This window comes from Heterodontus francisci, chromosome 49 (assembly GCF_036365525.1).
Source record: "Heterodontus francisci isolate sHetFra1 chromosome 49, sHetFra1.hap1, whole genome shotgun sequence".
Lineage (NCBI taxonomy): Eukaryota > Metazoa > Chordata > Chondrichthyes > Heterodontiformes > Heterodontidae > Heterodontus > Heterodontus francisci.
Genome location: NC_090419.1, coordinates 10,382,920 through 10,670,384, shown reverse-complemented (window position 1 = coordinate 10,670,384; position 287,465 = coordinate 10,382,920). Strand labels below are relative to the sequence as shown.

At 52.3% G+C, this 287,465-nt stretch overlaps 3 protein-coding genes and 1 pseudogene across 3 annotated transcripts in view; 2 read left to right on the top strand and 2 right to left on the bottom strand.

The window, feature by feature from the left end:
- LOC137358361 (protein bicaudal D homolog 2-like) overlaps positions 1 to 36,825 on the bottom strand; it is a 59,305-nt pseudogene extending 22,480 nt beyond the window's left edge.
- A 5,835-nt stretch (positions 36,826 to 42,660) lies between these two features.
- Positions 42,661 to 79,486, bottom strand: tktb (transketolase b). The gene is made up of 14 exons (XM_068024254.1): positions 79,280 to 79,486; positions 66,880 to 66,997; positions 66,392 to 66,505; positions 65,700 to 65,797; positions 62,081 to 62,272; positions 60,726 to 60,853; positions 59,922 to 60,115; positions 59,285 to 59,449; positions 57,858 to 58,014; positions 57,243 to 57,373; positions 53,285 to 53,368; positions 49,186 to 49,282; positions 45,578 to 45,697; positions 42,661 to 43,314 (listed from the first exon to the last, which is right to left on the bottom strand). The coding sequence occupies exons 1-14, from the start codon at positions 79,384 to 79,386 to the stop codon at positions 43,142 to 43,144; spliced, it is 1,878 nt and encodes a 625-aa protein (XP_067880355.1). The 5' UTR covers positions 79,387 to 79,486; the 3' UTR covers positions 42,661 to 43,141.
- Positions 79,487 to 100,980: 21,494 nt separating this feature from the next.
- On the top strand, positions 100,981 to 271,423 carry LOC137358244 (voltage-dependent L-type calcium channel subunit alpha-1D-like). Its single transcript, XM_068024140.1, has 48 exons — positions 100,981 to 101,165; positions 107,275 to 107,545; positions 108,382 to 108,487; positions 116,313 to 116,452; positions 118,756 to 118,898; positions 121,548 to 121,700; positions 122,884 to 123,080; positions 125,201 to 125,304; positions 127,030 to 127,199; positions 131,041 to 131,115; positions 131,208 to 131,292; positions 137,569 to 137,595; positions 138,368 to 138,528; positions 140,736 to 140,961; positions 144,194 to 144,401; positions 146,790 to 146,910; positions 148,035 to 148,131; positions 148,682 to 148,730; positions 150,117 to 150,159; positions 151,607 to 151,754; positions 152,253 to 152,382; positions 152,975 to 153,034; positions 165,004 to 165,110; positions 165,862 to 165,949; positions 166,472 to 166,579; positions 180,177 to 180,229; positions 181,544 to 181,690; positions 209,774 to 209,975; positions 210,126 to 210,284; positions 213,133 to 213,243; positions 216,331 to 216,414; positions 220,189 to 220,209; positions 220,760 to 220,888; positions 222,030 to 222,095; positions 222,906 to 222,997; positions 223,445 to 223,604; positions 226,896 to 227,023; positions 231,578 to 231,674; positions 232,255 to 232,357; positions 239,143 to 239,244; positions 249,885 to 250,012; positions 252,232 to 252,345; positions 257,509 to 257,714; positions 264,307 to 264,447; positions 266,997 to 267,148; positions 268,750 to 268,865; positions 270,003 to 270,320; positions 271,172 to 271,423. The coding sequence occupies exons 2-48, from the start codon at positions 107,364 to 107,366 to the stop codon at positions 271,421 to 271,423; spliced, it is 6,009 nt and encodes a 2,002-aa protein (XP_067880241.1). The 5' UTR covers positions 100,981 to 101,165; positions 107,275 to 107,363.
- A 13,983-nt stretch (positions 271,424 to 285,406) lies between these two features.
- The window catches only part of sypa (synaptophysin a), a 101,750-nt gene continuing 99,691 nt past the window's right edge, over positions 285,407 to 287,465 (top strand). The window contains exons 1-2 of the mRNA XM_068024391.1: positions 285,407 to 285,453; positions 285,548 to 285,613. Of these exons, the coding sequence (XP_067880492.1) occupies positions 285,436 to 285,453; positions 285,548 to 285,613 (84 nt within the window). The 5' untranslated portion in view covers positions 285,407 to 285,435. The remainder of the gene's footprint in view (positions 285,454 to 285,547; positions 285,614 to 287,465) is intronic.

The following is a 287,465-nucleotide window of genomic DNA, read 5'->3' as shown; positions in this document are numbered from 1 at the left end:
AGTGAAAACATTTCCCCTCGTCTCCACACCCCGGATCTTTTCCCGATGGTTTTAAATCCGTGACCTCTGGTTGTTGAACCCAGTCGCCAGACGGAATAGTTGTAAAACCACCTCAACATCCTGCAAACCTCTACCCAGTCACCTCCCAACCTGCTCTGTTCCCTGGAGAACAGTCCGAACTTTTCCCAACCTCTCCTCATAACCAAAGCCCCTCAATTCCCTGGGAACATCCTGGTAAAACCCCTCTGTATCCTTTCAAAGGCCGTGTGGTGCCCAGAATTATCCACAGTACTGCAGCCGAGGCCTGAGCAGTGGTTTAGAAACACCTAGCCTGACCGCTTTGCTTTTATACTCTGTGCCTCTATTTCGACATCCAAGTAACCCATATGTTTTTTGCAATCACCTTAAAGGCAGCAGGGCAAGTTGATAAAAATTTGCATATTAGGACATAAGAAGCAAGAGCAGGAGCTATACTTTTCAAAACCATGTCATTTATAGTCGACTGTCATTGCACAAAGTGCATCATACTATATAAAACACAGCACCTGTCACTGGGAGCTTTTCTGTAGAAGACTCTCTCTCTCTGACTGAGATACAACACAGTTCACAATGGCACGCGACTGTGGTATAAACTCAGCAAACATCCTGCCCCTTACTTCCTCCCCGAGAACCTGTTCGATCAGTTTTGCTGCCAACTCCCCATCAAACATGTGTGTGAATCAACGAGGAGGGAGCAAACCCTAACAGCACGGAACAGGAGGAGGCCATTCAGCCCCTCCTCGAGCCTGTTACACCAGGAACAGGAGGAGGCCATTCAGCCGACAGCTTTCTGGGGGCGGGGGGGGGGGGGGGGCGGAAAAAAGAGAGGGTTCCAGATTTCCACTCCCCTTTGTGTGAAGAAGTGCTTCCTGACATCACCCCTGAACGGCCTGGCTCGAATTTTAAGGTTCTGCCCCCTTGTTCCGGACTCCCCCCACCAGTGGAAATCGTTTCTCTCTATCGACCTGATCAAATCCTTTAATCATCTTAAACCCCTCGATTAGATCACCCCCTTAATCTTCTACACTTGAGGGGATACAAACCCAGTCTGTGTAATCCGTCAATCAGAGGATTCTGGAGAAGTCTGCCAGTCTTCAAGATAATTAGCTCACCACACAGCCTTTGCTGAAACAAACACAGACTCCCCACCCCATCACTCACACTGGCCACGCTGGTATCAGGCAAACACCACTAACCGTTTACCATTATTCACTGAAGGCGAACACGAAGGTGCTGCCGACAACAGATTAAGCAGGCCGGCAACTGCAGTTCTCGCCTCTTGACCATCCCCCGACCATTGGCGGCCCTGCCTTCAGCTGCCTGGGGCCCTGAGCTCTGGAATTCCTGTCCCTAATATCTCCTGATGGGGCTCGGGGTTAAATTCTATTCAGTTTGTGTTGTAAAGCGCCGTGGGAGGTTTTACCAAGTCAGGCGCTTTTTAAATGCAGGTTGTTGTTGAAGCTCTTGGCCACTTTGTTACTATACTGTATTTAAACCGCACTGTGGATCACACCCTGTCTGCTTTGCTTTTTGGCCTCTCGACAGGTGCTTGGTGGCTGAGGGAGGGGGTGATGATGACGGACCGGGTTCTGGAGGGACGTGGTCAGACACAGGGCTCACTCTGGAGAGACTCTCGCCTCCTGTGACACGAAGAAACTGAAATGAGCTGGGCGACAACAACAGCACCCTGCATTTATATAGCGCCTTTGAAGTGGTAAAACATCCCCGCGGTGCTTCACAGGTGCGTCAGTCAGACAGAATCTGACCTCGAGCCTCATCAGGAGATATTAGGGAAGGGTGACCAAACACTCGGTCAAAGGGGTCGGTTTTAAGCAGCGTCTTAAAGGAGGATAGAGAGAGGCGGAGAGGTTTAGGGAGGGAATTCCAGAGCTTAGGGCCCCAGGCAGCTGAAGGCACGGCCGCCAATGGTGGAGCGATGGGAATCGGGGGATGGTCAAGAGGCCGGAATTGGAGGAGCGCAGAGATCTCAGAGGGTTGTAGGGGCTGGAGGAGGTTACAGAGATAGGGAGGGGGAGAAGGAGGAGGTGTCGAGGGATTTGAGCAGGAGGATAAGAATTCTAAACTCGAGGAATTGTCGGACCGGGAACCAACGTAAGTCAGCGATCAAGCGCTGGGGGGGTGACGGGGGGGGGGGGGGGGGTGGGTGGGGGGCGGTGCTGATGGGTGGTCAACAGGAATTGGTGCGAGTTAGGACAAGGGACAGCAGAGCTTTGGGATGAGCTGAAGTTTAAGGGAGGGTTGGGGAAGAGATGACGACAGGTGACTGTCCAGGAGAGCATCGGAGTACTCAAGTCTGGAGGTGACAAAAGGCAGGGACAAGGGTTTCAGCAGCAGATGATCTGAGGCAGAGATGGGACAATGTTAGAGATGGAAGTTCTGTGGGAGGGGGGGGTGGGGGTGCAGTGGGTGATGGAGAAGATATGGAATCACTTATCACTCCATAAAGAGCAGCAATAGGTGACCAGGTTTGAAAAGGACATGCCCCGGGGAGGTCAGAGCTTCTTGGATCAAAGCCAACCCACCACTTAAATTTAGAGAGAGAAAGAATGTGTTTAGGTCACGGAGATTCAGGCAGTTGAACGCCAGGGAAACAAATATAGCTCCTGAGTGGTTTCGAATTCCCAGCTCGCAGTGGCCTCAGTTTAAACAGCAACAGCAGGCTTGAAAAACCCGTACGGGCTTAAACCAAACAGGCCAGGAATATCCCAGGCCTGATCTCAGCTCTGTGCTATTCTTGCTCAGCCATCCCACGGGTAAGGGAGTGGGGGAAAGGTGTCAGGAATTACAACAGAAGAGAATTGAATGATGGTACAGTACAGAAGGAGGCCATTCGGCCTGTCGTGTCTGTGCCAACTCTCTGCAAGAGCAATTCGCCGAGTCCCATTCCCCCGCCTTCTCCCTGTAACCCTGCAAATTCTCTCTTTTCAGATAATAATCCTTTTGAAAGCCCCAATTGAACCTACCTCCGTGAAAAGGTTTTTCCTCATGTCACCTCTGGTTCTTTTGCCAATCACATTAAGTCAGTGTCCTCTGGTTCTGGATCCTTCAGTCAGTGGGAACAGTCTCTCCCTATCTACTCTCTCCAGAACCCTCGTGATTTTGAACTGTTAAATACTTGAAGAGGAGAAAAAGGTACAGGGCCCTGGGGAAAGAGAAGGGGGTGTGGGACTAACTGAACAGATCTTAGGACTGCTAGCATATTTCCAATGTCCCTTTACCCTCTAATACCAGAATGATCCTGGGGCTAAAAGGGTTAAATTACAAAGACGGGTTACACACACTGGGCTTGTATTCCCTCGAGTGTAGAAGATTAAGGGGGTGATCTAATCGAGGGGTTTATGACGATTAAAGGATTCGATCGGATCGATAGAGAGAAACTATTTTCTCTGGTGGAGGGGTGGGGGGGGCAGAACCTTAGGAATAGGAACATGTGCCGACAGGGTGAGATGAGGGGGGGGGGGGGGGGGCCCCATGGGCTGAATGCCCTGCTCGTGTGCTGTGGCCTTACCTTTTTCACCTCCTGCAGCTCTCCATTCAGACGCTCGTTCTCAGAGACGGTGTTGGTCAGCACCAGCTTGGTCTGTTTGCTCTCCGCCTGGAGCTCGGCAATCTTAGTGGCCAGGGCGCCTTCTTTCCGGGCGGCCTCGCGCAGCAGGGTCTCCTCTCGGCTCTCGCCGTCGGCTGCCGCCTTCTTCTGGTTGCTGTATGCATCGGCGAAGGCCTGCGGGGGGAAACGAAGCAATGGTGAGAAAATCGGGTGGCCGGTTAAACCGATCTGCCGGGAGAAAGGGGGGGGGGGGGGGGGGGGTCGGGGGGCTTCCCCTCGGGGTCTTGGGGCCAAAAATATCACTCAACCAACATCACTCTTTAAAAAAAAAAAAAAATGGTCGGGTCATTTCACACTGTGGGATCTTGCTGTGCGCAAACAGCAAATTGGCTGCCATGTTTTCCTACATTACAACAGCGACTACACAACACACTTTGGGAAATACTGGAAGTGGTGAAAGGTTCTGGAGAGACGGGACTCCTGTCCTTTCAATGATGTTCTGTAAATGACCTCTGTCTAAGATTACACTCTCTGGTTCACACGTGCAGTTATGGACACAGCTTCGTGAAGCACCTTGCTGATGGATACCGGTTGTCTGCTGGGTTTAGGTTGGGTGGTTAGTGGAGCCTGTGAGATATTGGGGATCCTATTTACAGGAGCTGGCGAGGGCTTTGTTCAATGGGAAAGGAATCGTGGACCAGACAGAGGGTTCGCAATGCAACTGGAAAATTCACAGTCTGCAAGAGAACACAAGAAACAGGAGCTGGAGTGGGCCATTCGGCCCCTCGATCCTGTTTCCCCCATTCAATACCATCATGACTGATCTTCGACATCAACCTCCACCTTCCCGTCCCATTCCTCCATTCCCCCAGTGCCCGAAAATCCATCGATCTCAGTCTGGAATATACTCAACGAGGGAGCATCCACAGCTCTCTGGGGGGTGGGGGGGGGGGGGGGGGGGGAGAGAATTCCAAAGATTCACAACCCTCCGAGTGAAGAAATTTCTCCCCATCTCAGTCCGAAATGACCGACCCTTTATCCTGAGACTGTGACCCCAGTGTTCCAGACTCTCCAGCCGGGGAGTGGGGCGGGGGGAAAACAGCCTCTCAGTATCTACCCTGTCAAACCCCTCTCAGAATGTTATACTTTTCAATGTGATCACCTCTCATTCTAAACTCCAGGGAATAATCGACCCTTTCTGCTCAATCTCCCCTCAGGATAGCCCTCTCAACCCGGGAATCAATCCCGTGAACCTTCATTGCACTACCTCTAGGGCAAGTATATCCTTTCTTAGTTAAGGAGACTAACAGTAACGTATCATTCTTTTGTCTTCCTGATTGCTTGTTGTAACTGCATGTTAACTTGACAAACAACAAGATACAGATGCCAAGGAGCAAGATCTGGACGGAATTACTATAATTGCTGGAATGCAGCTTGTGTAAGACTTGGATGACCCTTTTTAAACTTTCACAAAGCAAAAACATCATTTTGCTTTCCGCTGAGCAGCACGTGTATCCAACAGCTGCCTGCCAGTGTCAGGGTGTCTCGAACACACAAGTGTTCCCCTCCACACGGCAGGGTGACACATCCTTGGATCAATCTCAGGCCACCCCTCCTCGCCGCGGGTCACTGGGCCGCACAGACAGCTGACCGTGGGGTTTTACTCAGACAGAACATTTTGGGTAATCTAGGTAAAGCTGCGATCACTGCACGAGCTGCACCCGGCAGATTAGGAAGATAAACACCAGGATGAGAGGATTGGCACGAGGTGCAGACCAGAAAGAAAGACAAACTCTCTTCTCTCCAGCTCCTTTCACCACCTCAGGGTGTCCCAAACCACCTCACAGACAATGAAGGAGGATTTTGTTTTGAAGTGTGGTCACTGTTGTAATGTGTGAAACACAGCAGCTAATTCATACACAGCAAGATCGCAAAAAGAACAAGAGAGATACATGAACTGATCGTCTTTTTTTTTAAAGTAATGTTGATTGAGGTATAAATATTGACCCCAGCATATCGGGGAGAACTCCCCACCAACGCCCTCCAAAGCTCTTCTCCCGATAGAGGCCGTGGGATCTTTTACATCCACCAGAGAGGGCAGACGGGGCCCTTGGGTTTAACGTCTCATCCTGAAAGACAGCCCTCCGACAGTGCGGCGCTCCCTCAGTACTGACCCTCCGACAGTGCGGCGCTCCCTCAGTACTGACCCTCCGACAGTGCGGCGCTCCCTCAGTACTGACCCTCCGACAGTGCGGCGCTCCCTCAGTACTGACCCTCCGACAGTGCGGCGCTCCCTCAGTACTGACCCTCCGACAGTGCGGCGCTCCCTCAGTACTGACCCTCCGACAGTGCGGCGCTCCCTCAGTACTGACCCTCCGACAGTGCGGCGCTCCCTCAGTACTGACCCTCCGACAGTGCGGCGCTCCCTCAGTACTGACCCTCCGACAGTGCGGCGCTCCCTCAGTACTGACCCTCCGACAGTGCGGCGCTCCCTCAGTACTGACCCTCCGACAGTGCGGCGCTCCCTCAGTACTGACCCTCCGACAGTGCGGCGCTCCCTCAGTACTGACCCTCCCTCAGTACTGACCCTCCGACAGTGCGGCGCTCCCTCAGTACTGACCCTCCGACAGTGCGGATCTCCCTCAGTACTGACCCTCCGACAGTGCGGCGCTCCCTCAGTACTGACCCTCCGACAGCGTGGGAATCTAGAAAGTTATGGGCTGTACTGATCGCAGTTTTCAAGATATCGATGGGTAGAGAGAGAGAAACTGTTTCTGCTGGTTGGGGAGTCTAGGACTGGGGGAGCAGAGACTAAAAATGAGAGGCAGACCTTTCAGGAGTGAAATTAGGAAACATTTCTACACACAAAGGGTGGGAGAAGTTTGGAACTCTCTCCCGCAAACGTCAATCGATGCTGGATCAATGGTTCGTTTTAAATCTGAGATTGATCGATTTTTGTTATCCAAAAGGTATTAAAAGATATTGCTCCCTTATTAGCCATCCCCGCATTGAACGGCAGAAGGGGCTTGAGGGGGCTGATTGGCCTCCTCCCATTCCTATGATCACATAGAATGTTATTTGCAGATGTGAAAAAAATTGGAAGGCAAGAGGTGGTGATAGGAGGAGACCCACAGGGGAAAACACAACACTAAGTTCCCTTTACCCAGCCCCGAGCATAGTAGCCGAAAGGCAAAAAGGGCTCAAAAATTCACCGATGGAAATTATTAAAAAAAGGTGAAACTCTTCTGTTAAAGGTGTCAACTCTGAACGCTGGAGTAACCCATAACAGACGGTGGCTTTCATCGTGTAGGTGCAGTCTCACAAAGAATGTTTTGATTGTGTATTGTATATGTGTGTGTACAGAACACAAAATATACCTTTCATTCGAAATGGAGAAGAGAGAGAGAGACACACAGAGAGACGGGCTTAGAACCCGCAATGTTTTTCAAAGAACCAAACTCTCTCCACTTGCAGCTTGCTGTAGCTTCAGATCAAACCACTTCCTGCCATTGCCCATTGAAGAACGACAGGGAAGGGAGGCCGCCCACAGGCTCCTAACATACTCAGAAGGGCAAAAATGCTCAGGGCTCTGGGGAAAGAGCAGGGAGGACTGCGACTCATCAAATAGCTCTTTCAATTGGCTGGCACAGGCACGATGGGCCGAATAGCCTCCTTCCGACAGTAACAAAGCCAGTCTTTACTCGATCCTTTTCGTTAGGAACAGTGTGCTTTCCCTACTGCGATCACCTTGGACTGTACAACCCCAGGCTGAGCATTCATTGCCCAGCTCTCCTTCAAGGAAAAGGCTCTCACTGGGGTACAGTTTCACACGTGACACCCTCACAGGTCCGGCTGAAGGCAGAATGCATCCTGCCGAACATCTATCACAGGCAGAGCCACAAGGAACGTCCAGCACAGAAACAGGCCCTTCGGCCCATCCGCTGGTAGTTACATTTTGTTTGATAATGGCCCTGCGAATTGTCTCGGGAAGCTTTATCCCATTAACAGTGCTATATAAATACAAGCTGTTGTTGCGAACAGTCGATACTGATAATTACTTTACACAACTCTTTCAGTGAGCCTGTCCCTTTTTTTTTTTTTTTAAGAACATTACAGCGCAGTACAGGCCCTTCGGCCCTCGATGTTGCGCCGACCTGTGAAAACATCTGACCTAAACTATTCCATTTTCATCCATATGTCTCTCCCTTTCATGGAGAGCTGAGTGAACTCGCTCGTGCCCCATCCAGTATAAAAAGTGTTCATCACTTGATATCTTTAGAAGCAAACTGCATTACGTACTAATACAGAATCAGAACTGGCCAGCACTTGCACCAGTTGCTGCGAGAGAGAGAGACACAGACAGACAGACAGACAGACAGACACACGGAGTGAGAGAGGGAGCGAGAGCATAGGAGTTACTTCGATCTTTTACTGAATTGCCTGCAACTGTGTCCTTCACACTCACTTTGACTGCTTGTGCTACTAACCACAGCACAAAGACATCTCAAGGTCCTACTGTCCCCTCCTCCCCACCCCCACCACCAACCTCGACCCCCTCACTGCCCCAGAATGTAACCATGGACAGTACTGTTTACTATGGAGGTGCTTCTGGAATGTAATCCCGTGTCTCAATCTTAAATATGTCCCCTTTATACTACAGGGAGGCCTCGACCACTCCCTGTGGGAGCGAGTTCCACATTCTCACCACTCTCTGGGGAAAGGAGTTTCTCCTGAATTCCCCATTGGATTTATTACTGACTGTCTTATATTGACAGCCCCCCTAGTTCTGGTCTCCCCCCGACAAGTGGAAACATCTTCTCGACGTCTACCCGATCAAAACCCCCTTCATTATTTTAAAGACCTCTATCAGGTCACCCCTCAGCCGCCTCTTTTCTAGCCCGTTCAGTCTTTGCCAATAGTTAGAATCTCTCAGTTCACACGACTCAAAAGGTTGTGAACAAAGCAATCAGCCGTGCCCTGTCCCGGGCAGTAGCTTCATACCTATCGTCCCCAGCAGAGGGAGAAACCCTGCACAGGACCGGCTGCCGTTAAAACCACCAGCACACCGCTGGCCTCGGACATTGCCAAGATCTACCAAAGCAACACTTCACAAGCTCAGCTGCCCAGGGTGTGCCCACAGGCTGAATGAAATGCCAGGCAGGTGCTCTAGAGCGAGGCATGACCAGCAGGCATGGACACTGCGAGAAACAGAGAGGGAGAGGGAGCAAGGGAGAGAGTCAGCGAGGGGGAGAGAGAGAGAGAGAGTCAGAGAGATTTTGAGGGGGAAATCACTGAGCTCCACAGTGACGTGGCCAGGTTCCTCTCTGACTCATCCTTTGAAGTGAACGGATATGAAGGAGAGTTTGGTGCCAGACAGCTTTAAACTGCTTGCCGCTGCAGCTGTGATAATAATATTCTGGACTGACTATTTTTTTGTTGTTCAGTTAACAACAGAACCACTGTAGGACACCATGTACAAAAAAACACATCAGCTCGGAGCTGCAAACATCAGTGGAAATGACAAACAAGTAGTTGTGTAAATCAGATTCCGTGAAGTTAGCCGCTTTACCATGACCAGCTATTACAACCGCATGTTTTGAAAACGTGTGCCCAGAATATTCATTTGATACTTTGTGAAACTCTTCGGAGCATCAATGTGAGAGTTTCTAATATAACTATTTTATAGCAATCACACAGCACGGGAGGCCATTCGGCCCATTGGGGCTGAAGAAGTTTTAATAAATTTTTAGCGAAACCGCCTTGCTTTTGTACTCTCTGTCTCTATTTATAAAGCTCAGGAACCCACATGCTTTATTAAGAGGCTTGTCCTGCCAAAGAGATACGGACAGGAGCCCCCAGGTCTCTCTGTTCCTTCACCATCTTCAAAATGAATCTTGCTCTGTAAACAGACCGCATACTGTTGCATCACAAGAGCGCATTTCACATCCCAGTATGTCTCACACAGAGCTCTGCAGGCAAACACAGTCACCTTTGAAGTGTGACGACGGTTGTTTAAGATACGCAGCAGCCAAACAGCACACAGCAAGATCCCAAACAGCAATCAGCTAATTCGTCAGTTTTGGCAGGGCTAGTAGAAAGATGAAAATGACCCGAGTTTAATTTCTCATCTGAAAGACGGACCCTCTGACAGTGCGGCGCTCCCTCAGCACTGACCCTTCGACAGTGCGGCGCTCCCTCAGCACTGACCCTTCGACAGTGCGGCGCTCCCTCAGCACTGACCCTTCGACAGTGCGGCGCTCCCTCAGCACTGACCCTTCGACAGTGCGGCGCTCCCTCAGCACTGACCCTTCGACAGTGCGGCGCTCCCTCAGCACTGACCCTTCGACAGTGCGGCGCTCCCTCAGCACTGACCCTTCGACAGTGCGGCGCTCCCTCAGCACTGACCCTTCGACAGTGCGGCGCTCCCTCAGCACTGACCCTTCGACAGTGCGGCGCTCCCTCAGCACTGACCCTTCGACAGTGCGGCGCTCCCTCAGCACTGACCCTTCGACAGTGCGGCGCTCCCTCAGCACTGACCCTTCGACAGTGCGGCGCTCCCTCAGCACTGACCCTTCGACAGTGCGGCGCTCCCTCAGCACTGACCCTTCGACAGTGCGGCGCTCCCTCAGCACTGACCCTTCGACAGTGCGGCGCTCCCTCAGCACTGACCCTTCGACAGTGCGGCGCTCCCTCAGCACTGGCACGGGGGAGTGTCAGCCTGGATTGCAGGGTGCAACTTGGATTAATAAGGCCTAACGTGTAGCACAAGGGGCAGAGATGAGACCCACTGAAACATCTTGATGTTATATAAATCTTGTATCTTATGACTGTTCACTGCAGAATTGTAAAACGGGCAAAAAATAAAGGGGAAATTTCAGCAGAACTACCTGCTGAACACCTGCGTAAGGCTGTTGACGAGAGGGTGTATGATATATCCCCTCTGTTGTGTCAAGAATTTGCGCTCCATGTGGCAGCTGGAAGCTGGTACCAGCTCATTGAAACTAAATCTCGGCAGCTGTTGTGTCAAGTTTGGAATCCAAATTTCTGCAGTGCAAAGTTTCCAGTATACAGTGTCTCAGAGGGTCACACCCTCACCCGAGTCAGAAAGTCATGGCTCCAAGGCATTCTAGAGACTCGGGGGGTCAGTACTGAGGGAGCGCCGTACTGTCGAAGGGTCAGTACTGAGGGAGTGCCGCGCTGTCCGAGGGTCGGCACTGAGGGAGCGCCGCGCTGTCCGAGGGTCGGCACTGAGGGAGCGCCGCGCTGTCCGAGGGTCGGCACTGAGGGAGCGCCGCGCTGTCCGAGGGTCGGCACTGAGGGAGCGCCGCGCTGTCCGAGGGTCGGCACTGAGGGAGCGCCGCGCTGTCCGAGGGTCGGCACTGAGGGAGCGCCGCGCTGTCCGAGGGTCGGCACTGAGGGAGCGCCGCGCTGTCCGAGGGTCGGCACTGAGGGAGCGCCGCGCTGTCCGAGGGTCGGCACTGAGGGAGCGCCGCGCTGTCCGAGGGTCGGCACTGAGGGAGCGCCGCGCTGTCCGAGGGTCGGCACTGAGGGAGCGCCGCGCTGTCCGAGGGTCGGCACTGAGGGAGCGCCGCGCTGTCCGAGGGTCGGCACTGAGGGAGCGCCGCGCTGTCCGAGGGTCGGCACTGAGGGAGCGCCGCGCTGTCCGAGGGTCGGCACTGAGGGAGCGCCGCGCTGTCCGAGGGTCGGCACTGAGGGAGCGCCGCGCTGTCCGAGGGTCGGCACTGAGGGAGCGCCGCGCTGTCCGAGGGTCGGCACTGAGGGAGCGCCGCGCTGTCCGAGGGTCGGCACTGAGGGAGCGCCGCGCTGTCCGAGGGTCGGCACTGAGGGAGCGCCGCGCTGTCCGAGGGTCGGCACTGAGGGAGCGCCGCGCTGTCCGAGGGTCGGCACTGAGGGAGCGCCGCGCTGTCCGAGGGTCGGCACTGAGGGAGCGCCGCGCTGTCCGAGGGTCGGCACTGAGGGAGCGCCGCGCTGTCCGAGGGTCGGCACTGAGGGAGCGCCGCGCTGTCCGAGGGTCGGCACTGAGGGAGCGCCGCGCTGTCCGAGGGTCGGCACTGAGGGAGCGCCGCGCTGTCCGAGGGTCGGCACTGAGGGAGCGCCGCGCTGTCCGAGGGTCGGCACTGAGGGAGCGCCGCGCTGTCCGAGGGTCGGCACTGAGGGAGCACCGCGCTGTCCGAGGGTCGGCACTGAGGGAGCGCCGCGCTGTCCGAGGGTCGGCACTGAGGGAGCGCCGCGCTGTCCGAGGGTCGGCACTGAGGGAGCGCCGCGCTGTCCGAGGGTCGGCACTGAGGGAGCGCCGCGCTGTCCGAGGGTCGGCACTGAGGGAGCGCCGCGCTGTCCGAGGGTCGGCACTGAGGGAGCGCCGCGCTGTCCGAGGGTCGGCGCTGAGGGAGCGCCGCACTGTCGAAGGAGTCACCTTTCAGGATGAGATGTTAAACCCAGGGGCCCCACTGGTAGAGCATTGGGGCCAGGGTTGACAGAGGAGCTCTCCCCATTGCCCTGGGACCCTTTATCCCTAAAGCAACATCACTGAAAACAGATGATAGGGTCATTATCACATTGCTGTTTGTGGATCTTGCTGATATCAAATTGACTGCTGCGTTCCCTACATTACAGCAGTGAAGGGAATAATATACTGCATTGGTTGGAAGCGCTCTGGGACTTGGTGAAAGGTGCTATACAAATGAAAGTCAATATTTCAGTGGGAGGAAGTTCAGAGCACTCACTACATCCACATCCTTGGTTAAGCAGCACATGAGAAAGAGGTTTGATAAGTACACTCAAAAGCAAAAGCATTATACAACGCTTAACCACGACGGTGTCTGAGGTTGTGAAAATTTGCATCAAGCTAATTATAAACAGCAAATAGGTAATAAAACCCCCATGAGCACAGGGACAGTTGACAGAATATTTCCTCCTGTGGAGAGTACATTGGGCCTCCATTTAAACTAGGAATGAGGGCTGCAAAATCAACTGCTTCAGGTTATTTCACTCGATTGTTTCACTCAGCTTTGTAGCAATAGGACCACTGCCCAGTCAGAATGTCAGGGGTTCAAGTCCCACACCAGAGACTCAGTCCCAGAATACAGGCTCGACACTCCCTCGGTGTCAGTACCGAGGGAGCGCCGCGCTGTCGGAGGGTCAGTACCGAGGGAGCGCCGCGCTGTCGGAGGTAGCGGGGTGTGGGAGGTGAGGGGGGGGTGGGGGAAAGAGTTCTCCCCAGTGTTCTGTGGTCAATATTTCTTTCTCAAACTAATATCAGTAGAACAGGTGATCGCATCATTGTCTCACTGCTGTTCCTGGGATCTTGCTGTGCGCAAGTTGGCTGCCACGTGTCCTACATTACAGCAGTGACTAATTTCCAGAAGTTCTTCATTGGCTGAGAAGTGCTTTGGGACGTCCCAAGGAGATTAGAAGGAGTTGGAGAGACATTATGTCTCTCTTTTAGTTGATGTAGTCTACGCACTGGCTGCTTTCATTCATTACAGTTCCAACTGCAGCAGGATGATTGGGGCGGGGAGGACGGGACCCTAACCCTCCCTGATTGTGGAGTAACTAACACTACATTTTTACAGGGCAACCATTTCCACCAGCCAAGTCAGGTGGTTACCCTGGACCAAACCAGTCTCAACCCACTCCAGCAAACTCATTTACTATTAATGTGCCAGATTCAAACAGGGGCAAAAAGGGTTAAAATTACGAGGACATGTTACACAGACTGGGTTTGTATTCCCTCGAGTGTAGAAGATTAAGGGGGTGATCTAAATCGAGGGGTTTAAGATGATTAAAGGATTCGATCGGGTTGATAGAAAGAAACTATTTTCTCTGGTGGGGGGAGTCCAGAACAAGGGGGCAGAACCTTAAAATCCGAGCCAGGCCGTTCAGGGGGTGATGTCAGGAAGTACTTCTTCACACAAAGGGGGGAGTGGAAATCTGGAACTCTCCCCCCAGAAAGCTGTCGAGGCCGGGGGTCAACTGGAAATTTCAAACCTGAGATTGATAGATTTTAGTCAGGTGAGTGGATTAAGGGTTAGGGAACCAAGGCGGGGAAATGGAGTTAAAATACAGATCAGCCATGATCTGATTGCATGGTGGAATAGGCTTGAAGGGATGAAAGACCTCCTCCTGTTCCTGTGTAACAGGCTCGAGAGGGGCTGAATAGGCCTCCTCCTGTTCCTGTGTAACAGGCTCGAGAGGGGCTGAATAGGCCTCCTCCTGTTCCTGTGTAACAGGCTCAAGGGGCTCAATGGGCCTCCTCCTGTTCCTGTGCAACAGGCTCAAGGGGCTCAATGGGCCTCCTCCTGTTCCTGTGCAACAGGCTCGAGAGGGTCTCAATGGGCCTCCTCCTGTTCCTGTGCAACAGGCTCGAGAGGGGCTCAATGGGCCTCCTCCTGTTCCTGTGCAAAAGGCTCGAGAGGGGCTCAATGGGCCTCCTCCTGTTCCTGTGCAAAAGGCTCGAGAGGGGCTGAATGGGCCTCCTCCTGTTCCTGTGCAACAGGCTCGAGGGGCTGAATGGGCCTCCTCCTGTTCCTGTGCAACAGGCTCGAGGGGCTGAATGGGCCTCCTCCTGTTCCTGTGCAACAGGCTCGAGGGGCTGAATGGGCCTCCTCCTGTTCCTGTGCAACAGGCTCGAGGGGCTGAATGGGCCTCCTCCTGTTCCTGTGCAACAGGCTCGAGGGGCTGAATGGGCCTCCTCCTGTTCCTGTGCAACAGGCTCGAGGGGCTGAATGGGCCTCCTCCTGTTCCTGTGCAACAGGCTCGAGGGGCTGAATGGGCCTCCTCCTGTTCCTGTGCAACAGGCTCGAGGGGCTGAATGGGCCTCCTCCTGTTCCTGTGCAACAGGCTCGAGGGGCTGAATGGGCCTCCTCCTGTTCCTGTGCAACAGGCTCGAGGGGCTGAATGGGCCTCCTCCTGTTCCTGTGCAACAGGCTCGAGGGGCTGAATGGGCCTCCTCCTGTTCCTGTGCAACAGGCTCGAGGGGCTGAATGGGCCTCCTCCTGTTCCTGTGCAACAGGCTCGAGGGGCTGAATGGGCCTCCTCCTGTTCCTGTGCAACAGGCTCGAGGGGCTGAATGGGCCTCCTCCTGTTCCTGTGCAACAGGCTCGAGGGGCTGAATGGGCCTCCTCCTGTTCCTGTGCAACAGGCTCGAGGGGCTGAATGGGCCTCCTCCTGTTCCTGTGCAACAGGCTCGAGGGGCTGAATGGGCCTCCTCCTGTTCCTGTGCAACAGGCTCGAGGGGCTGAATGGGCCTCCTCCTGTTCCTGTGCAACAGGCTCGAGGGGCTGAATGGGCCTCCTCCTGTTCCTGTGCAACAGGCTCGAGGGGCTGAATGGGCCTCCTCCTGTTCCTGTGCAACAGGCTCGAGGGGCTGAATGGGCCTCCTCCTGTTCCTGTGCAACAGGCTCGAGGGGCTGAATGGGCCTCCTCCTGTTCCTGTGCAACAGGCTCGAGGGGCTGAATGGGCCTCCTCCTGTTCCTGTGCAACAGGCTCGAGGGGCTGAATGGGCCTCCTCCTGTTCCTGTGCAACAGGCTCGAGGGGCTGAATGGGCCTCCTCCTGTTCCTGTGCAACAGGCTCGAGGGGCTGAATGGGCCTCCTCCTGTTCCTGTGCAACAGGCTCGAGGGGCTGAATGGGCCTCCTCCTGTTCCTGTGCAACAGGCTCGAGGGGCTGAATGGGCCTCCTCCTGTTCCTGTGCAACAGGCTCGAGGGGCTGAATGGGCCTCCTCCTGTTCCTGTGCAACAGGCTCGAGGGGCTGAATGGGCCTCCTCCTGTTCCTGTGCAACAGGCTCGAGGGGCTGAATGGGCCTCCTCCTGTTCCTGTGCAACAGGCTCGAGGGGCTGAATGGGCCTCCTCCTGTTCCTGTGCAACAGGCTCGAGGGGCTGAATGGGCCTCCTCCTGTTCCTGTGCAACAGGCTCGAGGGGCTGAATGGGCCTCCTCCTGTTCCTGTGCAACAGGCTCGAGGGGCTGAATGGGCCTCCTCCTGTTCCTGTGCAACAGGCTCGAGGGGCTGAATGGGCCTCCTCCTGTTCCTGTGCAACAGGCTCGAGGGGCTGAATGGGCCTCCTCCTGTTCCTGTGCAACAGGCTCGAGGGGCTGAATGGGCCTCCTCCTGTTCCTGTGCAACAGGCTCGAGGGGCTGAATGGGCCTCCTCCTGTTCCTGTGCAACAGGCTCGAGGGGCTGAATGGGCCTCCTCCTGTTCCTGTGCAACAGGCTCGAGGGGCTGAATGGGCCTCCTCCTGTTCCTGTGCAACAGGCTCGAGGGGCTGAATGGGCCTCCTCCTGTTCCTGTGCAACAGGCTCGAGGGGCTGAATGGGCCTCCTCCTGTTCCTGTGCAACAGGCTCGAGGGGCTGAATGGGCCTCCTCCTGTTCCTGTGCAACAGGCTCGAGGGGCTGAATGGGCCTCCTCCTGTTCCTGTGCAACAGGCTCGAGGGGCTGAATGGGCCTCCTCCTGTTCCTGTGCAACAGGCTCGAGGGGCTGAATGGGCCTCCTCCTGTTCCTGTGCAACAGGCTCGAGGGGCTGAATGGGCCTCCTCCTGTTCCTGTGCAACAGGCTCGAGGGGCTGAATGGGCCTCCTCCTGTTCCTGTGCAACAGGCTCGAGGGGCTGAATGGGCCTCCTCCTGTTCCTGTGCAACAGGCTCGAGGGGCTGAATGGGCCTCCTCCTGTTCCTGTGCAACAGGCTCGAGGGGCTGAATGGGCCTCCTCCTGTTCCTGTGCAACAGGCTCGAGGGGCTGAATGGGCCTCCTCCTGTTCCTGTGCAACAGGCTCGAGGGGCTGAATGGGCCTCCTCCTGTTCCTGTGCAACAGGCTCGAGGGGCTGAATGGGCCTCCTCCTGTTCCTGTGCAACAGGCTCGAGGGGCTGAATGGGCCTCCTCCTGTTCCTGTGCAACAGGCTCGAGGGGCTGAATGGGCCTCCTCCTGTTCCTGTGCAACAGGCTCGAGGGGCTGAATGGGCCTCCTCCTGTTCCTGTGCAACAGGCTCGAGGGGCTGAATGGGCCTCCTCCTGTTCCTGTGCAACAGGCTCGAGGGGCTGAATGGGCCTCCTCCTGTTCCTGTGCAACAGGCTCGAGGGGCTGAATGGGCCTCCTCCTGTTCCTGTGCAACAGGCTCGAGGGGCTGAATGGGCCTCCTCCTGTTCCTGTGCAACAGGCTCGAGGGGCTGAATGGGCCTCCTCCTGTTCCTGTGCAACAGGCTCGAGGGGCTGAATGGGCCTCCTCCTGTTCCTGTGCAACAGGCTCGAGGGGCTGAATGGGCCTCCTCCTGTTCCTGTGCAACAGGCTCGAGGGGCTGAATGGGCCTCCTCCTGTTCCTGTGCAACAGGCTCGAGGGGCTGAATGGGCCTCCTCCTGTTCCTGTGCAACAGGCTCGAGGGGCTGAATGGGCCTCCTCCTGTTCCTGTGCAACAGGCTCGAGGGGCTGAATGGGCCTCCTCCTGTTCCTGTGCAACAGGCTCGAGGGGCTGAATGGGCCTCCTCCTGTTCCTGTGCAACAGGCTCGAGGGGCTGAATGGGCCTCCTCCTGTTCCTGTGCAACAGGCTCGAGGGGCTGAATGGGCCTCCTCCTGTTCCTGTGCAACAGGCTCGAGGGGCTGAATGGGCCTCCTCCTGTTCCTGTGCAACAGGCTCGAGGGGCTGAATGGGCCTCCTCCTGTTCCTGTGCAACAGGCTCGAGGGGCTGAATGGGCCTCCTCCTGTTCCTGTGCAACAGGCTCGAGGGGCTGAATGGGCCTCCTCCTGTTCCTGTGCAACAGGCTCGAGGGGCTGAATGGGCCTCCTCCTGTTCCTGTGCAACAGGCTCGAGGGGCTGAATGGGCCTCCTCCTGTTCCTGTGCAACAGGCTCGAGGGGCTGAATGGGCCTCCTCCTGTTCCTGTGCAACAGGCTCGAGGGGCTGAATGGGCCTCCTCCTGTTCCTGTGCAACAGGCTCGAGGGGCTGAATGGGCCTCCTCCTGTTCCTGTGCAACAGGCTCGAGGGGCTGAATGGGCCTCCTCCTGTTCCTGTGCAACAGGCTCGAGGGGCTGAATGGGCCTCCTCCTGTTCCTGTGCAACAGGCTCGAGGGGCTGAATGGGCCTCCTCCTGTTCCTGTGCAACAGGCTCGAGGGGCTGAATGGGCCTCCTCCTGTTCCTGTGCAACAGGCTCGAGGGGCTGAATGGGCCTCCTCCTGCTCCTGTGCAACAGGCTCGAGGAGCTGAATGGGCCTCCTCCTGCTCCTGTGCAACAGGCTCGAGGAGCTGAATGGGCCTCCTCCTGTTCCTGTGCAACAGGCTCGAGAGGAGCTGAATGGGCCTCCTCCTGTTCCTGTGCAACAGGCTCGAGGGGCTGAATGGCCTCCTCCTGTTCCTGTGTCCCAAGGTATGTAGCTAAACCAAGTCTGGTAATGAAAGTGATCTCGAACAACACGAGGATTTAAATTTGAAGCACTCTCTCTCCAGTTTGCAGAGAACTTGCGGATCTCGGTCACAGCGTTGGAACAGTTAAAACTACCTCATACACTCAGAAGTTAATTAAGGCAAAAAAGCCCCACACACACAAAAAAAAAATCAGCCAGGTTTCCTGCTGCCTGTCAACTACCGAAACCCTGCTGCCTGTCAACTACCGAAACCCTGCTGCCTGTCAACTACCGAAACCCTGCTGCCTGCCTGTCAACTACCGAAACCCTGCTGCCTGTCAACTACCGAAACCCTGCTGCCTGCCTGCCAACTACCGAAACCCTGCTGCCTGCCTGCCAACTACCGAAACTCTGCTGCCTGCCTGCCAACTACCGAAACCCTGCTGCCTGCCTGCCAACTACCGAAACCCTGCTGCCTGCCTGCCAACTACCAAAACCCTGCTGCCTGCCTGCCAACTACCAAAACCCTGCTGCCTGCCTGCCAACTACCGAAACCCTGCTGCCTGCCTGCCAACTACCGAAACCCTGCTGCCTGCCTGTCAACTACCGAAACCCTGCTGCCTGTCAACTACCGAAACCCTGCTGCCTGCCAACTACCGAAACCCTGCTGCCTGCCTGTCAACTACCGAAACCCTGCTGCCTGTCAACTACCGAAACCCTGCTGCCTGTCAACTACCGAAACCCTGCTGCCTGCCAACTACCGAAACCCTGCTGCCTGCCAACTACCGAAACCCTGCTGCCTGCCTGCCAACTACCGAAACCCTGCTGCCTGCCTGCCAACTACCAAAACTCTGCTGCCTGCCTGCCAACTACCGAAACCCTGCTGCCTGCCTGCCAACTACCAAAACCCTGCTGCCTGCCTGCCAACTACCGAAACCCTGCTGCCTGCCAACTACCGAAACTCTGCTGCCTGCCAACTACCGAAACTCTGCTGCCTGCCTGCCAACTACCGAAACCCTGCTGCCTGCCTGCCAACTACCGAAACCCTGCTGCCTGCCAACTACCGAAACCCTGCTGCCTGCCTGTCAACTACCGAAACCCTGCTGCCTGCCTGTCAACTACCGAAACCCTGCTGCCTGCCTGCCAACTACCGAAACCCTGCTGCCTGCCTGCCAACTACCGAAACCCTGCTGCCTGCCAACTACCGAAACCCTGCTGCCTGCCTGTCAACTACCGAAACCCTGCTGCCTGCCTGTCAACTACCGAAACCCTGCTGCCTGCCTGTCAACTACCGACACCCTGCTGCCTGCCTGCCAACTACCGAAACCCTGCTGCCTGCCTGCCAACTACCGAAACCCTGCTGCCTGCCTGCCAACTACCGAAACCCTGCTGCCTGCCTGCCAACTACCGAAACTCTGCTGCCTGCCTGCCAACTACCGAAACCCTGCTGCCTGCCTGCCAACTACCGAAACCCTGCTGCCTGCCTGTCAACTACCGAAACCCTGCTGCCTGCCTGCCAACTACCGAAACCCTGCTGCCTGCCTGCCAACTACCGAAACCCTGCTGCCTGTCTGTCAACTACCGAAACCCTGCTGCCTGCCTGTCAACTACCGAAACCCTGCTGCCTGCCTGCCAACTACCGAAACCCTGCTGCCTGCCTGCCAACTACCGAAACCCTGCTGCCTGCCTGTCAACTACCGAAACCCTGCTGCCTGTCTGTCAACTACCGAAACCCTGCTGTCTGTCAACTACCAAAACCCTGCTGCCTGTCTGTCAACTACCAAAACCCTGCTGCCTGTCTGTCAACTACCAAAACCCTGCTGCCTGCCAACTACCGAAACCCTGCTGCCTGCCTGTCAACTACCGAAACCCTGCTGCCTGCCTGTCAACTACCGAAACCCTGCTGCCTGCCTGTCAACTACCGAAACCCTGCTGCCTGCCTGCCAACTACCAAAACCCTGCTGCCTGTCAACTACCGAAACCCTGCTGCCTGCCTGTCAACTACCGAAACCCTGCTGCCTGCCTGTCAACTACCGAAACCCTGCTGCCTGCCTGTCAACTACCGAAACCCTGCTGCCTGCCTGCCAACTACCAAAACCCTGCTGCCTGTCAACTACCGAAACCCTGCTGCCTGCCTGTCAACTACCGAAACCCTGCTGCCTGCCTGTCAACTACCGAAACCCTGCTGCCTGCCTGTCAACTACCGAAACCCTGCTGCCTGCCTGTCAACTACCGAAACCCTGCTGCCTGCCTGCCAACTACCAAAACCCTGCTGCCTGCCTGCCAACTACCAAAACCCTGCTGCCTGCCTGCCAACTACCAAAACCCTGCTGCCTGCCTGCCAACTACCGAAACCCTGCTGCCTGCCAACTACCGAAACCCTGCTGCCTGCCAACTACCGAAACCCTGCCGCCTGCCAACTACCGAAACCCTGCCGCCTGCCTGTCAACTACCGAAACCCTGCTGCCTGCCTGTCAACTACCAAAACCCTGCTGCCTGCCTGCCAACTACCGAAACCCTGCTGCCTGCCAACTACCGAAACCCTGCTGCCTGCCAACTACCGAAACCCTGCTGCCTGCCAACTACCGAAACCCTGCTGCCTGCCAACTACCGAAACCGTGCTGCCTGCCAACTACCGAAACCCTGCTGCCTGCCTGCCAACTACCGAAACCCTGCTGCCTGCCAACTACCGAAACCCTGCTGCCTGCCTGCCAACTACCGAAACCCTGCTGCCTGCCTGCCAACTACCGAAACCCTGCTGCCTGCCTGCCAACTACCGAAACCCCGCTGCCTGTCAACTACCAAAACCCTGCTGCCTGCCTGTCAACTACCAAAACCCTGCTGCCTGCCTGCCAACTACCAAAACCCTGCTGCCTGCCTGCCAACTACCGAAACCCCGCTGCCTGTCAACTACCAAAACCCTGCTGCCTGCCTGCCAACTACCGAAACCCTGCCGCCTGCCTGCCAACTACCGAAACCCTGCCGCCTGCCTGCCAACTACCGAAACCCCGCTGCCTGTCAACTACCAAAACCCTGCTGCCTGCCTGTCAACTACCAAAACCCTGCTGCCTGCCTGCCAACTACCGAAACCCCGCTGCCTGTCAACTACCAAAACCCTGCCGCCTGCCTGCCAACTACCAAAACCCTGCTGCCTGTCTGCCAACTACCGAAACCCTGCCGCCTGCCTGCCAACTACCGAAACCCTGCCGCCTGCCTGCCAACTACCGAAACCCTGCCGCCTGCCTGCCAACTCCCGAAACCCTGCTGCTCACATACTCGTCTGGACTGGTCGGGACATGGCTGTGACCTTTCTCCTCAACTACATATAATTCACAACACACACAGGCCATTCGGCCCAACAGACCCATGCTGCTAAACTGGCCTGGCACTCGAACGGGGGCAGACCCTCCCCAACGAAGGCAATCAACGTTTCCTGAGGAAAAGAAAATGGGAGGCGGGAGCAGGGGGGAGAAAGGCTGGCAGTAAACTGTCGGAATAAAGCCAATGTAAAACTAATCGTCGTATAAACTGCTACAGATCCTGACCAGTTCAGCAGGTTTGGCTCATTTACAGGCATTTTGGCAAAATGGTCCATCTCTGGATAAATAATACAAACAGTAATCTCATAACTCTCAAACAGAGCTGGAACAGATCGCTGTTCAGAAAGATTAAGCAATGAAGATTACCATGTGAAATTACATCGGGGTTTCGATCGGGTAGACGTAGAGAAGATGTTTCCACTTGTCGGGGGGAGACCAGAACTAGGGAGGCCATCAATATAAGACAGTCAGTAATAAATCCAATGGGGAATTCAGGAGAAACTCCTTTCCCCAGAGAGTGGTGAGAATGTGGAACTTGCTCCCACAGGGAGTGGTTGAGGTGAATAGTATCGATGTATTTAAGGGGGAAGCTGGATAAACACACGAGGGAGAGAGGAATAGAAGGATATGGTGATAGGGGGAGATGAAGTAGGGGGTGGGAGGAGGCTCCTGTGGAGCAGAAACACCAGCACGGAGAGGATGGGCCGAATGGCCTGTTTGCGTGCTGGATATTATATTCAGACTGGCCTTTTGCAGTTCATAAGAACACAAGAACTAGGAGCAGGAGTCGCCATTCGGTCCCTTGATTCTGCTCCGCCATTCAGTAAAATCATGGCTGATCGGATTGTGGCCTTAACCCCACTTTCCTGCCTGCCCTCCCATAACCCTCAACTCCCTTATAGATCAAAAAACTGTCCAACTCAGCCATGAATATATTCAATGAGCCAGCCTCCACTGCTCTCTGGGATAGAGAATTCCAAGGATTAAACAACCCGCTGAGAGAAGACATTCCTCCTCATCTCCGTAATAAAAGGGAGACCCCTTAGTTTGGAATTGTGCCCCCTGGTTCCAGATTCCCTCCAAGGGGAAACATCCTCTCAGCATCTCCCCTGTCAAGCCCCCTCAGAATTTTCTATGTTCAACACACTCTGCAGTTAAACAGAATATCACATGAGCTTGGCTGGACCTACAGACGGAAAGGCTCTGTCTGGAGACTGCACAGTCCAAAATAAATCAACAGAGTGCATTTCAAAACCTGCCAGATACCGACCCATCCCAAAAACACAGCTCTTTCCAACAGATACCAGCAGAAAGCAATGCTTGGTGACTCACTAAGGAACGGGCACAGGCTGATTTCATCCAACAGCACTGTGTTCAGTGCATCCCTTAGAAAAATCTATTTTGATGCTGCCTTAAGATACAGGACGACTAGAGCGGAGATGCAGAGGGATCTGGGTGTCCTAGCGAGTGTATCGCAAAAGATTAGCATGCAGGCTCAGCAAGTAAATAGAATATCATTTATTGTGAGGGGAATTGAATATAAAAGTAGGGAGGTTATGCTTCATCTATACAGGGCATTGGTGAGACCACATCTGGGGTATTGTGTACAGTACTGGTCTCCTTATTTAAGGAAGGATGTAAATGTATTGGAGGTAGTACAGAGAAGGTTTACTAGACTAATACCTGGAATGGGCGGGTTGTCTTGTGAGGAAAGGTTGGACAGGCTAGGCTCGTATCCACTGGAGTTCAGAAGAGTAAAAGGCGACTTGATTGAAACATATCAGATCCTGAGGGGTCTTGACAGGGTGGATGTGGAAAGGATGTTTCCCCTTGTGGGAGAAGCTCGAACTAGGGGTCACTGTTTAAAAATAAGGGGTCACCCATTTAACACAGAGATGAGGAGAAATTTTTTCTCTCAGAGGGTCGTGAGTCTTTGGAATTCTCTTCCTCAAAAGGCGGTGGAAGCAGAGTCTTTGAATATTTTTAAGGCACAGGGAGATAGATTCTTGATGAACAAGGGGGTGAAAGGTTATCGGGGGTCGGCGGGAATGTGAGGTTGAGACTACACTCAGATCAGCCATGATCTTGTTGAATGACGGAGCAGATTAGAGGGGCCGAGTGGCCTACTCCTGCTCCTAATTCGTATGTACGTATGTAAGTCATCGTCCAGTTCTAGGGAGAGTGTTTGCAGGAGTACTACACTACAATCCATCAAAGTCCTTGAAATAGATACAGTAAACGCAAGAAAAAAAACCAAGGTCTTAGTCATAGTTATACAACACAGAAACAGGTCCTTCAGCCCATCGTGTCTGTGCTGGCCATCAAGCCTATCTATTCTAATCCCATTTTCCGGAATTTGGCCCATTTCCTTGTATGCTGTGGCCTTTCAAGTGCTCATCTAAATACTTCTTAAATGTTGTGAGGGTTCCTACCTCTACCACCCCTTCAGGCAGTGTGCTCCAGATTCCAATCACCCTCTGGGTAAAGTTTTTTTCCCTCAAATTCCCTCTAAACCTCCTGCCCCTTACCTTAAATCTATGCCCCCTGGTTATTGACCCCTCCGCTAACGAAAAACGTTTCTTCCTATCTATGCTATCAATGCCCCTCATAATTTTGTATACTTCAATCATGTCCCCCCTCAGCCTTCTCTGCTCTAAGGAAAACAACACTAGCCTATCCTGTGTCTCTTCATAGCGGAAATGCTCCAGCCCAGGCAACATCCTGGTGAATCTCCTCTGCACCCTCTCCAGTGCAATCACATCCTTCCTATAGTGTGGTGCCCAGAACTGTACACACTACTCCAGCTGTGGCCTAACTAGCGTTTTATACAGCTCCATCATAACCTCCCTGCTCTCATATTCTATGCCTCGGCTAATAAAGGCAAGTATCCCATATGCCTTCCTAACCACCTTATCTACCTGTGCTGCTGCCTTCAGTGATCTATGGACAAGTACACCAAGGTCCCTCTGTACGTCCTAGGGTCCTACCATCCATTGTATATTCCCTTGTCTTGTTAGTCCTCCCAAAATGCGTCACCTCACACTTCTCAGGATTAAATTCCATTTGCCGCTGCTCCGCCCATCTTACCAGCCCATCTATATCGTCCTGTAATCTAAGGCTTTCCTCCTCACTATTTACAACACTACCAATTCTCGTGTCATCTGCGAACTTACTGATCATACCTCCTAACAAAACTTGACAGTTAAAGGTTAGTCACCATAAAGTGGTGCATTCTCCATGGCAACGCCTCTACCAAAGTCCACTTGCCAACCAATCAGCACTCTCTTCTCAGACAGTATAAATTTGTTGCTTTCCTTTCCATTGGTATTCTTGCGATTTGTCCTGATGGGTGCAAGATGAAAAGTTTTGACAAAATGCCTTGGTTTTTAGTATTACTCAAGTTCTGCACTGCCAAACGCCTATTTTAAAATACATCGTCTTCCTTAAGATATTTAATAAGCCTGTGCCTGGTTTTAGCCAGACAAGTGATAAGGAGACAATGCAATGAGTAATTCGTAGGCTGGGTGTTGAAATAATTACATGACTGCCTTGTTAACAAAAAGATGCAATTAGCTTTTTGTAATTTTGAGAAACAATACTCGATCTTGCTGCGTGAATCTTTGGTCATTCCGAGTGAGTGCTCGAGGGTACTTTGAAAAATGAATATTGGGTAGACTGCTATAAAACATCCAGCGAGTTTCTCCCCTTCTCCTTTGTCAGGGCCTCTCCAACCCACACACTGTCCCTAGCCAAGATGTACAGCAGATAGCTTACTCCTGGGGCACTGCCACTGGATTTGCAGTGCAGAGTCCACAGCCCTCCCTGAATCTCTCTGCCTTACTCTCTCCCCCTTTAAAGACGCTTCTTAAAACTGATCTCTTTGACCTGGCGCCTGTCCCTAATATCGCCTTATGTGGATCAGGGTCAAATTTCTATCCTGATTAACACATCTAAAGTGCCTTGGGGATGTTTTACTACGAGAAAGGTGCTACTTAAATGCAGGTTGTTGTATAACTAGACACAGGGAGACGTACAGGGATGTTCGGAGGCCCTGCCCCAGCTTTTCTTGGTACAATGCCCACAAGAGTGTAAGCTGAAATTACCAGCACCCAGCAACTGCATTGCCAATTCACAAGCTCCCACACTACACAAATAACCGGCATTACAACAACATGGGAGAGAGATTTACTCAGGGGGACTACCTGCGAAAATTGACACTCATTTACATCCTCTTTTTGCATTATTTGCTCCTGTACGAGTCCTTAAGGAGCACATAACCGAACCAGCGGGTGATTAGCTTGGTTGACCTGCTGAAAGGTGGGCCAGTGACTATCCCAGGCTGTCTGACTAGTCCACACGAGATCTTAAAATCTATTCAAAAGGAGGAAGCTCCTAGTTTGACATAAAGGACACGACGTGAACATTTCCACACACCATGCACAATTCACCGCCCAGCAGACCCCAGACACTGCAAACTGCGAGTGACATTTTCAATCACAGATAAAGTTTCAGTCATTCTACATGCAGTAGAAAAACACTGCCAAGAGTAGGTGTCTCACTTTAGATGTCGTCACTGGACTTGTATAGTGTCAGTATTTACAAACGGAACAAAGGGAGAGAGAGAGAAACGTCTTTCCCCAGAGAGTGGTGAGAATGTGGAACTCGCTCCCACAGGGAGTGGTTGAGGTGAATAGTATCGATGTATTTAAGGGGGAGGCTGGATAAACACACGAGGGAGAAAGGAATAGAAGGATATGGTGATGGGGGGGGTGGGGGGGAAGGGATGAAGTAGGGGGTGGGAGGAGGCTCGTGCGGAGCAGAAACACCAGCACGGAGCGGATGGGCCGAATGGTCTGCCTGCTGTGTCATACATTCATAACATAATAGGAGCAGGAGGAGGCCATTTGGCCCCTCGAGCCTGCTCCACCATTCAGTAAGCTGGGTGATCCCCCACTTCAACTCCACTTTCCCGGCCGATCCCCAAATCCTTTTTTAATTCATTCATGGGACGTGGGCGTCGCTGGCCAGGCCAGCATTTGGTGCCCTCGAGAAGGTGGTGGTGAGCTGCCTTCTTGAACGGCTGCAGTCTGCGTGGGGTAGGTACACCCACAGTGCTGTTAGGGAGGGAGTTCCAGGATTTTGACCCAGCGACAGTGAAGGAATGGCAATATAGTTCCAAGTCAGGATGGTGTGTGGCTTGGAGGGGAACTTGCAGGTGGTGAAGTTCCCATGTGTCTGCTGCCCTTGTCCTTCTAGGTGTTAGAGGTCGCGGTTTGGAAGGTGTTGTCTAAGGAGCCTTTAATTCCCTTATACTCAAAGATAGAGCATGCACAGCTCTCTGGGGGAGAGAATTCCAAAGATTCACAACCCTCTGAGTGAAGAAATTTCTCCCCATCTCAGTCCCAAATGGCCAACCTCTGTGTAATTAGCTGAATGCTGTACTTATATCAAAACTAGAGAACAGTGGTGCAGTGGTTAGCACCGCAGCCTCACAGCTCCAGCGACCCGGGTTCAATTCTGGGTACTGCCTGTGTGGAGTTTGCAAGTTCTCCCTGTGTCTGCGTGGGTTTCCTCCGGGTGCTCCGGTTTCCTCCCACAGCCAAAAAGACTTGCAAGTTGTTAGGTAAATTGGCCATTATAAATTGCCCCTAGTGTAGGTAGGTGGTAGGGGAATATAGGGACAGGTAAGGATGTGGTAAGTATATGGGATTAGTGTAGGATTAGTATAAATGGGTGGTTAATGGTTGGCACAGACTCGGTGGGCCGAAGGGCCTGTTTCAGTGCTGTATCTCTAAACTAAACTAAAATTATTCCCAAAAAAAAAGGGCGTTAACGTTAAATTTAAGCTATTGATTTATATACACACACACAAAAAAAAAAAATCACAGCCTGGGTTAAGCGGAACTATATAATTTCAACTGCCTCTGTTCATAGAGATGAGGGACATCTGTTAATGTGGAGAGACTGGGAGAGGCTGCGATTGTTCTCCTTAGAGCAGAGAAGGTGAAGAGGAGATTTAATCGGGGCGTTTAAAAGCAGGAAGGGTTTTGATGGAGTAAATCAGGAGAAACGTTTCCAGTGGCGGGAGGGTCAGTAACCAGAGGGACACAGATTGAAGATGACTGAGCAAAAGATGCAGAGGTGACATGAGGGAATCTCTCTGCACGAATGGCTAGAATCTGGAATGCACTGCCTTCGAAAGGGCATTGGAGAAATGCACAAAGGGGTAAAATTGCAGGAATACGGGGAAAGAGCAGGACTGACTTGGAAAAGCTGGCATAGACTCAAAGGGCTGAATGGCCTCTGCCTGTGCTGTACTGTACTACTCTACGAAATGTGCAGCGAACGGGCTCATACACACAGTGCTGAATTCCCTATTTTACGTCCAGCCAGTATTTCCCAGAACAGGGAAGAGTCACAACACTGACTTCAGGGAAGAAGGGACTGCGGCCATATTACTGGGCAAGCGTAGAGCAGAGTCCTGTGAAATTCCTGGCCAGCTTTCTGATCAATGAAAGTAGAGGGAGAATCGCTGTACGGACAGGCCAAGAACTAGCCCACTGACATCCCCAGCACCCTGGGCACTGATTCAGCAAAAGCACAGGGACAAGAGGAGGCCAGGCCATTCAGCCCCTCGAACCACTCGCGCCATTCAAAGTTATCGTAACTCCATCCACCCGCCGTGGCTCCACACACTTTTGAACCTCCGATTTAAAATGACTAACCGAGCGAGGATCTGCTGCTCTTTGCAGGGGGAAAAAGAGCTTCCACACTTCTCCCACCCTCTGTGTGAGGAATTGTTTCCTAACTTCTCTCCTGAATGTCCTGCCTCGGATTTTAAGGTTACGCTTCCCCCCTCTTGTCCGAGCCTCTCTCGCCAGTGGGAAACGGTTTCTCGCTCTCTGCCTGATAAAAAAAAAATCCATAAAACCTCCGTCAAATCACGCTTTAACCATCTATACCCGAGGGAATAGAGGCAGAGAGTCATTTAGGGCATAGAATGAGGCCTTTCGGCCCTTTGAGTCCATGCTGGCTCTCTGCAGAGCTATCCAGCCAGTCCCACTCCCCTGCTCAGTCCCCCAGAGCCCTGCAAGTTTACTTCCTTCAAGCGGCTATCCAATTTCCTTTGGCAATTATTGATGGTCTCCACTCCCACCGTCCTTGTGGGCAGCGAGTTCCAGGTGAAGAATACAAGCCGAGTTTATGCAATCTCTCGTCACCACCATGTAAACCCTCAGCAATGCCTCAATTTACTGAGAAAGATTCTTGCATGCGAAGCTGAGAGAGGGAACAAAAATGATTCCAAAAGGACTTGCATTTACAAACCGCCTTTTACGATCACAAGACATCTCAAAGCTTTTCACGGTCTATTAAGTACGACGCTCAGAAGAGCAGTCCCTGTTGAATTGTTTAAAAAAAAAAACAGATTTCATAATTTGGGCGTCTGAGGAGTGAGATAAATTCCATGACTGTAATTATACCAGACTGAGAGTGTAACAGCTGACTAGGAGGTTACATTTCCAGCCCTGTGACTCAGTGTTAGCATCAGATTTACCAATGGAAATGTGCAACAAGAAACATGAATTGACAACAGACGGAAGAATGATGGGAAAACGCAGCCTGGAGGGCTGGGGGCAGGATGCAGTGTCCCAGTTAGGAGCAACTGTGCACACAGGATGGTTTCATAGATCACACACGCACAGGAGGAGGCCATTCTCTGTAACCTCCTCCAGAACCTACAACCCTCCCTATCTCTGTAACCTCCTCCAGCCCCTACAACCCTCCCTATCTCTGTAACCTCCTCCAGCCCCTACAACCCTCCCTATCTCTGTAACCTCCTCCAGCCCCTACAACCCTCCCTATCTCTGTAACCTCCTCCAGCCCCTCAGTACTGACCCTCTGACAGCGCAACTCTCATTCCTAGAGTTGTATTTGTGGGGGCTGATGTTTATTCCCTGAGAACATGCCCTTTCTCCAGAGATTAGGTGGTTGTGTTTACCATGAACAGATTAAGCTGGGAGGAGGAAGTAGTTTTAAAGTTGGCACCTTGCCCATCCATTTTCTTCCGCGCGTTGTTTTCCTCTCTTGTTTTTCCTTGTATCTTCAAAGCGATGAGTCATACCTTGGTACAGTTCCATGCTTAGCAACAAGGCTCCTCCCTGCTCAGCCCTGATTCCAAGTGGCCATCCTTCACGTGTCAAGTCTGACGTTGATTATAAGCCAGCAGGAATTTGGACTGTAGAATGTTTCTCAACCGGGACTGATGATTCTGCCTTTCCCCGACTTTCTCCAACAACCTGTGTTTACCGAGCGCCTCTAGTATAATAAAACTTACCATTATCAAATAGAATGTGACCCCGAGCCACATCAGGAGATGTTAGGGACCGGCGACCAAAAGCTCGGTCAAAGAGGTCGGTTTTTAAGCAGCGTCTTAAAGGAGGAGAGAGAGAGAGGCGGAGAGGTTTAGGGAGGGAATTCCAGAGCTCGGGGCCCCAGGCAGCTGAAGGCACGGCCGCCAATGGTGGAGCGATGGGAATCGGGGGATGGTCAAGAGGCCGGAATTGGAGGAGGGCAGAGGTCTCGGAGGGTTGTAGGGGCTGGAGGAGGTTACAGAGATAGGGAGGATTGTAGGGGCTGGAGGAGGTTACAGAGATAGGGAGGGTTGTAGGGGGCTGGAGGAGGTTACAGAGATAGGGAGGGTTGTAGGGGCTGGAGGAGGTTACAGAGATAGGGGGGGTTGTAGGGGCTGGAGGAGGTTACAGAGATAGGGAGGGCTGGAGGAGGTTACAGAGATAGGGAGGGCTGGAGGGGCTGGAGGAGGTTACAGAGATAGGGAGGGTTGTAGGGGCTGGAGGAGGTTACAGAGATAGGGAGGGTTGTAGGGACTGGAGGAGGTTACAGAGATAGGGAGGGTTGTAGGGACTGGAGGAGGTTACAGAGATAGGGAGGGCTGTAGGGACTGGAGGAGGTTACAGAGATAGGGAGGGCTGTAGGGGCTGGAAGAGGTTACAGAGATAGGGAGGGTTGTAGGGGCTGGAGGAGGTTACAGAGATAGGGAGGGCTGTAGGGGCTGGAAGAGGTTACAGAGATAGGGAGGGCTGTAGGGGCTGGAAGAGGTTACAGAGATAGGGTGGGCTGTAGGAGGTTACAGAGTTAGCGAGGGGCACCTGAAAACAAGGGGAGAATTTCAATGCCGAGGTGCTCAAGCAGAATCTGTTTTTTAAGCCTCTGAAAACAGTACGGTACAGATGACTACAGCACAGAAGAATGGCTGGGAATGACTCATTAATCCCAGGACGGGGGGGATTTACCAACACAAATAAACCATCCATTGCTCAACTTCTAATTTGTGTACTTCAGAAATGCAACACCAATCGACCACAGTCTGTAAAGATGTATGGAACTTTTAAAATTAAAAAACAAGTTAGGGAGGGTGGGGGGGGAGGGGGGGGGGTGAAGGATAGATAGAGGTTTGAAGACAAAGTGGGAATAAACTACTCAATTGTAAATCTAGGTCACACAAGCACATAGCCTCAGCAGCCACTCTCGTGCAGCACAGAGAGTGCACCGAGCACAGTGACACTGGGGCTGACCTACATGTAACTCACAGCAGAGGGAAACAACATAACTATAGGAGCCAGTGGAATCCTGTCCATTATTTCCTTAAACACATGTGCTAATTAACTCCACACAGAAAGTTTTATACAGTGAGTACATTTTTTAAAAGATTTTTTTTTCCAAGAAAACATATTTTTCCCCCCCCCCCTTGACTTGCATTTATAAAACATCCCCAAGGTGCTTCACAGGAGTGCAAATCAGAGAGAATTTGACCCCGAGCCACATCAGGAGATATTAGGGACAGGCGACCGAAAGCTCGGTCAAAGAGGTCGGTTTTTCAGCAGCGTCTTAAAAGGAGGAGAGAGAGAGAGAGAGAGAGAGAGAGGCGGAGAGGTTTAGGGAGGGAATTCCAGAGCTTAGGGCCCCAGGCAGCTGAAGGCACGGCCGCCAATGGTGGAGCGATGGGAATCGGGGGATGGTCAAGAGGCCGGAATTGGAGAATAGGGGCCCCCAAGATGATGCTGGTGGGTGATCACTTGTACAACTGACTGGCTTGCTCAGCCACTTTGCAGGCACTGAGCGCCGGCCATACAAACAGTGTGGGACTGAAAGTGTAGGCCCAGACAGGAACGGCACGGTCTCCTTCCTCCAGAGGAACAATAGGCTCTTCAAACCCCAACACAGCAACTTTTAGCTTTGTCCTGGAGCCGATGAATTCCCTCCCGAAACCTCTCTGCTCCCCCGCCTCCTGAAAGCCCACCTCTTTGACTCAGCCTCTGTGTGATTCAGTGGCAAATCCGTATCTCAAAACACTCCTGTGAAGCCCCTTGGGGCATTCACCAGGGCAGAGGCGCTATGTAAATGCAAGCTGCTGTTGCTGCAATTGCTACGGTCACGTTCAAACACCAACCCGTGCCTCACTGGACCATCTCAATTGCAGTCGCACACGGCTCTCAGACAACTGTGAAAAGCTTTCCGATAACCAGAATACACCACTGGCCCAAAGTCACTTTCCCAGCACAGGAGTTTAAAGCTAAGTTAACGGTGATAAAAATACCGCCCAGGCTGGAAATCTGATATTTTTTTTTATTTAAAAAAAAAAGGAACAGGAAACGCTCAACAGGTCTGACAGCGTCTGTGGAGAGAAAATGGTGACCCGACGTCAGAACTGGAAAACGTTAGGGGTTTGACGGTTCTTAAGCAGCCGGGAGAAGAGAAGAGGGAGGAAGGTCTGTGATCGTGTGGAGGGAAGGAGGGATTCAACAGCACTAGGAGTGATTGTGCAAGGCAAACGGGGTGGGAATGGGACAGAAAGATCTCATGGCACTGTCCTGAAGAGGGATTTCTCCCCAGCGTCCTCGACTGAATATTTATCCCTCAGTCCACGTCATTACAAAAAGCCAGATGACGTGGTCATCACATTGCGATTCCTCTTGTGTTAATGACCACATCTAGGCCGTGCGTACATCCGATATCAGGTATTAAATTGCGATTCCACTTATGAAAGGGGCTTCTGTAATCCGACACTGTCCCCTTCACAAACAGGATAATAAGCAATCATTCCTGGACGACCCTGACCCCACTGTCCTTGAAAGCAACAATCTTTGAGCCGGGGTGCGGTCGCACAGAAACTGGCAGCACCTCACCCACTTAGCTATTGTCACCTGCCCCCAGCCCGGCGCGCCGAGAAGCGGTTAGCTATTCGACTGATGGGGCGTCGCCCCGACCTCGCCAGGGATTTACGCCCACGTAGGTGGAGCCTGAATGAAGGAATTGGGAAAAGCCCTGGGTCAGTTTTAACTCACCCCGAGCCTAGGAATGCTACCGGCCCTTTACAGCAAGCCACTGCACAACACATTCCACAATGCCACTGCTCCCATCAGACACAGGGCAGACAAAGCCAACGTGCTGGATGTAGGCCCAGGATCCGCTACTCCTCAGTGTCAGCCGTGGCTCAGTGGCTCCCACTCTCGCCTCCGCGTTAGAAAGTCGTGGATTCGAGCCTCTCCACCCCCCCCCCCCCCCACTGCAGACACTTGTACCCCATAATCCAGTCTCCCAGTGCCAGTACCGAGGGGCCGTCTTCCAGGATGAGACGTTAAACCCGAGGCCCCCAGTCTGTCCTCTCAGGTGGGTGTAAAAGATTCCACGGTCATTATTGGCTGCTGCATTTCCTACATTACAACAGTGACCACACTTCAAAACAAAAAAGCACCCTGTTGATTGTGAAGTGCCCCGAGGTGGGGAAAGGTGCTTAGATACCACTGGTACAGGGACGAAGAGGAGCATGCACAAGTCTCCAGAATTTAAATGACCACACCATACCCCAAGATCCCGTCAGCGAGTAAAATCGGAGATGATTCAGCACAGGCGAAGGCCATTGGGCCCGTTGTCCCTGTGCTAGCTCCTTGAAAAAAACAGCAGTGATTGCTGGGGAACCAAAACAGCACCAAGGGGAGGGGAGCCCAACAACGTAGTTACCCTGGCAGGAGAGACTGTTTCCCTGATGAAGGGGGTGGCCATGGGAGTGAGGGGAGTTTATGCTGGAAGTGGTCAAGTGTGGCAAGACAGCAGGGTCAATTATTTGACACAACTTCTAACGCGACAACTATTCTTTGTGCTCAAAATGAAGATTCTCTAGAATCTGAACGAGAAAAGTTTCAGTCAAGCTGTCAGATGAATTAATAGATTAGATTAGTGATGATTCTATAGATGAAGACGAAGATAACAATTTGTATCCTCCAGAGCTTATATACCCTCTAACTCCACTGGACAACGCCAACGCACAAACTCAGCCTCAAGGAAAGGAGCAGTTATAATGTTGCTACAGACCTTGAACCCTAAATAAGAACTTTGTCCTAGAACAAGATCGGTAGTTAGGAACCTCTTTTCTTCGACAATCAACGCCAAAATTATAACAGGCCGATTTGAAGGAAATAGTGTATTTATTCCTCGAATAATATTGAGCCTGTCACATGTAAACCTGCCGTTTCAACTCAGTAGACAAAAGTTCACAGAATTGCTACAGCGCAGGAGGAGGACATTCAGCCCATCGTGTCCGCACTGGCTCTCTGAATGAGCAACTCCCTCAGTCCCATTCCCCTGCCTTCTCCCCATAACCCTGCACACTCTTCCTTTCCATATAACTGTCTAATTCCCTTCTGAATGCTTCAATTGAACCTGCCTCCACCACGTTCTTAGGCAGCGCATTCCAGACCTTAACCACTCGCTGTGTGAAAACGTTTCTCTTTGTCGCTTTTACTTCTCTTACCAAATACTTTAAAATCTGTGCCCTCTCGTTCTCCATCCTTTCACGAGTGGGAACAGTTTCTCTCCATCTACTCTGTCCAGACCCCTCATGATTTTAAATATCTCTAACAAGCCTCTCAGCCTTCTCCTCTCCAAGAAAAACAGTCCCAACTTCTCCAATCTACGCACAGAAATGAAATTTCTCATCCCTGGAACCATTCTCATGAATCTTTTCTGCACTCTCTCATTCTTCCTAAAGTGTGGCACCCAGAACTGGTTGCAATACACCAGCTGAGGCTGAACTAGTGTCTTATACAAGATCAACATGACCTTGAAGAAGTTCTGCTCTTCTGTCCGACGGGATTTTTATTTGTCCCTTTTACCTTGTTCACCTTCATTGCTTTCTATTTCCCTCCTGGTATTTGATAAAGTGTCCACCAAAACTCGTTTTCACAGCCACATCCCCTTCCTCAGTGACCGTCTCCGGCTCCGACTTATTCCACGTGGATTCCAACTGAAGTTTCACCCTTCATGTTTTGAATCCACCCAGGATTACAGGTATCTCCGAGAAATACAACGTTCCTCGGATTTCTTTCAATGTAGTATACTGTATTCGCTGCTCACAATGTGGTCTCGTCTACATTGGGGAGACCAAACGCAGACTGGGTGACCGCTTTGCGGAACACCTCCGCATAGTCCAAAAGCATGACCCCGAGCTTCTGGTTGCTTGCTATTTCAATACCCCCCCCCCCACCCCCACCCACCTCATGCTCACATCTCTGTCCTGGGATTGCTACAGCGTTCCAGTGAACATCAACGCAAGCTCAAGGAACAGCATCTCATTTACCGATTAGGCACACTACAGCCTTGCGGACTGAACATTGAGTTCAATAATTTCAGAGTATTACGAGCCCCCGTTTTTATACTTAGTTATTTTTTTCATTTTTCTTGTTTATTTTATTTTAGTTTGTTTCTACTGTGCCTACCCACTGTTTTTTTCAGGTTTGTGCTTGGGGCCAGGGCTGTTCAGTTTTCTGTCAATTAACACCCTCTCTGCACTAACACTTTGTCTTTCAACACACCATTAACATACTGTTTGCCTTTGCTCTATGACCTTCTGGTCAGTTATTCTCTGTGGCCTTGTCCTATCAACACCTTCTCTTTTGTTATCTCTTGCCCCACCCTCTTTATACTTGCTTCAAAAATATTACATTTCAAACCTTTGCCAGTTCTGATGTAGGGTCACTGACCTGACACGTAAACTCTGCTTCTCTCTCCACAGATCCTGCCAGACCTGCTGAGTATTTCTAGCACTTCTTGTTTTTATTTCAGAGTTCCAGCATCTGCAGCCTTTTGCTTTTATTGCAACATAACCTCCTTGCTCTTGTACTCTATGCCCCTATTAATTCCCAATTAGACTTTCATGTGTGACTATAAACAAGTCATAAAAGGCCAGACTCTTAATAAAATTTGTATTTACGTTCCTTGATCTGTTTGAACACATGGACAGATTTATGTAGCTTTTTCCAGAGAGTGAAGTTTTGATTCTGTTCAAGTCTTTGGTTGAATGAGCAGAACCTGAATTTAAGGAAGTACAAACAAGAAATGCTGGAACCACTCAGCAGGTCTGGCAGCAGCTGTGGAAAGAGAAGCAGAGTTAACGTTTCGGGTCAGTGACCCTTCTTTGGAACCTTTAAGGAAGTACAGTTGCTATAGAGATACCAATTTGACCGCAATATTTTTTTGCGGCTCTCTGCCAGTTTAGTTTAATTTTGGTTGTTTTTCTTGCATTGGGCTCCTCCTGCGCTGCAAAGTTTCAACTTGCCACCTACAAACCATTTCCACCACTTCCTACTGCATGAACCAGCACTCAGCACCATATGCACAAAGACAAGGCGTTCAAATTCCCCGCCAGTTCCAATGGCCCGCCCCCACCCTCCCTCCGGTGCTGATTGACAGTAGGCGGCGGCCAATGGTCAGCCGAGCCGGCAGTGATTGGATGAACGGGTGAAGAGGGCGGGAAGCCGTCGGAGGGCAGCCAATCGGCTTCATCAGCCGCCCCCCTCCCCCACACGTGGAGGGTGGCCGCGCCCTCCGCAAGTGATTGACAGCGCGCGGCGGCCAATCGGCGCCAGGCATCCTCCACGTGTTCGATTGTCATCGCGCGGAACTCCCGCCCCCCCTCCCCTTGCGGGTGATTGACGTGGGTGGGGGGGGGGGCGGACCAATGAGGGGCCGGGGTAGCGGCGAGGGAGGAAGTCGATTGGCTGGTTCGGCCCCCTTCCTCCCGCCCCCTCCCACCGACAGCCAATCAGGCTCACCTCCTTCAGCCGCTCTAGCTCCTGGACGGTGGCTTCGTGCTCCTGCTCCAGCTCCGTGTAGCGCTGCTTGAGGCCCTGCTGCTCCTCCAGCACGGCCAGGCCGTACTGCGCCGCCTGCACCTTCTGCTCGCTGGTCTCCTGCAGCTCGGCGCTCAGCCGCTCCACCTCGGCCCGCATGGCTTCCATCTCCTCCCGACTGACTTTCACCGGCGTATCGGCCATTTTCCCCACCTCCTCCTTTTAATATATTAAAATAACAACAACTTCACAAACTTTCCTTCACATTTTCTTCTTCTTCCTCCTCCTCAGGCGGCGTCCGGCGAATTTAATCGTGCCGACTTTTAATTCCCTTTAAGATCCCGCCCCGCCGCAGCCCAGCGACCGTTTATATTCAAATTAGTGTCGGCGCCTTTTACTCGCGCGAGCCGCCGCCTTTTCCCCGCCCAGCACGTCACCTCATTTGCATCGGCCTTTTCGCCAGCCCCGCCCCCCTTTCCAATCCCCCACCACACCCCTCCCCCCCCCCCCGCCGCCCCTCCTCTCCGGGCGTCTTTGAATTTGATTGGGTCTCCGGGCTTGTCAGTCAATGGCTTTCGAATGTGGGCGGGGTTCGGCGAGGTGGAGCGGAGGGAGGGCGGGCGTCGGTGCAGGGCGAGTGCGCATGCGCTGTGTTGGCTGAGCCGGGCGGGACGGACCGCTCAAACGCAGCCCCGCCCACTCCCTCTCTGAGCCAATCCGTAGCCGCGTACCGGAACAATCGCCGCCCCGTGACTGGCCCGGGCGGCTGTCAATCAGGCCGCCGCTGAAGGGGAGGAGACGGGACGGACAAACCGCGGCTGTTGGCGCCGCCTGTTGTTGGGCCGCGAGTATGAGTTGAATTGAAAATAAGAACCTGCACGGCCAAGAGCAAGTTCAATATTTTAGTTTCGTTATATTTAGTACCCCCCTCCCCCGCATCACATAATGTCTCCCTTCCTCTGCTCCGTTGTCAGGCTGAGATTTTTTTCCCCCCCAGCCCATGGACCGAATAGAGGGCTTTCATTGACGCAATGCAGACTGGGATAGCAGCGCCGCCTCCCTGGAGGTCTCAGCATAAAGGCACAAACGAGATTGGGGAGACACTCCCATAGGGAGCGCAGGAGAAACTTCTTTCCCCACAGAGTGGAATTCGCTACCCCGGGCAGCGTTCGAGGTGAACAGTACAGATGCATTCAAGGAGAATGCTGGATAAGCACAGCCGGGAGTTCAGCCTCAGCTGGAGTATTGCGTCCAGTCCTGGGCACCACGCTTTAGGAATGACGTGAAAGCATTGGAGAGAGAGAGTACAGAAAAGATTCACGAGAATGGTTCCAGCAATGAGGAACTTCAGGTATGAAGATAGATTGGAGAAGTTGAGGCTATTTTCCTTGGGGAAAAAGAAGGCTGAGAGGAGATTCGATAGAGGTATTCGAAATCACCAGGGGTCTGGACAGAGTAGCTAAGAGAAAAAAAACTGTTCCCCCTTGTGAAAGGATAGAGAACGAGATGACACAGATTTAGAGCGATTGACAAGAGAAGCTTAAGCAACACAGGGAAAATGTTTCTCCTGCAGCGGGCGGTTCGGATCTGGAATGCACTGCCCGAGAGCCTGGTGGAGGCAGGTTCAATCGAGGCCTTCAAAAGGGAATCGGACTGTTATCCGAAAAGGAAGAATGTGTAGGGTTACAGGGAGAAGGTGGGGGAATGGTATTACGTGAATTGCTCATTCGGAGAGCCAGTGCAGACAAGATGGGCCAAATGGCCTCCTGTGCTGTAACAATTGAGATTCTGAATAGAAGGATATGGTGATAGGGAGAGGAATAGTTGGGGGGGGGGGGGGAGCGGCAGAGGAGGTTCCTGTGGAGCAGATGGGCTGAATGGTGTTGCGGTGCTGTAAATATTTTGTTGGAACCCTCCGCCAGTGCGGCGTTCCCTCAGCACGAGCACCACAGAGCGTTGGTTACCGACTCGTTTCCAGCATTTGCTGTATTAAAATTTGAGAGCCCCGATAACTGCTTCCACGCCGACAATGCCAACCTGCCCTTTTTCTTAACAGCTGCTGCTGCTTAATCCCAGCATGCTCAATGTGAATGAGCAATTGATGCAGGTCACACAATATCTTTGCCTAGGCAGGTGTACAAACAGGTACAACCTGATGGAAGAGTTAGCTTCTTAAGCTGGAACACGAGTCGTATATCTCATCCTTGTTTTCATACCTGCCACGGCTGCCGTCCATCCCCTAACCTAGCCCAATAACTACATTACCCTCCACCGCAATCACATCCTTTCTGTAGGGAGGAGATTTACGAGGACGTTGCCCGGACTGGAGAATTTTAGTTATGAGGAAAGATTGGATAGGCTGAGGTTATTTTCTTTGGAATAGGGGGAGGCTTCCGATGGCTGGGTTGCAGTTCCAGCGATGGCTACCGCTCCCAGTGGCTTAGAAACAAAGAAAATAGGAGCAGGAGTAGGCCATTCAGAGATGATCATAGCTGATCGTCTAATTCAGTCCCCTGTTCCCGCTTTCTCCCCGTCTCCCTTAATCCCTTTGGTATTAAGAAATATATCTATCTCCTTCTTGAATATATTTAATGACTTGGCCTCCAGTGCCCTCTGCAGTAGAGAATTCCACAGGTTCACCACCCTCTAAGTGAAGAAATTTCTCATCTCGGTTCTAAATGGCATTCTCCGTATCCTAAGACTGTGACCCCTGGTTCTGGACTCCCCAGCCATCGGGAACATCCTCCCTGCATCTAGCCTGTCTAGTCCTGTTAGAATTTTATAGGTTTCTATGAGATCCCCTCTCATTCTTCTAAACTCTAGTGAATATAGGCCTAGTCAACCCAATCTCTCCTCATACGTCAATCCTGCCATCCCAGGAATCAGCCTAGTAAATCTTCTTTGCACTCCCTCCATGGCAAGAACATCCTTCCTCAGATAAGGAGACCAAAACTGCACACAATACTCCAGATGTCCTGTATACCAAGGCCCTGTATAACTGCAGTAAGACATCCTTGCTCCTGTACTCGAATCCTCTCGCGATGAAGGCCTTCCTAACTGCTTGCCGCACCTGAATGCTTGCTTTCAGTGACTGGTGTACAAGGACACCCAGGTCTCATTGCACCTCCCCGTTTCCCAATCTATCACCAGATAATTTGCCTTTCTGTCTTTACAACCAAAGTGGATAGCCTCACATTTATCCACATTATACTGCATCTGCCATGCATTTGCCCACTCACCCAACTTGTCCAAATCACATTGGAGCCTCTTTGCATCCTCCTCACAGTTCACATTCCCCCCCCTCCCCCAGCTTTGTCATCTGCAAACTTGGAAATGTTACATTTAGTTCCCTCACCCATGTCATTAATAACTTTTGTGAATAGCTAGGGCCCAAGCACTGATCCCTGCGGTACCCCACTGGTCACTGCCTGCCACCCGGAAAATGACCTGTTTATTCCTACTCTTGGTTTCCTGTCTGTCAACCAATTCTCAATCCATGTCAGTATATTACCCCCAATCCCATGTGCTTTAATTTTGCACACTAACTGCTTATGTGGGACCTTATCAAAAGCCTTCTGAAAATCCAAATACACCATATCCACTGGTTCTCCCTTATCTATTCTACTGGTTACATCCTCAAAAAACTCCAATAGATTTGTTAAGCATGATTTCCCTTTTGTGAACCTCTGCTGACTTTGTCCAATCCCGTTTATGCTTTCCAGGTGTTCTGCTATCACATCCTTTATAACAGACTCTAGCATTTTCCCCACTACTGATGTAAGGCTAACTGGTCTGTAATTCCCTGTTTTTCCTCTCCCTCCTTTTTTACATAGCGGGGTTACATTTGCCACCCTCCAATCTGTCGGAACTGCTCTGGAGTCTATAGAATTTTGGAAGATGACCATCAATGCATCCACTATTTCCAGGGCCACTTCCTTTAGTACTCTGGGATGTAGATTATCAGGCCCTGGGGATTTGTCAGCCTTTAACCCCATTAATTTCCCTAGCACTTTTTTTTTTTTACTAATACCTGATTTCCTTCAGTTCCTCCCTCTCTTTCGACCCTTGGTTCTCTAAATTTTCTGGGAGGTTATTTGTGTCCTCCTTTGTGAGGACAGAACCAAAATTGTTCTGCCATTTCTTTGTTCCCCATTATAATTTCCCCGTTTCTGACTGTAAGGGACTTACATTTGTCTTCACTAATCTTTTTCTCTTCACATATTTATAGAAGCTTTGTCAGTCTTTGTTCCCCACAAGTTTACTCTCATACTCTAATTTTCCCCCACTTAATCAACCTTTGTCCTCCTTTGCTGAATTCTAAACTGCTCCCAATCCTCAGACTTGCTTTTTCTGGCAATTTTATATGCCTCCTCTTTGGATCTAAGACTATCCCGAATTTATTTTGTAAGCCATGGTTAAGCCACCTTTCCAGTTTTATTTTTGCGCCCGACAGGAATTAATAATTGTAATTCATGCACACGTTCTTTAAATATTATTCATTGCCTATCCACAGTCAACCCTTTTAGTAAAGTTCCCCAATCTACCATAGCCAACACGCGCCTCATACCTTTGTAGTTTCCTTTACTTAGATTCAGGACCCTAGTTTCTAGGGTCTCCATCTTAATGAAGAATTCTATCATGTTATGGTCGCTCCTCCCCAAGGGACCCTGCACAAGATTATTAATTAATCCTTTCTCATTGCTCAATACCCAGTCTAGGATAGCCTGTTCTCTAGTTGGTTCCTCAACGTATTGGCCTAAAAAAAGTCACATACACACTCTAGGAAATCGTCCTCCACAGTATTATTGCTAATTTGGTTTGACCGATCTATATGTAGATGAAAGTCACCCATGATTACAGCTGTACCTTTATCGCTTGTGTCTATAATTCCTGTTTAATGCCATCCCTTACATCTCCACTATTGTTTGGGGGCCTATAGACAACCCCCACCAGCACTTTTTGCCCCCCTTGGTGTTTCTTAGCTCCACCCATACAGATTCCACATCATGATTTTCTGAATCAATATCCTTCCTCAATATTGCATTGATTTCCTCTTTTAACAATGCTACTCCACCTCCTTTTACTTTTTGCCTGTCCTTCCGAAATATTGAATACCCGTGGATGTTCAGCTCCCATCTTTGCTCACCCTGCAGCCATGTCTCCATAATCGCAACTATATCCATAACCTTTATATCGATTCATGCTGTTAATTCATCTACCTTATTGTGAATGCTTCGCGCATTAAGACACGATGCCTTTAGACTTGTCTTTCTAACATTGTTAGTCATCTCAGCTTCATTTTGTACAATGGCCCCATTTGTTTTTCGCCCTTGTTTTCTCTGCCTTCCACTTTTGCTTCTTACCTTTCTGTCCTTGCTGCCCCCTCAGATTCCCATCCCCCTGCCATTCTAGTTTAAACCCTCCCCGACAGCATTAGCAAACACTGCCCCCTCCGAGGAAATTGGTGCCGGTCCTGCCTAGATGCAATCTGTCCAGCTTGTACTGGTCCCACCTTCCCCAGAACAGTCCCAATGTCCCACAGATTTCTCCAGCCACGTATTCATCTGATGTATCCTGCTATTTCTGCTCTCACTAGCATGTGGCACTGGTGGTAATCCTGAGATTACTACCTTTGAGATCCTACTTTTTAAATTTACGTCCTAACTCCCTAAATTCAGCTTGTAGGACCTCATCCTCATTTGTATCAATATGTACCATGAGAACTGGCTGCTTCCCCTCCCCCCTCAGAATGCCCTGTAGCCACCCTTGTCCCTGGGACCAAGAGCGGCTGGCCTTCAGATTGGCCGGCAGTTCCATTAGGTGGGACTTCCTGCCTCAATGAGGTGAAAGTCCCACCCAAGACCAATTAAAGGCCTGTGGGACCATAAAATCTGGTCTGGCTCCCCAGGCCCAGCAGAGGCAGACTCGCCACCGACTTTTTCGGCCAGTGGACGGGGGCCCCCCTGCCCAACAAAAAATTTACAGCCTTGGCTATGCACTGGAGGTGCTGTAAACCCACTGGCGTATGGACAAAGCTGGTAAGTGGGATTAGACTGGACAGTTCTTTCAACATGGTAGCGACATGAAGGGCTTCTTTCTGTACCACAAGTTTCCTACGTGCACAACCCTGAGATCTCACACACAGCCAAAGGAATTTCCTAACTCAATCATTCTCTCTCACACACACAAACAAGAGGGAGGGAATATAAAAAGAGGTCAGGCTGCCAAGAAAAGGTCAAGTTTTATTGATACTTCAAGTCAAGTGAGCCATCCTCAAGCCTCAGCTCGAAGTTCACAACTCTGGTCCCCAGTCGCCAGCCCGGCCTCCCATGGCTTGAGCCAGTCGCCATGTGTAGAAAACAATCCCCAAATCAGACCCCAACATGGCCAAGGGGCAAACTCCGCCTCCCAGCCCAATGACCCAGTCTGGTTCAGCTTATAATTGGACCACTAGGGGAGGTACAGGAATGCTCGAGTAAAGTTTGCAGAGAAGGAAGGGTCCATTAACCGTCTGCCAGAGCTCAGCCCAACTGATCTACTTCGTCAAGGATGGAAACAATGATCAGTCAACCCAACCTGGGGGTGGGGAGGGAGAGCAGGGGGTGGCAAGGCAATCAATGGGGCCCTCTGGTCAGTCGAGTAGTTTTCAGGCCTCCGCACCCCGCCCTGTATTTCCACGTGCCGGGGCGGGATGAGATCGACCTCAGTTCGCCAAGACCGAGCGCACGGCGGCCACTATGGCACCAGCACTGATGCCAAATGCGTCCAAGAGCTCAGCAGGCTTGGCACTCCAGGCGATTCCACTCACTGCCAGGCGATGGACGAGGATCCCCGGCTCCAAGCAGACTGCAGCCGACACTGCCTCCCCCAGCCCACCTGCAGGGAGAGGGAGAGAGAAAAATGTTGATTAAAGGGCACTGAGCTCGGTGGGGGAGGGGAACCAAATGCCAGCAGGGCCGCAATTAATTCCCACATTTCCAAACCACCTTTCATCACATCAGGATGTTCCAAAGCACCTCACAGACAAATGACCAACTTAAATTTATGAAGTGTGGTCATTGTTGTCACGTAGCAAATGCAGCAGCCAATTTCCACACAGCAAGATCCCACAAACAGCAGTGTGATAAATGATCACATCCTTTTTAGTGATGTTGGTTGAGGGATAAATATTGGCCCCAGGACACCAGGGAGAACTCCCCCACTTCCACCTCTCCCCCATTCCTCTTCCATTAGTGGCCGTGGGATCTTTTACATCCACCTGAGGGGGCAGACACGGGCCTAGAGTTCAACGTCTCATCCCGAAAGATGGCTCCTCCGACAGCCCAGCGCTCCCTCAGTCCTGGCACCAGAGGAGTGTCGGGCCTGGATTCCAGGGCTGAATTCTCTGGGGTTGGATACAGAGAACAGACAAAGCAGAGTTCTGCAGATTCCTGGGGGTGGGGAGGCCTCAGTCATCAGACACCCCCACCTCCAACCACCCCACCTCACTTCCTCACCAGTGAGAACAACGATTTGCATTTCTATACTGCCTTTCGGGGGTCACAAAGTGCTTCCTACCCTGGTCGAGCGGCTCCCTGGCCTGAATTCCAGGCAGGATAGTCAAACCTTGGCTAGAGCTTGGTCAACATTCACTAGAACTAGGTTATACAGTTAAATCTCTATGACAAGGGGATTGGAGTACAGGAACAAGGAAGTCTTGCAACAGTGGTAGGGGGCTTTGGTCAGACCACACCTGGAGGGAGGACTGTGTGCAGTTTTGGTCTCTATATTTAAGGAAGGATAGACTTGCATTGGAGGCGGTACAGTGAAGGTTCACTAGATTGGTCCCTGGGATGAGGGGGTTATCCTGTAATGAGAGGCTGAGTAAATTGGGCCAATATTCCCTGGAGTTTGAAGAATGAGAGGTGATCACATTGAAAGGTATAAAATTCTGAAAGGGGTTTGACAGGGTAGATACTGAGAGGCTGTTCCCCCCCACCCCCCCCGGCTGCAGAGTCTCGAACACTGGGGGTCACAGTCTCAGGATAAGGGGTCGGCCATTGCGGACTGAGATGGGGAGAAATTTCTTCACTCGAAGGGTTGTGAATGTTTGGAATTCTCCCCCACCCTCCAGAGAGCTGCGGATGCTCCGTCATCAAATATACTTAAGGCTGAGACACAGATTTTTGATGTCAGGGAATCAAGGGATACGGGAGCAGGTGGGAAAAGTGGAGTTGAGGAAGATGATCAGCCACGATTGTACTGAATGGTGGAACAGGCCAGAGGGGCTGAATGGCCTCATCCTGCTCCAGTTTATGTGCTCAAGTCCCGAATTCAATCCTTTGGGGAGGGGTGGGGGGCTGTGGAGCAAAATCTAAAGAAAAGTTGAGAAAGGGGGAAGGGGATGTGGGAAATAAAAGAGGGGGCAGGAGCTAGAGGAGAGTGTTTTCTCCCCCTGGGCTGTCCACTGTGCCTCAGACATCATGTGTTCAAGTTCTGTTCCAAAGACTGGAGTGCAGACTCTGGGCTGACATTCTCTCTCCTGTCCCCACCCTACACCCAGTACCAGCACCCAGGAGGTGCCGCACTGGTTGCGGGGAGGGCCCGCACCGAGGGAGTGCTGCGCCGTCAGAGGTGCCATCTTTCAGAACAGCTGTTAAACACTGTCTGCTCGCAGGCGGGTGCAGAACATCCATGCCCACTACCGAAGAGCAGGTGACGGCAACTCCTCCTGGTGTTTTAATCCCTCAACGAGCCCCTTAATAAGAGCCAGGCCATTCAGGGGAGAAGTTAGTAAACACTGGCTCACACAAAGGGTGGCAGGAGTGTGGAAACTCTCCTGCTAGATACCGGTACAGGAGGATATGCAGCCAAGACAGGTGGACGGAGTTAAAATACAGATCAGCCATGAACTCACTGCGTGGCTTCTTCCCTGTTCCTACGACCTTAAAAGCAGATGGTGATCTTGTCATTATCACAGTGCTGTCTGTGGGATCTTGCTTTGCACACATTGGCAGCCACACTTCATTAGAAAACAGTGACTACACTTCAAAAAGTGCCTCGCTCGCTGGGCAGCACTTTGGGACATCCCATTCCAAGTTCTGTCCTTGAAACGCACCCCACCAGAAGGAAGGGACTAGGAGCAACCGGGGAGTGTTACCTTCGCGATAATGATCTTCCACTGTGATGATACGTCCACCCACAGCCTTGGCATTGGCAATGATGGTGGCAGCGTCCAGGGGCTTGACTGTGAAAGGGTCGAGGACTCGAATGTTGATACCTGTTGGAGGGGGCGGGGTGCAGAGAGAGAGAAAGATTCAGCGTTAACAACAGAAAGGTGATCTGAAGAACTGGGAGGGTTTCAGCTACTTGGATCATTGGGATCTCTTCTGGTGCAGAGGTGACCTGGACAAGAAGGACGGGTTGCATCTAAACTGGAGGGGGACCAATATCCTCACGGGGAGGTTTGTAGTACTACTCGGGAGGGTTTAAACTAGTCTTGCAGGGGGGATGGGACCCAAAGTAGTCGTCTCTCCGATGAGATAGTTGTGGCACATGTAGAGGTTAAAGCAAGCAAGTCCAGTAGGCAGGCCGGGCAGGGACAGGACAGGGAGCGTGGAAGGTCTGGTAGGCTAAACTGCGTTCACTTTAATGCAAGAAGCCTTACAGGTAAGGCAGATGAACTCCGAGCATGGATCGGTACATGGGATTGCGATGTTATAGCTATTACGGAAACATGGTTGAGGAATGGGCAGCTCAATGTTCTGGGGTACCGATCCTTCCGGTGTGACAGAGGTGGAGGTAAGAGAGGAGGGGGAGTTGCACTATTGATTAGGGAGGACATCACAGCAATACTTAGAGAGGATATCCCGGGGGGGAATGTCCAGCGAGGTCATATGGGTCATTAGAAATAAGAAAGGGGTGATCACTTTGATGGGATTATACCATCGGCCCAATTGACAGAGGAAAGTGGAGGAGAATATATGTAGGGAAATCACAGATAGGTGTAGGAATTATAGGGTTGTAATAGTATGTGATTTTACCTTCCCTAATATTGACTGGGCCTGCCTTAGTGCTAAGGGATCAGATGGGGAAGAATTTGTTAAGTGTGTCCAGGATAGTTTTCTGAAGCAGTATGTGGATGGCCCTACTAGAGAAGGGGCTACACCCGACCTCCTCTTAGGAAATGAGGATGGGCAGGTGGTTGATGTGTCAGTGGGGGAGCACTTTGGGACCAGTGACCATAACTCTATTAGCTTCAAGATAGTTATGGAAAAGGATAGGACTGGTCCTCAGGTTGAAGTCCTAAATTGGGGGAAGGCTAATTTCGATGGCATCAGACAGGGACTCTCAAAAGTTGAATGGGAGAGGCTGTTTACAGGTAAAGGGACATCTGGCAAGTTGGAGGCTTTGAAAAGTGAGATAGGGAGAGTTCAGGGCCGGAATGTTCCGGTTAGATGGAAGGGCAAGGCTGGCAAGTTTAGGGAACCTTGGTTGACGAGGGATATTGAGGGTCTGGTCAGGACAAAGAAGGAGGCACATGTCAGGTATAGGCAGCTGGGATCAAGTGAGTCCCTCGAGGAGTTTAGGGGATGTAGGACTACAGTTAAAAAGGCGAAAAGGGGCCATGAGATTTCCCTGGCAGAGAAGATAAAGGAGAATCCTAAAAGATTCTATAAGTATATTAAGAGTAAAATGGTAGCTAGGGAGAGAGTAGGTCCCCTTAAGGATCAGTGTGGCAATCTATGTGTGGAGCCACGGGAAATGGGCGAGGTCTTAAGTGAATATTTCTCATCTGTATTTACCGTGGAGGTCATGGAAGCTAGTGAGTTCAAGGGAGGGAACAGTGATATCCTGGAGCATATCAACATTACAAAGGAGGTGGTGTTGGAGGTTTTGAAGTGCATTAAGGTAAATCCCCAGGGCCTGAACAGGTGTATCCTAGGATGCTATGGGAAGCGAGGGAGGAGATTGCTGGGGCCCTGGCAGAGATTTTTGTATCATCGTTAGCCACGGGTGAGCTACCGGAAGACTGGAGGATAGCTAATGTTGTGCCTTTATTTAAGAAGGGCAGCAGGGATAAGCCAGGGAACTACAGGCCGGTGAGCCTTACATCAGTGGTGGGAAAGTTACTGGAAGGGATTCTGAGAGACAGGATTTATATGCATCTGGAAAGGCATGGTCTGATTAGGGATAGTCAGCATGGCTTTGTGCGTGGGAAATCACGTCTCACGAATTTGATTGAGTTTTTCGAGGAGGTGACCAAGAGGATTGACGAGGGCAGGGCGATGGTCGTTGTCTACATGGACTTTAGCAAGGCCTTTGACAAGGTACCGCATGGTAGGCTGGTCCAGAAGTTCGAACACATGGGATCCAGGGCGAGCTAGCAAATTGGATACAAAATTGGCTTGGTGATAGGAGGCAGAGGGTGGTAGTGGAGGGTTGTTTTTCAGATTGGAGGCCGGTGACCAGTGGTGTGCCGTAGGAATCGGTGCTGGGCCCTCTGTTGTTTGTCATATATATTAATGACTTGGATGTGAATGTAAGGGGCATGATTAGTAAGTTTACAGATGATACCAAAATTGGTGGTATGGTGGACAGTGTAGAAGGTTCTCTAAGGTTACAACAGGATATAGATTAACTGGGAAAGTGGGCAAGGGATTGGCAAATGGAATTTAATGCAGACAAGTGTGAAGTGATGCATTTTGGGAAGTTAAACCAGGGCAGGACATATACAGTGAATGGCAGGGCCCTGGGGAATGTTGTTGAGCGGAGAGACCTTGGGGTGCAAGTACATAGTTCCCTGAAAGTGACAACACAGGTAGACAGGGTGGTGAAGAAGGTGTACGGCATGCTTGCCTTCATCGGCTGAGGCATTGAGTACAAGAGTTGGGACGTCATGTTACAGTTGTACATAACGTTGGTTAGGCCGCATTTGGAGTACTGTGTGCAGTTCTGGTCACCGCACTACAGGAAAGATGTGATTAAGCTAGAGAGGGTGCAGAAAAGATTCACAAGGATGTTGCCTGGTTTGGAGGGCTTGAGTTATTAAGAGAGATTGGATAGGCTGGGTCTGTTTTCCCTGGAGCGAAGGAGGCTGAGAGGGGACACGATCTGTTTCCCATGGTATGAGTGACTCAAACTAGAGGGCATAGATTTAAGGTGAGAGGGAGGAGGATCAAAGGGGTAAATTTTTCACAAAGAATATCTGGAATGAGCTGCCTGAGGTGGTGGTGGAGGCAGGAACAGTAGCAACATTTAAGAGGCATCTGGACAGGTACTTGAATGAGCAAGGCATAAAGGGATGTGGAATTAATGCAGGCAGGTGGGATTAGTATAGATAGGCATTATGGTCGGCATGGATGCAGTGGGCCGAAGGGCCTGTTTCTATGCTGTACGACTATGACTATAAGATAAAGTGAATAGTCTGCATCTGACTTGAAAAGACGAGGGAGGGCCACAATTCTGAAGTTGTGCAAGGCCAGATGGAGGGTCGATGTCAGGACGTGGTCCCTCAGCCAGAAACTATTCGGCCTCTGGTACAGGCTGCCCTCGTGTGGCAGAAACAGATTCACTGAATTCTGGGGGGGGGGGGGTGCTAAATTGGTTATTTTTTCCCGCCTCTCCTGAGAGAGGATTTTTTTTTGGGGGGGTGGAGAAGGGCGGGATGGCGGAACGAATTGAAACAGGCTCCAAAAAGAGCCAGCGAGGGGAGGGGCACGACGGGGCCGAATGAGCTCCTGCCGTGCTGCTAGATTCTGAGCTCACCTTCTGCCGCCAGCTGTTTGGCCGCTGCCAGGGCCTCGTGCAGTGTGATGCCAGCTCCAATCACCAGGGCACTGTCGGACTCTTTCTGCAGGACTACCTGTGAACACCAGATACAATCCACAACATAAAAATCAGTTACTACAGTCGCCAGCCTGAATGCTGCTGGGAAACACAGGAACAGGAGGAGGCCCATTCAGCCCCTCCTCGAGCCTGTTATACCAGTCAGTCAGATCCTGGCTGATCTGTATCTCAACTCCATCTCCCCGCCTTGGTTCTGTAACCAAGGTCTACAGTTTTTTTTAAATATATTGTAAGTAGTGTTTTTTTTTTAGGGAATCTAGGTCCCTAGTGTAAATCTCTAATTTTTGAGTAAATTAAGGGTAAGTCATGGCAGGGCAGCTCGGCAACGTGGAGTGCTCCTCCTGTGCAATGTGGGAAGTCAGGGACACTTCCAGTCTGGAAGGCAGAGCAAATATAGACCTGTTAAAAGTACAAGTGAATAATGCAAGGCTGGATTGCATCTGTTTTAACGCAAGGAGTCTTACTAGTAAGGCAGATGAATTGAGGGTATTGATTAACACATGGGATTATGATATTATTGCTATCACAGAGACATGCTTGAGGGAGGGGCAGTACCAACAGCTTAATATTCCAGGCTATAGAATCATCAAGCGTGACAGGGGAGGGGGTAAAAGAGGAGGTGGCATTGCACTGTTGATCAAGGAGTCAATTACTGCATTAAGGAGGGATGATATCCTGGAAGGTTCCTCAAATGAGGCCATATGGGTCGAACTTAAAAACAAAAAGGGGGCAATCACTTGGCTGGCAGTGTACTACAGGCCTCCAAACAGCCAGAAAGAGATAGAGGAGCAGATATGTAGGCAAATCTCAGAGGTGTAAAAATAATAGGGTAATAATAGTAGGGGATTTCAACTTCCCCAATATCAACTGGGATAGTCTTAGTTCAAGAGGCTTAAAGGGGGCGAAATTCTTAAAGTGCATCCAGGAGAGGTTTTTAAGCCAGCATGTAGAAAGTCCTACAAGAGAAGTGGCAGTATTGGACCTAATCCTAGGGAATGATGCTGGACAAGTGGTAGAAGTGTCAGTGGGGGAGCATTTCGGGGATAGTGACCATAACTAAGATTTAAGGTAGTTTATGGAAAAGGACAAAGACGGACTGGAAATAAAAGGTACTGAATTGGGGGAAGGCAGATTTCAATATGATAAAACAGGATCTGGCCACAGTGGACAGGGAGCAGCTGCTTGTAGGAAAGTCTACATCAGACCAGTGGGAAATGCCACCTCCTCTTTTACACCCCCTCTGTCACGCCTGAAGATTCTATACCCTGGAATATTGAGCTACCAGTCTTGCCCTTCTCTCAGCCATGTCTCTGATAGCAATAATATCATATTCCCATGTGTTAATCAATGCCCTTAATAGTAGGAAAAAGGAAATAGTGAAAGTTCAGAGCCAACATGTTCCCGTAAAGGTGAAGGGGTAGGACCAATAAGTCCAGGGAACCCTGGATTTTGAGGGATATAGAGAATTGGATCAGGAAAAAAAAAAAGGGAGGCTTAAGACAGATTCAAAGCACTAAAAACAGCAGAGGCCCTACAGGGGTATAGAAAGTGTAGGGGGGTACTTAGTGATTAGAAGAGCGAAGCAGGGACATGAAAAAACACTGGTGGGCAAGATAAAGGAAAATCCCAAGGCGTTTTATAAGTATATTAAAGGCAAGAGGATAACCAGAGAAAGAGTAGGGCCCGTTAGAGACCAAAGTGACAACGTGTGCGAGGAGCCGGAGGACATAGGTGAGGTTTTAAATGATTACTTTTCATCGGTTGTCACTATGGAGAAGGACAATGTAGGTGTATAGATCAGGGAGAGGGATTGTGATATACATAAATATATTAGCATTAAAAGGGAGGAAGTATTAGCGGTTTTAGTGGGCTTAAAAGTGGATAAATCCCCAAGCCCAGATGAGATATATCCCAGGCTGCTAAGCAAGGCAAGGGAGGAGATTGCAGGGGCAATTTTCAAATCCTCTCTGGCCACAGAAGTGCCAGAGGACTGGAGGACAGTGAATGTGGTGCCATTATTCAAGAAGGGCAACAGGGATAAGCCAGGTAGTTACAGGCCAGTGAGTCTAACATCGGTGGTTGGGAAACTATTGGAAAAAGTTCTGAGGGACAGGATTAATCTCCACTTCGAGAGGCAGGGATTAATCAGGGATAGTCAGCATGGCTTTGTCAGGGGGAGATCATGTCTACCAATTGTGAGGTGACTAGATGTGTAGATGAGGGTAAAGCAGTTGATGCAGTCTACATGGACTTCAGTAAGGCTTTTGATAACCAATCTCCCATGCGGGACCTTAAAGTAAGAGCCCATGGGATCCAGGGTAATTTGGCAAATTGGATCCAAAATTGGCTTAGTGGGAGGTGGCAGAGAGTGACCGAGGGTTGTTTTTGCGATTGGAAGCCTGTGACCAGTGGTGTACCGCAGGGATCGGTGCTGGGACCCTTGCTGTTTGTAGTGCATATTAATGATTTAGACGTGAATATAGGAGGTATGATCAGGAAGTTCACAGATGACACGAAAATTGGTGGCATCATAAATAGTGAGGAGGAAAGCCTTAGATTACAGGACGATATAGATGGGCTGAGCAGTGGTAAATGGAATTTAATCTCGAGAAGTGTGAGGTGATGCATTTTGGGAGGACTAACAAGGCAAGGGAATATACAATGGATGGTAGGACCCTAGGAAGTACAGAGGGACCTTGGTGTATGTGTCCATAGATCACTGAAGGCAGCAGCACAGGTAGATAAAGTGGTTAGGAAGGCATATGGGATACTTGCCTTTATTAGCCGAGGTGTAGAATATAAGAGCAGGGAGGTTATGATGGAGCTGTATAAAACGCTAGTTAGACCACAGCTGGAGTACTGTGTACAGTTCTGGGCATCACACTATAGGAAGGATGTGATTGCACTGGAGAGGGTGCAGAGGAGATTCACCAGGATGTTGCCTGGGCTGGAGCATTTCAGCTACGAAGAGAGACTGGATAGGCTAGGGTTGTTTTCCTTAGAGCAGAGAAGGCTGAGGGGGGACATGATTGAGGTATACAAAATTATGAGGGGCATTGATAGGATAGATAGGAAGAAACCTTTTCCCTTAACGGACGGGTCAATAACAAGGGGGTATAGATTTAAGGTAAGGGGCAGGAGGTTTAGAGGGGATTTGAGGGAAAAAATGTTTCACCCAGAGGGTAGTTGGAATCTGGAACGCACTGCCTGAAAAGGTGGTAGAGGCAGGAACCCTCACAACATTTAAGAAGTATTTAGATGAGCACTTGAAACAATATAGCATTCAAGACTACGGCCCAAGTGCTGGAAAATGGATTGAGAATAGATAGGCTTGATGGCTGGCACTGACACGATGGACCTGTTTCTGTGCTGTATAACTCTTTAATCATCTTAAACCCCTTGATTAGATCACCCCTTAAACTTCTACACTCGAGGGACTGCAAGCCCAGTCTGTGTAACCTGTCCTCGGAATTTAACCCTTTTAGCCCCAAGATCATAATTTAAAATTGCTGATTAAGAGGCCTGGAAGGTCCCAGGTTTGATTCTCCACTCCAGACACTTGAGCCCCCCCATAGTCCAGGCCCAACACTCCCCCCGGGGGCAGTGCTGAGGGGGCGCCGCACTGTCGGAGTGTTGAGATGTTAAGTCAGAGGCTCCAGTCTCCCCTCTCACTTGGAGGTAGAAGGTCCCATGGCCACAACTAGAAGTGGCTGGGGGAGAAAACGGTGTACAGTTCTCCCTGGTATTTTGGGCTGAATATTTATCCCTGAACTGACATCTCTTTTTTTAAAAAAAAGTCATTATCACATTGCTGTTTGTGGGATCTTGCTGTGTTCAAATTGGCTCCATATTTCTTAACAGTGACCACACGTGAAAATGTGATTGATTGGCCAAGAGGTGCCTTAGAGAAAGGGTGCTGGAGAACTGTTTTACTCTAGATAACTGGACTGGACCAATGGTCATGGCCTTCAATACATGGGCTGAGATAAGATCAATGCACAAAAAAAAGGTCACTCACCTTGGCCTGGCCGATCTTAAACTCCTCATCACTGGAGTAAATGATAGCAGTCTCCGGTCGGCTGGTTCTGATGAAGCAGATTCCCTGTGAGGAAGGGAGAAGAAAAAAAATCTAATAAAAAGGAAAATCTGTCTGCATAATAAAAGCAAAATACTGCAGCTGCTGGAAATACTCAGGAGGTCTGGGGCAGCATCTGTGGAGACAGAAGTCAAGTTAACGTTTCAAGTCTGTGACCCTTCATCAGAACTGGCAAAGGTTGGAAAATAATTAGGTTTTTCGCAGATGAAGGGGGGGGGGGGGGGGGTGGAAAAGAGAACAAAGGGGAAGGTGTTTGACAGGGCATTGGGAGATTACATAACTAAGCTATCCTAGATCAAAGGCAAAGCGGGTGTTAATGCTTTTGAAAAGACAAAGCATTAGTCCAGAGAGAGTGTGTTAATAGCAGAATAATGAGCAGCTCTGACTACATGAAAAGCAGGCACATGGTTAAAAAAGAAAAAGTTTTTAAAGAAAGGCCAGTCATGCTCTGAAGTTATCGAACTCAATGTTCAGTCCGCAAGGCTGCAGAGTGCCTAATCGAAAGATCAGGTGCTGCTCCTCGAGCTCGCTTTGATGTTCACTGGAACACTGGAGCAGACTAGAGTCAGACATGTGGGCATTGACAGCAGGGGGCGGTGTTGAAATGGCAAGCAGCCGGAAACTCGGGGTCATGCTTTCAGACCTTTTCTGCCAGTTCTGAAGAAGGGTCACAGAGCTGAAACGCTGACTCTGCTTCTCCCTCCACAGATGCTGCCAGACCTGCTGAGTATTTCCAGCACCGTTTTTAAATCTGTCACCACAGTTCTACTTGAAGAGGCCTACAGACCTCAGACTGACCATCCCCAGCACCCACAACACAACCAGTCCTTTGTTCTTCCCCTCAAAGATCCCATTGCTTTAAGATGCAAGGCCACAAGGAGCTCTCCAATGCCCAAAATGGCCACCCTGCAGACCATCGGCTGGTTTTGAGCAGGAGAGCGGACTGGAAAAATGCAACTATGAGGAAAGATTGGATCGGCTGGGGTTGTTCTCCTTGGAACAGAGAAGGCTGAGGGGAGATCTGATTGAAATGTACAAAGTTGTGAGGGGCCTGGATATAGAGTGGAGGTGAAGGGTCTATTCACCTTAGCAGAGAGGTCAGTGACGAGGGGGCATAGATTTAGTGACTGGTGGAAAGATTAGAGGGGAGATGAGGAAAAACTGTTTCACCCAGAGGGTGGTGATGGTCTGGAACTCACTGCCTGAAAAGGGTAGTTGGGGCAGAGACCCTCAACTCATTTAAAAGGAGTCTGGATATGCACCTCAAGTGGGATTAGAATGGGTGGATTGTTTTTCAGCCGGCACAGACACGATGGGCCAAGTGGCCTCTTTCTGTGCTGTAAACTTTCTATGATTCTGTGATGCCCCTATAGATCTAGAAATAAAAAGCCAGGATCGATAAACATGCCTCATGAAATCTACCAGCATGGTCTGAAAATAAAATCCCTAACTGGTTCCCTCGCATCCTTTTAGGTGTGGAAATCTGCATTCCTTGTCCGATCTGAGATTTCAGTCCCACATTAACGGGGCTGACTCTGCCTCAATGGGTCACTCTCCCTCTCTCTCTTCTCCTCCCTCCCCCTCCTCGGTCAGAAGGTCCAAATTCAAGCCTCCACTCCAGAGACTCGAGCCCAGCCCTGTCGGAGGAGCAGTACTGAGGGAGTGATGCTCAACTTGGGAGGGGAGGTTCCTCAGTCTATTCTCTCAGGTGGGTGCAAAAATATCCCAAGTTCTCCCCGGTGTCAATATTTGGTCATCACGTTAACGTTTGTGGGATCTTGCAGACAGAAGACGAAAATAAGCCTGGCAATGAGAGAATATGAGAATAGAATGGTAGAAAGGTTTGCCATATCTTCCCTAGATATGGGGTGGTGGTGGATTGGAGAGTGGCAAATGTAATACCCTTAGTCGGGGGTATAAGGACAGTCCTAGCAACTACAGTGTAACATCAGCAGTGGGCAAGGTTTCAGAAACAATAAATCGGGGGGCAGGCAACAAAAAAATAAATCACATGGTTGGAGAGGTTGGAGTTAATTAAAGGAGAGCCAACATGGATTTGTAAAAGACAGATCGTGTTTGACTAACCTAATTGAATGTTTTGATGTAGTAAGCGAACGTTGATGAAGGGAATGCAGCGGATGTGGTTTATATGGATTTTTAAGAAAGCGTTTGATAAATTACCACATAAAAAGGCTGCTTAACAAAATTGAGGCTCGTGGAATAAGAACTTGGATATAAAATTGGCTTAAGGACAGAAAACAGTGAGTTGTGCTAAAATGGTTGTTTTTCCAGACTGGAGGATGGTGTTCCCCAAGGGTCATGGAATACAAAGTAAAATGTCAAAATTTGTCAATGACACCAAACCTGGAGGGGTGGCAAACAGTGAGGATGATATAAACTACCTGCAACTAGACATAGATAGGCTAAGGGAATGGGCAGATGGAATTTAATACAAGTGTGAGGTGAAGCATTTTGGCAGAAGGGATAGGGAGAGGCAATATGGACCTAATGGTGCAGTTCTAAAGAGAGTATGCAGGGACAGAGAGACCTGGGGGTGCATGTATCGATCTTTGAAGATGGTAGGACATAGGGAGTCATTAAAAAAAGCATATGGGATCTTGGGTTTCATAAATAGAGGTATTGAGTACAAAAGCAGGGAAGTTATGGTCTAATTAGGAGCACAGCATCCAGTTCTGGTCACCACACTTTCGGAAGGATGTGCGGGTCCTTGAGAGGGTGCAGAGGAGATTTACCAGAATGGTTCCAGGGATGAGGGGTTTTAGCTACAAGGTAAGGTCAGAGAAGCTGGGGTTGTTCTTGGAGCAAAAGGAAATTGAAGGGAGATTTGATCGAGATGTACAAGATTATGACAGGCTTAGATACATTAGACAAGGGAAAAAAAAACTGTTCCCATTAGCTGATGGTATAAGGACCAGGGGACATAGATTGAAGATTTTGGGCGAGAGATAAGAGACCATAGCAAGTGGTCATGACCTGGAACTCACTGCCCACGAGGGTGATGGAAGCGAGGACGATGATTTCAAGAAGACATTGGATGGGCACTTGAAGGAGATAAACTTGCAGGGCTACGGGGATAGAGCGGGACTGACTGGATTGCTCGGTGAGTAGCTGGCATGGACTCGATGGGCCGAATAGCATCCTTCTATAATGTAAATTATTGACCGTAAAAGATACAGGGTCATACATACAGCGGTACAGATGCATTTAAGGAGAAGTTGGATAAACACATTAGGGAGAAAGGAATAGTAGGAAATGATGGTTGGTGGGGTGGGAAAAAAAAAAGAGGGGAGGGAGGTGCAGATGGGCCGAATGGCCTGTTTCTGTGCTGTACATTCTGTATAACCTCACAGAAAAACGAGAGTATGTGTGGGTTCCATTGTCAAAGATCTAACACACACTGGTAGCAGAATCACTGCAGAATCAGCTGCTTAAGGTTTACGGAGTCAAAATGACTCCAAAACTCAGGATTTTAAAAACGCCAGGGCTACACCAACAACGTGCATTTATATAGTGCCTTTAATGTAGTAAATATCCCACGGCGCTTCACAGGAGTGTTACCAGACAAAAATTTGACCCCGAGCCACATCAGGAGATATTAGGGACAGGCAACCAAAAGTTCGATCAAAGAGGTCAGTTTTAAGCAGCGTCTTAAAAGGAGGAGAGAGAGAGAGAGAGAGAGAGAGAGAGAGAGGCGGAGAGGTATAGGGAGGGGATTCCAGAGCTTAGGGCCCCAGGCAGCTGAAGGCACGGCCGCCAATGGTGGAGCGATGGGAATCGGGGGATGGTCAAGAGGGCGGAATTGGAGGAGCGCAGAGATCTCGGGAGGGTTGTCGAGGTGAGGTGCCAACCAGGATGGTACCTGAGTGTTTGCTGCCAACTCCACAGCATGTTCCGTGGAAACCCCATCGCTGGGATAGAAGACAGTGCAAGTTGGGATTGCACGGAACATGGCAATGTCCTCCAGCGCCATCTGAGAAGGACCATCTTCACCTGGATTAGACAAAGAAAAAGAAAGATCTTCTGTTAAATCTCCCGTCCCACTCCATCGCTGCAGCAAAACAGGCAAGACACAAGTTCCAGGAAGATCAATGGCTGCAGGAACTTTCCCAGCGGCAAAAAAAAAAAAAAAAATCGGCAGCATTGCTTTGTTCAGGTCAGTGAAAATAAATCTCATCGGACCCGTTGGCAAAAATCACGAGTTTTACAGAGCGAGCAGCCATCTTTTACCATGATGCGTTGTTAGCAGTTAAAGATCCCACTAGTGGAAGAGCAGGGAGTTCTCCCCAGTGTCCTGGAGCCGATATTTATCCCCCAACTAACATCACTAATAAAAAGTTGATCTGGGTCATCAGTACACTGCGGTTCACGGGAGCTTGCTTTGCACAAATCGGCTGCTCTCTGCACTTTCAGGGAGCCAAGTTTCCAACCCCACCCCCCCCACCCCCGCCAGCGCCCGGTAACCATGGCAACTCACCGATGGAGATGCCGCAGTGGGACCCTGAGAAGTTGACGTTGCTCTGAGAGATGGCCCCCATACGTATCTGGTCATATCCGCGAGACAGGAAGGCAGCAAAGGTGCTGGCAAAGACCACCGTGCGGTCACGAGTGGCACAGCCAATGGCAACACTGATCTAAACATGTTGAAAAGAGAGAGAGACATTAGCTCCACCATTCAAATCAGACCATCGCCAATCATCCAACTCAACCCCATTTACCCCCCCGTCCAATTACCTGGCATGGAGTCAATGGGCCGAATGGCCTACTTCTGTATTTGTAATAAAGCAGAAAATAATATAAACCTGATTTGTCAAAGTGCTCAGTCACTCAATGATACAGGACAGGAGGCAGGCATTCAGCCCCATCCCCGTTCTTTTCACTTTTGGAATTATTAATTCATGGGATGTGGGCATCACTGGCAAGGCCAGCATTTATTGTCCATCCTTTAGGTGCTTCTCAAGAAAGTGGTGGCGAGCTGCCTTCTTGAACCGCTGCAGTCCGTGTGGGGTAGGTGCACCCACAGTGCTGTTTTAGGAAGGGAGTTCCAGGATTTTGACCCAGCGACAGTGAAGGAACGGCGATATAGTTCCAAGTCAGGATGGCGGGGAACTTGGGTGGTGTTCCCATGCGTCTGCTGCCCTCGTCCTTCTAGGTGGTAGAGGTCGCGGGTTTGGAAGACGCTGTCAAAGGAGCCTTGGGGAGTTGCTGCAGTGCATCTTGTAGATGGTACACACTGCTACCACTGTGCGTCGGTGGTGGAGGGAGTGAATGTTGAAGGTGGTGGATGGGGTGCCAATCAAGCGGGCTGCTTTGTCCTGGATGGGGTGACGAGAGCGATTCTTCCCACCAAAATGCACCACTTCACAGCATTAAACGGAGTCAGCCACAGGTCTGTCCATTTTAACCTGTCCGATCTACATCCTCCTGCTGTCTTGTTACTATCCTCCTCGTCACTTGCTGCATTTCAGAGCTTTGTGCCACCTGCAAACTTTGAATTTATACCATGTACACCTCAACAATCCTCCACCTCAGACAGACTGGCAATCCCGAACAGCTGACAGGCCTGTAGTTACCTGGATCCTCTCTCTCCCACCCTTCTTAAATCATCGGGTCACTCCAGTTTCCCTGAGCTTCGCAAGACGATAACCAAAGCCTCTGCAATTTCCTCATGTACTTCTTTTAACACTGGTTGAGGGTAGGGAGCAGGATGGAAACTATCTACTCTCAGCAAATAAAACATCACAGCGCCGCACGCGAGGCTCATGCAGAGCTTAGAAAGCAGCATGGGCCGAACAGCCCAATTCTGTACCGTTATTACTTCATAACCTCCGCCATGTGAGGGCTTCCCCCCCCCCCCAATCCCATCACCCCCCCAATCCCATCACCCCCCTTCCTTCCACTCACCATGTTCTGTTCGGCAATGTAACACTCAATGAACCGGTCAGGATGCTCCTTCCGGAAGAGATCGGAAAACGTGGAATTCTTGGTGTCACCATCCAGTGCAACCACCCGCTGGTTGGCATGACCTAGTTTTGCCAAGGCAAGACCATACGCCTTACGGGTGGCAATCTAAAGACACAAAGAGACACACACACAAAGACACACGGTTACCACACGTTTAACATGTTACAAGCTGTAGACCTACAGACGGCAGATAAAAAACGGATTTGACATCCTTCCCCCGAGTTCACCACCCAAGAATTGGACAAGGCTCCCAGCTGTGTCCTAACCAGCGATAATGTTTCTGCCCGGGGATAGTGGCCATGGGATCTCTCACGCCTACCCGAGTGGGCCTCTGTTTAACTGTCTGACAGCAGAGCGCTCCCTCAGCACTGCCTGGCCAATGGCATGGCACTCCTGCATTATGGGGCTCGGACCCACAACCCTCTGACTCGGAGTTGTTGTTGAAACGGTGCAATTCTCAGAATCGGACACGTGGCAGGAATCCTGCAAGCTTCATAGCGAGGCGGCGCCGTTCATCCTGGGCACAACCGCAAAAAAATAAAAGTTAAATCCCGCACCAAAAAAAAGAGATCTGTACCTTATCGCCAAGCTTGTAGCTTGGCGGAGATGGCATCTTGATGGCGGAGATGTCCACCACTGGGGCATTCTCCTGCGGGGGTGTGGGTTTCAAGGGCTCGTTGGTCTGGATCTGGTCCTCGATTTCCCGAAGTATTTCCCCCACGTGATCCTTTGGCATCGGTTTGCCGTGCCAGTTCGCTTCATTCTCGACACCTGCTCAGAAAGTATTGGGGTGAGAGAAAGAGAGAGAAAAAACAAATCGTTTTTAATGTTCTCTCTCCCCCCTACCTTTAAATACAGCAACACACAAAGAACCCAAACCTCAGCTGGACAGAGACACAGGGACGACAGAACCCTGGTAATGTTGCTGGACTAATAATCCAGAGGCCTGGATGAAAACGGCTGACTGAACTGCCCAAGCGAGACGCTCAGTCGTATTCAAGGCGGCAGCTCACCGCCACCTTCTCAAGGGACATTTAGGAGACGGGCAACAAATGCTGGCCTGGCCAGCGTCGCCCACATCCCAAGAACGAACGAGACAAAAGAAAAATACCGAGAGAGAGATTTGGGAGACAAAAACAAGAAATGCTGGAATCACTCAGCAGGTGATTCCAGCATTTCTTGTTTTTGTTTCAGATTTCCAGCATCCGCAGTATTTTGCTTTTATTTGAGAGATTTGGGAGGATGTCCGCTGTATCGCGCTACATTCCCAGTGAGCAGGGAGGGAATATTGCCCGGCATCGGCACAAACTGGACAAAGCAGCTACGGCAAAGACGAGGGGGTACTCAACGCTCGACCGACCGACCGACCCAGCGCGCTCACCTTTAATTCCTTTCCCTTTGAAGGTTTTGGCGACAATTGCAGTCGGTCGGTCCTTGATTAGCCCGGCCTTCCCTAGGGCTTTGCACAGATCCTCCACATTGTGTCCGTCCACGATGTAGGTGTTCCAGCTGTCAACACAGGAAGAAAACCCCTTTACACAGCCGCGCCTGCGGGTTTTACCGGAGGCCATTCAGACAGATCGCGGGTGCTCCGTGACATAACCCTCACATCCCTCAAAAAAAAAAAAACAGGTATTACAACCCTCGTGCGTAATCTCTCCTGATTTTAACTCCATCGTTCCAGTAAATCTACGCTAAACTCCCTCCAGCGGCACACGCTCACTAATTAAAAACAGCAAAAGTAAGAATAGGATGCAAAGAAAGCACTGGGACTCACTTCAGAAGCACCGAGCTTCATTCTTATAATCAAATCTTTTTTAGATAATGCTTGGAATACTGTGCACAGTTCCAGTCGCCGAGTTATATTAAAATGATAAAAGGCACTAGTGAAGGTGCAACAACAAAAATTTACGACGATGATCCCATAAGAGTTTATAACAGGACCAGAGTGATTGATTTCACAAATGGGGGGGGGGCGGGGGAAACCATTCATTCGATTTATTTACTGTAGTATGCTGATAAATTAACATCGGAATAGTAAATCTGAATTTTAGGGAGAGAGATAACTGGAGCAAAGAGAGCACTGCAGTGCCACCACTGCTGGGATGATGGAATTGCGGTGTGACGTTTACATGGAAGATTTGAATTTCTCCCAGCACATCCCCAAAGTGCCTCACAGCCAGTCTTTCTTGCAATGGTGACCGCCGTTGTAAATGAGGAAGTGAGGCAGTCAATTTTGCACACAGCAAGATCCCACGAACAGCGATATGATAAATGGCTTCATTTGGTTGGTTAAGGCATTGGTTACCATTATAAACGTTAACATTGGAATGGAAGGAGTGGACAGACGACCCAAGAGCAGGAAAGTTTTACGGACAAGAGTAATAGATGCTAGATTTTTAACGTTATGGACGGATAGGTAAATGGGACGATAACTTATCAAAACCTAGGGGGCCCTCGATATAAGAGAGTCACTAATAAATCCAATGGGGAAGTCAGGAGAAACCCCTTTCCCCAGAGAGTGGTGAGAATGTGGAACTCGCGACCACAGGGAGTGGTTGAAGTGAATAGTATTGATGTATTTAAGGGGGAAGCTGGATAAACACACGAGGGAGAAAGGAATAGAAGGATATGGTGATAGGGGGGAGATGAAGTAGGGGGTAGGATGGGCCAAATGGCCCGTATCTGGGGTGTAGCCTTCAGGTTAAAAGCCACACTATTTCATGACCCACTCACCCAAAGGCTTCACAACGCTTGTAGTAGGTATCCACGTCATGCTGGAGGGGTGCAGGCTCGCTCTGGCCCAAGCGGTTGACGTCAAAGATGGCCACCAAATTGTCCAGCTTGTAGAAGGAGGCAAAAGCCATGGCCTCCCAGATGGAGCCTTCTGAGGACTCGCCGTCTCCAATCAGGCAGTACACACGGTAACTTCAAGAGAAAGGCAGCCCATTTAATTCATTGCACGCTACCGTCCCAGTGCAACTTTCCAATACCGCCTCACATTTAAATACAGAAGGCATCAGTCGTGGTTCAGTCACTTTCCCCGTAGAAGTCAGAAGATAGTGGATTCAAGTCCAACTCCAGAGACTTGAGTCCCATAATCCAGACCCAACACTCCTCCCCGCCCTGGTGCCAGTGCCGAGGGAGCGCCGCACTGTCAGAGGGTCAGTGCCGTCTTTCGGGATGAGACATTAAACCAGAGAACCCCCCGCCTGCCCTCTCAGGTGGGCTTAAAAGATCCCACAGCCACGATTGGAAGAGTTTGGGTGGGGGTGGAAGGTGCGAGTTCCCCCCAGTGTCCTGGGTCCCAATATTTATCCCCCAGCCAACATCACAGAAGAAAACAGATGATCTGGGTCATTTGTCACATGGCTCGTTTGTGGGATCTTGCTGTGCGTCAACTGGCTGCTGCATTTCATACATTACATCACGAACCACGGTTCAAAATAACTCCTCCACTGTCTGTGAGGCGCTTTGCGATTTCGAGGTGGCGAAAGGAGCTGGAGAGACACAAACCAACGCCTCCCTTCAATTCTGTGTCCGACCAGAACAGAACGACTGGCGTTTCTTCAGCACCTTACACCACATCCCAAAGTGCCTCACAGACAATGAAGTACATCTGGACTTTAGTCACTCTTGTAATGTAGGAAACCCAGCAGCCAATTTGCACACAGCAAGATCCCACAGTCACGTGATGAATAACCAGTTTTTTTTTTATAAACAAAGTGATGTTGGTTGAGAGATAAATATTGGCCCCAGGACAGTGGAGATCTCTCGATCTCTCCTCCACTCTGCACGTCTGCATCCCCACACCCCCTCCCCCACAACCCCTGCCCTTCTTCCAATAGTGGCCGTGGGATCTTTTACGTCGACCTGTGAGGGTCTTCAGGTTGAACGTCTCATCCCGAATGACAGCCCCTCTGACAGGGCAGCGCTCCCGCACTGCTGAGCCACCGACAGGGCGGCGCTCCCTCAGCACCCAGAGCGGGTGTGTTGGGACTGGATTACAGTGCATGGAATCTGACTGGGAGGTGAGAGGAGCGAGACCAACTGCCAAACGTTTACCCTCTTAATGCTCCACCAATGACAAACTTCACACACCCCAGCTCCCCGTAGAAATCCAAAACCCAGTCGATTCAAATCAGCCTCTTAACAGATTAGATTGCTAAATGCAGCTCCCTCACTCACAATTGTGCAAACTCAGCTGCGGGGGAAAGGGAAGGGCCAATTTAATAATTAAACCGAGACATTTCAAATGTTCCTGTCTCAGCTCAAGTAAGTTGGCAGAGCAGAGGCAAATTAGTCGAGCAATGCAGTGGGAAACTGGTCAGGGAAGGATTGAATAGAAAAGATTAATACGATCGGGTTAATGAGAAGGAGCTCTGTTTGGATTGTAAAAGCTAGTGTTAGACCACATGATGACCCATCCAGCCCTCCCCCAAACTCTTCGTCCATTTAAAAAGAATCTTCAAAATAAAAACGTACCATTGGCAGAACACAAGCCAATTCAAGAGCTGCCTATTCTCAGCCTCCTGTTCAAATTCACACCCACCCATGGCCTCCCCAACTCCAACCCTCCCCGTCTCTGCGACCTCCTCCAGCCCCGACAACCCTCCCCGTCTCTGCGACCTCCTCCAGCCCCGACAACCCTCCCCGTCTCTGCGACCTCCTCCAGCCCCGACAACCCTCCCCGTCTCTGCGACCTCCTCCAGCCCCGACAACCCTCCCCGTCTCTGCGACCTCCTCCAGCCCCGACAACCCTCCCCGTCTCTGCGACCTCCTCCAGCCCCGACAACCCTCCGAGATCTCTGCCCTCCTCTAATTCCGGCCTATTGACCATCCCCCGATTCCCATCGCTCCACCACTGGCGGCCGTGCTTTCAGCTGCCTGGGCCCCAAGCTCTGGAATTCCCTCCCTAAACCTCTCCGCCTCTCTCCTCCTTTAAGAGATCAACATACTGAGTGGGGGGGGGGGGGGGGGGGGTCACCATTGACCAGACACTGAACTGGACCAGCAGGTCAGAGGCTGGGAATCCTGCAGCGAATAACTCACCTCCTGACTCCCCAAAGCCTGTCCTCCATCTACAAGTCAGGAGTGTGATGGAATACTCTCCACTTGCCTGGATGGGTGCAGCTCCAACAACACTCAAGAAGCTCGACACCATCCAGGACAAAGCAGCCTGTTTGATCGGAACTCCATCCACCCCCTTCAACATTCACTCCCTCCATCACCGACGCACAATGGCAGCAGCGTGTACCATCTACTATCTACAAGATGCACTGCAGCAACTTGCTGAGCCTCCTTAAACAGCACCTTCCAAACCTGCGACTTCTACCACCTAGAAGGACAAGGGCAGCAGACACAAGGGAACACCGCCTGCGAGTTCCCCTCCAAGTCTCCCACGCCATCCTGATCTGGAAACATACCAGGTGCAAGAACGGAGGGACCTGGGATTGCATATACACAAAACCTTGCAGGTGGCAAGACAAGTTAAGGCAGTTAAGAAAGTCTATGGGATGCTGGGTTTTGTAAATAGAGGCATTGAATACATAAACAAAGGACGTCATGTTGAACCTTTACAAATCCCTGGCTGGGCCTTAGCTGAGTATTGTGTCTAATTCTGGACCCTGCACTTTAGGAAGGATGTCGAGGGCTCGGAGAGGGTGCGGAGGAGATTTACTAGAATGATCCCAGGGATGAGGGACTTCAGTTAATGCGGAGAGACTGGGAGAAGCTGGGATTGTTCTCCTTAGAGCAGAGAAGGTTAAGGGGAGATTTAAATCGAGACGTTCAAAATCAGGAGGGGTTTTTGATAGTGTCTCCCTTTCTACTGTTTCCACTGCAAAGCAGGTCAGTAACTAGAGGCCACAGAGTTTATAATAATTGGCAAGCGTACTAAAGGGGAAAATGAGGAGAAATGTGAGGGCTGTGAAGATCTGGAACAGACTCCCTGAAAGGGTGGTGGAAGCAGATTCCATGGGAACATTCAATTGGACTAAAAAAAAAAAAGAGAAGGAATTTGGAGAGTTCATGGGGAAAGAGCTCGGGTACGGGACCAAATTGACCAGCTCTTCCAAAAAGCCAGCACAGATGTGATGGGCCGAACGGCCTCCTTGTGTGCTGTAGCATTCCGCGACTCAGTCGCCCTCGCTGGGTGAAAAGATCCTGGAACTCCCTCCCCCCCACAGCACCGCGGGTATACCCACCCAACACTGACTGCGGCAGCTCACCACCACCTCCTCAAGGGGCAATGAGAGACGGGTGATAAATGCTGGCCTGGTCAGGTGGACGGGGTGGGGGTGCCCACGGGGGAAAAAGGAACAAGACAATCAAAGCCCTCCAGCTCTGCTGTTACCTGGCATGGTCGAAGTATTTGCCTGTGTACGCCATCCCACAAGCTGCACCAAGGCCCTGACCCAGGGAGCCTGTGGCTACATCAACAAAGGCCAGTTTCTGTGGAAAAAGTAAAACAAAAAAATACAAGAGAACACAAGTTAACGAGGACAAACTTACATTTCCCCAGCATCTTTCCCCACCTCAGGGCGTTCCAAAAGCGCCTCACAGCCAATGCAGGAAGTTTATTTTTTAAAGTGCAGTCACTGTTATAATGTCGGAAACGCAGTCAATTTGCACACAGCAAGATCCCACAAAGATAAATTACCAGAGTTTTTTTTAAAAATAAAAGTGAAGTTGGTTGAGGGATAAATACTGGCCCCAGAGAAATGAGGGGTCTTTATTTCAGATGCCACTTTGAAACTAAAAGGAGGAAAGAAAAGGGGAGGAAACAGATTGTGGAGGTGGCTTCTCCCATTAGATGTAAACACTGCGACCAAAACTGGCTATGTAAACGGACTTTATTCTGCATGGATGGTTAGGGTCTTTTACATTAATGATTTATTGGGTAGGCAGTTCCAGGTTAATGTTTTGTCAGTAATAAGAACAATCAAACCTATTAGTGCGTCAAGTGTCTGGAGTAGTGAACTGGCATGTTGCAATCAAAGATTCCAATCTATAACGCACTCAGGTACACACACACACACAACTTACTGGAGTGGGGTGTCCCTCGAGTAGACAGCCAAGCTTCCGGAGGTTCATCAGTTCAGCTTCCTTCACATATCCAGCCTCCACCCATGCTGCGTACAATATCGGAGCTGCATGGCCCTGTAAGCAGAGGGCAAGGGGGTAAAGAGGCCGCTTTCGAGCCACACTACTTGAAAGAATAGCAACAGCAAATGCACCCCGACACCTTGGGTGTACCCCGAGCGCGGACAGCTCAAACAATTCACGGCACTGATTCCCGGACAAGGAGGGCTGCCCTAAGAGGAGAAATTGAGTAGAGCGGGCCTACATTCCCTGGAGTTTGAAGAAGGAGTTGTGATCTCATTGAAAAGGTATAAAATTCTGAGAGGTTTGACAGGGTAGATACTGGTACAGTCGACGGGAGATGAAAGATCAGCCATGATCTTATTGAATGATGGAGCAGACTCCTCCTGTTTGTGTTATGGATAAGACGGTATACACAAGGCCCCGCTTACCTTAGACAGCACAAAACGATCGCTGTTGGGGTCTCTCGGCTCGTTCACTTTGTACCTCATGACATGGAAGAAGAGCACGGACATTATCTCCGCAGCACTGCAGCACGAGGTGGGGTGCCTGGATAGAAAGCGACAAAAAAAAAACAGACTCAGACATTTGCCTCAGCATCAAAACACGTCAAAGATCTATAGATGAATCTCAAATCCATTCAATAACCCACAAGTCAACTGCACGGTGCGACTCAGACATCTCAGCAATGGTTGGGGATCTCCACGTTGGGATGGCGGTGGTTTGCAGGGTAGGACAGCATGGGCAGCTGTACATATCTCCCACCTCCAAACCCCCACCCTCTGCTACCTCAAATCTCAATCGTGGCTCATGTTGGTAGCACTCCGAGTCGGGGGGGGGGGGGTGGGTCACGGTTTCAAGGCCCACCCTAAAGGTTCGAGCCCCATAATCCAGAACGACTCCACTGCAATATTAAGGGGCGAGGAAGCTGCCAAGTTAGGAGCACAAGAAACAGGAGCAGAGGCGGCCATTCGGCCCCTCGATCCTGCTTCCCCTATTCAATACGATCATGGCTGATCAACCTCAACCGCCACCTTCCCACCCCATCCTTCGATTCCCTCAGTGCCCAAAACTTCATCCATCTCAGTCTGGAATATACTCAACGACGGAGCATCCACAGCTCTCTGGGGGAGGGAAAAAAAAAAAGAGAGAATTCCAAAGATTCACAACCCTCCAAGTGAAGAAATGTCTCCCCATCTCAGTCCGAAATGACCGATCCCTTATCCTGAGACTGTGACCCCCGTGTTCCAGACTCTCCAGTCAGGAGTGGGGGGGGGGAAAAACAGCCTCTCAGTGTCTACCCTGTCAAACCCCTCTCTGAATTTTATACACAAGAGTCATTGGTCCACCCAGTTGGTCCCACCTACAGTCACCAGCCCTCACCGATCTTGTCCCAATAGGATGGGTACAGATTGCTTCAGGATTTATTGACTGCAGTCAGGAAGCCCTAGGAGCAAGCTCACATCATGTTCACCATTCCCGACAGGCTCACTCTGGGAAGAAACAGGTCATCAGGATTAATGAATATGTTGACTTTTCAGCACAAACAGGCCATTCAGCCCATCTGCTCGGTCAGTGTTTCTGCTCCACACACACCTCCTCCCACCCCATATCACCATATCCTTCTATTCCTTTCTCCCTCGTGTGTTTATCCAGCTTCCCCCTTAAATACATCGATACTATTCACCTCAACCACTCCCTGTGGGAGTGAGTTCCACATTCTCACCACTCTCTGGGGAAAGGAGTTTCTCCTGAATTCCCCATCGGATTTATTAGAGACTGTCTTATATTGATGGCCCCCCTAGTTCTGGTCTCCCCCCACTAGTGGAAACATCTTCTCTACGTCTACCCGATCGAAACCCCCTTCATCATTTTAAAGACCTCTATCAGGTCACCCCTCAGCCGCCTCTTTTCTAGAGACGAGCCCCCAGCCTGTTCAATGTCACCAAGAATTAGACAAAAACTCCTCAGTAACCCATCACTCACCCACTACCCATTTCACACTCAGTAAACAAGGTGATTGGTTGGCGAGTCACTGCTGTTAGGGAATAGCTCTAAATATCTGGGTAAGTATCTAAGGTAAGAAAGGTTTACAGTTTATTTTCATATATAGTAAGTATAGTGGGGAAAGTCTTTGCTCGAGTCGCTCTGAACAGGCTCCAGAAGCTGGCCGAGCGCGTCTACCCTGAGGCACAGTGTGGCTTTCGTGCAGAGAGATCGACTATTGACATGCTGTTCTCCCTTCGTCAGATACAGGAGAAATGCCGTGAACAACAGATGCCCCTCTACATTGCTTTCATTGATCTCACCAAAGCCTTTGACCTCGTCAGCAGACGTGGTCTCTTCAGACTACTAGAAAAGATCGGATGTCCACCAAATCTACTAAGTATCATCACCTCATTCCATGACAATATGAAAGGCACAATTCAACATGGTGGCTCCTCATCAGAGCCCTTTCCTATCCTGAGTGGTGTGAAACAGGGCTGTGTTCTCGCACCCACACTTTTTGGGATTTTCTTCTCCCTGCTGCTTTCACATGCGTTCAAATCCTCTGAAGAAGGAATTTTCCTCCACACAAGATCAGGGGGCAGGTTGTTCAACCTTGCCCGTCTAAGAGCGAAGTCCAAAGTACGGAAAGTCCTCATCAGAGAACTCCTCTTTGCTGACGATGCTGCTTTAACATCTCACACTGTAGAATGCCTGCAGAGTCTCATCGACAGGTTTGCGTCTGCCTGCAATGAATTTGGCCTAACCATCAGCCTCAAGAAAATGAACATCATGGGGCAGGATGTCAGAAATGCTCCATCCATCAATATTGGCGACCACGCTCTGGAAGTGGTTCAAGAGTTCACCTACCTAGGCTCAACTATCACCAGTAACCTGTCTCTAGATGCAGAAATCAACAAGCGCATGGGTAAGGCTTCCACTGCTATGTCCAGACTGGCCAAGAGAGTGTGGGAAAATGGCGCACTGACACGGAACACAAAAGTCCGAGTGTATCAGGCCTGTGTCCTCAGTACCTTGCTCTACGGCAGCGAGGCCTGGACAACGTATGCCAGCCAAGAGCGACGTCTCAATTCATTCCATCTTCGCTGCCTTCGGAGAATACTTGGCATCAGGTGGCAGGACTATATCTCCAACACAGAAGTCCTTGAAGCGGCCAACACCCCCAGCTTATACACACTACTGAGTCAGCGGCGCTTGAGATGGCTTGGCCATGTGAGCCGCATGGAAGATGGCAGGATCCCCAAAGACACATTGTACAGCGAGCTCGCCACTGGTATCAGACCCACCGGCCGTCCATGTCTCCGTTATAAAGACGTCTGCAAACGCGACATGAAATCGTGTGACATTGATCACAAGTCGTGGGAGTCAGTTGCCAGCATTCGCCAGAGCTGGCGGGCAGCCATAAAGACAGGGCTAAATTGTGGCGAGTCGAAGAGACTTAGTAGTTGGCAGGAAAAAAGACAGAGGCGCAAGGGGAGAGCCAACTGTGCAACAGCCCCAACAAACAAATTTCTCTGCAGCACCTGTGGAAGAGCCTGTCACTCCAGAATTGGCCTTTATAGCCACTCCAGGCGCTGCTTCACAAACCACTGACCACCTCCAGGCGCGTATCCATTGTCTCTCGAGATAAGGAGGCCCAAAAGAAAAAGAAAAGAAAAAGAAAGAAAAGTAGTTTTTTTTTAAAGGGAGTTCTGTAGTAACAAGGACCAGGTAAGAAGGGCCCTAAAGTAATTGATAGTATGATCTTCCATTCGGTTTAATTTAAAGGGTTAAGTCATGGCAGGAGAGCTCAAAGCTGTGGTGTGCTCTACGTGGGAAGCCAGGAAAAATTCCAGTGCCCGGGACCAGCACGTGTGCAGGAAGTGTCTCCAGCTGCAGCTCCTGGAAGTCCGGGTTTCGGAGCTGGAGAAGCAGCTGGGGACACTGGAACATCCATGAGGTGGACAGTATTGTGGATAGCACATATAGAGAGGTGGTCACACCACAGGCTCAGAGCCCACAGGCAGGAAGGGAATGGGTGACCACCAGGCAGAGCAAGAGGACATGGCAGGCAGTGCAGGAATCTCCTGTGACTGTTCCCCTGCAAAACAGATATACCGCTTTGGATACTGTTGGGGGGAATGGCCTCAGGGGAAAGCAACAACAGCCCAATTCATTGCACCACGGTTGGCTCTGCTGCACAGGGGAGGAGTAAATAGTGTGGGAATGCAATAGTTAAAGGGGATTCAATTGTAAGGGTGTAGATAGGTGTTTCTGCGGCCGCAAAAAAAAGACTCCAGGATGGTATATTGCCTCCCTGGTGCTAGGATCAAGGAGGTCTCAGAGCGGTTACAGGATATTCTGAAGGGGGAGGGTGAACAGCCAGTGGTCGCGGTACCTGTGAGATGTGGGAAGTCCGTGATGCTTCCAGCGTTCCGGAGGACTACATCTGCAGGAAGTGTACCCAGTTGCAGCTCCTCACAGACCGCATGGATCGGTTGGAGCGGCAACTGGATGCGCTTAGGAGCATGCAGGTGGCAGAAAGCGTCATAGACAGGAGTTTTAGAGAAGTGGTTACACCCAAGGTGCAGGCAGAAAGATGGGTGACCGCTAGAAGGGGCAGGCAGGCAGTGCAGGAATCCCCTGTGGCTATCCCCCTCTCTAACAAGTATACCGTTTTGGATACTGTTGGGGGGGATGGCCTATCAGGGGAAAACAGCAGCAGCCAGAGCAGTGGCACCACGGCTGGCAATGTTGTTCAGCAGGGAGGGACAAAGCGCAGAAGAGCAATAGTTATAGGGGACTCGATAGTCAGGGGCACAGATAGGCGCTTCTGTGGACGTGAAAGAGACTCCAGGATGGTATGTTGCCTCCCTGGTGCCAGGGTCAAGGATGTCTCTGAACGGACAGGGGGCATTCTGAAGGGGGAGGGTGAACAGCCAGACGTTGTGGTACACATCGGTACCAATGACATGGGCAGGAAGAGTGATGAGGTCCTGCAGGGGGAGTTTAGGGAGTTAGGTAGTAAGCTAAAAAACAGGACCTCCAGGGTTGTAATCTCTGGATTACTCCTTGTGCCACGTGCCAGTGAGGCTAGAAATAGGAAGATAGTGCAACTAAACACGTGGCTGAGCAGCTGGTGTAGAAGGGAGGGTTTCAGATATCTGGACCATTGGGCTCTCTTCAGGAACAGATGGGACCTGTACAAGGAGGACGGGTTGCATCTAAACTGGAGGGGCACTAATATCCTGGCTGCCAGGTTTGCTAGCATCACTCGGGAGGGTTTAAACTAGTGTGGTAGGGGGGTGGGAGCCAGAGCAGTAGGACAGCAAGTGAAATAAATGAGGACATAGTAAATAAGGCCAGTAAGACTAAGAGGAAGAGCAGGCAGGGACATGTTGCTGAGCACAGCGGGACTGGTGGTCTGAAGTGCATTTGTTTCAATGCGAGAAGTATAACAGGTAAGGCAGAAGAACTTAGAGCTTGGATTAGCACTTGGAACTATGATGTTGTTGCTATTACAGAGACTTGGTTGAAGGAAGGGCAGGATTGGCAGCTAAATGTTCCAGGATTTAGAAGCTTCAGGCGGGATAGAGGGGGATGTAAAAGGGGTGGGGGAGTTGCATTACATGTCAAGGAGAATATCACAGCTGTACTGCGGGAGGACACCTCAGAGGGGTCATGCAGCGAGGCAATATGGGTGGTGCTCAGGAATAGGAAGGGTGCAGTCACGATGTTGGGGGTTTACTACAGGCCTCCCAACAGCCAGCGGAAGGTAGAGGAGCAGATATGTAGACAGATTTTGGAAAGATGTAAAAGTTAACAGGTTGTGGAGGTGGGTGATTTTAACTTCCCCTATATTGACTGGGACTCACTTAGTGCTAGGGGCTTGGATGGGGCAGAATTTGTGAGAAGCATCCAGGAGGGCTTCTTGAAACAGTATGTAGATAGTCCAACTAGGGATGGGGCCATTCTGGACCTGGTATTGGGGAATGAGCCCGGCCAGGTGGTTGAAGTTCAAGTGGGGGAGCATTTCGGAAGCAGTGACCATAATTCCATAAGTTTTAAGGTACTTGTGGATAAGGATAAGAGTAGTCCTCGGGTGAAGGTGCTAATTTGGGGGAAGACTAATTATAACAATATTAGGCAGGAACTGAAGAATTTAGATTGGGGGCGGCTGTTTGAGGGTAAATCAACATCTGACATGTGGGAGTCTTTCAAACATCAGCTGATTAGAATCCAGGACCAGCATGTTCTTGTGAGGAAGAAAGGCAAGTTTCGGGAAGCTTGGATAACATGGGATATTGTGAGCCTAGTCAAAAAGAAAAAGGAAGCATTTGTAAGGGCTGGAAGGCTAGGAACAGATGAAGCACTTGAGGAATATAAAGACAGTAGGAAGGAACTTAAGCAAGGAGTTAGGAGGGCTAAAAGGGGTCATGAAAAGTCATTGGCAAACAGGATTAAGGAAAATCCCAAGGCTTTTTATACATATATAAAGAGCAAGAGGGTAACCAGGGAAAGGGTTGGCCCACTCAAGGACAGAGATGGGAATCTATGTGTGGAGCCAGAGGAAATGGGCGAGGTGCTGAATGAGTACTTTGCATCAGTATTCACCAAGGAGAAGGACTTGGTGGATGATGAGCCTCAGGAAGGGAGTGTAGATAGTCTCAGTCATCTCATTATCAAAAAGGAGGTGATGTTGGGTGTCTTGCAAAGCATTAAGGTAGATAAGTCCCCAGGGCCTGATGGGATCTACCCTAGAATACTGAGGGAGGCAAGGGAAGAAATTGCTGGGGCCTTGACAGAAATCTTTGCATCCTCATGGGCTACAGGTGAGGTCCCAGAGGACTGGAGAATAGCCAATGTGCCTTTGTTTAAGAAGGGTGGCAAGGATAATCCAGGAAATTATAGGCCGGTGAGCTTTACGTCAGTGGTAGGGAAACTATTAGAGAGGATTATTCGGGACAGGATTTACTCCCATTTGGAAACAAATGAAGTTATTAGCGAGAGACAGCATGGTTTTGTGAAGGGGAGGTCGTGTGTTACTAATTTGATTGAGTTTTTTGAGGAAGTGACGAAGATGATTGATGAAGGAAGGGCAGTGGATGTTGTCTATATGGACTTTAGTAAAGCCTTTGACAATGTCCCGCATGGCAGACTGGTACAAAAGGTGAAGTCACACGGGATCAGAGGTGAGCTGGCAAGATGGATACAGAACTGGCTCGGTCATAGAAGACAGAGGGTATCAGTGGATGGGTGTTTTTCTGAATGGAGGGATGTGACTAGTGGTGTTCCGCAGGGATCTGTGCTGGGACCTTTGCTGTTTGTAGTATATATAAATGATTTGGAGGAAAATGTAGCTGGTCTGATTAGTAAATTTGCGGACGACACAAAGGTTGGTGGAGTTGCGGATAGTGATGAGGATTGTCAGAAGATACAGCAGGATATAGATCGGTTGGAGACTTGGGCGGAGAAATGGCAGATGGAGTTTAATCCGGACAAATGTGAGATAATGCATTTTGGAAGGTCTAATGCAGGCGGGAGGTATACAGTAAATGGCAGAACCCTTAGGAGTATTGACAGGCACAGATCTGGGCGTACAGGTCCACAGGTCACTGAAAGTGGCAACGCAGGTGGATAAGGTCGTCAAGAAGGCATACGGCATGCTTGCCTTCATCGGTCGGGGCATAGAGTATAAAAATTGGCAAGTCATGTTGCAGCTGTACAGAACTTCAGTTAGGCCACACTTAGAATATTGCGTGTAATTCTGGTCACCACACTACCAGAAGGACGTGGAGGCTTTGGAGAGGGTACAGAGGAGGTTTACCAGGATGTTGCCTGGTCTGGAGGGCATTAGCTATGAGGAGAGGTTGGATAAACTCGGATTGTTTTCACTGGAACGACAGAGGTGGAGGGGCGACATGATAGAGGTTTACAAAGTTATGAGCGGCATGGACAGAGTGGATAGTCAGAAGCTTTTTCCCAGGGTGGAAGAGTCAGTTACTAGGGGACATAGGTTTAAGGTGCGAGGGGCAAAGTTTAGAGGGGATGTGCGAGGCAAGTTTGTTTTTTTTTTACACAGAGGGTGGTGAGTGCCTGGAACTTGCTGCCAGGGGAGGTGGTGGAAGCAGATACGATAGTGACGTTTAAGAGACATCTTGACAAATACATGAATAGGAAGGGAATAGAGGGATATGGGCCCCGGAAGTGCAGAAGGTGTTAGTTTAGGCGGGCATCAAGATCGGCGCAGGCTTGGAGGGCCGAATGGCCTGTTCCTGTGCTGTACTGTTCTTTGTTCTACACATTGGTACAAACGACATAGGTTTAAAAAAAAAAGGATGAGGACCTAAAATCAGAATATAGGGAGTTAGGAAGTAAGTTGAAAAGTAGGACCTCAAAGGTAGTGATCTCAGGATTACTACCAGTGCCACGTGCTAGTCAGAGTAGAAATAGCAGGATATATCAGATGAATACATGGCTGAGGAGATGGCGAGGGGAAGGGTTTTAGATTCCTGGGACATTGGGACTGGTTCTGGGGAAGGTGGGACCAGTACAAACTGGACGGGTTATACAGGGCAGGACCGTTGTCCGAGGGGGAGTATTTGCTAGAGTGGTTGGGGAGGGTTTAAACTAAAATGGCAGGGGTATGGGAATCTTTGCAAGGAGTCAGAGGAGGAGGGGATCGAAGACAAGAACAAAAGACAGTAAGGGGAATAAGAAAAGTGATAGGCAGAGAAATCAAGGGCCAGAATCAAACAGGGACACAGTGAAAAATAGTGGGAAGGGGCCAAGTAATGTTAAAAAGACAAGCCTTAAGGCTTTGTGCCTTAACGCGCAGAGCATTTACAATAAAGTGGATAAATTAATCACGCAAATAGATGTAAACAGGTATGATATAGTCAGGATTACAGAGATATGGCTGCAAGGTGACCAGGGATGGGAAATGAACATCCAGGGGTATTCAATATTTAGGAAGGACAAAAATCAAAAGGCGGTGGAGTTGCATTGCTGGTTAAAGAGGAAATTAACACAATAGTGAGGAAAGATATTAGCTCTGACGATGTAGAATCTGTATGGGTAGAGCTGAGAAACACTAAGTGGCAAAAAACGTTAGTGGGGGTTGTATATAGACCCTCAAACTGTAGTGGTGATGTTGGGAATGGCATTAAACAGGAATTGAACTGGCCTAGCCATATAAATACCATGGCTACAAGAGCAGGTCAGAGGCTGGGAATCCTGCGGCGAGTAACTCACCTCCTGACTCCCCAAAGCCTGTCCACCATCTACAAGGCACAAGTCAGGAGTGTGATGGAATACTCTCCACTTGCCTGGATGGGTGCAGCTCCAACAACACTCAAGAAGCTCGACACCATCCAGGACAAAGCAGCCCACTTGATTGACACCCCATCCACCACCTCCAACATTCACTCCCTCCACCACCGACGCACAGTGGCAGCAGTGTGTACCATCTACAAGATGCACTGCAGCAACTCACCAAGGCTCCTTCGACAGCACCTTCCAAACCCGTGACCTCTACCAACTAGAAGGACAAGGGCAGCAAATACATGGGAACACCACCACCTGCAAGTTCCCCTCCAAGTCACACACCATCCTGACTTGGGACTGTATCACCGTTCCTTCACTGTCGCTGGGTCAAAATCCTGGAACTCCCTTCCTAACAGCACTGTGGGTGTACCTACCCCACACGGACTGCAGCGGTTCAAGGCGGCAGCTCACCACCACCTTCTCAAGGGCAATTAGGGATGGGCAATAAATGCTGGCCTGGCCAGTGACGCCCACATCCCATGAATCAATTAAAAAAAAACAGATCAGTTTAAAAAAAAAGTGGTGGTGTTTGAAGGATAAATATCAGCCCCCCCCTCGCCCCCTCCCCATTCTTCCAATCGTGGCTGTGGGATCCTTCACATCCACCAGAGGGGGCAGACGGGGGCCTCGGGTTTAGCGTCTGAGGGACGACCCCCTCTGACAGCTCAGTGCTCCCTTGGCACCAGCACTGGGGGAGTATCAGGCCTGGGTTACTGGGCTCATGTCCACACTCTTCTGATTCAGCGGGGAAAGCGAGACCCCCTCCCCAGGGAAAAGCAACACGACAGAATACGGTGCAAACGAACTGAGGAGAATAACCCAAATTCCAGGAACTCGGCTCCTCGCCCTAGTAAACTGATGTCAGATTCCCAGGCCCTCCCACCAGGAACCTGACATTCTGCTGGGGAAAATGAAAACATTTAGACTACTCATTGGAAGCCAGGGAGACGTCCCTCATGGTGTAGATACAGGAGAGAACAGCAGCCTTTGCATTTCCCCCCCCCCCTGCATCTTCCCTAAATCCCCTCTAAGGTTTATCTTACAATAGGAGGATTTATGTTACTTAGCAACACATGAAAAGGCCTCAGGGATTAACAGCCCTGTACAGCTGATTGGAGTTTATCCTCACTAGTCAGATCCACTATCACAGGTCCCATTCACACCATCACCCCCCCCATGCTCACTGACCTACGATAGCACCCAACCCAACAGTACCTCCAATTTTTAAAATTCTCATCCTCCTGCTCAAATCCCTCCATGGCCTCACTCCCTCCCTCCCTCCCTCCCCCAATCTCTGACCTCGTGCAGCCCCTAGCACCCTCCAAGATCTCTGCACTCCCATTCCGGCCTCTGGAGTTCCCTCCCTAATCCTCTCTGTCTCCTCCTTTAAGACACTCCTTAAGAGCAACATCTTTGATCAGGCTTTTATTCTCTTGTGGCTCAGTGTCAAAATATTTGACTGATAAACTGCAAATTGTTTTGTGGGGTTGGGTTTCAGCAAGAATGTTGTCACTCGTGGGAGTGAACAGAACTCGGGAGTGGCGGGGGGGGGGGGGGGCCCTCAACACAAGACAGTCAGTAATAAATCCGATGGGGAATTAAGGAGAAACTCCTTTCCCCAGAGAGTGGTGAGAATGTGGAACTCGCTCCCACAGGGAGTGGTCGAGGGGAATAGTATCGATGTATTTAAGTGGGGGGGGGGGGGGGGGGGGGGGAAGTCCTTGACAACCCCAATTCAGCCCAAAACACTTCACAGCCAATGGATTTACTTTTAAATCGAGGTGGAGGAAATACAGCAGCCAATTTGCACACAGCAAGATCCCACAAACAGCACTCTAATAAATGAGCAGATCCGTGAGTGATGTTGGGTGACGGATAAATATCGACCCCAGGGAGAACTCCACTCCCCTTCCAATAGCGGCCGTGGGATCTTTTACATGCACCTGAGGGGGCAGACGGGGGCCTCGGGTTTAACATCTCATCCCGCAACGCGGCCCCTCCGGCAGTGCAACACTCCCTTAGTGCTGACAGTCAGCCTGTTGGGCACGATTACAGAGGATTCCCCTCCTCAGAGCACCCAGCTCTGCCACTCCACATAGCAGTACTGTGGCCTATTGTGGAGGGACTGACTCACAGACCCAGTATAAAAAGGGGGGGGGGAAAAAAAAAGAGTGTAAATCGAGCAAGGGGAGACATTTGGCTCTGCAGCAAAGCAGATACCCAGAGACACTGGAGTCTCAGGGAGGAGAGGGGAAACGTCAAACACCTATTTAAAAAAAAAAGAGAGACCTCTGCAATCAAGCAAGGAACCCCATTCAGGAAAAAAGGCAGATGGATCGAGAATGAAACTTCACTTTTTGCCAATCCAGCCCGCCAAAGCTTACAGAAACATTCCATAATTTAAATAAAATCAGAGCCTTATAGTACAGGAGAGGCATTCAGCCCCTCGTGCCTGTGCCAGCTCGGAGAGGCAGTTATGCAATAGTACCACACACCCTGCTCTTTCACCATAGCCCGGCTGTTTTTCTTTCTCTGCTCAAGTATCTATCATTTTCCCCCTGAAAGTAACTGTTCAAGCTACTTCCCTTTCAGGAAAAGACCACACCAGCCCATCCTTTTGCACAACTGAGACAGGGACTTACTCAACACAACAAACTCAGTCATTGCTCCAACTCCCACATGTAACAAAACACATCTCTTCCTCTTCCCCTCCCCCACCTCCCAGTAACATGGGGGAGAATGGGAGAAGTTGGAGGTTATTTCCTTAATGGTGAAATGCTTGTGCGCACAAACACACACACATGACGAAGCAGGGAGGTTTAAAAGAGTCTCTAATTTCACCTAACCTTTAGCATTTCTTTCTCTCCCACTCCCACCACTTTTTGTCCAAGTTACCAAGTTCATTTGAAAAAATGCAATGCTTGCTGGCAAGATATTCTAGCAGAGCTTAGCAATTTTCCAAATAAACACACACACAGTGATGAAATGTAGAGACACACACACAGAGATGGGAGAAAGAGAGAGACACACACATACAATGGTGAAATGCAGAGACACGCACACAGATAGCTAGATAGGACAGAGAAAGACACACACACACACACACAGTGATGAAATGTAGAGACACACACAGAGATAGGAGAGAGAAAGAGACACACACAATGGTGAAATGCAAACACACACAGATAGGTAGGAGAGAAAGAGAGAGAGACACACACACAATGGTGAAATGCAAACACACACAGATAGGTAGGAGAGAGAAAGAGAGAGAGAGACACACACACAATGGTGAAATGCAAACACACAGATAGGTAGGAGAGAGACACACATACAAAATGGTGAAATGCAAACACACAGATAGGTAGAGAGAAAGATGGGGAAGGGAGGGAGAGAGAGAGATGGAAGAGAGGGAGTCAAGAGGTGGAGAAAGAGGGAGTAAAGTTGGGGGGGAGGGGAGGTGAAGGAGAAGGTGAGAGAGGGAGAGGAGGTAAAGGAAGGGAGAATGCACAGGCGACTCACCCTGAATTGGAAGCACATGTCGCTTTGATGGAGAGAATGCGGAGCCGGTTCGCGATGTCCCGGAGTGCCTGCAAAGTGCGATCATCAGGGAGCTGATAATGTGTCATTGCTGCAGAGTATGAATTACTGCAAATGTAATATTGTACTGTTACTGCTGCACACACTGCCTCCCTCTTTCTAATGGGAAATTGGGGCGGATGTGTCGTTCCTCCAGGTGGGTGGGTTTGCTGATGGTCACGCCACCAGCATCTATTGGCTGAAAGGAGCAGGAAGAAAGTATTTACTCCCCAAATTTGTACACTTTTGCAAAATCATGCAGGAAGAGGCAGTGACAATATTTACAGTCAGACAGTGTGCAGGGAAATGTGGCTGTGCAAAGATTTCCCCAGTTTTATTTCCTCCTCCCTGACTCCACCTGAGGCTTTTGGACACTCCAAGCGCCCTGGAGTGACTCAGCAGGAGGAAGCCATCCGGCCCACCGTGCCGCTGCTAGCCCTTTCCAAAGAGCTCTCCTCCACAGCTCCCTGCTCTTTCACCAGGTCCCTGCCCAAACTGTCCCCTTCCCTCCCAAGCCCCCCACCCCCTCTGAAAGGGCATCCCATCCCTCCAGCAAGCTACCCCCACCCCCCAATTTCAGGGCGTTCCCAAGGTGACTCCAGACCCACAATGTGTTGACTCCTAAGTGCCCTCTGAAATGGCCTAGCTAGCCACTCAGTCCAAGGCAACTTAGGGATGAAAATAAATGCAGGCCTAGACAGTGACACCCACATCCCAGGAATTAACAGTTTTTAAAAAAAAACATTAGTCCCAGCTCTGTTCGGGTAGAACATGTCCAGTCTATAAAAGTCCCATCTTCCCCAGGACTGCTCTCAATGTTCCAGGAATCGAAAGCCCTCCCTCCTGCACTATCTTTCCAGCCACATATTCATCTGCACTATCCTCCGTTGTATGTCTTCACTAGCACGTGGTACCGGGTGTAATCCGGAGATTACTACCTGTGAGGTCCCGCTTGCTAGTTTCTTTCCCAGCTCGCTATACTTCACCTACAGGACCTCATCCCTCTTCCTGCCTATGTTGTCAGTACCAATGTGCACCACGACTGCTGGCCATTCACCCTCGCGCCCCTCGGAGTGCTCTGCAGTGGTCCAGTGATTCTGGCACCAGGGGGGGCAACACCATCCTAGATACACGCCTGTGGCCGCAGAAACACCGACCTGTTCTCCTAACAAATCCACGATCACTATTGCTCTCCCAATCTTCCTCCTGCCCGCACACACCCCCCGCTACCCGAACAGCTGAACAAGCCGGGGTGCCCAGGTCTAGACTCTGGCTGCACTCCCCCGACAAACAATCACTCTCACCAGTATTCAGAAACCCTGGGTTGGGATACTGAGAGGCTGCAGTCCGCTGGTAGGTGGGAGTTTGTGCAACTAAACGGGGTTTTTATGCAGGGTTAGGGTATTGAGGAGTGTTGAGATGGGGGTTTATTGAGGGGTTCAGTGTTGAGATGGGGGTTTATTGAGGGGGTTCAGTGTTGAGGTGGAGGTTTATTGAGGGGGTTCAGTGTTGAGATGGGGGTTTATTGAGGGGTTCAGTGTTGAGATGTGGGTTTATTGAGGGGGTTCAGTGTTGAGGTGGAGGTTTATTGAGGGGGTTCAGTGTTGAGATGGGGGTTTATTGAAGGGGTTCAGTATTGAGGTAGGGTTTGTTGAGGAGGGCCAGTGTTGAGGTGGGGGTTTATTGAAGGGTTTCATTGCTAAGATGGGGAATTATTGAGGGGTTTTAGTGTTGAAGTGGGGTTTATTGAGGGGGTTCACTGTTGAGGTGGGGGTTTATTGAGGTGGTTTAGTGTTGAGGTGGGGGTTTATTGAGGAGGTTCAGTGTTGAGGTGGGGGTTTATTGACGGGGTTCAGGAGGGGGTTCAGTGTTGAAGTGCGGGATTATTGAGGGGGTTCAGTGTTGTGGGGGTTTATTGAGGGGTTTCAGTGTTGAGGTGGGGAACTATTGACGGAGTTCAGTGTTGAGGTGGGGGATTATTGAGGGGGTTCAGTGTTGAAGTGGGGGATTATTGAGGGGGTTCAGTATTGAGGTGGGGAAGTATTGAAGGGGTTCAGTGTTGAGGTGGGGAACTATTGACGGAGTTCAGTGTTGAGGTGGGGGATTATTGAGGGGGTTCAGTGTTGAAGTGGGGGATTATTGAGGGGGTTCAGTGTTGAGGTGGGGAAGTATTGAAGGGGTTCAGTGTTGAGGTGGGGAACTATTGACGGAGTTCAGTGTTGAGGTGGGGGATTATTGAGGGGGTTCAGTGTTGAGGTGGGGGTTTATTGAGGGGGTTCAGTGTTGAAGTGGGGGATTATTGAGGGGGTTCTGTGTTGATGTGGGGGTTTACTGAGGGGGTGCAGTGTTGAGGTGGGGGTTTATTGAGGGGGTTCAGTCTTGAGGTGGGGGTTTATTGAGGGGGTTCAGTCTTGAGGTGGGGGTTTATTGAGGGGGTTCAGTGTTGAGGTGGGGATTTATTGAGGGGGTTCAGTGTTGAGGGGGTATATTGAGGGGGTTCAGTGTTGAGGAGGGGGTATATTGAGGCGGTTCAATGTTGAGATGGGTGTTTATTGAGGGGGTTCAGTGTTGAGGTGGGGGTCTATTGAGGGGGTTCAGTGTTGTAGTGGTGGATTATTGAGGTGGTTCAGTGTTGAGGTGGGGGTTTATTGAGGGGGTTCAGTGTTGAGGTGGAGGTTTATTGAGGGGTTTCAGTGTTGAGATGGGGGTTTATTGAGGGGTTCAGTGTTGAGATGTGGGTTTATTGAGGGGGTTCAGTGTTGAGGTGGAGGTTTATTGAGGGGGTTCAGTGTTGAGATGGGGGTTTATTGAAGGGATTCAGTATTGAGGTAGGGTTTGTTGAGGAGGGCCAGTGTTGAGGTGGGGGTTTATTGAAGGGTTTCATTGTTAAGATGGGGAATTATTGAGGGGTTTTAGTGTTGAAGTGGGGTTTATTGAAGGGGTTCAGTGTTGAGGTGGGTGTTTATTGAGGGGGTTCACTGTTGATGTGGGGGTTTATTGAGGTGGTTTAGTGTTGAGGTGGGGGTTTATTGAGGAGGTTCAGTGTTGAGGTGGGGGTTTATTGAGGAGGTTCAGTGTTGAGGTGGGGGTTTATTGAAGGGTTTCAGTGTTGAGATGGGGGTTTATTGAAGGGGTTCAGTATTGAGGTAGGGTTTGTTGAGGAGGGCCAGTGTTGAGGTGGGGGTTTATTGAAGGGTTTCATTGTTAAGATGGGGAATTATTGAGGGGTTTTAGTGTTGAAGTGGGGTTTATTGAAGGGGTTCAGTGTTGAGGTGGGGTTTATTGAGTGAGTTCAGTGTTGAGGTGGGGGTTTATTCAGGGGTTTCAGTGTTGAGATGGGGGTTTATTGAGGGGGTTCAGTGTTGAGGTGGAGAACTATTGACGGAGTTCAGTGTTGAGGTGGGGGATTATTGAGGGGGTTCAGTGTTGAGGTGGGGGTTTATTGAGGGGGTTCAGTGTTGAAGTGGGGGATTATTGAGGGGGTTCAGTGTTGAGGTGGGGGTTTATTGAGGGGGTTCAGTGTTGAAGTGGGGGATTATTGAGGGGGTTCAGTGTTGATGTGGGCGTTTATTGAGGGGGTTCAGTGTTGAGGTGGGGAACTATTGACGGAGTTCAGTGTTGAGGTGGGGGATTATTGAGGGGGTTCAGTGTTGAAGTGGGGGATTATTGAGGGGGTTCAGTGTTGAGGTGGGGAATTATTGAGGGGGTTCAGTGTTGAGGTGGGGGTTTATTGAGGGGGTTCAGTCTTGAGGTGGGGGTTTATTGAGGGGGTTCAGTGTTGAGGTGGGGATTTATTGAGGGGGTTCAGTGTTGAGGGGGTATATTGAGGGGGTTCAGTGTTGAGGAGGGGGTATATTGAGGCGGTTCAATGTTGAGATGGGTGTTTATTGAGGGGGTTCAGTGTTGAGGTGGGGGTCTATTGAGGGGGTTCAGTGTTGTAGTGGTGGATTATTGAGGTGGTTCAGTGTTGAGGTGGGGGTTTATTGCAGGTGTTCAGTGTTGAGGTGGGGGTTTATTGAGGGGGTTCAGTGTTGAGGTGGAGGTTTATTGAGGGGTTTCAGTGTTGAGATGGGGGTTTATTGAGGGGTTCAGTGTTGAGATGTGGGTTTATTGAGGGGGTTCAGTGTTGAGGTGGAGGTTTATTGAGGGGGTTCAGTGTTGAGATGGGGGTTTATTGAAGGGATTCAGTATTGAGGTAGGGTTTGTTGAGGAGGGCCAGTGTTGAGGTGGGGGTTTATTGAAGGGTTTCATTGTTAAGATGGGGAATTATTGAGGGGTTTTAGTGTTGAAGTGGGGTTTATTGAAGGGGTTCAGTGTTGAGGTGGGTGTTTATTGAGGGGGTTCACTGTTGATGTGGGGGTTTATTGAGGTGGTTTAGTGTTGAGGTGGGGGTTTATTGAGGAGGTTCAGTGTTGAGGTGGGGGTTTATTGAGGAGGTTCAGTGTTGAGGTGGGGGTTTATTGAAGGGTTTCAGTGTTGAGATGGGGGTTTATTGAAGGGGTTCAGTATTGAGGTAGGGTTTGTTGAGGAGGGCCAGTGTTGAGGTGGGGGTTTATTGAAGGGTTTCATTGTTAAGATGGGGAATTATTGAGGGGTTTTAGTGTTGAAGTGGGGTTTATTGAAGGGGTTCAGTGTTGAGGTGGGGTTTATTGAGTGAGTTCAGTGTTGAGGTGGGGGTTTATTCAGGGGTTTCAGTGTTGAGATGGGGGTTTATTGAGGGGGTTCAGTGTTGAGGTGGAGAACTATTGACGGAGTTCAGTGTTGAGGTGGGGGATTATTGAGGGGGTTCAGTGTTGAGGTGGGGGTTTATTGAGGGGGTTCAGTGTTGAAGTGGGGGATTATTGAGGGGGTTCAGTGTTGAGGTGGGGGTTTATTGAGGGGGTTCAGTGTTGAAGTGGGGGATTATTGAGGGGGTTCAGTGTTGATGTGGGCGTTTATTGAGGGGGTTCAGTGTTGAGGTGGGGAACTATTGACGGAGTTCAGTGTTGAGGTGGGGGATTATTGAGGGGGTTCAGTGTTGAAGTGGGGGATTATTGAGGGGGTTCAGTGTTGAGGTGGGGAATTATTGAGGGGGTTCAGTGTTGAGGTGGGGAACTATTGATGGAGTTCAGTGTTGAGGTGGGGGATTATTGAGGGGGTTCAGTGTTGAAGTGGGGGATTATTGAGGGGGTTCAGTGTTGATGTGGGGGTTTACTGAGGGGGTGCAGTGTTGAGGTGGGGGTTTATTGAGGGGGTTCAGTCTTGAGGTGGGGGTTTATTGAGGGGGTTCAGTCTTGAGGTGGGGGTTTATTGAGGGGGTTCAGTGTTGAGGTGGGGGTTTATTGAGGGGGTTCAGTGTTGAGGTGGAGGTTTATTGAGGGGGTTCAGTGTTGAGATGGGGGTTTATTGAGGGGTTCAGTGTTGCGATGTGGGTTTATTGAGGAGGTTCAGTGTTGAGGTGGAGGTTTATTGAGGGGGTTCAGTGTTGAGATGGGGGTTTATTGAAGGGGTTCAGTATTGAGGTAGGGTTTGTTGAGGAGGGCCAGTGTTGAGGTGGGGGTTTATTGAAGGGTTTCATTGTTAAGATGGGGAATTATTGAGGGGTTTTGGTGTTGAAGTGGGGTTTATTGAAGGGGTTCAGTGTTGAGGTGGGTGTTTATTGAGGGGGTTCACTGTTGAGGTGGGGGTTTATTGAGGTGGTTTAGTGTTGAGGTGGGGGTTTATTGAGGAGGTTCAGTGTTGAGGTGGGGGTTTATTGAAGGGGTTCAGTGTTGAGATGGGTGTTTATTGAGGGGGTTCAGTGTTGAGGTGGGGGTTTATTGAGGGGGTTCAGTGTTGAGGTGGGGATTTATTGAGGGGGTTCAGTGTTGAAGTGGGGGATTATTGAGGGGTTCAGTGTTGAGGTGGGGTTTATTGAGTGGGTTCAGTGTTGAGGTGGGGGTTTATTGAGTGGGTTCAGTGTTGAGGTGGGGGTTTATTCAGGGGTTTCAGTGTTGAGATGGGGGTTTATTGAGGGGGTTCAGTGTTGAGGTGGGGAACTATTGACGGAGTTCAGTGTTGAGGTGGGGGATTATTGAGGGGGTTCAGTGTTGAGGTGGGGGTTTATTGAGGGGGTTCAGTGTTGAAGTGGGGGATTATTGAGGGGGTTCAGTGTTGATGTGGGGGTTTATTGAAGTGGTTCAGTGTTGAGGTGGGGAACTATTGACGGAGTTCAGTGTTGAGGTGGGGGATTATTGAGCAGGTTCAGTGTTGAGGTGGGGGTTTATTGAGGGGGTTCAGTGTTGAAGTGGGGGATTATTGAGGGGGTTCAGTGTTGATGTGGGGGTTTACTGAGGGGGTGCAGTGTTGAGGTGGGGGTTTATTGAGGGGGTTCAGTCTTGAGGTGGGGGTTTATTGAGGGGGTTCAGTCTTGAGGTGGGGGTTTATTGAGGGGGTTCAGTGTTGAGGTGGGGGTTTATTGAGGGGGTTCAGTGTTGAAGTGGGGGATTATTGAGGGGGTTCAGTGTTGAGGTGGGGAATTATTGAGGGGGTTCAGTGTTGAGGTGGGGAACTATTGACGGAGTTCAGTGTTGAGGTGGGGGATTATTGAGGGGGTTCAGTGTTGAGGTGGGGGTTTATTGAGGGGGTTCAGTGTTGAAGTGGGGGATTATTGAGGGGGTTCAGTGTTGATGTGGGGGTTTACTGAGGGGGTGCAGTGTTGAGGTGGGGGTTTATTGAGGGGGTTCAGTCTTGAGGTGGGGGTTTATTGAGGGGGTTCAGTCTTGAGGTGGGGGTTTATTGAGGGGGTTCAGTCTTGAGGTGGGGTTTTATTGAGGGGGTTCAGTGTTGAGGAGGGGGTATATTGAGGGGGTTCAGTGTTGAGGAGGGGGTATATTGAGGCGGTTCAATGTTGAGGTGGGGGTTTATTGAGGGGGTTCAGTCTTGAGGTGGGGGTTTATTGAGGGGGTTCAGTGTTGAGGTGGGGGTTTATTGAGGGGGTTCAATGTTGAGGAGGGGGTATATTGAGGGGGTTCAGTGTTGAGGAGGGGGTATATTGAGGCGGTTCAATGTTGAGATGGGTGTTTATTGAGGGGGTTCAGTGTTGAGGTGGGGGTTTATTGAGGGGGTTCACTGTTGATGTGGGGGTTTATTGAGGTGGTTTAGTGTTGAGGTGGGGGTTTATTGAGGAGGTTCAGTGTTGAGGTGGGGGTTTATTGAGGAGGTTCAGTGTTGAGGTGGGGGTTTATTGAAGGGTTTCAGTGTTGAGATGGGGGTTTATTGAAGGGGTTCAGTATTGAGGTAGGGTTTGTTGAGGAGGGCCAGTGTTGAGGTGGGGGTTTATTGAAGGGTTTCATTGTTAAGATGGGGAATTATTGAGGGGTTTTAGTGTTGAAGTGGGGTTTATTGAAGGGGTTCAGTGTTGACGTGGGGTTTATTGAGTGAGTTCAGTGTTGAGGTGGGGGTTTATTCAGGGGTTTCAGTGTTGAGATGGGGGTTTATTGAGGGGGTTCAGTGTTGAGGTGGAGAACTATTGACGGAGTTCAGTGTTGATGTGGGGGTTTACTGAGGGGGTGCAGTGTTGAGGTGGGGGTTTATTGAGGGGGTTCAGTCTTGAGGTGGGGGTTTATTGAGGGGGTTCAGTCTTGAGGTGGGGGTTTATTGAGGGGGTTCAGTGTTGAGGTGGGGGTTTATTGAGGGGGTTCAGTGTTGAAGTGGGGGATTATTGAGGGGGTTCAGTGTTGAGGTGGGGAATTATTGAGGGGGTTCAGTGTTGAGGTGGGGAACTATTGACGGAGTTCAGTGTTGAGGTGGGGGATTATTGAGGGGGTTCAGTGTTGAGGTGGGGGTTTATTGAGGGGGTTCAGTGTTGAAGTGGGGGATTATTGAGGGGGTTCAGTGTTGATGTGGGGGTTTACTGAGGGGGTGCAGTGTTGAGGTGGGGGTTTATTGAGGGGGTTCAGTCTTGAGGTGGGGGTTTATTGAGGGGGTTCAGTCTTGAGGTGGGGGTTTATTGAGGGGGTTCAGTCTTGAGGTGGGGTTTTATTGAGGGGGTTCAGTGTTGAGGAGGGGGTATATTGAGGGGGTTCAGTGTTGAGGAGGGGGTATATTGAGGCGGTTCAATGTTGAGGTGGGGGTTTATTGAGGGGGTTCAGTCTTGAGGTGGGGGTTTATTGAGGGGGTTCAGTGTTGAGGTGGGGGTTTATTGAGGGGGTTCAATGTTGAGGAGGGGGTATATTGAGGGGGTTCAGTGTTGAGGAGGGGGTATATTGAGGCGGTTCAATGTTGAGATGGGTGTTTATTGAGGGGGTTCAGTGTTGAGGTGGGTGTTTATTGAGGGGGTTCACTGTTGATGTGGGGGTTTATTGAGGTGGTTTAGTGTTGAGGTGGGGGTTTATTGAGGAGGTTCAGTGTTGAGGTGGGGGTTTATTGAGGAGGTTCAGTGTTGAGGTGGGGGTTTATTGAAGGGTTTCAGTGTTGAGATGGGGGTTTATTGAAGGGGTTCAGTATTGAGGTAGGGTTTGTTGAGGAGGGCCAGTGTTGAGGTGGGGGTTTATTGAAGGGTTTCATTGTTAAGATGGGGAATTATTGAGGGGTTTTAGTGTTGAAGTGGGGTTTATTGAAGGGGTTCAGTGTTGAGGTGGGGTTTATTGAGTGAGTTCAGTGTTGAGGTGGGGGTTTATTCAGGGGTTTCAGTGTTGAGATGGGGGTTTATTGAGGGGGTTCAGTGTTGAGGTGGAGAACTATTGACGGAGTTCAGTGTTGAGGTGGGGGATTATTGAGGGGGTTCAGTGTTGAGGTGGGGGTTTATTGAGGGGGTTCAGTGTTGAAGTGGGGGATTATTGAGGGGGTTCAGTGTTGAGGTGGGGGTTTATTGAGGGGGTTCAGTGTTGAAGTGGGGGATTATTGAGGGGGTTCAGTGTTGATGTGGGCGTTTATTGAGGGGGTTCAGTGTTGAGGTGGGGAACTATTGACGGAGTTCAGTGTTGAGGTGGGGGATTATTGAGGGGGTTCAGTGTTGAAGTGGGGGATTATTGAGGGGGTTCAGTGTTGAGGTGGGGAATTATTGAGGGGGTTCAGTGTTGAGGTGGGGAACTATTGATGGAGTTCAGTGTTGAGGTGGGGGATTATTGAGGGGGTTCAGTGTTGAGGTGGGGGTTTATTGAGGGGGTTCAGTGTTGAAGTGGGGGATTATTGAGGGGGTTCAGTGTTGATGTGGGGGTTTACTGAGGGGGTGCAGTGTTGAGGTGGGGGTTTATTGAGGGGGTTCAGTCTTGAGGTGGGGGTTTATTGAGGGGGTTCAGTCTTGAGGTGGGGGTTTATTGAGGGGGTTCAGTGTTGAGGTGGGGGTTTATTGAGGGGGTTCAGTGTTGAGGTGGAGGTTTATTGAGGGGGTTCAGTGTTGAGATGGGGGTTTATTGAGGGGTTCAGTGTTGCGATGTGGGTTTATTGAGGAGGTTCAGTGTTGAGGTGGAGGTTTATTGAGGGGGTTCAGTGTTGAGATGGGGGTTTATTGAAGGGGTTCAGTATTGAGGTAGGGTTTGTTGAGGAGGGCCAGTGTTGAGGTGGGGGTTTATTGAAGGGTTTCATTGTTAAGATGGGGAATTATTGAGGGGTTTTGGTGTTGAAGTGGGGTTTATTGAAGGGGTTCAGTGTTGAGGTGGGTGTTTATTGAGGGGGTTCACTGTTGAGGTGGGGGTTTATTGAGGTGGTTTAGTGTTGAGGTGGGGGTTTATTGAGGAGGTTCAGTGTTGAGGTGGGGGTTTATTGAAGGGGTTCAGTGTTGAGATGGGTGTTTATTGAGGGGGTTCAGTGTTGAGGTGGGGGTTTATTGAAGGGGTTCAGTGTTGAGGTGGGGATTTATTGAGGGGGTTCAGTGTTGAAGTGGGGGATTATTGAGGGGTTCAGTGTTGAGGTGGGGTTTATTGAGTGGGTTCAGTGTTGAGGTGGGGGTTTATTGAGTGGGTTCAGTGTTGAGGTGGGGGTTTATTCAGGGGTTTCAGTGTTGAGATGGGGGTTTATTGAGGGGGTTCAGTGTTGAGGTGGGGAACTATTGACGGAGTTCAGTGTTGAGGTGGGGGATTATTGAGGGGGTTCAGTGTTGAGGTGGGGGTTTATTGAGGGGGTTCAGTGTTGAAGTGGGGGATTATTGAGGGGGTTCAGTGTTGATGTGGGGGTTTATTGAAGTGGTTCAGTGTTGAGGTGGGGAACTATTGACGGAGTTCAGTGTTGAGGTGGGGGATTATTGAGGGGGTTCAGTGTTGAGGTGGGGGTTTATTGAGGGGGTTCAGTGTTGAAGTGGGGGATTATTGAGGGGGTTCAGTGTTGATGTGGGGGTTTACTGAGGGGGTGCAGTGTTGAGGTGGGGGTTTATTGAGGGGGTTCAGTCTTGAGGTGGGGGTTTATTGAGGGGGTTCAGTCTTGAGGTGGGGGTTTATTGAGGGGGTTCAGTGTTGAGGTGGGGGTTTATTGAGGGGGTTCAGTGTTGAAGTGGGGGATTATTGAGGGGGTTCAGTGTTGAGGTGGGGAATTATTGAGGGGGTTCAGTGTTGAGGTGGGGAACTATTGACGGAGTTCAGTGTTGAGGTGGGGGATTATTGAGGGGGTTCAGTGTTGAGGTGGGGGTTTATTGAGGGGGTTCAGTGTTGAAGTGGGGGATTATTGAGGGGGTTCAGTGTTGATGTGGGGGTTTACTGAGGGGGTGCAGTGTTGAGGTGGGGGTTTATTGAGGGGGTTCAGTCTTGAGGTGGGGGTTTATTGAGGGGGTTCAGTCTTGAGGTGGGGGTTTATTGAGGGGGTTCAGTCTTGAGGTGGGGTTTTATTGAGGGGGTTCAGTGTTGAGGAGGGGGTATATTGAGGGGGTTCAGTGTTGAGGAGGGGGTATATTGAGGCGGTTCAATGTTGAGGTGGGGGTTTATTGAGGGGGTTCAGTCTTGAGGTGGGGGTTTATTGAGGGGGTTCAGTGTTGAGGTGGGGGTTTATTGAGGGGGTTCAATGTTGAGGAGGGGGTATATTGAGGGGGTTCAGTGTTGAGGAGGGGGTATATTGAGGCGGTTCAATGTTGAGATGGGTGTTTATTGAGGGGGTTCAGTGTTGAGGTGGGGGTTTATTGAGGGGGTTCAGTGTTGAAGTGGTGGATTATTGAGGTGGTTCAGTGTTGGGATGGGGGTTTATTGCAGGTGTTCAGTGTTGAGGTGGGGGTTTATTGCAGGTGTTCAGTGTTGAGGTGGGGGTTTATTGAGTGGGTTTAGTGTTGGGATGGGGGTTTATTGCAGGTGTTCAGTTTTGAGGTGGGGGTTTAGTGTTGGGATGGGGGTTTGTTGAGGGGGTTCAGTTTTGAGGTGGGGGTTAATGATGGGGTTCAGGTTTGAGGTGGGGGTTAATGATGGGGTTCAGTGTTGATGTTGGGGGTTTATTGCAGGTGTTCAGTGTTGAGGTGGGGGTTTATTGAGGGGGTTTAGTGTTGGGATGGGGGTTTGTTGAGGGGGTTCAGTTTTGAGGTGGGGGTTAATGATGGGGTTCAGTGTTGAGATGGGTGTTTATTGAGGGGGTTCAGTGTTGAGGTGGGGGTTTATTGAGGGGGTTCAGTGTTGAGGTGGGGGTTTATTGAGTGGGTTTAGTGTTGGGATGGGGGTTTGTTGAGGGGGCTCAGTTTTGAGGTGGGGGTTAATGATGGGGTTCAGTGTTGAGATGGGCGTTTATTGAGGGGGTTCAGTGTTGGGATGGGGGTTTGTTGAGGGGGTTCAGTTTTGAGGTGGGGGTTAATGATGGGGTTCAGTGTTGAGGTGGGGATTAATGATGGGGTTCAGTGTTGGGATGGGGGTTTGTTGAGGGGGTTCAGTTTTGAGGTGGGGGTTAATGATGGGGTTCAGTGTTGAGGTGGGGATTAATGATGGGGTTCAGTGTTGGGATGGGGGTTTGTTGAGGGGGTTCAGTTTTGAGGTGGGGATTAATGATGGGGTTCAGTGTTGAGGTGGGGATTAATGATGGGGTTCAGTGTTCAGGTGAGGACAGGAGCACAGGCATTGCGAGCGAAGAGTGAACAGCTGGGAAGTCAATTTCATCGGGAGTTTCGGTGGAGCAGGGACTGCTGGGTAAGTAGAAACCTATATATTTGGGCTGCTTCTGAACCCGAGACACTACTCTTGTAGTGTTTCCCACCCGCCCTCCTCCTCTTACCAAAAAAAAAGGACTCGGTTGTGTGTAGGTAAGGTAAGGCTTTTTCTATTTCTCCTCTTGTTTTATCGTGTGATTGGTTAAAAACTTGGGAATTTAGAATAGTGGGAATGGAGGTTAAGGCAGTTGAATGTTCCTCCTGCAGAATGTGGGAGGTAAGGGTCGCCAAGAGTGTCCCTGCTGACTGCATCTGCGGGAAGTGCACCCAACTCCAGCTCCTCGAGGACCGCGTTAGGGAACTGGAGCTGGAGGAACTTCGGATCATTCGGGAGGCGGAGGGGGTTATTGAGAGGAGTTATCGGGAGGCAGTCACACTTCAGGTAAAAGAAGAAGGTAGATGGGTTACCGTCAGGGGAAGGAGAGGGAACCAGCAGGCAGTGCAGGGATCCCCTGTGGCCGTTTCCCTCAACAACAGGTATACCGTTTTGGATACTGTTGGGAGAGACGACTTACCAGGGGTAGGCAATGGGATACAGGTCTCTGGCGCAGAGTCTGTCCCTGTTGCTCAGGAGGGAAGGGGTAAGAGGAGCAGAGCATTAGTCATTGGGGACTCCATAGTTAGGGGAACAGATAGGAGGTTTTGTGGGAACGAGAGAGACTCACGGTTGGTGTGTTGCCTCCCAGGTGCCAGGGTACGTGATGTCTCGGATCGTGTTTTTGGGATCCTCAAGGGGGAGGGGGAGCAGCCCCAAGTTGTGGTACACATAGGCACCAACGACATAGGTAGGAAGACAGATGGGGATTTAAGGCAGAAATTCAGGGAGCTAGGGTGGAAGCTTAGAGCGAGAACAAACAGAGTTGTTATCTCTGGGTTGTTGCCCGTGCCACGTGCTAGCGAAGTGAGGAATAGGAAGAGAGAGGAGTTGAACACGTGGCTGCAGGGATGGTGTAGGAGGGAGGGTTTTGGTTTCCTGGATAATTGGGGCTCTTTCTGGGGTAGGTGGGACCTCTACAAACAGGATGGTCTTCACCTGAACCAGAGGGGTACCAATATCCTGGGGGGGAGATTTGCTAGTGCTCTTCGGGGGGGTTTAAACTAATTCAGCAGGGGGATAGGAACCTAAATTGTAGTTCCAGTGTGCAGGATGTTGAGAGTAGTGAGGTCAGGGATAAGGTTATAAGGACACAAGAGGGCACTGGCAAGCAAGAGCTTGGTTTAAAATGTGTCTACTTCAACGCCAGGAGCATCCGGAATAAGGTGGGTGAGCTTGCAGCATGGGTTGGTACCTGGGATCTCGATGTTGTGGCCATTTCAGAGACATGGGTAGAGCAGGGACAGGAATGGATGTTGCGGGTTCCGGGATTTAGATGTTTCACTTAAGAACAGAGAAGATGGTAAAAGAGGGGGGGGTGTGGCATTGTTAATCAAGGAAAGTATTACAGCGGCAGAAAGGACGTTTGAGGACTCGTCTACTGAGGTAGTCTGGGCCGAGGTTAGAAACAGGAGAGGAGAGGTCACCCTGTTGGGAGTTTTCTATAGACCTCCAAATAGTTCCAGAGATGTAGAGGAAAGGATAGCAAAGATGATTCTTGACAGGAGCGAGAGTAACAGGGTAGTGGTTATGGGGGACTTTAACTTTCCAAATATTGACTGGAAATACTATAGTTCGAGTACTTTAGATGGGTCTGTTTTTGTCCAGTGTGTGCAGGAGGGTTTTCTGACACAGTATGTAGACAGGCCAACCAGGGGCGATGCCACATTGGATTTGGTACTGGGTAATGAACCCGGCCAGGTGTTAGATTTAGAAGTTGGTGAGCACTTTGGTGATAGTGATCACAATTCGGTTAGGTTTACCTTAGCGATGGGCAGGGACAGGTATATACCGCAGGGCAAGAATTATAGCTGGGGGAAAGGAAATTATGATGCGATTAGGCAAGATTTAGGATGCGTAGGATGGGGAAGGAAACTGCAGGGGATGGGCACAATCGAAATGTGGAGCTTATTCAAGGAGCAGCTACTGCGTGTCCTTGATAAGTATGTACCTGTGAGGCAGGGAGGAAGTTGTCGAGCGAGGGAGCCGTGGTTTACTAAAGAAGTTGAAGAGCTTGTCAAGAGGAAGAAGAAGGCTTATGTTAGGATGAGACGTGAAGGCTCAGTTAGGGCGCTTGAGAGTTACAAGCTAGCCAGGAAGGATCTAAAGGGAGAGATAAGAAGAGCAAGGAGAGGACACGAGAAGTCATTGGCGGATAGGATCAAAGAAAACCCTAAGGCTTTCTATAGGTATATCAGGAATAAAAGAATGACTAGAGATAGGTTAGGGCCAATCAAGGATAGTAGTGGGAAGTTGTGTGTGGAATCGGAGGAGATAGGGGAAGTGTTAAATGAATATTTTTCGTCAGTATTTACAGTGGAGAAAGAAAATGTTGTCGAGGAGAATACTGAGTTACAGACTACTAGGCTAGATGGGATTGAGGTTCACAAGGAGGAGGTGTTAGCAATTTTGGAAAGTGTGAAAATAGATAAGTCCCCTGGGCCAGATGGGATTTATCCTAGGATTCTCTGGGAAGCCAGGGAGGAGATTGCAGAGCCTTTGTCCTTGATTTTTATGTCGTCATTGTCGACAGGAATAGTGCCGGAAGACTGGAGGATAGCAAATGTTGTCCCCTTGTTCAAGAAGGGGAGTAGAGACAGCCCTGGTAATTATAGACCTGTGAGCCTTACTTCGGTTGTGGGTAAAATGTTGGAAAAGGTTATAAGAGATAGGATTTATAATCATCTTGAAAAGAATAAGTTCATTAGAGATAGTCAGCACGGTTTAGTGAAGGGTAGGTCGTGCCTCACAAACCTTATTGAGTTTTTTGACAAGGTGACCAAACAGGTGGATGAGGGTAAAGCAGTGTATGTGGTCTATATGGATTTCAGTAAGGCGTTTGATAAAGTTCCCCACGGTAGGCTATTGCAGAAAATACAGAAGTATGGGATTGAAGGTGAATTAGTGCTTTGGATCAGAAATTGGCTAGCTGAAAGAAGACAGAGGGTGGTGGTTGATGGTAAATGTTCATCCTGGAGTATAGTTTCTAGTGGTGTACCGCAAGGATCTGTTTTGGGGCCACTGCTGTTTGTCATTTTTATAAATGACCTGGATGAGGGTGTAGAAGGGTGGGTTAGTAAATTTGCGGATGACACGAAGGTCGGTGGAGTTGTGGATAGTGCCGAAGGATGTTGTAGGTTACAGAGGGACATAGATAGGCTGCAGAGCTGGGCTGAGAGATGGCAAATGGAGTTTAATGCGGAAAAGTGTGAGGTGATTCACTTCGGAAGGAGTAACAGGATTGCAGAGTACTGGGCTAATGGGAAGATTCTTGGTAGTGTAGATGAGCAGAGAGATCTTGGTGTCCAGGTACATAAATCCCTGAAAGTTGCCACCCAGGTTAATAGAGCTGTTAAGAAGGCATATGGTGTGTTAGCTTTTATTAGTAGGGGGATCGAGTTTAGGAGCCACGAGGTCATGCTGCAGCTGTACAGAACTCTGGTGCGGCCGCACCTGGAGTATTGCGTGCAGTTCTGGTCACCGCATTATAGGAAGGATGTGGAAGCTTTGGAAAAGGTGCAGAGGAGATTTACTAGGATGTTGCCTGGTAAGGAGGGAAGGTCTTATGAGGAAAGGCTGAGGGACTTGAGGTTGTTTTCGTTAGAGAGAAGGAGGAGAAGAGGTGACTTAATAGAGACATATAAGATAATCAGAGGGTTGGACAGGGTGGATAGTGAGAGTCTTTTTCCTCGGATGGTGATGGCAAACACGAGGGGACATAGCTTTAAGTTGAGGGGTGATAGATATAGGACAGATGTCAAAGGTAGTTTCTTTACACAGAGAGTAGTAGGGGCGTGGAACGCCCTGCCTGCAACAGTAGTAGACTCGCCAACTTTAAGGGCATTTAAGTGGTCATTGGATAGACATATGGATGAAAATGGAATAGTGTAGGTCAGATGGTTTCACAGGTCGGCGCAACATTGAGGGCAGAAGGGCCTGTACTGCGCTGTAATGTTCTATGTTCTATATGTTCTAATTGTTGAGGGGGTTCAGTGTTGAGGAGGGGGTTTATTGAGGGGGTTCAGTGTTGAGGTGGGGATTAATGATGGGGTTCAGTGTTGAGGTGGGGATTAATGATGGGGTTCAGTGTTCAGGTGGGGAATTGTTGAGGGGGTTCAGTGTTGAGGAGGGGGTTTATTGAGGGGATTCAGTGTTGAGGTGGGGATTAATGATGGTGTTTAGTGTTCAGGTGGGGAATTGTTGAGGGGATTCAGTGTTGAGGTGGGGATTAATGATGGGGTTCAGTGTTCAGGTGGGGAATTGTTGAGGGGGTTCAGTGTTGAGGAGGGGGTTTATTGAGGGGATTCAGTGTTGAGGTGGGAATTAATGATGGGGTTCAGTGTTCAGGTGGGGAATTGTTGAGGGGGTTCAGTGTTGAGGAGGGGGTTTATTGAGGGGATTCAGTGTTGAGGTGGGGTTTATTGAGGGGATTCAGTGTTGAGGTGGGGATTAATGATGGGGTTCAGTGTTGAGGTGGGGATTAATGATGGGGTTCAGTGTTCAGGTGGGGAATTGTTGAGGGGGTTCAGTGTTGAGGAGGGGGTTTATTGAGGGGATTCAGTGTTGAGGTGGGGATTAATGATGGGGTTCAGTGTTGAGGTGGGGATTAATGATGGGGTTCAGTGTTCAGGTGGGGAATTGTTGAAGGGGTTCGGTGTTGAGGGGATTCAGTGTTGAGGTGGGGATTAATGATGGGGTTCAGTGTTCAGGTGGGGGATTATTGCTGACATCGTGTCAGTTAAATGACAAGGGAGGGAGGGCCAGATCGAGTGCAGCAGGACTGCCTCAGCTGTACAGTGGGGTTGTGGGGAACAGGAGGACCCTTGGCAAAGCAATAGTGACGGGGTGTTGTAGGCTAATACCCAGAGGAGTGACGAGTGACGGAAGGTCTGAACACCCTGGGCATATCTGGTGGCAGGAGTTGCTGCAAATGCTCCACGTTGACTGCAGCTTCTACTGCTGTTCCTAACCTTTGCTCCCGAGTGTCTCTTCCCCTTTGGCAGGGCCGCAGGATGCTGGGCAGCAGACCGGGCTTTGGCACAACCCCCCAGTCACCCAGGACCATGGCTGTGTCATTCTAGACCTTGTCTCAATTACTCCATTTCCCTGTTGGATTCTGAACCCACCATTAAATGAACTGCCCTGTGTCTTCACACAGCAGCAGCCTGCTGTACTTACTGAGGAAAACCACATAGTGCCAGCAGAGCTTCACTCAAATAATACCGTGTGACAGACAATTACTCTTAACTCAACTGCAGAAGAGAGTATTTGAGGATCAGGATCTCAGACCTGATGCTAAGGCCATGGTTTACCGGGAAGCAGTGATCCCTGCCTTCCTCGGTGCTTCGGAATCCCGGACCACCGACAGCAGGGACCTCAAAGCACTGGAGAAGTACCGCCAGAGGTCCCTCCGCAAGATTCTCCAAATCCGGTGTTCAGGAAGGCGGTCCAGCAGCAGGGTACTCTCCCAAAACCGGCTCCGCTGGGCGGGACATGTCGTTCCCATGCCCGACACAAGACTCCTGAAGCACCCCTGTTTGACTGGGAACTTGGCCGCGAAAGGAGACTGCCAGGAAGACAGCGGAAACGCTGAAGAGACGTCCTCAAAGCATCCCTGAAGAGTTCGACTCATGGGAGTCCCCTGCTCGTGACTGTCCTGGATGGAGAAAGCTCATTCGGGAAGGCATCGTACAGCTGGAGGGACTCCGCCGGGAATGCTCGGAGGCCAAGTTGAGGCATCGGAGGGAGTGCACAAACCTCCAAACTACTCATCTACCTGACCCTTCAAACACCAGCTGCCCCTCATGTGGCTGGGCCTGCAGATCGAGCATCTCAGAGCCCATCAAACCAGAGTGGAAGCAAGTCACTCTCGATCCTGAGGGACAGCCTAAGAAGAAGCAGAAATCTGTACATTTCTCTATCAGCATGTCATTCTCACTCTATCACACTCTGTATCAGTCTATCTCTCTTTATCTATCACTGTTGCCAACTATCACTGTCTCTGTCACTATCTATCTCTCTCCCTATCTGTCTATCACTGTCTCTGTCTGTCTATCTATATCTGTCTCTATCTGTCTATCTCTGTCCCTATCTGTCTATCCATCTCTGTCTCTATCTATCTATCTCTCTTTGTCTGTCTATGACTGTTTCTTTCTCTCTATCACACCTCTGAAATGGCCGAGAAAGACACTCAGTGATATCAAACCACACTGTGGGTGTACCTACCCCACACAGACTGCAGTGGTTCAAGAAGGCAGCTCACCACCACCTTCTCAAGGGACAATTAGGGATGGGCAATAAATGCTGGCCTGGCCAGCGACGCCCACAACCCAAGAATTAATAAAAGAATCGAGCCATCACTTCACCGGAAGCCAATAGAGAGATAGAGGGAGCAACAGAATGAATGAGAGAGGGTAAATTCAGGATATTTTTGGGTGTAAAATCTGATTTTTTGATAGCGCTGCCCTCCGACCTTTCCCTTCATATCCGGCCTTGAGGGAGCACCAACATCCCCTTCCCTTTAATGCTGGGATTAGTCTCACCCGCCGGCCTGGACCCTGTCACATCCAGCAGCCCTGCAAAAACAGACAGCTTGTGGATTACATAATGGGAATTAATATAGGGAGGGGATTTCACTGTCAGATGTAGCACTAAGCCTGGATAGCATGAACGCAAAGGCTGTGTGGAGTGGGTACAAGCTGTCAGTTCCAGCTTGGAAATTTCATGGCTGGCCTGGAATAGTCTGCCTTTTCTAATTTATTAACTTTTCTCATAGACGATAGTTTTGATCAGAATGTACGAATCAGACAAAAATGAAAATGGTGAGTGTGTTTCACAAAATACCCCATTAATACTGGTTTGAAGTCAGATTAATGTATGTAATGGTACAGGTTGGAATTACATTTCTCTGGTTTTCTGTGTGTGTGTGTTTGTGAGTGCGTGTGTGTGCGTGTCTGTGTGTGAGTGTGTGTGTCTCTGTGTGTGTTTGTGAGTGTCTGTGAGTGGCTGTGTGTGTGTGTTTGTGGGTGTCTGTGTGTGTGTGTTTGTGGGTGTCTGTGTGTGTGTTTGTGAGTGTGTGTGTGTTTGTATTTGTAAGTGAGTATTTGTGAGTGTGAGTGTTTGTATTTGTAAGTGTGTTTGTGAGTGTATTTGTAAGTGTGTGTTTGTGAGTCCGTCTGTGTCTCTCTGTGAGTGTGTGTGAGCAACTTGGGCTTTCTCTGTTCTTTTGTTTTAATGTGGCCAGTGATTGGCAGCAGTGTTTGAGGATTTCACTCTCTGTCTCTCTCTCTCTCGTTCGTCAATTGTCACTTAATTTTAGAATAAGGAATTCCACGACAGGATGTCCTGTAGGGTCGCTCATCCGATTCCTCCCTCAGCCTCCTCCTCCCTCGCTCATCCGATTCCTCCCTCAGCCTCCTCCTCCCTCGCTCATCCCATTCCTCCCTCAGCCTCCTCCTCCCTCGCTCATCCGATTCCTCCCTCAGCCTCCTCCTCCCTCGCTCATCCGATTCCTCCCTCAGCCTCCTCCTCCCTCGCTCATCCCATTCCTCCCTCAGCCTCCTCCTCCCTCGCTCATCCTATTCCTCCCTCAGCCACCTCCTCCCTCGCTCATCCCATTCCTCCCTCAGCCTCCTCCTCCCTCGCTCATCCCATTCTTCCCTCAGCCTCCTCCTCCCTCGCTCATCCCATTCCTCCCTCAGCCTCCTCCTCCCTCGTTCATCCCATTCCTCCCTCAGCCTCCTCCTCCCTCGCTCATCCCATTCCTCCCTCAGCCTCCTCCTCCCTCGCTCATCCCATTCCTCCCTCAGCCTCCTCCTCCCTCGCTCATCCCATTCCTCCCTCAGCCTCCTCCTCCCTCGCTCATCCCATTCTTCTCTCAGCCGCCTCCTCCCTCGCTCATCCCATTCCTCCCTCAGCCACCTCCTCCCTCACTCATCCCATTCTTCCCTCAGCCTCCTCCTCCCTCGCTCATCCGATTCCTCCCTCAGCCTCCTCCTCCCTCGCTCATCCGATTCCTCCCTCAGCCTCCTCCTCCCTCGCTCATCCGATTCCTCCCTCAGCCTCCTCCTCCCTCGCTCATCCCATTCCTCCCTCAGCCTCTTCCTCCCTCATTCAACCTCTTCCTCCCTCAGCCTCCTCCTCCCTCACTCATCCCCTTCATCCCTCAGCCTCCTCCCTCATTCAAGCTGTTCCTCCCTCAGCCTCCTCTCTCACTGATCCCTTTCCTGTCTCAGTCTCCCTCCCCCATTCTGCTCCTCCCTGAGCATCCTCCCTTACTCACTCAGCCTGTTCCTCCCTCAGCCTCCTCCCTCCCTCACTCAGCCTGTTCTTCCCTCAGCCTCCTCCCTCCCTCACTCTGCCTGTTCCTCCCTCAGCCTCCTCCCTCCCTCACTCAGCCTGCTCCTTCCTCCCTCAATCCATCCTCCCTCAGCCTCCGTTCCCTCTCACATCCTGTTCCTCAGACTTTGCCTGCTTCCCTCATTCTCCCTCAACCCATTTTTTCCTCAGTCTCTGCTTCCCTGCTACAGATCCCCCTCCACTTCCTTACCCTTCCTCCTCCCCATTCCGTTCCTCCCCTTTGACCTCCTCCACCCTCAAACTCATCCTCGGTCTCCTCTTCCTCGTCTTCTCTCCTCCTCCTCCTCCTCCATCAGCCTCCTCCTCCTAGCCACCGAACTGAAAGCCTGCAAACTCTCTCCTCCTCTTCTCTGCGTCCTTCCTTCCTGCCAGCGTTCCTTTCCTGTTTTCCTTTCCTCCTGTTCTTTCCTGCCCCACCGTGCTGTGCAGGGAGCCCTCACAACCTCCTGCCTCCCGGGGTGGGACAGGGGAAAGGGAGGGGCTGCAGGGTGCCGTCACAACCTCCTGCCTCCCGGGACGGTACAGGGGAAAGGGAGGGGCTGCAGGGTGCCGTCACAACCTCCTGCCTCCCGGGACGGTACAGGGGAAGGGAGGGGCTGCAGGGTGCCGTCACAACCTCCTGCCTCCCGGGACGGTACAGGGGAAGGGAGGGGCTGCCGGGTGCCGTCACAACCTCCTGCCTCCCGGGACGGTACAGGGGAAAGGGAGGGGCTGCAGGGTGCCGTCACAACCTCCTGCCTCCCGGGATGGTACAGGGGAAGGGAGGGGCTGCAGGGTGCCGTCACAACCTCCTGCCTCCCGGGACGGTACAGGGGAAGGGAGGGGCTGCAGGGTGCCGTCACAACCTCCTGCCTCCCGGGACGGTACAGGGGAAGGGAGGGGCTGCAGGGTGCCGTCACAACCTCCTGCCTCCCGGGACGGTACAGGGGAAGGGAGGGGCTGCAGGGTGCCGTCACAACCTCCTGCCTCCCGGGACGGTACAGGGGAAGGGAGGGGCTGCAGGGTGCCGTCACAACCTCCTGCCTCCCGGGACGGTACAGGGGAAGGGAGGGGCTCTCTCCGTGGCGGTTCCTGCCTGTCAAGGGCAGCGTTGGATCAGCTTGGCTGAGGTGGGGGGGGGGTTGAGGTCAGCACAGCTGATCCCCTGAGTGCTGAGGTTGGGAAACTGTCACTGGTCGGAAGCCCTGCTCGAGGCGATGACAGGTGTCTTCGGCACTTGCAGCAAAACCCGCCAGGACTCGGACTGTTCCTTTATTTTTCCAGACAGCGGTCGATTGTGGGGGAGGCTTTGGGCCTCATCGAGCGAGGTAAGGTCCCAACCATTTAGCCAGCATCTGAAACATCCCAAGGGGGTAGGAGCTGGAGGAGGTTACAGAGACAGGGAGGGTTGTGGGGGCTGGAGGAGGTTACAGAGACAGGGAGGGTTGTGGGGGCTGGAGGAGGTTACAGAGATAGGGAGGGTTGTAGGGGCTCGAGGAGGTTACAGAGATAGGGAGGGTTGTAGGGGCTGGAGGAGGTTACAGAGATAGGGAGGGTTGTAGGAGCTGGAGGAGGTTACAGAGACAGGAAGGGTTGTAGGGGGCTAGAGGAGGTTACAGAGATAGGGAGGGTTGTAGGGGCTGGAGGAGGTTAGAGATAGGGAGGGTTGTAGGGGCTGGCGGAGGTTACAGAGATGGGGAGGGTTGTAGGGGCTGGAGGAGGTTACAGAGATAGGGAGGGTTGTAGGAGCTGGAGGAGGTTACAGAGACAGGGAGGGTTGTAGGGGCTGGAGGAGGTTACAGAGACAGGGAGGGTTGTAGGAGCCGGAGGAGGTTACAGAGACAGGGAGGGTTGTAGGGGCTGGAGGAGGTTACAGAGATAGGGAGGGTTGTAGGAGCTGGAGGAGGTTACAGAGACAGGAAGGGTTGTAGGGGGCTAGAGGAGGTTACAGAGATAGGGAGGGTTGTAGGGGCTGGAGGAGGTTAGAGATAGGGAGGGTTGTAGGGGCTGGCGGAGGTTACAGAGATAGGGAGGGTTGTAGGGGCTGGAGGAGGTTACAGAGATAGGGAGGGTTTTAGGGGCTGGAGGAGGTTACAGAGATAGGGAGGGTTGTAGGAGCTGGAGGAGGTTACAGAGACAGGGAGGGTTGTAGGGGCTGGAGGAGGTTACAGAGATAGGGAGGGTTGTAGGAGCTGGAGGAGGTTACAGAGACAGGGAGGGTTGTAGGGGCTGGAGGAGGTTACAGAGATAGGGAGGGTTGTAGGGACTGGAGGAGGTTACAGAGATAGGGAGGGTTGTAGGGGGCTAGAGGAGGTTACAGAGATTGGGAGGGTTGTAGGGGCTGGAGGAGGTTAGAGATAGGGAGGGTTGTAGGGGCTGGCGGAGGTTACAGAGATAGGGAGGGTTGTAGGGGCTGGAGGAGGTTACAGAGATAGGGAGGGTTGTAGGAGCTGGAGGAGGTTACAGAGACAGGGAGGGTTGCAGGGGCTGGAGGAGGTTACGGAGATAGGGAGGGTTGTAGGGGCTGGAGGAGGTTACAGAGATAGGGAGGGTTGTAGGAGCTGGAGGAAGTTACAGAGACAGGGAGGGTTGTAGGAGCTGGAGGAGGTTACAGAGATAGGGAGGATGGTAGGGGCTGGAGGCGGTTATAGAGATAGGGAGGGTTGTAGGGACTGGAGGAGGTTACAGAGATAGGGAGGGTTGTAGGAGCTGGAGGAGGTTACAGAGACAGGGAGGGTTGTAGGGGCTGGAGGAGGTTACAGAGATAGGGAGGGTTGTAGGGACTGGAGGAGGTTACAGAGATAGGGAGGGTTGTAGGGGGCTAGAGGAGGTTACAGAGATTGGGAGGGTTGTAGGGGCTGGAGGAGGTTAGAGATAGGGAGGGTTGTAGGGGCTGGCGGAGGTTACAGAGATAGGGAGGGTTGTAGGGGCTGGAGGAGGTTACAGAGATAGGGAGGGTTGTAGGGGCTGGAGGAGGTTACAGAGATAGGGAGGGTTGTAGGAGCTGGAGGAGGTTACAGAGATAGGGAGGGTTGTAGGGGCTGGAGGAGGTTACAGAGACAGGGAGGGTTGTAGGGGCTGGAGGAGGTTACAGAGATAGAGAGGGTTGTAGGAGCTGGAGGAGGTTACAGAGACAGGGAGGGTTGCAGGGGCTGGAGGAGGTTACAGAGATAGGGAGGGTTGTAGGGGCTGGAGGAGGTTACAGAGATAGGGAGGGTTGTAGGAGCTGGAGGAGGTTACAGAGACAGGGAGGGTTGTAGGGGCTGGAGGAGGTTACCGAGATAGGGAGACTTGTAGGGGCTGGAGGAGGTTACAGAGATAGGGAGGGTTGTAGGGGCTGGAGGAGGTTACAGAGATAGGGAGGGTTGTAGGGGCTGGAGGAGGTTACAGAGATAGGGAGGGTTGTTGGGACTGGAGGAGGTTACAGAGATAGGGAGGGTTGTTGGGACTGGAGGAGGTTACAGAGATAGGGAGGGTTGTAGGGACTGGAGGAGGTTACAGAGATAGGGAGGGTTGTAGGGACTGGAGGAGGTTACAGAGATAGGGAGGGGCTGAGGTCCACGGAGGGATTTGAACACGAGGATGTGAATTTTAAAATGGAGGTGTTGCCGGACTGGGAGCCAGTGTTGGTCAGGGAGCACGGAGTGGGTGGGGGGTGTGATCGTTGAACAGGACTTGGTGCGAGTTAGGACACGGGGCAGCAGAGTGCATGATGTCTTGATGTTTACGATGGGTGGAAGGTAGGAGATAGGGGAGGAGAGTCTCGGGATAGTCAAGTCTGGAGGGGACAGAAGGGTGAGGGTTTCAGGAGTGGATGGGCTAGGGCGGGGGCGGAATCGGGGGAGTGCCTGGCAGCTAGGAACAGAAGACCCCAGTGTCTCCGAGATTCCACGGTTTGTTTTCCTTTATTATGAAGAGGTTATGATATTTCTGATGTTTATCATGTTTCTGTAACCTGCTTCCTGAAACAAAGACAGACTCGATTCTCTCCAGCTCCTCTTACCACCTCAGGACCTTCCCAAAGAACCTCACAGACAATGGAGGAATATTTTTCTGAAGGGTGGTCATTGTTGTAATGTAGGAACCGCAGCAGCCATTATCTGCACAGAAAGATCCCACAAAAAGCAATGTGATAAATGACCCAGATCATTTGTTTTTCAGAGGGTCTTCAGGGATAAATATCGGCTCCAGGACACCGGGGAGAACTCCCACCCTCCAGCTCTTCTTCCAGTAGTGGCCATATGATCTTTTACCCCCACCTGAGAGGGCAGAAGGGGGCCTCGGGTTTAAAGTCTCATCCTGAACGACGGCACCTCTGACAGTGCGGCACTCCCTCATTACTGACCCTCCGACAGTGCGGCGTTCCCTCAGTACTGACCCTCCGACAGTGCGGCGTTCCCTCAGTACTGACCCTCCGACAGTGCGGTGCTCCCTCAGTACTGACCGTCCGACAGTGCAGCACTCCCTCAGTACTGACCCTCCGACAGTGCGGCGCTCCCTCAGTACTGACCCTCCGACAGTACGGCGCTCCCTCAGTACTGACCCTCCGACAGTGCGGCACTCCCTCAGTACTGACCCTCCGACAGTGCGGCGCTCCCTCAGTACTGACCCTCCGACAGTGCGGCGCTCCCTCAGTACTGACCCTCCGACAGTGCGGCGCTCCCTCAGTACTGACCCGCCGACAGTGCGGCGCTCCCTCAGTACTGACCCTCCGACAGTGCGGCGTTCCCTCAGTACTGACCCTCCGACAGTGCGGCGCTCCCTCAGTACTGACCCTCCGACAGTGCGGCGCTCCCTCAGTACTGACCCTCCGACAGTGCGGCGCTCCCTCAGTACTGACCCTCCGACAGTGCGGCGCTCCCTCAGTACTGACCCTCCGACAGTGCGGCGCTCCCTCAGTACTGACCCTCCGACAGTGCGGCGCTCCCTCAGTACTGACCCTCCGACAATGCGGTGCTCCCGCAGTATTGACATGGGGGGAGTGTCTGCCTGGATTAGGGACCTCAAACGCACAACCGGCTGACTCAAAGGCAAGAGTGAGACCCACTGAAACATGGCAGATTGGCTGTTCTGAGCTGAAATGGTGCAGGGGGAGTTTGCAGTTGGCGTGTGTGTGTGTGTATGAGAATGAGTGAGAGAGTGTGTGTGTGTGAGAGAGGGTGGGTGAGAGAGTGTGTGTGGGTGAGTGTGAGAGAGTGTTTGTGTGAGAGAGTGAGTTAGTGAGTGAGTAAGGGAGGGGCCAGAGTTCCCTCTCTTGATCACTACCCGTTTCCCCCTGTGGAGAAGCAGCACGTGTGGAGACATGAGGAGAGGGCAGGATGGGGCTGAGCTGGACCATGTGGAGGTGACATGGTCGGAGAGGGTGGAGGGGTTAATGAGTCAAAGGAGCATGGGTCAGAAAGTCAAAACCTTCGGGAAACGAGCACGGCCGGATTGTCCATTCTCTCACAGAATCACAGAATAATACAGTGCAGAAAAGGCCCTTCACCCCATCGAGTCTGCACTGATTCATTAAAGACACCTGACCTGTCTACCTAATCCCATTTGCCAGCACTTGCCCCATAGCCTTGAATGTTATGACGTGCCAAGTGCTCATCCAGGTACTTTTTAAAGGATGTGAGGCAACCCGCCTCTACCACCCTCCCAGGCAAGGCATTCCAGACCGTCACCACCCTCTGGGTAAAAAAAGTTCTTCCTCAAATCCCCCTTAAACCTCCCGCCCCTCACTTTAAACTTGTGACCCCTCGTAACTGACCCTTCAACTAAGGGGAACAGCTGCTCCCTATCCACCCTGTCCATGCCCCTCATTATCTTGTACACCTCGATCAGGTCACCCCTCAGTCTTCTCTGCTCCAGTGAAAACAACCCAAGCCTATCCAACCTCTCTTCATAGCTTAAATGTTCCATCCCAGGCAACATCCTGGTGAATCGCCTCTGCACCCCCTCCAATGCAATCACATCCTTCCTATAATGTGCCGACCAGAATTGCACACAGTACTCCAGCTGTGGCCTTATCAAAGTTCTATACAACTCCAACATGACCTCCCTGCTTTTTCAATCGAGGCATAGATTACAAAAGGCAAGTGTTCCATATGCCTTTTTCACCACCCTATTAACCTGCCCTTCTGCCTTCAGAGATCTATGGACAAACAGGCCAAGGTCCCTTTGTTCCTCGGAACTTCCCAGTGTCAGGCCATTCATTGAATACTTCCGTGTCACATTACTCCTTCCAAAGTGTATCACCTCACACTTTTCAGGGTTAAATTCCATCTGCCACTTTTCTGCCCATTTGACCATCCCGTCTATATCTTCCTGTAACTTAAGACACTCAACCTCACTGTTAACCACTCGGCCAGTCTTTGTGTCATCCACGAACTTACTGATCCTACCCCCCACATAGTCATCTATGTCGTTTATATAAATGACAAACAATAGGGTACCCAGCACAGATCCCTGTGGTACGCCACTGGACACTGGCTTCCAGTCACTAAAACAGCTGTCTGACATCACTCTCTGGCTCCTACAGCTAAGCCAATTTTGAATCCACCTTATCAAGTTACCCTGTATCCCATGTGCATTTGCTTTCTTGATAAGTCTCCCATGTGGGACCTTGTCAAAGGCTTTGCTGAAATCCATGTAAACTACATCAACTGCACTCCCCTCATCGACACACCTGGTCACATGCTCAAAAAATTCAATCAAATTTGTTAGGCATGGCCTCCCTCTGACAAAGCCATGCTGACTATTTCTAATCAAATTTTGCCTCTCCAAGTGGAGATAGATTCTCTCCTTCAAATTTTCTCCAATAGTTTCCCTCCCATTGACGTGAGACTCACTGGTCAGTAGTTCCCTGGCTTATCTCTACAACCTTTCTTCAATAGTGGGACCACATTAGCTGTTCTCCAGTCCTCTGGCACCTCCCCCGTGGCCAACGAGGAATTAAAAATTAGGGTCAGAGCCCCTGCAATCTCCACCCTCGCCTCCCACAGCATCCTGGGACACAGATCGTCCGGACCTGGAGATTTGTCCACTTTTAAGCCTGCTAAAACCTCCAGTACCATGTCACTCCCTATGACAATTTGCTCAAGAACCTCACAGTCTCTGTCTCTCAGTTCCATATCTACTTCCTCATTCTTTTGGGTGAAGACAGATGTGAAGTATTCATTCAACACCCTACCAATGTCCTCTGGCTCCACCCACAGATTTCCCCCTTGGTCCCTAATGGGTCCTACTCTTTCCCTGGTTATCCTCTTCCCATTGATATACTTATAGAATATCTTGGGATTTTCCCTACTTTTACCGGCCAGAGCTTTCTCATGCCCCCTCTTTGCTCTCCTAATTGCTTTCTTAAGCTCCATCCTACACTTTCTGTACTCCACTAATGCTTCCGTTGATTTGCTCTCCTTGTATTTGCTCTCTCCTTGGCTCTCCCTGCAGGAGACAGGCCTCACCCTCAGGGTTCCGACCCCGACCTGTCTTCAGACGCCAGCGAGGAATCACCCCTGGACTGGCCTCTGGACGCTGGAATGACCGGCACTGACACACTGACATCACAGGGCAGCGCGGCCGCAGCCCACAGGAGGCGTACCCAGCACTCACGGAGCAAGTCGCAAGGAAATACCTCCGGTCACCGGGCCCCACGAGCTCTCTACTGCCTGAACCTCAACAATCCCATCAGGAGAGCCTGCATCAGCTTCGTCGAGTGGAAGTATCCTTCACCGCAGCACGGGGGTTAGATACAGAGTAAAGCTCCCTCTACACTGTCCCCATCAAACACTCCCAGGACAGGTACAGTACGGGGGTTAGATACAGAGTAAAGCTCCCTCTACACTGTCCCCCATCAAACACTCCCAGGACAGGTACAGTACGGGGGTTAGATACAGAGTAAAGCTCCCTCTACACTGTCCCCATCAAACACTCCCAGGACAGGTACAGTATGGGGGTTAGATACAGAGTAAAGCTCCCTGTACACTGTCCCCATCAAACACTCCCAGGACAGGTACAGTACGGGGGTTAGATACAGAGTAAAGCTCCCTCTACACTGTCCCCATCAAACACTCCCAGGACAGGTACAGTACGGGGGTTAGATACAGAGTAAAGCTCCCTCTACACTGTCCCCATCAAACACTCCCAGGACAGGTACAGTACGGGGGTTAGATACAGAGTAAAGCTCCCTCTACACTGTCCCCATCAAACACTCCCAGGACAGGTACAGTACGGGGGTTAGATACAGAGTAAAGCTCCCTCTACACTGTCCCCATCAAACACTCCCAGGACAGGTACAGCACGGGGTTAGATACAGAGTAAAGCTCCCTCTACACTGTCCCCCATCAAACACTCCCAGGACAGGTACAGTACGGGGGTTAGATACAGAGTAAAGCTCCCTCTACACTGTCCCCATCAAACACTCCCAGGACAGGTACAGTACAGCTTGTGCTGCAGCCTCTTCCTGTGTGTGTGTGTGTGCGAGATACGACAACACCCCTGACGTCCGCTGCTTGATTCTCTCCGTGTACTTTCTGTTCTCCTTAACCTATTGTGCAGGCCATTTGATATCCTGATCTTGTTGACCATCTTTGCCAACTGTGTGGCCTTAGCGGTGCATATTCCGTTCCCCGAGGATGACTCGAACAACATGAACCACAGTCTGGTGAGTCCCGTGCACCTTGACCCTTAACCGAGTGAGACCTGTGCACTTTGACCCCTAACTTAGTGAGTCCCCGTGCACCTTGACCCTTAATTTAGTGAGTCCCGGTGCACCTTGACCCCTAACTTCGTGAGTCCCGTGCACCTTGACCCTTAATTTAGTGAGTCCCGTGCACCTTGACCCTTAACTTAGTGAGACCCGTGCACCTTGACCCTCTTCAAACGGGGGCAGGGTGTGGGCAGGGAGACGGGGTTCCAGGGACACCTCCTGGCCTGGGAGACTCTCTCAGACTGTGGCAGAGAATGAAGCAGCAAATCAGTGTCTAACGCACAAGGTCAAACCATCTCCCTTTTAGCAGGGTTCAATGAGGGATAAATATTAGGCCCCAGGACACCCGGGAGAAGTCCCCCGCCCTCCCCACACTCTTCCTGCAATGGTGGCCCTGGGATCCTTTACATACACCTGAGAGGGCAGATGGGGCCTCGGGTTTAACGTCTCATCCTGAAAGACGGCCCCTCCGACAGTGCGGCGCTCCCTCAGTACTGACCCTCCGACAGTGCGGCGCTCCCTCAGGACTGACCCTCCGACAGTGCGGCTGTCCCTCAGTACTAACCCTCCGACAGTGCGGAGCTCCCTCAGTACTGACCCTCCGACAGTGCGGCTCTCCCTCAGTACTGACCCTCCGACAGTGCGGTGCACCCTCAATACTGACCCTCCGACAGTGCGGCTCTCCCTCAGAACTGACCCTCCAACAGTGCGGCTCTCCCTCAGTACTGACCCTCTGACAGTGCGGCTCTCCCTCAGTACTGACCCTCCAACAGTGCGGTGCACCCTCAATACTGACCCTCCGACAGTGCGGCTCTCCCTCAGTACTGACCCTCCGACAGTGCGGCGCTCGCTCAGTGCTGACATGGGGAGGAGGGGCGGGTGTGGAGTGTCGGGCCTGGGTTATGAGGCTCGAGCCGCTGGAGTGGGGGCTCGGAACCCGAGACCCTCTGACTCGGAGGTGAGAGTGCGACATGGCTGACACATTCATCATGCTTTGTTAAATGTCACAATTCAAAGAGGCAGAGATGGGTTTCATGCTGAAACAAAGAACAAAGAACAAAGAAAATTACAGCACAGGAACAGGCCCTCCAGGCCTGCGCCGATCCAAATCCTCTATCTAAACATGTCGCCTATTTTCTAAGGGTCTGTATCTCTTTACTTCCTGCACATTCATGTATCTGTCCAGATACATCTTAAAAGACACTATCGTGCCCGCGTCTACCACCTCCGCTGGTAATGCATTCCAGGCACCCACCACCCTCTGCGTAAAGAACTTTCCACGCATATCCCCCCTAAACTTTTCCCCTCTCACTTTGAACTCGTGTCCCCTTGTAATTGAATCCCCCACTCTGGGAAAAAGCTTCTTGCTATCCACCCTGTCAATACCTCTCATGATTTTGTACACCTCAATCAGGTCCCCCCTCAAACTCCGTCTTTCTAACGAAAATAATCCTAGTCTGCTCAACCTCTCTTCATAGCTAGCGCCCTCCATACCAGGCAACATCCTGGTGAACCTCCTCTGCACCCTCTCCAAAGCATCCACATCCTTTTGGTAATGTGGCGACCAGAACTGCACGCAGTATTCCAAATGTGGCCGAACCAAAGTCCTATACAACTGTAACATGACCTGCCAACTCTTGTACTCAATACCCCGTCCGATGAAGGAAAGCATGCCGTATGCCTTCTTGACCACTCTATTGACCTGCGTTGCCACCTTCAGGGAACAATGGACCTGAACACCCAAATCTCTCTGTACATCAATTTTCCCCAGGACTTTTCCATTTACTGTATAGTTCACTCTTGAATTGGATCTTCCAAAATGCATCACCTCGCATTTGCCCTGATTGAACTCCATCTGCCATTTCTCTCCAGTCTATCTATATTCTGCTGTATTCTCTGACAGTCCCCTTCAGTATCTGCTACTCCACCAATCTTAGTGTCGTCTGCAAACTTGCTAATCAGACCACCTATACTTTCCTCCAAATCATTTATGTATATCACAAACAACAGTGGTCCCAGCACGGATCCCTGTGGAACACCACTGGTCACACGTCTCCATTTTGAGAAACTCCCTTCCACTGCTACTCTCTGTCTCCTGTTGCCCAGCCAGTTCTTTATCCATCTAGCTAGTACACCTTGGACCCCATGCGCCTTCACTTTCTCCATCAGCCTACCATGGGGAACCTTATCAAACGCCTTACTGAAGTCCATGTATATGACATCTACAGCCCTTCCCTCATCAATCAACTTTGTCACTTCCTCAAAGAATTCTATTAAGTTGGTAAGACATGACCTTCCCTGCACAAAACCATGTTGCCTATCACTGATAAGCCCATTTTCTTTCAAATGGGAATAGATCCTATCCCTCAGTATCTTCTCCAGCAGCTTCCCTGCCACTGACGTCAGGCTCACCGGTCTATAATTACCTGGATTTTCCCTGCTACCCTTCTTAAGCAAGGGGACAACATTAGCAATTCTCCAGTCCTCCGGGACCTCACCCGTGTTTAAGGATGTTGCCAAGATATCTGTTAAGACCCCAACTATTTCCTCTCTCGCTTCCCTCAGTAACCTGGGATAGATCCCATCTGGACCTGGGGACTTGTCCACCTTAATGCCTTTTAGAATACCCAACACTTCCTCCCTCCTTATGCTGACTTGACCTAGAGTAATCAAACATCTGTCCCTAACCTCAACATCCGTCATGTCCCTCTCCTCGGTGAATACCGATGCAAAGTACTCGTTTAGAATCTCACCCATTTTCTCTGACTCCACGCATAACTTTCCTCCTTTGTCCTTGAGTGGGCCAATCCTTTCTCTAGTTACCCTCTTTCTCCTTATATATGAATAAAAGGCTTTGGGATTTTCCTTAACCCTGTTTGCTAAAGATATTTCATTACCCCTTTTAGCCCTCTTAATTCCTCGTTTCAGATTGGTCCTACATTCCCGATATTCTTTCAAAGCTTCGTCTTTCTTCAGCCTCCTAGACCTTATGTATGCTTCCTTTTTCCTCTTAGCTAGTCTCACAATTTCACCTGTCATCCATGGTTCCCTAATCTTGCCATTTCTATCCCTCATTTTCACAGGAACATGTCTCTCCTGCACGCTAATCAACCTCTCTTTAAAAGCCTCCCACATGTCACATGTGGATTTACCTTCAAACAGCTGCTCCCAATCTACATTCCCCAGCTCCTGCCGAATTTTGGTATAGTTGGCCTTCCCCCAATTTAGCACTCTTCCTTTAGGACCACTCTCGTCTTTGTCCATGAGTATTCTAAAATTTACGGAATTGTGATCACTATTCCCAAAGTAGTCCCCTACTGAAACGTCAACCACCTGGCCGGGCTCATTCCCCAACACCAGGTCCAGTATGGCCCCTTCCCGAGTTGGACTATTTACATACTGCTCTAGAAAACCCTCCTGGATGCTCCTTACAAATTCTGCTCCATCTAGACCTCTAACACTAAGTGAATCCCAGTCAATGTTGGGAAAATTAAAATCTCCGATCACCACCACCCTGTTGCTCCTACATCTTTCCATAATCTGTTTACATATTTGTACCCCTATCTCACGCTCGCTGTTGGGAGGCCTGTAGTACAGCCCCAACATTGTTACCGCACCCTTCCTATTTCTGAGTTCTGCCCATATTGCCTCACAGCTCGAGTCCTCCATAGTGCCTTCCTTCAGCACAGCTGTGATATCCTCTTTGACCAGTAATGCAACTCCTCCACCCCTTTTACCTCCCTCTCTATCCCGCCTGAAGCATCGGTATCCTGGGATATTTAGTTGCCAATCATGCCCTTCCCTTAACAAAGTCTCAGTAATAGCAATAACATCATACTCCCAGGTACTAATCCAAGCCCTAAGTTCATCTGCCTTACCTACTACACTTCTTGCATTAAGACAAATACACCTCAGACCACCAGTCCCTTGCGTATATCATCTGCTCCCTGCCTACTCTTTCCCTTAGTCACACTGACTTCATTATCTAGTTCCTTACAGGCTTTAGTTACTACATCCTTACTCTCCACTGACCTCATTTGGCTGGGGGAAAGACACCCACTCGCGGCGGGGGGGGATCCTGTTCTGAGGCTGTGTGGAACCTGTTTCACGCGGTGCCACCCTCGAGGCCTTCAGAGATGATTCATTTGGGAGCCTGAGCCTGCAAGTGAAGGCCCCACGTGAACCAACTGGGCCTTCAGGACTCCTGGCAGTTTCTCCTTTTGAAACGCACCGGAGGGAAGAGATTGCAGCACGAGGATTCACTCGGCAAAACCTTCCTAATCCCTTCAACCCACGTGGCCAGCTGACAATCTCATTAACAGCTTATATTAAAGTGAGCGTTTAATGAGTAAAATGGAATCACTTGTCCAGGATCAATTCCAACTGTGTAGAATCTCTGTGCGCTATCAGTGGAGAAGGAAAGACTCCTTTCACCACCTCAGCATGTCCCAAAGCACCTCACAGACAATGAAGGAGTTTTTCTGAATTGTGTTCACTGTATGTCATGCAGGAAACTCGGCGGCTAATTTATGCACAGCAAGATCCCACAAACAGAAATGTGATAAATGAGTCAGGGTGTCTGTTTCTTTGAAATGATGTTGGTTGAGGGATAAATATCAGCCCCGGGGATGGGGAGGGTGGTGGGGGTGGGGGAACTCACCCCGCGCCCATCACCTGCCTGCTCTTTTTCCAATAGAGGCCGTGGGATCCTTTACATCCACCTGAGAGGGCAGATGAGTGCCTCGGGTTTAACGTCTCATCCTGAAAGACGGCCCCTACGACAGCGCGGCGCTCCCTCAGTACTGACCCTCCGACAGTGCGGTGCTCCCTCAGTACTTACCCTCCGACAGTGCGGCGCTCCCTCAGTACTGACCCTCCGACAGTGCGGCACTCCCTCAGTACTGACCCTGTGATAGTGCGGCGCTCCCTCAGTGCTGATCCTCCGACAGTGCGGCACTCCCTCAGTACTGACCCTCCAACAGTGCGGAGCTCCCTCAGTACTGACCCTCCAACAGTGCGGAGACCCCTCAGTACTGACCCTCCGACAGTGCGGCACTCCCTCAGTACTGACCCTCCGACAGTGAGGGGCTCCCTCAGTACTGACCCTCCGACAGTGCGGCGCTCCCTCAGTACTGACCCTCCGACAGTGCGGCACTCCCTCAGTACTGACCCTGTGATAGTGAGGGGCTCCCTCAGTACTGACCCTCTGACAGTGCGGCGCTCCCTCAGTACTGACCCTCCGACAGTGCGGCACTCCCTCAGTACTGACCCTGTGATAGTGCGGCGCTCCCTCAGTGCTGACCCTCCGACAGTGTGGCACTCCCTCAGTACTGACCCTTCAACAGTGCGGAGCTCCCTCAGTACTGACTCTCCAACAGTGCGGAGACCCCTCAGTACTGACCCTCCGACAGTGCGGGGCTCCCTCAGTGCTGACCCTCCGACAGTGCGGCGCTCCCTCAGTGCTGACCCTCCGACAGTGCGGCGCTCCCTCAGTACTGACCCTCTGACAGTGCGGGGCTCCCTCAGTACTGACCCTGTGACAGTGCGGCGCACCCACCGTACTGCCCCTCCGACAGTGTGGCACTCTCACAGTACTGCCCCTCCGACAGTGTGGCACTCCCTCAGTGCTGACCCTCCGACAGTGCGGCGCTCCCACAGTACTGACCCTCTGACAGTGCGGCGCTCCCACAGTACTGCCCCTCCGACAGTGTGGCACTCCGTCAGTACTGACCCTCCGACAGTACGGCGCTCCCACAGTACTGACCCTCCGACAGTGCGGCGCACCCTCAGTACTGACCCTCCGACAGTGCGGCGCTCCCACAGTACTGACCCTGTGACAGTACGGCGCTCCCACAGTACTGACCCTGTGACAGTACGGCGCTCCCTCAGTACTGACCCTCCGACAGTGCGGCGCTCCCACAGTACTGACCCTGTGACAGTACGGCGATCCCTCAGTACTGCCCCTCCGACAGTGTGGCACTCCGTCAACTGCCCCTCCGACAGTGTGGCGCTCCCACAGTACTGCCCCTCTGACAGTGTGGCGCTCCCACAGTACTGCCCCTCCGACAGTATGGCACTCCGTCAGTACTGACCCTCTGACAGTGTGGCGCACCCTCAGTACTGACCCTCCGACAGTGTGGCACTCCGTCAGTACTGACCCTCCGACAGTACGGCGCTCCCACAGTACTGACCCTCCGACAGTGCGGCGCACCCTCAGTACTGACCCTCCGACAGTGCGGCGCTCCCACAGTACTGACCCTGTGACAGTACGGCGCTCCCTCAGTACTGACCCTCCGACAGTACGGCGCTCCCTCAGTACTGACCCTCCGACAGTGCGGCGCTCCCACAGTACTGACCCTGTGACAGTACGGCGATCCCTCAGTACTGACCCTCCGACAGTGTGGCACTCCGTCAGTACTGCCCCTCCGACAGTGTGGCGCTCCCACAGTACTGCCCCTCCGACAGTACGGCGCTCCCTCAGTACTGCCCCTCTGACAGTGTGGCGCTCCCACAGTACTGCCCCTCCGACAGTGTGGCACTCCGTCAGTACTGACCCTCCGACAGTACGGCGCTCCCTCAGTACTGACTCTCCGACAGTGTGGCGCTCCCTCAGTACTGACCCTCCGACAGTGTGGCGCTCCCTCAGTACTGCCCCTCCGACAGTGTGGCACTCCCTCAGTACTGACCCTCTGACAGTGCGGCGCTCTCACAGTAGTGACCCTGTGACATGACTCTCGGATCCCTGGCCGATGCTTCTGGTGTGAGGGAAGGTGTGAAAGTGAAAGAGCTTTGTCTCAAGGGGGACAGAAACTTTGTTGTGTTTGACACAGGAGGGTTTCTGCCATGGGTACCGACTGGAAATGTGGCTCAGTGTTCTTCAGAGAGGGAGCTGATGAAATGGCCTGGAATGTTGTTCAGTCTACCCATCCATTATTGCTCAAATACCTGATGAATCCATCCCCTGCTTCACCCTCCCAACGGCCATTGCAGATGTTGATCTTCTTCTGTCTGTTATCCAGAAATCAAATCCCACTTTTCTGTTCCACTCGCATGGCTGAGTGACGAATCAGCTGGGATTGAAGTGTCAGCAGTAAGGAGACTGTACACTGTACTCTCGGTGCCGTCTCACCAACCCCCTGTACAGTTGTAGCAAGATTTCCCGTACTTTCCCCCTTGCAATAATGTCCAAGACTCCATTTGCCTTCCCAATCACTTGCTGTACCTGCACGCTAACGTTTTGTGATTTATGTACCGGTACAGCCAGATCCCCCTGTACCTCCGAGTTCTGCAGCCTCTCTACATTTAAATAGTGTACAGCTTTTTGATTCTTCCTGCCAAAGTGGACATGTTCACACTTTCCCACATGATATTCCATCTGCCAAGTTTTTGCCCACTCACTTAACCTATCTCTAATCTCTTTGTAGACTCACGAACTCCTCTTGACAAATTATTTTCCTACCTGTCTTTGTGTTTTCCGCAAATTTAGTTGTGATACGTTCGGTCCCTTCATCCAAGTCCTTGAAATAGATGGTAAATAGTTGCGGCCTCAGCACTGATCCCCTGTGGCACTGCCACTGGGGGAGTGTCAGGCCTCTGTTACAGGGCCTCGAGTCTCTGGAGTAGGGGCTCGAACCCCTGTCCCTGTGACTCTGAGGCAGGAGAGAGGGATCCGTTGAGCCTCAGCGGAGAGCAAAGCAGAGACTGGTGATTCATGGAGGTTCGAAGGACTGTGAAAGAGCTGTGCTGATGTGCTTTTCGCTCTGCACCGTCCCGTTTGCAGGAGAAGATCGAATACGTATTCCTGATTGTCTTCACTGTGGAAACCTTTTTCAAGATCATTGCCTATGGACTGTTCATGCACCCGAACGCTTACGTGCGGAATGGTTGGAACCTGCTGGACTTTGTCATCGTGATAGTGGGGTCAGTATCAACGGTTGCTGCAGCCTGTCGAAAAGCTGCCAGCTCACTTTGTCCGCAACAACTCGCACGTAGTCGGGACAGGTGACGGGAAGCTCGGTCAAAGAGGTCTTAAAGGAGGGGAGAGAGAGAGAGAGAGGGGCGGAGAGATTTAGGGAGGGAATTCTGTAAGATTTGGGTTGGGTGTCCCAGATTGCCTTACTTCCAGAGGGTAGGTGGGTGCCTTGTGCCTATCCGCAATTACAACTTCCCACTCAGTTCCCCAGTCTCCAAGGGACGGGTACGCAGGATGGATTCCCTCCTCTTGCCCCTGGACTCACCCCACTGCTCATCTCTTGTCCTTGTTCACTTATTTTGCCATGACGACACAATGCTATCAGGACCCAGAAATGTCTCCACGAAGGCCTGTGCCAGGAGGAGCTGTATGACCCAGCTAGCACGATGCATACCTGACTGTGCTGTGTGGGTTTCATCTCCTGCAGAGGCAAGTGTGTCCCTTCAACAAGGGAGAGAGATAGTGAGACAGAGAGAGAAACATCTTGCTAAGAATCCACAGCATCAGCATTTTATTCTCCAAGTATTATTTCCAGCTGTTCCAGCATATTCTCAGAACGACTGTCAGAATTCCAGAGCTGAGGGCCCCAGGCAGCTGAAGGCACGGCCGCCAATGGTGGAGCGATGGGAATTGGGGGATGGTCAAGAGGCCGGAATTGGAGGACCGCAGAGATCTCGGAGGGTTGTAGGGACTGGAGGAGGTTACAGAGATAGGGAGGGCTGTCGGGGCTGGAGGAGGTTACAGAGACAGGGAGGGTTGTTGGGGCTGGAGGAGGTTACAGAGATAGGGAGGGTTGTAGGGTCTGGAGGAGGTTACAGAGATGGGGAGGGTTGTAGGGGCAGGAGGAGGTTACAGAGATAGGGAATTTTGTAGGGGCTGGAGGAGGTTACAGAGATAGGGAGGGTTGTAGGGACTGGAGGAGGTTACAGAGATAGGGAGGGTTGTAGGGGCTGGTGGAGGTTACAGAGATAGGGAGGGTGGTAGGGGCTGTAGTGTGGTGCTCCCTCAGTACTGACCCTCCGACAGTGCGGCGCTCCCTCAGTACTGACCCTCCGACAATGCGGCGCTCCCTCAGTACTGACCCTCCGACAGTGCGGCGCTCCCTCAGTACTGACCCTCTGACAGTGCGGCTCTCCCTCAGTACTGACCCTCCGACAGTGCGGCGCTCCCTCAGTACTGACCCTCCGACAGTGCCGCGCTCCCTCAGTACTGACCCTCCGACAGTGCGGCACTCCCTCAGTACTGACCCTCCGACAGTGCGGCACTCCCTCAGTACTGACCCTCCGACAGTGCGGCGCTCCCTCAGTACTGACCCTCTGACAGTGTGGCGCTCCCTAAGTACTGACACCGGGGGAGTGTTGGGCCTGGATTATGGGACTCGAATCTCTGGAGTGGGGTGTTCGAAGCCACAACCCTCTGACTCAGAGGCGAGTGGCACTTAAGGGGAGAAAGTCTTGCATTTCTATAACACCTTTCACCTCTTCAGCTCATCCCAAAGAGCTGTAATACCAATAAACTACCATTGCAATGCCATCACTGTTGTAATATCGGAAACACGGCAGCCATTTTGCACACCGCAAGCTCGCACAAACTGCAATGTGACAAGTGACCCAGATCACCTGATATTGAGTGATATTGGTGAGGGGTAAACATCAGCCCCCGGGGACACCGGGCCCAGACCACACTGTTGTTTGTGGGATCCTGCTGTGCGCCAATTTCCTGCCGTGATTCCTTCGTTACAGCGGTGACTGCACTCCTCCATTGGGTGTGAGGCGCTTCGGGATGTCCTGAGGTGGCGAAAGGTGCTGGAGAAGAGGCGAGTCCTATTCTGAGCGAGGGATGGTGCAATGGCTGGGAGGGGATTTGGTTGGCGACTTCTGGTTGGGTGTGACTGGTCACAAAGTGGGTGCATTGTTTGCAAAGCGGAATGTGAAGCATGTGTTGGCATCTTGCACTCTGCTTGTCTGGCGGTCGAATTGTTGACATTACAGAGACCGCCCACTGACCAATGTTCAACTTGCTCTTCTCCTTCACTCATGCTTCTTCAATCCCTTTCTTGTCCTTCACTTCTCATTTTCCTCGGTTTTTTTCTCTTCCTCCTCTTCTTCCTCCGCCTCCTTTGCACCCTCTTTCAATTCTCCCCCTTCCACCCCCTCCCTTCCCCTCTTCCTTGCCTCTCGTGCCTTCCTCCTGCTGTCCCGTGTTCCACGTTCCCCTCTTCCGTTCGACCTCCACCCACGATCCCCTGCAGCCTGTTCAGCGTCGTCTTGGAGACCGCGACGCATAAGACGGGCGACAGCCACCACATGGCGGGGAAGGCCGGAGGCTTCGACGTGAAGGCACTGCGCGCATTCCGTGTATTACGGCCCTTGCGTCTTGTGTCAGGTGTTCCTAGTGAGTATGAAGAGATGGGGCTGACCCTTTGCCCTGAAAAGTGGTCACGGTGACAATGGAAGACCTCGGGTTTGCAATGTTGCGTCAAAGACACAACCAGTTTTATTTTTAATTCATTCTGGAAATTTGGGCAAGCGTAGAGTTCATTGCTTGGTCCCTTCTTCCCTGTTCAGAAGGGGCCGTGGGTCTGGAGTCACATATAGACCCAGGCCGGTAATGGATGGCGAGTTCCCTCCCCTCACTGAACAAGTTGGGTTTTCCGACAGGCTCGTGATCACTTTATCTGATCAGAAAACGGTGACGGCACAGAAAGAACCCATTCGGCCCATCGTGTCCCTGCCGACTCACTGCAAGGGCAACTCACTAAGTCCCAGTCCCCCGCCCCTTTCCTGTAGCCCTGCATTCTCTTTGGATCATTATCCAATTCTCTTTTGAAGGCCCCGATCGAACCTGCCTCCACCACACTCTCAGACAGTGTATTCCAGATCCTAAACACTCACTGAACCTGCCTCCACCACACTCTCAGACAGTGTATTCCAGATCCTAAACACACACTGAACCTGCCTCCACCACACTCTCAGACAGTGCATTCCAGATCCTAAACACTCACTGAACCTGCCTCCATCACACTCTCAGTAAGTGCATTCCAGATCCTAAACACACACTGAACCTGCCTCCACCACACTCTCAGACAGTGCATTCCAGATCCTGAACACACACTGAACCTGCCTCCACCACACTCTCAGACAGTGCATTCCAGATCCTGAACACACACTGAACCTGCCTCCACCACACTCTCAGACAGTGCATTCCAGATCCTAAACACTCACTGAACCTGCCTCCACCGCACTCTTAGACAGTGCATTCCAGATCCTAAACACTCACTGAACCTGCCTCCACCGCACTCTCAGACAGTGCATTCCAGATCCTAAACACTCACTGAACCTGCCTCCACCACACTCTCAGACAGTGCATTCCAGATCCTAAACACTCACTGAACCTGCCTCCACCACACTCCCAGACAGTGCATTCCAGATCCTAAACACTCACTGAACCTGCCTCCACCACTCTCTCAGACAGTGCATTCCAGATCCTAAACACACACTGAACCTGCCTCCATCACACTCTCAGACAGTGTATTCCAGATCCTGAACACACACTGAACCTGCCTCCACCACACTCTCAGACAGTGCATTTCAGATCCTAAACACTCACTGAACCTGCCTCCACCACACTCTCAGACAGTGCATTCCAGATTCTAAACACACACTGAACCTGCCTCCACCACACTCTCAGACAGTGTATTCCAGATCCTAAACACTCACTGAACCTGCCTCCACCACACACTCAGACAGTGCATTCCAGATCCTAAACACTCACTGAACCTGCCTCCACCACACTCTCAGACAGTGCATTCCAGATCCTAAACACTCACTGAACCTGCCTCCACAACACTCTCAGACAGTGCATTCCAGATCCTAAACACTCACTGAACCTGCCTCCACCACACTCTCAGACAGTGCATTCCAGATCCTAAACACACACTGAACCTGCCTCCACCACACTCTCAGACAGTGCATTCCAGATCCTAAACACACACTGAACCTGCCTCCACCACACTCTCAGGCAGTGCATTCCAGATCCTAAACAGTCACTGAACTTGCCTCCACCACACTCCCAGACAGTGCATTCCAGATCCTAAACACACACTGAACCTGCCTCCACCACACTCTCAGGCAGTGCATTCCAGATCCTAAACAGTCACTGAACTTGCCTCCACCACACTCCCAGACAGTGCATTCCAGATCCTGAACACACACTGAACCTGCCTCCACCACACTCTCAGACAGTGCATTCCAGATCCTAAACACACACTGAACCTGCCTCCACCACACTCTCAGGCAGTGCATTCCAGATCCTAAACAGTCACTGAACTTGCCTCCACCACACTCCCAGACAGTGCATTCCAGATCCTGAACACACACTGAACCTGCCTCCACCACACTCTCAGACAGTGCATTCCAGATCCTAAACACTCACTGAACCTGCCTCCACCACACTCTCAGACAGTGCATTCCAGATCCTAAACACTCACTGAACCTGCCTCCACCACACTCTCAGACAGTGCATTCCAGATCCTAAACACTCACTGAACCTGCCTCCACCACACTCTCAGACAGTGCATTCCAGATCCTAAACACTCACTGAACCTGCCTCCACCACACTCTCAGACAGAGCATTCCAGATCCTAAACACTCACTGAACCTGCCTCCACCACACTCTCAGACAGAGCATTCCAGATCCTAAACACTCACTGAACCTGCCTCCACAACACTCTCAGACAGTGTATTCCAGATCCTAAACACTCACTGAACCTGCCTCCACAACACTCTCAGACAGTGTATTCCAAATCCTAAACACTCGCTGTGTTAAATAGTTTTTCCTCATGTCACCATTGATTCTTTTGCCAATCACCTTAAATCGATGTCCTCTGGTTCCGGATCCTTCCGCCAATGGGAACAGTTTCTCCCTATCCACTCTGTCCAGAACCCTCATGATTTTGAACACCTCTATTAAATCTCCTCTAAACATCTCTAAAGAGAACAGCCCTAGCTTCTCCAGTTTTCCTGTTGTCTGTGTGTTCTGCAGGTTTACAGATTGTGTTGAACTCCATCATGAAAGCAATGGTGCCATTGCTCCACATCGCACTCCTTGTGCTGTTCGTCATCATCATCTACGCCATCATTGGACTGGAGCTGTTCATTGGGAGGTTACATAAGACCTGCTTTTATATTGGCCAGGGTAAGTTAAGTTCTTTGACAGCAGCCTCCAAACCCACGACCTCTACCACCTAGAAGGACAAGGGCAGCAGACGCATGGGAACACCACCACCTGCAAGTTCCCCTCCAAGTCACACACCATCCTGACTTGGAACTATATCGGCCGTTCCTTCACTGTCGCTGGGTCAAAATCCTGGAACTCCCTTCCTAACAGCACTGTGGGTGTACCTACCCCACACGGACTGCAGCAGTTCAAGAAGGCAGCTCACCACCACCTTCTCAAGGGCAATTAGGGATGGGCAATAAATGCTGGCCTAGCCACATCCAGGTCATAAATTTTTACAATCCACCCCACCCACTCTCCTTGCACAGTCACTGTGTCGGATTCAAGGCTTCTCTCCCAGGCTCCTTGACTCTGGGAGGCATCACAGGTGACCCTGAACCTGTCTTTAACCAGCCACCTGTACTGGGCTGTGGGGTCGGGTGGGGAGGGAGGGAGGGAGGGTAGAGGGTTGGGAGAGGATGTAGAGTTTGCTCTTTCACCTGCCCCCTCCCCTGAGGCAAATTTGTAGCAAGTCTGACCCCTCACCTCGGCAGTGACCCGGGGAGGGGGAACACACTTGGAGCTGCAATTACGTAGTGAGCTAGCGGGCTTCTTAATCTAAGTGGCAGCCGTGGTTCAATGCCTACCTCTGAGGCACAAGCTTGCGGTGTTCAAGTTCCTATTCAGGGTGCAAAAATCTTTTCCTAATACAGCAGAGGAGGAGGCTATTCGGCCCTTTGAGCCTGTGCTGGCTCTTTGAAAGAGCTGTCTAATTAATCCCACTCTCCCCCTGCTCAATCCCCATCGCCCTGTAATTCTTTCCCCCTCAAGTATTTATCACCAGTTCCCCCTTTTGTAAGTTACTATTGAATCTGCTTCCACCGCCCTTTCAGGCAGCGCTTTCCAGATCACAACAACTCACTGCGTCAAAAAACATTCTCCTCGTCTCCCCTTCTGGTTCCTTTCCCGATTATCTTAAACCTGTGTCCCTCTGGTTACCGACCCTCCCGCCACCAGGAACAGTTTCTGCCTCTCTACTCGATCAAAACGCCTCGATTAAATCTCCTCTCGACCTTCTCTGCTCTGAGGCGAACTGCCCCGGTTTCTGCAGTCTCTCCACGTCCCAGTAACCCCCTTATCGCTGGTGCCCTTCCCTTTACAGATAACCTGGTGGAGGAGGACCCATTACCCTGCGCCTTCTCTGGCCATGGGCGGCAGTGTACCCTGAACGGCACAGAGTGCCGGGGCCGTTGGCAGGGCCCGAACGGTGGCATCACCAACTTTGACAACTTCTTCTTCGCAATGCTGACCGTCTTCCAGTGCATCACGATGGAGGGCTGGACTGATGTCTTGTACTGGGTGAGACCCTCAACCCTCAACCCTCAACCTTCAACCCTCGACCTTCCACCCCTCAAACTGTTTAGACTCCCCCCCCCCACCTCTGCCAGCACCATAATTTCCTGTCCAAGCCCACTAGGCCTCTTCCTTTTTCCCTCCCTCTCTCTCTCTGTCACTCAGATTCTGAGTCTCATTGGATCACGGTGTTAACACTTACCTGTTAATTAACCCCCTTCCTCCTGTGTTTCACAGAGACAGGTTTCCCCGAGCACTAAACACTTGATGGTGGAGGATCTGGGACAGTCTCTGCTGATAGATCGTCGGCCCAACTAGTCCAAGATTGGCTTACAGTTTCTCTCCCTTTTGAGCCCTTTGAAGAACCATTGAAAACCCTGCTCCTTTGTATCCCAGAGTTTGCTGACATCAAAAGCACATGTCACAGATTAGACCTCATGATGTCTCTCCTCCTGAATCCTTTGAAGACAGTTCATTCATGTGAACAGTTGTTATTCCAAAGCTAACTCCCCTAAATAAGACTCCCCAGTGCTTGTCCACCATCTACAAAGCACAAGTCAGGAGTGTGATGGAATAAAAAAAAACCTTTTAACTCAACTGTTCCTAAATCTGTTGGAGGAACAGCTTTTGTTCACTGTTATCTCTCCGTATCAGGGTTGTTCAACACAGGACCCACGAGCCAGGATCCTCGCCCACTAAATGTTTCCATTTGGCCCATGGATGTATTTCAGAGATGAGAAATTTCCGACTGTTGTCTTCTTCCAGACTGGCTTTTTAAAAAATCGCGCTGTCAGTTTCACAGCTGACAGGTGCCACATGAGAGTGGGAACAGCACTTTCTGAACTTTGGACAGATTCGGGATTTTCTGGCTGGCTTTTTAAAAAAAAAGTCGGAACCTGCCGGAAAACCCCAAGTCTGTCCGAAATTGGGAAACTACTGTTCCCAATGTCAGCACCTGTCAGCTGTGAAACTGACAGCGTGATGTTTTCGAAAAAACTGACCAACCACAAAGCTGCTGTGCAGAGCACTCCTGCTCCCTGCAACTGAGAGAGAGAGACAGGGAGAGGGGGAAAGAGGGGGGGGGGGGGTGGTAAGAGACAGAGAGAGGGAAGAGAGACAGAGTGGGGGAGGGGAGTGAGAGAGAGAGGAGGGAAAGAGAGAAGGGGAACAGAGAGAGAGAGGTATAGAGAGGGGGGCTAGAGAGAGGGGGAACAGAATGCAAGAGAGAGGGGGAACAGAGAGCAGGGGACAGGGAGAGAGAGGGGGGACAGAGAAAGAGCAGGGGACGGTGGGGGGGGGACACAGACAGGGGAACACAGAGAAGGGGGAACACAGAGAAGGGGGACACAGGGAGAGAGACAGAGAGAGAGAGACAGGGAGAGAGAGTGAATCCGGAATACTCCCCATCGCTACAAGAAGTTTGTGGGCAAACATTGACTACTTGTGCGAGGAAAAAAAATGCCAGGTTTCTCACGAAATCAGTGTTCAACATAGTGACGAGAAAGTAAGTCAATAAATTAATCTTCTCATTTAAAGCTGCTTCACAAAAATGCACATTTGTTTTTGTTTTGATTAATAGTGAGATATATTTTTAATGCCTTTATCTTTCTGAAATTATCTCACCAGCCCCCTAAGTAAGACAAAAATTGTAATGTGGCCTCCGCCATGTGAAGAGGTTGGACAACCCTGATATAGATCGGAAATAGTTGAGGCCCCAGCACTGATCCCTGTGGCACTCCACTAGTTACAGTTTGCCTTCCTGAAAATGCCCCATTTATCCCGACCCACTGTTTCCTGTTAGTTAGCTGATCCTCTATTTATGCTAATATATTGCCCCCAACACCATGAGATTTTATCTTGTGTCGTAACCTCTTATGCGGCACCTTATCAAATGCCTTTTGGAAATCCAAATATATGTATTTACGATTGTCTCAATCCAAGCTCGAGTGTACATCAGACCACAGCACTCCCTCCGTCTTTCTGTCAGTCCATCCTTCTGCCCTCTCACCCTCCCTGCCTCCTTTACTCTTCCCCTTAGCCATTCCGTCCCTGCTGCGTATACCTTCCCCCTCCTTCTCCAGCTGCTTGCATGACCCTAACTCCCTCCGCTCTCTCTTGCTCTATAGATGCAGGATGCCATGGGCTACGAGCTACCCTGGGTTTACTTTGTCAGCCTGGTGATCTTCGGCTCCTTCTTTGTGCTTAATCTGGTCTTGGGCGTGCTGAGTGGGTGAGTCACTCCTTGGAGTGGGGGAGGGGTGCTAGGAGGCCATTCTACACAGCCCACACATTCCCCCGCTATCCCTGTGCTTAATGAACTGACAACGATCCCGGCCGAAACTGGCGGGGATCACCAGACCATAATAGTCACCAGGGTAATCGGGCTGACAGATGCTACATCCACCAGAGAGGGCAGACGGGGGCCTCAGGTTTAACGTCTCATCCTGAAAGACAGCCCCTCCGACAGTGTGGCGCTCCCTCGGTACTGACCCTCCGACGGCGCGGCGCTCCCTCGGTACTGACCCTCCGACGGCGCGGCGCTCCCTCGGTACTGACCCTCCGACGGCGCGGCGCTCCCTCGGTACTGACCCTCCGGCACACTTGGAATACGGACACAGTTCCGGTCTCTATATTGGTAAAAGGATATAGAGGCACTGGAGAAGGTGAAAAATAGATTTACGAGGATGATCCCAGAACTGAGAGGTTATAACCATCAGGAAAGATTGATCAGTCTGGGGGCTCGTCTCTCCAGAAAAGAGGCGGCTGAGGGGTGACCTGTTTGAGGTCTTTAAAATGATGAAGGGGGTTTCGATCGGGTAGACGTAGAGAAGATGTTTCCACTTGTGGGGGGGAGACCAGAACTAGGGGGGCCGTCAATATAAGACAGTCAGGAATAAATCCAATGGGGAATTCAGGAGAAACTCCTTTCCCCAGAGAGTGGTGAGAATGTGGAACTCGCTCCCACAGGGAGTGGTTGAGGTGAATAGTATCGATGTATTTAAGGGGGAAGCTGAATAAGCACACGAGGGAGAAAGGAATAGAAGGATATGGTGATGGGGGGGAGATGAAGTAGGGGGTGGGAGGAGGCTCGTGTGGAACAGAAACACCAGCACGGAAAGGATGGGCCGAATGGCCTGTTTCTGTGCTGTGTCCTCAATCTATTAAGATCCCACCCTATTCTTTTTGGCAGTGGTTCATGTTTTGGTGTAAATCCAGTAATTTATTTATCAGCGTTTGATGACATTCTCTTGAAGAATTCCATGGGGAAAAGACTGTAAAATTAAAGTACTTTCAAACGGAATCGGTGAGAAATGTTTAATGGACCCACCGCAATGGAGTATTTCCCTTTTGGAGAGAAGGGGACACCGATGCTGCAACTCAGCGGTGGAATAATACAAGAGTAAAACAGATTAACTGGGTGTGGATCGCATTGCTGTATTTGGGATCTTGCTGTGCACAAATTGGCTCCTGTATCTCCTACATTACAACAGTGACTACACTCCGAAAAAACTCCTTCATTGTCTGTGAGGCGCTTCGAGACGCCCAGACGTGGTGAAAGGAGCTGGAGGGACATGAGGTCTTTCTTTGTACAAGTCCCGGCGTCTTGACAGGAGGGCGATGCACACCACAGTCTACTAGCCAGCCAGTGACCACTCCTTGTTACATGAGGAAAGGGCCACAAAGAGCTGCTGCTTGGAAAAATAGTCGCACCTGGCCACTCTTCAAGTCCTGGAGGGCGGCAAGCTCTTCGACTATGGGTGTCGTCACAGGCCTGGAACCGGCTGTGCTACCAGGAGGTGTTGTGGCAGGTTGCATGGGTGGGCAGTGGTGCGGGGGGGGGGGCGGGATACAGGGGGGCTGGGGGTGCTTCTTAAATCCCTATCCTCCCCCGACCCCCCTCACCCCGCCTTCTCTGTTTCTCTACCGCCCCCCCCCCCCCCCCACCCCCTTACAGAGAGTTCTCCAAGGAGCGGGAGAAGGCCAAAGCTCGAGGCGATTTCCAGAAGCTGAGGGAAAAGCAACAGCTGGAGGAGGACCTGAGGGGCTACCTGGACTGGATAATGCAAGCTGAGGACATTGACCCTGAGAACGAGGATGAGGAGGAAGAGGGCGGCAGACGGAACCGTGAGTCAATGGGCGCTACTAGACAGTGGCAGACTATTTGACTGTGGAGGCATCAAAGCCCTCATGCTTGACCTTCCCAGGTGGTGAGGTGGGTGGCGGGTCGGGAAGGTTTGTAGACATGGCGATGAGGAGCTGGGAGATTGGCTGTGACGGTTATCTTTACCCCTTCCTAACACCAGGGGCAGTACTGAGCGAGCGCGGCACTGTCGGAGGGTCAGTACCGAGGGAGCGCCGCACTGTCGGAGGGTCAGTACTGAGGGAGCGCCGCACTGTTGGAGGGTCAGTACTGAGGGAGCGCCGCACTGTCGGAGGGCCAGTACTGAGGGAGCGCCGCACTGTCGGAGGGTCAGTACTGAGAAGATATCGATGAACTGGTCAGGTGGGCAGAACAGTGGCAAATGCAGTTTAATACAGAGAAGTTGGAGGTTATGCATTTGGGGAAGGCTAACCAGGCAAGGGGAATACACAATAAATGGGAGGATACTGAGAAGTGTGGAGGAACAGAGGGGCCTTAGAGAGCATGTCCACAGATCCCTGAAGGTGGCTGGACAAGTAGATAAGGTGGTCAAGAAGGCAGAGGGGATACTTGCCTTTATTAGACAAGGCAAGAGCTGGGAGGTTATGGAACTGTATAAAACACTGGTTAGGCCACAGCTGGAGGACTGTGTGTAGTTCTGGTCAGCACACTATAGGAAAGATGTGATTGCACTAGAGAGGGTACAGAGGAGATTTCCGAGGATGTTGCTCGGACTGGAGAATTTTAGCTGTGAGGAAAGATTGGAAAGGCTGGGGTTGTTGTCTTTGGAACAGAGGAGGCTGAGGAGAGATTTAATTGAAGTGTATAAAATTATGAGGGGTCTAGGGAGAGCGGATAGGAAGGAGCAATTCCCATTGGTTGAGGGGTCCATAACCAGGGGGTATAGATTTAGGGTAGGAGGTTTAGAGGGGATTCGAGGGGAAATCTTTTCACTCAGAGGGTGGTGGGGGTCTGGAACTCACTGCCTGAAAGGGCGGTAGAGGCAGAAACCCTCAGAACATTTAAAAAGTGCTGGGATATACAGTTGAAGTGCCTTAGATGACAAGGCTATGGACCAAGAGTTGGAAAGTGGGATTAGGCTGGACAGCTACTTGCTGGCTGGCAGGGTCACGATGGGCTGAATGGCCTCCTTCCGCTGCTGTAAATTTCTATGATTCTATGAGCCGATCTGGGTCACTTTATCACATTGCTGTTTTTTTCGGGATCTTGCTGTGCACAAATTTCCTGCTGCGTTTCCCACATTGTAACAGTGACCGCACTTCAGACTCTGCCCCATTGAGTGTGAGGCGCTGGGGAAATGCAAACCCTTTATTTCCCTCCGCCCCGGGGAGCCTGGGAGCTCCCGGCCCAGCTCCATGGCAACCAGGCAGGGGATGGAAAGTTCCAGGTCGTCTGCCTCCGCAGATGGTGAGACTTTAATCAGGGATTAACTGTCCGGCCCCCATCTCTAGAGCTTACAGTCAGCAACGCAAACTTTAATTGAAAATAAAGATTATCCTTTTCCCGAAGAGTATCACAGAATGATACAACAATAATTTGCATTTATTTAGCATCGTAACGTAGTGAAATGCCCCCAAGGTGTTTCACAGGAGTGTAAATAAGACCCCGAGACACATCAGGAGATGTTAGGGACGGGCGACCAAAAGCTCAGTCAAAGAGGTCGGTTTTAAGCAGCGTCTTAAAGGAGGAGAGAGAGAGGCGGAGAGGTTTAGGGAGGGAATTCCAGAGCTTAGGGCCCCAGGCAGCTGAAGGCACGGCCGCCAATGGTGGAGCGATGGGAATCGGGGGATGGTCAAGAGGCCGGAATTAGAGGAGGGCAGAGATCTCGGAGGGTTGTAGGGGCTGGAGGTTATAGAGATAGGGAGGGTTGTAGGGGCTGGAGGAGGTTATAGAGATAGGGAGGGTTGTAGGGGCTGGAGGAGGTTACAGAGATAGGGAGAGTTGTAGGGGCTGGAGGAGGTTACAGAGATAGGGAGGGTTGTAGGGGCTGGAGGAGGTTACAGAGATTGGGAGGGTTGTAGGGGCTGGAGGAGGTTATAGAGATAGGGAGGGTTGTAGGGGCTGGAGGAGGTTACAGAGATAGGGAGAGTTGTAGGGGCTGGAGGAGGTTACAGAGATAGGGAGGGTTGTAGGGGCTGGAGGAGGTTACAGAGATTGGGAGGGTTGTAGGGGCTGGAAGAGGTTACAGAGATAGGGAGGGTTGTAGGGGGTGGAGGAGGTTACAGAGATAGGGAGGGTTGTAGGGGCTGGAGGAGGTTACAGAGATAGGAAGAGTTGTAGGGGCTGGAGGAGGTTACAGAGATAGGGAGGGTTGTAGGGACTGGAGGAGGTTACAGAGATAGGGAGGGTTGTAGGGACTGGAGGAGGTTACAGTGATAGGGAGGGCTGTAGGGACTGGAGGAGGTTACAGTGATAGGGAGTGTTGTAGGGAATGGAGGAGGTTACAGTGATAGGGAGGGCTGTAGGGAATGGAGGGGGTTACAGCGATAGGGAGAGAGGGCGAGGGGCCATGGAGGGTTTTGAACACGAGGATGTGAATTTTAAAATGGAGATGAAGCAGAACGGGAGCCAGTGCAGGTCAGTGAGCACGGGGGGTGACGGGTGAACAGGACTCGGAGTGAGTTAGAATACAGGGGCAGCAGAGGTTTGGATCACCTCAAATTGGCAGCCTGTTGTGCCCATCTTTGAAAGTTCTATCCAATTAATCCCACCTCCTCCCGCCCCCTACTCTTTCCTCCATATCTATCCCTGTAATTTTTCCCCTTCCAGTATCTCTCCAATTCCCCCTTTTGAAAGTTATTATTGAATCTGCTTCCACCGCCCTTTCAGGCAGCGCGTTGCAGATCACAACAACTCACTACGTCAAAAAACATTCTACTCGTCTCCCCCTCTGGTTCTTTTCCCCGATTATTTTCAATCTGTGTCCCTCTGGTTACCGACCCTCCCGCCACTGGGAACAGTGCTCAGTGACGCTCAGTTTGGGTTCCACCAGGGCCACTCAGCTCCTGACCTCATGACAGCCTTGGTTCAAACATGGACAAAAGTGCTGAACTCAAGAGGTGAGGTGAGAGTGACTGCCCTTGACAGCGGGAGGAGGAGGAGGCCACTCAGCCCCCTCGGACCTGTTACACAGGAGCAGGAGGAGGCCATTCAGCCCCTCCAGCCTCTTCCACCATTCAATGGGATCATGGTTGATCATGTGACCTAACTCCATATTCCTGTCTTTACTCCAAATCTCTTAATACCTTTGGATAACAAAAATCGATCAATCTCAGATTTAAAATTAACAATTGATCCAGCATCGATTGCCGTTGGCGGGAGAGAGTTCCAAACTTCTCCCACCCTTTGTGTATAGAAATGTTTCCTAATTCCACTCCTGAAAGGTCTGCCTCTCAGTTTTAGTCTCTACTCCCCCAGTCCTAGACTCTCCGACCAGCGGAAACGCTTTCTCTCTCTCTACCCTATCAGTTCCCCTTAATATCCTGAAAACTTCAGTCAAATCACCCCTGACTCAGCTGCCCTCCCGAATGCGATGGTGGTTTGATATTAAATTAGGGGAGTGGGCCGTCCATCAGTGAAGTGGAGGCACAGGGTGCTGGGCGGGCGGGGGTGAAAGGTCATGTCCTGCTAATCCCGGGCTTTCGCTTCCCGGATGTTTTGCTTCAGCCTCTGCAGGGAATACCATCCTGTTTTCCCTTCTCTTCCCACATCTCTCCGCTGCTTCCTGACTCACTCTCTCTCTCTCTCTCTCTCTCTCTCTCTCTCGCCCTCGGCTCCGGTTCCTGTTGCACTCTCTTCGCCAAGGTGTCACCCTGGCCGACATCGCCAACAAGAAACGGGGGAAGCTCGGCTGGTTCAGTGCCTCCAATGAGACGCACGGTAAGTCAAACGCCGTCAGCCAGGGTTTGTCGATCCTTGTGTCACCCGCCTGACCACACGTCCCCGCCCACTAACGCTTTCTCTGTCAACAGCGAGCCTTCCAGCCAGCGAGACAGCATCGATTAACACTGAGATCGTTGGCGAGGAGGATCAGATGGGCTGCTGTGTCAAGTGCCTGTGAGTAGGCCTGTGTGTCCATTTAATTAACAGGGAGAAGCATGGCCCACTATCCCAGGACAAGTACAGCACGGGGTTAGATACAGAGTAAAGCTCCCTCTACACTTTCCCCATCAAACACTCCCCAGGACAAGTACAGCACGGGGTTAGATACAGAGTAAAGCTCCCTCTACACTGTCCCCATCAAACACTCCCCAGGACAGGTACAGCACGGGGGTTAGATACAGAGTAAAGCTCCCTCTACACTGTCCCCCATCAAACACTGCCAGGACAGGTACAGCACGGGATTAGATACAGAGTAAAGCTCCCTCTACACTGTCCCCATCAAACACTCCCCAGGACAGGTACAGCACGGGGGTTAGATACAGAGTAAAGCTCCCTCTACACTGTCCCCATCAAACACTCCCAGGACAGGTACAGTACGGGGGTTAGATACAGAGTAAAGCTCCCTCGACACTGTCCTCATCAAACACTCCCAGGACAGGTACAGCACGGGGTTAGATACAGAGTAAAGCTCCCTCTGCACTGTCCCCCATCAAACACTGCCAGGACAGGTACAGCACGGGATTAGATACAGAGTAAAGCTCCCTCGACACTGTCCTCATCAAACACTCCCAGGACAGGTACAGCACAGGATTAGATACAGAGTAAAGCTCCCTCTACACTGTCCTCATCAAACACTCCCAGGACAGGTACAGCACAGGATTAGATACAGAGTAAAGCTCCCTCTACACTGTCCCCATCAAACACTCCCAGGACAGGTACAGCACGGGGTTGGCTGTTCTCTGATTGGGAAGCCTGAGTGTTGAGTGCCGGTGGCAGTTGGAGGTTGCAGAGGTGGAGAGAGGAGCTACACTGAGCAAGGGAGAGCAGCTACAAACAAGCAGAGGAAAACTCCAACAACAATCACCTTTAAAAGAGAAGAAAGCGACATTCTTTTTTTGTTGGAAACAAGGCTTTGTCTGGAGGTGGGTGCTGAACACCAGTAATTTACTTTGGACTGTTGACCCCAGAGGGTCGGCCCTCCCAGCTGGAGCCCTCCACCAACCAGGAGACACCTGACCCGGTTATAACCGAGAATGCTGCCCCATCTGCTGGGCCTGTGGGTGCTGTCGGAGCGGGAGATGGCCTCCTCTCTCCACCTCCGGTCTCGGCTCCGGCTGGATTTCCGGAGTCGGGAACTTCTGTCTCCCCTGGACCACTCATTGGCCTGAGGACGGAGGTGGAGGGGGGTCCTGAACTGCTGGCGCCCACTGGCTCCAGTTTCACGGTAGAACCCAGAGAGGACTCCTCCGCCATCGATCCTGGGGGTGGAATCGTGACGGAGGCGGGACCAGCTGGCGCGGCCGGGACGTCCGCCCCACAGTGTGTGGTGGATGTGTCGGCCGCTGGCGGTGATGACCCGGAGGAGGATGGGGATTCGGTGTGGGGCACGGAGGATGACCTTGATTCCATCGCCAGTGAGGTGGTGGAGTCCCTCGTGCCTCCCACCGAATCTCCTCTCATCCCCACGGCAGAACTCCGGGATTTCCTCACGGTTTGCAGGGTTTGCCGCAATAAAGTTCAGCTGGCCCTCTGCCGTTGGTCGAATCTGGCGCTGATCATCCAGTCCGTCCGTGCCGCCCTCAAGAAAACAGGCAAGCACGCGGGTTGCTGGGGGAGTGGAAGGCCAGGTGCACTTCCACTCCCTCCTCACAGTGAGCTGTTGGTGACGGGTTTTAAGTACCTTTGACATGAAGATAACCATAGCCAGCCTCAACATCAACGGCAGCAGGGGGTCTCACCGCAGATTTCACAATCTCTCAGTCCTCAGGGAAGGGAGATATGCGGTGAGCTTTCTGCAGGAAACCCACACCGTTCCGGGAGACGAAACCACCTGGCTCCTGGAGTGGCAGGGTGGGGTCTACATGAGTCACCTCACCCCTATTTCTAGTGGGGTGGCTATCTTGTTGGCCCCGACTTTTCAGCCGGAGATCTTGGGGGTCAAGGAGCTAGTGCCGGGCCGCTTGCTCCACCTCGCCGTTTGCCTGGGTAGCGTGCCGCTCCACTTTGTGAACGTGTACGCGCCCAGGCCCGGCGCGTTGCAAGTGCGCTTCTTTGAAGAAGTGTCCGCTGTGTTGAGCTCCATCGATAGCGGCGAGTGCATCATCCTCGGGGGGGATTTTAACTGCACCCTCGAGGTGGGGGATCGCTCCGGTCCCCAGCGCGGCCAAGCGTCGGTGGAGAAGTTGAGGGGACTGATCAGCTCCCTTAACTTGGTGGACATCTGGCGGAATCTCCATCCCGACTCCAGCGCCTTCACGTGGAGGTCTGGAGGAGGGGGGTCGCGAATCGACCGCCTCTACATTTCGCAGGCGTACGTCTCCCGCGTCTCAGCGGCCTCCATGCGGCTGGTGCCGTGCTCGGACCACCGCCTGGTGTGGGGGAGTTCACTCCGCTCCGCACGCAGGCGGGGTCCGCGTACTGGCACTTTAACAACCGGCTGCTGGAGGACGAGCGATTTCGGGACTCGTTCTGTCGATTCTGGGCCGACTGGAGAAGGAAGCAGGGGGGCTTCCCCTCCTTGAGGCGATGGTGGGATGTGGGCAAGACTCACATCTGCGTCTTCTGTCAGGAGTACGCGAAGGGGTGGACCAAGAGGCGGGAAGCCGAGATCGGGCGTCTTGAGAGGGAGGTGCTGGACTTGGAGTCCCGCCTCGGTCATGCCGTCGCGGACCCGGCCCTGTGGCAGGCGTATAAAGAGAAGAAGGGCGCGCTGAGGGACCTGCAGCTCATAGGGTCCCGAGGCGCGTACATGAGGTCGCGGATCCAGATCCTGGAAGATTTGGACCGCGCCTCACCCTTCTTCTACTCGCTGGAAAAATGGCGGGGGGTCCGTAAGCAGCTCATGGAGCTGCTGGCCGACGACGGATCCTCCATCACGGATCCAGAGGGAATGGGCCTCCTGGTCCATACTTATTACAGTGCGTTGTTCTCTCCGGATCCGTCCAGCGAGGATGCGCGCAGAGTTTTGTGGGAGGACCTGCAGCAGGTCAGCCCGGAGGGCGCCGAAGGATTGGAGGCTCCGCTCACGTTGGCGGAGCTGACTGGCGCCCTCCACCAGCTCTCAAGGGGCAAATCCCCAGGGCTGGATGGGTTGACCGTGGAGTTCTTCAGTGCGTTCTGGGACGTCCTGGGGGACGATTACGCGCGGGTCCTGGGGGAAAGCCTGGCGACCGGGGAGATGCCCCTTTCGTGGCGCAGGGCGGTCATCGTCCTGCTGCCAAAGAAGGGCGATCTCCGCCTGCTTAAAAATTGCCGTCCGGTCTCCCTCCTCAGCACGGATTATAAGATCTTTGCCCGGGCTATGTTTACCCGCCTGGGCTCCGTGCTGGACCACATTATCCACCCCGACCAGTCCTGCACGGTCCCGGGCCGGTCCATCCAGGACAGCATCCACCTGGTCCGGGACCTGATCCATCTTTCCCAGAGGACTGGTCAGTCGGTCGCCTTTCTCTCCCTCGACAGGGTGGATCACGATCACGATTACCTTTTCGGGACTCTGCGCGCTTTCGGACTTGGGCCGCATTTTGTGGCCCGGGTCCGACTTTTATACGCCGCCGCAGAGTGTCTCGTCAAAGTTAACGGGTCCTTGACGGCGCCCCTTCGCTTTGGGAGAGGAGTGCGTCAGGGATGCCCCATGTCCGGCCAATTGTATACCATCTGTGTGGAGCCCTTCCTGTGCCTGCTTCGCAGGAGGTTGACGGGATTATCTCTGCGCGAGCCGGCCATGCGGGTCGTCCTCTCGGCTTACGCCGACGACGTGCTCCTCGCAATCACAGATCCTGTTGACTTGCGGAGGATGCGCGACTGCCAGCAGACCTTTTCTGCCGCGTCCTCCGCGAGGATCAATTGGGAGAAATGTTCCGGACTCCTGGTGGGTCAGTGGCGGGTGGACTCCCTGCCGGAGGAGATGACACCTTTTGCTTGGAGCACCACGCACTTCCTCTATCTGGGAGTCCACCTTAGCCCCGCTGAGGAAGCCTGGCCGGCAAACTGGCAGGAGTTGGAGGCAAAAGTCACCGCTCGGCTGGGGCGCTGGACAGGACTGCTCCGAGTGCTTTCCTCCAGAGGCCGAACGTTGGTCATAAACCAACTGGTGGCCTCCATGTTGTGGTACCGGTTGGTCACTTTGGCCCCGCCCCCTGCATTTGCCAACAAGATCCAGAAGAAACTCGTCGATTTCTTCTGGGGCAAGAGGAAACACTGGGTCTCTGCCGCGGTCCTGAGTCTCCCGATGGAGGAGGGTGGTCAGTCGCTGGTGTGCGTCCGCACCCAGGCTGCGACTCTCCACCTTCGGACCCTGCAGAGATACCTGTACGTCGAGCGTCCTCCCAGATGGTGTGCGCTGGCGACGTATTTTTTCTGCCAGTGTCACTGCCTTCAAGACAACACGCAGCTCCCGGTGGAGTACGTTAGCCGCGCCTCTCTGAGGGAGTTGCCTGTCTTTTACCGGGATCTATTCCGAGTCTGGAACATGGTCGCCTCCAGTCAGGGTGCTCCCCCGCCGGCGGAGGAGAGCACCTCGGCTGTCCGGGCGGCCGACTCCGGGGTCGGTCCGGCGGGCGGAGGAGTAGCCGAAACCCCCGGGACGCCCCTCACTGCGGGTGACGAGGGGGCTCGGGAGTGCGGAGCGATCCCGGCCGGAACTGCTCATCGGACCCAGGCCCCGAAACCCTCCTCGGGAGCCGGTCCCGCACAACCCGAGCCGCCTCTTGGAAATGCCCTCCGTGCCATTCCAATCGGCGCGGAGGGGTTTCCTGTACGGGCTGCTCCTGCACACTCTCCACTTCCTCGCCCTCGTCAGCCGGCCGGACACGCCCTGGCGGTCCGCGTTGCCATCTGGCGGCGAGGGGAAACCCTGATGGAGGTCTCTCTACGCAGGAGTCTTCCCCCTTTACATCGGGGACCTGGGGTGGAGGGTGCTGCACAGAGCAGTCCCGTGCAATAGGCTTTTAAGTAGGTTCACGGACTCCCAGGCCACCTGTACTTTCTGCGGCCTGGACGAGTCCGTGTTCCACGTTTATACGGAGTGTGCGAGGTTGCAGCCCCTCTTTGAGTATCTGAAGGGGCTGCTCCTCAAATTCTGGTTGCACTCAGTCCCACGCTCCTGATCTTTGGGCACCCGGTGCGGAGGGGCTTGGGCCGGGAGGAGGATCTCCTCGTCGGTCTGCTCCTGGGCCTGGCCAAGGTGGCAATTCACAGGTCCAGGCTGCGGGCCGTCGGGGGTTCCGTCCTCCCCGATTGCCTGCCCCTCTTCCGCGGTTACGTTCGCGCCCGGGGGTCCCTGGAGAAGGAGCCTGCGGTGTCAGCCGGTACGCTTGAGGCCTTCCGCGACCAGTGGGCACCGCAGGGACTGGAGTGCATCGTCGACGCCGAGAATGGCATTTTAATTTGAGTATTTTTGTTTATTTATCTGGTTTTAATAAAGTTTTTTTAAAACTGTAAATACGTATATGAAGGGGGCCTGAGGAATAAAGGCCCTCTCGACGTGAAAAAATAAAAAAAAAAACGGGGTTAGATACAGAGTAAAGCTCCCTCTACACTGTCCACATCAAACACTCCCAGGAGAGGTACAGCACGGGGGTTAGATACAGAGTAAAGCTCCCTCTACACTGTCCCCATCAAACACTCCCAGGACAGGTACAGTACGGGGGTTAGATACAGAGTAAAGCTCCCTCTACACTGTCCCCCATCAAACACTCCCCAGGACAGGTACAGCACGGGGGTTAGATGCAGAGTAAAGCTCCCTCTACACTGTCCCCCATCAAACACTCCCCAGGACAGGTCCAGCACGGGGGTTAGATACAAAGTAAAGCTCCCTCTCCACTGTCCCTCATCAAACACTCCCCAGGACAGGCATTGCGTTGGTTCTCCCTGGGCACATTTATCACATTGCTGTTTGTGGGATCTTGCTGTGCACAAATTGGCTGCCACGTTTCCTACTTTACAACAGTGACCACCCTTCAAAGGTACGTCCTTGTCCGTGAGGCCCTTTGAGACATCCTGTGCTGATGAAAGACGCTGCAGAGATGGATTCTCTTTCTACCCTGATAAAATGTGCGATAATCTGTGCTGTCGAATTCTGCAAACACTTCCCCCCCACTCCGTCCGTCAGTCCGTCTCTATCGAACTGCCGTCAGTGTAGGTTAGACATGCTCTCAGTGAGAGCTTGGCCGTTTGTCTTTGACTCCTCTCCCTGTCTAACGTCCAGCCTTGTTATCTTGTTTGCTGCAGGGTGAAAGTCTCCAAGACACGTGTCTGGTGAGTGGCCTGGTTGTCGTATTCTGATCGCGTGAGCTTGTCCCCTCTCAGACGGGCACGATACACCCACCTGCACCAGCCCCCCACAGCCAACCTCGATGGCATGTCTGATGTGTGGCGGGCTCTGTCAGGTCCTCCTATCACTGACCTGTGGCATAAGAATATAAGAACATCAGAAATCGGAGCTGGAGTAGGCCATTCGGCCCTTCAAGTCCGTTCCGCCATTCCATGAGAAAGTGGCTGACCTTCCACACCATTTTCCTCCACTATCCCCCGTATCCTTTGATGTTGTTTTAATATGTAGAAACCTATCAATCTCAGCCTTGAACATACTCAATGATTGAGCTTCCACAGCCCTCGACTCCCCCCTCTCCCCCAGCCAGGGGAAACATCCTTCCTGCATCAACCCTGTTGAGCCCTGTAAGAATTCTGCATGTTTGAATGAGATCATCTCTCATACTTGTAAATGTAATCCTCTTGTAATGAAGGCCAACATACCATTTGCTTTTTTGATTGCTTGCTGTGCCTGCTATGTCAAGGGGTCGGGAGGCTATCATTGTTTACAGCCCCCCCTGGGCTAGGGAGGTCACCATCCATTGACGTTCCCCCACACCTGATGTCCAGCCTGCGGGCCAAAGCCCCAATCTCGTTGCCCCCGCTCACCCCGCCTCCAATCTGAGCCGCCACTCCACTTCACTCTACCCGCCAGTTCTGCTTCACGGTGCCCCGCCGCTGGGCAGACTTTCACGCCGGTTCCCCTGTGCCTTTGCAGCAAGCGTTTCCGGCGTTGGAACCGCTGGTGCCGGAGGCATTGCCGCGCTGCGGTCAAGTCGGTGACGTTCTACTGGATCGTGCTGCTCCTGGTCTTCCTCAACACTGCCACCATCGCCTCGGAGCACTATAACCAGCCGGAGTGGCTGACCCAGACTCAGGGCAAGTAGACAAGCTGTTAACCTCCGTCTCGCCTGGGCTAACCCACCGCACCCTCCCCCTCATCCCTTTGAACCTCCCCGCCCCCAAACTCCCGCTGTACCTTCACACCACACTGGGTATCAGCATTCCTTGACATTCCATGACAATCCTACAAACCCCGCCCCCACCCCCCCTGCCTTTCTGGCCCATTCTTTGTTCCCCACCCCTTGTCCCACCTTTTCCCCGTTAAGGAACGCATGGCCTTACATGCAAATTTGTAAGTTGAGTCGCAAGGTTTCAGCTGGATTTTGTTTATTCATTCATGGGGTGTGGGCACCGCTGGCAAGGCCCAGCATTTATGCCCCTTGAGAAGCTGGCAGGCAGCAGCCTCCTTGAACACAGCTGAAAGTCTTGCTCGGCCATTTCAGTGAAGAGTCAGCCACGTTGCTGTGGGTCTGGAGTCACATTGTAGGCCAGACCGAGTAAGGACAGCAGATTTCCTTCCCTTTCTCCCCTTCGCACAGAGAAGGTGAAGGTGTGATTGAGTAGAGGTATTCAAAATTCTGAGGGGTTTTGACAGAATAAATAAGGAGAAACTGTTTCCAGTGGTGGGAGGGTTGGTGGGACTAATTGGATACCTCTACCACAGAGCTAGCACATGCCCCGATGGGTGAATGGCCTGCTTCCGTGCTGTAAGATTCTGTGATAGACTTGGGGTAACACACCTGATACAAGGTGCTGGAGAATTCACCACGTCTCAGCCTTTCAGCTGGCAGGATATGGAGTTTCCAAGATAACGCCCAGCCATTTCACATCAAACAGAGTCTATCTCACAGGAAACAGAGTCTATCTCACAGGAAACAGAGTCTATCTCACAGGAAACAGAGTCTATCTCACAGGAAACAGAGTCTATCTCACAGGAAACAGAGTCTATCTCACAGGAAACAGAGTCTATCTCACAGGAAACAGAGTCTATCTCACAGGAAACAGTGTCTATCTCACAGTAAACAGTGTCTATCTCACAGTAAACAGAGTCTATCTCACAGTAAACAGAGTCTATCTCACAGTAAACAGAGTCTATCTCGCATCAAACAGAGTCTATCTCGCATCAAACAGAGTCTATCTCGCAGCAAACAGAGTCTATCTCGCAGCAAACAGAGTCTATCTCGCAGCAAACAGAGTCTATCTCGCAGCAAACAGAGTCTATCTCGCATCAAACAGAGTCTATCTCGCATCAAACAGAGTCTATCTCGCATCAAACAGAGTCTATCTCGCATCAAACAGAGTCTATCTCGCAGCAAACAGAGTCTATCTCGCAGCAAACAGAGTCTATCTCACAGCAAACAGAGTCTATCTCACAGCAAACAGAGTCTATCTCACAGCAAACAGAGTCTATCTCACATCAAACAGAGTCTATCTCACATCAAACAGAGTCTATCTCACATCAAACAGAGTCTATCTCACATCAAACAGAGTCTATCTCACAGCAAACAGAGTCTATCTCACAGCAAACAGAGTCTATCTCACAGCAAACAGAGTCTATCTCACAGCAAACAGAGTCTATCTCACATCAAACAGAGTCTATCTCACATCAAACAGAGTCTATCTCACATCAAACAGAGTCTATCTCACAGTAAACAGAGTCTATCTCACAGTAAACAGAGTCTATCTCACAGCAAACAGAGTCTATCTCACAGCAAACAGAGTCTATCTCACATCAAACAGAGTCTATCTCACATCAAACAGAGTCTATCTCACATCAAACAGTCTATCTCACATCAAACAGAGTCGATCTCACAGCAAACAGAGTCTATCTCACATCAAACAGAGTCTATCTCACAGTAAACAGACTCTATCTCACAGTAAACAGAGTCTATCTCACAGTAAACAGAGTCTATCTCACAGTAAACAGAGTCTAGTTCATAGTAAACAGAGTCTATCTCACATCAAACAGAGTCTATCTCACAGTAAACAGAGTCTATCTCACAGTAAACAGAGTCTATCTCACAGTAAACAGAGTCTATCACACAGTAAACAGAGTCTATCTCACAGTAAACAGAGTCTAGTTCATAGTAAACAGAGTCCATGTAATGAGAGGGTAGAAGCATGATTATTTCCTGGGTAAAATGTAATGAGTGGAGGTTAGTTGCATCATTACAGAGCAGTAACAGACGAGGTGCATTGGATCCTGTTCTTTTTAACTGCTACCAGCTCCTTCCCTTCCCTAGACATTGCCAACAAGGTCCTGCTGGCTCTTTTCACCTGCGAGATGCTGCTCAAGATGTACAGCTTGGGGCTCCACGTCTACTTTGTCTCGTTCTTCAACCGTTTTGACTGCTTCGTGGTGTGCGGCGGAATCGTGGAGACTATCCTGGTTGAATTTCAGATCATGTCGCCTCTGGGCATCTCTGTGCTGCGATGTGTACGTCTCCTGAGGATATTCAAGTTCACCAGGTGAACTCCGTCTTTGGTCCAGTCCGTCCTGGTTCAGCGGCCCTCGTGGCTGCCGACAGTGCTGGACTGTTCTATGATTCATTGTCTCAGGCCCTTTTGGCTGTTTGAACCCTTTGCAGCCCTTCATTCCAAGGCAAGTCGATCCATTGAATGGTTGGAACCACTTGCCGAGGTCATTCAGAGATCAATTGGACTATTCCTGGCTGACCTCCCATCCCCCCACCTGCCGTAACCTTCAGCTAATCCAAAACTCTGCTGTTTATTTCCTGACATGCACCAAGACCCGTTGAGCCATCACCGTCCACATGCTCGCTGACCTACACTGGCTCCTGGTCTGGCAACACCTCCATTTTAAAATTCTTACCCTCGTCTACAAATCCCTCCATTGGCCTCACCCTCTCATCCCTATCTCTGTAACCTCCTCCAGCCCCTACAACCCTCCCTATCTCTGTAACCTCCTCCAGCCCCTACAACCCTCCCTATCTCTGTAACCTCCTCCAGCCCCCTACAACCCTCCCTATCACTGTAACCTCCTCCAGTCCCTACAACCCTCCCAATCTCTGTAGCCTCCTCCAGCCCATACAACTCTCCCTATCTCTGTAACCTCCTCCAGCCCCCTACAACCCTCCCTATCTCTGTAACCTCCTCCAGCCCCTACAACCCTCCCTATCTCTGTAACCTCCTCCAGCCCCTACAACCCTCCCTATCTCTGTAACCTCCTCCAGCCCCCTACAACCCTCCCTATCTCTGTAACCTCCTCCAGTCCCTACAACCTTCCTTATCTCTGTAACCTCCTCCAGCCCCTACAACTCTCCCTATCTCTGTAACCTCCTCCAGCCCCCTACAACCCTCCCTATCTCTGTAACCTCCTCCAGCCCCTACAACCCTCCCTATCTCTGTAACCTCCTCCAAATCCTACAACCCTCCCTATCTCTGTAACCTCCTCCAGCCCCTACAACCCTCCCTATCTCTGTAACCTCCTCCAGCCCCTACAACCCTCCCTATCACTGTAACCTCCTCCAGCCCCTACAACCCTCCCTATCTCTGTAACCTCCTCCAGCCCCTACAACCCTCCCTATCACTGTAACCTCCTCCAGTCCCTACAACCGTCCCTATCTCTGTAACCTCCTTCAGCCCCTACAACCCTCCCCATCTCTGTAACCTCCTCCAGCCTCTACAACCCTCCCCATCTCTGTAACCTCCTCCAGCCCCTACAACCCTCCCCATCTCTGTAACCTCCTCTAGCCCCTACAACCCTCCCCATCTCTGTAACCTCCTCCAGCCCCTACAACCCTCCCCATCTCTGTAACCTCCTCTAGCCCCTACAACCCTCCCCATCTCTGTAACCTCCTCCAGCCTCTACAACCCTCCCTATCTCTGTAACCTCCTCCAGTCCCTACAACCCTCCCCATCTCTGTAACCTCCTCCAGTCCCTACAACCCTCCCTATCTCTGTAACATCCTCCAGCCCCTACAACCCTCCCTATCTCTGTAACCTCCTCCAGTCCCTACAACCCTCCCCATCTCTGTAACCTCCTGCCCCTACAACCCTCCCTATCTCTGTAACCTCCTCCAGTCCCTACAACCCTCCCTATCTCTGTAACCTCCTCCAGCCCCTACAACCCTCCCTATCTCTGTAACCTCCTCCAGCCTCTACAACCCTCCCTATCTCCGTAACCTCCTCCAGTCCCTACAACCCTCCCTATCTCTGTAACCTCCTCCAGCCCCTACAACCCTCCCTATCTCTGTAACCTCCTCCAGCCCATACAACCCTCCCTATCTCTGTAACCTCCTCCAGCCCATACAACCCTCCCTATCTCTGTAACCTCCTCCAGTCCCTACAACCCTCCCTATCTCTGTAACCTCCTCCAGCCTCTACAACCCTCCCTATCTCTGTAACCTCCTCCAGCCCCTACAACCCTCCCTATCTCTGTAACCTCCTCCAGCTCCTACAACCCTCCCCATCTCTGTAACCTCCTCCAGCCCCTACATCCCTCCCTATCTCTGTAACATCCTCCAGCCCATACAACCCTCCCTATCTCTGTAACATCCTCCAGCCCATACAACCCTCCCTATCTCTGTAACCTCCTCCAGCCCCTACAACCCTCCCTATCTCTGTAACCTCCTCCAGTCCCTACAACCCTCCCTATCTCTGTAACCTCCTCCAGCTCCTACAACCCTCCCCATCTCTGTAACCTCCTCCAGCCCCTACAACCCTCCCTGTCTCTGTAACCTCCTCCAGCCCCTACAACCCTCCCTATCTCTGTAACATCCTCCAGCCCATACAACCCTCCCTATCTCTGTAACATCCTCCAGCCCATACAACCCTCCCTATCTCTGTAACCTCCTCCAGCCCCTACAACCCTCCCTATCTCTGTAACCTCCTCCAGTCCCTACATCCCTCCCTATCTCTGTAACATCCTCCAGCCTCTACAACCCTCCCTGTCTCTGTAACCTCCTCCAGCCCCTACATCCCTCCCTATCTCTGTAACATCCTCCAGCCCATACAACCCTCCCTATCTCTGTAACCTCCTCCAGCCCCTACAACCCTCCCTATCTCTGTAACATCCTCCAGCCCCTACAACCCTCCCTATCTCTGTAACCTCCTCCAGCCCCTACAACCCTCCCTATCTCTGTAACATCCTCCAGCCCATACAACCCTCCCTATCTCTGTAACCTCCTCCAGCCCCTACAACCCTCCCTATCTCTGTAACCTCCTCCAGCCCCGACAACCCTCCCCATCTCTGTAACCTCCTCCAGCCCCTACACCCCTCTCCATCTCTGCAACCTCCTCCAGCCCCTACAACCTTCCGAGATCTCTGCCCTCCTCCAATTCTGGCCTCTTGACCATCCCCCGATTCCCATCGCTCCACCATTGGCGGACAAACCTTCAGCTGCCTGGGGCCCCAAGCTCTGGAATTCCCTCCCTAAACATTTTAGTCACCTGTCCCTCGGTGTCACGTTGTCATCGACTCATTTACGGCACAGAAGGAGGCCATTCAGCCCATCGAGTCCATGCTGGCTCTCTCTGTAGAGCAATCCAGTCAGTCCCATTTCCCCTGCTCGATCCCCATAGCCCGGAAAGTTTATTTCCCCCGACTGCCCATCCAATTTCCTCCTGAAGTCATCGATATAATCCGACCTCGTCTGATTTATGTTGGTGTGAAGCACATTGGGATATTTTTACTACATGAAAGGCCGGGTGTAAGGGTGGGTTTCTCTGTTCTCCACAGGCACTGGGCAGCCCTAAGTAACCTGGTCGCGTCGTTGCTCAACTCCATGAAGTCCATTGCCTCGCTGCTGCTGCTACTCTTCCTCTTCATCATCATCTTCTCCCTGCTGGGGATGCAAGTCTTCGGGGGAAAGTTCAACTTCGATGACACCCAAACCAAAAGAAGCACCTTCGACACTTTCCCTCAGGCTCTGTTGACTGTCTTCCAGGTAGGCCCAGTGTTGTCAACTGGGAGTATGGGGGCGGGTGGTTGCGACTGGGGAGGAGGGCACTGGCTCTGCTCGGTACCACCAATTAGAGCAAGTCTTTCAGTTGAAGGCCGTATCTCAATGGGTGTCTCACTCTCGCCTTGGGGTCAGGAAGTCATGGGATCAAGTCCCAGCAGTGTGGACTCCAAAGAACCGAGCCCCATAATCCAGGCCCGACACTCACCCCTAGTGTCAGTACTGAGGGAGTGCTGTACTGTCAGAGGGTCAGTACTGAGGGAGCGCCGCACTGTCAGAGGGTCAGTACTGAGGGAGTGCCGCACTGTCGGAGGGTCAGGACTGAGGGAACGCTGCACTGTCGGAGGGTCAGTACTGAGGGAGCGCCACGCTGTCGGAGGGTCAGTACTGAGAGAGCACCGCACTGTCGGAGGGTCAGTACTGAGGGAGTGCCGCACTGTTGGAGAGTCAGTACTGAGGGAGCACCACACTGTCGGAGAGTCAGTATGGAGGGAGCGCCGCACTGTCGGAGAGTCGGCACTGAGGGAGTGCCGCACTGTGGGAGAGTCAGTACTGAGGGAGCGCCGCACTGTCGGAGAGTCAGTACTGAGGGAGCGCCGCACTGTCGGAGAGTCAGTACTGAGGGAGCGCCGCACTGTCGGAGAGTCAGCACTGAGGGAGTGCCGCACTGTGGGAGAGTCAGTACTGAGGGAGTGCCGCACTGTGGGAGAGTCAGTACTGAGGGAGTGCCGCACTGTCACAGAGTCAGTACTGAGGGTGGGTGCAAAAGATGCCAGGGTCACATTTGGAAGAAGAGCAGGGGGAGTTCTCCCCGGTGCCCTGGGGTCAATATTTATCCCTCAACCAATATCAGTAAAAAACAGATTATGTGCATGATTTATCACATTGCTGTTTGTGGGATCTTGCTATGCTCAAATTGGCTGTCGCGTTTCCTACAGTACAACAGTGACCTCACTTCAAAAAAGAAACTCCTTAATTGGCTGTGAGACGATTTTTCACATCTGAGGCAATGAAACGTGCTGGAAAGTTTCTCCTCATCTCCCCCTCTGGTTCTTTTCCTGATTATTCTCAATCTGTGTCCCTCTGGTTCCGACGCTGCTGCCAATGGGAACAGTTTCTCCTGATTTACTCCATCAAAACCCATCCTGATTTTGAACGCCTTGATTAGATCTCCCCTTCACCTTCTCTGCTCTGAGGAGAACAATCCCAGCCTCTCCCAGTCTCTCAGCATTAACTGAAGTCCCTCATCCCTGTGACCATTGTAAAAGAAGCAGAGGACACTGATTTAAGGTGATTGTCAAAACAACCAAAGATGACAGCAGGAAAAAATGTTTACGCAGCGAGTGTTTAGGATCTGGAATGCACTGTCTGAGAGTGTGGTGAAGGCAGGTTCAGTGAGTGTTTAGGATCTGGAATGCACTGTCTGAGAGTGTGGTGGAGGCAGGTTCAGTGAGTGTTTAGGATCTGGAATGCACTGTCCGAGAGTGTGGTGGAGGCAGGTTCAGTGAGTGTTTAGGATCTGGAATGCACTGTCCGAGAGTGTGGTGGAGGTAGGTTCAGTGAATGTTTAGGATCTGGAATGCACTGTCTGAGAGTGTGGTGGAGGCAGGTTCAGTGAGTGTTTAGGATCTGGAATGCACTGTCTGAGAGTGTGGTGGAGGCAGGTTCAGTGTGTGTTTAGGATCTGGAATGCACTGTCTGAGCGTGTGGTGGAGGCAGGTTCAGTGAGTGTTTCGGATCTGGAATACACTGTCTGAGAGTGTGGTGGAGGCAGGTTCAGTGAGTGTTTAGGATCTAGAATGCACTGTCTGAGAGTGTGGTGGAGGCAGGTTCAGTGAGTGTTTAGGATCTGGAATGCACTGTCTGAGAGTGTGGTGGAGGCAGGTTCAGTGTGTGTTTAGGATCTGGAATGCACTGTCTGAGAGTGTGGTGGAGGCAGGTTCAGTGAGTGTTTAGGATCTGGAATGCTCTGTCTGAGAGTGCGGTGGAGGCAGGTTCAATTGTGGCTTTCAAAAAGGAAGTGGATAATTATGTGAAGAGAAAAAATTTGCAGAGCTCCGGGGAAGGGGCAGGGGAGTGGGACCAGGTGAGTTGCTCTCGCAGAGAGAGCTGGCACAGACAGAGCTCATTTGCCGACCAGTCAGCACTCTCTTCTCATTCACGCTGAGCTGTTGATGTCCGTTACATTGGTTGTTCATGTGGATTGTCCTGATGAGTGCAAGAAGAAAAGCTTCAACAACATGTCTCTGTTCACCAATGCTCAAGTTCTGTACTACCAGACGATGATTCTATAATTCTTGTAAATCACCGCTGGTCCTCTTGGGTCTCTCAATTCCGGTGCTCCCTTTAAATTAAGTGCTTCCATTTGAACAGATATTAACTGGTGAGGATTGGAACGTGGTGATGTACGATGGGATCATGGCGTTTGGAGGCCCCTACTTTCCAGGGATGCTCGTCTCGATTTATTTCATCATCCTCTTCATCTGTGGTAACTGTATCCTTCGCCGGCCTCCCTTGGCATGGCTCCCAGATGGTGCGCCGCGTCATCAGAAAGGGAGTCCAATAATGTGTACCTGGGGTGGATTACACATCCAGAGTGAAGGGCACGTTATGAGTGATATAGCTTGTGTTTGATGGGGACAGTGTAGAGGGAGCTTTACTCTGTATCTAACCCCCGTACTGTACCTGTCCTGGGAGTGTTTGATGGGGACAGTGTAGAGGGAGCTTTACTCTGTATCTAACCCCCGTACTGTACCTGTCCTGGGAGTGTTTGATGGGGACAGTGTAGAGGGAGCTTTACTCTGTATCTAACCCCCGTACTGTACCTGTCCTGGGAGTGTTTGATGGGGGACAGTGTAGAAGGAGCTTTACTCTGTATCTAACCCCCGTACTGTACCTGTCCTGGGAGTGTTTGATGGGGACAGTGTAGAGGGAGCTTTACTCGGTATCTAACCCCCGTGCTGTACCTGTCCTGGGGAGTGTTTGATGGGGACAGTGTAGAGGGAGCTTTACTCTGTATCTAACCCCCGTACTGTACCTGTCCTGGGAGTGTTTGATGGGGACAGTGTAGAGGGAGCTTTACTCGGTATCTAACCCCCGTACTGTACCTGTCCTGGGAGTGTTTGATGGGGACAGTGTAGAGGGAGCTTTACTCGGTATCTAACCCCTGTGCTGTACCTGTCCTGGGAGTGTTTGATGGGGACAGTGTCGAGGGAGCTTTACTCTGTATCTAACCCCTGTGCTGTACCTGTCCTGGGAGTGTTTGATGGGGACAGTGTCGAGGGAGCTTTACTCGGTATCTAACCCCTGTGCTGTACCTGTCCTGGGAGTGTTTGATGGGGACAGTGTCGAGGGAGCTTTACTCGGTATCTAACCCCTGTGCTGTACCTGTCCTGGGAGTGTTTGATGGGGACAGTGTAGAGGGAGCTTTACTCTGTATCTAACCCCCCGTACTGTACCTGTCCTGGGAGTGTTTGATGGGGACAGTGTAGAGGGAGCTTTACTCTGTATCTAACCCCCGTGCTGTACCTGCCCGATAAATTCAGTGGAAGAAACGTTTTTGCATCCAACATGAACAGTCATTGTCTGGGTTTATTTCCCCTCAGTCCTTTTACCCAGACATACTGCTCAATGTGTTCTTGGCAATCGCTGTAGACAACCTGGCGGACGCTGACGGCAGCGGTGGGAAAAAAGGGAAGAGAAAACGCAAGGGAAGGTAAGATATCTGACTGTGCGCAACCTGAACAGGTGGGAGTGGTGGAAGGTTGGACATTGGGGTGCCTGCGGTGGAGTAGCATCCAGAGGAGTGGAGTCAGTCGGAAATCCCGCTCCATGCAGTGACCCCACCCCCACAGGAATGGCGCGCGTCTATGGACTTTGGGTGACAAATCCAACTTGGCCGCGATGCCACCCCCAGTCGAACAGCCCGCCTGCTCACAGGTCGAGGTCAGTTGTCCGGTGTCAGATTCGTGGGTCGCGGTTCTGCTGGTCGGGGGTGGGAGAGGGTGTGGAAGACACTTCATTGGCCCTGGATCATCAGAAGGGAGCCCTGGGTGTGACTGGGTCGAGCCCCGCACCCTCAGAGTGCCCCCTGTGAGGCCGCAGCCTCGGGAGCAGGTTGACCTTGCTGGGCACAGAGAGTGCTGTGGGCCCGAGAGGCGCTTGAACCATCGAGGCCTGGGGCCTACACCATTCCGGTTCGAAACGGCGGACAGCCCTCGCCCGGAACTTTCCAGAATCTGATGCTACTTTGTGCTCCTTGACAGTGAGGATATCAGCAGCAACGAACTGGGCAAAGATCAGAATCATGTGAAGGTAGGATGTGAGAGACCCTGTCATCTTCAACTCTGTGTTACTAACTGCGAGCAGGTCCTCTCCCCTTCACTCCTCCTGTGCTGGCTGACCGACACTGGCTTCACCCTACACCTCCCTGTTCAGGTTCTCCACCCTCATGTTCAAATCCCTCCTCACCATCTCCTTCCCTATCTCTGTAACCTCCTCCGACCCTGCCAACCCTCCCTATCTCTGTAACCTCCTCCAGCCCCTACAACCCTCCCTATCACTGTAACCTCCTCCAGCCCCTACAACCCTCCCTATCTCTGTAACCTCCTCCAGCCCCTACAACCCTCCCTATCAGTGTAACCTCCTCCAGCCCCGACAACCCTCCCTATCTCTGTAACCTCCTCCAGTCCCTACAACCCTCCCTATCTCTGTAACCTCCTCCAGCCCCTACAACCTTCCGAGATCTCTGCCCTCCTCCAATTCCGGCCTCTTGACCATCCCCCGATTCCCATCGCTCCACCATTGGCGGCCGTGCCTTCAGCTGCCTGGATCCTAAGCTCTGGAATTCCCTCCCTAAACCTCTCCGCCTTAAAACCGACCTCTTTGACCGAGCTTTTGGTCGCCTGTCCCTAATATCTCCTTAAGCAGCTCGGGGTTAAATTCTGTCTGATTTGCACTCCAGTGAAGCACCGCGGGGATGTTTTACTGTGTCGAAGGCGCTATATAAATGCAGGTTTCTGTTGTTGCCAGTCTGAAGCCCAGAAATTGAAGTGAAATGTTTCAGTCTTGTAATGATATCGAAAAGCCAAAAATATTTCCACAAACTTCTCCCGCCTGATGGAAGCCTTTGCCAGTTTGGCTCAGTGGGTCTCGTTCTTCCTTCTGAGTCAGACGGTTGTGGGGTTCCAGCCCCCACTCCAGAGACTCGAGCCCCATAATCCAGGCCCGACGCTCCCCCCCACACCCCTGGCGTTTTCAGGGTGTGATGATAAACCCGAGGCCCCCGTCTGCCCTCTCAGGTGGATGCAAAAGATCCCACGGCCACTATTGGAAGTGGAGTGGGGGGCGGTGGGGAGGGGAGGGGAGGTTCTCCCTAATGTTCCGGGGCTGGTATTTATCCCTCAACCCAACATCACTGAAAATAAAAACACCAGTTTAACTGGTCATTTATGACATTCCTTTGATGGGATCTTGCTGCTCCCAAATTAGCCACCCAGTGGCTTACATTAACGACAGGTGACGTTTGGAAGCACCAGCCGATAAAGTGCTTTCAGCTTTCTCTGATGCATGAGGAGCTGCTGTTCTCAGTTCCTCCCCATCTCAGAGGTGCGGTCACTGGCCCTCACCTCCAGCTATGTTTTGATAACATGCCCGAGAAGTGGGTTGCTCACTGGCATTTCTCAATCTCTTGCGGTGCAGCGTGAGGGCTCCGAGCAGGAGGATGACACGAGTGACACGGGAGGTAAGAGGACCCTTTTAACCGGGTTAGTTGCGGTATTGTGTGTGGGCGAGGGGGTGGAAGGTGGGCCAAGCTGGGGGCTCACAGTTATTTCCCTGGGCGGGTGTTGAGTTGGTAACCGGGACAGCAGACTGGCTCTCACCCCGCTCAGGCTGGCATTCTCCTCAATTTCCATACCAGTTATGCCAAAGGTCTGTGTCGGCCGTGGCTCACCGGGGTCTCACTCTCGCCTGTGAGTCAGAATGTCGTGGGATCAAGCCCCCACTCCAGAGTTTCGAGCCCTGTAATCCAGGCTTCTCGGAACCCCAGTGACAGTACTGAGGGAGCGCCGCACTGTCGGAGGGTCAGTCCTGAGGGGTGCGCCGCACTGTCGGAGGGTCAGTACTGAGGGAGCTCCGCACTGTCGGAGGGACAGTACTGAGGGAGACCCACATTGTTGGAGGGTCAGTACTGAGGGAGCGCCGCACTGTCGGAGGGTCAGTACTGAGGGAGCTCCGCACTGTTGGAGGGTCAGTACTGAGGGAGCTCCACACTGTCGGAGGGTCAGTACTGTTGGAGTGTCAGTACTGAGGGACTGCTGCACTGTCGGAGGGTCAGTACTGAGGGAGTGCCGCACTGTCAGAGGGTCAGTACTGAGGGAGTGCCGCACTGTCAGAGGGTCAGTCCTGAGGGAGTGCCGCACTGTCGGAGGGTCAGTCCTGAGGGAGTGCCGCACTGTCGGAGGGTCAGTCCTGAGGGAGTGCCGCACTGTCGGAGGGTCAGTACTGAGGGAGTGCCGCACTGTCGGAGGGTCAGTACTGAGGGAGTGCCGCACTGTCGGAGGGTCAGTACTGAGGGAGAGCCGCACTGTCGGAGGGCAAGTACTGAGGGGGCGCCGCACTGTCGGAGGGTCAGTACTGGAGGGAGCGCCGCACTGTCGGAGGGTCAGTACTGAGGGAGCGCCGCACTGTCAGAGGGTCAGTACTGAGGGAGCGCCGCACTGTCGGAGGGTCAGTACTGAGGGAGAGCCGCACTGTCGGAGGGTCAGTACTGAGGGAGAGCCGCACTGTCGGAGGGTCAGTACTGAGGGAGCGCCGCACTGTCGGAGGGTCAGTACTGAGGGAGTGCCGCACTGTCAGAGGGTCAGTCCTGAGGGAGTGCCGCCCTGTCGGAGGGTCAGTCCTGAGGGAATGCCGCACTGTCGGAGGGTCAGTCCTGAGGGAGTGCCGCACTGTCGGAGGGTCAGTCCTGAGGGAGTGCCGCACTGTCGGAGGGTCAGTACTGAGGGAGTGCCGCACTGTTGGAGGGTCAGTACTGAGGGAGTGCTGCACTGTCAGACGTGTGTTTAGCCAGCTTCCCCTGATATACCCTGTTCAGCCTTTCCTGATAATTGTAACCTCTCACTTTGTGGATCGGCGTGGTCAATCTTTGGTTGCCCCTTCCCCCGTGTTTGTTCTCTTGTGCCCCACAGGAGGAGGCGAGGAGGAGGAGGAGGATGGTCGTGCTGAGAGCTTGGTGGGCTCCACCGTGGGGGAGCTGTCGAACTTTGCCCCTCCGAAGGAGAAGATCGTGCCGATCCCTGTGGGCAGTGCCTTCTTCTTGCTAAGTTCCACCAACCCGTAAGTGCCAATATCCTGAAAAGGGCCTTGTGTGTTTATCCAGCTTCCCCTTAAATGCCCTTTTGTGCAGGAGAGACTAGAACGAGGGGGCCATCATTATAAGACGGTCACCAAGGAATCCAGTGGGGAATTCAGGTGAAACGTCTTTCCCCAGAGAGTGGTGAGAATGTGGAACTCGCTCCCACAGGGAGTGGTTGAGGTGAATAGTATCGATGTATTTAAGCTGGATAAACACAGGAGGGAGAAAGGAATAGAAAGATATGGTGATAGGGGGGAGATGAAGTAGGGGGTGGGAGGAGGCTCGTGTGGAGCAGAAACAGCAGCACAGAGCGGATGGGCCGAATGGCCTGTTCCGGTGCTGTAAATCTGGTGATATTCTATGAACCGTTTTACTTTCACCAGTGGCCATTGCTACTGGTTTACCAACCAATTCCTTTGTGCTGCTGGTTTGAAGCACTGCCGCTGTGTTCACGGTCCGATGTTCCATTTGTCCTCCAGGATTCGCAAGGGCTGTCACTGGCTTATCCACCATCACATCTTCACCAACCTCATCCTCGTCTTCATCATCCTCAGCAGCATCTCACTGGCAGCTGAAGACCCCATGCGAGCGTACTCCTTCCGAAACCATGTGAGTCTAAACTGTGGCGTACAGACAGGAGGGAGGGGAAGGAGGGGGAAGTGGGGTGCGTCTTAACCTGGGCATTACCTTACAAAGGAACCCCTTTTCTCAAGGTTCCCCATCGGGGACCCCTTTAAAAGAGAGAGTAACCCCATCGGGAACCCCTTTTATAGAGAGAGTCTCCCCATCGGGAACAGAAGTCACAGGGGACAGGCAAGAGACCTGAAGGGCTGGGTTTCCAGATGCGAAGCTTGAGGACCTAGATTCCCCGGCCTCTGGGTCAGGCATTGCTGTGTCTCATGAGAATAAGGCTTGACATGAGGTGATGTCATTATCCTCAGTACTCCTGGCTTAAGGTAGGGGTGAATTCAGTCAATGATATGTGAGGTCATCACAGGTCCCGAACCACTATCCGTGGCTAAAAAAAAACCTGCTGACTGAAAGTCATAGTCCCAGTCAGAAGGAGTTGAGGGAGAGAAAGAGAGCAAACCGGAAGGAGGTTGCATCATTGTCAGATCTCAGTTATACTGTCAACTCAGAATTCGAGGTGACAATTGTGGCTTTCTTCAGCGACTACAATTTTTTTTTTACTGTCTTTCAGGTCCTGGGTTATTTTGACTATGCGTTCACATCTATTTTCACTGTGGAGATCTTACTGAAGGTATTATTCCAAATGCTGCTAGCCCTCTGCAAGTTGTCAGTACATACTCGCTGTTACTGAGTCAATGATGTCCCAATGACCCATTCTCTGTTACTGAGTCAATGATGTCCCAATGATCCATTCTCTGTTACTGGCTCAATGATGTCCCAATGACCCATTCTCTGTTACTGAGTCAATGATATTCCAATGATCCATTCTCTGTTACTGAGTCAATGATGTCCCAATGACCCATTCTCTGTTACTGAGTCAATGATGTCCCAATGACCCATTCTCTGTTACTGAGTCAATGATATTCCAATGATCCATTCTCTGTTACTGAGTCAATGATGTCCCAATGACCCATTCTCTGTTACTGAGTCAATGATGTTCCAATGACCCATTCTCTGTTACTAAGTCAATGATGTTCCAGTGATCCATTCTCTGTTACTGAGTCAATGATGTCCCAATGACCCATTCTCTGTTACTGAGTCAATGATGTCCCAATGACCCATTCTCTGTTACTGAGTCAATGATATTCCAATGATCCATTCTCTGTTACTGAGTCAATGATGTCCCAATGACCCATTCTCTGTTACTGAGTCAATGATGTCCCAATGACCCATTCTCTGTTACTGAGTCAATGATGTCCCAATGACCCATTCTCTGTTACTGAGTCAATGATGTCCCAATGACCCATTCTCTGTTACTGAGTCAATGATGTCCCAATGACCCATTCTCTGTTACTGAGTCAATGATATTCCAATGATCCATTCTCTGTTACTGAGTCAATGATGTCCCAATGACCCATTCTCTGTTACTGAGTCAATGATGTCCCAATGACCCATTCTCTGTTACTGAGTCAATGATGTCCCAATGACCCATTCTCTGTTACTGAGTCAATGATATTCCAATGATCCATTCTCTGTTACTGAGTCAATGATGTCCCAATGACCCATTCTCTGTTACTGAGTCAATGATGTTCCAATGACCCATTCTCTGTTACTAAGTCAATGATGTTCCAGTGATCCATTCTCTGTTACTGAGTCAATGATGTCCCAATGACCCATTCTCTGTTACTGAGTCAATGATATTCCAATGATCCATTCTCTGTTACTGAGTCAATGATGTCCCAATGATCCATTCTCTGTTACTGGGTCAATGATGTTCCAATGACCCATTCTCTGTTACTGAGTCAATGATATTCCAATGATCCATTCTCTGTTACTGAGTCAATGATGTCCCAATGATCCATTCTCTGTTACTGAGTCAATGATGTCCCAATGATCCATTCTCTGTTACTGAGTCAATGATATTCCAATGATCCATTCTCTGTTACTGAGTCAATGATGTCCCAATGATCCATTCTCTGTTACTGGGTCAATGATATTCCAATGATCCATTCTCTGTTACTGAGTCAATGATATTCCAATGATCCATTCTCTGTTACTGAGTCAATGATGTCCCAATGATCCATTCTCTGTTACTGAGTCAATGATATTCCAATGATCCATTCTCTGTTACTGAGTCAATGATATTCCAATGATCCATTCTCTGTTACTGAGTCAATGATGTCCCAATGATCCATTCTCTGTTACTGAGTCAATGATGTCCCAATGACCCATTCTCTGTTACTGGGTCAATGATGTCCCAATGATCCATTCTCTGTTACTGAGTCAATGATATTCCAATGATCCATTCTCTGTTACTGAGTCAATGATATTCCAATGATCCATTCTCTGTTACTGAGTCAATGATGTTCCAATGATCCATTCTCTGTTACCGAGTCAATGATGTCCCAATGATCCATTCTCTGTTACTGAGTCAATGATGTCCCAATGACCCATTCTCTGTTACTGAGTCAATGATGTTCCAATGACCCATTCTCTGTTACTGAGTCAATGATGTCCCAGTGACCCATTCTCTGTTACTGAGTCAATGATGTCCCAATGACCCATTCTCTGTTACTGAGTCAATGATGTCCCAATGACCCATTCTCTGTTACTGAGTCAATGATGTTCCAATGACCCATTCTCTGTTACTGAGTCAATGATGTTCCAATGACCCATTCTCTGTTACTGGGTCAATGATATTCCAATGACCCATTCTCTGTTACTGAGTCAATGATGTCCCAATGATCCATTCTCTGTTACTGAGTCAATGATGTCCCAATGATCCATTCTCTGTTACTGAGTCAATGATGTCCCAATGATCCATTCTCTGTTACTGGGTCAATGATGTCCCAATGACCCATTCTCTGTTACTGGGTCAATGATGTCCCAATGATCCATTCTCTGTTACTGAGTCAATGATGTCCCAATGATCCATTCTCTGTTACTGAGTCAATGATGTCCCAATGATCCATTCTCTGTTACTGAGTCAATGATGTCCCAATGATCCATTCTCTGTTACTGAGTCAATGATGTTCCAATGATCCATTCTCTGTTACTGAGTCAATGATGTCCCAATGATCCATTCTCTGTTACTGAGTCAATGATGTCCCAATGACCCATTCTCTGTTACTGGGTCAATGATGTCCCAATGATCCATTCTCTGTTACTGAGTCAATGATGTCCCAATGATCCATTCTCTGTTACTGAGTCAATGATGTCCCAATGATCCATTCTCTGTTACTGAGTCAATGATGTTCCAATGATCCATTCTCTGTTACTGAGTCAATGATGTCCCAGTGACCCATTCTCTGTTACTGAGTCAATGATGTCCCAATGACCCATTCTCTGTTACTGGGTCAATGATGTCCCAATGACCCATTCTCTGTTACTGAGTCAATGATGTCCCAATGATCCATTCTCTGTTACCGAGTCAATGATGTCCCAATGATCCATTCTCTGTTACTGAGTCAATGATGTCCCAGTGACCCATTCTCTGTTACTGAGTCAATGATATTCCAATGACCCATTCTCTGTTACTGAGTCAATGATATTCCAATGACCCATTCTCTGTTACTGGGTCAATGATGTCCCAATGATCCATTCTCTGTTACTGAGTCAATGATGTCCCAGTGACCCATTCTCTGTTACTGAGTCAATGATGTCCCAATGACCCATTCTCTGTTACTGAGTCAATGATATTCCAATGACCCATTCTCTGTTACTGAGTCAATGATATTCCAATGACCCATTCTCTGTTACTGAGTCAATGATGTCCCAGTGACCCATTCTCTGTTACTGAGTCAATGATGTCCCAATGACCCATTCTCTGTTACTGAGTCAATGATATTCCAGTGATCCATTCTCTGTTACTGAGTCAATGATGTCCCAATGATCCATTCTCTGTTACTGGGTCAATGATGTCCCAATGATCCATTCTCTGTTACTGAGTCAATGATGTCCCAATGACCCATTCTCTGTTACTGAGTCAATGATGTTCCAATGACCCATTCTCTGTTACTGAGTCAATGATATTCCAATGACCCATTCTCTGTTACTGAGTCAATGATGTCCCAATGATCCATTCTCTGTTACTGAGTCAATGATGTCCCAGTGACCCATTCTCTGTTACTGAGTCAATGATGTCCCAATGACCCATTCTCTGTTACTGGGTCAATGATGTCCCAGTGATCCATTCTCTGTTACTGAGTCAATGATGTCCCAATGATCCATTCTCTGTTACTGAGTCAATGATGTCCCAATGATCCATTCTCTGTTACCGAGTCAATGATGTCCCAATGACCCATTCTCTGTTACTGAGTCAATGATATTCCAATGACCCATTCTCTGTTACTGGGTCAATGATGTCCCAATGATCCATTCTCTGTTACTGAGTCAATGATGTCCCAATGATCCATTCTCTGTTACCGAGTCAATGATGTCCCAATGATCCATTCTCTGTTACTGAGTCAATGATATTCCAATGACCCATTCTCTGTTACTGAGTCAATGATATTCCAATGACCCATTCTCTGTTACTGAGTCAATGATGTCCCAATGACCCATTCTCTGTTACTGAGTCAATGATGTTCCAATGACCCATTCTCTGTTACTGAGTCAATGATGTTCCAATGACCCATTCTCTGTTACTGAGTCAATGATGTCCCAATGACCCATTCTCTGTTACTGAGTCAATGATATTCCAATGACCCATTCTCTGTTACTGAGTCAATGATATTCCAATGACCCATTCTCTGTTACTGAGTCAATGATGTTCCAATGACCCATTCTCTGTTACTGAGTCAATGATATTCCAATGACCCATTCTCTGTTACTGAGTCAATGATGTTCCAATGACCCATTCTCTGTTACTGAGTCAATGATGTTCCAATGACCCATTCTCTGTTACTGAGTCAATGATGTCCCAATGACCCATTCTCTGTTACTGAGTCAATGATATTCCAATGACCCATTCTCTGTTACTGAGTCAATGATATTCCAATGACCCATTCTCTGTTACTGAGTCAATGATGTTCCAATGACCCATTCTCTGTTACTGAGTCAATGATGTCCCAATGATCCATTCTCTGTTACTGAGTCAATGATGTCCCAATGATCCATTCTCTGTTACTGAGTCAATGATGTCCCAATGATCCATTCTCTGTTACTGAGTCAATGATATTCCAATGACCCATTCTCTGTTACTGAGTCAATGATGTCCCAATGACCCATTCTCTGTTACTGAGTCAATGATATTCCAATGATCCATTCTCTGTTACTGAGTCAATGATGTCCCAATGATCCATTCTCTGTTACTGAGTCAATGATGTTCCAATGACCCATTCTCTGTTACTGAGTCAATGATGTCCCAATGACCCATTCTCTGTTACTGAGTCAATGATATTCCAATGACCCATTCTCTGTTACTGAGTCAATGATGTCCCAATGACCCATTCTCTGTTACTGAGTCAATGATATTCCAATGACCCATTCTCTGTTACTGAGTCAATGATGTCCCAATGACCCATTCTCTGTTACTGAGTCAATGATGTTCCAATGACCCATTCTCTGTTACTGAGTCAATGATGTTCCAATGACCCATTCTCTGTTACTGAGTCAATGATGTCCCAATGACCCATTCTCTGTTACTGAGTCAATGATATTCCAATGACCCATTCTCTGTTACTGAGTCAATGATGTTCCAATGACCCATTCTCTGTTACTGAGTCAATGATGTTCCAATGACCCATTCTCTGTTACTGAGTCAATGATGTCCCAATGACCCATTCTCTGTTACTGAGTCAATGATATTCCAATGACCCATTCTCTGTTACTGAGTCAATGATATTCCAATGATCCATTCTCTGTTACTGGGTCAATGATGTCCCAATGATCCATTCTCTGTTACTGAGTCAATGATGTCCCAATGATCCATTCTCTGTTACTGAGTCAATGATGTCCCAATGATCCATTCTCTGTTACCAAGTCAATGATGTCCCAATGACCCATTCTCTGTTACTGAGTCAATGATATTCCAATGACCCATTCTCTGTTACTGAGTCAATGATATTCCAATGACCCATTCTCTGTTACTGAGTCAATGATGTCCCAATGATCCATTCTCTGTTACTGAGTCAATGATGTCCCAATGATCCATTCTCTGTTACCGAGTCAATGATGTCCCAATGACCCATTCTCTGTTACTGAGTCAATGATATTCCAATGACCCATTCTCTGTTACTGAGTCAATGATATTCCAATGACCCATTCTCTGTTACTGAGTCAATGATGTCCCAATGATCCATTCTCTGTTACTGAGTCAATGATGTCCCAATGATCCATTCTCTGTTACTGAGTCAATGATGTCCCAATGATCCATTCTCTGTTACCGAGTCAATGATGTCCCAATGATCCATTCTCTGTTACTGAGTCAATGATGTTCCAATGATCCATTCTCTGTTACTGAGTCAATGATGTCCCAATGATCCATTCTCTGTTACTGAGTCAATGATGTTCCAATGACCCATTCTCTGTTACTGAGTCAATGATGTCCCAATGACCCATTCTCTGTTACTGAGTCAATGATGTCCCAATGACCCATTCTCTGTTACTGAGTCAATGATGTCCCAATGATCCATTCTCTGTTACTGAGTCAATGATGTCCCAATGATCCATTCTCTGTTACTGAGTCAATGATGTTCCAATGACCCATTCTCTGTTACTGAGTCAATGATGTCCCAATGATCCATTCTCTGTTACTGAGTCAATGATGTTCCAATGACCCATTCTCTGTTACTGGGTCAATGATGTCCCAATGACCCATTCTCTGTTACTGGGTCAATGATGTCCCAATGACCCATTCTCTGTTACTGAGTCAATGATGTTCCAATGACCCATTCTCTGTTACTGAGTCAATGATGTTCCAATGACCCATTCTCTGTTACTGAGTCAATGATGTCCCAATGACCCATTCTCTGTTACTGGGTCAATGATGTCCCAATGATCCATTCTCTGTTACTGAGTCAATGATGTTCCAATGACCCATTCTCTGTTACTGAGTCAATGATGTCCCAATGACCCATTCTCTGTTACTGGGTCAATGATGTCCCAATGATCCATTCTCTGTTACTGAGTCAATGATGTTCCAATGACCCATTCTCTGTTACTGAGTCAATGATGTCCCAATGACCCATTCTCTGTTACTGAGTCAATGATGTCCCAATGACCCATTCTCTGTTACTGAGTCAATGATGTTCCAATGACCCATTCTCTGTTACTGAGTCAATGATGTCCCAATGATCCATTCTCTGTTACTGAGTCAATGATGTCCCAATGACCCATTCTCTGTTACTGAGTCAATGATGTTCCAATGATCCATTCTCTGTTACTGAGTCAATGATGTCCCAATGACCCATTCTCTGTTACTGAGTCAATGATGTTCCAATGATCCATTCTCTGTTACTGAGTCAATGATGTCCCAATGACCCATTCTCTGTTACTGAGTCAATGATGTTCCAATGATCCATTCTCTGTTACTGAGTCAATGATGTCCCAATGATCCATTCTCTGTTACTGGGTCAATGATGTCCCAATGATCCATTCTCTGTTACTGAGTCAATGATGTCCCAATGACCCATTCTCTGTTACTGGGTCAATGATGTCCCAATGATCCATTCTCTGTTACTGAGTCAATGATGTTCCAATGACCCATTCTCTGTTACTGAGTCAATGATGTCCCAATGACCCATTCTCTGTTACTGAGTCAAGGATGTCCCAATGACCCATTCTCTGTTACTGAGTCAATGATGTCCCAATGACCCATTCTCTGTTACTGAGTCAATGATGTCCCAATGATCCATTCTCTGTTACTGAGTCAATGATGTCCCAATGATCCATTCTCTGTTACTGAGTCAATGATGTCCCAATGACCCATTCTCTGTTACCGAGTCAATGATGTCCCAATGATCCATTCTCTGTTACTGAGTCAATGATGTCCCAATGATCCATTCTCTGTTACTGAGTCAATGATGTCCCAATGATCCATTCTCTGTTACTGAGTCAATGATGTTCCAATGACCCATTCTCTGTTACTGAGTCAATGATGTCCCAATGATCCATTCTCTGTTACTGAGTCAATGATGTTCCAATGACCCATTCTCTGTTACCGAGTCAATGATGTCCCAATGATCCATTCTCTGTTACTGAGTCAATGATGTCCCAATGATCCATTCTCTGTTACTGAGTCAATGATGTCCCAATGATCCATTCTCTGTTACTGAGTCAATGATGTCCCAATGATCCATTCTCTGTTACTGAGTCAATGATGTCCCAATGATCCATTCTCTGTTACTGAGTCAATGATGTTCCAATGACCCATTCTCTGTTACTGAGTCAATGATGTCCCAATGACCCATTCTCTGTTACTGAGTCAATGATATTCCAATGATCCATTCTCTGTGACTGAGTCAATGATGTCCCAATGATCCATTCTCTGTTACTGAGTCAATGATGTTCCAATGACCCATTCTCTGTTACTGAGTCAATGATGTCCCAGTGACCCATTCTCTGTTACTGAGTCAATGATGTTCCAATGACCCATTCTCTGTTACTGAGTCAATGATGTCCCAATGACCCATTCTCTGTTACTGAGTCAATGATGTCCCAGTGACCCATTCTCTGTTACTGAGTCAATGATGTCCCAATGATCCATTCTCTGTTACTGAGTCAATGATGTCCCAATGACCCATTCTCTGTTACTGAGTCAATGATGTCCCAGTGACCCATTCTCTGTTACTGAGTCAATGATGTCCCAATGACCCATTCTCTGTTACTGAGTCAATGATGTTCCAATGACCCATTCTCTGTTACTGAGTCAATGATGTCCCAATGATCCATTCTCTGTTACTGAGTCAATGATGTTCCAATGACCCATTCTCTGTTACTGAGTCAATGATGTCCCAATGACCCATTCTCTGTTACTGAGTCAATTATGTCCCAGTGACCCATTCTCTGTTACTGAGTCAATGATGTCCCAATGACCCATTCTCTGTTACTGAGTCAATGATGTCCCAATGACCCATTCTCTGTTACTGAGTCAATGATGTCCCAATGATCCATTCTCTGTTACTGAGTCAATGATGTTCCAATGACCCATTCTCTGTTACTGAGTCAATGATGTCCCAATGACCCATTCTCTGTTACTGAGTCAATGATGTCCCAATGATCCATTCACTGTTACTGAGTCAATGATGTTCCAATAACCCATTCTCTGTTACTGAGTCAATGATGTCCCAATGATCCATTCTCTGTTACTGAGTCAATGATGTTCCAATGACCCATTCTCTGTTACTGAGTCAATGATGTTCCAATGATCCATTCTCTGTTACTGAGTCAATGATGTTCCAATGACCCATTCTCTGTTACTGAGTCAATGATGTTCCAATAACCCATTCTCTGTTACTGAGTCAATGATGTTCCAATGACCCATTCTCTGTTACTGAGTCAATGATGTTCCAATGATCCATTCTCTGTTGCTGAGTCAATGATGTCCCAGTGACGCATTCTCTGTTACTGAGTCAATGATGTCCCAGTGACCCATTCTCTGTTACTGAGTCAATGATGTTCCAATGACCCATTCTCTGTTACTGAGTCAATGATGTCCCAGTGACCCATTCTCTGTTACTGAGTCAATGATGTCCCAGTGACCCATTCTCTGTTACTGAGTCAATGATGTCCCAGTGACCCATTCTCTGTTACTGAGTCAATGATGTTCCAATGACCCATTCTCTGTTACTGAATCAATGATGTCCCAGTGACCCATTCTCTGTTACTGAGTCAATGATGTTCCAATGACCCATTCTCTGTTACTGAGTCAATGATGTTCCAATGACCCATTCTCTGTTACTGAGTCAATGATGTCCCAGTGACCCATTCTCTGTTACTGAGTCAATGATGTCCCAATGACCGATTCTCTGTTACTGAGTCAATGATGTCCCAGTGACCCATTCTCTGTTACTGAGTCAATGATGTCCCAATGACCCATTCTCTGTTACTGAGTCAATGATGTCCCAATGACCGATTCTCTGTTACTGAGTCAATGATGTTCCAATGATCCATTCACTGTTACTGAGTCAATGATGTTCCAATAACCCATTCTCTGTTACTGAGTCAATGATGTCCCAATGACCCATTCTCTGTTACTGAGTCAATCATGTTCCAATGACCCATTCTCTGTTACTGAGTCAATGATGTTCCAATGACCCATTCTCTGTTACTGAGTCAATGATGTCCTAATGACCCATTCTCTGTTACTGAGTCAATGATGTCCCAATGACCCATTCTCTGTTACTGAGTCAATGATGTTCCAATGACCCATTCTCTGTTACTGAGTCAATGATGTCCCAATGACCCATTCTCTGTTACTGAGTCAATGATGTCCCAATGACCCATTCTCTGTTACTGAGTCAATGATGTTCCAATGATCCATTCTCTGTTACTGAGTCAATGATGTCCCAATGACCCATTCTCTGTTACTGAGTCAATGATGTCCCAATGACCGATTCTCTGTTGCTGAGTCAATGATGTCCCAGTGACCCATTCTCTGTTACTGAGTCAATGATGTCCCAGTGACCCATTCTCTGTTACTGAGTCAATGATGTCCCAGTGACCCATTCTCTGTTACTGAGTCAATGATGTCCCAGTGACCCATTCTCTGTTACTGAGTCAATGATGTTCCAATGACCCATTCTCTGTTACTGAGTCAATGATGTCCCAGTGACCCATTCTCTGTTACTGAGTCATTGATGTCCCAGTGACCCATTCTCTGTTACTGAGTCAATGATGTCCCAATGACCCATTCTCTGTTACTGAGTCAATGATGTTCCAATGACCCATTCTCTGTTACTGAGTCAATGATGTCCCAGTGACCCATTCTCTGTTACTGAGTCAATGATGTTCCAATGACCCATTCTCTGTTACTGAGTCAATGATGTCCCAGTGACCCATTCTCTGTTACTGAGTCATTGATGTCCCAGTGACCCATTCTCTGTTACTGAGTCAATGATGTCCCAATGACCCATTCTCTGTTACTGAGTCAATGATGTTCCAATGACCCATTCTCTGTTACTGAGTCAATGATGTCCCAGTGACCCATTCTCTGTTACTGAGTCAATGATGTTCCAATGACCCATTCTCTGTTACTGAGTCAATGATGTCCCAGTGACCCATTCTCTGTTACTGAGTCAATGATGTCCCAATGACCGATTCTCTGTTTCTGAGTCAATGATGTCCCAGTGACCCATTCTCTGTTACTGAGTCAATGATGTCCCAATGACCCATTCTCTGTTACTGAGTCAATGATGTCCCAATGACCGATTCTCTGTTTCTGAGTCAATGATGTCCCAGTGACCCATTCTCTGTTACTGAGTCAATGATGTCCCAGTGATCCATTCTCTGTTTCTGAGTCAATGATGTCCCAGTGACCCATTCTCTGTTACTGAGTCGATGATGTCCCAATGACCGATTCTCTGTTTCTGAGTCAATGATGTCCCAGTGACCCATTCTCTGTTACTGAGTCAATGATGTTCCAATGACCCATTCTCTGTTACTGAGTCAATGATGTCCCAATGATCCATTCTCTGTTACTGAGTCAATGATGTCCCAATGATCCATTCACTGTTACTGAGTCAATGATGTCCCAGTGATCCATTCTCTGTTTCTGAGTCAATGATGTCCCAGTGACCCATTCTCTGTTACTGAGTCGATGATGTCCCAATGACCGATTCTCTGTTTCTGAGTCAATGATGTTCCAATGACCCATTCTCTGTTCCTGAGTCAATGATGTTGCAGTGATCCATTCTCTGTTACTGAGTCAATGATGTCCCAATGATCCATTCTCTGTTACTGAGTCAATGATGTCCCAATGACCCATTCTCTGTTACTGAGTCAATGATGTCCCAATGACCCATTCTCTGTTACTGAGTCAATGATGTTCCAATGATCCATTCTCTGTTACTGAGTCAATGATGTCCCAATGATCCATTCTCTGTTACTGAGTCAATGATGTCCCAGTGACCCATTCTCTGTTACTGAGTCAATGATGTCCCAATGATCCATTCTCTGTTACTGAGTCAATGATGTCCCAATGACCCATTCTCTGTTACTGAGTCAATGATGTTCCAATGATCCATTCTCTGTTACTGAGTCAATGATGTTCCAATGACCCATTCTCTGTTACTGAGTCAATGATGTCCCAGTGACCCATTCACTGTTACTGAGTCAATGATGTCCCAATGATCCATTCTCTGTTACTGAGTCAATGATATTCCAATGACCCATTCTCTGTTACTGAGTCAATGATATTCCAATGACCCTCTCCTCTGTACCCTGAATAGGTCATTGGAACATCATTGACACATGAGGAGAAAGCAATAGGAGGCAATGGTCATAGGATGAGATGAAGTAGGGGGTGTGTGGAGGCTTGTGTGGAGCAGAAACACTGGCTCTGAGCAGATGGGCTGAATGGCCTGTTTCTGTGCTATAAACCCTGTTGTAGTTCTCCATGACCACCTCACGGTTTCTATTCCCTTCGGCACTCTACTGCAGATGACAACGTTTGGAGCGTTCCTCCACAGTGGATCTTTCTGCAGGAATGCCTTCAACCTGCTGGACTTGCTGGTCGTCAGCGTCTCGCTCATCTCCTTCTGGCTCCAGTGAGTATACGCGCTGACCAAAGCCAATCAGAGGCAGAAGCTCCCAATCACTACTGATAGGAAATCTCACCAGCGCTGGGTTAGGGAGGCAAACGCTGGCTGCATCCATTGCTGGAGGTGCCAACACATGACATACCCGGCCATCCCCCCAACAGAAAATCCGGTGGGTGCATACGAGAGGGGAACTTCATTCAGGAAGACACACCCAGTCATGCCTAGGGCTTTGAATGCAGAGTGCACGAGGATAGGAAGGCTTGAGAATGAGGTCGGAGTCCCTCTTCTCGGAAGGCACTTCACAGGAGCTATCAACACTGAACCACCAAAGGAGCCATGAGGATCAGGCGACCCAAATCTCAGTCACAGAGGTCGGTTTTAAGCAGCGTCTTAAAGGAGGAGAGAGAGAGGCGGAGAGGTTTAGGGAGGGAATTCCAGAGCTTGGGGCCCCAGGCAGCTGAAGGCACGGCCGCCAATGGTGGAGCGATGGGAATCGGGGGATGGTCAAGAGGCCGGAATTGGAGGAACACAGTGATCTCGGAGGGTTGTAGGGGCTGGAGGAGGTTACAGAGGTAGGGAGGGTTGTAGGGGCTGGAGCAGATTACAGAGATGGGGGAGGGGGAGCGAGGCCATGGAGAGCTTTTAAGGTGGGCGGGGGATTTGTAAAACAATGGAGTAAAGATCAGAGGCACAATGGCCAATGGGGAATGAATAATAAAAAGAGCACCTTTCACTTCAACTCTTTCATTCTTCACAGGTCAAGCGCAATTTCAGTTGTGAAGATTCTACGAGTGCTGAGAGTGCTCAGACCCCTTAGAGCCATTAACCGTGCCAAAGGACTTAAGGTACATGGTGGGATTGTGGGATATGGGGAGAAGATACGTAGGTGGGTTATTGAGGGATATGGGGAGGAGGTGGGTAGGTGGGTCGGTGGGGAGTGAGGGATATGGGGAGGATCCTCATCCTAATGATAAGGTCAAGCTCATATCTTATTTCTGAACCACTGATCTGTCTCTTTCTCACTGTCCTATCTCTCACTCTTTCTCTCCCTCTCTGTGTGTCTCTCCCTCCCTGTGTGTCTCTCCCTCCCTTTCTGTGTGTCTCTCCCTCTCTGTGTGTCTCTCCCTCTCTGTGTGTCTCTCCCTCCCTGTGTGTCTCTCCCTCTCTGTGTCTCCCCCTTTCTGCCCCTTGCCCTCTGTCTTTCTCACTTTCTGTCTGTCTCCCTGTCTCTCTCTCTCTCTTTCTCTTCCTGTTTGTCTCTCTTTGTCTCTGTCTGTCTCTCTCACTTTCTTTCTCTCTGTTTCTCTCTCTTCCCGTCTCTCTCTCTGTCTCACTCTCTCCGTTCTTCTGTGTCTCTTGCTCTGCAGCATGTCGTCCAATGTGTCTTTGTAGCAATCAAAACCATCGGGAACATCATGATCGTCACAACACTGCTTCAGTTCATGTTTGCCTGCATCGGAGTCCAGCTTTTTAAGGTTGGTGCTGTGCGTGTGTCTTTATTCCCCCTCTGTCTTAGTCTGTTTTGGGTCTGTTTATGCTTTACTCTGTATCTAACACCGTTTTTTTTTTCTGTATCTAACCCCCCGTTTTTGTTTTTTTTTCTAACCCCATTTTTTTTTTCTTTCTTTTCTTTTCTTTTTTTTTTCTTTTTATCTAACGCCCGTTTTTTTTTTCTTTTTTTGTGGCCTTTATACCCCAGGCCCCTTTTATATTTTTCACATCGAGGGGGCCTTTATTCCTCAGGCCCCCTTTATATACATATTTACAGTTTTAAAATAACTTTATTAAAACAGATAAATAAACAAAAAACTCAAATTAAAATGCCATTCTCGGCGTCGACAATGCACTCCAGTCCCTGCGGTGCCCACCGGTCGCGGAAGGCCTCAAGCGTACCGGCGGACACCGCATGCTCCTTTTCCAGGGACACCCGGGCGCGAACGTAACCGCTGAAGAGGGGCAGGCAATCGGGGAGGACGGACCCCCCGACGGCCCGCAACCTGGACCTGTGAATTGCCACCTTGGCCAGGCCCAGGAGCAGACCGACGAGGAGATCCTCCTCCCCGCTCAAGCCCCTCCGCTCAGGGTGCCCAAAGATCAGGAGCGTGGGACGGAAGTGCAGCCAGTACTTGAGGAGCAGCCCCTTCAGATACTCAAAGAGGGGCTGCAACCTCGCGCACTCCGTATAAACGTGGAACACGGACTCGTCCAGGCCGCAGAAAGTACAGGCGGCCTGGGAGTCCGTGAACCTACTTAAAAATCTATTGCACGGGACTGCTCTGTGCAGCACCCTCCACCCCAGGTCCCCGATGTAAAGGGGGAAGACTCCCGCGTAGAGAGACCTCCATCGGGGATTCCCCTTGCCGCCAGATGGCAACGCGGACCGCCTGCGGGAGAGCGCCCTGACTGGAGGCGACCATGTTCCAGACTCGGAATAGATCCCTGTAAAAGACAGGCAACTCCCTCAGAGAGGCGCGGCTAACGGACTCCACCGGGAGCTGCGTGTCGTCTTGAAGGCAGCGACACTGGCAGAAAAAATACGTCGCCAGCGCACACCATCTGGGAGGACGCTCGACGTACAGGTATCTCTGCAGGGTCCGAAGGCGGAGAGTCGCAGCCTGGGTGTGGACGCACACCAGTGACTGACCGCCCTCCTCAATCGGAAGACTCAGGACCGCGGCAGAGACCCAGTGTTTCCTCTTGCCCCAAAAGAAATCGACGAGTTTCTTCTGGATCTTGGTGGCAAATACAGGGGGCGGTGCCAAAGTGACCAACCGGTACCACAACATGGAGGCCACCAGTTGGTTTATGACCAACGCTCGGCCCCTGTAGGAAAGCACTCGGAGCAGTCCTGTCCAGCGCCCCAGCCGAGCGGTGACTTTCGCCTCCAACTCCTGCCAGTTTGCCGGCCAGACTTCCTCAGCGGGGCTAAGGTGGACTCCCAGATAGAGGAGGTGCGTGGTGCTCCACGCAAAAGGTGTCATCTCCTCCGGCAGGGAGTCCACTCGCCACTGACCAACCAGGAGTCCGGAACATTTCTCCCAATTGATCCTCGCGGAGGACGCGGCAGAAAAGGTCTGCTGGCAGTCGCGCATCCTCCGCAAGTCAACGGGATCTGTGATTGCGAGGAGCACGTCGTCGGCGTAAGCCGAGAGGACGACCCGCATGGCCGGCTCGCGCAGAGCCAATCCCGTCAACCTCCTGCGAAGCAGGCACAGGAAGGGCTCCACGCAGATGGTATACAATTGGCCGGACATGGGGCACCCCTGACGCACTCCTCTCCCAAATCGAAGGGGCGCCGTCAAGGACCCGTTAACTTTGACTAGACACTCTGCGGCGGCGTATAAAAGTCGGACCCGGGCCACAAAATGCGGCCCGAGTCCAAAAGCGCGCAGAGTCCCAAAAAGGTAATCGTGATCCACCCTGTCGAACGCCTTCTCCTGATCGAGGGAGAGAAAGGCGACCGACTGACCAGTCCTCCGGGAAAGATGGATCAGGTCCCGGACCAGGTGGATGTTGTCCTGGATGGACCGGCCCGGGACCGTGCAGGACTGGTCGGGGTGGATCATGTGGGCCAGCACGGAGCCCAGGCGGGTCGACATAGCCCGGGCAAAGATCTTATAATCTGTGCTGAGGAGGGAGACCGGACGCCAGTTTTTAAGCAGGCGGAGATCGCCCCTCTTCGGCAGCAAGACGATGACCGCCCTGCGCCACGAGAGGGGCATCTCCCCGGTCGCCAGGCTTTCCCCCAGGACCCGCACGTAATCGTCCCCCAGGACGTTCCAGAACGCCCTGAGGAACTCCACGGTCAACCCATCCAGCCCTGGGGATTTGCCCCTCGAGAGCTGGTGGAGGGCGCCAGTCAGCTCCGCCAACGTGAGCGGAGCCTCCAATCCTTCAGCGCCCTCCGGGCTGACCTGCGGCAGGTCCTCCCACAAAACTCTGCGCGCATCCTCGCTGGACGGATCCGGAGAGAACAACGCACTGTAATAAGTACGGACCAGGAGGCCCATTCCCTCCGGATCCGTGATGGAGGATCCGTCGTCGGCCAGCAGCTCGACGAGCTGCTTACGGACCCCCCGCCATTTTTCCAGCGAGTAGAAGAAGGGTGAGGCGCAGTCCAAATCTTCCAGGATCTGGATCCGCGACCTCACGTACGCGCCTCGGGACCCTATGAGCTGCAGGTCCCTCAGCGCGCCCTTCTTCTCTTTGTACGCCTGCCACAGGGCCGGATCCGCGACGGCATGACCGAGGCGGGACTCCAAGTCGAGCACCTCCCTCTCAAGGCGCCCGATCTCAGCTTCCCGCCTCTTGGTCGACCCCTTCGCGTACTCCTGACAGAAGACGCGGATGTGAGTCTTGCCCACATCCCACCATAGTCTCAAGGAGGGGAAGCCCTCCTGCTTCCTTCTCCAGTCGGCCCAGAATCGACAGAACGAGTCCCGAAATCGCACGTCCTCCAGCAGCCGGTTGTTAAAGTGCCAGTACGCGGACCCCGCCCGCGTGCGGAGCGGAGTAAACTCCGCCCACACCAGGTGGTGGTCCGCGCACGGCACCAGCCGCATGGAGGCCGCCGAAACGCGGGAGACGTACGCCTGCGAAATGTAGAGGCGGTCGATTTGCGACCCCCCTCCTCCAGACCTCCACGTGAAGGCGCTGGAGTCGGGATGGAGATTCCGCCAGACGTCCACCAAGTTAAGGGAGCTGATCAGTCCCCTCAACTTCTCCACCGATGCTTGGCCGCGCTGGGGACCGGAGCGATCCCCCACCTCGAGGGTGCAGTTAAAATCCCCCCCGAGGATGATGCACTCGCCGCTATCGATGGAGCTCAAGAGAGCGGACACTTCTTCAAAGAAGCGCGCTTGCAACGCGCCGGGCCTGGGCGCGTACACGTTCACAAAGTGGAGCGGCACACTACCCAGGCGAACGGCGAGGTGGAGCAAGCGGCCCGGCACTAGCTCCTTGACCCCCAAGATCTCCGGCTGAAAAGTCGGGGCCAACAAGATAGCCACCCCACTAGAAATAGGGGTGAGGTGACTCATGTAGACCCCAACCTGCCACTCCAGGAGCCAGGTGGCTTCGTCTCCCGGAACGGTGTGGGTTTCCTGCAGAAAGCTCACCGCATATCTCCCTTCCCTAAGGACTGAGAGATTGTGAAATCTGCGGTGAGCCCCTCTGCTGCCGTTGATGTTGAGGCTGGCTATGGTTATCTTCATGTCAAAGGTAATTAAAACCCGTCACAAACATCTCACTGTGAGGAGGGAGTGGAAGTGCACCTGGCCTTCCACTCCCCCAGCAACCCATTGAGGAACACATTAAAACGGCGCCTCTCAACCAGTTTCACGTCCGCGCGCTTGCCCGCTATCTTAAGGGCGGCACGGACGGACTGTATGATCAGCGCCAGATTCGACCAACGGTCGAGGGCCAGCTGAACTTTATTGCGGCAACCCCTGCAAGCCGCAAGGAAATCCCGGAGTTCCGCCGTGGGGATGAGAGGAGATTCGGTGGGAGGCACGAGGGACTCCACCACCTCACTGGCGATGGAATCAAGATCATCCTCCGTGCCCTGCACCGAATCCCCATCCTCCTCCGGGTCGTCACCGCCAGCGGCCGACACATCTACCACACACAGTGGGGCGGACGTCCCGGCCGCGCCAGCTGGTCCCGCCTCCGTCACGATCCCACCCCCAGGATCGATGGCGGAGGAGTCCTCTCTGGGTTCTATTGTGAAACTGGAGCCTGTAGGCACCAGCGGTTCAGGACCCCCTCCACCTCCGTCCCCAGGGCAATGAGTGGTCCAGGGGAGACAGAAGTTCCGGACTCCGGGAAACCAGCCGGAGCCGAGACTGGAGGCGGCGAGAGGAGGCCATCTCCCGCTCCGCCAGCACCCACAGGCCCAGCAGATGGGGCAGCATTCTCAGTTATAACCGGGTCGGGTGTCTCCTGGTTGGTGGTGGACTCCGGCTGGGAGGCCCGACCCTCTGGGGCCTCGTCCTCCCCTTCATTCAGGGCACCCGACCCAGTAGCAGTGGCGGAATGGGCGGCTTCCCCAGGCTCCCCCACCACAAGCAGGGCCCCACTTACTCCTTCAGGAGGGGCCTCATGTACCGGGGCCATCCCCTCCCCTCCATCCTGAGGAATAGGGAGCACCTGCCCGGACTTTGTAGCCTTGGTGGTGGCGGTAGGGGGTACCTGAGGACCAGAAGCAGGATGCAGCTCCCCTCCAACAGATGGGCCCTGCACCTCAGGGCCCTGTGTTATTTCTGTGGAGGGGTGCCTTCTCCGCTTTTTCGCACTTGGGCGCGGAGACTCAGAGACCTCCATGTCATCAGAGGCCTCCGCCTCCACACCCTTTTTTTCCTTTCTTGTCAGCCTCGGCCTGAGCCCAGCCCTGGGACAGGTGGATTCCATGGGAATGGGCTTTGGGCTGAGCTCAGGCTCGGGTTGAGTCAAAGTGTCCAGGGGACGTGCCTCATGATGTTTCTTTTTTCCCCGCGTCTTCCTTCCGCTCGGACGGACGCTCCCCTCCCCGCCAGAGGCTGTGAAAACCACAGTCTCCGGAACCGACTGAGCGGTGTCTATTGGATGTGTTGGGGGAGTGGGAGGAGGTGCTGTGGAACCACTCTGGGCCGCCGAGGTGGAGCTGGCAGCCGGGAGGTTGGGGCAGTTCTTACGAACATGCCCCACCCCCTTGCAGACGTGGCACCGCGCCCCGTCCGAGGTCCAAAAGACGCGGTAGGCCGTCCCCTGGAACTCCACATTAAATTGGCCCTCCGTGTCCTCCTCCCGCGCCAGCTGCATAAATAACTGGCGGCGGAAGGAGTAGGCATGTTGGAGGCTGTGCTGCCGAAGACCAAGCCGGACTGGGGTGATCCCCGACCTCACCTCCCCCAGATGGTGCAGGTGGGGGAGGAGGAGCTCACTGGGAATGAAGGGTGGGACGTTGGACAACATTATCCGATGCGCAGTGGCCCCCAGAGGGTCCACTGGCAGGAAGGTACCCCCACAGTGAGCCCTTTACTCAGGGCCAGGGACACAGCCCGCTCGGTTTTCAAAAAGAACACAGCCTTCCCATACATCTTTGAGGCCGCAACAATGGCCGAGGGGCCGACAACCACGGCCATTGCCTTAACGCAGGCCTCAATAGACATGTTGGGGTGGGGATAGCTCTTCACCCCTTGGCTGCATGTCAACAATTTAAAGGGTGACGGGGCCACGTGGGCAGCCACAGAAGCTGCAGCTGCGTAGGTAGTAGAGGGCCCCGCCACCGGTGATGAAGGGCTTGCCATGGGTCTAAGAGCTAAACCCACCCCAAATTGTGGACTTGCACACCAAATATCAGCGATTAACTGAAAATATTGAATATATATTAAAGACAAACAAACAAACAACAGATTAGTGGAGAGGCTGAGGTAATAGAGGAGAGGCAAAGGCAGGCTGGAAGGGATGACTTGCTTTCTGGAGGTGGTGCTCACAGTACACTGAAAACAGTCTTTGAAGTTGGTCTTCCGGTCTTCTGGTTGGGGGGAGTCGTCATCACCTGGGTCAGCTGAAGCTGCCCAGGCACTATCTATCCCCTTCCGTCTGTTTAGCTGGGCAGCTTCAGCTGACCCAGGCTTGGCAATTGGGGTGGGGAGGGAGCTTTCCTGTGTGCTTTTGCAGCATCACAGATTCCTGTTGAATTGGCAGCCCCACCCCTTGTTGTTCCAGCCACTTGTTCCTCCCCCAACAGTCCAAAGTAAATTACTGGTGTTCAGCACCCACCTCCAGACAAAGCCTTGTTTCCAACAAAAAAAGAATGTCGCTTTCTTCTCTTTTAAAGGTGATTGTTGTTGGAGTTTTCCTCTGCTTGTTTGTAGCTGCTCTCCCTTGCTCAGTGTAGCTCCTCTCTCCACCTCTGCAACCTCCAACTGCCACCGGCACTCAACACTCAGGCTTCCCAATCAGAGAACAGCCAACCCCGTGCTGTACCTGTCCTGGGAGTGTTTGATGGGGACAGTGTAGAGGGAGCTTTACTCTGTATCTAACCCCATTTTTTTTTTTTTATCGAGGGGGCCTTTATCCCTCAGGCCCCCTTTATGTACATATTTACAGTTTTAAAATAACTTTATTAAAACAGATAAATAAACAAAAAACTCAAATTAAAATGCCATTCTCGGCGTCGACGATGCACTCCAGTCCCTGCGGTGCCCACCGGTCGCGGAAGGCCTCAAGCGTACCGGCTGACACCGCATGCTCCTTTTCCAGGGATACCCGGGCGCGAACGTAACCGCGGAAGAGGGGCAGGCAATCGGGGAGGACGGAACCCCCGACGGCCCGCAACCTGGACCTGTGAATTGCCACCTTGGCCAGGCCCAGGAGCAGACCGACGAGGAGATCCTCCTCCCGGCCCAAGCCCCTCCGCACCGGGTGCCCAAAGATCAGGAGCGTGGGACTGAAGTGCAGCCAGAATTTGAGGAGCAGCCCCTTCAGATACTCAAATAGGGGCTGCAACCTCGCACACTCCGTATAAATGTGGAACACGGACTCGTCCAGGCCGCAGAAAGTACAGCTGGCCTGGGAGTCCGTGAACCTACTTAAAAGCCTATTGCACGGGACTGCTCTGTGCAGCACCCTCCACCCCAGGTCCCCGATGTAAAGGGGGAAGACTCCCGCGTAGAGAGACCTCCATCGGGGTTTCCCCTCGCCGCCAGTTGGCAACGCGGACCGCCAGGGCGTGTCCGGCCGGCTGACGAGGGCGAGGAAGTGGAAAGTGTGCAGGAGCAGCCCGTACAGGAAACCCCTCCGCGCCGATTGGAATGGCACGGAGGGCATTCCCGAGAGGCGGCTCGGGTTGTGCGGGACCGGCTCCCGAGGAGGGTTTCGGGGCCTGGGTCCGATGAGCAGTTCCGGCCGAGCGGGGGTCAGCTCGGCCGGGATCGCTCCGCACTCCCGAGCCCCCTCGCCACCCGCAGTGAGGGGCGTCCCGGGGGTTTCGGCTACTCCTCCGCCCGCCGGACCGTCCCCGGAGTCGGCCGCCCGGACAGCCGAGGCGCTCTCCTCCGCCGGCGGGGGAGCGCCCTGACTGGAGGCGACCATGTTCCAGACTCGGAAAAGATCCCGGTAAAAGACAGGCAACTCCCTCAGAGAGGCGCGGCTAACGGACTCCACCGGGAGCTGCGTGTCGTCTTGAAGGCAGTGACACTGGCGGAAAAAATACGTCGCCAGCGCACACCATCTGGGAGGACGCTCGACGTACAGGTATCTCTGCAGGGTCCGAAGGCGGAGAGTCGCAGCCTGGGTGCGGATGCACACCAGCGACTGACCGCCCTCCTCGATCGGGAGACTCAGGACCGCGGCAGAGACCCAGTGTTTCCTCTTGCCCCAGAAGAAATCGACGAGTTTCTTCTGGATCTTGGTGGCAAATACAGGGGGCGGGGCCAAAGTGACCAACCGGTACCACAGCATGGAGGCCACCAGTTGGTTTATGACCAACGCTCGGCCCCTGTAGGAAAGCACTCGGAGCAGTCCTGTCCAGCGCCCCAGCCGAGCGGTGACTTTCGCCTCCAACTCCTGCCAGTTTGCCGGCCAGGCTTCCTCAGCGGGGCTAAGGTGGACTCCCAGATAGAGGAGGTGCGTGGTGCTCCACGCAAAAGGTGTCATCTCCTCCGGCAGGGAGTCCACCCGCCACTGACCAACCAGGAGTCCGGAACATTTCTCCCAATTGATCCTCGCGGAGGACGCGGCAGAAAAGGTCTGCTGGCAGTCGCGCATCCTCCGCAAGTCAACGGGATCTGTGATTGCGAGGAGCACGTCGTCGGCGTAAGCCGAGAGGACGACCCGCATGGCCGGCTCGCGCAGAGCCAATCCCATCAACCTCCTGCGAAGCAGGCACAGGAAGGGCTCCACGCAGATGGTATACAATTGGCCGGACATGGGGCACCCCTGACGCACTCCTCTCCCAAATCGAAGGGGCGCCGTCAAGGACCCGTTAACTTTGACTAGACACTCTGCGGCGGCGTATAAAAGTCGGACCCGGGCCACGAAATGCGGCCCGAGTCCGAAAGCGCGCAGAGTCCCGAAAAGGTAATCGTGATCCACCCTGTCGAACGCCTTCTCCTGATCGAGGGAGAGAAAGGCGACCGACTGACCAGTCCTCTGGGAAAGATGGATCAGGTTCCGGACCAGGTGGATGTTGACCTGGATGGACCGGCCCGGGACCGTGTAGGACTGGTCGGGGTGGATCATGTGGGCCAGCACGGAGCCCAGGCGGGTAGACATAGCCCGGGCAAAGATCTTATAATCCGTGCTGAGGAGGGAGACCGGACGCCAGTTTTTAAGCAGGCGGAGATCGCCCCTCTTCGGCAGCAAGACGATGACCGCCCTGCGCCACGAGAGGGGCATCTCCCCGGTCGCCAGGCTTTCCCCCAGGACCCGCGCGTAATCGTCCCCCAGGACGTCCCAGAACGCCCTGAGGAACTCCACGGTCAACCCATCCAGCCCTGGGGATTTGCCCCTCGAGAGCTGGTGGAGGGCGCCAGTCAGCTCCGCCAACGTGAGCGGAGCCTCCAATCCTTCGGCGCCCTCCGGGCTGACCTGCGGCAGGTCCTCCCACAAAACTCTGCGCGCATCCTCGCTGGACGGATCCGGAGAGAACAACGCACTGTAATACGTCCGGACCAGGAGGCCCATTCCCTCCGGATCCGTGATGGAGGATCCGTCGTCGGCCAGCAGCTCGACGAGCTGCTTACGGACCCCCCGCCATTTTTCCAGCGAGTAGAAGAAGGGTGAGGCGCGGTCCAAATCTTCCAGGATCTGGATCCGCGACCTCACGTACGCGCCACGGGACCCTATGAGCTGCAGGTTCCTCAGCGCGCCCTTCTTCTCTTTGTACGCCTGCCACAGGGCCGGGTCCGCGACGGCATGACCGAGGCGGGATTCCAAGTTGAGCACCTCCCTCTCAAGGCGCCCGATCTCGGCTTCCCGCCTCTTGGTCGACCCCTTCGCGTACTCCTGACAGAAGACGCGGATGTGAGTCTTGCCCACATCCCACCATAGCCTCAAGGAGGGGAAGCCCCCCTGCTTCCTTCTCCAGTCGGCCCAGAATCGACAGAACGAGTCCCGAAATCGCACGTCCTCCAGCAGCCGGTTGTTAAAGTGCCAGTACGCGGACCCCGCCCGCGTGCGGAGCGGAGTGAACTCCGCCCACACCAGGCGGTGGTCCGAGCACGGCACCAGCCGCATGGAGGCCGCCGAAACGCGGGAGACGTACGCCTGCGAAATGTAGAGGCGGTCGATTCGCGACCCCCCTCCTCCAGACCTCCATGTGAAGGCGCTGGAGTCGGGATGGAGATTCCGCCAGACGTCCACCAAGTTAAGGGAGCTGATCAGTCCCCTCAACTTCTCCACCGACGCTTGGCCGCGCTGGGGACCGGAGCGATCCCCCACCTCGAGGGTGCAGTTAAAATCCCCCCCGAGGATGATGCACTCGCCGCTATCGATGGAGCTCAAGAGAGCGGACACTTCTTCAAAGAAGCGCGCTTGCAAAGCGCCGGGCCTGGGCGCGTACACGTTCACAAAGTGGAGCGGCACGCTACCCAGGCGAACGGCGAGGTGGAGCAAGCGGCCCGGCACTAGCTCCTTGACCCCCAAGATCTCCGGCTGAAAAGTCGGGGCCAACAAGATAGCCACCCCACTAGAAATAGGGGTGAGGTGACTCATGTAGACCCCACCCTGCCACTCCAGGAGCCAGGTGGCTTCGTCTCCCGGAACGGTGTGGGTTTCCTGCAGAAAGCTCACCGCGTATCTCCCTTCCCTAAGGACTGAGAGATTGTGAAATCTGCGGTGAGCCCCTCTGCTGCCGTTGATGTTGAGGCTGGCTATGGTTATCTTCATGTCAAAGGTACGTAAAACCCGTCACCTACAGCTCACTGTGAGGAGGGAGTGGAAGTGCACCTGGCCCTCCACTCCCCCAGCAACCCATTGAGGAACACATTAAAACGGCGCCTCTCAACCAGTTTCACGTCCGCGCGCTTGCCCGCTATCTTAAGGGCGGCACGGACGGACTGGATGATCAGCGCCAGATTCGACCAACGATCGAGGGCCAGCTGAACTTTATTGCGGCAACCCCTGCAAGCCGCGAGGAAATCCCGGAGTTCCGCCGTGGGGATGAGAGGAGATTCGGTGGGAGGCACGAGGGACTCCACCACCTCACTGGCGATGGAATCAAGATCATCCTCCGTGCCCCGCACCGAATCCCCATCCTCCTCCGGGTCGTCACCGCCAGCGGCCAACACATCCACCACACACTGTGGGGCGGACGTCCCGGCCGCGCCAGCTGGTCCCGCCTCCGTCACGATCCCACCCCCAGGATCGATGGCGGAGGAGTCCTCTCTGGGTTCTATTGTGAAACTGGAGCCTGTAGGCACCAGCGGTTCAGGACCCCCCTCCACCTCCGTCCCCAGGGCAATGAGTGGTCCAGGGGAGACAGAAGTTCCGGACTCCGGGAAACCAGCCGGAGCCGAGACTGGAGGCGGCGAGAGGAGGCCATCTCCCGCTCCGCCAGCACCCACAGGCCCAGCAGATGGGGCAGCATTCTCAGTTATAACTGGGTCGGGTGTCTCCTGGTTGGTGGTGGACTCCGGCTGGGAGGCCCAACCCTCTGGGGCCTCGCCCTCCCCCACATTCAGGACACCCGACCCAGTCGCAGTGGCGGAATGGGCGGTTTCCCCAGGCTCCCCCACCACAAGCAGGGCCCCACTTACTCCTTCAGGAGGGGCCTCACGTACCGGGGCCATCCCCTCCCCTCCATCCTGAGGAATAGGGAGCACCTGCCCGGACTTTGCAGCCTTGGTGGTGGCGGTAGGGGGCACCTGAGGACCAGAAACAGGAGGCAGCTCCCCTCCAACAGATGGGCCCTGCACCTCAGGGCCCTGTGTTATTTCTGTGGAGGGGTGCCTTCTCCTCTTTTTCGCACTTGGGCGCGGAGACTCAGAGACCTCCATGTCATCAGAGGCCTCCGCCTCCGCACCCTTTTTTCCTTTTTTAGTCACCCTGGGCCTGAGCCCAGCCCTGGGACAGGTGGATTCCATGGGAATGGGCTTTGGGCTGAGCTCAGGCTCGGGTTGAGTCAAAGTGTCCAGGGGACGCGCCTCACGATGTTTCTTTTTTCCCCGCGTCTTCCTTCCGCTCGGACGGACGCTCCCCTCCCCGCCAGAGGCTGTGAAAACCACAGCCTCCGGAACCGACTGAGCGGTGTCTGTTGGATGTGCGGGGGGAGTGGGAGGAGGTGCTGTGGAACCACTCTGGGCCGCCGAGGTGGAGCTGGCGGCCGGGAGGTTGGGGCAGTTCTTCCGAACATGCCCCACCCCCTTGCAGACGTGGCACTGCGCCCCGTCCGAGGTCCAAAAGACGCGGTAGGCCGTCCCCTGGAACTCCACATTAAATTGGCCCTCCGTGTCCTCCTCCCGCGCCAGCTGCATAAATAACTGGCGGCGGAAGGAGTAGACATGTTGGAGGCTGTGCTCCCGAAGACCAAGCCGGACTGGGGTGATCCCTGACCTCACCTCCCCCAGATGGTGCAGGTGGGGGAGGAGGAGCTCACTGGGAATGAAGGGTGGGACGTTGGACAACATTATCCGATGCGCAGTGGCCCCCAGAGGGTCCACTGGCAGGAAGGTCCCCCCCACAGTGAGCCCTTTACTCAGGGCCAGGGACACCGCCCGCTCGGTCTTCAAAAAGAACACAGCCTTCCCATACATCTTTGAGGCCGCAACAATGGCCGAGGGGCCGACAACCACGGCCATTGCCTTAACGCAGGCCTCAATAGACATGTTGGGGTGGGGATAGCTCTTCACCCCATGGCTGCATGTCAATAATTTAAAGGGTGACGGGGCCACGTGGGCAGCCACAGAAGCTGCAGCTGCGTAAGTAGTAGAGGGCCCCGCCACCGGTGATGAAGGGCTTGCCATGGGTCCAAGAGCTAAACCCACCCCAAATTGTGGACTTGCACACTAAATAACAGATTCACAGAAAAATTTGAAAAGACAAACAAACAAACAACAGGTTAGTGGAGAGGCTGAGGTAAGAGAGGAGAGGTAAAGACAGGCTGGAAGGGATGATTTGCTTTCTGGAGGTGGTGCTCACAGTACACTTAAAACAGTCTTTGAAGTTGGTCTTCCGGTCTTCTGGTTGGGGGAGTCGTCTTCACCTGGGTCAGCTGAAGCTGCCCAGGCACTATCTATCCCCTTCCGTCTGTTTAGCTGGGCAGCTTCAGCTGACCCAGGCTTGGCAATTGGGGTGGGGAGGGAGCTTCCCTGTGTGCTTTTGCAGCAGCACAGATTCCTGTTGAATTGGCAGCCCCACCCCTTGTTGTTCCGGCCACTTGTTCCTCCCCCAACAGTCCAAAGTAAATTACGGTGTTCAGCACCCACCTCCAGACAAAGCCTTGTTTCCACAAAATGTCCCTTTCTTCTCTTTAATGGAGACTGTTGTTGGAGTTTTCCTCTGCTTGTTGGTAGCTGCTCTCCCTTGCTCAGTGCAGCTCCTCTCTCCACCTCTGCAACCTCCAACTGCCACCGGCACTCAACACTCAGGCTTCCCAATCAGAGAACAGCCAACCCCGTGCTGTACCTGTCCTGGGAGTGTTTGATGGGGACAGTGTAGAGGGAGCTTTACTCTGTATCTAACCCCATGCTGTACCTGTCCTGGGAGTGTTTGATGGGGACAGTGTAGAGGGAGCTTTACTCTGTATCTAACCCCCCGTACTGTACCTGTCCTGGGAGTGTTTGATGGGGGACAGTGTCGAGGGAGCTTTACTCTGTATCTAACCCCCGTACTGTACCTGTCCTGGGAGTGTTTGATGGGGGACAGTGTAGAGGGAGCTTTACTCTGTATCTAATCCCCGTACTGTACCTGTCCTGGGAGTGTTTGATGGGGGACAGTGTCTAGGGAGCTTTACTCTGTATCTAACCCCCCCGTACTGTACCTGTCCTGGGAGTGTTTGATGGGGACAGTGTCGAGGGAGCTTTACTCTGTATCTAACCCCATGCTGTGCTCTGCATACTTTAACACCCCTATTAAATGTTTTAATTTCAGGGCAAGTTTTACAGCTGTACAGACGAGGCAAAGCACACGCCTGAAGGATGCAGGTAACTCACTGAAAAGACAGAAATCTGTCCAGCTCCTTTCCCCACCTCAAGACATTCCAAAGCGCTTCACACCCAATGAATGAGTTTTCTCGGAAGTGCAGTCACTATTGTAATGTAGGAAACGTGGCAGCCGAATTGTGCACAGCAAGATCCCACAAGCAGCAATGTGATAAATCTGTTTTTAGTGATGTTCAGTTGAGGGATAAATATTGGCCCCAGGACACTGGGGAGAACTCCCCCCAGCTCTTCTTCCAATAGTGGCCGTGGAATCCTTTACATCAACCTGAGAGGGCAGATGGGGGCCTCAGGTTTAATGTCTCATCCTGAAAGACAGTACATCCGACACTGCAGCACTCCCTCAGTACTGACCCTCCGACAGTGCAGCACTCCCTCAGTACTGACCCTCCGACAGTGCGGTGCTCCCTCGGTACTGACCGTCCGACAGCGCAGCACTCCCTCAGTACTGACCCTCTGACAGTGAGGCACTCCCTCAGTACTGACCCTCTGACAGTGCGGAGCTCCCTCAGTACTGACCCTCTGACAGTGAGGCACTCCCTCAGTACTGACCCTCCGACAGTGCGGCGCTCCCTCATTACTGACCCTCCTACAGTGTGGCGCTCCCTCAGTACTGACCCTCCGACAGTGCGGCGCTCCCTCAGTAGTAACACCGGGGGTTGGCGGTGCAGAGTGTTGGGCCTGGAATATGGGGCTCCAGTCTTCGGTGTGGGGGCTCAAACCCATGACCTCCTGACTCAGGGGTGAGAGCCGGATCCTCGGCTGACTCCTTGCATCGCCGGGAATGAAGTGAGGTGGTGGTCTGCTGTGTTGTGTGGTTGTATGCACCCGTGGTGTGGTGAGAACGGGCAGCCTTGGGCCTCATCCTAATAGCTTTGGCCGTCAGCAGAGAACTGCCCCTTATTCAGCCCCAGTTATTTGCTTGTTCAAAATCGGGATGTGGGGGCCCTCTGGCAATCCCAGCATGTATCACCCAGCCCGAGTTGCCCTTGAATGGTTCATGATCGCTGCCTTCTTGAACTGCTGGCGGTGGCTTTGATAATCCAGAGTTGTCTCAAAACCGCCAGTTTGGGATTTGCTTTGACCGAGCTTTTGGCCGCCTGTCCCTGATAGCCCTGGATGTGGCTCGGGGTTGATTTTGTTTGATTACGCCGCTGTGAACTGCCTCGGTGTGTTTTTACTGCGTTAAAGCAGCTATTTAAGTGCGAGTAGTTGCTTGGAAGTGGAATCTTGAGCTGATACAGACGTGCAGTGTGGACAGTAAAGTGCGCCTCACCGTGTCTCACTCTACCCTTTCAGGGGGACCTTCATTGTCTTCAAAGACGGCGATGTCACACAGCCCATGGTGCGTCAGAGGATCTGGCATAACAATGATTTCACCTTCGATAATGTCCTGGCTGGGATGATGGCTTTGTTCACTGTCTCCACCTTCGAAGGCTGGCCAGCGTAAGAGTTCCTCACCCCCGGCCCCCCGCCATCTCTCTCCGCATGGGCTCACACTGTGTAATTCCCCACTGTCTGTCACAGCTCCCAGCCCTCTGCGATCTGTTCCTCTCCCTTTTTTCCTAAAAGTGCATTTCTCCCTCTCTCTCCTTCTCCATTTCTTTCTCTGATCGTCTCGCCGTCTCTGAGGGGAGTGGGAGACTCTTTGGGTGCACTGTCTGCTGTCTTATCCTGAGGCTCTGTCCGAATCGGATTAGTGTACTGTCTTGTGCTGCTGAAACCCTCATCCCTGCATTTGTGACCTTGACTCTCCTGCCCAACATCCCATCTGCTGACTTCCGTAAACTTCAGCTCATACAAAACTCTGCTGCCCCCGTGTCCGAACTCACACCGAGTCCTGTTCACTCATCACCCACTGTGCTCATTGACCTACACTGTCTCCTGCTCCACCAACACCTCCATTTTAGAATTCTCATCCTCGTGTTCATGACGATTGTCTCCCCCTCCCCGCCATATGTGTAACCTCCTCCAGCCCCTACAACCCTCCCTATCTCTGTAACCTCCTCCAGCCCCGACAACCCTCCCTATCTCTGTAACCTCCTCCAGCCCCCTACAACCCTCCCTATCTCTGTAACCTCCTCCAGCCCCCTACAACCCTCCCTATCTCTGTAACCTCCTCCAGCCCCTACAACCCTCCCTATCTCTGTAACCTCCTCCAGCCCCTACAACCCTCCCTATCTCTATAACCTCCTCCAGCCCCTACAACCCTCCCTATCTCTGTAACCTCCTCCAGCCCCTACAACCCTCCCTATCTCTATAACCTCCTCCAGCCCCTACAACCCTCCCTATCTCTGTAACCTCCTCCAGCCCCTACAACCCTCCCTATCTCTATAACCTCCTCCAGCCCCTACAACCCTCCCTATCTCTATAACCTCCTCCAGCCCCTACAACCCTCCCAATCTCTATAACCTCCTCCAGCCCCTACAACCCTCGCTATCTCTGTAACCTCCTCCAGCCCCTACAACCCTCCCTATCTCTGTAACCTCCTCCAGCCCCTACAACCCTCCCTATCTCTGTAACCTCCTCCAGCCCCTACAACCCTCCCTATCTCTGTATCCTCCTCCAGCCCCTACAACCCTCCCTATCTCTGTAACCTCCTCCAGCCCCCTACAACCCTCCCTATCTCTGTAACCTCCTCCAGCCCCTACAACCCTCCCTAACTCTGTAACCTCCTCCAGCCCCTACAACTCTCCCTATCTCTGTAACCTCCTCCAGCCCCTACAACCCTCCCTATCTCTGTAACCTCCTCCAGCCCCTACAACCCTCCCTATCTCTGTAACCTCCTCCAGCCCCTACAACCCTCCCTAACTCTGTAACCTCCTCCAGCCCCTACAACCCTCCCTATCTCTGTAACCTCCTCCAGCCCCTACAACCCTCCCTATCACTGTAACCTCCTCCAGCCCCTACAACCCTCCCTATCTCTGTAACCTCCTCCAGCCCCTACAACCCTCCCTATCTCTGTAACCTCCTCCAGCCCCTACAACCCTCCCTAACTCTGTAACCTCCTCCAGCCCCTACAACTCTCCCTATCTCTGTAACCTCCTCCAGCCCCTACAACCCTCCCTATCTCTGTAACCTCCTCCAGCCCCTACAACCCTCCCTATCTCTGTAACCTCCTCCAGCCCCTACAACCCTCCCTATCTCTGTAACTTCCTCCAGCCGCTACAACCCTCCCTATCACTGTAACCTCCTCCAGCCCCTACAACCCTCCCTATCTCTGTAACCTCCTCCAGCCCCCTACAACCCTCCCTATCTCTGTAACCTCCTCCAGCCCCTACAACCCTCCCTATCTCTGTAACCTCCTCCAGCCCCTACAACCCTCCCTATCTCTGTAACCTCCTTCAGCCCCTACAACCCTCCCCATCTCTGTAACCTCCTTCAGCCCCTACAACCCTCCCTATCTCTGTAACCTCCTCCAGCCCCTACAACCCTCCCTATCTCTGGAACCTCCTCCAGCCCCTACAACCCTCCCTATCTCTGTAACCTCATCCAGCCCCTACAACCCTCCCTATCTCTGGAACCTCATCCAGCCCCTACAACCCTCCCTATCTCTGTAACCTCCTCCAGTCCCGACAACCCTCCCTATCTCTGTAACCTCCTCCAGCCCCTACAACCCTCCCTATCTCTGGAACCTCATCCAGCCCCTACAACCCTCCCTATCTCTGTAACCTCATCCAGCCCCTACAACCCTCCCTATCTCTGTAACCTCATCCAGCCCCTACAACCCTCCCTATCTCTGGAACCTCATCCAGCCCCTACAACCCTCCCTATCTCTGTAACCTCCTCCAGTCCCGACAACCCTCCCTATCTCTGTAACCTCCTCCAGCCCCTACAACCCTCCCTATCTCTGTAACCTCATCCAAACCCTACAACCCTCCCTATCTCTGTAACCTCCTCCAGCCCCTACAACCCTCCCTATCTCTGTAACCTCATCCAGCCCCTACAACCCTCCCTATCTCTGTAACCTCCTCCAGCCCCTACAACCCTCCCTATCTCTGTAACCTCCTCCAGTCCCTACAACCCTCCCTATCTCTGTAACCTCCTCCAGCCCCTACAACCCTCCCTATCTCTGTAACCTCATCCAGCCCCTACAACCCTCCCTATCTCTGTAACCTCCTCCAGCCCCTACAACCCTCCCTATCTCTGTAACCTCCTCCAGCCCCTACAACCCTCCCTATCTCTGTAACCTCCTCCAGCCCCTACAACCCTCCCTATTTCTGTAACCTCCTCCAGCCCTTACAACCCTCCCTATCTCTGTAACCTCCTCCAGTCCCGACAACCCTCCCTATCTCTGTAACCTCCTCCAGCCCCTACAACCCTCCCCATCTCTGTAACCTCCTCCAGCCCCTTACAAGCCTCCCTATCTCTGTAACCACCTCCAGCCCCTACAATCCTCCCTATCTCTGTAACCTCCTCCAGCCCCTACAACCCTCCCTATCTCTGTAAACTCCTCCAGCCCCTCCAACCCTCCCTGTCTCTGTAACCTCCTCCAGCCCCTCCAACCCTCCCTATCTCTGTAACCTCCTCCAGCCCCTACAACCCTCCCTATCTCTGTAACCTCCTCCAGCCCCTCCAACCCTCCCTATCCCTGTAACCTCCTCCAGCCCCTACAACCCTCCCTATTTCTGTAACCTCCTCCAGCCCCTACAACCCTCCCTATCTCTGTAACCTCCTCCAGCCCCTACAACCCTCCCTATCTCTGTAACCTCCTCCAGCCCCGTGATATGCTCCTCCTGCGCTATGTGGGAAATCAGGGATGCTTCCAGTGTCCCTGACAACCAAGTGTGCGGGAAGTGTATCCATCTGCAGCTACTGGCTACCCGCATTACGGAGCTGGAGCTGCGAGTGGATTCACTGTGGAGCATCCGCGATGCTGAGGACATTGTGGATAGCACGATTAGTGAGGTGGTCACACCACAGGTAATGACTGCACAGAAAAGGGATGGGTGACCACCAGGCACAGTAGTAGGTGCAGGCAGGTAATACAGGAGTCCCCTGTGGCCATGCACCTCTCAAACTGATATACTGCTTTGGATACTGTTGGTGGGGGATGGCCTCCCAGGGGAAAGCAGCTACAGCCAGGTTCATGGCACCAAGGATGGCTCTGCTGCACAGGAGGGGAGAAAAAGGAGTGGAAGAGCCATAGTGATAGGGGATTCTATCGTAAGGGGTAAGAATAGGCGTTTCTGTGGCCGCAAACGTGACTCCAGGATGGTATGCTGCCTTCCTGGTGCTCAGGTCAAGGATGTCATGGAGTGGCTGCAGGACATTCTGAAGGGGGTGGGGGAGCAGCCAGAGGTCGTGGTTCACATTGGTACCAACGACAGAGGTAAAACGAGGGATGAGGTCCTGCAACAAGAATTTAGGGTTCGAGGTAGCAGATCAAAAAGCAGGACCTCAAAGGTTGTAATCTCCGGATTACTCCAGGTCCCCACAACCCTCCTTATCTCCGTAACCTCATCCAGCCCCAACAACCCTCCCTATCTCCGTAACCTCCTCCAGCCCCAACAACCCTCCCTATCTCCGTAACCTCCTCCAGCCCCGACAACCTCCCTATCTCTGTAACTTCCTCCAGTCCCAACAACCCTCCCTATCTCCGTAACCTCCTCCAGCCCCGACAACCTCCCTATCTCTGTAACTTCCTCCAGTCCCAACAACCCTCCCTATCTCTGTAACTACCTCCAGCCCCAACAACCCTCCCTATCTCCGTAACCTCCTCCAGCCCCAACAACCCTCCCTATCTCCGTAACCTCCTCCAGCCCCGACAACCTCCCTATCTCTGTAACTTCCTCCAGTCCCAACAACCCTCCCTATCTCTGTAACTACCTCCAGGTCCCCACAACCCTCCTTATCTCTGTAACCTCCTCCAGCCCCTACAACCCTCCCTATCTCTGTAACCTCATCCAGCCCCTACAACCCTCCCTATCTCTGTAACCTCCTCCAGCCCCTACAACCCTCCCTATCTCTGTAACCTCCTCCAGTCCCTACAACCCTCCCTATCTCTGTAACCTCCTCCAGCCCCTACAACCCTCCCTATCTCTGTAACCTCATCCAGCCCCTACAACCCTCCCTATCTCTGTAACCTCCTCCAGCCCCTGCAACCCTCCCTATCTCTGTAACCTCCTCCAGCCCCTACAACCCTCCCTATCTCCGTAACCTCCTCCAGCCCCTACAACCCTCCCTATTTCTGTAACCTCCTCCAGCCCTTACAACCCTCCCTATCTCTGTAACCTCCTCCAGTCCCGACAACCCTCCCTATCTCTGTAACCTCCTCCAGCTCCTACAACCCTCCCCATCTCTGTAACCTCCTCCAGCCCCTTACAAGCCTCCCTATCTCTGTAACCACCTCCAGCCCCTACAATCCTCCCTATCTCTGTAACCTCCTCCAGCCCCTACAACCCTCCCTATCTCTGTAAACTCCTCCAGCCCCTCCAACCCTCCCTGTCTCTGTAACCTCCTCCAGCCCCTCCAACCCTCCCTATCTCTGTAACCTCCTCCAGCCCCTACAACCCTCCCTATCTCTGTAACCTCCTCCAGCCCCTCCAACCCTCCCTATCCCTGTAACCTCCTCCAGCCCCTACAACCCTCCCTATTTCTGTAACCTCCTCCAGCCCCGACAACCCTCCCTATCTCTGTAACCTCCTCCAGCCCCTACAACCCTCCCTATCTCTGTAACCTCCTCCAGCCCCGTGATATGCTCCTCCTGCGCTATGTGGGAAATCAGGGATGCTTCCAGTGTCCCTGACAACCAAGTGTGCGGGAAGTGTATCCATCTGCAGCTACTGGCGACCCGCATTACGGAGCTGGAGCTGCGAGTGGATTCACTGTGGAGCATCCGCGATGCTGAGGACATTGTGGATAGCACGATTAGTGAGGTGGTCACACCACAGGTAATGACTGCACAGAAAAGGGATGGGTGACCACCAGGCACAGTAGTAGGTGCAGGCAGGTAATACAGGAGTCCCCTGTGGCCATGCCCCTCTCAAACTGATATACTGCTTTGGATACTGTTGGTGGGGGATGGCCTCCCAGGGGAAAGCAGCTACAGCCAGGTTCATGGCACCAAGGATGGCTCTGCTGCACAGGAGGGGAGAAAAAGGAGTGGAAGAGCCATAGTGATAGGGGATTCTATCGTAAGGGGTAAGAATAGGCGTTTCTGTGGCCGCAAACGTGACTCCAGGATGGTATGCTGCCTTCCTGGTGCTCAGGTCAAGGATGTCATGGAGTGGCTGCAGGACATTCTGAAGGGGGTGGGGGAGCAGCCAGAGGTCGTGGTTCACATTGGTACCAACGACGGAGGTAAAACGAGGGATGAGGTCCTGCAACAAGAATTTAGGGTTCGAGGTAGCAGATCAAAAAGCAGGACCTCAAAGGTTGTAATCTCCGGATTACTCCAGGTCCCCACAACCCTCCTTATCTCCGTAACCTCATCCAGCCCCAACAACCCTCCCTATCTCCGTAACCTCCTCCAGCCCCAACAACCCTCCCTATCTCCGTAACCTCCTCCAGCCCCGACAACCTCCCTATCTCTGTAACTTCCTCCAGTCCCAACAACCCTCCCTATCTCCGTAACCTCCTCCAGCCCCGACAACCTCCCTATCTCTGTAACTTCCTCCAGTCCCAACAACCCTCCCTATCTCTGTAACTACCTCCAGCCCCAACAACCCTCCCTATCTCCGTAACCTCCTCCAGCCCCAACAACCCTCCCTATCTCCGTAACCTCCTCCAGCCCCGACAACCTCCCTATCTCTGTAACTTCCTCCAGTCCCAACAACCCTCCCTATCTCTGTAACTACCTCCAGGTCCCCACAACCCTCCTTATCTCTGTAACCTCATCCAGCCCCAACAACCCTCCCTATCTCTGTAACTACCTCCAGTCCCAACAACCCTCCCTATCTCTGTAACTACCTCCAGTCCCGACAACCCTCCCTATCTCCGTAACCTCCTCCAGCCCCGACAACCTCCCTATCTCTGTAACTTCCTCCAGCCCCTACAACCGTCCCTATCTCTGTAACCTCCTCCAGCCCCAACAACCCTCCCTATCTCCGTAACCTCCTCCAGCCCCGACAACCTCCTTATCTCTGTAACTTCCTCCAGCCCCTACAACCCTCCCTATCTCTGTAACCTCCTCCAGCCCCTACAACCCTCCCTATCTCTGTAACCTCCTCCAGCCCCTACAACCCTCCCTATCTCTGTAACCTCCTCCAGCCCCTACAACCCTCCCTATCTCTGTAACCTCCTCCAGCCCCTACAACCCTCCCTATCTCTGTAACCTCCTCCAGCCCCCTACAACCCTCCCTATCTCTGTAACCTCCTCCAGCCCCCTACAACCCTCCCTATCTCTGTAACCTCCTCCAGCCCCTACAACCCTCCCTATCTCTGTAACCTCCTCCAGCCCCTACAACCCTCCCTATCTCTATAACCTCCTCCAGCCCCTACAACCCTCCCTATCTCTGTAACCTCCTCCAGCCCCTACAACCCTCCCTATCTCTATAACCTCCTCCAGCCCCTACAACCCTCCCTATCTCTGTAACCTCCTCCAGCCCCTACAACCCTCCCTATCTCTATAACCTCCTCCAGCCCCTACAACCCTCCCTATCTCTATAACCTCCTCCAGCCCCTACAACCCTCCCAATCTCTATAACCTCCTCCAGCCCCTACAACCCTCGCTATCTCTGTAACCTCCTCCAGCCCCTACAACCCTCCCTATCTCTGTAACCTCCTCCAGCCCCTACAACCCTCCCTATCTCTGTAACCTCCTCCAGCCCCTACAACCCTCCCTATCTCTGTATCCTCCTCCAGCCCCTACAACCCTCCCTATCTCTGTAACCTCCTCCAGCCCCCTACAACCCTCCCTATCTCTGTAACCTCCTCCAGCCCCTACAACCCTCCCTAACTCTGTAACCTCCTCCAGCCCCTACAACTCTCCCTATCTCTGTAACCTCCTCCAGCCCCTACAACCCTCCCTATCTCTGTAACCTCCTCCAGCCCCTACAACCCTCCCTATCTCTGTAACCTCCTCCAGCCCCTACAACCCTCCCTAACTCTGTAACCTCCTCCAGCCCCTACAACCCTCCCTATCTCTGTAACCTCCTCCAGCCCCTACAACCCTCCCTATCACTGTAACCTCCTCCAGCCCCTACAACCCTCCCTATCTCTGTAACCTCCTCCAGCCCCTACAACCCTCCCTATCTCTGTAACCTCCTCCAGCCCCTACAACCCTCCCTAACTCTGTAACCTCCTCCAGCCCCTACAACTCTCCCTATCTCTGTAACCTCCTCCAGCCCCTACAACCCTCCCTATCTCTGTAACCTCCTCCAGCCCCTACAACCCTCCCTATCTCTGTAACCTCCTCCAGCCCCTACAACCCTCCCTATCTCTGTAACTTCCTCCAGCCGCTACAACCCTCCCTATCACTGTAACCTCCTCCAGCCCCTACAACCCTCCCTATCTCTGTAACCTCCTCCAGCCCCCTACAACCCTCCCTATCTCTGTAACCTCCTCCAGCCCCTACAACCCTCCCTATCTCTGTAACCTCCTCCAGCCCCTACAACCCTCCCTATCTCTGTAACCTCCTTCAGCCCCTACAACCCTCCCCATCTCTGTAACCTCCTTCAGCCCCTACAACCCTCCCTATCTCTGTAACCTCCTCCAGCCCCTACAACCCTCCCTATCTCTGGAACCTCCTCCAGCCCCTACAACCCTCCCTATCTCTGTAACCTCATCCAGCCCCTACAACCCTCCCTATCTCTGGAACCTCATCCAGCCCCTACAACCCTCCCTATCTCTGTAACCTCCTCCAGTCCCGACAACCCTCCCTATCTCTGTAACCTCCTCCAGCCCCTACAACCCTCCCTATCTCTGGAACCTCATCCAGCCCCTACAACCCTCCCTATCTCTGTAACCTCATCCAGCCCCTACAACCCTCCCTATCTCTGTAACCTCATCCAGCCCCTACAACCCTCCCTATCTCTGGAACCTCATCCAGCCCCTACAACCCTCCCTATCTCTGTAACCTCCTCCAGTCCCGACAACCCTCCCTATCTCTGTAACCTCCTCCAGCCCCTACAACCCTCCCTATCTCTGTAACCTCATCCAAACCCTACAACCCTCCCTATCTCTGTAACCTCCTCCAGCCCCTACAACCCTCCCTATCTCTGTAACCTCATCCAGCCCCTACAACCCTCCCTATCTCTGTAACCTCCTCCAGCCCCTACAACCCTCCCTATCTCTGTAACCTCCTCCAGTCCCTACAACCCTCCCTATCTCTGTAACCTCCTCCAGCCCCTACAACCCTCCCTATCTCTGTAACCTCATCCAGCCCCTACAACCCTCCCTATCTCTGTAACCTCCTCCAGCCCCTACAACCCTCCCTATCTCTGTAACCTCCTCCAGCCCCTACAACCCTCCCTATCTCTGTAACCTCCTCCAGCCCCTACAACCCTCCCTATTTCTGTAACCTCCTCCAGCCCTTACAACCCTCCCTATCTCTGTAACCTCCTCCAGTCCCGACAACCCTCCCTATCTCTGTAACCTCCTCCAGCCCCTACAACCCTCCCCATCTCTGTAACCTCCTCCAGCCCCTTACAAGCCTCCCTATCTCTGTAACCACCTCCAGCCCCTACAATCCTCCCTATCTCTGTAACCTCCTCCAGCCCCTACAACCCTCCCTATCTCTGTAAACTCCTCCAGCCCCTCCAACCCTCCCTGTCTCTGTAACCTCCTCCAGCCCCTCCAACCCTCCCTATCTCTGTAACCTCCTCCAGCCCCTACAACCCTCCCTATCTCTGTAACCTCCTCCAGCCCCTCCAACCCTCCCTATCCCTGTAACCTCCTCCAGCCCCTACAACCCTCCCTATTTCTGTAACCTCCTCCAGCCCCTACAACCCTCCCTATCTCTGTAACCTCCTCCAGCCCCTACAACCCTCCCTATCTCTGTAACCTCCTCCAGCCCCGTGATATGCTCCTCCTGCGCTATGTGGGAAATCAGGGATGCTTCCAGTGTCCCTGACAACCAAGTGTGCGGGAAGTGTATCCATCTGCAGCTACTGGCTACCCGCATTACGGAGCTGGAGCTGCGAGTGGATTCACTGTGGAGCATCCGCGATGCTGAGGACATTGTGGATAGCACGATTAGTGAGGTGGTCACACCACAGGTAATGACTGCACAGAAAAGGGATGGGTGACCACCAGGCACAGTAGTAGGTGCAGGCAGGTAATACAGGAGTCCCCTGTGGCCATGCACCTCTCAAACTGATATACTGCTTTGGATACTGTTGGTGGGGGATGGCCTCCCAGGGGAAAGCAGCTACAGCCAGGTTCATGGCACCAAGGATGGCTCTGCTGCACAGGAGGGGAGAAAAAGGAGTGGAAGAGCCATAGTGATAGGGGATTCTATCGTAAGGGGTAAGAATAGGCGTTTCTGTGGCCGCAAACGTGACTCCAGGATGGTATGCTGCCTTCCTGGTGCTCAGGTCAAGGATGTCATGGAGTGGCTGCAGGACATTCTGAAGGGGGTGGGGGAGCAGCCAGAGGTCGTGGTTCACATTGGTACCAACGACAGAGGTAAAACGAGGGATGAGGTCCTGCAACAAGAATTTAGGGTTCGAGGTAGCAGATCAAAAAGCAGGACCTCAAAGGTTGTAATCTCCGGATTACTCCAGGTCCCCACAACCCTCCTTATCTCCGTAACCTCATCCAGCCCCAACAACCCTCCCTATCTCCGTAACCTCCTCCAGCCCCAACAACCCTCCCTATCTCCGTAACCTCCTCCAGCCCCGACAACCTCCCTATCTCTGTAACTTCCTCCAGTCCCAACAACCCTCCCTATCTCCGTAACCTCCTCCAGCCCCGACAACCTCCCTATCTCTGTAACTTCCTCCAGTCCCAACAACCCTCCCTATCTCTGTAACTACCTCCAGCCCCAACAACCCTCCCTATCTCCGTAACCTCCTCCAGCCCCAACAACCCTCCCTATCTCCGTAACCTCCTCCAGCCCCGACAACCTCCCTATCTCTGTAACTTCCTCCAGTCCCAACAACCCTCCCTATCTCTGTAACTACCTCCAGGTCCCCACAACCCTCCTTATCTCTGTAACCTCCTCCAGCCCCTACAACCCTCCCTATCTCTGTAACCTCATCCAGCCCCTACAACCCTCCCTATCTCTGTAACCTCCTCCAGCCCCTACAACCCTCCCTATCTCTGTAACCTCCTCCAGTCCCTACAACCCTCCCTATCTCTGTAACCTCCTCCAGCCCCTACAACCCTCCCTATCTCTGTAACCTCATCCAGCCCCTACAACCCTCCCTATCTCTGTAACCTCCTCCAGCCCCTACAACCCTCCCTATCTCTGTAAACTCCTCCAGCCCCTACAACCCTCCCTATCTCTGTAACCTCCTCCAGCCCCTACAATCCTCCCTATCTCTGTAACCTCCTCCAGCCCCTACAACCCTCCCTATCTCTGTAAACTCCTCCAGCCCCTCCAACCCTCCCTATCTCCGTAACCTCCTCCAGCCCCGACAACCTCCCTATCTCTGTAACTTCCTCCAGTCCCAACAACCCTCCCTATCTCCGTAACCTCCTCCAGCCCCGACAACCTCCCTATCTCTGTAACTTCCTCCAGTCCCAACAACCCTCCCTATCTCTGTAACTACCTCCAGCCCCAACAACCCTCCCTATCTCCGTAACCTCCTCCAGCCCCAACAACCCTCCCTATCTCCGTAACCTCCTCCAGCCCCGACAACCTCCCTATCTCTGTAACTTCCTCCAGTCCCAACAACCCTCCCTATCTCTGTAACTACCTCCAGGTCCCCACAACCCTCCTTATCTCTGTAACCTCATCCAGCCCCAACAACCCTCCCTATCTCTGTAACTACCTCCAGTCCCAACAACCCTCCCTATCTCTGTAACTACCTCCAGTCCCGACAACCCTCCCTATCTCCGTAACCTCCTCCAGCCCCGACAACCTCCCTATCTCTGTAACTTCCTCCAGCCCCTACAACCGTCCCTATCTCTGTAACCTCCTCCAGCCCCAACAACCCTCCCTATCTCCGTAACCTCCTCCAGCCCCGACAACCTCCTTATCTCTGTAACTTCCTCCAGCCCCTACAACCCTCCCTATCTCTGTAACCTCCTCCAGCCCCTACAACCCTCCCTATCTCTGTAACCTCCTCCAGCCCCTACAACCCTCCCTATCTCTGTAACCTCCTCCAGCCCCTACAACCCTCCCTATCTCTGTAACCTCCTCCAGCCCCTACAACCCTCCCTATCTCTGTAACCTCCTCCAGCCCCTACAACCCTCCCTATCACAGTAACCTCCTCCAGCCCCCTACAACCCTCCCTATCTCTGTAACCTCCTCCAGCCCCTACAACCCTCCCTATCTCTGTAACCTCCTCCAGCCCCCTACAACCCTCCCTATCTCTGTAACCTCCTCCAGCCCCCTACAACCCTCCCTATCTCTGTAACCTCCTCCAGCCCCTACAACCCTCCCTATCTCTGTAACCTCCTCCAGCCCCTACAACCCTCCCTATCTCTGTAACCTCCTCCAGCCCCCTACAACCCTCCCTATCTCTGTAACCTCCTCCAGCCCCTACAACCCTCCCTATCTCTGTAACCTCCTCCAGCCCCTACAACCCTCCCTATCTCTGTAACCTCCTCCAGCCCCTACAACCCTCCCTATCTCTGTAACCTCCTCCAGCCCCTACAACCCTCCCTATCTCTGTAACCTCCTCCAGCCCCCTACAACCCTCCCTATCTCTGTAACCTCCTCCAGCCCCTACAACCCTCCCTATCTCTGAAACCTCCTCCAGCCCCTACAACCCTCCCTATCTCTGTAACCTCCTCCAGCCCCTACAACCCTCCCTATCTCTGTAACCTCCTCCAGCCCCTACAACCCTCCCTATCTCTGTAACCTCCTCCAGCCCCCTACAACCCTCCCTATCTCTGTAACCTCCTCCAGCCCCTACAACCCACCCTATCTCTGTAACCTCCTCCAGTCCCTACAACCCTCACTATCACTGTAACCTCCTCCAGCCCCTACAACCCTCCCTATCTCTGTAACCTCCTCCAGCCCCCACAACCCTCCCTATCTCTGTAACCTCCTCCAGCCCCTACAACCCTCCCTATCTCTGTAACCTCCTCCAGCCCCTACAACCCTCCCTATCTCTGTAACTACCTCCAGGTCCCCACAACCCTCCTTATCTCTGTAACCTCCTCCAGCCCCTACAACCCTCCCTATCTCTGTAACCTCATCCAGCCCCTACAACCCTCCCTATCTCTGTAACCTCCTCCAGCCCCTACAACCCTCCCTATCTCTGTAACCTCCTCCAGTCCCTACAACCCTCCCTATCTCTGTAACCTCCTCCAGCCCCTACAACCCTCCCTATCTCTGTAACCTCATCCAGCCCCTACAACCCTCCCTATCTCTGTAACCTCCTCCAGCCCCTACAACCCTCCCTATCTCTGTAACCTCCTCCAGCCCCTACAACCCTCCCTATCTCTGTAATCTCCTCCAGCCCCTACAACCCTCCCTATTTCTGTAACCTCCTCCAGCCCTTACAACCCTCCCTATCTCTGTAACCTCCTCCAGCTCCTACAACCCTCCCCATCTCTGTAACCTCCTCCAGCCCCTTACAAGCCTCCCTATCTCTGTAACCACCTCCAGCCCCTACAATCCTCCCTATCTCTGTAACCTCCTCCAGCCCCTACAACCCTCCCTATCTCTGTAAACTCCTCCAGCCCCTCCAACCCTCCCTGTCTCTGTAACCTCCTCCAGCCCCTCCAACCCTCCCTATCTCTGTAACCTCCTCCAGCCCCTACAACCCTCCCTATCTCTGTAACCTCCTCCAGCCCCTCCAACCCTCCCTATCCCTGTAACCTCCTCCAGCCCCTACAACCCTCCCTATTTCTGTAACCTCCTCCAGCCCCTACAACCCTCCCTATCTCTGTAACCTCCTCCAGCCCCTACAACCCTCCCTATCTCTGTAACCTCCTCCAGCCCCTACAACCCTCCCTATCTCTGTAACCTCCTCCAGCCCCTACAACCCTCCCTATCTCTGTAACCTCCTCCAGCCCCTACAACCCTCCCTATCTCTGTAACCTCCTCCAGCCCCCTACAACCCTCCCTATCTCTGTAACCTCCTCCAGCCCCTACAACCCTCCCTATCTCTGAAACCTCCTCCAGCCCCTACAACCCTCCCTATCTCTGTAACCTCCTCCAGCCCCTACAACCCTCCCTATCTCTGTAACCTCCTCCAGCCCCTACAACCCTCCCTATCTCTGTAACCTCCTCCAGCCCCCTACAACCCTCCCTATCTCTGTAACCTCCTCCAGCCCCTACAACCCACCCTATCTCTGTAACCTCCTCCAGTCCCTACAACCCTCACTATCACTGTAACCTCCTCCAGCCCCTACAACCCTCCCTATCTCTGTAACCTCCTCCAGCCCCCACAACCCTCCCTATCTCTGTAACCTCCTCCAGCCCCTACAACCCTCCCTATCTCTGTAACCTCCTCCAGCCCCTACAACCCTCCCTATCTCTGTAACTACCTCCAGGTCCCCACAACCCTCCTTATCTCTGTAACCTCCTCCAGCCCCTACAACCCTCCCTATCTCTGTAACCTCATCCAGCCCCTACAACCCTCCCTATCTCTGTAACCTCCTCCAGCCCCTACAACCCTCCCTATCTCTGTAACCTCCTCCAGTCCCTACAACCCTCCCTATCTCTGTAACCTCCTCCAGCCCCTACAACCCTCCCTATCTCTGTAACCTCATCCAGCCCCTACAACCCTCCCTATCTCTGTAACCTCCTCCAGCCCCTACAACCCTCCCTATCTCTGTAACCTCCTCCAGCCCCTACAACCCTCCCTATCTCTGTAATCTCCTCCAGCCCCTACAACCCTCCCTATTTCTGTAACCTCCTCCAGCCCTTACAACCCTCCCTATCTCTGTAACCTCCTCCAGCTCCTACAACCCTCCCCATCTCTGTAACCTCCTCCAGCCCCTTACAAGCCTCCCTATCTCTGTAACCACCTCCAGCCCCTACAATCCTCCCTATCTCTGTAACCTCCTCCAGCCCCTACAACCCTCCCTATCTCTGTAAACTCCTCCAGCCCCTCCAACCCTCCCTGTCTCTGTAACCTCCTCCAGCCCCTCCAACCCTCCCTATCTCTGTAACCTCCTCCAGCCCCTACAACCCTCCCTATCTCTGTAACCTCCTCCAGCCCCTCCAACCCTCCCTATCCCTGTAACCTCCTCCAGCCCCTACAACCCTCCCTATTTCTGTAACCTCCTCCAGCCCCTACAACCCTCCCTATCTCTGTAACCTCCTCCAGCCCCTACAACCCTCCCTATCTCTGTAACCTCCTCCAGCCCCGTGATATGCTCCTCCTGCGCTATGTGGGAAATCAGGGATGCTTCCAGTGTCCCTGACAACCAAGTGTGCGGGAAGTGTATCCATCTGCAGCTACTGGCTACCCGCATTACGGAGCTGGAGCTGCGAGTGGATTCACTGTGGAGCATCCGCGATGCTGAGGACATTGTGGATAGCACGATTAGTGAGGTGGTCACACCACAGGTAATGACTGCACAGAAAAGGGATGGGTGACCACCAGGCACAGTAGTAGGTGCAGGCAGGTAATACAGGAGTCCCCTGTGGCCATGCCCCTCTCAAACTGATATACTGCTTTGGATACTGTTGGTGGGGGATGGCCTCCCAGGGGAAAGCAGCTACAGCCAGGTTCATGGCACCAAGGATGGCTCTGCTGCACAGGAGGGGAGAAAAAGGAGTGGAAGAGCCATAGTGATAGGGGATTCTATCGTAAGGGGTAAGAATAGGCGTTTCTGTGGCCGCAAACGTGACTCCAGGATGGTATGCTGCCTTCCTGGTGCTCAGGTCAAGGATGTCATGGAGTGGCTGCAGGACATTCTGAAGGGGGCGGGGGAGCAGCCAGAGGTCGTGGTTCACATTGGTACCAACGACAGAGGTAAAACGAGGGATGAGGTCCTGCAACAAGAATTTAGGGTTCGAGGTAGCAGATCAAAAAGCAGGACCTCAAAGGTTGTAATCTCCGGATTACTCCAGGTCCCCACAACCCTCCTTATCTCCGTAACCTCATCCAGCCCCAACAACCCTCCCTATCTCCGTAACCTCCTCCAGCCCCAACAACCCTCCCTATCTCCGTAACCTCCTCCAGCCCCGACAACCTCCCTATCTCTGTAACTTCCTCCAGTCCCAACAACCCTCCCTATCTCCGTAACCTCCTCCAGCCCCGACAACCTCCCTATCTCTGTAACTTCCTCCAGTCCCAACAACCCTCCCTATCTCTGTAACTACCTCCAGCCCCAACAACCCTCCCTATCTCCGTAACCTCCTCCAGCCCCAACAACCCTCCCTATCTCCGTAACCTCCTCCAGCCCCGACAACCTCCCTATCTCTGTAACTTCCTCCAGTCCCAACAACCCTCCCTATCTCTGTAACTACCTCCAGGTCCCCACAACCCTCCTTATCTCTGTAACCTCATCCAGCCCCAACAACCCTCCCAATCTCTGTAACTACCTCCAGTCCCAACAACCCTCCCTATCTCTGTAACTACCTCCAGTCCCGACAACCCTCCCTATCTCCGTAACCTCCTCCAGCCCCGACAACCTCCCTATCTCTGTAACTTCCTCCAGCCCCTACAACCCTCCCTATCTCTGTAACCTCCTCCAGCCCCAACAACCCTCCCTATCTCCGTAACCTCCTCCAGCCCCGACAACCTCCTTATCTCTGTAACTTCCTCCAGCCCCTACAACCCTCCCTATCTCTGTAACCTCCTCCAGCCCCTACAACCCTCCCTATCTCTGTAACCTCCTCCAGCCCCTACAACCCTCCCTATCTCTGTAACCTCCTCCAGCCCCTACAACCCTCCCTATCTCTGTAACCTCCTCCAGCCCCTACAACCCTCCCTATCTCTGTAACCTCCTCCAGCCCCTACAACCCTCCCTATCACAGTAACCTCCTCCAGCCCCCTACAACCCTCCCTATCTCTGTAACCTCATCCAGCCCCTACAACCCTCCCTATCTCTGTAACCTCCTCCAGCCCCCTACAACCCTCCCTATCTCTGGAACCTCATCCAGCCCCTACAACCCTCCCTATCTCTGTAACCTCATCCAGCCCCTACAACCCTCCCTATCTCTGTAACCTCATCCAGCCCCTACAACCCTCCCTATCTCTGTAACCTCATCCAGCCCCTACAACCCTCCCTATCTCTGTAACCTCCTCCAGCCCCTACAACCCTCCCTATCTCTGTAACCTCATCCAAACCCTACAACCCTCCCTATCTCTGTAACCTCCTCCAGCCCCTACAACCCTCCCTATCTCTGTAACCTCATCCAGCCCCTACAACCCTCCCTATCTCTGTAACCTCCTCCAGCCCCTACATCCCTCCCTATCTCCGTAACCTCCTCCAGCCCCGACAACCTCCCTATCTCTGTAACTACCTCCAGGTCCCCACAACCCTCCTTATCTCTGTAACCTCCTCCAGCCCCTACAACCCTCCCTATCTCTGTAACCTCATCCAGCCCCTACAACCCTCCCTATCTCTGTAACCTCCTCCAGCCCCTACAACCCTCCCTATCTCTGTAACCTCCTCCAGTCCCTACAACCCTCCCTATCTCTGTAACCTCCTCCAGCCCCTACAACCCTCCCTATCTCTGTAACCTCATCCAGCCCCTACAACCCTCCCTATCTCTGTAACCTCCTCCAGCCCCTACAACCCTCCCTATCTCTGTAACCTCCTCCAGCCCCTACAACCCTCCCTATCTCTGTAACCTCCTCCAGCCCCTACAACCCTCCCTATTTCTGTAACCTCCTCCAGCCCTTACAACCCTCCCTATCTCTGTAACCTCCTCCAGTCCCGACAACCCTCCCTATCTCTGTAACCTCCTCCAGCTCCTACAACCCTCCCCATCTCTGTAACCTCCTCCAGCCCCTTACAAGCCTCCCTATCTCTGTAACCACCTCCAGCCCCTACAATCCTCCCTATCTCTGTAACCTCCTCCAGCCCCTACAACCCTCCCTATCTCTGTAAACTCCTCCAGCCCCTCCAACCCTCCCTGTCTCTGTAACCTCCTCCAGCCCCTCCAACCCTCCCTATCTCTGTAACCTCCTCCAGCCCCTACAACCCTCCCTATCTCTGTAACCTCCTCCAGCCCCTCCAACCCTCCCTATCCCTGTAACCTCCTCCAGCCCCTACAACCCTCCCTATTTCTGTAACCTCCTCCAGCCCCTACAACCCTCCCTATCTCTGTAACCTCCTCCAGCCCCTACAACCCTCCCTATCTCTGTAACCTCCTCCAGCCCCGTGATATGCTCCTCCTGCGCTATGTGGGAAATCAGGGATGCTTCCAGTGTCCCTGACAACCAAGTGTGCGGGAAGTGTATCCATCTGCAGCTACTGGCTACCCGCATTACGGAGCTGGAGCTGCGAGTGGATTCACTGTGGAGCATCCGCGATGCTGAGGACATTGTGGATAGCACGATTAGTGAGGTGGTCACACCACAGGTAATGACTGCACAGAAAAGGGATGGGTGACCACCAGGCACAGTAGTAGGTGCAGGCAGGTAATACAGGAGTCCCCTGTGGCCATGCCCCTCTCAAACTGATATACTGCTTTGGATACTGTTGGTGGGGGATGGCCTCCCAGGGGAAAGCAGCTACAGCCAGGTTCATGGCACCAAGGATGGCTCTGCTGCACAGGAGGGGAGAAAAAGGAGTGGAAGAGCCATAGTGATAGGGGATTCTATCGTAAGGGGTAAGAATAGGCGTTTCTGTGGCCGCAAACGTGACTCCAGGATGGTATGCTGCCTTCCTGGTGCTCAGGTCAAGGATGTCATGGAGTGGCTGCAGGACATTCTGAAGTGGGTGGGGGAGCAGCCAGAGGTCGTGGTTCACATTGGTACCAACGACAGAGGTAAAACGAGGGATGAGGTCCTGCAACAAGAATTTAGGGTTCGAGGTAGCAGATCAAAAAGCAGGACCTCAAAGGTTGTAATCTCCGGATTACTCCAGGTCCCCACAACCCTCCTTATCTCCGTAACCTCATCCAGCCCCAACAACCCTCCCTATCTCCGTAACCTCCTCCAGCCCCAACAACCCTCCCTATCTCCGTAACCTCCTCCAGCCCCGACAACCTCCCTATCTCTGTAACTTCCTCCAGTCCCAACAACCCTCCCTATCTCCGTAACCTCCTCCAGCCCCGACAACCTCCCTATCTCTGTAACTTCCTCCAGTCCCAACAACCCTCCCTATCTCTGTAACTACCTCCAGCCCCAACAACCCTCCCTATCTCCGTAACCTCCTCCAGCCCCAACAACCCTCCCTATCTCCGTAACCTCCTCCAGCCCCGACAACCTCCCTATCTCTGTAACTTCCTCCAGTCCCAACAACCCTCCCTATCTCTGTAACTACCTCCAGGTCCCCACAACCCTCCTTATCTCTGTAACCTCATCCAGCCCCAACAACCCTCCCTATCTCTGTAACTACCTCCAGTCCCAACAACCCTCCCTATCTCTGTAACTACCTCCAGTCCCGACAACCCTCCCTATCTCCGTAACCTCCTCCAGCCCCGACAACCTCCCTATCTCTGTAACTTCCTCCAGCCCCTACAACCCTCCCTATCTCTGTAACCTCCTCCAGCCCCAACAACCCTCCCTATCTCCGTAACCTCCTCCAGCCCCGACAACCTCCTTATCTCTGTAACTTCCTCCAGCCCCTACAACCCTCCCTATCTCTGTAACCTCCTCCAGCCCCTACAACCCTCCCTATCTCTGTAATCTCCTCCAGCCCCTACAACCCTCCCTATCTCTGTAACCTCCTCCAGCCCCTACAACCCTCCCTATCTCTGTAACCTCCTCCAGCCCCTACAACCCTCCCTATCTCTGTAACCTCCTCCAGCCCCTACAACCCTCCCTATCACAGTAACCTCCTCCAGCCCCCTACAACCCTCCCTATCTCTGTAACCTCCTCCAGCCCCTACAACCCTCCCTATCTCTGTAACCTCCTCCAGCCCCCTACAACCCTCCCTATCTCTGTAACCTCCTCCAGCCCCCTACAACCCTCCCTATCTCTGTAACCTCCTCCAGCCCCTACAACCCTCCCTATCTCTGTAACCTCCTCCAGCCCCTACAACCCTCCCTATCTCTGTAACCTCCTCCAGCCCCCTACAACCCTCCCTATCTCTGTAACCTCCTCCAGCCCCTACAACCCTCCCTATCTCTGTAACCTCCTCCAGCCCCCTACAACCCTCCCTATCTCTGTAACCTCCTCCAGCCCCTACAACCCTCCCTATCTCTGTAACCTCCTCCAGCCCCTACAACCCTCCCTATCTCTGTAACCTCCTCCAGCCCCTACAACCCTCCCTATCTCTGTAACCTCCTCCAGCCCCTACAACCCTCCCTATCTCTGTAACCTCCTCCAGCCCCCTACAACCCTCCCTATCTCTGTAACCTCCTCCAGCCCCTACAACCCTCCCTATCTCTGTAACCTCCTCCAGCCCCTACAACCCTCCCTATCTCTGTAACCTCCTCCAGCCCCTACAACCCTCCCTATCTCTGTAACCTCCTCCAGCCCCCTACAACCCTCCCTATCTCTGTAACCTCCTCCAGCCCCTACAACCCACCCTATCTCTGTAACCTCCTCCAGTCCCTACAACCCTCACTATCACTGTAACCTCCTCCAGCCCCTACAACCCTCCCTATCTCTGTAACCTCCTCCAGCCCCCACAACCCTCCCTATCTCTGTAACCTCCTCCAGCCCCTACAACCCTCCCTATCTCTGTAACCTCCTCCAGCCCCTACAACCCTCCCTATCTCTGTAACCTCCTCCAGCCCCTACAACCCTCCCTATCTCTGTAACCTCATCCAGCCCCTACAACCCTCCCTATCTCTGTAACCTCATCCAGCCCCTACAACCCTCCCTATCTCTGGAACCTCATCCAGCCCCTACAACCCTCCCTATCTCTGTAACCTCATCCAGCCCCTACAACCCTCCCTATCTCTGTAACCTCATCCAGCCCCTACAACCCTCCCTATCTCTGTAACCTCATCCAGCCCCTACAACCCTCCCTATCTCTGTAACCTCCTCCAGCCCCTACAACCCTCCCTATCTCTGTAACCTCATCCAAACCCTACAACCCTCCCTATCTCTGTAACCTCCTCCAGCCCCTACAACCCTCCCTATCTCTGTAACCTCATCCAGCCCCTACAACCCTCCCTATCTCTGTAACCTCCTCCAGCCCCTACAACCCTCCCTATCTCTGTAACCTCCTCCAGTCCCTACAACCCTCCCTATCTCTGTAACCTCCTCCAGCCCCTACAACCCTCCCTATCTCTGTAACCTCATCCAGCCCCTACAACCCTCCCTATCTCTGTAACCTCCTCCAGCCCCTACAACCCTCCCTATCTCTGTAACCTCCTCCAGCCCCTACAACCCTCCCTATCTCTGTAACCTCCTCCAGCCCCTACAACCCTCCCTATTTCTGTAACCTCCTCCAGCCCTTACAACCCTCCCTATCTCTGTAACCTCCTCCAGTCCCGACAACCCTCCCTATCTCTGTAACCTCCTCCAGCCCCTACAACCCTCCCCATCTCTGTAACCTCCTCCAGCCCCTTACAAGCCTCCCTATCTCTGTAACCACCTCCAGCCCCTACAATCCTCCCTATCTCTGTAACCTCCTCCAGCCCCTACAACCCTCCCTATCTCTGTAAACTCCTCCAGCCCCTCCAACCCTCCCTGTCTCTGTAACCTCCTCCAGCCCCTCCAACCCTCCCTATCTCTGTAACCTCCTCCAGCCCCTACAACCCTCCCTATCTCTGTAACCTCCTCCAGCCCCTCCAACCCTCCCTATCCCTGTAACCTCCTCCAGCCCCTACAACCCTCCCTATTTCTGTAACCTCCTCCAGCCCCTACAACCCTCCCTATCTCTGTAACCTCCTCCAGCCCCTACAACCCTCCCTATCTCTGTAACCTCCTCCAGCCCCGTGATATGCTCCTCCTGCGCTATGTGGGAAATCAGGGATGCTTCCAGTGTCCCTGACAACCAAGTGTGCGGGAAGTGTATCCATCTGCAGCTACTGGCGACCCGCATTACGGAGCTGGAGCTGCGAGTGGATTCACTGTGGAGCATCCGCGATGCTGAGGACATTGTGGATAGCACGATTAGTGAGGTGGTCACACCACAGGTAATGACTGCACAGAAAAGGGATGGGTGACCACCAGGCACAGTAGTAGGTGCAGGCAGGTAATACAGGAGTCCCCTGTGGCCATGCCCCTCTCAAACTGATATACTGCTTTGGATACTGTTGGTGGGGGATGGCCTCCCAGGGGAAAGCAGCTACAGCCAGGTTCATGGCACCAAGGATGGCTCTGCTGCACAGGAGGGGAGAAAAAGGAGTGGAAGAGCCATAGTGATAGGGGATTCTATCGTAAGGGGTAAGAATAGGCGTTTCTGTGGCCGCAAACGTGACTCCAGGATGGTATGCTGCCTTCCTGGTGCTCAGGTCAAGGATGTCATGGAGTGGCTGCAGGACATTCTGAAGGGGGTGGGGGAGCAGCCAGAGGTCGTGGTTCACATTGGTACCAACGACAGAGGTAAAACGAGGGATGAGGTCCTGCAACAAGAATTTAGGGTTCGAGGTAGCAGATCAAAAAGCAGGACCTCAAAGGTTGTAATCTCCGGATTACTCCAGGTCCCCACAACCCTCCTTATCTCCGTAACCTCATCCAGCCCCAACAACCCTCCCTATCTCCGTAACCTCCTCCAGCCCCAACAACCCTCCCTATCTCCGTAACCTCCTCCAGCCCCGACAACCTTCCTATCTCTGTAACTTCCTCCAGTCCCAACAACCCTCCCTATCTCCGTAACCTCCTCCAACCCCGACAACCTCCCTATCTCTGTAACTTCCTCCAGTCCCAACAACCCTCCCTATCTCTGTAACTACCTCCAGCCCCAACAACCCTCCCTATCTCCGTAACCTCCTCCAGCTCCAACAACCCTCCCTATCTCCGTAACCTCCTCCAGCCCCGACAACCTCCCTATCTCTGTAACTTCCTCCAGTCCCAACAACCCTCCCTATCTCTGTAACTACCTCCAGGTCCCCACAACCCTCCTTATCTCTGTAACCTCATCCAGCCCCAACAACCCTCCCTATCTCTGTAACTACCTCCAGTCCCAACAACCCTCCCTATCTCTGTAACTACCTCCAGTCCCGACAACCCTCCCTATCTCCGTAACCTCCTCCAGCCCCGACAACCTCCCTATCTCTGTAACTTCCTCCAGCCCCTACAACCCTCCCTATCTCTGTAACCTCCTCCAGCCCCAACAACCCTCCCTATCTCCGTAACCTCCTCCAGTCCCAACAACCCTCCCTATCTCTGTAACTACCTCCAGGTCCCCACAACCCTCCTTATCTCTGTAACCTCATCCAGCCCCAACAACCCTCCCTATCTCTGTAACTACCTCCAGTCCCAACAACCCTCCCTATCTCTGTAACTACCTCCAGTCCCGACAACCCTCCCTATCTCCGTAACCTCCTCCAGCCCCGACAACCTCCCTATCTCTGTAACTTCCTCCAGCCCCTACAACCCTCCCTATCTCTGTAACCTCCTCCAGCCCCAACAACCCTCCCTATCTCCGTAACCTCCTCCAGCCCCGACAACCTCCTTATCTCTGTAACTTCCTCCAGCCCCTACAACCCTCCCTATCTCTGTAACCTCCTCCAGCCCCTACAACCCTCCCTATCTCTGTAATCTCCTCCAGCCCCTACAACCCTCCCTATCTCTGTAACCTCCTCCAGCCCCTACAACCCTCCCTATCTCTGTAACCTCCTCCAGCCCCTACAACCCTCCCTATCTCTGTAACCTCCTCCAGCCCCTACAACCCTCCCTATCACAGTAACCTCCTCCAGCCCCCTACAACCCTCCCTATCTCTGTAACCTCCTCCAGCCCCTACAACCCTCCCTATCTCTGTAACCTCCTCCAGCCCCCTACAACCCTCCCTATCTCTGTAACCTCCTCCAGCCCCCTACAACCCTCCCTATCTCTGTAACCTCCTCCAGCCCCTACAACCCTCCCTATCTCTGTAACCTCCTCCAGCCCCTACAACCCTCCCTATCTCTGTAACCTCCTCCAGCCCCCTACAACCCTCCCTATCTCTGTAACCTCCTCCAGCCCCTACAACCCTCCCTATCTCTGTAACCTCCTCCAGCCCCCTACAACCCTCCCTATCTCTGTAACCTCCTCCAGCCCCTACAACCCTCCCTATCTCTGTAACCTCCTCCAGCCCCTACAACCCTCCCTATCTCTGTAACCTCCTCCAGCCCCTACAACCCTCCCTATCTCTGTAACCTCCTCCAGCCCCTACAACCCTCCCTATCTCTGTAACCTCCTCCAGCCCCCTACAACCCTCCCTATCTCTGTAACCTCCTCCAGCCCCTACAACCCTCCCTATCTCTGTAACCTCCTCCAGCCCCTACAACCCTCCCTATCTCTGTAACCTCCTCCAGCCCCTACAACCCTCCCTATCTCTGTAACCTCCTCCAGCCCCCTACAACCCTCCCTATCTCTGTAACCTCCTCCAGCCCCTACAACCCACCCTATCTCTGTAACCTCCTCCAGTCCCTACAACCCTCCCTATCTCTGTAACCTCATCCAGCCCCTACAACCCTCCCTATCTCTGTAACCTCATCCAGCCCCTACAACCCTCCCTATCTCTGGAACCTCATCCAGCCCCTACAACCCTCCCTATCTCTGTAACCTCATCCAGCCCCTACAACCCTCCCTATCTCTGTAACCTCATCCAGCCCCTACAACCCTCCCTATCTCTGTAACCTCATCCAGCCCCTACAACCCTCCCTATCTCTGTAACCTCCTCCAGCCCCTACAACCCTCCCTATCTCTGTAACCTCATCCAAACCCTACAACCCTCCCTATCTCTGTAACCTCCTCCAGCCCCTACAACCCTCCCTATCTCTGTAACCTCATCCAGCCCCTACAACCCTCCCTATCTCTGTAACCTCCTCCAGCCCCTACAACCCTCCCTATCTCTGTAACCTCCTCCAGTCCCTACAACCCTCCCTATCTCTGTAACCTCCTCCAGCCCCTACAACCCTCCCTATCTCTGTAACCTCATCCAGCCCCTACAACCCTCCCTATCTCTGTAACCTCCTCCAGCCCCTACAACCCTCCCTATCTCTGTAACCTCCTCCAGCCCCTACAACCCTCCCTATCTCTGTAACCTCCTCCAGCCCCTACAACCCTCCCTATTTCTGTAACCTCCTCCAGCCCTTACAACCCTCCCTATCTCTGTAACCTCCTCCAGTCCCGACAACCCTCCCTATCTCTGTAACCTCCTCCAGCCCCTACAACCCTCCCCATCTCTGTAACCTCCTCCAGCCCCTTACAAGCCTCCCTATCTCTGTAACCACCTCCAGCCCCTACAATCCTCCCTATCTCTGTAACCTCCTCCAGCCCCTACAACCCTCCCTATCTCTGTAAACTCCTCCAGCCCCTCCAACCCTCCCTGTCTCTGTAACCTCCTCCAGCCCCTCCAACCCTCCCTATCTCTGTAACCTCCTCCAGCCCCTACAACCCTCCCTATCTCTGTAACCTCCTCCAGCCCCTCCAACCCTCCCTATCCCTGTAACCTCCTCCAGCCCCTACAACCCTCCCTATTTCTGTAACCTCCTCCAGCCCCTACAACCCTCCCTATCTCTGTAACCTCCTCCAGCCCCTACAACCCTCCCTATCTCTGTAACCTCCTCCAGCCCCGTGATATGCTCCTCCTGCGCTATGTGGGAAATCAGGGATGCTTCCAGTGTCCCTGACAACCAAGTGTGCGGGAAGTGTATCCATCTGCAGCTACTGGCTACCCGCATTACGGAGCTGGAGCTGCGAGTGGATTCACTGTGGAGCATCCGCGATGCTGAGGACATTGTGGATAGCACGATTAGTGAGGTGGTCACACCACAGGTAATGACTGCACAGAAAAGGGATGGGTGACCACCAGGCACAGTAGTAGGTGCAGGCAGGTAATACAGGAGTCCCCTGTGGCCATGCCCCTCTCAAACTGATATACTGCTTTGGATACTGTTGGTGGGGGATGGCCTCCCAGGGGAAAGCAGCTACAGCCAGGTTCATGGCACCAAGGATGGCTCTGCTGCACAGGAGGGGAGAAAAAGGAGTGGAAGAGCCATAGTGATAGGGGATTCTATCGTAAGGGGTAAGAATAGGCGTTTCTGTGGCCGCAAACGTGACTCCAGGATGGTATGCTGCCTTCCTGGTGCTCAGGTCAAGGATGTCATGGAGTGGCTGCAGGACATTCTGAAGGGGGTGGGGGAGCAGCCAGAGGTCGTGGTTCACATTGGTACCAACGACAGAGGTAAAACGAGGGATGAGGTCCTGCAACAAGAATTTAGGGTTCGAGGTAGCAGATCAAAAAGCAGGACCTCAAAGGTTGTAATCTCCGGATTACTCCAGGTCCCCACAACCCTCCTTATCTCCGTAACCTCATCCAGCCCCAACAACCCTCCCTATCTCCGTAACCTCCTCCAGCCCCAACAACCCTCCCTATCTCCGTAACCTCCTCCAGCCCCGACAACCTCCCTATCTCTGTAACTTCCTCCAGTCCCAACAACCCTCCCTATCTCCGTAACCTCCTCCAGCCCCGACAACCTCCCTATCTCTGTAACTTCCTCCAGTCCCAACAACCCTCCCTATCTCTGTAACTACCTCCAGCCCCAACAACCCTCCCTATCTCCGTAACCTCCTCCAGCCCCAACAACCCTCCCTATCTCCGTAACCTCCTCCAGCACCGACAACCTCCCTATCTCTGTAACTTCCTCCAGTCCCAACAACCCTCCCTATCTCTGTAACTACCTCCAGGTCCCCACAACCCTCCTTATCTCTGTAACCTCATCCAGCCCCAACAACCCTCCCTATCTCTGTAACTACCTCCAGTCCCAACAACCCTCCCTATCTCTGTAACTACCTCCAGTCCCGACAACCCTCCCTATCTCCGTAACCTCCTCCAGCCCCGACAACCTCCCTATCTCTGTAACTTCCTCCAGCCCCTACAACCCTCCCTATCTCTGTAACCTCCTCCAGCCCCAACAACCCTCCCTATCTCCGTAACCTCCTCCAGCCCCGACAACCTCCTTATCTCTGTAACTTCCTCCAGCCCCTACAACCCTCCCTATCTCTGTAACCTCCTCCAGCCCCGACAACCTCCCTATCTCTGTAACTTCCTCCAGCCCCTTACAACCCTCCCTATCTCTGTAACCTCCTCCAGCCCCGACAACCCTCCCTATCTCTGTAACCTCCTCCAATCCCAACAACCCTCCGAGATCTCTGCACTCCTCCAATTCCGGCCTCTTGACCATCCCCCGATTCCCATCGCTCCACCATTGGCGGCCGTGCCTTCAGCTGCCTGGGGCCCTAAGTTCTGGAATTCCCTCCCTAAACCTCTCCGCCTCTCTCTTTCCTCCTTTAAGATGCTGCTTAAAGCCAACCTCTTTGACTGAGCTTTTGATCGCCCGTCCCCGATATCTCCTGATGTGGCTCGGGGTTAAATTCTGTCTGATTTACACTCCTGTGAAGTGCATAGGGGACGTTTCCAACAGTGTGGCACTCCCTCAGTACTGACCCTCTGACAGTGCGGCACTCCCTCGGTACCGACCTTCCGACAGTGCGGTGCTCCCTCAGTACCACGCCTCCGACAGTGCGGCGCTCCCTCAGTACCGAGCCTCTGACAGTGCGGCACTCCCTCAGTACTGACCCTCCGACAGTGCGGCGCTCCCTCAGTACTGACCCTCCGACAGTGCGGCACTCCCTCAGTACTGACCCTCCGATAGTGCGGCACTCTTTCTGTACTGACCCTCCGACAGTGCGGCATTCCCTCAGTACTGACCCTCCGACAGTGCGGCACTCTTTCTGTACTGACCCTCCGACAGTGCGGCATTCCCTCAGTACTGACCCTCCGACAGTGCGGCGCTCCCTCAGTACTGACCCTCCGACAGTGCGGCGCTCCCTCAGTACTGACCCTCCGACAGTGCGGCGCTCCCTCAGTACTGACCTTCCGACAGTGCGGCGCTCCCTCAGTACTGACCCTCCGACAGTGCAGCACTCTTTCTGTACTGACCCTCCGACAGTGCGGCGCTCCCTCAGTACTGACCCTCCGACAGTGCAGCACTCTTTCTGTACTGACCCTCCGACAGTGCGGCATTCCCTCAGTACTGACCCTCCGACAGTGCGGTGCTCCCTCAGTACTGACCCTCCGACAGTGCGGCATTCCCTCAGTACTGACCCTCCGACAGTGCGGCACTCCCTCAGTACTGACTAGATGTTGATGGCGCGATACAAATGCAGGTTGTTGTTGTGTATGTCCCACTATGAAAATGGGTAGCCTCCTCCTGTGCTGCCAGTAATCTCTGATTCTATGACGTGCCCACGTTGCCGTGCTGTGTGTGATCTGAGTGTGTGTGTTTGACAGCCTCCTGTACCAGGCCATCGATGCTAACTCGGAGAACGAGGGCCCCATCTACAATTACCGGGTGGAGATCTCCATCTTCTTCATTGTCTACATCATTATAATCGCCTTCTTCATGATGAACATCTTTGTGGGGTTTGTCATCATTACCTTCCGGGAGCAGGGGGAAAAGGAGTATCAGAACTGTGAGCTGGACAAGAACCAGGTGAGCCCCAGGTTGGGAGGAGAGGGTGGAGGGGAGGGGGGGGGGTGCACATTCGACTGGGGCAGGCCTCGAGCCGGCCTTGTCGCGAGCTCTCGCCCTGCGGCCCGCTTTGACCCCCCCGGTCTCTTTCTGTCTGTCCCCGCCCTGCAGAGGCAGTGTGTGGAGTACGCGATGAAGGCTCAGCCCCTGCGCCTCTACATCCCCAAGAACCGCTACCAGTACAAGGTGTGGTATATGGTGAACAGCACAGGCTTCGAATACATCATGTTCATTCTCATTCTGCTCAACACCATCACCCTGGCCATGCAGGTAAGCCGACAGTCGACGGGAACCCGGGCTCCGGCCCCTGGGGGTTGGGGGGGGTGGGATTCTCCCCGGAGGTGGGACTTGGGAGGGGGTTGGAGCGGGCAGAGGGGCCGAAGGACCAGGCCGATGGCTGAGAAAGGACGTGCATCTCTCTCCGGCGCCTTTCTCCACCTCAGGATATCCCCTCAAGCCCCTCACCACCAGTGAAGGAGTCTCTTTGTGAAGTGTGGGTCACTGTTGTAATGTAGTAAACATGGCAGCAAACAGACACACAGCAAGATCCCACAAGCAGCAATGTGACAAAAGACCCAGATCGTTTGCTTTTTTTGTTGATGGTGATTGAGGGATAAATACCAGACCCAGGACACCGGGGAGAACTCCCCTCTTTACCCCGCCCCCCCACCTCTTCATCCAATAGTGGCTGTGGGATCTTTTACATCCACCTGAGAGGGCAGACGGGGGCCTCAGGTTTAACGTCTCATCCTGAAAGACGGCCCCACCGACAGTGCGGCACTCCCTTTCTACTGACCCACCGACAGTGCGGCACTCCCTCAGTACTGACCCTCCGACAGTACGGCACTGCCTTACTACTGACCCTCCGACAGTGCGGCACTGCCTTACTACTGACCCTCCGACAGTGTGGCACTCCCTTACTACTGACCCTCCGACAGCGTGGCGCTCCCTCAGTACTGACCCTCCGACAGTGCGACGCTCCCTCAGTACTGACCCTCCGACAGTGCGACGCTCCCTCAGTACTGACCCTCCGACAGTGTGGATCTCCCTTACTACTGACCCTCTGACAGTGTGGCGCTCCCTCAGTACTGACCCTCCGACAGTGCGACGCTCCCTCAGTACTGACCCTCCAACAGTGTGGATCTCCCTCAGTACTGACCCTCCGACAGTGCAGAGTTCCCTCAGTACTGACCCTCCGACAGTGCGGCACTCCCTTTCTACTGACCCTCCGACAGTGCGGCACTCCCTCAGTACTGACCCACCGACAGTGCGGCGCTCCCTCAGTAATGACCCTCCGACAGTGCGGCACTGCCTTACTACTGACCCTCCGACAGTGCGGCACTGCCTTACTACTGACCCTCCGACAGTGCGGCACTGCCTTACTACTGACCCTCCGACAGTGCGGCACTCCCTTACTACTGACCCTCCGACAGTGCGGCGCTCCCTTACTACTGACCCTCCGACAGCGTGGCGCTCCCTCAGTACTGACCCTCCGACAGTGCGACGCTCCCTCAGTACTGACCCTCCGACAGTGTGGATCTCCCTTACTACTGACCCTCCGACAGCGAGGCGCTCCCTCAGTACTGACCCTCCGACAGTGCGACGCTCCCTCAGTACTGACCCTCCAACAGTGTGGATCTCCCTCAGTACTGACCCTCCGACAGTGCAGAGTTCCCTCAGTACTGACCCTCCGACAGTGCGGCGCTCCCTCAGTACTGACCCTCCGACAGTGCGGCGCTCCCTCAGTACTGACCCTCCGACAGTGCGGCGCTCCCTCAGTACTGACCCTCCGACAGTGCGGATCTCCCTCAGTACTGACCCTCCGACAGTGCAGAGCTCCCTCAGTACTGACCCTCCGACAGTGCGGCGCTCCCTCAGTACTGACCCTCCGACAGTGCGGCTCTCCCTCAGTACTGACCCTCCGACAGTGCAGAGCTCCCTCAGTACTGACCCTCCGACAGTGCAGAGCTCCCTCAGTACTGACCCTCCGAAAATGCGGAGCTCCCTCAGCACTGGCACCGGGGAGAGTGTCAGACCTGGATTACGGGGCTTGACTCTCTGGAATTGGGACCTGTCAGGTTATGACCCTTTATGAATTGCCTTTCTTGTGTAAAACAAATTCTCTCTCACTTCCATATCCCCAGAGAGTGGTGAGAATGTGGAACTCGCTCCCACAGGGAGTGGTTGAGGTGAATAGTATCAATGTATTTAAGGGGGAAGCTGGATAAACACACGAGGGAGAAAGGAATAGAAGGATATGGTGATAGGGGGGAGATGAAGTAGGGGGTGGGAGGAGGCTCGTGTGGAGCAGAAACACCGACATGGAGCAGATGGGCCGAATGGCCTGCTCCTTTGTACTTGGCCTTGGCTATGGGCGGGGACAGGAGGTGGCGGTGGAGGGAATGTCGTCCAGGGGCCTGTCAGTACCTTGAATTGCTCATGGGCGGGAGCAGCGGGAGGGGCTAGTGAGCTGGTGGTGGTGTGATAGATTGCAGTCAGACCCGAGGTTGTAAGGGTTCAGGCCATGGCCTACCTCTCGACAGGCGCACGACGCATCCCGCAGGCGAATAGCACGACCTGGCTCACCGCCCCTCCCGACACAAGCAGGCAGGGCAGCTGCCCGGGGAGTGCTCGTCTTCCCACTGGCGGTCACCGCCCTCAAAAGCTTGGGTCCGGATCTGGTGGGTTGAGGGGGGTGCCGGTGTTTGGCAAGAGCCAAGGCCTTTGGCACCTCCCTCAATGCCCACCCTCCCCGGCTGGGCACAGCTGGGGTTTAGGCAGGGGTAATCCAGTCACGCCTGGGTCTGGGACCACACCGTGGAGAGGCTGGGCATATTTCTGTGCAGTAAAATGCAGAGACAGGCCATTCGGCCCATCCGCTCTGTGCTGGTGTTTCTGCCCCACACGAGCCTCCTCCCACCCCCTGCTTCATCTCCCCCTATCACTATATCCTTTTATTCCTTTCTCCCTCATGGTTTTTTTAAGTTGGTCACCGTGTTCCTCGCACCCCCCTGTCCCCTTCGCCACTGCTCGAAAGTCACGAGGCGGAGGACCTGGAGCCTGTCCGATGAGTGAAGGATCTTTAAGTGTGTTGACAGTGACTCCATCTTCTTTTTAGCACTATGAGCAGTCAGATCCATTTAACTATGCCATGGATGTGTTAAACATGGTGTTTACTGGCCTCTTCACTGTGGAAATGATTCTGAAGATCATCGCCTTCAAACCTAAGGTAAGCCTCTCTCAAAAACAGCAACTTGCATTTATCTAGCAGCTGTAACATCGTAAAACGTCCCCAAGGTGTAAAATTCAACCCCAAGCCACATCAGGCGATACTCGGGGACGGGCGACCAAAAGCTCGGTCAAAGAGGTCGGTTTTAAGCAGCGTCTTAAAGGAGGAGAGAGAGAGGCGGAGAGGTTTAGGGAGGGAATTCCAGAGCTTGGGGCCCCAGGCAGCTGAAGGCACGGCCGCCAATGGTGGAGCGATGGGAATCGGGGGATGGTCAAGAGGCCGGAATTGGGGGAGGGCAGAGATCTCGGAGGGTTGTAGGGGCTGGAGGAGGTTAGAGAGATTGGGAGGGTTGTAGGGGCTGGAGGAGGTTAGAGATAGGGAGAGTTGTAGGGGCTGGAGGAGGTTAGAGATAGGGAGGGTTGTAGGGATGGAGGAGGTTGCAGTGATAGGGAGGGTTGTAGGGATGGAGGAGGTTGCAGTGATAGGGAGGGTTGTAGGGATGGAGGAGGTTACAGAGATAGGGAGGGTTGTAGGGATGGAGGAGGTTGCAGTGATAGGGAGTGTTGTAGGGATGGAGGAGGTTACAGAGATAGGGAGGGTTGTAGGGATGGAGGAGGTTATAGTGATAGGGAGGGTTGTAGGGATGGAGGAGGTTACAGAGATAGGGAGTGTTGTAGGGATGGAGGAGGTTACAGAGATAGGGAGTGTTGTAGGGATGGAGGAGGTTAAAGAGATAGGGAGGGTTGTAGGGATGGAGGAGGTTACAGAGATGGGGAGTGTTGTAGGGATGGAGGAGGTTACAGTGATAGGGAGTGTTGTAGGGATGGAGGAGGTTACAGAGATAGGGAGGGTTGTAGGGATGGAGGAGGTTACAGTGATAGGGAGTGTTGTAGGGATGGAGGAGGTTACAGTGATAGGAGGATTGGAGGGAAGGCTATCGGACCTTCTGAGGTGTAGTCACTGATGTAATGTAAGTGCTATATCATCAATGAGATATATATTCAGACAATTCTCTGTTCAACATATTGGTTAAAGAATTAATATTGGCCAGAATCCAATTATTAATGATATTAACCTCTAAGTTCTGCTCTTTCTATCTGTCTGTGACTTTATCTCCCAATTTCTCTCTGTCCCTCTTTGGCTCTGTTTGTTGGAATCTCTCTCTGTCCCTCTCTCACACTCTTCTCTTTCTCGCTCTCTCTTTCTATCCTTCTCCCCTCTCTTCTCTCTCTCGCCCCGCCTCTCTCACTCCCTTCCTCTCTCCCCCACTCTCTATCTCTCCATCTCTTTCTGTCCCTCTCTCCCCTCTTCTTTCTCTCTCCCCCATCTCTCTCTCTGTCCCTCTCTCCCCTCTTCTTCCTCTCCATCCACCTCCCTCTATCTCCCCCCATCTCTATCTCCCCCTCTCTCTATCTGCTCCGTCTCTCCCCACTTCTCTCTCTCTCCCCACCTCTCTCCCCCCACTCTCTATCTCTCCATCTCTTTCTGTCCCTTTCTCCTCTCTTCTTTCTCTCTCCCCCATCTCTCTCTCTGTCCCTCTGTCCCCTCCTCTTCCTCTGCATCCACCTCCCTCTATCTCCTCCCTCTCTCTCTATCTCCTCCCTCTCTCTCTATCTCCTCCCTCTCTCTCTATCTCCTCCCTCTCTCTCTATCTCCTCCCTCTCTCTCTATCTCCTCCCTCTCTCTCTATCTCCTCCCTCTCTCTCTATCTCCTCCCTCTCTCTCTGTCCCTCTCTCCCCACTTCTCTCTCTCCCCACTTCTCTCTGCCCTCCCTCTCACCCTTCTCTATCTCTCTCTCTCTCCCCTCTTTCTCCCCCTCTTTCTCTCTCCCCACCTCTCTCTCCCTCTTCCTTCTCTCCCCTCTCCCCACCCTCTCCCTCGTTCTCCTGCCCTCTCTCCACCCCTCTCTCCTTCTCTCCCCTCGTCCTCCCCACTTCTCTCCCTCTATTTCTCCCCCATCTCTCCTGCCCTTTCTCTCCACCCCCACTCCACCTCTCTCCCTCTCTTTCTCCCCCCTCTCTCCCCTTTCTCTCCCCTTTCTCTCCCTTTTCTCTCCCCTTTCTCTCCCCTTTCTCTCCCCTCTCTCTCCCCTCTCTCTCCCCTCTCTCTCCCCTCTCTCTCCCCTCTCTCTCCCCTCTCTCTCCCCTCTCTCTCCCCTCTCTCTCCCCTCTCTCTCCCCTCTCTCTCCCCTCTCTCTCCCCTCTCTCTCCCCTCTCTCTCCCCTCTCTCTCCCCTCTCTCTCCCCTCTCTCTCCCCCTCCCTCTCCCCTCTCTCTCCCCCTCCCTCTCCCCTCTCTCTCCCCCTCCCTCTCCCTGTCCCTCTCTGCTCCCTCTCCTTGTCCCTCTCTCTGATACCTCTCCCACCCTCCCCTCCCCTCCTCCCTTTCCCTGTCCCTCTCCCTCTCTCCATTGCCTCTCTCTGCTCCCGCTCCCTCTCCCCTCTCCCTCTACCCCCTCCCTCTCTCTTCTCCCTCTCCCCCCTCCCTCTCCTTCCTCCCTTTCCCTGTCCCTCTCCCTCTTTCTGCTCCCTCTCCCTCTCCCTGTCCCTCTTCCTCTCACCCCTCCCTCTCTCTGCTCCCTTTCCCTGTCCCTCTCCATCTCTCCACTGCCTCTCTCTGCTCCCTCTCCCTCTCCCTCTACCCCCCTCCCTCTCTCTTCTCCCTCTCCCCCCTCTCCTTCCTCCCTTTCCCTGTCCCTCTCCCCCTCTCTGCTCCCTCTCCCTCTCCCTCTCCCTGTCCCTCTTCCTCTCGCCCCTCCCTCCCTCTGCTCCCTCTCCCTGTCCCTCTCCCCCTTCCCTCTCTCTTCTCCCTCTCCCCTTCCCTCTAACCCCTCCCTCTCTCTTCTCTCTCTCCCCCCTCCCTCTCCTTCCTCCCTCTCTCTGCTCCCTCTCCCTCTCTCTGCTCCCTCTCCCTCTCTCTGCTCCCTCTCCCTCTCTCTGCTCCCTCTCCCTCTCCCTGCTCCCTCTCCCTCTCCCTGTCCCTCTTCCTCTCGCCCCTCCCTCTCTCTGCTCCCTCTCCCTGTCCCTCTCCCCCTTCCCTCTCTCTTCTCCCTCTTCCTGTCCCTCTGTTCTGATCACTGGACCTGCAGCACTATTTCTGCGATGCTTGGAACACATTTGATGCTTTGATTGTTGTTGGCAGTGTGATGGACATCGCTGTGACCGAGATTAATGTGAGTACAACCAGCTGATCAGGAGACTGTCAGGGACACACTGTCTCAGTGACCGCCCCTCATCTACCCACTCACACCCAGGGACACACTGTCTCAGTGACCGCCCCTCATCTACCCACTCACACCCAGGGACACACTGTCTCAGTGACCGCCCCTCATCTACCCACTCACACCCAGGGACACACTGTCTCAGTGACCGCCCCTCATCAACCCACTCACACCCAGGGACACACTGTCTCAATGACTGCCCCTCATGTACCCACTCACACCCAGGGACACACTGTCTCAGTGACCGCCCCTCATCTACCCACTCACACCCAGGGACACACTGTCTCAGTGACTGCCCCTCATCTACCCACTCACACCCAGGGACACACTGTCTCAGTGACTGCCCCTCATCTACCCACTCACACCCAGGGACACACTGTCTCAGTGACTGCCCCTCATCTACCCATTCACACCCAGGGACACACTGTCTCAGTGACCGTCCCTCATCTACCCACTCACACCCAGGGACACACTGTCTCAGTGACAGCCCCTCATCTACCCATTCACACCCAGGGACACACTGTCTCAGTGACAGTCCCTCATCTACCCACTCACACCCAGGGACACACTGTCTCAGTCTCTCATCTACCCATTCACACCCAGGGACACACTGTCTCAGTGACAGTCTCTCATCTACTCACTCACACCCAGGGACACACTGTCTCAGTCTCTCATCTACCCATTCACACCCAGGGACACACTGTCTCAGTGACAGTCTCTCATCTACTCACTCACACCCAGGGACACACTGTCTCAGTGACAGTCTCTCATCTACCCATTCACACCCAGGGACACACTGTCTCAGTGACAGCCCCTCATCTACCCACTCACACCCAGGGACACACTGTCTCAGTGACAGCCCCTCATCTACCCACTCACACCCAGGGACACACTGTCTCAGTGACAGCCCCTCATCTACCCACTCACACCCAGGGACACACTGTCTCAGTGACTGCCCCTCATCTACCCACTCACACCCAGGGACGCACTGTCTCAGTGACAGCCCCTCATCGAACTTACACCCAGTCTCATTCTCCGTTGTAGAGCAAACTCCTGTTCTTTCTGGAATCAGAATGACATTGCATAGTAGGTTTCACTCCCGGGTATCTGTTATTCTTGTTCCAACCCACCTCCCACCGAACCCCTTGATTAGATTCCAGTCTGTAACTCACTCCGGGGTATCTGTTCTTCTTTTTATAAACCCCCCGAACCCCTTGATTAGATTCCAGTCTGTAACTCACACCCGGGTATCTGTTATTCTATATATAAACCCCCGAACCCCTCGATTAGATTCCAGTCTGTAACTCACTCCCTGGTATCTGTTACTCTATATATAAAACCCCCCAAACCCCTCGATTAGATTCCAGTCTGTAACTCACTCCCTGGTATCTGTTATTCTATATATAAACCCCCCGAACCCCTCGATTAGATTCCAGTCTCTAACTTACTCCCGGGTATCTGTTATTCTATATATAAACCACCCGAACCCCTCAATTAGATTCCAGTCTGTAACTCACTCCCGGGTATCTGTTATTCTATATATAAACAACCCGAACCCCTCGATTAGATTCCAGTCTGTAACTCACTCCGGGGTATCTGTTATTCTATATATAAACCCCCCCGAACCCCTTGATTAGATTCCAGTCTGTAACTCACTCCCGGGTATCTGTTATTCTATACATAAACCACCCGAACCCCTCGATTAGATTCCAGTCTGTAACACACTCCGGGGTATCTGTTATTCTATATATAAACCCCCCCGAACCCCTCGATTAGATTCCAGTCTGTAACTCACTCCCGGGTATCTGTTATTCTATATATAAACCCCCCCCGAACCCCTCGATTAGATTCCAGTCTGTAACTCACTCCCGGGTATCTGTTATTCTATATATAAACCACCCGAACCCCTCGATTAGATTCCAGTCTGTAACTCACTCCCGGGTATCTGTTATTCTATATATAAACCCCCGAACCCCTCGATTAGATTCCAGTCTGTAACTCAATCCCGGGTATCTGTTATTCTATATATAAACCCCCCGAACCCCTCGATTAGAGTCCAGTCTGTAACTCAATCCCGGGTATCTGTTATTCTATATATAAACCCCCCGAACCCCTCGATTAGAGTCCAGTCTGTAACTCAATCCCGGGTATCTGTTATTCTATATATAAACCACCCGAACCCCTCGATTAGATTCCAGTCTGTAACTCACTCCCGGGTATCTGTTATTCTATATATAAACCACCCCGAACCCCTCGATTAGATTCCAGTCTGTAACTCACTCCCGGGTATCTGTTATTCTATATATAAACCCCCTGAACCCCTCGATTAGATTCCAGTCTGTAACTCACTCCCGGGTATCTGTTATTCTATATATAAACCCCCCGAACCCCTCGATTAGATTGCAGTCTGTAACTCACTCCCGGGTATCTGTTATTCTATATATAAACCCCCGAACCCCTCGATTAGATTCCAGTCTGTAACTCACTCCCGGGTATCTGTTATTCTATATATAAACCCCCCGAACCTCTCGATTAGATTCCAGTCTGTAACTCACTCCCGGGTATCTGTTATTCTATATATAAACCCCCCCGAACCCCTCGATTAGATTCCAGTCTGTAACTCACTCCCGGGTATCTGTTATTCTATATATAAACCCCCTGAACCCCTCGATTAGATTCCAGTCTGTAACTCACTCCCGGGTATCTGTTATTCTATATATAAACCCCCCGAACCTCTCGATTAGATTCCAGTCTGTAACTCACTCCCGGGTATCTGTTATTCTATATATAAACCCCCCGAACCCCTCGATTAGATTCCAGTCTGTAACTCACTCCCGGGTATCTGTTATTCTATATATAAACCACCCGAACCCCTCGATTAGATTCCAGTCAGTAACTCACTCCCGGGTATCTGTTATTCTATATATAAACACCCCCGAACCCCTCGATTAGATTCCAGTCTGTAACTCACTCCCGGGTATCTGTTATTCTATGTATAAACCCCCCAAACCCCTCGATTAGATTCCAGTCTGTAACTCACTCCCGGGTATCTGTTATTCTATATATAAACCCCCCGAACCCCTCGATTAGATTCCAGTCTGTAACTCAATCCCGGGTATCTGTTATTCTATATATAAACCCCCCGAACCCCTCGATTAGATTCCAGTCTGTAACTCACTCCTGGGTATCTGTTATTCTATATATAAACCCCCCCGAACCCCTCGATTAGATTCCAGTCTGTAACTCACTCCCGGGTATCTGTTATTCTATATATAAACCACCCGAACCCCTCGATTAGATTCCAGTCTGTAACTCACTCCCGGGTATCTGTTATTCTATATATAAACCCCCCGAACCCCTCGATTAGATTCCAGTCTGTAACTCACTCCCGGGTATCTGTTATTCTATATATAAACCCCCCGAACCCCTCGATTAGATTCCAGTCTGTAACTCAATCCCGGGTATCTGTTATTCTATATATAAACCCCCCGAACCCCTCGATTAGATTCCAGTCTGTAACTCAATCCCGGGTATCTGTTATTCTATCTATTAATCATACAGATTATATCGAATATATGACTTGCTAATGATTTCTGTTGTGTTTCATTCCCTTGTCTCGTTAATTCATTGTACATTCAACTTTTCATCACCACCATCGCATCCTCCTCACCACCTCATTTCTGGAACCTTCCATCACTGCTTTTTCATCGCTTCATGCTGTCCTAGAATGGTGGCCACCTTGGTGAGGTAATATGTTGCCTCCTTCTCCTCATTGCTTATCGATGGCTGACCCTCCAACAGTGTGGAACTCCCTCAGTACTGACCCTCCGACAGTGCGGCACTCCCTCAGTACTGACCCTCCGACAGTGCGGCGCTCCCTCAGTATTGACCCTCCGACAGTGCGGCGCTCCCTCAGTACTGACCCTCCGACAGTGCGGCGCTCCCTCAGTCCTGACCCTCCGACTGTGCGGCACTCCCTCAGTCCTGACCCTCCGACTGTGCGGCACTCCCTCAGTACTGACCCTCCGACAGTGCGGCGCTCCCTCAGTACTGACCCTCTGACAGTGCAGCACTCCCTCAGTACTGACCCTCCGACAGTGCGGCGCTCCCTCAGTGCTGACCCTCCGACAGTGCAGCGCTCCCTCAGTGCTGACCCTCCGACAGTGCGGCACTCTCTCAGTACTGACCCTCCGACATTTGTCACATGACTTCTTAATTACGAATCCTGACCTTTTTTCTTCCGATAGTAATCTGCCTTCATGCTTTTGATAATACTCTCTGCTGCTGTCCCTCCTAGAGCTCAGAAGACAGCTCCCGGATATCAATCACCTTTTTCCGATTATTCCGGGTCATGCGTCTAGTAAAGCTACTGAGCAAGGGCGAAGGAATTCGTACACTCCTCTGGACATTCATCAAGTCTTTCCAGGTAGGTGCGCAGGGAGACTAACACCCTGGTCTGTGTAGAGGGAGCTTTACTCTGTATCTAACCCCCGTATTGTACCTGTCCTGGGGAGTGTTTGATGGGGACAGTGTAGAGGGAGCTTTACTCTGTATCTAACCCCCGTACTGTACCTGTCCTGGGAGTGTTTGATGGGGGACAGTGTAGAGGGAGCTTTACTCTGTATCTAACCCCCGTACTGTACCTGTCCTGGGAGTGTTTGATGGGACAGTGTAGAGGGAGCTTTACTCTGTATCTAACCCCGTACTGTACCTGTCCTGGGAGTGTTTGATGGGGACAGTGTAGAGGGAGCTTTACTCTGTATCTAACCCCCGTACTGTACCTGTCCTGGGAGTGTTTGATGGGACAGTGTAGAGGGAGCTTTACTCTGTATCTAACCCCCGTACTGTACCTGTCCTGGGAGTGTTTGATGGGGACAGTGTAGAGGGAGCTTTACTTTGTATCTAACCCCCGTACTGTACCTATCCTGGGAGTGTTTGATGGGACAGTGTAGAGGGAGCTTTACTCTGTATCTAACCCTGTACTGTACCTGTCCTGGGAGTGTTTGATGGGGACAGTGTGGAGGGAGCTTTACTCTGTATCTAACCCCCGTACTGTACCTGTCCTGGGAGTGTTTGATGGGACAGTGTAGAGGGAGCTTTACTCTGTATCTAACCCCCGTGCTGTACCTGTCCTGGGAGTGTTTGATGGGGGACAGTGTCGAGGGAGCTTTACTCTGTATCTAACCCCCGTACTGTACCTGTCCTGGGAATAAGTCGAGACAAAGCGATGGTGACAGACAGGGACTGGTGGGAAGACAGGTGAAGCGACTGATGTTGATCTCATCCAGGGCTCCGTTAAGTAATCGAGGCAGTGCCCATTTCTCCAGGCAGGAATGGCGCCTGTTCCGGACTTGCCTGCGAGGCACACCTGTGTCTGTCCACCAGTCTGGAGCAACCCCTTCCTGTGGGATCACCTCCACCCGGATACATCTGATTTCCACGTCAGATTCTGCAGCAAAGAGCTGACGAGGAGGAAGTGGAAAGGGGAGATCACTCAGTCGGCTCTTTGTGTTGTCGGATTCTGTTTTGCTGTGTAATGAAAGGATTTTCTCTCTCTCTTTTCCCAGGCCCTGCCCTATGTTGCTCTCCTCATCGCCATGATTTTCTTCATCTATGCAGTGATCGGAATGCAGGTCAGCAATCACCAAACCGCCAGTAACTGGTCTCCTGAAACCAGCACCCAACAACCAGTCATCACTGGGCCCAGTAATCCTGCCTCACGCTCGTGCCCACCCCCCCACCTCTGTTGCACCCCCACCCTGGTCACCCACCCATAGCGTCAGAAGCCCAACACCCGCCAGCACTTTCCCAACACTTCCTCTAACGCACTCCTCCATCGCACCCCAGTTTGCACCCCCATCCCGCCGTCACGCTACGCCTATAGTCTCACTCCCCCGTCTCATATGCCACCTGCCCCGGAGTCACCCAAGTCGTAATCCTGGCCCGTCACATCTCCAGTGTCAGTACTGAGAGAGCGCCGCAGTGTCGGAGGGTCAGTACTGAGGGTGCGCCGCACTGTCGGAGAGTCAGTACTGAGGGAGTGCCGCACTGTCGGAGGGTCAGTACTGAGGGAGTGCCGCACTGTCGGAGGGTCAGTACTGAGGGAGTGCCGCACTGTCGGAGGGTCAGTACTGAGGGAGTGCCGCACTGTCGGAGGGTCAGTACTGAGGGAGTGCCGCACTGTCGGAGGGTCAGTACTGAGGGAGCACCGCACTGTCGGAGGGTCAGTACTGAGGGAGCGCCGCACTGTCGGAGGGTCAGTACCGAGGGAGTGCCGCGCTGTCGGAGGGTCAGTACTGATGGAGCATCACACTGTCTGAGCTGGACAGACAATAAAACAGTAAGGAGAAGGCGGTCGGGTTGTAATTCCAGCAGGATGGTCTGTAGGCTCATTGTCCGCAGCTTCTTGACAGTGACTGTAGCCTCTCCCCTGCTCTCCGCAGACCTTCGGGAAGATTGCAATGCAGGACAACACAGAGATCAACATGAACAACAACTTTCAAACCTTCCCTCAGGCTGTGCTCCTGCTTTTCAGGTATTGAGGGACGTTGGAGGGTTGGCAGGGGAACCCGGACACCCCTTGGTGTTCCGGGCTGGGAAGCTAGGGAGCTGTCACCCGGTACCCTGAGTCAGGTTGCCAGCACAAGTGAAGGAGCTGGGAGACGGACAACCTGGGCCCCATATCACCACCAATGGTGGGAGGCTGGTATCAGAGCGTGACATGTTTACATAGACATTTCCCATTCTAAATGGGGAGGTGGTAGGTAATCTATATGGCTTTAACTCCGTCTCTCTCCACCGCCCTGACTGGCTTCGTGGCCCGATTTTAAACCCTGGACTGAGAGCTCTATCACTCAGTAGGACCAGACTACAGTGCCACTGGTGGTGGGAGGCTATAATTACACCGTGACCTGTTTACATGGGATTATTCCATTGTGAACCCTGACAGGGCTCTAACTCTTCTTGTGCTTGGCCTGGGCAGGTGTGCAACTGGAGAGGCCTGGCAGGAGATCATGCTGGCCAGCCTGCCGGGTAAAAGGTGCGATCCAGAGTCTGACTATGGCCCAGGAGAGGAGTACACGTGCGGGAGTAATTTTGCGATTGTCTACTTTATCAGCTTCTTTATGCTGTGTGCATTCTTGGTAAGCGAAGGACTCCTCAAGCAGGTCTCGTCCATCTTGTGATGGTTTTCCAATCATGTTGTCATGTTCCAGTATCCTCTCCTTTCACTAAACAGGTAGTAGGGTCACACTCTCACCTTTGAATCAGTAGAATTAGAATTAGAACATTACAGCGCAGTACAGACCCTTCGGCCCTCGATGTTGTGCCGACCTGTGAAACCATCTGACCTACACTATTCCATTTTCATCCATATGTCTATCCAATGACTACTTAAATGCCCTTAAAGTTGGCGAGTCTACTACTGTTGCAGGCAGGGCGTTCCACGCCCCTACTACTCTCTGAGTAAAGAAACTACCTCTGACATCTGTCCTCTATCTATCACCCCTCAACTTAAAGCTATGTCCCCTTGTGTTTGCCATCATCATCCGAGGAAAAAGACTCTCACTATCCACCCTATCTAACCCTCTGATTATCTTATATGTCTCTATTAAGTCACCTCTCCTCCTCCTTCTCTCCAACGAAAACAACCTCACGTCCCTCAGCCTTTCCTCATAAGACCTTCCCTCCATACCAGGCAACATCCTAGTAAATCTCCTCTGCACCCTTTCCAAAGCTTCCACATCCTTCCTATAATGCGGTGACCAGAACTGCACGCAATACTCCAGGTGCGGTCTCACCAGAGTTTTGTACAGCTGCAGCATGACCTCGTGGCTCCGAAACTCGATCCCCCTACTAATAAAAGCTAACACACCATATGCCTTCTTAACAGCCCTATTAACCTGGGTAGCAACCTTCAGGGATTTATGCACCTGGACACCAAGATCTCTCTGTTCATCTACACTACCAAGAATCTTCCCATTAGCCCAGTACTCTGCATTGCTGTTACTCCTTCCAAAGTGAATCACCTCACACTTTTCCGCATTAAACTCCATTTGCCATCTCTCAGCCCAGCTCTGCAGCCTATCTATGTCTCTCTGTACCCGACAACATCCTTCGGCACTATCCACAACTCCACCGACCTTAGTGTCATCTGCAAATTTACTAACCCACCCTTCTACACCCTCTTCCAGGTCATTTATAAAAATGACAAACAGCAGTGGCCCCAAAACAGATCCTTGCGGTACACCACTAGTAACTAAACTCCAGGATGAACATTTGCCATCAGCCACCACCCTCTGTCTTCTTTCAGCTAGCCAATTTCTGATCCAAAGCTCTAAATCACCTTCAACCCCATACTTCCGTATTTTCTGCAATAGCCTACCGTGGGGAACCTTATCAAACGCCTTACTGAAATCCATATACACCACATCCACTGCTTTACCCTCATCCACCTGTTTGGTCACCTTCTCGAAAAACTCAATAAGGTTTGTGAGGCACGACCTACCCTTCACAAAACCGTGCTGACTATCGCTAATGAACTTATTCTTTTCAAGATGATTATAAATCCTGTCTCTTATAACCTTTTCCAACATTTTACCCACAACCGAAGTAAGGCTCACAGGTCTAAAATTACCAGGGCTGTCTCTACTCCCCTTCTTGAACAAGGGGACAACATTTGCTATCCTCCAGTCTTCCGGCACTATTCCTGTCGACAATGACGACATAAAGATCAAGGACAAAGGCTCTGCAATCTCCTCCCTGGCTTCCCAGAGAATCCTAGGATAAATCCCATCTGGCCCAGGGGACTCATCTATTTTCACACTTTCCAAAATTGATAACACCTCCTCCTTGTGAACCTCAATCCCATCTAGCCTAGTAGTCTGAATCTCAGTATTCTCCTCGACAACATTTTCTTTCTCTACTGTAAATACTGACGCAAAATATTCATTTAACGCTTCCCCTATCTCCTGTCGGAGGGTCAGTACCGAGGGAGCGCCGCACTGTCGGAGGGTCAGTACTGAGGGAGTGCCGCACTGTCGGAGGGTCAGTACGGAGGGAGCGCCGCACTGTCGGAGGGTCAGTACCGAGGGAGCGCCGCACTGTCCGAGGGTCAGTACTGAGGGAGCAACGCACTGTCGGAGGGTCAGTACTGAGGGAGTGCCGCACTGTCGGAGGGTCAGTACTGAGGGAGTGCCGCACTGTCGGAGGGTCAGTACTGAGGGAGTGCCGCACTGTCGGAGGGTCAGTACTGAGGGAGTGCCGCACTGTCGGAGGGTCAGTACTGAGGGAGTGCCGCACTGTCGGAGGGTCAGTACCGAGGGAGCGCCGCACTGTCGGAGAGTCAGTACCGAGGGAGCGCCGCACTGTCGGAGGGTCAGTACCGAGGGAGCGCCGCACTGTCAGAGGGTCAGTACCGAGGGAGTGCCGCACTGTCGGAGGGTCAGTACGGAGGGAGCGCCGCACTGTCGGAGGGTCAGTATTGAGGGAGCGCCGCACTGTCGGAGGGTCTGTATTGAGGGAGCGCCGCACTGTCGGAGGGTCAGTACTGAGGGAGCGCCACACTGTCGGAGGGTCAGTACTGAGGGAGAGACGCACTGTCGGAGGGTCAGTACTGAGGGAGAGACGCACTGTCGGAGGGTCAGTACTGAGGGAGAGACGCACTGTCGGAGGTGCGTCTTTTGGGATGAGACGTTAAACCCAAGGCCCCCCCCCTCTCTCAGGTGGTTATAAAATAGCCCTTGGACACTATTGGAAGAAATGTGTGTGGGGGTTGGGTTGTAGTTCTCCCCGGTGTCATGGGCCCCATATTTATCCCTCGACCAACATTACTGAAAAGCAGATTATCCACTCATTTATCACATTGCTATTTATGGGACCTTGCTGTGCTCAAATTGACTGCCGCATTTCCTGCATTACAACAGTGACTTCGAGTCAACGTCCTCAATCGGCTGTGTAGAGCTTTGGGATGTGGGACTCGAAACCCCCAAGCTTCTGACTGGGAGGTGAGAGTGCTGGACTGGCGCATGGTATGAATGGAGTGATGGGTTCAGGGTTTGGTCAAGCCGTCTCTGGATCTTTGGGACTGGGTGGGTCGGGGACAGACTTGTGTCCCGTGCCCCAGCAGGGCTCCCTGAGCCCATGCTCCAACTGCCTGGGGGGAGCTTCCCTTCCCGAGGCTGTGTCTAAGACAAGGCCCCAGGCCTCCCGGGTTCCCACTGAGCGAGTTGTTAACCCCTCCTTGATTGGCCTAAACTCTCCAGGGATGAAAGGCCAATCGCCAGGACACTGCATGAAGGGGAGTGGGGCGCAGGGGTTACAGAACTCACCAGTATTCTTATCTAGTTATAAAACTATTGGAAATAGAGAGGGAAGGAGGGGCTGTTTCCGCCCTCGACAATTCACGCTCTGCTTGGTTTCTCCCTGTCTCGCAGATTATTAACTTGTTCGTGGCTGTCATTATGGACAACTTTGACTACCTGACACGCGATTGGTCCATCCTGGGTCCGCATCACTTGGATGAGTTTAAGAGGATCTGGTCGGAATATGACCCCGAAGCAAAGTAAGATCCCACAAAGACCCGGGGTTGGGAGAACGGGCCGTTGCAGGTTCGCGCAGTGCCTGTCCCCTATTCAACACGAGTCAGAGCACCAAATGGCCAGCAGATGTTCAGTCACTCAGTCACTGTTCCACTGCAGGTAAAGTGGAGGGACCACACAGCAAGATCCCACAGACTGCAAATCAGATCGATTTGCCCGTTCAATCTCTTTCATTGATGATGCTTCGGGGCGGAACATTGGGCCTCAGGGCTCCTGAATCTCTTTGCTCTCTGGGTCGTAGTTTTGTGTTCCCGCTTCAGAGATACGAGCCCCAGAATCCTGGACCGACACTGCCCCCAGTATCAGTACTGAGGGAGCACCGCATTGTTGGAGGGTTAGTACGAAGGGAGCTCCGCACTGTCGGAGGGTCAGTACTGAGGGAGCACCGCATTGTCAGAGGATCAGTACTGAGGGAGCACCACACTGTCGGAGGGTCAGTACTGAGGGAGTGCCGCACTGTCAGAGGTTCAGTACTGAGGGAGTGCCGCACTGTCGGAGGGTCAGTACTGAGGGAGCACCGCACCGTCGGAGGGACAGTACTGAGAGAGCACCGCACTGTCGGAGGGACAGTACTGAGGGAGTGCCGCATTGTCGGAGGGTCAGTACTGAGGAAGCACCGCATTGTCGGAGGGTCAGTACTGAGGGAGCACCGCATTGTCGGAGGGTCAGTACTGAGGGAGCACCGCACTGTCGGAGGGTCAGTACTGAGGGAGTGCCGCACTGTCGGAGGGTCAGTACTGAGGGAACACCGCACTGTCGGAGGTTCAGTACTGAGGGAGCACTGCACTGTCGGAGGGTCAGTACTGAGGGAGTGCCGCACTGTGGGAGGGTCAGTACTGAGGTAGCACCGCACTGTCGGAGGGTCAGTACTGAGGGAGTGCCGCACTGTCGGAGGGTCAGTACTGAGGGAGCACCGCATTGTCGGAGGGTCAGTACTGAGGGAGCACCGCACTGTCGGAGGGTCAGTACTGAGGGAGAGCCGCACTGTCGGAGGGTCAGTACTGAGGGAACACCGCACTGTCGGAGGTTCAGTACTGAGGGAGCACTGCACTGTCGGAGGGTCAGTACTGAGGGAGTGCCGCACTGTGGGAGGGTCAGTACTGAGGTAGCACCGCACTGTCGGAGGGTCAGTACTGAGGGAGTGCCGCACTGTCGGAGGGTCAGTACTGAGGGAGCACCGCATTGTCGGAGGGTCAGTACTGAGGGAGCACCGCACTGTCGGAGGGTCAGTACTGAGGGAGCACCGCACTGTCGGAGGGTCAGTACTGAGGGAGCGCCGCACTGTCGGAGGGTCAGTACTGAGGGAGCACCGCACTGTCGGAGGGTCAGTACTGAGGGTGTGCCGCACTGTTGGAGGGTCAGTACTGAGGGTGTGCCGCACTGTCAGAGGGTCAGTACTGAGGGAGCGCCGCGCTGTTGGAGGGTCAGTACTGAGGGAGCGCCGCGCTGTTGGAGGGTCAGTACTGAGGGAGTGCCGCACTCTCGGAGGGTCAGTACAGAGGGAGCACCGCACTGTCGGAGGGTCAGTACTGAGGAACGCCGCACTGTCGGAGGGTCAGTACTGAGGGAGTGCCGCACTGTCGGAGGGTCAGTACTGAGGAACGCCGCACTGTCGGAGGGTCAGTACTGAGGGAGTGCCGCACTGTCGGAGGGTCAGTACTGAGGAACGCCGCACTGTCGGAGGGTCAGTACTGAGGGAGTGCCGCACTCTCGGAGGGTCAGTACTGAGGGAGCACCGCACTGTCGGAGGGTCAGTACTGAGGAACGCCGCACTGTCGGAGGGTCAGTACTGAGGGAATGCCGCACTGTCGGAGGGTCAGTACTGAGGAACGCCGCACTGTCGGAGGGTCAGTACTGAGGGAGTGCCGCACTGTCGGAGGGTCAGTACTGAGGGAGTGCCGCACTGTCGGAGGGTCAGTACTGAGGGAGCTCTGCACTCTCGGAGGGTCAGTACTGAGGGAGCGCCGCGCTGTTGGAGGGTCAGTACTGAGGGAGCTCCGCACTCTCGGAGGGTCAGTACTGAGAGAGCACCGCACTGTCGGAGGGTCAGTACTGAGGGAGCGCCGCACTGTCGGAGGGTCAGTACTGAGAGAGCACCGCACTGTCGGAGGGTCAGTACTGAGGGAGCACCGCACTGTCGGAGGGTCAGTACTGAGGGAGCACCGCACTGTCGGAGGGTCAGTACTGAGGGAGTGCCTCACTGTCGAAGGGTCAGGACTGAGGGAGTGCCGCACTGTCGGAGGGTCAGTACTGAGGGAGAGCCGCACTGTCGGAGGGTCAGTACTGAGGGAGTGCCGCACTGTCGGAGGGTCAGTACTGAGGGAGTGCCGCACTGTCGGAGGGTCAGTACTGAGGAACGCCGCACTGTCGGAGGGTCAGTACTGAGGGAGTGCCGCACTGTCGGAGGGTCAGTACTGAGGGAGTGCCGCACTCTCGGAGGGTCAGTACAGAGGGAGCACCGCACTGTCGGAGGGTCAGTACTGAGGAACGCCGCACTGTCGGAGGGTCAGTACTGAGGGAGTGCCGCACTGTCGGAGGGTCAGTACTGAGGGAGCGCCGCGCTGTTGGAGGGTCAGTACTGAGGGAGTGCCGCACTCTCGGAGGGTCAGTACAGAGGGAGCACCGCACTGTCGGAGGGTCAGTACTGAGGAACGCCGCACTGTCGGAGGGTCAGTACTGAGGGAGTGCCGCACTCTCGGAGGGTCAGTACAGAGGGAGCACCGCACTGTCGGAGGGTCAGTACTGAGGAACGCCGCACTGTCGGAGGGTCAGTACTGAGGGAGTGCCGCGCTGTTGGAGGGTCAGTACTGAGGGAGTGCCGCACTCTCGGAGGGTCAGTACTGAGGAACGCCGCACTGTCGGAGGGTCAGTACTGAGGGAGTGCCGCACTGTCGGAGGGTCAGTACTGAGGAACGCCGCACTGTCGGAGGGTCAGTACTGAGGGAGTGCCGCACTGTCGGAGGGTCAGTACTGAGGAACGCCGCACTGTCGGAGGGTCAGTACTGAGGGAGAGCCGCACTGTCGGAGGGTCAGTACTGAGGGAGTGCCGCACTGTCGGAGGGTCAGTACTGAGGAACGCCGCACTGTCGGAGGGTCAGTACTGAGGGAGTGCCGCACTGTCGGAGGGTCAGTACTGAGGAACGCCGCACTGTCGGAGGGTCAGTACTGAGGGAGAGCCGCACTGTCGGAGGGTCAGTACTGAGGGAGTGCCGCACTGTCGGAGGGTCAGTACTGAGGAACGCCGCACTGTCGGAGGGTCAGTACTGAGGGAGCACCGCACTGTCGGAGGGTCAGTACTGAGGGAGTGCCACACTGTCGGAGGGTCAGTACTGAGGAACGCCGCACTGTCAGAGGTTCAGTACTGAGGGAGTGCCGCACTGTCGGAGGGTCAGTACTGAGGAACGCCGCACTGTCGGAGGGTCAGTACAGAGGGAGCACCGCACTGTCAGAGGTTCAGTACTGAGGGAGTGCCGCACTGTCGGAGGGTCAGTACTGAGGAACGCCGCACTGTCGGAGGGTCAGTACTGAGAGAGGTTGAGACATTAAACCTGTGGCCCCCGTCTGCCATCTCAAGTGGATGTAAAAGGTTCCACGGCCACTATTGGAAGAAGAGTGGGAGGTCGGTGGGTGCGGGGGGAGGGGGGAGTTCTCCCCTGTGTCCTAGGGCCGACATTTATCACTCAGCCAACATCTCTAAAACAGATCATCTGGGCCATTGCTGTTTGTGGGATCTTGCTATGCGCAGATTATCTGCCGTGTTTCTGACATTACAACAGTGACCTCACTTCAATGAAACTCTTTCATTGTCTGAAGCTTTGGGTCATCCTGAAAGGAGCTGGAGAGCAATGTGATTCTGTCTTTTTGTCTTGCTCGTGTCGGCCTTGGGTGTTCATTCGGGTTTTCCAACACCATGGCAACATTTCTCAGAATTGAAGAACAATACAGCACAGAAGGAGGCCATTTGACCCATCTTGCCTGTGCTATCCAAAGCTCTTTTAGTTACTATTGAATCTGCTTCCACCGCCCTTTCAGGCAGCGCGTTCCAGATCACAAAACTCACTACGTCGAAAACATTCTCCTCCTCTCCCCCTCTCGTTCTTTTCCCGATTATCTTCAATCCGTGTCCCTCTGGTTACCGACCCTCCTGCCACTGGAAACAGTTTCTCTTCATTTACTCCCATCAAAACCCTAAATCTCCCCTTAACCTTCTCTGCTCTCAGGAGAACAATCCCAGCTTCTCCCAGTCTCTCCGCATCAACTGAAGTCCCTCATCCCTGGGACCATTCTAGTAAATCTCCCTCCGCACTCTCACTAAGCCCTCGACATCCTCCCTGAAGTGCGAGTCCCGGAGCTGGACACAATCCCCAAGCTGTGTTTTATAATGGTTTTGTGTAACCTCCTTGCTTTTGCAGACAGTCTCGATTTCTGACGCCCAGGACCCTGTACGCATTTTTACAGCTTTGTCAGCTCCGTGTGCAGACTCTCCGATTTCACTTCTCCGATCTCTCTCACTGCAGGGGACGGATCAAACATCTGGACGTGGTCACTCTGCTCCGTCGAATCCAACCACCGTTAGGGTTTGGGAAGCTATGCCCACACAGAGTGGCCTGCAAGGTAAATGGGAGGGCACATGTCGGAGGCAGGAAATCAGCCAGAGTTCCTGCTGTCCATCTCTGGAATGGATGAGTGAGTGAGTATGAGAGTGTGTTCCGAGCAAATTTGTTGGGCAAGACCAAGATCAGGCTCCAACGTTATGCCTCTCAGAGTCAAACAGCCCAGTGGAGATCTGAGCTCGAACGCCCTCCCGATGGGGTCTGAGCAGGGCTCAGTACAGTAGTAAGGCCAATAACACACCACTTGGAGGTGAGACCGACAGAGTTGCACCACATTTGCCCCACTCACAGAAACGACACCCACTCTGACATTGGAGTCAGGCAACAGATACAGAAAGAGGCCGTTTGGCCCATCGGACCTCTGCTGGCAGGTCAAAGGTTGCTGGCCGAGGAGCAGGTCGAAAAGTGGGTGCCCAGTCTGAGGGACAAAATGGTGTGAATGTCGAACAGGTTTCTGGGAGGTGGGAGAGTGGGGAAGCAGTGCCAAAACCTGCTGGTAGACCGTGGCGTTCCCTTTAGCTTCACACGCTGGCTATCCCGTGCGGTCCGTGTTGATGCGTGGCTTTTCTTTGGCGGTGTAGAGGCTGGTGGCCATGAACATGCCTTTGAACAGTGACGGCACCGTCTCATTCAACGCAACCTTGTTCGCCCTGGTCAGAACCGCACTGAAGATTAAAACTGAAGGTAGGCCTCATCCATCCCTACAACCCTCCCTATCTCTGTAACCTCATCCATCCCTACAACCCTCCCCATCTCTGTAACCTCATCCATCCCTACAACCCTCCCCATCGCTGTAACCTCATCCATCCCTACAACCCTCCCCATCTCTGTAACCTCATCCATCCCTACAACCCTCCCTATCTCTGTAACCTCATCCATCCCTACAACCCTCCCCATCTCTGTAACCTCATCCATCCTTACAACCCTCCCTATCTCTGTAACCTCATCCATCCCTACAACCCTCCCCATCTCTGTAACCTCATCCATCCCTACAACCCTCCCTATCTCTGTAACCTCATCCATCCCTACAACCCTCCCTATCTCTGTAACCTCATCCATCCCTACAACCCTCCCTATCTCTGTAACCTCATCCATCCCTACAACCCTCCCTATCTCTGTAACCTCATCCATCCCTACAACCCTCCCCATCTCTGTAACCTCATCCATCCCTACAACCCTCCCCATCTCTGTAACCTCATCCATCCCTACAACCCTCCCTATCTCTGTAACCTCATCCATCCCTACAACCCTCCCTATCTCTGTAACCTCATCCATCCCTACAACCCTCCCCATCTCTGTAACCTCATCCATCCCTACAACCCTCCCTATCTCTGTAACCTCATCCATCCCTACAACCCTCCCTATCTCTGTAACCTCATCCATCCCTACAACCCTCCCTATCTCTGTAACCTCATCCATCCCTACAACCCTCCCTATCTCTGTAACCTCATCCATCCCTACAACCCTCCCTATCTCTGTAACCTCATCCATCCCTACAACCCTCCCTATCTCTGTAACCTCATCCATCCCTACAACCCTCCCTATCTCTGGAACCTCATCCATCCCTACAACCCTCCCTATCTCTGTAACCTCATCCATCCCTACAACCCTCCCTATCTCTGTAACCTCATCCATCCCTACAACCCTCCCTATCTCTGTAACCTCATCCATCCCTACAACCCTCCCTATCTCTGTAACCTCATCCATCCCTACAACCCTCCCTATCTCTGTAACCTCATCCATCCCTACAACCCTCCCTATCTCTGTAACCTCCTCCATCCCTACAACCCTCCCTATCTCTGTAACCTCATCCATCCCTACAACCCTCCCTATCTCTGTAACCTCATCCAGCCACTACAACCCTCCCTATCTCTGTAACCTCATCCAGCCACTACAACCCTCCCTATCTCTGTAACCTCATCCATCCCTACAACCCTCCCTATCTCTGTAACCTCCTCCATCCCTACAACCCTCCCTATCTCTGTAACCTCATCCATCCCTACAACCCTCCCTATCTCTGTAACCTCCTCCATCCCTACAACCCTCCCTATCTCTGTAACCTCATCCATCCCTACAACCCTCTCTATCTCTGTAACCTCCTCCATCCCTACAACCCTCTCTATCTCTGTAACCTCCTCCATCCCTACAACCCTCCCTATCTCTGTAACCTCCTCCATCCCTACAACCCTCCCTATCTCTGTAACCTCCTGCATCCCTAGAACCCTCCCTATCTCTGTAACCTCCTGCATCCCGACAACCCTCCCTATCTCTGGAACCTCATCCATCCCTACAACTCTCCCTATCTCTGTAGCCTCCTCCAGCCCCTACAACTCTCCCTATCTCTGTAGCCTCCTCCAGCCCCTACAACTCTCCCTATCTCTGTAGCCTCCTCCATCCCGACAACCTCTCCCTATCTCTGTAACCTCCTCCAGCCCCTACAACCCTCCCTATCTCTGTAACCTCCTCCAGCCCCTACAACCCTCCCTATCTCTGTAACCTCATCCATCCCTACAACCCTCCCTATCTCTGGAACCTCATCCATCCCCACAATCCGCCCTATCTCTGCAACCTCCTCCATCCCCACAACCCTCCCTATCTCTGCAACCTCCTCCATCCCTACAACCATCCCTATCTCTGCAACCTCATCCATCCCTACAACCCTCCCTATCTCTGTAACCTCATCCATCCCTACAACCCTCCCTATCTCTGTAACCTCCTCCATCCCTACAACCCTCCCTATCTCTGTAACCTCCTCCATCCCTGCAACCCTCCCTATCTCTGTAACCTCCTCCATCCCTAGAACCCTCCCTATCTCTGTAACCTCCTCCATCCCTACAACCCTCCCTATCTCTGGAACCTCCTCCATCCCTACAACCCTCCCTATCTCTGGAACCTCCTCCATCCCGACAACACTCCCTATCTCTGTAACCTCCTCCATCCCTACAACCCTCCCCATCTCTGTAACCTCCATCCCTACAACCCTCCCCATCTCTGTAACCTCCTGCATCCCGACAACCCTCCCCATCTCTGTAACCTCATCCATCCCTACAACTCTCCCTATCTCTGTAACCTCATCCAGCCCCTACAACCCTCCCTATCTCTGTAACCTCCTCCAGCCCCTACAACTCTCCCTATCTCTGTAGCCTCCTCCAGCCCCTACAACTCTCCCTATCTCTGTAGCCTCCTCCATCCCGACAACCTCTCCCTATCTCTGTAACCTCCTCCAGCCCCTACAACCCTCCCTATCTCTGTAACCTCCTCCAGCCCCTACAACCCTCCCTATCTCTGTAACCTCATCCATCCCTACAACCCTCCCTATCTCTGGAACCTCATCCATCCCCACAATCCGCCCTATCTCTGCAACCTCCTCCATCCCCACAACCCTCCCTATCTCTCTAACCTCCTCCATCCCTACAACCCTCCCTATCTCTGTAACCTCCTCCATCCCTACAACCCTCCCTATCTCTGTAACCTCCTCCATCCCTAGAACCCTCCCTATCTCTGTAACCTCCTCCATCCCTACAACCCTCCCTATCTCTGGAACCTCCTCCATCCCGACAACACTCCCTATCTCTGTAACCTCCTCCATCCCTACAACCCTCCCCATCTCTGTAACCTCCATCCCTACAACCCTCCCCATCTCTGTAACCTCATCCATCCCTGCAACCCTCCCAATCTCTGTAACCTCATCCAGCTCCTACAACGCTCCCTAGCTCTGTAACCTCCTCCAGCCCCTACAACTCTCCCTATCTTTGTAACCTTCTCTAGCCCCTACAACGCTCCCTAGCTCTGTAACCTTCCTCCAGCCCCTACAACCCTCCCTATCTCTGTAACCTCCTCCATCCCGACAACCCTCCCTATCTCTGTAACATCATCCATCCCTACAACCCTCCCTATCTCTGGAACCTCCTCCATCCCCACAATCCTCCCTATCTCTGTAACCTCCTCCATCCCTACAATCCTCTCTATCTCTCTAACCTCTTCCAGTCCCTACAACCCTCCCTATCACAGTAACCTCTTCCAGTCCCTACAACCCTCCCTATCACAGTAACCTCCTCCAGTCCCTACAACCCTCCCTATCACAGTAACCTCCTCCAGTCCCTACAACTATCCCTATCTCTGTAACCTCCTCCATCCCCTACAACCCTCCCTATCTCTGTAACCTCCTCCAGCCCCTACAACCCTCCCTATCTCTGTAACCTCCTCCAGCCCCCTACAACCCCTCCCTATCACTGTAACCTCCTACAACCCTCCGAGATCTCTGCGTTCCTCCAATTCCGGCCTCTTGACCATCCTCCAATTCCCATCGCTCCACCATTGGCGGCCGTGCCTTCAGCTGCCTGGGGCCCTATGCTCTGGAATTCCCGCCCTAAACCTCTCCGCGCATCTCTCTCTCCTCCTTTAAGACGCTGCTTAAAACCAACCTCTTTGACCGACCTTTTGGTCGCCCGTCCCTAATATCTCCTGATGTGGCTCGGGGTTAAATTCTGTCTGATTTAGGTCCTGTGAAACACCGCGGTGCTGTTTAACTACATTAAAGGCGCTATATAAATGCAGATTGTTTTCATGATGTTGGTTGAGGAATAAATATTGCTGCACACCAACCCCCACTCTTCTTCCAATAGTGACCGTGGGATCTTTTACATGCACCTGAGAGGGCAGACGGGGGCCTCGGGATTAATGACTCATCCTGAAATACAGCCCCACCGACAGCGCGGTGCTCCCTCGGTACTAACCCTCCGACAATGCGGAGCTCCCTCGGTACTAACCCTCCGACAGCGCGGTGCTCCCTCGGTACTAACCCTCCGACAATGCGGAACTCCCTCGGTACTAACCCTCCGACAATGCGGAACTCCCTCGGTACTGACCCTCCGACAGTGCGGCGCTCCGTCGGTACTGACCCTCCGACAGCGCGGTGCTCCCTCGGTACTAACCCTCCGACAATGCGGAACTCCCTCGGTACTAACCCTCCGACAGCGCGGTGCTCCCTCGGTACTAACCCTCCGACAATGCGGAACTCCCTCGGTACTAACCCTCCGACAATGCGGAACTCCCTCGGTACTGACCCTCCGACAGTGCGGCGCTCCGTCGGTACTGACCCTCCGACAGTGCGGCACTCTCTCGGTACTGACCCTTCGACAATGCGGAACTCCCTCGGTACTGACCCTCCGACAATGCGGCACTCCCTCGGTACTGACCCTCCGACAGTGCGGCACTCCCTCGGTACTGACCCTCCGACAATGCGGAACTCCCTCGGTACTGACCCTCCGACAATGCGGAACTCCCTCGGTACTGACCCTCCGACAGTGCGGAACTCCCTCGGTACTGACCCTTCGACAGTGCGGCACTCCCTCGGTACTGACCCTTCGACAATGCGGAACTCCCTCGGTACTGACCCTCCGACAATGCGGAACTCCCTCGGTACTGACCCTCCGACAGTGCGGCACTCCCTCGGTACTGACCCTTCGACAATGCGGAACTCCCTCGGTACTGACCCTCCGACAATGCGGCACTCCCTCGGTACTGACCCTCCGAGAGTGCGGCACTCCCTCGGTACTGACCCTCCGAGAGTGCGGCACTCCCTCGGTACTGACCCTTCGACAATGCGGAACTCCCTCGGTACTGACCCTCCGACAATACGGAACTCCCTCGGTACTGACCCTCCGACAGTGCGGCGCTCCCTCGGTACTGACCCTCCGACAGTGCGGCGCTCCCTCAGTACTGACCCTCCGACAGTGCGGCGCTCCCTCAGTAGTGACCCTCCGACAGTGCGGTGCTCCCTCGGTACTGACCCTCCGACAATGCGGCACTCCCTCGGTACTGACCCTCCGACAATGCGGCACTCCCTCGGTACTGACCCTCTGACAGTGCGGCGCTCCCTCGGTACTGACCCTCCGACAGCGCGGCGCTCCCTTGGTACTGACCCTCCGACAGCGCGGCACTCCCTCAGTACTGACCCTCCGACAGTGCGGCGCTCCCTCGGTACCGACCCTCCGACAGTGCGGCGCTCCCTCGGTACCGACCCTCCGACAGTGCGGCGCTCCCTCGGTACCGACCCTCCGACAGTGCGGCGCTCCCTCGGTACCGACCCTCCGACAGTGCGGCGCTCCCTCGGTACCGACCCTCCGACAGTGCGGCGCTCCCTCGGTACCGACCCTCCGACAGTGCGGCGCTCCCTCGGTACCGATCCTCCGACAGTGAGGCGCTCCCTCGGTACCGATCCTCCGACAGTGAGGCGCTCCCTCGGTACCGATCCTCCGACAGTGAGGCGCTCCCTCGGGACCGACCCTCCGACAGTGAGGCGCTCCCTCGGTACCGACCCTCCGACAGCGAGGCGCTCCCTCGGTACCGACCCTCCGACAGCGAGGCGCTCCCTCGGTACTGACCCTCCGACAGCGAGGCGCTCCCTCGGTACTGACCCTCCGACTGCGTGGCACTCCCTCGGTACTGACCCTCCGACTGCGCGGCTCTCCCTCGGTACTGACCCTCCGACTGCGCGGCTCTCCCTCGGTACTGACCCTCCGACTGCGTGGCTCTCCCTCGGTACTGTCCCTCCGACAGCGTGGCTCTCCCTCGGTACTGACCCTCCGACAGCACGGCACTCCCTCAGTACTGACCCTCCGACAGCGTGGCTCTCCCTCGGTACTGACCCTCCGACAGCGCGGCGCTCCCTCGGTACTGACCCTCCGACAGTGCGGCGCTCCCTCGGTACTGACCCTCCGACAGTGCGGCTCTCCCTCGGTACTGACCCTCCGACAGTGCGGCTCTCCCTCGGTACTGACCCTTCGACAATGCGGAACTCCCTCGGTACTGACCCTTCGACAATGCGGAACTCCCTCGGTACTGACCCTCCGACAGTGCGGCGCTCCCTCCGTACTGACCCTCCGACAGTGCGGCGCTCCCTCCGTACTGACCCTCCGACAGTGCGGCGCTCCCTCAGTACTGACCCTCCGACAGTGCGGCGCTCCCTCAGTACTGACCCTCCGACAGTGCGGCGCTCCCTCGGTACTGACCCTCCGACAGTGCGGCGCTCCCTCGGTACTGACCCTCCGACAGTGCGGCGCTCCCTCGGTACTGACCCTCCGACAGTGCGGCGCTCCCTCGGTACTGACCCTCCGACAGTGCGGCGCTCCCTCGGTACTGACCCTCCGACAGTGCGGCGCTCCCTCGGTACTGATCCTCCGACAGTGAGGCGCTCCCTCGGTACTGACCCTCCGACAGCGTGGCGCTCCCTCGGTACTGACCCTCCGACAGTGCGGCGCTCCCTCGGTACTGACGCTCTAAGGAACTGGAGGGCGATTACTGCCTGGGTTAATCACAGCGAAGGTCAGCGCTGTTGGGCAGAAGATCGCAGTGTGTATTTGGAAATTGAAGAGTGATAGCCCCCTCTATGCAAATGGCACATCGATTATCTTTGTAACAGACTGAATGAGTGGAATTAATAGTGACATTTATCCCTGATTGATCAGGTAGTCTGGAACAGGCCAATATCGAACTGAGGGCAATCATCAAGAGGATTTGGAAACGCACTAAACCCAAGATTCTGGATGAGGTCATTCCACCCCCTGAAGGTTAGTATCAGAATCATTGTGACAGAGAGGTCATCATAACAGTGACCATTTATAGAGAGAGTCCCCCCATCAGGAACCCCTTTTATAGAGAGAGTCTCCCCATCAGTATCAGAATCATTGTCACAGAGAGGTCATCATAACAGTGACCATTTATAGAGAGAGTCCCCCCATCAGGAACCCCTTTTATAGAGAGAGTCCCCCCATCAGGAACCCCTTTTATAGAGAGAGTCTCCCCATCAGTATCAGAATCATTGTCACAGAGAGGTCATCATAACAGTGACCATTTATAGAGAGAGTCCCCCCATCAGGAACCCCTTTTATAGAGAGAGTCTCCCCATCAGAAACCCCTTTTATAGAGAGAGTCTCCCCATCAGTATCAGAATCATTGTCACAGAGAGGTCATCATAACAGTGACCATTTATAGAGAGAGTCTCCCCATCAGGAACCCCTTTTATAGAGAGAGTCTCCCCATCAGGAACCCCTTTTATAGAGAGAGTCCCCCCATCAGGAACCCCTTTTATAGAGAGAGTCCCCCCATCAGTATCAGAATCATTGTCACAGAGAGGTCATCATAACAGTGACCATTTATAGAGAGAGTCTCCCCATCAGGAACCCCTTTTATAGTGAGAGTCCCCCCATCAGGAACCCCTTTTATAGAGAGAGTCCCCCCATCAGTATCAGAATCATTGTCACAGAGAGGTCATCATAACAGTGACCTTTTATAGAGAGAGTCCCCCCATCAGGAACCCCTTTTATAGAGAGAGTCCCCCCATCAGTATCAGAATCATTGTCACAGAGAGGTCATCATAACAGTGACCATTTATAGAGAGAGTCCCCCCATCAGGAACCCCTTTTATCGAGAGAGTCTCCCCGTCGGGAACCCCTTTTATAGAGAGAGTCTCCCCATCGGGAACCCCTTTTATCGAGAGAGTCTCCCCATCGGGAACCCCTTTTATAGAGAGAGTCTCCCCATCGGGAACCCCTTTTATAGAGAGAGTCCCCCCATCAGTATCAGAATCATTGTCACAGAGAGGTCATCATAACAGTGACCATTTATAGAGAGAGTCCCCCCATCAGGAACCCCTTTTATAGTGAGAGTCCCCCCATCAGGAACCCCTTTTATAGAGAGAGTCTCCCCATCAGGGATCCCTTTTATCGAGAGAGTCTCCCCGTCGGGAACCCCTTTTATAGAGAGAGTCCCCCCATCAGGAACCCCTTTTATAGAGAGAGTCTCCCCATCAGGAACCCCTTTTATAGAGAGAGTCTCCCCATCAGGAACCCCTTTTATGGAGAGAGTCTCCCCATCAGGGATCCCTTTTATAGAGAGAGTCTCCCCATCAGGGATCCCTTTTATCGAGAGAGTCTCCCCATCGGGAACCCCTTTTATAGAGAGAGTCTCCCCATCGGGAACCCCTTTTATAGAGAGAGTCTCCCCATCAGGGATCCCTTTTATCGAGAGAGTCTCCCCGTCGGGAACCCCTTTTATAGAGAGAGTCTCCCCATCGGGAACCCCTTTTATAGAGAGAGTCTCCCCATCGGGAACCCCTTTTATAGAGAGAGTCTCCCCATCGGGGAGCCCTTTTATAGAGAGAGTCTCCCCATCGGGGACCCCTTTTATAGAGAGAGTCTCCCCATCGGGGACCCCTTTTATCGAGAGAGTCTCCCCGTCGGGAACCCCTTTTATCGAGAGAGTCTCCCCATCGGGGACCCCTTTTATAGAGAGAGTCTCCCCATCGGGGAGCCCTTTTATAGAGAGAGTCTCCCCATCGGGGACCCCTTTTATAGAGAGAGTCTCCCCATCGGGGACCCCTTTTATCGAGAGAGTCTCCCCGTCGGGAACCCCTTTTATCGAGAGAGTCTCCCCATCGGGAACCCCTTTTATCGAGAGAGTCTCCCCATCGGGAACCCCTTTTATAGAGAGAGTCTCCCCATCGGGAACCCCTTTTATAGAGAGAGTCTCCCCATCGGGGACCCCTTTTATAGAGAGAGTCTCCCCATCGGGGACCCCTTTTATAGAGAGAGTCTCCCCATCAGGAACCCCTTTTATAGAGAGAGTCTCCCCATCGGGGACCCCTTTTATAGAGAGAGTCTCCCCATCGGGGACCCCTTTTATAGAGAGAGTCTCTCCATCGGGGATCCCTTTTATAGAGAGAGTCTCCCCATCGGGGACCCCTTTTATAGAGAGAGTCTCCCCATCGGGGACCCCTTTTATAGAGAGAGTCTCCCCATCACGGACCCCTTTTATAGAGAGAGTCTCCCCATCAGGAACCCCTTTTATAGAGAGAGTCTCCCCATCACGGACCCCTTTTATAGAGAGAGTCTCCCCATCGGGGACCCTTTTATAGAGAGAGTTAGGGACAGATGTTTGATTACTCTAGGTCAAGTCGGCATAAGGAGGGAGGAAGTGTTGGGTATTCTAAAAGGCATTAAGGTGGACAAGTCCCCAGGTCCGGATGGGATCTATCCCAGGGTACTGAGGGAAGCGAGAGAGGAAATAGTTGGGGCCTTAACAGATAACTTTGCAACATCCTTAAACACGGGTGAGGTCCCGGAGGACTGGAGAATTGCTAATGTTGTCCCCTTGTTTAAGAAGGGTAGCAGGGAAAATCCAGGTAATTATAGACCGGTGAGCCTGACGTCAGTGGCAGGGAAACTGCTGGAGAAGATACTGAGGGATAGGATCTATTCCCATTTGGAAGAAAATGGGCTTATCAGTGATAGGCAACATGGTTTTGTGCAGGGAAGGTTATGTCTTACCAACTTAATAGAATTCTTTGAGGAAGTGACAAAGTTGATTGATGAGGGAAGGGCTGTAGATGTCATATACATGGACTTCAGTAAGGCGTTTGATAAGGTTCCCCATGGTAGGCTGATGGAGAAAGTGATGTTGCATGAGGTCCAGGGCGTACTAGCTAGATGGATAAAGAACTGGCTGGGCAACAGGAGACAGAGAGTAGCAGTGGAAGGGAGTTTCTCAAAATGGAGACGTGTGACCAGTGGTGTTCCACAGGGATCCGTGCTGGGACCATTGTTGTTTGTGATATACATAAATGATTTGGAGGAAAGTATAGGTGGACTGATTAGCAAGTTTGCAGACGACACTAAGATTGGTGGAGTAGCAGATAGTGAAGGGGACTGTCAGAGAATACAGCAGAATATAAATAGATTGGAGAGTTGGGCAGAGAAATGGCAGATGGAGTTCAATCAGGGCAAATGCGAGGTAATGCATTTTGGAAGATCCAATTCAAGAGTGAATTATACAGTAAATGGAAAAGTCCTGGGGAAAATTGATGTACAGAGAGATTTGGGTGTTCAGGTCCATTGTTCCCTGAAGGTGGCAACGCAGGTCAATAGAGTGGTCAAGAAGGCATACGGCATGCTTTCCTTCATCGGACGGGGTATTGAGTACAAGAGTTGGCAGGTCATGTTACAGTTGTATAGGACTTTGGTTCGGCCACATTTGGAATACTGCGTGCAGTTCTGGTCGCCACATTACCAAAAGGATGTGGATGCTTTGGAGAGGGTGCAGAGGAGGTTCACCAGGATGTTGCCTGGTATGGAGGGCGCTAGCTATGAAGAGAGGTTGAGCAGATTAGGATTATTTTCGTTAGAAAGACGGAGTTTGAGGGGGGACCTGATTGAGGTGTACAAAATCATGAGAGGTATTGACAGGGTGGATAGCAAGAAGCTTTTTCCCAGAGTGGGGGATTCAATTACAAGGGGACACGAGTTCAAAGTGAGAGGGGAAAGGTTTAGGGGGGATATGCGTGGAAAGTTCTTTACGCAGAGGGTGGTGGGTGCCTGGAACGTGTTGCCAGCGGAGGTGGTAGATGTGAACACGATAGCGTCTTTTAAGATGTATCTAGACAGATACATGAATGGGCAGGAAGTAAAGAGATACAGACCCTTAGAAATTAGGCGACATGTTTAGATAGAGGATTTGGATCGGCGCAGGCTTGGAGGGCCGAAGGGCCTGTTCCTGTGCTGTAATTTTCTTTGTTCTTTGTTCTTTAAAGGCTGACCTACCATCTGCCTTCCCAACTGCTTGCTGTACTTGCATGCTAACTTTCTGTGATTTGGGTACAATGACACTCGGGTATTCTGAACACCAACATTTCGCGGTCTCTCATCATTTATTTCCTCTTTCCCTACATTATATCCTACCTGTTGCCCACTCGGTTAACCTGTCTCTATCCCTTTGCTGCCTCTTTGTGTCCTCCTCACTGCTTACATTCCCACCTAGCTCTGTATTGTCTGCACACTTGGATACATTGCTCTCGATCTCTTAAGCTCGGTGACCAGTGGTGTTCCGCAGGGATCTGTTCTGGGACCTCTGCTCTTTGTGATTTTTATAAATGACTTGGATGAGGAAGCGGAAGGCTGGGTGAGGAAGTTTGCCGATGACACGAAGGTTGCTGGAGTTGTGGATAGTGTGGAAGGCTGTTGCAGGTTGCAACGGGACATTGACGGGATGCAGAGCTGGGCTGAGAAGTGGCAGATGGAGTTCAACCTGGAAAAGTGTGAAGTGATTCATTTTGGAAGGTCGAATTTGAATGCAGAATACAGGCTTAAAGACAGGATTCTTGGTAGTGTGGAGGAACAGAGGGATCTTGGGGTCCACGTCCATAGATCCCTCAAAGTTGCCACCCAAGTTGATAGGGTTGTTAAGAAGGCGTATGGTGTGTTGGCTTTCATTAACAGGGGGATTGAGTTTAAGAGCCGCGAGGTTATGCTGCAGCTCTATAAAGCCCTGGTTCGACCACACTTGGAATATTGTGTTCAGTTCTGGTTGCCTCATTATAGGAAGGATGTGGAAGCTTTAGAGAGGGTGCAGAGGAGATTTACCAGGATGCTGCCTGGACTGGAGGGCATGTGTTACGAAGAAATGTTGAGGGAGCTAGGGCTTTTCTCATTGGAGCGAAGAAGGATGAGAGGTGACTTGATAGAGGTGTACAAGATGATGAGAGGCATACACACAGAGTGATGGGTGCGTGGAATGCACTGCCAGCGGTGGTAGTAGAAGCAGATACATTAGGGACATTTAAGCGACTCTTGGATAGGTACATGGATGATAGTAGAATGAAGCGTATGTCGGTAGTTCGATCTTAGAGTAGGTTAAAGGTTCGGCACAACATCGTGGGCCAAAGGGCCTGTACTGTGCTGTACTGTTCTATGTTCTTTTCTTTGTTTAAGTCATTTATAGATTGTAGATAGCTGAGGCCCCAGCACTGATCCTTGAGGCACTCCACAAGTTCAACCCTGCCATCCCAAAAATGACCTGTTTGTCCCTACTCTCTGTAGTCTGTCCATTAACCATTCCTCCGCCCATGCTAATATATTAACCCCATTTCCATGAGCTCTAATCTTGTGTCATAATCTCTTGTGCGGCACCTTACCGAATACCGTTTGAAAATCTAAATGTACGACATCCACTGGTTCCCCCACTCGATTCCACTCGTCACATCCTCAGAAAACAGAACTGATTTTGTCAACTGCCATTTCCCTTTCATAAATTGGTGTAAACTCTGCCCAATCAGATTGATTTGCTAACTGCCCTGTTTTCATGTCCCGAATAATAGAATTGTACAGTTTCCCTGATGACTGATGTCAGGCTAATTGGCCTGTAGTTGCCTATTTCCTATCTCCCCCCCTTTCTTGAACAGCAGGGTTACGTTTGTTAGCTTCCAATTGTTCTGGAATCTATCACTCTGTGTGTCCCAGGATCTCTCTCTCCGTCAGTATCTCTCTCATAAGAACATAAGAACTGGGAGCAGGAGTAGGCCATTCAGCCCCTCGAGCCTGCTCCGCCATTCAATATGATCATTGCTGATCTCATCTCGGCCTCAACTCCACTTTCCTGCCTATTCTCCATAACCCTTCAACCATTACTAATTAAAAATCTGTCTATCTCCTCCTTAAATTTACTCAATGTCCCGGCATCCACCGCACTCTGGGGTAGTGAATTCCACAGACTCACAACCCTTTGAGAGAAGGAATTTCTCCTCATCTCTGTTTTAAATCTGCTACCCCTTATCCTAAAACTATGACCTCTCGTTCTAGATTGCCCCACCAGAGGAAACATCCTCTCTACGTCGACTTTGTCAATCCCCTTAATCATCTTATATACCTCAATTAGATCCACTCTCATTCTTCTAAACTCGAGAGAAACTCTCTCTCAGTCCATCTCTCTCTCTCACATCACAGTCATAGAGTCATTTACAGAACAGAAGGAGGCCATTCGGCCCATCGAGTCCATGCCAGCTCTCTCTCTAGAGCATTCCAGTCAGTCCCATTCCCCCGTTCTATCCCCGTAGCCCTGCAAGTTGATTTCCCTCCAGTGCCCGTCCAATCTCCTTCTGAAATCATTCACCGTCTCCACATCCACCGCCCGCGGAGGCAGTGAGTTCCAGGTCATTACCACTCGCTGTGTAAACAAGTTCATCCTCACATCACCCCCTGTATCTCTTACCCAAAACCTTCAGTCTGTGTCCCCTAGTCCTTGTACCATCAGCTAATGGGAACAGAGTTTCTTTATCTACCTTATCTAAACCTGACAGAATCTTGTTCACCTCCATCAAATCTCCCCTCAATCTCCTTTGCTCCAGGGAAAACAACCCCAGCTTCTCCAACCTAACCTTGTAACTAAAATCCCCCATCCCTGGACCCATTCTGGTAAATCTCCTCTACACCCTCTCAAGGACCCTCACATCCTGCTGAAAGTGTGACCAGAACTGGACACAATACTCCAGTTGTGACCTAACCAGAGATTTATAAAGGTTCAACAAAACTTCCCTGCTCTTGCACTCAGTACCTCTCTCTCTGTTTCTCTCTGTCTCAGTCTCTCTCTGTCTCAGTCTCTCTCTTTTTCTACATCTGTCTCTGTCTCCTGTCTCTCTCCCTTTCTCTCTGCCCCTTTTTGTCTCTCTCTGTCTCTCTGTCCCTCTCTTTCTCTCCGCCCCCACGTCTCTCTCTCTCTGCCTCTGTCTCACTGTCTGTCTCTGTCCCTCTCTGTCCCTCTCTCTCTGTCTCTCCCTCTCTCTCTGTCTCGCTCATGCTGTCTCTCTCTCTGTTTCTCTCTGTCTCTCTCCCTCACTCTCTGTCTCGCTCATGCTGTCTCTCTCTCTGTCTCTCTCTCTCTGTCTCTCTCTCTCTGTCTCTCTCTCTCTATCGCTCTCTCTCTCTCCCTCTGTCTCTGTCTCGCTCGTGCTCTCTCTCTCTCTCTCTCTCTCTTTCTCACTCTCCCTCTCTCTCTGTCTCTCCCTCTGTCCCTCTCTAACTATCTAACTGATCTGCCTCTCCCTCTCCCTCTGTCCCTCTCTAACTATCGAACTGACCTGTCTCTCCCTCTCCCTCTGTCCCTCTCTAACTATCTAACTGACCTTTCTCTCCCTCTCCCTCTGACCCTCTCTAACTATCTAACTGACCTTTCTCTCCCTCTCCCTCTGTCCCTCTCTAACTATCTAACTGACCTGTCTCTCCCTCTCCCTCTGTCCCTCTCTAACTATCTAACTGACCTGTCTCTCCCTCTCCCTCTGTCCCTCTCTAACTATCTAACTGACCTTTCTCTCCCTCTCCCTCTGTCCCTCTCTAACTATCTAACTGACCTGTCTCTCCCTCTCCCTCTGTCCCTCTCTAACTATCTAACTGACCTGTCTCTCCCTCTCCCTCTGTCCCTCTCTAACTATCTAACTGACCTTTCTCTCCCTCTCCCTCTGTCCCTCTCTAACTATCTAACTGACCTGTCTCTCCCTCTCCCTCTCTAACTATCTAACTGACCTGTCTCTCCCTCTCCCGATGTCCCTCTCTAACTATCTAACTGACCTGTCTCTCCCTCTCCCTCTGTCCCTCTCTGACTATCTAACTGACCTGTCTCTCCCTCTCCCTCTGTCCCTCTCTGACTATCTAACTGACCTGTCTCTCCCTCTCCCTCTGTCCCTCTCTAACTATCTAACTGACCTGTCTCTCCCTCTCCCTCTGTCCCTCTCTAACTATCTAACTGACCTGTCTCTCCCTCTCCCGATGTCCCTCTCTAACTATCTAACTGACCTGTCTCTCCCTCTCCCTCTGTCCCTCTCTAACTATCTAACTGACCTTTCTCTCCCTCTCCCTCTGTCCCTCTCTAACTATCTAACTGACCTGTCTCTCCCTCTCCCTCTGTCCCTCTCTAACTATCTAACTGACCTGTCTCTCCCTCTCCCTCTGTCCCTCTCTAACTATCTAACTGACCTTTCTCTCCCTCTCCCTCTGTCCCTCTCTAACTATCTAACTGACCTGTCTCTCCCTCTCCCTCTCTAACTATCTAACTGACCTGTCTCTCCCTCTCCCGATGTCCCTCTCTAACTATCTAACTGACCTGTCTCTCCCTCTCCCTCTGTCCCTCTCTGACTATCTAACTGACCTGTCTCTCCCTCTCCCTCTGTCCCTCTCTGACTATCTAACTGACCTGTCTCTCCCTCTCCCTCTGTCCCTCTCTAACTATCTAACTGACCTGTCTCTCCCTCTCCCTCTGTCCCTCTCTAACTATCTAACTGACCTGTCTCTCCCTCTCCCTCTGTCCCTCTCTAACTATCTAACTGACCTGTCTCTCCCTCTCCCTCTGTCCCTCTCTAACTATCTAACTGACCTGTCTCTCCCCCTCCCTCTGTCCCTCTCCAACTATCTAACTGACCTGTCTCTCCCTCTCCCTCTGTCCCTCTCTAACTATCTAACTGACCTGTCTCTCCCTCTGTCCCTCTCTAACTATCTATCTGACCTATCTCTCCCTCTGTCCCTCTCTAACTATCTAACTGACCTGTCTCTCCCTCTCCCTCTGTCCCTCTCTAATTATCTAACTGACCTGTCTCTCCCTCTCCCTCTGTCCCTCTCTAACTATCTAACTGACCTGTCTCTCCATCTCCTCTGTCCCTCTCTAACTATCTAACTGACCTGTCTCTCCCTCTCCCTCTCCAACTATCTAACTGACCTTTCTCTCCCTCTCCCTCTGTCCCTCTCTAACTATCTAACTGACCTGTCTCTCCCTCTCCCTCTCCAACTATCTAACTGACCTTTCTCTCCCTCTCCCTCTGTCCCTCTCTAACTATCTAACTGACCTGTCTCTCCCTCTCCCTCTCTAACTATCTAACTGACCTGTCTCTCCCTCTGTCCCTCTCTAACTATCTAACTGACCTGTCTCTCTCTCTTCTCTGTCCCTCTCTAACTATCTAACTAACCTTTCTCTCCCTCTCCCTCTGTCCCTCTCTAACTATCTAACTGACCTGTCTCTCCCTCTCCCTCTCTAACTATCTAACTGACCTGTCTCTCCCTCTGTCCCTCTCTAACTATCTAACTGACCTGTCTCTCCCTCTCCCTCTGTCCCTCTCTAACTATCTAACTGACCTTTCTCTCCCTCTCCCTCTGTCCCTCTCTAACTATCTAACTGACCTGTCTCTCTCTCTTCTCTGTCCCTCTCTAACTATCTAACTAACCTTTCTCTCCCTCTCCCTCTGTCCCTCTCTAACTATCTAACTGACCTGTCTCTCCCTCTCCCTCTCTAACTATCTAACTGACCTGTCTCTCCCTCTGTCCCTCTCTAACTATTTTTTAGATTAGATTAGAGATACAGCACTGAAACAACCCTTCAGCCCACCGAGTCTGTGCCGAACATCAACCACCCATTTATACTAATCCTACACTAATCCCATATTCCCAACAAACATCCCCACCTGTCCCTATATTTCCCTACCACCTACCTATACTGGTGACAATTTATAATGGCCAATTTACCTGTCAACCTGCAAGTCCTTTGGCTTGTGGGAGGAAACCGGAGCACCCGGAGAAAACCCACGCAGACACAGGGAGAACTTGCAAACTCCACACAGGCAGTACCCGGATTTGAACCCGGGTCCCTGGAGCTGTGAGGCTGCGGTGCTAACCACTGCGCCACCGTGCCGCCCTACTATCTAGCTGACCTGTCTCTCCCTCTCCCTCTGTCCCTCTCTAACTATCTAACTGACCTGACTCTCCCTCTCCTCTGTCCCTCTCTAACTATCTAACTGACCTGTCTCTCCCTCTCCCTCTGTCCCTCTCTAACTATCTAACTGACCTGACTCTCCCTCTCCTCTGTCCCTCTCTAACTATCTAACTGACCTTTCTCTCCCTCTCCCTCTCTCCCTCTCTAACTATCTAACTGACCTGTCTCTCCCTCTCCCTCTGTCCCTCTCTAACTATCTAACTGACCTGACTCTCCCTCTCCCTCTGTCCCTCTCTAACTATCTAACTGACCTGACTCTCCCTCTCCTCTGTCCCTCTCTAACTATCTAACTGACCTGTCTCTCCCTCTCCCTCTGTCCCTCTCTAACTATCTAACTGACCTGTATCTCCCTCTCCCTCTGTCCCTCTCTAACTATCTAACTGACCTGTATCTCCCTCTCCCTCTGTCCCTCTCTAACTATCTAACTGACCTGTATCTCCCTCTCCCTCTGTCCCTCTCTATCTAACTGACCCTTCTCTCCCTCTCCCTCTGCCCCTCTTTAACTATCTAACTGACCTTTCTCTCCCTCTCCCTCTGTCCCTCTTTAACTATCTAACTGACCTTTCTCTCCCTCTCCCTCTCCCTCTGTCCCTCTGTAACTGACCTGTCTCTCCCTCGCTCCTATCCACAGATGAGGAGGTGACAGTGGGTAAATTTTATGCCACATTCCTGATTCAGGATTACTTCAGGAAATTTCGGAAGCGGAAGGAGAAGGGCCTATTTGGCCAACCAGAGATGAGCAACTCGACCACATTACAGGTGAGCCTGGAACCTGGGTCAACGCTCCATAAACTGCCCAGTCATTATAACCCCAGGGAGAGGATGTTCCATGGAGATTCCCCATCCCTTTCACAACAATGTGTTGAGGGGAAGTGTTGGCCGCTCAGTCTGAGGGGAGTTGGGGAAACTAGACCAAAGATATCTTGGCTTAGGTGTCAACGGGACTCAATACACCCGCCTCTGCGCCAGAGGCTTGTCTGTATTTGTACCCTGTCAATGTTTTTCTGTCTCTGTGTAATCTTACCTGTTCATAAATGAAACTTCAGTTAGCCTGAAATTACTGGTTCAGTAGTGTCAAAGTTGTTGGGAGATGAACGTAGTGAGCTCCCTGTAATCTCTCTCTGATTCTATGAAATAAAGGGTATTGGGCAGCACTCCCTCAGTACTGACCCTCCGACAGTACGGCGCTCCCTCAGTACTGACCCTCCGACAGTGCAGCGCTCCCTCAGGACTGACCCTCCGACAGTACGGCGCTCCCTCAGTACTGACCCTCCGACAGTGCAGCGCTCCCTCAGGACTGACCCTCCGACAGTGCGGCTCTCCCTCAGTACTGACCCTCCGACAGTGCAGCTCTCCTTCAGTACTGACCCTCCGACAGAGCGACGCTCTCTCAGTACTGACCCTCTGAAAGTCCGGCACTCCCTCAGTACTGACCCTCCGACAGAGCGACGCTCTCTCAGTACTGACCCTCCGACAGTGCGGCGCTCCCTCAGTACTGACCACCCGACAGTGCAGCGCTCCCTCAGGACTGACCCTCTGACAATGCGGCTCTCCCTCAGTACTGACCCTCCGACAGTGCGGCGCTCCCTCAGTACTCACCCTCCGACAGTGCGGCACTCCCTCAGTACTGACCACCCGACAGTGCAGCGCTCCCTCAGGACTGACCCTCTGACAATGCGGCTCTCCCTCAGTACTGACCCTCCGACAGTGCAGCGCTCCCTCAGGACTGACCCTCCGACAGTGCGGCTCTCCCTCAGTACTGACCCTCCGACAGTGCAGCTCTCCTTCAGTACTGACCCTCCGACAGTGCGGCGCTCGCTCAGTACTGACCCCCCGACCGTGCGGCGCTCTCTCAGTACTGACCCTCTGAAAGTCCGGCACTCCCTCAGTACTGACCCTCCGACAGAGCGACGCTCTCTCAGTACTGACCCTCCGACAGTGCGGCGCTCCCTCAGTACTGACCTTCCGACAGTGCGGCGCTCCCTCAGGACTGACCCTCCGACAGTGTGGCACTCCCTCAGTACTGACCCTCCGACAGTGCGGCACTCCCTCAGTACTGACCCTCCGACAGCGCAGCGCTCCCTCAGTACTGACCCTCCGACAGTGCGGCGCTCCCTCAGTACTGACCCTCCGACAGTGCGGCGCTCCCTCAGTACTGACCCTCCGACAGTGCGGCACTCCCTCAGTACAGACCTTCCGACAGTGCGGCACTCCCTCAGTACTGACCCTCCGACAATGCGGCTCTCCCTCAGTACTGACCCTCCGACAGTGCGGCGCTCCCTCAGTACTGACCCTCCGACAGTGTGGCACTCCCTCAGTACTGACCCTCCGACAATGCGGCTCTCCCTCAGTACTGACCCTCCGACAGTGCGGCTCTCCCTCAGTACTGACCCTCCGACAATGCGGCTCTCCCTCAGTACAGACCTTCCGACAATGCGGCTCTCCCTCAGCACTGACCCTCCGACAGTGCGGCGCTCCCTCAGTACTGACCCTCCGACATTGCGGCTCTCCCTCAGTACTGACCCTCCGACATTGCGGCTCTCCCTCAGTACTGACCCTCCGACAATGCGGCGCTCCCTCAGTACTGACCCTCCGACAGTGCGGCACTCCCTCAGTACTGACCCTCCGACATTACGGCTCTCCCTCAGTACTGACCCTCCGACAGTGCGGCACTCCCTCAGTACAGGTACTGGGGGTGTGTCAGGCTCGGATTGTGGGACATGAGTCACTGGAATGTGGGGCTTGATCCCCTGATATCCGGAATGGGAGGGCAGTGAAAGCAGATTCAATCGTAACTTGTGAATGAAAACTGTGCTGGGATTGATGAACGAGCAGGAAGGGGAGTGGATCTAATTGGAAAGCTCTTTCACAGAGCCGGCACAGGCGTGACAGGCTGAATGGCCTCCCTCTCTGCTGAAATATTGGACTGCACCATTGTGGATTGTTCAGGTGACCATTTCCATTCTCTGTCACAACAGGCCGGGCTCCGAACCCTGCAGGACATTGGGCCAGAGATAAGGCGAGCCATCTCCTGTGACCTTCTGGAGGAGCAGGAGGAAGTCGGAGAGCGAGAGGAGGATGATCCCGACCAGGTCAGTTCAGGAAGCATTCCATGGGATACAACAACCTTCCCTCATATAGCACCTCAAACCTACCACCATGTCACAAGGCGCCCCAAAGGGTATCAAGCAGAATTTGATCCCAAACCACCTCAAGGGCGGTTAGGGTAGATGTCAGTCAAAGAGGTCGGTTTTTAAGCTGTGTCTTCAAGGAGGAGAGAGTGAGGCGGAGAGATTCAGGGAGGGAATTCCAGAGCTTAGGATCCAGGCAGCTGAAGGCACGGCCGCCAATGGTGGAGCGATGGGAATTGGGGGATGGTCAAGAGGCCGGAATTGGAGGAGCGCAGAGATCTCGGAGGGTTGTAGGGGCTGGAGGAGGTTAGAGAGATAGGGGGGGTTGTAGGGGCTGGAGGAGGTTACAGAGATAGGGAGGGTTATAGGAGCTGGAGGAGGTTACAGAGATAGGGAGGGTTTAGGGAGTGGAGGAGGTTACAGTGATAGGGAGGGTTGTAGGGACTGGATGAGGTTACAGAGATAGGGAGGGTTGCAGGGACTGGAGGCGGTTACAGAGATGGGGAGGGTTGTCGGGACTGGAGGAGGTTACAGAGATGTGGAAGGGCTGTAGGGACTGGATGAGGTTACAGAGATAGGGAGGGTTGCAGGGACTGGAGGCGGTTACAGAGATGGGGAGGGTTGTCGGGACTGGAGGAGGTTACAGAGATGGGGAGGGTTGAAGGGGCTGGAGGAGGTTACAGTGATAGGGAGGGTTGTAGGGACTGGAGGAGGTTACAGAGATGTGGAAGGGCTGTAGGGACTGGATGAGGTTACAGAGATAGGGAGGGTTGCAGGGACTGGAGGCGGTTACAGAGATGGGGAGGGTTGTCGGGACTGGAGGAGGTTACAGAGATGGGGAGGGTTGAAGGGGCTGGAGGAGGTTACAGTGATAGGGAGGGTTGTAGGGACTGGAGGAGGTTACAGAGATGGGGACGGTTGTAGGGGCTGGAGGAGGTTACAGAGATAGGGAGGGTTGTGTGACTGGATGAGGTTTCAGATATAGGGAGGGTTGTAGGGACTGGAGGAGGGTACAGAGATAGGGAGGGTTGTAGGGACTGGAGGAGGTTACAGAGATAGGGAGGGTTGTAGGGACTGGAGGAGGTTACAGAGATAGGGAGGGTTGTAGGACTGGAGGAGGTTACAGATATAGGGAGGGTTGTCGGGACTGGAGGAGGTTACAGAGATAGGGAGGGTTGTAGGGGCTGGAGGAGGTTACAGAGATGGGGAGGGTTGGAGGACTGGAGGAGGTTACACAGATAGGGTGTGTTGTAGGGGCTGGAGGAGGTTACAGAGATAGGGAGAGTTGTAGGGGCTGGAGGCGGGTACAGAGATAGGGAGGGTTGTAGGGACTGGAGGAGGTTACAGAGATGGGGTGGGTTGTCGGACTGGATGAGGTTACAGAGATAGGGAGGGTTGTCGGGACTGGATGAGGTTACAGAGATAGGGAGGGTTGAAGGGACTGGAGGAGGTTACAGAGATGGGGAGGGTTGTCGGGACTGGAGGAGGTGACAGAGATAGGGAGGGTTGTCGGGAATGGAGGAGTTTACAGAGATAGGGAGGGTTGTAGGGACTGGATGAGGGTACAGAGATAGGGAGGGTTGTAGGGACTGGAGGAGGTTACAGAGATAGGGAGGGTTGTAGGACTGGATGAGGTTACAGAGATAGGGAGGGTTGTCGGGACTGGAGGAGGTTACAGAGATAGGAGGGCTGTAGGGACTGGATGAGGTTACAGAGATAGGGAGGGTTATAGGAGCTGGAGGAGATTACAGAGATAGGGAGGGTTTAGGGAGTGGAGGAGGTTACAGTGATAGGGAGGGTTGTATGGGCTGGAGGAGGTTACAGAGATAGTGAGGGTTGTAGGGGCTGGAGGAGGTTACAGAGATGGGGAGGGTTGTAGGGGCTGGAGGAGGTTACAGAGATAGTGAGGGTTGTCGGGGCTGGAGGAGGTTACAGAGATGGGGAGGGTTGTAGGGGCTGGAGGAGTTTACAGAGATGGGGAGGGTTGTCGGGGCTGGAGGAGGTTACAGAGATAGGGAGGGTTTAGGGAGTGGAGGAGGTTACAGTGATAGGGAGGGTTGTATGGGCTGGAGGAGGTTACAGAGATAGTGAGGGTTGTAGGGGCTGGAGGAGGTTACAGTGATAGGGAGGGTTGTAGGGGCTGGAGGAGGTTACAGAGATGGGGAGGGTTGTAGGGGCTGGAGGAGTTTACAGAGATGGGGAGGGTTGTCGGGGCTGGAGGAGGTTACAGAGATGGGGAGGGTTGTCGGGGCTGGAGGAGGTTACAGAGATAGGGAGGGTTGCAGGGGCTGGTGGAGGTTACAGAGATAGGGAAGGTTGTAGGGGCTGGAGGAGGTTACAGAGATGGGGAGGGTTGTAGGGGCTGGAGGAGGTTACAGAGATAGGGAGGGTTGTAGGGGCTGGAGGAGGTTACAGAGATAGGGAGGGTTGTAGGGGCTGGAGGAGGTTACAGAGATAGGGAGGGTTGTAGGGGCTGGAGGAGGTTACAGAGATAGGGAGGGTTGTAGGGGCTGGAGGATGTTACAGAGATAGGGAGGGTTGTAGGGTCTGGAGGAGGTTACAGAGATAGGGAGGGTTGTAGGGGCTGGAGGATGTTACAGAGATAGGGAGGGTTGTAGGGTCTGGAGGAGGTTACAGAGATAGGGAGGGTTGTAGGGTCTGGAGGAGGTTACAGAGATAGGGAGGGTTGTAGGGGCTGGAGGAGGTTACAGTGATAGGGAGGGTTGTAGGGACTGGAGGAGGTTACAGAGATAGGGAGGGTTGTAGGGGCTGGAGGAGGTTACAGAGATCGGGAGGGTTGTAGGGGCTGGAGGAGGTTACAGAGATAGGGAGGGTTGTAGGGGCTGGAGGAGGTTACAGAGATAGGGAGGGTTGTAGGGGCTGGAGGAGGTTACAGTGATAGGGAGGGCTGTAGGGGCTGGAGGAGGTTACAGAGATAGGGAGGGTTGTAGGGGCTGGACGGGGTTACAGAGATCGGGAGGGTGTAGGGGCTGGAGGAGGTTACAGAGATAGGGAGGGTTGTAGGGGCTGGACGGGGTTACAGAGATAGGGAGGGCTGTAGGGGCTGGACGGGATTACAGAGATAGGTATGGGGTGAGGGAATTGGAGGGATTTGAACAGCAGGATGGGAATTTTGAAGTTTGAACCTACATTGGTCCTCAATGGAAAGAACGTGTATTTCTCCAGTGACTTTAACGATATCCAGATATTCCAAAGAGCTGAACTGCTGCTGAAGGTTTTTTTTTGAAGTGCAGTCACTGTTGTAATGAAGCAACTGGCTTCTCCTTTCAGCGTTCTGTCCAACATTAACTCCCTGCTCACCCAGCACCATCTTTCCCCAGAGAGTGGTGAGAATGTGGAACTCGCTCCCACAGGGAGTGGTTGAGGTGAATAGTATCGATGTATTTAAGGGGGAAGCTGGATAAACACACGAGGAAGAAAGGAATAGAAGGATATGGTGATAGGGGGAGATGAAGTAGGGGGTGGGAGGAGGCTCGTGTGGAGCAGAAACACCAGCACGGAGAGGATGGGCCGAATGGCCTGTTCCGGTGCTGTAAATAGCACATTTTCCTGACTGATCTGTACCAACCTTCTTTTCACTTAGCTAGGAAATAATGGGCATCTGAGGTTGGGGCTGAGGGACAGTGTAGAGGGAGCTTTACTCTGTATCTAACCCCGTGCTGTACCTGTCCTGGGGAGTGTTTGATGGGACAGTGTAGAGGGAGCTTTACTCTGTATCTAACCCCCGTACTGTACCTGTCCTGGGAGTGTTTGATGGGACAGTGTAGAGGGAGCTTTACTCTGTATCTAACCCCCGTGCTGTACCTGTCCTGGGAGTGTTTGATGGGGGACAGTGTAGGGGGAGCTTTACTCTGTATCTAACCCCGTACTGTACCTGTCCTGGGAGCGTTTGATGGGGACAGTGTCGAGGGAGCTTTACTCTGTATCTAACCCCCGTACTGTACCTGTCCTGGGAGCGTTTGATGGGGACAGTGTCGAGGAAGCTTAACTCTGTATCTAACCCCCGTACTGTACCTGTCCTGGGAGTGTTTGATGGGGACAGTGTCGAGGGAGCTTTACTCTCTGTCTAACCCCCGTGCTGTACCTGTCCTGGGAGTGTTTGATGGGGACAGTGTAGAGGGAGCTTTACTCTCTGTCTAACCCCCGTACTGTACCTGTCCTGGGAGTGTTTGATGGGGACAGTGTAGAGGGAGCTTTACTCTGTATCTAACCCCGTGCTGTCTCTGTCCTGGGAGTGTTTAATGGGGACAGTGTAGAGGGAGCTTTACTCTGTATCTAACCCCGTGCTGTCTCTGTCCTGGGAGTGTTTAATGGGGACAGTGTAGAGGGAGCTTTACTCTGTATCTAACCCCCGTACTGTACCTGTCCTGGGAGTGTTTGATGGGGACAGTGTAGAGGGAGCTTTACTCTGTATCTAACCCCGTGCTGTCTCTGTCCTGGGAGTGTTTAATGGGGACAGTGTAGAGGGAGCTTTACTCTGTATCTAACCCCGTGCTGTCTCTGTCCTGGGAGTGTTTAATGGGGACAGTGTAGAGGGAGCTTTACTCTGTATCTAACCCCGTGCTGTCTCTGTCCTGGGAGTGTTTGATGGGGACAGTGTAGAGGGAGCTTTACTCTGTATCTAACCCCCGTACTGTACCTGTCCTGGGGAGTGTTTGATGGGGGACAGTGTAGAGGGAGCTTTACTCTGTATCTAACCCCCGTACTGTACCTGTCCTGGGGAGTGTTTGATGGGGACAGTGTAGAGGGAGCTTTACTCTGTATCTAACCCCCGTGCTGTACCTGTCCTGGGGAGTGTTTGATGGGGACAGTGTCGAGGGAGCTTTACTCTGTATCTAACCCCCGTGCTGTACCTGTCCTGGGGAGTGTTTGATGGGGACAGTGTAGAGGGAGCTTTACTCTGTATCTAACCCCCATGCTGTACCTGTCCTGGGGAGTGTTTGATGGGGACAGTGTAGAGGGAGCTTTACTCTGTATCTAACCCCGGGCTGTACCTGTCCTGGGGAGTGTTTGATGGGGACAGTGTAGAGGGAGCTTTACTCTGTATCTAACTCCCGTGCTGTCTCTGTCCTGAATCTTCATTGATGCCTCTGCCTCCTACAGAATTCGGAGAGACGCGGCTCGAAAGCCTCAGATGTTTCTGTCCACTCTGTTTCCATTCTGATTGGCAGTGACTCTGCCCAGGAGCCCAACGCCAGGCTGGTGGTGAACGGGTCGACGCATGGCAGTCAGAGCGTACGGACTGTTAGCCAAGATGATTCGGATCAGACGCACCCACCGAGTACAGACAGGAAGGCCAGTAACAGCAGGTAGTCAGTTGTCTTTGCTCAGAGTCTATTCCTCATGCCCACCCCTCCCGACTGGCCCGTCCCACCAACACATCATCCAACTGCAGAGTGCTTCATCTGTCAGGCTGAACCCCAGGCTGTTCGTCTGTGGCGGGCGTTACAACTAAACACACGCCACTCCTGTCCAAACCCCAATCTGACTGTGTGCTGTGCATTGTGGACAACAATCAAAAGAAGGGATTACTTCCAAACTGAGGGTTTGAGATGTACCCTGCAAGAAACAGGGGTGAGGGATATGGGGAGAAGGTGGGTAGATGGGGAGTGAGGGAAATGGGGAGAAGGTGGGTAGGTGGGGATTGAGGGATATGGGGAGAAGGTGGGTAGGTGGGGATTGAGGGATATGGGGAGAAGGTGGGTAGGTGGGGATTGAGGGATATGGGGAGAAGGTGGGTATGTGGGGAGTGAGGGATATGGGGAGAAGGTGGGTAGGTGGGGATTGAGGGATATGGGGAGAAGGTGGGTAGGTGGGGAGTGAGGGATATGGGGAGAAGGTGGGTAGGTGGGGATTAACGGATATGGGGAGAAGGTGGGTAGGTGGGGAATGAGGGATATGGGGAGAAGGTGGGTAGGTGGGGATTGAGGGATATGGGGAGAAGGTGGGTAGGTGGGGATTGAGGGATATGGGGAGAAGGTGGGTACGTGGGGATTAACGGATATGGGGAGAAGGTGGGTAGGTGGGGAATGAGGGATATGGGGAGAAGGTGGGTAGGTGGGGATTGAGGGATATGGGGAGAAGGTGGGTAGGTGGGGATTGAGGGATATGCGGAGAAGGTGGGTAGGTGGGGATTAACGGATATGGGGAGAAGGTGGGTAGGTGGGGAATGAGGGATATGGGGAGAAGGTGGGTAGGTGGGGGAGTGAGGGATATGGGGAGAAGGTGGGTAGGTGGGGAATGAGGGATATGGGGAGAAGGTGGGTAGGTGGGGGAGTGAGGGATATGGGGAGAAGGTGGGTAGGTGGGGAATGAGGGATATGGGGAGAAGGTGGGTAGGTGGGGAGTGAGGGATATGGGGAGAAGGTGGGTAGGTGGGGATTAACGGATATGGGGAGAAGGTGGGTAGGTGGGGATTAACGGATATGGGGAGAAGGTGGGTAGGTGGGGAATGAGGGATATGGGGAGAAGGTGGGTAGGTGGGGATTGAGGGATATGGGGAGAAGGTGGGTAGGTGGGGATTGAGGGATATGCGGAGAAGGTGGGTAGGTGGGGATTAACGGATATGGGGAGAAGGTGGGTAGGTGGGGAATGAGGGATATGGGGAGAAGGTGGGTAGGTGGGGATTGAGGGATATGGGGAGAAGGTGGGTAGGTGGGGATTAACGGATATGGGGAGAAGGTGGGTAGGTGGGGAATGATGGATATGGGGAGAAGGTGGGTAGGTGGGGATTAACGGATACGGGGAGAAGGTGGGTAGGTGGGGAGTGAGGGATATGGGGAGAAGGTGGGTAGGTGGGGATTGAGGGATATGCGGAGAAGGTGGGTAGGTGGGGATTGAGGGATATGGGGAGAAGGTGGGTAGGTGGGGATTGAGGGATATGGGGAGAAGGTGGGTAGGTGGGGATTAACGGATATGGGGAGAAGGTGGGTAGGTGGGGATTGAGGGATATGGGGAGAAGGTGGGTAGGTGGGGATTGAGGGATATGCGGAGAAGGTGGGTAGGTGGGGATTAACGGATATGGGGAGAAGGTGGGTAGGTGGGGATTGAGGGATATGCGGAGAAGGTGGGTAGGTGGGGATTAACGGATATGGGGAGAAGGTGGGTAGGTGGGGAATGAGGGATATGGGGAGAAGGTGGGTAGGTGGGGATTAACGGATATGGGGAGAAGGTGGGTAGGTGGGGATTAACGGATATGGGGAGAAGGTGGGTAGGTGGGGAATGAGGGATATGGGGAGAAGGTGGGTAGGTGGGGGAGTGAGGGATATGGGGAGAAGGTGGGTAGGTGGGGATTAACGGATATGGGGAGAAGGTGGGTAGGTGGGGAATGATGGATATGGGGAGAAGGTGGGTAGGTGGGGATTGAGGGATATGCGGAGAAGGTGGGTAGGTGGGGAGTGAGGGATATGGGGAGAAGGTGGGTAGGTGGGGATTGAGGGATATGCGGAGAAGGTGGGTAGGTGGGGATTGAGGGATATGGGGAGAAGGTGGGTAGGTGGGGATTGAGGGATATGCGGAGAAGGTGGGTAGGTGGGGATTAACGGATATGGGGAGAAGGTGGGTAGGTGGGGATTAACGGATATGGGGAGAAGGTGGGTAGGTGGGGGAGTGAGGGATATGGGGAGAAGGTGGGTAGGTGGGGATTAACGGATATGGGGAGAAGGTGGGTAGGTGGGGGAGTGAGGGATATGGGGAGAAGGTGGGTAGGTGGGGATTAACGGATATGGGGAGAAGGTGGGTAGGTGGGGATTGAGGGATATGGGGAGAAGGTGGTACATGGAGATTGAGGGATATGGGGAGAAGGTGGGTAGGTGGGGATTGAGGGATATGGGCTGAAGGTGGGTAGGTGGGGAGTGAGGGGTTTGGGGAGAAGGTGGGTAGATGGGAGTGAGGGAGATGGGGAGAAGGTGGTTAGTTGGGGAGTGTGGGATATGGGGAGAAGGTGGGTAGATGGGATTGAGGGATATGAGGAGAAGGTTGGCAGGTGGCGTTTGAGGGAGAAGGTGGGTAGGTGGGGAGTGAGGGATATGGGGAGAAGGTGGATATGTGGAGATTGAGGGATATGGGGAATAAGGTGGATATGTGGGGATTGAGGGATATGGGGAGAAGGTGGGTAGGTGGGGATTGAGGGATATGGGGAGAAGGTGGGTAGGTGGGGATTAACGGATATGGGGAGAAGGTGGATAGGTGGGGGTTGAGGGATATGGGGAGAAGGTGGGTAGGTGGGGATTGACGGATATGCGGAGAAGGTGGGTAGGTGGGGATTGACGGATATGCGGAGAAGGTGGGTAGGTGGGGATTGAGGGATATGGGGAGAAGGTGGGTAGGTGGGGATTGAGGGATATGGGGAGAAGGTGGGTAGGTGGGGATTGAGGGATATGGGGAGAAGGTGGCTAGGTGGGGATTGACGGATATGGGGAGAGGGTGGGTATGTGGGGATTGACGGATATGGGGAGAAGGTGGTACATGGAGATTTAGGGATATTGGGAGAAGGTGGGTAGGTGGGGAGTGAGGGGTATGGGGAGAAGGTGGGTAGATGGGAGTGAGTGAGATGGGGAGAAGGTGGTTAGTTGGGGAGTGAGGGATATGGGGAGAAGGTGGGTGTGAGGGATATGGGGAGAAGGTGGGTAGGTGGGGAGAGAGGGATCTGGGGAGAAGGTTGGGTCGTTGGAGATTGAGGGATATGGGGAGAAGGTGGGTAGGTGGGGATTGAGGGATATGGGGAGAAGGTGGGCAGGTGGGGGATTGAGGGAGAAGGGGAGAAGGTGGGTCGGTGGGAGTGATGGATATGGGGAGAAGGTGGGTAGGTGGGGAGTGAGGGATATGGGGAGAAGGTGGGTAGGTGGGGATTGAGGGATATGGGGAGGTGGTGTGCCGGGGAGTGAGGGATATGGGGAGAGGGTGGGTATGTGGGGATTGACGGATATGGGGAGAAGGTGGGATATGGGGAGAAGGTGGGTAGGTGGGGAGTGAGGGGTATGGGGAGAAGGTGAGCAGATGGGATTGAGGGATATGGGGAGAAGGTGGGCAGGTGGGGTTTGAGGGAGAAGGGGAGAAGGTGGGTAGGTGGGAGTGATGGATATGGGGAGAAGGTGGGGGATTGAGGGAGAAGGGGAGAAGGTGGGTCGGTGGGAGTGATGGATATGGGGAGATGGTGGGTAGATGGGATTGAGGGATATGGGGAGAAGGTGGGCAGGTGGGGTTTGAGGGAGAAGGGGAGAAGGTGGGTAGGTGGGTGTGAGGGATATGGGGAGAAGGTGGGTGTGAGGGATATGGGGAGAAGGTGGGTAGGTGCGGAGTGAGGGATCTGGGGAGAAGGTTGGGTAGTTGGAGATTGAGGGATATGGGGAGAAGGTGGGTAGGTGGGGATTGAGGGAGATGGGGAGAAGGTGGGCAGGTGGGGGATTGAGGGAGAAGGGGAGAAGGAGGGTCGGTGGGAGTGATGGATATGGGGAGAAGGTGGGTAGGTGGGGAGTGAGGGAAATGGGGAGAGGGTGGGTAGGTGGGGATTGAGGGATATGGGAAGAAGGTGGGTAGGTGGGGAGTGAGGGATATGGGCAGAAGGTGGGTAGGTGGGGAGTGAGGGAAATGGGGAGAGGGTGGGTAGGTGGGGATTGAGGGATATGGGAAGAAGGTGGGTAGGTGGGGAGTGAGGGATATGGGGAGAAGGTGGGTAGGTGGGGAGTGAGGGGTTTGGGGAGAAGGTGGGTAGATGGGAGTGAGGGAGATGGGGAGAAGGTGGTTAGTTGGGGAGTGAGGGATCTGGGCAGAAGGTGGGTAGATGAGATTGAGGGATATGGGGAGAAGGTGGGCAGGTGGGAGTGAGGGATATGGGGAGAAGGTGGGTAGGTGGTGAGTGAGGGATATGGGGAGAAGGTGGGTAGGTGGGAGTGAGGGATATGGGGAGAAGGTGGGTAGGTGGTGAGTGAGGGATATGGGGAGAAGGTGGGTAGGTGGGGATTGAGGGATATGGGGAGGTGCGTAGGTGGGGAGTGAGGGATATGGGGAGAAGGTGGGTAGGTGGTGAGTGAGGGATATGGGGAGAAGGTGGGTAGGTGGGGATTGAGGGATATGGGGAGGTGCGTAGGTGGGGAGTGAGGGATATGGGGAGAAGGTGGGCAGGTGGGAGTGAGGGACATGGAGAGAAGGTGTGTAGGTGGGGATTGAGGGATATGGGAAGAAGGTGGGTAGGTGGGGAGTGAGGGCTATGGGGAGGTGGGTAGGTGGGGAGTGAGGGATATGGGGAAAAGGTGGGTAGATGGGAGTGAGGGAGATGGGGAGTAGGTGGGGAGTGAGGGATATGGGGAGGTGGGTAGGTGGGAAGTGAGGGATATGGTGAGAAGGTGGGTAGGTGGGGAGGGATATAGGGAGAAGGTGGGTATGTGGGGAGTGTGGGATATGGGGAAAAGGTGGGGAGTGAGGGATATGGGGAGAAGATGGGTAGATAGGGAGTGAGGGATATGGGGAGAAGGTGGGTAGGTGGGGGATTGAAGGATATGGGGAGTGAGGGTTATGGGGAGAAGGTGGGTCGGTGGGATTGAGGGATATGGGGAGAAGGTGGGGATTGAGGGATATGGGGAGAAGGTGGGTATTGAGGAATATGGGGAGAAGGTGGGTAGGTGGGGAGTGAGGGATATGGGGAGAAGGTGGGTAGGTTGGGAGTGAGGGATATGGGGAGTAGATGGGTAGGTGGGATTGTGGGATATGGGGAGAAGGTGGTTGGGGGGGAGTGAGGGATATGGGGAGAAGGTGGGTAGGTGGGGGATTGAGGGATATGGGGAGAAGGTGCGTAGGTGGGAGTGAGGGATATGGGGAGAAGGTGGGTCGGTGGGGGATTGAGGGATATGGGGAGAAGGTGGGTAGATGGGGGAGTGAGGGATATGGGGAGAAGGTGGGTAGATGGGGGAGTGAGGGATATGGGGAGAAGGTGGGTAGGTGGGGGATTGAGGGATATGGGGAGAAGGTGCATCGGTGGGAGTGAGGGATATGGGGAGAAGGTGGGTCGGTGGGGGATTGAGGGATATGGGGAGAAGGTGGGTAGATGGGGGAGTGAGGGATATAGGGAGAAGGTGGGTAGGTGGGGGATTGAGGGATATGGGGAGAAGGTGGGTAGGTGGGGGAGTGAGGGATATGGGGGGTAGGTGGGGAGTGAGGGATATGGGGAGATGGTGGGTAGATGAGGGAGTGAGGGATATGGGGAGAAGGTGGGTAGGTGGGGGATTGAGGGATATGGGGAGGAGGTGGGTAGGTGGGGAGTGAGGGATATGGGGAGGAGGTGGATGGTTGGGGAGTGAGGGATATGGGGAGGAGGTGGATGGTTGGGGAGTGAGGGATATGGGGAGAAGGTGGGCCGGTGGGGGATTGAGGGATAAGGGGAGAAGGTGGGGATTGAGGGATATGGGGAGGAGGTGGGTAGGTGAGGAGTGAGGGATCTGGGGAGAAGGTGGGGAGTGAGGGATATGGGGAGGAGGTGGATAGGTGGGGCGGCACAGTGGTGCAGTGGTTAGCACCGCAGCCTCACAGCTCCAGGGACCCGGGTTCGATTCTGGGTACTGCCTGTGTGGAGTTTGCAAGTTCTCCCTGTGTCTGCACCTCCGGGTGCTCCGGTTTCCTCCCACAGCCAAAGACTTGCAGGTTGATGGGTTAATTGGCCATTATAAATCGCCCCTAGTGTAGGTAGGTGGTAGGGAAATATATAGGGACAGGTGGGGATGTGGAAGGAATATGGGATTAGTATAAATGGGTGGTTGATGGTCGGCACAGACTTGGTGGGCCGAAGGGCCTGTTTCAGTGCTGTATCTCTAAACTAAACTAAGGTGGGATTGAGGGATATATGAAGAAGGTGGGTCGGTGGGCTGTGGGATCGTTTTCCTAAAGATTCTTGTATTCCAATGTGTATAGGAGAGATTCTAAGAGTGAAGTGTACCCACCAGCCGTTCGGAAAGAGGAACCGGAGGAAGAATACATTGAGGACTATCTCTCTGGGGAACAAGGATATTATAGCAGGGACGAGGACAATGAAAGTGTGACCTCCAGAGATAGGTAGGAGTGGATCCTGCTGGCTTTTCGGCCACTGGTTCTGAGATTGCGTCAACTGTGATCGAACATTTTATCCAAAAGGGATCTCAGGTTTAATATCTCATCTGATAGATGCTCCCTCCAACAGCGGATGCAAGCCTAGTCTGTCCAATCATTCCTCATAAGTCAACCCGCCCATTCCAGGTATCAGTCTAGTAAACCTTCTCCGTACTGCCTCCAACACATTAACATCCTTCCTTAAATAAGGAGACCAGTACTGTACACAGTACTCCAGATGTGGTCTCACCAATGCCCTGTATAGCTGAAGCATAACCTCCCTACTTTTATATTCAATTCCACTCACGATGAATGATAACATTCTGTTAGCTTTCCTAATTACGTGCTGTACCTGCATACTAACCTTTTGCGATTCCTGCACTAGGACACCCAGATCCCTCTGCATCTCAGAGCTCTGCAATCTCTCACCATTTTGATAACATGCTGCTTTATTATTCTTCCTGCCAAAATGGACAATTTCACCCTTTCCCACATTATACTCCATTTGCCAGGTCTTTGCCCACTCACTTAACCTATCTGTATCCCTTTGTAACCCCCTTATGTCCTCTTCACAAGTTATTTTCCTACCTATCTTTGTGTCATCAGCAAATTTAGCAAACAAACCTTCGGTCCCTTCATCCCAGTCATTTATATAAACCATAAAAATTTGAGGCCCCTGCACTGATCTCTGTGGCACACCACTCATTACACCTTGCCAACCAGAAAATGACCCATTTATATCTTCTCTCTGTATCCTGTTCGCTAACCAATCTTCTATCCATGTCAAAATGTTACCCCCTACACCATGAGCTTTTATTTTCTGCAATAACCTTTGATGTGGCACCTTATCAAATGCCTTCTGGAAATCTAAGTACAATACATCCTCCGGTTACACTTTATCCACAGCACATGTAACTCCCTCAAAGAACTCCAATAAATTGGTTAAACATGATTTCCCTTTCACAAAACCATGTTGACTCTGCCTTATTACCTTGAATTTTTCTAAAGGCCCTGCTATAACATATTTAATAATAGCTTCTTACATTTTCCCTAAGACAGATGTTAAGCTAACTGGCCTGTAGTTTCCTGCTTTCTGTCTCTTTCCCTTTTTGAATAAAGGAGTTACATTCGCTATTTTCCAATCTAATGGACCCTTCCTGTATCTAGATAGGGAGGGTTATAGGGGCTGGAGGAGGTTACAGAGATAGGGAGGGTTGTAGGGGCTGGAGGAGGTTACAGAGATAGGGAGGGTTGTAGGTGCTGGAGGAGGTTACAGAGATAGGGAGGGTTGTAGGGCTGGAGGAGGTTACAGTGATAGGGAGGGTTGTCGGGGCTGGAGGAGGTTACAGTGATGGGGAGGGTTGTCGGGGCTGGAGGAGGTTACAGAGATATGGAGGGTTGTAGGGGCTGGAGGAGGTTACAGAGATAGGGAGGGTTGTAGGGGCTGGAGGAGGTTACAGAGATAGGGAGAGTTGTCGGGACTGGAGGAGGTTACAGTGATAGGGAGGGTTGTAGGGGCTGGAGGAGGTTACAGAGATAGGGAGGGTTGTAGGGGCTGGAGGAGGTTACAGAGATAGGAAGGGTTGTAGGGACTGGAGGAGGTTACAGAGATAGGGAGCGTTGTAGGGGCTGGAGGAGGTTACAGAGATAGGGAGGGTTGTAGGGACTGGAGGAGGTTACAGAGATAGGGAGCGTTGTAGGGGCTGGAGGAGGTTACAGAGATAGGGAGGGTTGTAGGGACTGGAGGAGGTTACAGAGATAGGGAGAGTTGTAGGGGCTGGAGGAGGTTACAGAGATAGGGAGGGTTGTAGGGCTGGAGGAGGTTACAGTGATAGGGAGGGTTGTCGGGGCTGGAGGAGGTTACAGTGATGGGGAGGGTTGTCGGGGCTGGAGGAGGTTACAGAGATATGGAGGGTTGTAGGGGCTGGAGGAGGTTACAGAGATAGGGAGGGTTGTAGGGGCTGGAGGAGGTTACAGAGATAGGGAGAATTGTCGGGACTGGAGGAGGTTACAGAGATAGGGAGGGTTGTAGGGGCTGGAGGAGGTTACAGAGATAGGGAGGGTTGTAGGGACTGGAGGAGGTTACAGAGATAGGGAGGGTTGTCGGAGGTTACAGAGATAGGGAGGGTTGTAGGGGCTGGAGGAGGTTACAGAGATAGGAAGGGTTGTAGGGGCTGGAGGAGGTTACAGAGATGTTGCAGAACGGGAGCCAGTGTAGGTCAGTGAGCACAGGGGGTGACGGGTGAACAGGACTCGGTGTGAGTTAAGACTCAGGGGCAGCAGAGATTGGGAGAGCTACAGTTAGTGGAAGGGGGACGGAGGGAGCCAGGCCAGGAGAATGGTGGGATAGTTGGGTCTTGGACGATTTATGCAGCAGATAGGGTGAGGGTCAGAGATGTTTGGGGGGTGGGGTTGGTGGAGCGTCCTCTCAGTGCAAGTAAATGTTTAGACGGGTTAAGCATTTTCTGACGACTCACTCCGAAATCCCTCCGTGTGCCCATTTCCGCTCACAACAGGCCATCAGATGCAGGCGAGCTCCAAACCAATTATGGTTTGCGGAATATTCCGCCCACTTCTGGACGTTACGGACATCGCGACAGCAAGACCCCCGTGCAGTCTGAGGCCAGACGGTCACCAAGGAGACGGCTGCTTCCTCCCACACCAGCAGGTAGGCAGGAACACCACAGTCACCTGTTTTGGGGGCTGCTGTTTTTAGCGGACATTTAAGAGGTTTCAGCACAGCAAGGGGACATTTGTTTTTCCTATAGTAATCTCCAAACTAATCCCACTGCCCCACTCTCTCCCCATAGCCCTGTATTAATCACAAACTAATCCCACTGCCCCACTCTCTCCCCATAGCCCTGTATCAATCCCCAAACTAATCCCACTGCCCCACTCTCTCCCCATAGAACCTGTATCAATCTCCAAACTAATTCCACTGCCCCGCTCTCTCCCCATAGCCCTGTATCAATCCCCAAACTAATCCCACTTCCCCGCTCTCTCCCCATAGCCCTATATCAATCTCCAAACTAATCCCACTGCCCCGCTCTCTCCCCATAGCCCTGTATCAATCTCCAAATTAATCCCACTGTCCACTCTCTCCCCATAGCCCTGTATCAATCCCAAACTAATCCCACTTCCCCGCTCTCTCCCCATAGCCCTGTATCAATCTCAAACTAATTCCACTGCCCCGCTCTCTCCCCATAGCCCTGTATCAATCCCCAAACTAATCCCACTGCCCCGCTCTCTTCCCATAGCCCTGTATCAATCTCAAACTAATTCCACTGCCCCGCTCTCTCCCCATAGCCCTGTATTAATCACAAACTAATCCCACTTCCCCGCTCTCTCCCCATAGCCCTGTATCAATCCCAAACTAATCCCACTGCCCCGCTCTCTCCCCATAGCCCTGTATCAATCCCAAACTAATCCCACTTCCCCGCTCTCTCCCCATAGCCCTGTATCAATCCCAAACTAATCCCACTGCCCCGCTCTCTCCCCATAGCCCTGTATCAATCCCAAACTAATCCCACTGCCCCGCTCTCTCCCCATAGCCCTGTATCAATCCCAAACTAATTCCACTGCCCCGCTCTCTCCCCATAGCCCTGTATTAATCACAAACTAATCCCACTTCCCCGCTCTCTCCCCATAGCCCTGTATCAATCTCAAACTAATTCCACTGCCCCGCTCTCTCCCCATAGCCCTGTATTAATCACAAACTAATCCCACTTCCCCGCTCTCTCCCCATAGCCCTGTATCAATCCCAAACTAATCCCACTGCCCCGCTCTCTCCCCATAGCCCTGTATCAATCTCAAACTAATCCCACTGCCCCACTCTCTCCCCATAGCCCTGTATCAATCCCCAAACTAATCCCACTGCCCCACTCTCTCCCCATAGCCCTGTATCAATCCCAAACTAATCCCACTGCCCCGCTCTCACCCCATAGCCCTGTATCAATCCCCAAACTAATCCCACTGCCCCACTCTCTCCCCATAGCCCTGTATCAATCCCCAAACTAATCCCACTGTCCCACTCTCTCCCCATAGCCCTGTATCAATCCCCAAACTAATCCCACTGCCCCGCTCTCTCCCTATAGCCCTGTATCAATCCCAAACTAATCCCACTGCCCCACTCTTTTGCCATAGTCCTGTATCAATCCCAAACTAATTCCAGAGCTGCCATATAATTATACTCCGTTCTGGGTTCTGTTGGTATTTTCGAGTGATGAGTCACTTCGAGCTGGATGTTAATCGTTCAGTCTTCCATTTCAGGGCGCACGCCGAACTTCAGCATTCAGTGTCTGAGCCGCCAGGACAGCAACGATGACATCCCTATCCCCGGCACCTACCAGCAACGCAAGTTGCCCCGCACAGCTTTGCAACACCAGGTACAGCCGCAGTCTTTAAAGGGCTGCAGTCTTTGTAAAGGTAGTATATTCACGAACATGACCCAAACCATGGCAAACCATAACATCACCCAGTCTGCCCAGACAGTAAGCATAATAGTCTGCCTGAGATATTATCTTCCCCACACTCCCCCCGCCTTTCCCCCCCCCCCCCCCTCACATCGTCTCCTTTAACGCTACAGTCGCACTCTCTGTGGGCGGGTGTCGTCATTCACCGAGCAAACAAAGGTGGTTGTTATTCTGGGGACCTGTGGCTAAATTGCCCTGCTACGGAATTATTTTCGAGATTTCTTTAAATACAGGAACAGGAGGAGGCCATTCAGCCCCTCCACCCTGTTCCGCCATTCAATCAGACCGTGGCTGATCTGTATTTTAACTCCATTTCCCTGCCTTGGTTCCCTAACCCTTAATCCACTCACGCAACTAAAATCGATCAATCTCGGGTTTGAAATTTCCAATTGAGCCCCCCCCCCCCCACTCCGGCCTCGACAGCTTTCTGGGGGTAGAGAGTTCCAGATTTCCACTCCCCCTTTGTGTGAAGAAGTGCTTCCTGACATCACCCCTGAACGGCCTGGCTCAGATTTTAAGGTTCTGCCCCCACCAGAGGAAATAGTTTCTCTCTATCGCAATGAGTGATGTATTGGACCTTGTAGGGCATCACACTGAATCTCTAACCCTCTCCTCTTTTTAGTAAAGCAGGTGGGGCAGTGGGGAGGGGGTTTGCAGAGGCAGTCACTAAATAGAGATCAGGAGCCCCCCTTGGGCCGGATAATCCAGACGCATTCTGGACTCTCCCTCCCTCCCTATCCTGCTTGATACTTGCACGGGCGAGCCCCTCCCTCTGCTATGCACTGCACCGACCTGCCCGATTTCAGCCCAAGTGAGGGGAGGGGGTCCCCCCACCACTGAAAAATGCAGACGCAGCCGGATAGACGAGATGGCGTCCAACCGCGATGCACCCCTTAGTTGACTTTCTCAGCGGTGCTCAATATCTGAGGTGTGCCTGGGGTTCGGTGCAGCAACCCCGGGGAACCACTGGAGTACGATCCTGTTGGACAGCAAGGAGGATATCGCACGGCCAGGTCTGACATTGACCTATGTTCTCATTGTTTACGACAGGCTTACGATGCTGGTAGCTACGACTCCCGTAGGAGCAGCAGTCACTCGTCCGCGGGCTCCACACAGTCCTGGGCCACCCCGCCGCTGTCCAGGGCCAAGAGAAGCCGCGTCTTCTACGCCCCCTTGATCCTGGTGGAGCCCGAGGAGCAGTGGAACAAGAAGAACCACAGCCTGTCCTCCCTTCCCCGAAGCCGGTGGTACACAGAGGAACTGGACTCACCATACCGCACCTACACCGCGGCTACGCTCAGGGTCCCTGGACAGCTCGATCACCGCTACAACGACAAGCAGGGGAGCGCCGACAGCCTCGTGGAGGCCGTGAGTCCCAGCGCATTCGCACCGCGCTTTAACAGTTACGCAGGTCAGAGGTCGAGGGTTGTCCCAGCATGGCAGGGCTGACAGTACGGAGACAGCGCCGCACTGTCGGAGGGTAAGTACTGAGGGAGAGCCTCACTGTCGGAGGGTCAGTACTGAGGGAGCGCCTCACTGTCGGAGGGTCAGTACTGAGGGAGCGCCGCACTGTCGGAGGGTCAGTACTGAGGGAGAGCCTCACTGTCGGAGGGTCAGTACTGAGGGAGAGCCTCACTGTCGGAGGGTCAGTACTGAGGGAGCGCCGCACTGTCGGAGGGTCAGTACTGAGGGAGAGCCTCACTGTCGGAGGGTCAGTACTGAGGGAGAGCCTCACTGTCGGAGGGTCAGTACTGAGGGAGCGCCGCACTGTCGGAGGGGCCGTCTTTCAGTATGAGACATTCGACCCGAGGCCCCCGTCTGCCCTCTCAGGTGGATGTAAAAGATCCCACGGCCACCATTGGAAGGAGAGCGGGGTGCAGGGGGGAGTTCTCCCCGGTGTCCTGGGGCCGATATTTATCCCACAACCAACATCACTAAAGAAACAGATGTTCTGGGTTACTTATCACATTGCTGTTTGTGGGATCTTGCTGTGCACGAATCGGATGCTGCGTTTCCTACATTACAAGAGTGACCACAATTCAGTAAAACTCCTGCAGTGGGTGTGAGGGTCTTTGGGATGTGCTGAGGTGGTGAACGGAGCTGGAGAGATGGGAGTCCCTTTCTTCTCATTCCTCTCTTCCTTCCCTCCACCCTCCTTCCCTCTCTGTCATTCTCTCCTCTCGGGACTGACTCTTTCTCTTCCTCCCTCTCTCCTGCAGGTGCTGATCTCCGAGGGGCTGGAACTCTACGCTCGGGACCCCAAGTTTGTGGCATTTGCCAAGCGAGAGATCGCCGACGCCTGCCACATGACAGTGGACGAGATGGAGAGTGCCGCCAGCGACCTGCTGGGCCGGAGGGGACGGGTGCTGAGCCGCCGGGAATACGGGCCGGCCTACAGTGACGAGGAGCCCGCCCAGGGGGCGGACGAGGAGGAGCTGCACGACGAGATGACCTGCGTGACCTCCTTCTAGCGCTTTGCTCCCTCTCTGTCCCATTGGAAACTGACTCTTGTTCTCCTTTTGGCGTACGCTGTTGAGTCAGTGGTGGACGGTGGGGGAGGGGGGGTTGTAGGAGGAGGGTATGTGGGGGGGGTGAGGAGTGTTGAGGGAGGTGGGGGAGTGCACGAGGCAGTCATCTATTAAAAAAAAATTGCATATTTGAAATGGCCGTTCGCAAGTCACTGTGTTTAAAATGGCTGCCGTGGGCTCTCGCCACCAGAGCTGCCGCGTTCCTGGCCACCCGTCGTGCAGGAGGCTCTCTGAGACGTCTCGGGCTGCGGTGCAGGGGAAAGGGGTGGTCAGAGATTCGGGAAGGGGGGACACATGCAGATGTGAGAGCTGATTTCCGTGCCCCATTCCCCCCACCTCCCCTCCCTCCGCCCCCAACTCCTCCTCGGGAGCTTTGGGCCCCCAATCCTCCGCGGTGGCTGGTTGACCGGCGAGGGACGGAAGGTGGGTGGGTGGTGGGGTTAGAGAATCCCGCGCCCTCCCACCCACCCACCCACAGGAGGCACCAGGGCGAGAAACGGGTGACGGGAAGAGAGACACGTTGGCCAGTTTGACTGACCGCCGCTGAGAGAGGAAAGGCAGGCGTGATTCTGAGAGTTTGTCGTACGATGGTCTTTATAATGTGTGAGCTCTTTCTTTTCTACTAAGAGATGGACTGAGAGGTAATAGATATATATTTTAGATACTGGAAATAGATGGCGAATCATCGGTGGAAACCATTTTATCGAAGTGCTGGTCAGTTCACTCGGAGTGTTACCTCGTTGTTGAGGGAAAATAAACAATTGGTCCAACTTCTGGCACCTGATGTTCAAACACACCACAATCCTACTGTTAGCTCCATCCTTCTATGAAGTATTTACAACAGGCCATTCGGCCCATCTGCTCCGTGCTGGTGTTTCTGCTCCACACGAGCTTCCCCCACCCCCTACTTCATCTCCCCCCTATCACCGTATCCTTCAATTCCTCTCTCCCTCGTGTGTTTATCCAGCTTCCCCCTTAAATACATCGATACTATTCACCTCAACCACTCCCTGTGGGAGCGAGTTCCACATTCTCACCACTCTCTGGGGAAGGAGTTTCTCCTGAATTCCCCATCGGATTTATTACTGACTGTCTTATATTGACGGCCCCTAGTTCTGGTCTCCCCCCGACAAGTGGAAACATCTTCTCTACGTCTACCCGATCAAAAGCCGTGATTTGTTCCACATTCTCACCGCTTTTCTGGCGGCAAAACCTTCTTCTCTCCCACCCTCCCCCGACACCCCCCATTTTGAACAGCACAGGGCCCCGGCTCTGCAGCTGAAATACTGGCGAAGGACGGACCAAACGCCCGACACTGGGGCATCTGCCTGTCTCCCACCAACACGGCCACACACCGCGAACCCATGGCACCAGATGTAGCGTTGTCAGAGACGTCTGTTTGTATTTCAAGTAGAGAGGTGCCCAGAAAGGGTGTGGGTGTCACTTGATTGCCACCAATCCCTCCCCTTCTGCTTTTGGCATCAAACCTGCTCCACAGGGTCTCTCTTTCGTCCCTGAGTCAGGCGTTCAGGCGTTTGAGCCCCCACTCCAGAGACTCAAGCCCCATAAACCTTACCCAGGTGTCAGTACCGAGGGAGCGCTGCACTGTCGGAGGGTCAGTACCGAGGGCGTGCTGCACTGTCGGAGGGTCAGTACCGAGAGAGTGCTGCGCTGTCGGAGGGTCAGTACCGAGGGAGTGCTGCGCTGTCGGAGGGTCATTACCGAGGGAGTGCCGTGCTGTCGGAGGGTCAGTGCCGAGGGAGCACCGTGCTGTCGGAGGATCAGTGCCAAGGGAGTGCCGCACTGTCGGAGGGTCAGTGCCGAGGGAGCGCCGCGCTGTCGGAGGGTCAGTACTGAGGGAGCGCCGCGCTGTCGGAGGGTCAGTGCCAAGGGAGCGCCGCACTGTTGGAGGGTCAGTACTGAGGTAGCGCCGCGCTGTCGGAGGGTCAGTGCCGAGGGAGCGCTGCACTGTCGGAGGGTCAGTACCGAGGGAGCACCGCACTGTCGGAGGGTCAGTACTGAGGGAGCGCCACACTGTCGGAGGGTCAGGTGGATGTAAAAGGTCTCACGTCCACTAATGGAAGAAGGGGTCGGGGGAGTGGGGGTTGAGATGCCAGGGAGGGTGGTGTGGGGTTGAGTTCTCCCTGGTGTCCTGGGGCCGATACGTATCCCTGAAGCAACACCACTAAAAAGCAGATGATCTGGGTCATTATATCATTGCTGATTGTGGGATCCTGCTGTGCGAAATTGACTGCCAAGTTTCCTACATCACAACAGTGGCTCTTTGACGCTATGGGATGTCCTGAACTGGTGAAAATTTTTCCATGTAATTCTCACTGCAGGGTGCATGTCCGGACACCACCTTTACAATAATACTGCAAAATCAGGAATTCTCGATTCTCCCATATGGAATGCTGACGCCTTACTGCAGCCCAAGGGGAGATACCCCAAACCGGCACGGAACACAGTCATCGAAGGTGCAGAGTTCATCCAGCCTTCGCTCCTGCTGTCCAATTTGAAGTGAGGGTGTTAATGATTACAAAGCTGCTGCTCCCACCTCACCCCCACCCCGCCAGGTTCCCCCCACCTCGAGTACCGAAACAGGCAGGAGAGGAGCAGATGAAGCACTGTCATTCTAAACCAATGTTAGTTCAACGACTGTTTCCCCCGGCGATGAACACTCTGAAAACAGCGAGCACGCACTGAAATTCTAGCAGTAATCTGGGCTCCCTCCCTGCAGGCATGACAGGTGGAAAGAAATCGGAATCTGGTACAGGAGATAACAAGTGTCAATAATCACAGATAACCGTGCGCAAACCACAGGGGCTGCTCTTCCCTGTATAAAAAGGGACTGCTATTCTCTATAATATAGACAGGGACTGCTATTCTCTATAATATACACAGTGACTGCTATTATCTATAATATACACAGTGACTGCTATTCTCCATAATATACACAGGGACTGCTATTCTCTATAATATAGACAGGGACTGCTATTCTCTATAATATAGACAGGGACTGCTATTCTCTATAATATACACAGGGACTGCTATTCTCTATAATATACACAGGGACTGCTATTCTCTATAATATAGACAGGGACTGCTATTCTCTATAATATAGACAGGGACTGCTATTCTCTATAATATACACAGGGACTGCTATTCTCTATAATATAGACAGGGACTGCTATTCTCTATAATATAGACAGGGACTGCTATTCTCTATAATATAGACAGGGACTGCTATTCTCTATAATATACACAGGGACTGCTATTCTCTATAATATAGACAGGGACTGCTATTCTCTATAATATACACAGGGACTGCTATTCTCTATAATATATACAGGGACTGCTATTCTCTATAATATAGACAGGGACTGCTATTCTCTATAATACACACAGGGACTGCTATTCTCTATAATATAGACAGGGACTGCTATTCTCTATAATATACACAGGGACTGCTATTCTCTATAATATAGACAGGGACTGCTATTCTCTATAATATAGACAGGGACTGCTATTCTCTATAATATACACAGGGACTGCTATTCTCTATAATATAGACAGGGACTGCTATTCTCTATAATATAGACAGGGACTGCTATTCTCTATAATATACACAGGGACTGCTATTCTCTATAATATAGACAGGGACTGCTATTCTCTATAATATAGACAGGGACTGCTATTCTCCATAATATACACAGGGACTGCTATTCTCTATAATATAGACAGGGACTGCTATTCTCTATAATATAGACAGGGACTGCTATTCTCTATAATATACACAGGGACTGCTATTCTCTATAATATACACAGGGACTGCTATTCTCTATAATATAGACAGGGACTGCTATTCTCTATAATATAGACAGGGACTGCTATTCTCTATAATATACACAGGGACTGCTATTCTCTATAATATACACAGGGACTGCTATTCTCTATAATATAGACAGGGACTGCTATTCTCTATAATATAGACAGGGACTGCTATTCTCTATAATATACACAGGGACTGCTATTCTCTATAATATAGACAGGGACTGCTATTCTCCATAATATAGACAGGGACTGCTATTCTCTATAATATAGACAGGGACTGCTATTCTCTATAATATACACAGGGACTGCTATTCTCTATAATATAGACAGGGACTGCTATTCTCTATAATATAGACAGGGACTGCTATTCTCTATAATATAGACAGGGACTGCTATTCTCTATAATATAGACAGGGACTGCTATTCTCTATAATATAGACAGGGACTGCTATTCTCTATAATATAGACAGGGACTGCTATTCTCTATAATATACACAGGGACTGCTATTCTCTATAATATAGACAGGGACTGCTATTCTCTATAATATACACAGGGACTGCTATTCTCTATAATATACACAGGGACTGCTATTCTCTATAATATACACAGGGACTGCTATTCTCTATAATATATACAGGGACTGCTATTCTCTATAATATATACAGGGACTGCTATTCTCTATAATATAGACAGGGACTGCTATTCTCTATAATATAGACAGGGACTGCTATTCTCTATAATATACACAGGGACTGCTATTCTCTATAATATACACAGGGACTGCTATTCTCTATAATATACACAGGGACTGCTATTCTCTATAGTATACACAGGGACTGCTATTCTCTATAATATACACAGGGACTGCTATTCTCTATAATACACACAGGGACTGCTATTCTCTATAATATAGACAGGGACTGCTATTCTCTATAATACACACAGGAACTGCTATTCTCTATAATATAGACAGGGACTGCTATTCTCTATAATATAGACAGGGACTGCTATTCTCTATAATATACACAGGGACTGCTATTCTCTATAATATAGACAGGGACTGCTATTCTCTATAATATAGACAGGGACTGCTATTCTCCATAATATACACAGGGACTGCTATTCTCTATAATATAGACAGGGACTGCTATTCTCTATAATATAGACAGGGACTGCTATTCTCTATAATATACACAGGGACTGCTATTCTCTATAATATACACAGGGACTGCTATTCTCTATAATATAGACAGGGACTGCTATTCTCTATAATATAGACAGGGACTGCTATTCTCTATAATATACACAGGGACTGCTATTCTCTATAATATACACAGGGACTGCTATTCTCTATAATATAGACAGGGACTGCTATTCTCTATAATATAGACAGGGACTGCTATTCTCTATAATATACACAGGGACTGCTATTCTCTATAATATAGACAGGGACTGCTATTCTCCATAATATACACAGGGACTGCTATTCTCCATAATATAGACAGGGACTGCTATTCTCTATAATATAGACAGGGACTGCTATTCTCTATAATATACACAGGGACTGCTATTCTCTATAATATAGACAGGGACTGCTATTCTCTATAATATAGACAGGGACTGCTATTCTCTATAATATACACAGGGACTGCTATTCTCTATAATATAGACAGGGACTGCTATTCTCTATAATATAGACAGGGACTGCTATTCTCTATAATATAGACAGGGACTGCTATTCTCTATAATATAGACAGGGACTGCTATTCTCTATAATATAGACAGGGACTGCTATTCTCTATAATATACACAGGGACTGCTATTCTCTATAATATAGACAGGGACTGCTATTCTCTATAATATACACAGGGACTGCTATTCTCTATAATATACACAGGGACTGCTATTCTCTATAATATACACAGGGACTGCTATTCTCTATAATATATACAGGGACTGCTATTCTCTATAATATATACAGGGACTGCTATTCTCTATAATATAGACAGGGACTGCTATTCTCTATAATATATACAGGGACTGCTATTCTCTATAATATACACAGGGACTGCTATTCTCTATAATATACACAGGGACTGCTATTCTCTATAATATACACAGGGACTGCTATTCTCTATAGTATACACAGGGACTGCTATTCTCTATAATATACACAGGGACTGCTATTCTCTATAATACACACAGGGACTGCTATTCTCTATAATATAGACAGGGACTGCTATTCTCTATAATACACACAGGAACTGCTATTCTCTATAATATAGACAGGGACTGCTATTCTCTATAATATACACAGGGACTGCTATTCTCTATAATATAGACAGGGACTGCTATTCTCTATAATATAGACAGGGACTGCTATTCTCTATAATATAGACAGGGACTGCTATTCTCTATAATATACACAGGGACTGCTATTCTCTATAATATACACAGTGACTGCTATTCTCTATAATATACACGGGGACTGCTATTCTCTATAATATACACAGGGACTGCTATTCTCTATAATATACACAGGGACTGCTATTCTCTATAGTATACACAGGGACTGCTATTCTCTATAATATACACAGGGACTGCTATTCTCTATAATACACACAGGGACTGCTATTCTCTATAATATAGACAGGGACTGCTATTCTCTATAATACACACAGGAACTGCTATTCTCTATAATATAGACAGGGACTGCTATTCTCTATAATATACACAGGGACTGCTATTCTCTATAATATACACAGGGACTGCTATTCTCTATAATATAGACAGGGACTGCTATTCTCTATAATATACACAGGGACTGCTATTCTCTATAATATACACAGGGACTGCTATTCTCTATAATATATACAGGGACTGCTATTCTCTATAATATAGACAGGGACTGCTATTCTCTATAATATATACAGGGACTGCTATTCTCTATAATATACACAGGGACTGCTATTCTCTATAATACACACAGGGACTGCTATTCTCTATAATATATACAGGGACTGCTATTCTCTATAATATACACAGGGACTGCTATTCTCTATAATATACACAGGGACTGCTATTCTCTATAATATACACAGGGACTGCTATTCTCTATAGTATACACAGGGACTGCTATTCTCTATAATATACACAGGGACTGCTATTCTCTATAATACACACAGGGACTGCTATTCTCTATAATATAGACAGGGACTGCTATTCTCTATAATATATACAGGGACTGCTATTCTCTATAATATACACAGGGACTGCTATTCTCTATAATATACACAGGGACTGCTATTCTCTATAATATAGACAGGGACTGCTATTCTCTATAATATACACAGGGACTGCTATTCTCTATAATATAGACAGGGACTGCTATTCTCTATAATATATACAGGGACTGCTATTCTCTATAATATACACAGGGACTGCTATTATCTATAATATACACAGGGACTGCTATTCTCTATAATATAGACAGGGACTGCTATTCTCTATAATATACACAGGGACTGCTATTCTCTATAATATAGACAGGGACTGCTATTCTCTATAATACACACAGGGACTGCTATTCTCTATAATATATACAGGGACTGCTATTCTCTATAATATACACAGGGACTGCTATTCTCTATAATATACACAGGGACTGCTATTCTCTATAATATACACAGGGACTGCTATTCTCTATAGTATACACAGGGACTGCTATTCTCTATAATATACACAGGGACTGCTATTCTCTATAATACACACAGGGACTGCTATTCTCTATAATATACACAGGGACTGCTATTCTCTATAATATACACAGGGACTGCTATTCTCTATAATATAGACAGGGACTGCTATTCTCTATAATATACACAGGGACTGCTATTCTCTATAATATAGACAGGGACTGCTATTCTCTATAATATATACAGGGACTGCTATTCTCTATAATATATACAGGGACTGCTATTCTCTATAATATAGACAGGGACTGCTATTCTCTATAATATATACAGGGACTGCTATTCTCTATAATATAGACAGGGACTGCTATTCTCTATAATATATACAGGGACTGCTATTCTCTATAATATACACAGGGACTGCTATTCTCTATAATATACACAGGGACTGCTATTCTCTATAATATAGACAGGGACTGCTATTCTCTATAATATACACAGGGACTGCTATTCTCTATAATATAGACAGGGACTGCTATTCTCTATAATATATACAGGGACTGCTATTCTCTATAATATATACAGGGACTGCTATTCTCTATAATATACACAGGGACTGCTATTCTCTATAATATAGACAGGGACTGCTATTCTCTATAATATACACAGGGACTGCTATTCTCTATAATATAGACAGGGACTGCTATTCTCTATAATATAGACAGGGACTGCTATTCTCTATAATATATACAGGGACTGCTATTCTCTATAATATACACAGGGACTGCTATTCTCTATAATATACACAGGGACTGCTATTCTCTATAATATAGACAGGGACTGCTATTCTCTATAATATACACAGGGGCTGCTATTCTCTATAATATAGACAGGGACTGCTATTCTCTATAATATAGACAGGGACTGCTATTCTCTATAATATACACAGGGACTGCTATTCTCTATAATATAGACAGGGACTGCTATTCTCTATAATATATACAGGGACTGCTATTCTCTATAATATATACAGGGACTGCTATTCTCTATAATATAGACAGGGACTGCTATTCTCTATAATATATACAGGGACTGCTATTCTCTATAATATACACAGGGACTGCTATTCTCTATAGTATACACAGGGACTGCTATTCTCTATAATATACACAGGGACTGCTATTCTCTATAATACACACAGGGACTGCTATTCTCTATAATATATACAGGGACTGCTATTCTCTATAATATATACAGGGACTGCTATTCTCTATAATATAGACAGGGACTGCTATTCTCTATAATATATACAGGGACTGCTATTCTCTATAATATACACAGGGACTGCTATTCTCTATAATATACACAGGGACTGCTATTCTCTATAATATACACAGGGACTGCTATTCTCTATAATCCACACAGGGACTGCTATTCTCTATAATATATACAGGGACTGCTATTCTCTATAATATAGACAGGGACTGCTATTCTCAATAATATATACAGGGACTGCTATTCTCTATAATATACACAGGGACTGCTATTCTCTATAATACACACAGGGACTGCTATTCTCTATAATATAGACAGGGACTGCTATTCTCTATAATATACACAGGGACTGCTATTCTCTATAATATAGACAGGGACTGCTATTCTCTATAATATATACAGGGACTGCTATTCTCTATAATATACACAGGGACTGCTATTCTCTATAATACACACAGGGACTGCTATTCTCTATAATATATACAGGGACTGCTATTCTCTATAATATATACAGGGACTGCTATTCTCTATAATATATACAGGAGCTGCTATTCTCTATAATATACCCAGGGGCTGCTATTCTCTATAATATACCCAGGGGCTGCTATTCTCTATAATATACACAGGGACTGCTATTCTCTATAATACACACAGGGACTGCTATTCTCTATAATATATACAGGGACTGCTATTCTCTATAATATACACAGGTAGGAGGGGGCGGGGGGGGAGGAGGGGGAAGTGGAAGGTAGAGGTGGAAGGTAGAGGGGGTGAGGGAAGGTAGAGGAGGATGGGGGAGGGGGAGCGGAAGGGTGGAGGGGGAGGGGGTAAGGTGCAGAGGGGAAGAGGAAGAGGGGGTAAGGGGGAGAGGGGAAAGGGGAAGAAGGGTTAAGGGGGAGGGGGAAGAAGGGTTAAGGGGAGGGGGAAGGGGGTAAGGGGAGGAATGGGGGGGGAAGGGGGTAATGGGAGGAATGGGGGGTGAAGGGGGTAAGGGGGATAAGGGGACGAAGGGAGGAAGGGGGTAAGTGGGAGGGGGTAAGTGGGAGGGGTAAGTGGGAGGGGGAAGAAGCGGGGGTAAGGGGGTAAGGGGGTAAGTGGGAGGGGGAAGAAGCAGGGGTAAGGGGGTAAGGGGGAGGGGGAAGGGTGGGGTAAGGGGGTGGGGTAAGGGGGTGGGGGAAGGGGGTAAGGGGAGGGGGAAGGGTGGGGGAAGGGGGTAAGGGGAGGGGGAAGGGTGGGGGAAGGGGGTAAGGGGGAGGGGGAAGGGGAGGGGGAAGGGTGGGGGAAGGGGGTAAGGGGGAGGGGGAAGGGTGGGGGAAGGGGGTAAGGGTGGGGGAAGGGGGGAAGGGGAGGGAGTGTAAAGGGGAGAGGGGAAGGGGGGGTGAGTGGGGTAAGGGGGAGGGGGTAAGGGGGAGGAGGAGGGAAGAGCGAGGAGGGGGGAAGGGGGAAAGAGGGGGAAGGGGGAAAGAGGGGGAAGGGGGAAAGAGGGGGAGGTGGGAAGAGGGGGAGGTGGGCAGTGGGGGGAAGAGGGGGAAAAGGGGGAGGGGGAAGAGGGGGAGGGGGAAGAGGGGAAAAGGGGGAGGGGGAAGAGGGGGAGGGGGAAGAGGGGAAAAGCGGAGGGTAGAAAAGGGGAGGGGGAAGATGGAGGGGGTGGAGGGGGGAAGTGGTGGAAGGAAGGAGGGGGGTGGAGAGGGGGAGGGGGGAAGGGAAGGGGCAAGAGGGGAGGAGGAGGGGGGGAAGGGGGGAGGGGGGAAAGGGGGAATGGAGGAGGGGGAGGCGGGAGGGGGATGGGGGAAAGGGGGAACGGAAGAGGGGGAGGGGGGAGGGGGTGGAGGTGGGAGGGAGAGAGGGGAAGGGGGAGAGGAGGGGTCTGGAGAGAGGAGAGGAGGGAAGGGGGGGGAGGGGAAGGGGGAGGGGGAATGGGGGGAAGGAAGGGCGGAGGGGAAGGGGGAAAGGGGGAAGGGGAAGGGGGGAAGGAAGGGGAAAGGGGGGAGGGGAAGGGGGAAAGTGGGGGAGGGGAAGGGAGGAAGGGGAAAGGGGGGAGGGGAAGGGACGAAGGGGAAAGGGGGGAGGGGAAGGGGGAAAGTGGGGGAGGGGAAGGGGGAAAGGAAGGGTTCACTAATGTCCTTTATGGAAGGAAATCTGCTGTCCTTATCTGGTCTGGCCTACATGTGACTCCAGACCCACAGCAATGTGGTTAACTCTGACATGCCCTCTGAAATGGCCTAGCAAGCCACTCAGTTGTACCTAACCGCTACGAAGTCTATAAAAAGGAATGAAACCGGACGGACCACCCGGCATCGACCTAGGCACCGGAAACGACAACGGCAAACCCAGCTCTGTCGACCCTGCAAAGTCCTCCTTACTAACATCTGGGGGCTTGTGCCAAAGTTGGGAGAGCTGTCCCACAGACTAGTCAAGCAACAGCCTGACATAGTCATACTCACGGAATCATACCTTACAGACAATGTCCCAGACACTGCCATCACCATCCCCGGGTACGTCCTGTCCCACCGGCAAGACAGACCCAGCAGAGGTGGTGGCACAGTGGTATACAGCAGGGAGGGAGTTGCCCTGGGAGTCCTCAACATCGACTCTGGACCTCATGAAGTCTCATGGCATCAGGTCAAACATGGGCAAGGTAACCTCCTACTGATTACCACCTACCGCCCTCCCTCAGCTGATGACTCAGTACTCCTCCATGTTGAACACTACTTGGAGGAAGCACTGAGGGTGGCAAGGGCACAGAATGTACTCTGGGTGGGGGACTTCAATGTCCATCACCATGAGTGGCTCGGTAGCACCACTACTGACTGAGCTGGTGGAGTCCTAAAGGACATAGCTGCTAGACTGGGTCTGCAGCAGGTGGTGGGGGAACCAACACGAGGGAAGAACATACTCGACCTCGTCCTCACCAATCTGCCTGCCGCGGATGCATCTGTCCATGACAGTATTGGTAGGAGTGACCACCGCACAGTCCTTGTGGAGACGAAGACCCTCCTTCAAATTGAGGATACCGTCCATCGTGTTGTGTGGCACTATCACCGTGCTAAATGGGATAGATTTTGAACAGATCTAGCAATGCAAAACTGGGCATCCATGAGGCGCTGTGGGCCATCAGCAGCAGCAGAATTGTACTCATCCACAATCTGTAACCTCATGGCCCGGCATATCCCCCACTCTACCATTACCATCAAGCCAGGAGATCTACCCTGGTTCAATGAAGAGAGCAGGAGGGCATGCCAGGAACAGCACCCGGCATACCTCAAAATGAGGTGTCAACCTGGTGAAGCTACAACACAGGACTATCTGCATGCCAAACTGCGTAAGCAGCTTATGATAGAGAGAACTAAGCGATCCCATGACCAACGGATCAGATCTAAGCTCTGCAGTCCTGCCACATCCAGTCGTGAGTGGTGGTGGACAATTAAACAACTAACTGGAGGAGGTGGCTCCACAAATATCCCCATCCTCAATGATGGGGGAGCCCAGCAAATCAGTGCGAAAGATAAGGCTGAAGCATTTGCAACAATCTTCAGCCAGAAGTGCCGAGTTGATGATCCATCTCGGCCTCCTCCTGAAGTCCCCAGCATCACAGATGCCAGACTTCAGCCAATTCGATTCACTCCGCGTGATATCAAGAAACGACTGAAGACACTGGATACTGCAAAAGCTGTGGGCCCTGACAATATTCCGGCAATAGTACTGAAGACCTGTGCTCCAGAACTTGCCACGCCCCTAGCCAAGCTGTTCCAGTACAGCTACAACACTGGCATCTACCCTGCAATGTGGAAAATTGCCCAGGTATGTCCTGTACACAAAAAGCAGGACAAGTCCAACCCGGCCAATTGCCACCCCATCAGCCTACTCTCAATCATCAGTGATGGAAGGTGTCATCAACAGTGCTATCAAACGGCACTTGCTTAGCAACAACCTGCTCAGTGACGCTCAGTTTGGATTCCGCCAGGGCCACCCAGCTCCTGACCTCATTACAGCCTTGGTTCAAACATGGACAAAAGAGCTGAACTCAAGAAGTGAGGTGAGAGTGACTGCCCTTGACATCAAGGCAGCGTTTGACCGAGTATGGCATCAAGGAGCCCGAGCAAAACTGAGGTCAATGGGAATCAGGGGGAAAACCCTCCGCTGGCTGGAGTCACACCTAGCGCAAAGGAAGATGGCTGTGGTTGTTGGAGGTCAATCATCTGAGCTCCAGGACATCGCTGCAGGAGTTCCTCAGGGTAGTGTCCTGGGCCCAACCGTCTTCAGCTGCTTCATCAATGACCTTCCTTCAATCATAAGGTCAGAAGTGGGGATGTTCGCTGATGATTACACAATGTTCAGCACCATTCGCGACTCCTCAGATACTGAAGCAGTCCGTGTAGAAATGCAGCAAGACCTGGAAAATATCCAGGCTTGGGCTGATAAGTGGCAAGTAACATTCGCACCACACAAGTGCCAGGCAATGACCATCTCCAACTAGAGAGAATCTAACCATCTCCCCTTGACATTCAATGGCATTACCATCGCTGAATCCCCCACAATCAACATCCTGGGGGTCACCATTGACCAGAAACTGAACTGGAGTAGCCATATAAATACCGTGGCTACAAGAGCAGGTCAGAGGCTGGGAATCCTGAGGCGAGTAACTCACCTCCTGACTCCCCAAAGCCTGTCCACCATCTACAAGGTACAAGTCAGGGGGGATGGGGGGTTAGTGGGAAGGGGTAGGGGGAGGGGAGGGGAAGGGGTGGTTTTAAAAATGTCTGTGTTTGATTAACCGCTCCTGTGAAGCGACTTGGGGACAGTTTTAAACCACGTTAAAAGGAGCTGCGCCAATTCAAGTTGTTGTTGTACCGCCGCCATGACACTTCTTCCTCCTCCCTCGGGCCGCCTGCTGGTGACGTAATGAAGATGGCGGCCGGCCCACGTGGCCGCGTCAGAGCTCCGCCATGCCCCGAGCCCCTCGGATGAGGTCACCGCGCCGCTGGGCCACGCCCCTGGATGAGGTCACCGCGCCGCTGGGCCGCGCCCCTGGGTGATGTCACCGCGCCGCCGGGACACATTCGCCGGATGATGTCACCGCGCCGCTGGGCCACGCCCTCTCCCCCGCAGGCCCCGCCTCCCTCCCCCCCCCCCCCGGTGAGCGAGCTGCGAAGATGGAGCTTGTGAACCAGGTAAAGCGGCTGCTCTGCGGGGAGGGAGACCGGGGCCGAGGCGACTGAGGCGGGGGAATCAGCCTAAACTCACTCACCCTCCTTCCTTCCACAGATCGTAGCCAGCGGCTCCTTCCGCGTCGCCAAGGAACCCCTGGGTTTTATCAAGCTCCTGGAATGGGTGAGTGAGCAGGTTGAGAGAATGCAGCAATGCGGGAATTAACAGATCAGACACTGCAGAGGGTGTTCACCAGGCTGCATTAAACATTGCATTCACCAGGCTGCATTAAACACACTGCAGAGGGTGTTCACCAGGCTGCATTGAACAGTGCATTCACCAGGCTGCATTAAACACACTGCAGAGGGTGTTCACCAGGCTGCATTGAACAGTGCATTCACCAGGCTGCATTAAACATTGCATTCACCAGGCTGCATTAAACACACTGCAGAGGGTGTTCACCAGGCTGCATTGAACAGTGCATTCACCAGGCTGCATTAAACATTGCATTCACCAGGCTGCATTAAACACACTGCAGAGGGTGTTCACCAGGCTGCATTAAACATTGCATTCACCAGGCTGCATTAAACACACTGCAGAGGGTGTTCACCAGGCTGCATTGAACAGTGCATTCACCAGGCTGCATTAAACATTGCATTCACCAGGCTGCATTAAACACACTGCAGAGGGTGTTCACCAGGCTGCATTGAACAGTGCATTCACCAGGCTGCATTAAACATTGCATTCACCAGGCTGCATTAAACACACTGCAGAGGGTGTTCACCAGGCTGCATTAAACATTGCATTCACCAGGCTGCATTAAACACACTGCAGAGGGTGTTCACCAGGCTGCATTGAACAGTGCATTCACCAGGCTGCATTAAACATTGCATTCACCAGGCTGCATTAAACACACTGCAGAGGGTGTTCACCAGGCTGCATTGAACAGTGCATTCACCAGGCTGCATTAAACACACTGCAGAGGGTGTTCACCAGGCTGCATTGAACAGTGCATTCACCAGGCTGCATTAAACATTGCATTCACCAGGCTGCATTAAACACACTGCAGAGGGTGTTCACCAGGCTGCATTGAACAGTGCATTCACCAGGCTGCATTAAACACACTGCAGAGGGTGTTCACCAGGCTGCATTGAACAGTGCATTCACCAGGCTGCATTAAACATTGCATTCACCAGGCTGCATTAAACACACTGCAGAGGGTGTTCACCAGGCTGCATTGAACAGTGCATTCACCAGGCTGCATTAAACACACTGCAGAGGGTGTTCACCAGGCTGCATTGAACATTGCATTCACCAGGCTGCATTAAACACACTGCAGAGGGTGTTCACCAGGCTGCATTGAACAGTGCATTCACCAGGCTGCATTAAACACACTGCAGAGGGTGTTCACCAGGCTGCATTGAACAGTGCATTCACCAGGCTGCATTAAACATTGCATTCACCAGGCTGCATTAAACACACTGCAGAGGGTGTTCACCAGGCTGCATTGAACAGTGCATTCACCAGGCTGCATTAAACACACTGCAGAGGGTGTTCACCAGGCTGCATTGAACAGTGCATTCACCAGGCTGCATTAAACATTGCATTCACCAGGCTGCATTAAACACACTGCAGAGGGTGTTCACCAGGCTGCATTGAACAGTGCATTCACCAGGCTGCATTAAACATTGCATTCACCAGGCTGCATTAAACACACTGCAGAGGGTGTTCACCAGGCTGCATTGAACAGTGCATTCACCAGGCTGCATTAAACACACTGCAGAGGGTGTTCACCAGGCTGCATTGAACATTGCATTCACCAGGCTGCATTAAACACACTGCAGAGGGTGTTCACCAGGCTGCATTAAAAAGTGCATTCACCAGGCTGCATTAAACACACTGCAGAGGGTGTTCACCAGGCTGCATTGAACAGTGCATTCACCAGGCTGCATTAAACCGTTCATTCACCAGGCTGCATTAAACCATTCATTCACCAGGCTGCATTGAACATTGCATTCACCAGGCTGCATTAAAC

Bases quoted from the DNA above. Each gene is read 5' to 3' on its own strand.
- tktb (XM_068024254.1), bottom strand. From the start codon at position 79,386: ATGACACATTATCAGCTCCCTGATGATCGCACTTTGCAGGCACTCCGG. The intron at 62,273-65,699 runs GTAACAGCAGAG...TTTCTCTTGAAG, and splicing joins AAATACTTCGACCATGCCAG to TTACCGTGTGTACTGCCTGA. The intron at 59,450-59,921 runs GTACAGATCTCT...TTGTGTCTTTAG, and splicing joins GCTACAAGCTTGGCGATAAG to ATTGCCACCCGTAAGGCGTA.
- LOC137358244 (XM_068024140.1), top strand. From the start codon at position 107,364: ATGACCGGCACTGACACACTGACATCACAGGGCAGCGCGGCCGCAGCC. The intron at 144,402-146,789 runs GTAGGCCCAGTG...CCATTTGAACAG, and splicing joins CTCTGTTGACTGTCTTCCAG to ATATTAACTGGTGAGGATTG. The intron at 209,976-210,125 runs GTGAGCCCCAGG...CCCGCCCTGCAG, and splicing joins GTGAGCTGGACAAGAACCAG to AGGCAGTGTGTGGAGTACGC.